The 288358-nt window shown below is 47.5% G+C and overlaps 1 protein-coding gene across 1 annotated transcript; it reads left to right on the top strand.

Annotated features, from left to right (window-relative positions):
* Positions 1 to 86734: 86734 nt before the first annotated feature.
* LOC147731763 (E3 ubiquitin-protein ligase TRIM39-like) lies at positions 86735 to 260415 on the top strand. Its single transcript, XM_086958803.1, has 4 exons — positions 86735 to 86837; positions 163435 to 163457; positions 229650 to 229699; positions 259566 to 260415. Exons 1-4 carry the CDS (start codon positions 86784 to 86786, stop codon positions 260075 to 260077), a joined length of 639 nt encoding a protein of 212 aa, XP_086814929.1. The 5' UTR covers positions 86735 to 86783; the 3' UTR covers positions 260078 to 260415.
* Positions 260416 to 288358: the final 27943 nt, after the last annotated feature.

Here is a 288358-nt window from a genome sequence, read left to right as displayed (position 1 = left end):
TGCATTGTTTATCAATTATAATAGGCGCAGTTAGACTTTCCACATACCTCAGTCATAACAGAATTTGAACCCCCAATCTCCTTACTGACTAGCTAGTGTGACAGAGTCATTGAGCTCCCTTATTCATCGTTGATTGATCCCCAATGATGATTATCCAACCCAGGACATAAGACTACAGAGTCAGAGTCCTGAACTGTCAGAGCCACGGACTCATGCTTGCAAATTGCAAACCCTTTCGCTCACTCACTCATGACTAAAAACCACAGAGTCTATGTAAGTTTTAAAGCTTTATTAAAAGTAAAAACATTTATTTAAATCAAGTTCATCATACAACATAAACGGTGGATTGAAAATGGAAAAGTGCTTAGTGATCTCACACATTAATTGTGGGCGAGCCCTCACCTGGTTGGAACTTCAAATCTTCTTTGTGGTGCTGAATCGTTGCTGACTCCGTCCTACTGATGATGATCTGATGTTGCTCTTGTTCTTAGAAGGGAAGCTTCTGTATGTTATGAGAAAAACGGTGCATGTTAAAAAGCAAGCATTCATCAGTTGTGCCCAAAAGTGTAGCAAGACAACACTCTTCCCTGAAAAAAAGTGCAATTTTTAGTTTTGACTAGACAGTCACAAATTATTACATTTGTTTGCTTAGTTGTAGTGACATTTTTTCATTCCTAGACAAAATACTAGGGAGTGGTGTATGTGGCATCTAAGAATCTGAAATGTATTTTCTAGGCGGAACATCGGCACAACCATCCACCGGTGCCGGGGCCAGCGCGGAGGTGGGCGCTCCTGGGGCGGAGGCGGTGCAACAGCCAGCGGAAGCTGCTGTGGTGGATTCCACGGTAGTGGCGGACAGTGGTAAGCTATTCTATTCCTTACTTATTGAGATAGCAGACTGCAGAGTGTGCTCTCTGCACGGGTGTAGTATATGTTGCACAGTACAAGTATACTATACTGTTAAGAAGACTTACAAATTTAGAACTAAGGGGCATATTATCAAGGGGGTTTATCTCCGCTTTTTTGGCTTTAAAAGCCAAGAAAGCGGAGATAAAATTATCTCCCTATTACCTAGCTGTCGCTAACACCAGTTAGCGACAGCTAGAGGGAGATAGCAAACATCTTGGGCCCTGCTTTGCAAGTCAAAAATATTTATCACTAATGACATGCAAAGTGGGCGTGCCAAGATGTTAGCGACTGAAAACAGTCGCTAACATCGCTATCTCCTATTACCAACTTTTGGAGATATTCGCGCTAAGCGCGAATATCTCCAAAAGCTAACACCTGCCCTGAGCAGTTCTTAGCCATGTTATCCAATGGGAGGTGGATAACATGGCTAAGAGCATTTGCTCAGTAATGCATGAATATCGCTGACTTTTCAGCGATATTCATGCATTTTGGCCGATTTTTATCGCTTAGGAGATAAACCTTGATAATATCAAGGCTCCAAAGCGATAAAAATCGTCGCTACACGGCGATAAAATTATTTCCGCTAAGCCAACCTAGCGATAATTATCGCTAATTGTTGGTAATATGCCCCTAAGTTTTTATTAACCAGGTAGTAGCCTCCTCTAAATTGACTTCAACTCAGCTGTGAACGTTTTTTCGAGAATCCAAGTCAGATCAGAGATGAACTTAATGGATTGGATGAACGAAAAGGGAAAGAAGGGTGTAAGTAAGTGTGGCAGGACGAGCGAGTTAAAAAGTAATGATGACTGGCAAAGAATGATACGTGTTTTTGAATGCTGCCCGAGGTGGCTGGGAATATGATGCATGTCCGGTTGAAGGATGAAGCAAGGATGGGTGGAAGGAGGAAGGAAAGAGGACTGCCTGGGTGGGTGAAACAGAAACTGTATGTGTGCGCAATATATCCTTTGGTTGAAATTCAAAAGCAAGTCAAGCACGGATGCATGGCTTGCGGTTTCCAAAATAAAATGAAAATGTTCTTTTCCTGTGAGAAAAAGTAAGGTTTGTCCACTTGAGACATTAAGATGAATGATTGACATTTACTTTGAATGGATGGATGCCTGGATCATGGTACTATCTGAGTCATAGGTAGCATATGTGTATGTAGAGAGAGTAGACGGTCACTGGATGAATTAAGTGTTACTTTGAAGAGCATGTAACACCGCACCCGCACGTCCCTTCCAGTGTAGGAAAGGCAAGGAAAAGAAGTTGTCATTTTTCCAAATACTACCTGAATAGTAGCAGTACTTTGTATTGCGAGCACAGCATATATCCGGCGATTACGGGGGCCACTCACTACCTCTGTTTATAATTTTAGTACAACTCTGTCATTTATGTGTGGCCTATCAGTGTTCACTCAATAAAAAACAAAGTGCCTAAAGTCATCCCATATGTAATGAAATACATATCCTGTGAAGGGATAGATAATCATATTATTTATCTTCTTCATTTTCCTTTTCTAGTAGTCACTGGCACAGTAGGGTGAAAGTTAAATTAATTAATCAGTAGCCCTTGTAACAGAGTATTCTCAGTGCCACCCGTAATAGAAAAGTAAGAGCTTTACCACCTGCATGTACTGGACTGGTACAGTAACGCAAGCTTGTGTCATCATGGCGTGCAAGTTGACTGCGCTGGCATTATGCCAGCTTCCAGAAGTTTACGTACCAATTTTGCTAAACAAGAGAGAAGAAGAAGAATAAGACTGGTGTACTGTCATAGTCGACTCTAATGTACTGAGTCCATAGTGCTCATAGAATTGATTCCTGAAACTCCCACTAATGTTAGAGCAAGGCTGAAGAAGTGGGAGGTTAGATAGATACAGGCCACAAATGGTATGTACTGTGCTTGCAAGTTTCTAGTTCTACTGTGACACAACTTTCTGCTGAATTATTTTGTGTTAATCTTAAAGAGCATTGGTTACAGACTGTAGTGTAGTTCCTATTTTCCCAATAGGCCCTGCGCATTGGAATAACATAAACAGTAGTATGGACGTAGAAGTACGGATCTTCCAGGTCTCCACTGAATATGCTAAACTTAATTGGGTTTGTTACCAACTAGCTCAGAGGCAGTGCTTAATTTGAGCAGGTGCTTTCAGGTGCTCAGCACCTGCACTTCTTTCACAGGGCCGGGGCTACAATTTCTGAACCTGCAGGTGGTAGTCTCAATATTAATTGTTCAATTCAAAATAAAAAGAACAACATACATTGCATGGTGACTGGCTGGTATATGTTCATAGGCAGGCCGGCATATGCCTGTCCAGGCAGGCATGATTGTGTAACACCACGTTAGTGATGATGTCATCAGGCTGATCACAAATCCAAGAAGTCATCGGCCAACTATGGCTTGCATTCTATTCCCCTAGTCTAGTGCACCCTGCCACTGCCTGAGCCTTAACCTCTCACTGGATAATTGTAGATAGGGGCTCGCTCATGACGGAGTTGAGGCAAGGAAGCTGCAAGAGCGCATTTGGAACTTGGGAATGAGGGCTCTTGAGGAAGAATAAATGAAAGTAAGTGTGGACTTTCCACTTGTTGCGTAGCCAAAGTATCATATCCGGCAGCCCTGCATTGCTGCTATCCTCAATGTGCTCGATGCGGCCCAACACAACTTTTGTGCGCCATGGCGTCACCAGAAGAATCAGTGCGCTGCACCCCAGCATGGTAATTGCTGAGCGTGAGTGAGTCCAGTAGGCACCACAACCATACTTACCGGCATTTGCAGCATTACTGCTCAATCAATCAGAAAAACTTGTAAAGCGCCCTACTCACCAGTTAGGGTCTCAAGGCGCTGGGAGGAGGGGGGCCGCTACTGCTCGAACAGCCAGGTCTTGAGTTGTGTCCTGAAGGAGAGATGGTCCTGGGTCAGCCGTAGGTGGGTGGGGAGGGAGTTCCATGTCTTGGCCGCCAGGTAGGAGAAGGATCTTCCTCCGGCGGTGGCTCTGCGAATTCGCGGGACGGTGGCGAGGGCGAGGTTAGCGGATCGGAGCTGGCGTGTGGGTGTGTAGAATGTGAGACGGCTGTTGAGGTATTTTGGGCCCATGTCGTGGAGAGCCTTGTGTGCGTGGGTGAGGATCCTCTTGCTGACGGGCAGCCATTGCAGGTCTCTCAGATGGGCAGAGATGTGGCTGTGACGTGGGATGTCCAGGATGAGTCGTGCAGAAGCGTTCTGTATGCGCTGGAGTCTTTCCAGGAGTCTGGCTGTGGTTCCAGCGTATAAGGTGTTCCCGTAGCCCAGTCGGCTGGTGACGAGGGCTTCGGTGACCGTCTTCCTGGTTTCGGGGGGATCCACCAGAAGATCTTCCGGAGCATGCGCAGGGTGTTGAAGCAGGATGACGAAATGGCGTTGACTTGCTTGGTCATCGTGAGGGATGAGTCCAGGATGAAACCCAGGTTGCGTGCATGGTCCATGGGCTTTGGGGCGGTGCCCAGTACAGGGGGCCACCAGGAGTCATCCCAGGCAGAAGGGGATGGTCCCAGGATGAGGACTTCTGTCTTGTCTGAGTTCAGTTTCAGACGGCTAAGCTTCATCCATTCTGTGACGTCTTTCATTCCTTCCTGAAGGCTGTCTCTGGCGGTGGCGGGGTCATTTGTGAGGGAGAGGGTCAGCTGGGTGTCGTCAGCGTAGGAGATGATGTTTAGGTTGTGTTGGCGTGTGATGGCTGCGAGGGGGCTCATGTAGACGTTGAAAAGGGTGGGGCTGAGCGAGGATCCTTGAGGAACGCCGCAGATGACTTCGGTGGCCGCGGATCGGAAGGGGGGGAGGCGGACTCTCTGGGTTCTTCCGGCGAAGAACGAGATGATCCACTCCAGGGCATTCCCTTGGATTCCAGTGTTGCTGAGGCGCTGTATCAGTGTGCAGTGGCATACAGTGTCGAAGGCTGCTGAGAGGTCCAGGAGGATGAGGGCAGCCGTTTCCCCGTTGTCGAGCAGGGACCTGATGTCGTCGGTAGCTGCGATGAGGGCGGTCTCGGTGCTGTGGTTTGCTCGGAAACCGGACTGCGAGGGGTCGAGAGAGCCGTTTGTCTCGAGGAAGGCAGAGAGTTGTTTGTTGACGGTCTTCTCGATGACTTTGGCAGGAAAAGGGAGGAGCGAGATGGGGCGGAGGTTCTGAGGTCCATGGGGTCCGCGGTGGGTTTCTTCAGGATGGTGCTGAGCTCGGCATGTTTTCAGCTCTCCGGGAAGGTGGCGGATGCGAAGGAGGTGTTAATGATGTCCCGGAGTTGGGGTGCGATGATGGAGTCGGCTTTGTTAAAGATGTGGTGTGGACATGGGTCGGTTGGGGAGCCGGAGTGGATGGTGTTCATCATGCGGGTGGTGTCTTCGGTGCTGACCGAGGTCCAGTTGCAGAGGGCGGTGGTGGGGGGGCGCTGGTTCGGTGGTTGGGTGCATGGTCTGTGCGCCGAAGCTGTTGTGTATGTCGGTGATCTTGCGGTGGAAGAACGAGGCGAGTGAGTCGCAGAGGTCTTGCGAGGGTGTTATGTCATTGTTGCAGGCACTGGGGTTGGAGAGCTCTTTAACGATGCTGAAGAGTTCCTTGCTGTTGTGGGTGTTGTTGTCTAGTCATTCTCTGAATGTTGTCCTTTTGGTGGTTCGGATCAGCTGGTGGTGTTCGCGGATGGCGTTCTTAAGGGCTGTCATGTTTTCTGTTGACTGGTCGTGGCGCCAGGTTTTCTCGAGGGTGCGGCAGGTTTTCTTGGAGTTTTTGAGGTTGTTGGTGAACCACAAGGCTTTCTTACTGCCGGGTCTGCTGGGAGGATTCTTCAGCGGTGCAAGGTCATTGGCGCAGTTGGTGAGCCACTGTGTGAGGTTGCAGGCTGCTTCGTTGGGGTCCGTCGTGTTGGTGGGAGGGTTATGGCTGAGGCAGGTGGTGAGCTGGTCGGTGGTGATCTTGCTCCAGCTTCTACGGGGGACCTATTGCTGGTGGTGGTGGGTCGTCGTTCTCCTGAAGTTGAAGTGGACGCAGCTGTGATCTGTCCAGTGTAGTCCGGTGGAGTGACTGAAGGAGATGTGCTTGCTGGAGGAGAAGACGGGGTGAAGTGTGTGGCCGGCGTAGTGGGTGGGGGTGTTCACCAGCTGCTTGAGTCCCAGGTTGGCGAGGTTGTCCAGCAGGGTGGTGGTGTTGTTGTCATTGTTGTTCTCCAGGTGGAAGTTGAGGTCCCCAAGGAGGATGTAGTCTGAGGAGGTGATGGCGTGCGGGCTGACGAAGTCTGCGATGGCTTCCCTGAATTGTGTGCGTGGTCCGGGGGGTCTGTAGATGAGAATACCTCTGAGGGTGGTCTTGGGGTCGGTGTGTATCTGGAAGTGGAGGTGCTCGGCGGCGGTGAGGGTGTCTTCAGAGTTGGTCGTGATGCGGATGGTGTTGCTGTGGACGATGGCGATGCCTCCTCTGGTTTGGTTGATGCGGTCCCTCCGGGCGATCTTGTAGCCATCCGGGATGGCTATGGCGATGTCGGGGGCTGAGGAGGCGTTCATCCAGGTTTCTGTGAGGAAGACGACGTCTGGTGATGTTGTGTCGAGGAGGTTCCAGAGTTCGACGGCGTGCCTGTGGACGGAGCGAGTGTTGAGCAGGATGCACTTGAGGTGGTTGTTGCTGGTGTCTGGCCTGGCGGGTGCGTTGCTGGTCCGGAGGCAGGTGAATTTGTAGGCTTGGCAGGTGAAGGGTCCGTGGGTGCGTTTTGGGCTGGCTCGGTGGCAGGTGGGGTTCCGGGCGGCTTTGAGTGCGTGGAGGGTGGCGGTGTCATAGATCAGACGTGTGGGCTGGTGTCGTTGAGGGCCAAGGGTCCTGGCACTGGGCACGGTCCAGGCACGGACTGGCGCAGACCACTGCGCGGCCGCCCAGTGGTCTCCATATAAGGGTAGTAGGGTAGGAGGGGTCAGCTGGGAGGCTGGGGTGAGGCAGCCAATGGGATCTGGGGGGCGGGGCCGCATGAGAGGCAGCGGCTGGGAAAAAAACGAGCCCGAAGACGCTCGCGGCGGAAGGAGCAAAAGTGGATGAAAAAAAGGTAAAACCAGTCAACAATCACACGGGGTACAGAGAAAAATAAGGGGTGAGGGCAGGCACACGGGGGCACAGAAGGCAAGGGGCACAGGCAGTCAAGGGGGCCAGGCGGCGAAAAAGCAGGTGAATCTGCGCTGAACTGAGGAAGGAGGCAACTGCAAGAGCGGACTGGGCAGGCGGAGCTGCAGCAGTGGGGGTGCGACCTACCAGGGGTCAAGGGTCGCTGGGGACAATGCCTGTGCTGTAGCAGGCAGGATCACAGCAAGCTGAGCAGTGGATGCCGATGCCGTCATCATCCCTGGGCCTACTAATTACAGGCAGCACTAGCAGTGACATGACCTACTGTGCTCAAGCAGACGCCTATTCCGCAATAAACCCAGTCATACCACACTGATTAATATATGCAAAATAGCATTTTCATTTGGTGTACATTTTGTTTTTGCACTCGGTGTAGGTAAGAATGTAAAACACGTCATCTTCCGCTTCTTTAGGAATAACAACAAGAAAATGCAGAGTTCAACATAGCAGTGACATGTACAGGCTGACAACAGGGGTCACATGCAGCAGCAGTGTTAGAGATGAGAGTCAGCAAGAGTACAGAGGAGAGAGATACAACTGAGCAAAGTAGAAGACAAGGAGGAGAGCAAATCAGATACAAAGAGAAAGCAGCCATGATGTGAAGAAGAGAGCATTAAGAAGAGAGACGATAGAATGAAAGAATGTGGAGGACAGGACAGAGGAAAACAAGCAGACAGATGATAAAATGGAGACACAGCTAATCACTGCTAGAGAGTGATATTAAAGAGCCAAGATCGAGGGGAGAGAGAGCAGTGCATGGATAAAAGTGAAGAGAAAAAAAGGCAGGGCTAAAATCAATACAGGGCAAATCAGAAATACAGGGTGTGACAAAGGTGATAGAAAACAATTAGAGCTGTGAGAGGATAGACTCTTAGAGCAAAGACTTTGGGGACAGACAACAGATCAAGGCTAGAAGATAGTGACTGAGTCAGTGAGAGTGTTGAAAGTGGGGCTCGCCGGAGGAAGACGTGAGCGGTGGCCTCCTTGGCAAAATTTTCAGCACCTGCACTTCTTATTTTACAAATTAAGCACTGCTCAGAGGTCACTGGAAACTTTCTTGACTGAATAGAAAGTGATCAGCTTCCCTGGTACAGACAGGAAGAGATTCAGTTTTCCAACAACCGCATAAACATGACAACTTTGCTCCTTAGAATAAGAGTCAATCTCTAGAGTCGTGTGAAACAATAGACAGTTATTTTACTCAGTCAGTTTTGCAGATTACTTTCACCAAGATGCAGAGAATAGAGAGACGGCCGCTTTCAATAAAAAGGTATTATTTATTGAACAGTCTATCTTCTCGTGCAAGAGAAATGAATTGCCACAATTGCAAGACTTGTTATTATAAAAAGTGCGTACAGTAAAATGAGGATTGCGAAATAATACTGTAAAAGCATTGATATGGTTTCTTAGCCATACAATGATTAAAATGAATAAAATATATACATTCATATATACATTCAGCTAACGTACTCAACTGGTGCTTCTAACTACGCCTACCCCAGTGTACCTGACCTAAGCCTAATACTTGGGAGGGAGTAAGTAAGTAGCTTTAGTTAAGTTGGTTTTGCCAAGGTTTGCTTCAAGAATTCTCTCTAAGGGTTTAGTCAACACCATACCTCTGGAATAGAATGTTGGAGGTCTTGTATCTCCTTCCAGGACTCGATATCCCAGTTACTCGCAAGAGTAGGCTGGAAACGCCGGAGCTGGATTTTCTCGGCAGGAGAAAAGACAGCGTCTCTCTCAGCGCATCGAGGAGGAGGAGGGGCAGCGTCCGTGGGCAGCTTGCATCTGCTGGGCTCTGTAAGGGACAGCTGTTCTGCTCCTATGTTCACCACACCATCGCTATCATTGATGTCGTTGAGACAGCAGTAGCGGCAGCAGCAGCTTGCTTAAGGCAACGTTGGTAATATTTATACCTGAAGGTGCCTTGTTTGACGTACGTTTTTGGACATAAGACGTCAATAAAGATGTCACTAGGAAGTGATCGTCTCTCAGTGCGCATTAGAGTTCTATTACTAATCAAAACATAGCAAGCGGGGTTTTCCCAGGTTGCTGAGTTTTATCTTGTTGAAGCACTCGGAGTGTAATCTAGGAATCTTAGATAGTGGCTTCTGCTGTGTCATTTTCTAATGAGCTGCAGAAGAAGTGATTCTGAAATGTGGCTCTGATCGTGTTAGGCCAGAGACGAGTTTCTGAAATATTACTCTTGATCGTTTATGCCATTATAGGGGTATAAGTGGATTATAGCCGTATAGGGGCATAAGGTCACAGTATTGATCGGGGTTCTAGATTAGAACGCGACAAGACTATGTTTTTCTTTCTTCATATAGATGCTCCTTCCAAACTGTCAAGGAAGGAGATGGCTAGACGGGCCCGGCAACGGAAACTGGAGGCGACTGTCGCCGAATATCGGCGGCTGGTGGCCCAGGAGGAGGAGGAAACGCAGTCGCAGATCACTGAGAGAGCGCAATTTGAACGAAAAATATATAGTAGCCATATTTAGACTTATATGTTATAAACGTAGGAATGAAATGCATATCGTAATGAAAAGTTGGCAACTGCAGCATAAGGGCCAATGAATGTGATAACCTGTTATAGGAAATGTAAATGTATTCGCATGATGAAATGCATTAAGTTTAGAAACCCCGTATACATGAAGGGCAATTGTATAGAAATGTGTATAAATGCTTATGAAATGTAGAGCGTGCACAGGAGAATTCGTGTACGTGTGTAACTTTAAATGTGTAACTTTACATTGGGAGAAGCGGCGAGAAAAATAATGTGGAAAGACGTAAACGTGGATAAATGTATAAGAGAACTCACATAAAGATGTAACCAAGGAAAATGCATAAGTTAGGTTCTATGTAGTCGTATTCAATATATTTCATATATTTGATGTAGAATGTTTAAGTATAACTAGGGCTTTGCTAAAAATACGAATAGAAATGTATGCCAAAGGTTATGCTGTGTAAAGGTTTTTTGTAGGAATACTGGGAGAGTTTAGGTCATTTGTGTTTCTAACCTGACTGACCAAGAGCTCAAAGGAGCATAGTCACATGAAATGTAATTTAGTGGTCTTGTGAAGGTCGTAAATAGCTTGATGTGGACATGAGAGCCGAGAAGTCTAGCACTTGTTAGATTTAAGGTGACAATGCCGGACGGAGCTTATTGCTCGAACGTGAGGAGAGACACTTTTTAGGTGGACTATGTTTTGTCAAGACCATTCACAGGACCTAGCAGGGTCAAGTTAAGAGATATGGAGTTAAGGCCTTGTCTAAGTTTCTATGTTACATGATCTGAAAGAATCAATAAATGTCGACGATGAAATGATGAAGATGACATCCAAAGGAGAAGGGTCAACTTAACGGACGACGTGAAGAGTGGACCAATGGAAGAAGCAGGAAGTTGACATCATCGGGGGAAGTCCGTGGTGGGCGTCAAGGGGCGTTCCACTCACACGGTGATTGTGTATTTTAGGGACAGCACCCCGGGGAGGAGGTAGCAATTGGCAAGCAGGAGAGGGCAATCAGAGAAGGGCGAATTGCTCAGAGCAAGGGCGAGGGTAGATGCCTTGAGCAGATGCGCTGAGACATCATAGCGCAAGGGAGCAGTAGGCCGAGGACCCTTAGAGAGCAGATGGGTAGGCAGATAGGGTACTGCTTCTGAAACTTAAGATTTCCTTTAGAGGCTAAAGAGAGTTTGACTTCTTAGGGAGACAAACTGCTGACACCTTTTTAGAGAAGAAACTTGCGAAGTAGGATCGTCACATAGCATAGAGTAGGGACAGATTAACTTGATGATTGTTTTTATCTTACTGCAGATGACGCAGAAGAAACCACTTCACACCGAAGCTTAAAGCAATTGAGATTTTAACTGATTTTGTATTTTGTATACTTTGAGATTTATCCTGAGTGGATTGTATCGCATTCAAATTAATCTTTATATAAACTCTTAAAACTTCATCAGTTGTAAGTGGTTCTTCAGAGTGGCGTCAGTTAATTGGGTTTGTCTAACCAATGCGGGGGTGGTCTTTTCCTCAATGACAGATAAAAGCGGTCCAAAACAGACGAATGGGATTCTTTATTAAATTTATCATACTCATAAATTAATATCAAAATCCCGTTCCCCCCAGTTGGTAGCAGAGTTTGATGGTTATCTTCTTGAGGAAGACGACCTAGGCCAGGTTAGTTTACCCCAAGGTCCCTAGTCATCGTCGACCAGAAGAAGAATCGCAGCCGAAGACGGTGCTGACGGTGCGTCGAGAGAAAAGCAGCAGAATCGGTCGAGAGTGAGTATAAGGGTCATGCGTTGTAAGATTGCGGTGTTTTATGTTGTTCCTGTGTTGTAATGTCAAGCGGAGTTGAATGCCTGTAGTGTGATTGAGGGAAGGTTGTGAGCGCGCGCAACTGGATGAAATCTTATGTCCAGAGGACTTAAGTGGTTCGGGTGTATCGAACACCTAGAGTAATTTGTCTACCATTGAAAGGGGGTCATGAGGTACCATTGATTTCCCGACAGACCGATGATAGGGGGAGCGTATGTGTGAGTGAATGAGTAGCGAACGCTGGTCGTACGTCTACTGTGCGTAAGTAACCTATCAGTTGAGGCAAGTGTCCGACCGTAAGAGGAAAGACGCTGTGCCAGTTGAGGTAGCAATTACAGTTAGACTGTGGCCGTACAGTCAGAGAAAAGTGATCGCTTGGACGGAAGTAGTCATTTTTCAATGTATGAATGAAAACGCAGGCGAAATCGTGAGACGAGTTAAGAAACGAGGGAAGCTGCTGAAGAGGATACAAGTGACGTCAGCGTAGAACCGTGCTGGGATAGGCTGATTAGCGAGAGTCGCACAGGGATTGGTGGTTGTTATTAAGGGCAAATAAGTAAGATCAAAATGAAGTGTTTTAAGGGTTTAGGGAAAATCTTTAAAAAGAAAAGGAGAAATTTATATGCCGGAGAAGAAGCTCCACCAGAAGGCACACCAGCATATCATATGGCAGTAAATGTAGGCTTACATTCAATACTGTGGATTTCTGAGTGGCATAGGCTAACAGAAGGGCAAAAAGAGCTGGCGTTTCCAAGATTCGGAACGTTTAAATTAGAAGTGTTGGACCAACTGAAGGCGACGATGCTTTCAATGAGACCTCTACCGAGGCCAACACAATTTGAAGCTCTTGGTGTGTGGTTTAGAACAGCACACGAAAGGGGCGTAAAGAGGCGACAAGAAAGGGTGAGAAGATCGGTAAAGGCAATGCAGGATGCTAAATGGGACGATGAAGCCAAGAAATGGAGGGTGCAAAAGATAGAAGCGGACAAATTGTTCACCATGATAGAGGCTACGGGAGAAAAGAAACCTCTAGAACAGGAGGATGAGGAAAGCGAGACAGAGGAGGAACTGCTAGAGAGGCTATTGACAGACAGACCACCTCCATACAGTGGGGAACTTGCGAGTCCCATATTACCGCAAGTAGACGGAACTAGGTGGGGAGAGTATAAGTCGATCCCGGTATCAGAGTGGGACGCTACTAAGACCGTAGAGATACCCCAAACTAGTCCGGAACAGAGAGTAGTGGGAAGGCTTGTGGTCCAGAACGTGCCAGAGACGCAATGCGCTAGGTCATACCAGATGCCGGACGCTTTACAGGTTCCGGTCACCATAGGTCCTATTGTGTCAATCTATAACCCGGAAGGGGTCCAGCAGGATGAACAGGCACGGTGGGATAATGAAAGAGCAGAAGAGGACAATAGGAATGCCACAATGAATTCCCACAGGCAGATACGAGCACCAATAAGTCGGAGTACCCCATTTGATTCCGCAACGGGTCCCAGAGTAGAACAGCGAGGTCGAAGAGGGTCAATGGATTTGAGGGGTCCTAAACCGAAAACCTATAAGGAACTAAGGGAGTACCTGAGAGAATGGGACGCTGCCGAAGAAGCTCGGAATAAAAGTTTAGAAACAGGATCCGAGTGGAGAGAACAGGATAACAGGATTCTCTCTCATTGTGGAGCTGGCGAAAGCAGCGCCGAGTGGGAGGGAAGAAGCCAAGAGAGCAGAAGAGATACCTATCCTACTGAGAGCAGCAATAGGCAAATGTGCGAAGACAGAAGTGCAGGGTGTGGCGAAGTGCCTCGTGTCACCTTTAGTGAAGGGGAACATAGGACACAGGAGTACCGGAATACCTTCAGGTGCACACACCATGCCCCAGGTGAGAATGCAAGACATTGGAGTCACGGAAATATGGAGAGTCGCGAAGCATCTCGACATACATCCGGAGATAGTGGTCAGAGTCACGAAAACATAGGAAGTCGCGAAACGTCTCGCCATTTTTCCGGTGATCACGAAAGAGATCACGGGAACATGGAGGGCCGTGACGGACCCTATCGTCTATTAAGTGACACCAGACAAAAAACAAGTTATAATGGGTTAGAATCGAACGGTGGATCCTATCTCACATCTGGAGAAACCGAGCTTAGAAATCGGAATGTAGGGTTGGGGGACGGAGCGTTATTCCACCATACCCCACGTGGAGATGGAAAGGCTTGGGATCTCGAAGGGTGGGAACGAAGAGAAGGAAGCAGAGCTCCTCATAACTCACCTGTGCTCAGGCGTAGGGCGCATAGTGGAGGTGAGAGGGATATGAGAGAAGAACATAGAACTGAGATGCTGAAAGCTGAAATAAAAGCGAAACGGCTTGATGTGATGAGTTTGAAGGCAGATCTGGATGAATTGATTGATGGTACAGTGCAACTAGAGAGATTAAACTCATATACACCAGCTGAGATACTGTTTCTATCCAAAGATATTACTCGAAGAGCGAGGTCAGTTCATGAGAACTTATCTAATTTAGCAAACAGGTACATGGTAGACCTGTCACGAACTAAGGCTTTACAGAGTAACCACAGGCTAACTTGCACAGATCAGGATTTGGATGATCGCAGAACGATCGCGCTGAAAGTACACATAAGGGAATTGATCGTAAGTATCAGAATATGGAGAGATCTAGATAGATGGGAGGAAAGATGGTCCAGAAAGGGCTCCGTTAGACGGAGTGTACTTGAGGGTTCCCAGGACACAGATTTGAGGCGAATGGAAGCCTTCCCTTTGCGAGAGGTCGCGAATGGAAGCTACGTCCATGTGTCCTGGACTAGGGGGGATTTGGCGGCATTCACCAATTCCTTCCCAAAGCTTAGAGATAATCCTGTCGAATGGTATAAGCAGGTAGAAAGATTCGTGAAGATCTCAAAGGTACTGTGGGTCGATTTGAACACACTGTTCGACATCGTAGTACCCGGAGACTTATGGACAGCGTGCAAGCTTAGTGTTGATTGGCCCACTTGTGAGCCAACGAGAGAAGCCAGGACGAATGGTCCATCTCATAGAGTCATGGAAAAGTACGAGAGGGTAATAACGTGGCTAAAAGAGAAAGTGCCGGTGCAAGACATAGACTGGGTAAAGATAGATCGGACTACCCAAGAGCCGAAAGAGACAGTGCATGAGTTTTACGAGAGGTTGCTGAAAGCATTCAAGCAATACAGCGGGTTAGATGTGATGGATCCCAAGGACATAGGACAGTTTGTTTCAAAGTTTGTCTTAGGATTAAGACCAGAAATATGCCTAATGATCCAACAGCATCTGATCTGTTGGCAGAACAAACCTTTAGACGAGATTCTGAGGTATGCAAGGTATTGTAGTGACGAGATAGACTCGAAGGCGAAGAAGCTTAAAGAAAAGCTAATGTTAGTGCAAATGCAAGCTGCTGGAAAGGATAAACAGCGACAGCAGGGAACAGGGACGCAGGCAAAGAAACAGAATAATCAGAGCAGAGACGAGGAAGAAAGACCGAGACCGAGAATGGATATCGAGACGCTGAAAAAGAAGACAAGATGCCATCAGTGTAACGAGGTGGGACACTGGCGACGCGAGTGTCCTTACAACGTTGAGACAGGGGAATTAGAGCAGGAGGAGGAAGAGGTTCAGAACAACGTGGTTAAGGGAGCCACAGTCCCGAAGGGCAAGTTTGTCAAAGGGGGGACTCAGACTCCTCGAGCCCCGTTTCCTCAACCACCTCGCATCACGAACGGAGGAAAAACCTACAGACAGATGCCATTGTTTGTAGGGGGAGAGGAATGTTACTACGTTGATCCTCTTACAGGGCAGCGGGCTAGTAGGGACGAAGACTGTACTCTAGGAGCCGCCTTGGAAGTAGATCAGAGAGGACCATACGTAGAGGCTGAAATAGCGGGATGTCCTACAACCTTTTTGGTGGATACAGGGGCCACTCGATCTACGTTGAGATCTGCGGTAGTCCCGGGTCTGCCAATGTCAGGAGAAACGGTACAGGTGGTAGGAGTTGCGAACAAAAGGATGACAAATCCCTTGACCGAACCAGTGTCGGTGAGGATAGGGAATTACAGTGACGAACATCAGTTCGTGATCTGCGATTCTAGTCCCGTGTGCTTATTAGGGAGAGATCTGCTGTGCAAACTGAATTGCACGATACATTGCACACCAGAAGGAGTAGAAGTGCAGACCAATGATGAGGACGCCGATTTTAAAGTCATGAAGTCGCAGGAATGCGTGGAACTTTATCCTACCTTAACAGTGGAGGAGCTCCCACAGGACTTGAGGGAGAAAGTGTCAGCCGAGGTGTGGGATTTTACTGGGGAAGAAATAGGATTGATCAAAGGAGTAGAACCGGTAAAAATCTTGGTAAGACTCAATGCTGAGTATCCAAGAACACCACAATACAAGTTGACACCGGAGACGATCGCAGGAATAAAGCCCGTGATCGAATCCATGATTAAGCAGGGAATACTGAAGGAGATCGTGGGAAGTCCATGTAACTCCCCGATCATGGGTTTGCAGAAACCTAGTGGAAAATACAGAATAGTACAGGATCTTCGAAAGATTAATAACATTGTTGTCTCGTGTTGTCCAGTGGTACCGAATCCATCAGTGATATTGTTTCAGATACCGTTCCAAGCTGAATGGTTCACAGTGATAGATTTGTGTCAGGCTTTCTTTTCGATACCGTTAGACGAAGAGAGCCAGTATCTTTTCGCTTTTAAGCTGGAAGATCGCGTTTTAACATGGTGTCGTATCCCTCAGGGGTATACAGAAAGCCCATCGATTTTTAACCAGCTTTTGAAGAGAAATCTTGAGAGTCTAGTACTGCCCAAGAATTCAGTTCTGGTCCAGTACATAGACGACCTCCTTGTTGCGTCAGAAACTGAGGAAGCTTGCAGAGAAGACACCATCACCTTGTTAAATCACTTGGCTGAGAACGGACACAAGGTGTCTCCAAGTAAGTTGCAATATTGTAAGACTGAGGTGCAATACTTGGGCCACAGGATTGAGAAGGGAAAGCGGAAGGTGTCTCCAGACAGAATTGAGGCGATTATGAAAATGAACGCGCCTACGACACAAAGAGAAGTCAGGATGTTTTTAGGCATGGTTGGTTATTGTCGACAGTGGATAGCAAACTTTTCACTGAAGGCCAAACCTTTATTACGACTGACGCACAAAGGAGTAAGTGATCCGGTACCATGGGACAAAGATTGTTTGATGGCATTTTTGCAGCTGAGGGAGGACTTATGTCGTGCCCCGGCTTTAGGGATGCCAGATTACACTAAACCTTTTTTGCTTTACTGCTGCGAGAGAGAGGGATGCGCTTTAGCGGTATTAGCACAGGTCCATGGAGATGCGCGCAGGCCAGTGGCGTACTTTTCGGCTACATTAGATCCAGTAGCCGCAGCGTTGCCCGGATGTCTGAAATCCGTAGCTGCAACGGGTGTCAGCATTGAACGATCTGAGAGCGTAGTCATGGGTCATCCGTTAGAAGTGTATGTACCACATTCTGTAGAACTGTTAATGACAAGGACGAAGACTCAGCATCTGACGAATAGTAGGCTCACACGCTACGAGCAGGTCATATTGGCTGCCGAGAATGTGACCCTAAAAAGATGCTCTGTCTTGAATCCTGCAACCTTGATGCCACTTCCGAATGAAGTGGAAGATGAAAACTGTACAGAACATGACTGCCTCGATGTGACTGAACTATGTACCAAACCGAGACCTGATATCGTAGATGAGCCATTGACAGACCCAGACGAAATTTTCTTCGTTGATGGTTCATGCGTAAGAAACGATGTCGGTCAGCTGAGAGCAGCTTATGCAGTATGCACGATTACCAGAGTTATAGAAGCCGCTTGCCTGGAAGGAGTACACTCCGCACAGGTAGCTGAAATTGTGGCTTTGACTCGTGCTTGCCTAGCAGGCGACAGACTTCGAGTCACTATATACACCGATAGTCAGTATGGATTTGGCGTAGTTCATGATTACGGGCAGTTGTGGTCTCAAAGAGGTTACATGACCTCCTCGGGTTCTCCGATTAGGAATGGAGAATTCGTGAAACTTTTGTTAGAGGCTTTGCAAAAACCAATGGCCATAGCTGTGGTCAAATGTGTAGCTCATACAAAGAATACGGATTTTGTATCATTAGGAAATAAATATGCCGATGAGGTAGCGCGTTACTGCGCAGAGCAGGGATATTCTCACACTGATGCAAAAGTGGGGGGAATCCAGGAAATGACTGAATTGACCATGTTATTAGATACCGTAGATACATGGGACGAATTGAGAGCAGTACAGGAAAATGCACCAGATGAGGAGAAAAAGGGCTGGGAAACAGCTGGGTGCGAGAAAAGTGAAATGAATTTTTGGGTGTCTGCCGACGGAAGGGCAGTATTACCAAATGAACTCATTAGTCCAATGGCAAGAAAATTGCATGGATCAGCTCACATAGGAAGAGATGCTATGGTGAGAGTATTCAGGCAAACGTGGTTTAACCCTAAATTTAGAGTAGCGGCAGAAGCAGTGTGTCAGCGATGTACGATCTGTCAGCAACTAAATGTGGGTAAGAGAACACCAGTTACCTTGAGTCACATAGGAAGGTCTGGGGGGCCTTTCAATAGGATGCAGATTGACTTCATAGAAATGCCTCCATGCAACAGACTTAGATACGTGCTAGTGATTGTTTGCATATTTTCTAGATGGGTCGAGGCTTACCCTACACGTAGGTGCGATACACTTACAGTAGCAAAATTGTTACTTAGAGAGTTGATACCGAGGTTTGGGGTGCCATCCTCTTTGGAATCGGACAGAGGAACTCATTTCAATAGCGAAGTGGTAAAGATGCTGTGTTCAGCTTTAAACATCGATCAGAAGTTACACTGTAGCTATCGACCAGAAGCTTCAGGGATCGTAGAGCAAATTAACAGCACTATCAAGTCCAGACTGGCTAAAGTTTGTTCATCGACATCCCTGAGTTGGCCAGACGCACTTCCAGTAGTTCTCATGAGCATACGTAGCACACCTGATAGAAGAACAGGCCTCTCTCCACATGAAGTGCTAATGGGGAGAGCTATGAGGTTGCCATCGGTTCCAACTGCAGCGCTAGTGAACATCACAGACGATTTGATTTTGGACTACTGCAAGGGACTATCTGATGCCGTAAATTCTGTGTCCCTCCAGGTCCAGGCTGCAGAGGTTCCGTCAATACAAGATTTGTGCCATGACCTGAGTCCAGGAGACTGGGTCCTGGTGAAGAAACACGTCAGGAAGAACTGCTTAGACGTGCGTTGGCGAGGACCGTTTCAAGTCATACTTGTAACGAATACTGCAGTGAAGTGTGGAGGGCTGCCAAACTGGATACATGCTTCACACACCCGAAGAGTGCAAACACCTCCAGAAGACACAGCTCCTCTCTCGGATGAGAATCCGGCGGGAAGCGGAGAAGCCATAGAGGGGGAAAGCCAAGCTGTGGAGGTGATCGAAGAAGCTGAAACTGTGTTGGAACAGGACGACGAAGGTCAGGACACTAGCGAGACCGAAGCCGTCTCAGGAGAAGACAGTAACTGGGAGACTGAATCGGAAACTGAACAAACTGAGAGTGACCAAGAGACGGGTCCTGGAACAAGGAGCAGAAAGACGGGAAACGACAAAGCCGTTTGGCCGGAAAGAAGAAAAAGGCCAAATTCAGAAGGAAAGCAAGAAAGAACTCTTGTCCCGATCGCTGAAGAGTCGGATCAGGAGGAAGAAACGACAGATTCAGGAACTGAGAGTCCACGAAGATCAAGAAGGGTACGTGTGCCCTGCAGAAGGTACGCCACCCCAGAGTGGACTTATCTAGCAGATGTATTGGGGACAGAAATCTGGGAGAGTGAAGAGTGTGAAGGTAACCACTCTCGATCCAGTCGTGACAGTGGAGATATGGATGTTGGCGCCTGGGCTTGAGACTGAGGGGTTACTGACTTTCACACTTCCCCGACCCCCACGTTTGAGTAAAATCCAAGATTTGGTGTTAAAAAGACTACAATTTCCAACAGTTGGTCAGCAAATGACGGAAGCAGAAGAAAAAGTTATTCGTTTTGAACTATTAATTATTGTTGTGAAAGCTGCAGGTCCGACAATAATTGTTGATGCATAAAAGACTTTTTGTACGTATGTTATAAAGAAGAAGATAACCTAGCGCCGAGTGGAAAGAAGAATAAAATTAGGGATTACATTTAGAGGACGGAGAAGGGCTAGGGTTGTCTGCTGCTAAGAAGAGAAAAGACATTGTGGTGAAAAAGATACTTGTTGATAACAAGCACTTTAAAGACTGTGAACGCAAACAAGTAACCAAAGACTGGAAAGAGAACTTTCGCTGGAGAACGAGGGACGCTGTTTTGATAACATGGAGAACGGCAACCTAAACAGGAAAGCTAGATGTATAGTAGGTACACTTATAGCAATAGTGATATTTCTCATAATCATAGTAGTAACGATATCTTACATGACAGGCCATGAAAATGATAAAAGAATAGCGAATGTAAAAATTGTAACGACTTTGAAACCCACTCTTGTGGGAAAGAAGGAGGAGAGCACTGTTACACGTGAAAAAGCGTTACTTGCAGATGAAGCTCGTAGATTGCACATAGACGAGTCACAGGGAAACTTTAGGTCAAATGCATATGCAAAGTTATTGTATGAATATATCGATGCCATGGAGGCCAAAGATTGCTACGTTTGTATGCAATTGCCGGCTTCTGTAGACGAAGGCATTAGGTATCACCATCTCCCATTGACTTATGGGATCACATGTAGTTTACTGCTTAGTATATTTTATGGTAGAGAAGGATTTGAGTACTACTTTTCGAATTATGATTCGGTACTGCCTGAAGTTCCGAATTATAAGCAAATGAATAAGTGGGACTATTACAAAAAGGAGGATAGACTAGCTAAATTCTTTCTTCCTTGGGATACGCTAGATACATCATATGCACGTAGAAATAATCTGACTTGCAAAGTATCAGAAGTAGAGAAAAGGTTTATAGCACAAGTAGATGATCGATGCAGACGGCAGAAGATTCTAAAAATGTCAGGACAATGGAAAATAGACTGGACGGAAGAAGAGAAGGCACATAAAAAGAAAGGTAGTAATGGTCCAATCGCATTGGATAGGACGCAGAAAGGAAAGTTATGTTTAACTCGAAGCAAAACGTACTATGAGAGTGAATTTGTAGGTGAAGTTAGTTGTGAGCACTCTTTTAGGTTAGAGTACTACACAAAGGATTTTATGAAAGGGATGCAAGCTATTCCGAATGTATATTTTGTATGTGGGAGAAATGCCTACGTAAAACTTCCAGATAATTGGTATGGTTCGTGTTACTTGGCAATTGTCTTCCCCAAAATATATCATGCAAAGGATTTGGCGATAATAGAAGGAAAGGCTTCGAGGAGAACGAAAAGGGAAGTAGGAGATGCAGAAGTAGTAGGAGATGTATTTGGAGCGATGTTTCCATTGTTAGGTTTGATTCTTAACGATGTTAAGATTAGAAGGTTAGCGACTGTCGTGGATAGATTGTCTGCCAGCACTGCAAGATCTTTAATGTTAGTAGAAGGTGAGATGCAGTCGATTAGAGCAATGGTATTACAAAACAGACTTGCTTTAGATGTAATATTAGCAAAGGAAGGCGGAGTCTGTAAGGCTTTGAAAGTTCAGGAATGTTGTACTTATATTCCTGATAATTCAAAACCACTTGAGAAAGTCATACAGAACATTACACAGATTCATCAAGAAATTGAAGATTTATCAAAAATAAATGTTTGGGAAAAAGTAGGAACTGGAGTAGGCAAGGTTGGAAGTTGGTTTGCTAATATAGGCAAAAGTATAGTCTGGTACATTTTAAAGCCTGTATTAATAGTAGTAATTTGTATAATTATATTATTAGGATTAGTAAAATTGTATAAATGGTATAGGTCGAACAAGTTACAAAGATCGATGAGAGACCAAGAAAGGAGACTAGCTGTTTTACAAGATCAACAGTATAAGAGTTTGAGAACACTTGAATCGATAAAAAGAGGAACTGATGTAACTAGTTCAGTATAAACTATGTATTCAAATTGCCTTTAGTGATGACTCCTAAAAGTCATCAAAGGGGGGAACTGAGAGAGCGCAATTTGAACGAAAAATATATAGTAGCCATATTTAGACTTATATGTTATAAACGTAGGAATGAAATGCATATCGTAATGAAAAGTTGGCAACTGCAGCATAAGGGCCAATGAATGTGATAACCTGTTATAGGAAATGTAAATGTATTCGCATGATGAAATGCATTAAGTTTAGAAACCCCGTATACATGAAGGGCAATTGTATAGAAATGTGTATAAATGCTTATGAAATGTAGAGCGTGCACAGGAGAATTCGTGTACGTGTGTAACTTTAAATGTGTAACTTTACATTGGGAGAAGCGGCGAGAAAAATAATGTGGAAAGACGTAAACGTGGATAAATGTATAAGAGAACTCACATAAAGATGTAACCAAGGAAAATGCATAAGTTAGGTTCTATGTAGTCGTATTCAATATATTTCATATATTTGATGTAGAATGTTTAAGTATAACTAGGGCTTTGCTAAAAATACGAATAGAAATGTATGCCAAAGGTTATGCTGTGTAAAGGTTTTTTGTAGGAATACTGGGAGATTTTAGGTCATTTGTGTTTCTAACCTGACTGACCAAGAGCTCAAAGGAGCATAGTCACATGAAATGTAATTTAGTGGTCTTGTGAAGGTCGTAAATAGCTTGATGTGGACATGAGAGCCGAGAAGTCTAGCACTTGTTAGATTTAAGGTGACAATGCCGGACGGAGCTTATTGCTCGAACGTGAGGAGAGACACTTTTTAGGTGGACTATGTTTTGTCAAGACCATTCACAGGACCTAGCAGGGTCAAGTTAAGAGATATGGAGTTAAGGCCTTGTCTAAGTTTCTATGTTACATGATCTGAAAGAATCAATAAATGTCGACGATGAAATGATGAAGATGACATCCAAAGGAGAAGGGTCAACTTAACGGACGACGTGAAGAGTGGACCAATGGAAGAAGCAGGAAGTTGACATCATCGGGGGAAGTCCGTGGTGGGCGTCAAGGGGCGTTCCACTCACACGGTGATTGTGTATTTTAGGGACAGCACCCCGGGGAGGAGGTAGCAATTGGCAAGCAGGAGAGGGCAATCAGAGAAGGGCGAATTGCTCAGAGCAAGGGCGAGGGTAGATGCCTTGAGCAGATGCGCTGAGACATCATAGCGCAAGGGAGCAGTAGGCCGAGGACCCTTAGAGAGCAGATGGGTAGGCAGATAGGGTACTGCTTCTGAAACTTAAGATTTCCTTTAGAGGCTAAAGAGAGTTTGACTTCTTAGGGAGACAAACTGCTGACACCTTTTTAGAGAAGAAACTTGCGAAGTAGGATCGTCACATAGCATAGAGTAGGGACAGATTAACTTGATGATTGTTTTTATCTTACTGCAGATGACGCAGAAGAAACCACTTCACACCGAAGCTTAAAGCAATTGAGATTTTAACTGATTTTGTATTTTGTATACTTTGAGATTTATCCTGAGTGGATTGTATCGCATTCAAATTAATCTTTATATAAACTCTTAAAACTTCATCAGTTGTAAGTGGTTCTTCAGAGTGGCGTCAGTTAATTGGGTTTGTCTAACCAATGCGGGGGTGGTCTTTTCCTCAATGACAGATAAAAGCGGTCCAAAACAGACGAATGGGATTCTTTATTAAATTTATCATACTCATAAATTAATATCAAAATCCCGTTCCCCCCATCACCACAACATCCACCGCACTCCCTGGGTCAGCCAGTCAGCGCAGGCCTCCAGCGGTACGGAGCCGTGGTACGGCAGCCACCCGCCACTGCCAAGCAGCCAGAAAATCAGCTGCCCCCCACAGCAGGTGCAAGGCACGCGTGCACCGCCTAACCCTCAGGGTGTCCTACCTTGAGCAGGAGCAGAAGAAACTGAGAATCCTGCTCAAGAACCTCCGCAAGGAGCATGACCACCTGGCCCAAAAAGTACACCGCCGGCGGCATTAGAGAAGGAGAGACTGTCCCTTGCCACTTTTTTAAAGACTTTTGGGGGGTGGGATCGGGAGTTGGGTTTTTTGGACTTTGGGGACTTTTTTTATTTCATGGACATTCGTTGGGGTTAGGTGGGGGGGTGGGTCGGGTCTTGTGGGATAGTCTATTTTTGTTAGGGATATAAATAATTATTACTTTCAACTTAAACATAGCATACGTGTTTTTACTGCAGTTGAGGCTGGAGGGGGGGGTTAACTGTAAGTTTGTTTGGCTGAAACTTAAGTGGCTTCTTGATTCAAATTGTCTAAGTAATTGCCCAAATGTTTACAAAAGTAAGTGCCTCTCACAGAGTCAGTGAATTCAATTGGACTTTACTAGTACTAACGCCAGTCTCTCGTCTCTCATACTACTCCATTATTCTTCCTCCCCCCAAACGCTTATCGTACCTGTAATTCGTGTTTGAAAATAGGGCTAGGCACAGGGCTGGTTGCATGGCAAATGGCGATTAAGGATGGCAATCCTGGGCGGTTGAAATGGCATCATTGCGGTGGTACTAGTGGTGGTACACAGTGGCAGTTGCAGCATATGAAAACAAAGAAATTGAAACCTTGATTGGCCTGAGAGGAGCATTAGAACGGTAGGATAGATACTATAGCACGTGACAGTACACTAGAACAGTGCCAAAATATAGCCTTACAAATGCTAAAGCATTGAAAGTATAACTACTACTTGCGTGGAATTTGACAACGGCTACTACTACAAGAAATAGTACTGAAGGTGAAGGACACAGCAGCGTAACCATTTGCCACATGTAGGAGGAGGATGTTCTTCATGATCAATCCAGTTGATGGCGCCCATGAAAATCTGCTTTGATTTGCCAATACTCATGGGTCTGTGTCAATCTGAGTAAGAATATATCCTTCGATTCCTTCACCAGCCTTGAAATGTATTTCATTTTCAGTTGCTATGACCTTATCCTCCCCAGCAAGTGTGTGGAATTATTGCTGTCATTTACTCACACATCAATGAAAACCACACAGCCAGGGGGAAGAGGGTTAGGGTTTGGAAATTGGATGGGAATGGGGTTTTTTGGTTTGGGAAAGTTTTGTTGAGAGAGGAAAAAAAAACACAGCATGAGAAACAACAAATGAAGATAAACAAATCTTTGGATACGAAGATATCCATAAATATTTTAAGAGACATAAAGGAAGTGCATGCACTTCTGCAGGCATGAAGTTGATTGCTCAATGGATGGTTAGGTTACTTAAACTAAGTAGTACTTTCTAATGAATGAAAGAATGCAACAGTACAGGCCTGCACTAATTATGCGTTTTTGCCTATCTCAGCACTAAGAGAAACACTTCATTCATTAAATTAGTTTGGAAAATAGCAAAGTAAAACTATACAATGGCTGGAGGGATGAATTTAGAAGCAGAGAGCAAAGAAATGCAGAGTCACACTTATAGAAGTTCACAGCAATAACATTACTTAAAAGATAAGTAGAAATGAATGGATACTGTTACTGTATGTTGTTGTACTTGTCCTGTTGAATTTGGGAAGTTGCATGCATCAAGCCATTCCTCTTATTTGCGGTACTCCTGCATTCCATCTGACGCTCCGTCGATCAATGTTGGTGACCAGAAGACACCCTGTTCACTGCCTGCCTGGCGGATGCTGAATTGCGGGTCGCTAATGTGAAGCCTGACTTCATCCTTTTTTCCATTGCACAGGGTGAAAGCCACCCTGTAAATGTTGATGCAAAACAGGAAGTGATATTAAAAGACCACTGAGAAAAAAATATAAGGTACGTACTCTGTGTAGTGCAAAAAGTCACACTTTCAGTTTCAGAATCGACAGTACAATAGTTTCGAAAGGGCGTACTCTGAGTCTCCTTTTGAAGGATAAATAAGTATGGCCGAATTTTGCGGATCTTTCTCCTCAAGCTAGGTGCAGTGTAAACTACGATTTTAGAACAAAATTAGACCTTCCTAGCTGTGCTCCCAGACCCTTAAACACAGACGCTAAAATGTAGAATACAACCAATCAGACCACAAAAAATGTGCGATACTGCTACCTGTCTGAGGCCTAGTGGAAAATGGTGACAAAACGTACTTTGAAAGTAAAGTAGGCCCAAATCCCCCCTTTCCCACCATGGATTTTCTTCAAACCAATTGCAACCAAATTTAGACATTTCTCAACAAGTGCTCCAAGAGTAGACCTCAGAACTTAGTTGCCAAAATCTCGAACACTCCCAAACACATGCAATACTGCTAACCCTAACGAGCCCTAATTTTAAAATAGTGTTGAATGCTTTCTTCAACTAGGCCCTAACTTCCCTTTGCCACCATGGATTTCCGTGAAACCTCTTGCAATCAAAAGTATCCATACTTAGCGTTGCTTCAAGACCCCAAAACTCACCTGCAAACACCAGTAACCCCCCAAACAGCCCCCCGAAAACGCTAAAGTGAGCGAAATTCCTGAAAATGGAAAAACTTTTTCACCTCAGATTTTCTCCAAACCACTTTTATCCGGTATTAGACCTTCACAGCAATGCCCATAGACCCTTCAACACAGGCGGAAACAAGTTTAACACCCCCAAACAGGCAAAAAGCAGAAATACAAAAACGGGGACTTAGAAATATTTAGCCCTTATTCCTAAATCACTCCGTGCGCGCTCTGCAGCTAGGCCCTAACTCCCCTTTGCCACCATGGATTTCATTGAAACTTCTTGCAATCAAAAGTATCCATACCCGCGTTGCTCCAAGACCCCAAAACCCACCCACAAACACCAGGAACCCCCCAAACAGCCCCCCGAAAACGCTAAAGTGAGCGAAATTCCTGAAAATGAAAAAACTTTTTCACCTCCAATTTTCTCCAAACCACTTTTATCCCGTATTAGACCTTCACAGCAATGCCCCCAGACCCGTCAACCCAGGTGGAAACAAGTTTAACACCCCCAAACAGCCAAAAAGCAAAACCGGAAAAAGTGAGACAGCAAATTTCGGGCCTACCTGGAATTCAGTCCAAATGCGCTGTGCAGCTAGGCCCTAACTCCCCTTTTCCACCATGGATTTCCTGAAAAAATAAATGCAATCAGCATTAGACTGTGCCAGCAGTGCTCCCAGACCCCAAAACCCACCCACAAAAACCTGGAAGCCCCACAAACAGCACCCCAAAGACAGGCAAGTGAGCAAAAACGCAAACATTTTTAACTATGGATTTGGTCCAAAACACTTGATTCCGATATTAGACCTTCCGAGCTATGCCCCAGACCCCTGCAGCCACCCGCAAAAAAAGCAGAACACCCCCAAACAGGCAAAAAGCAAAAATGGGCCTACCTTCAATTCAGTCCAAATACTCTGTGCAGCTAGGCCCTAACTCCCCTTTTCCACCATGGATCCATGGATTTCCTGAAAAACAAATGCAATCAACATTAGACTGTGCAAGCAGTGGTCACAGATCCCAAAACCCACCCACAAAAACCTAGAAGCCCCCCAAACAGCACCCCAAAGACAGGCAAGTGAGCAAAAACGCAAAAACTTATTAACCATGGATTTGGTCCAAAACACTTGATTCCGATATTAGACCTTCCAAGCTATGCCCCCAGACCCCTGCAGCCACCCGCAAAAAAGCAGAACACCCCAAAACAGGCAAAAAGCAAAAATGGGCCTACCTTCAATTCAGTCCAAATACGCTGTGCAGCTAGGCCCTAACTCCCCTTTTCCACCATGGATTTCCTGAAAAACAAATGCAATCAACATTAGACTGTGCCAGCAGTGGTCACAGACCCCAAAACCCACCCACAAAAACCTGGAAGCCCCCCAAACCGCACCCCAAAGACAGGCAAGTGAGCAAAAACGCAAACACTTTTTAACCATGGATTTGGTCCAAAACACTTGATTCCGATATTAGACCTTCCGAGCTATGCCCCCAGACCCCTGCAGCCACCTGCAAAAAAGCAGAACACCCCATAACAGGCAAAAGAAAAAAATGCAATAACTAATACTTAGAACGTTTTCAGCCAACCAGTCCACATCGGTCCAAACGCGCTCTGCGGCTAAGCCCTAACTCCTTTTTCCCACCATGGATTTTCTTCAAATCACTTCCAATAAAAATTATGCTATCCCAGCAGTGCTCCCAGACCCCCACACCCTCCCCCACGAATCTTGAACACCCCCAAACAGCCCCCCAAAAACATGCAATACTGGTAAATTCAAAACATGGCAAATTGCGCTGTTCACAAAACATTGCTGTTTTCAGCACTTCCACTACTTTGATCCTCTTGAAACTCACCTGGACAGTCACTTGTTCCAGCGATTCACAAGAATCTCAGCAAGGCAGAACAAAATCGAACCACTGCGCTCTTTGAAGAAGAAGAAGAAGAAGAAGAAGAAGAAGAAGAAGAAGGTCTACGACTAGTTTTCACTTAGTTTTCACCCAAACACACGCTCCCGCAAAACACACAAAAAGGCCAAAATTCTGCCAATTCTGGACCAAAGAACACCAAACCCCCCTAAAACATTGCCAACATCATTATGAACGAGCCTGCATCGGGCCCAAGCCCTAGAATCAGCGTGAACCATACCAACTTAAACCCAAAAACCCTAGTAAAACGCACTGAACCCTAAACCATAGATATGCTTTGTCTGTCTGTGTCAAAGAGCCTAGGTATGCTACATCAGGAGGATGCTTCACTCAGTGGTGCCTGCCTTGACCGTCTGCAATGGCTCTGCCGCAAGCATGGGCCAAAAATCCGTTCCGCTCAAGAATTTGCGATTTTTCGGTACTTTCGCGAGATTTGCGAAATACCGAAAAACAGCAAATTTTGCAAACATAACAGATGTTTGGCCCAAGCTTGAGGCAGTGCCATGCAGAGGGTCAAGGCAGGCACCACTGAGTGAAGCTACCTGATGTAGCATACCTAGGCTCTTTGTCAGACAGACAAAGCATATCTAATTGTATGCAGCAAGCCACATAGCCCTAATTTTACATGAACTGCTGTCTGGAGTGGACTCTGCCTGGCATAAGAACAACAGTACACTGCCTCGCCCTTGACTAATACATACCACGACTAGACAGACATGTAGTCCTGCTGTAGTAGTTGTTGTAGACTGGTTTACCTGTTTGTCACTCACAAATTGGCCATAGTTGTTCCGTAAATCGACGCTGATGATCCATCCATCCCAGTGAGTGACTGTAAAGAAAAAAGATATATTATTTAATCAATCATCATGGTATATTGGCAAGAGAGTCCGCTCCAAAGACATTTTGCATATTTTGTGAAATGCAATATAGTGGCCCCTGAATGTGAAGTACAATTTTAATTAAACAAGGTAAAAAAAAAGAGTTGTTGACATGAGTTACAATTACTGTGTGAAAGATTAGATAATAACTAAGACAAGAAGGCATATGAATCATCATTTCATGCACAAAAAACAAACAGCAATTGGTTTCATCAGAGCCAGACAGCCATTGCTGTCCAGTGCATGCCATCTTCTCAATTATTCATTACCTGTTCTACTTTTTGTCCGCATCTTCTTCAGAAAGTGAGGGCCCACAGGGCAGCCTCTCCTGTCAATATCAAAAGTAAGTCTGTCAGCAATCAGCAAGCATGTAGTCAGTCAATAATTTCAGTCCCACTTGAGGGGACTCGGCGTAATCCATCCATCTGTCTTGAGGGAAATGGATAGGGGGAGTCTGGAGGAGGAGTATAAAGGGGCATGATTGAGTTGTGAACTTGTGAACCTCAGGAATGCAGACTGCGGGTCCTTCAAATCAATAAGGAATATAAGATGAAGACAGTGCTGCTGATGGACTTGTTGTGATTAGGTGATTAGAGTTTTGTTGTGGTAAAAGTTGCAAAAGAAAGAAAGACACACAGGAATAAAAGCGAATAAGGACGAAAAAAAGGAAGTCATTTTCAGGGCTCGGTGTCAGGTAAGTAGAGCTCGTCCTCCAACTCCATGAATTGAGACGGGAGTAGGTCAGGTAACAGAGAAGAACTTCCGTCACCTAAGTCGGTGACCTCTTCTTCCTGCCTGCATTCACGTACTTTGTAATCTGGTGGTATCAAGTGCTGATTCATCTTGATCCGTGTTAACTTCTCCACATTTTTGGCCTAGAGGCGGGACCTTTTTGAAGTTACAATGGCACCAGCAGCACTGAAAACACGTTCAGAAGACATGCTTGCGAGTGGGCAAGACAAATAATTTAGAGCCAGGTTGGCAATCAGTGGCCATAGAGCCATTTTCCTGTACCAATTCAGCAATGGGTTCGTATGAACAAAGACCTGTGCTGGTTCATCCAGATAGGCCTGCACCATCAACTCAAGGTTCTCCACGGTTGCTCCACTTTGCGTACCATCTGTGGCCTTCTCAGCACTGGAACGAACAAACCCTTGTGAGTTAGCCAATCCGCTTCCGACAATATTATGGCTGGGCCTGGTGCAGGTGAGGATGATGATAGGGTTACTGCTGGTGTCGTTAATGGCTGTGAGGGACTCCCTTTGCCCACAGATTCAGAAGTGGAACTTGACGCTGGATCGCCTGCTGATTCAGTTGGACTTCTGACGGCTCCTTGAATTTTCAGCCAATCTTTTTTGAACCGACTGGCTGACACAGCTATCCAATGTTTGTACTTTGAAACATCTGCCTCATCATAAGGAATGAATACTTTGCTGGCCACTGCCTTTTTGTACTGTGGATCCAGAATAGTGGCACAAATGTAATGTTGTTCTGTATGTATCTTTTGAAGACTTTCATTGGCAGCTAGGCGGCTTAATAAGTTCTCCGCCAACAGATATGCAGCTTGCTTTCCACCATCATCTTTCAACGTTGAAGACACCGCCTTCAGTTGGTGCTCTAGCATGCGCAACAATGGGATAGCTTTGCTCAAAGAACAGTCCACCCTGCTGACTTCACGCGTGAAGACCTCAAAAGGACAAAGCATGTCTGTCAGGCTTTTAACTAGCTGCCATTCCTCCAACTCTAGCCTCATGTCATTAATAGTAGAACCTACTATAAAGATATAGTCATTGATTACCATGCACTGCTCAAACAGACGCTCAAGCATGTAAAAGGTTGAGTTCCAACGTGTTGCCACCTCCTGGATGAGTCCTTTGACTGGCACTTTACGTTCATGTTGAATGCTCCTCAGCTGCTTCCTAGCCTTAAAAGAATGACTGAAATGTGTGCAGATTCTTCCTCAGGTAGACAGTAACTTCTTGACTTGCTGTTCAGTTTTCAAGAAATCTTGAACAACCAGGTTTATACAGTGCGCCAAACACAGCACTCTAAAATATTCACCTTGCTGCATGGCCTTAACTATATTACTGCCATTATCCGTGGAAACATAAGCAACTATGCGATTTCTTGGTTGCAGCCATTCAGAGACCTTACTGTTAAACTCCTCCAACATGTTTTTTGCAGTATGAGTTTTCTCCAAGGCAAACATGGCTAATGTTGCATGTTTCGGAGTAGCTTGAAAAACTGTGTCCAGGTCAACAACTGCACTTGACTTGTCTCTAACCCCTGCAAAAGACCCTGCAAAAGAGACCTAGTGTGCAGTAATGCACATGTAATCAAGGGCTTGGCAACTGGTCCACATGTCTGTTGTCAAGTGGATAGTGTGAACAGCACTCTTCTGCAAAGCTGCCCCAATCACCTCCAGCACATCTTGATGTAGTGCTGGAACCGCAATTCTGGCAAAATAGGACCGGCTAGGAACCTTCCATTTAGGGCAGATTGTTGCCACTAATTCTAGAAACCCCACCCCTTCCACGAAAGAAAAAGGGAGAAGGTCCAGCGCTAGCATTTTAGCCAGCTTTGCATTATACAGATGTACCGTTGGGTGGTTGCGTTCAAATGGTGCCTCCGACCAGAACAAAAACCCGAATGGTGGGCGGGATCATTTTTCGTGATGATGATGATGATGACGTCTTCTAACCAGTTAGGCCCATTGATGTAGGTTTTCGCATTGGTGTCTCTACAACACTCTTACTGTGCCTCATAGATGTTGCAGGGGTAGAGGGCAATACCACTGCAGTGCTGCTGCCAGCAGAACTGGGTGTACCTTCACTTCCCCCCTGCACAATCAGATTCTCGTCATCATCAGATGCAATATCAAGGGATACATTTGGATTTGTTTTTCTTTTGCCTTCCTCAATCTTCCTCATGTGTGCTTCCCACTCGATAGTGTGGTGTTGCTTGAGATGACCTCTCTGGCCTCCGGTACCATAGTTGGTACCATGCTTACCCCGACTAACGCATGCTTTACAAATCGAACAAACGACCATGTTTTCCGCCTTTGTGCTAACAGTAAAGAAGTCCCAAACTGGGGACTGGTGATGTCTGCTGAAGGTGGAGGTGCTACTTTGACTTTCAATGCCAGATGAAGTGGAGGATGGGCGTGGCTGAATTTGTTTCTGTTGTTCACTAACAGCACCACTACTTGAGGTCGAGCTAGATGGAGGTCCTTGCCGGCCCTTCTGACTAAAAAAGATGGGAGCTGTAGGTCGTGTTGGTGTTGTAGTTAACGGTGGTGGTACCAGTGCCACGCCGCCCATATCCCACTCAGCAGCCATTCGGGATAGGGTGTAAATGTCTGTCTGCTGCATGCCTGCTGGGGCTGGAGTGACGACTGTCATGACTGGGTCATCGTCAGACTATTCATCAGCAGCAGAAGACACCACTTCTTGTTCGTCGTCATCAGCCATAAGTCGAAGCTTTGCGGGAACCTTCCTTTTAGGCTTAGCTACCTTTGTCGACTCATCATGGCGTGCCTCACTCTCAGACTGCATTTGTGGGTTCCAATCAGGATCAAGGTCATCAGAAGGAAGGGGGCTTGAAGAAGAACTTGTAGTAGTAGTAGCCCTCCTTGACCTTTTTCTTGCTGGGGATCTGGAAGACAATGAATCATCATCGGGAGGAGTGGCTTCCTCGGGTGATACCTCCTCTTGAATAGCAATTTCCTGATGTGCCCCTACTTCTGGAGGAACAAGCGTTGTAGGCAGTTGTGCCGCTCCATGGACCTCTAGTTGCACCTCTCCATGCACCTGTCCATGCGCCTCTCCTTGCGGCTCTCCTTGCGGCTGAACTTGCGCCTCTACTTGCGGCTCTCCTTGCGGCTGTACTTGTGCCTCTCCTTGCGGCTGTACTTGCGCTTGTACTACTTGCACCTGTGTTTGTGGCTGTGGTTGTTGAACACTCGTCAGCTGAGTTACACCCGGCGTTGATTGGATGGTACTTTCTTGTGATGAGCCAAGATGATGGTCGATGGTGATTCAACAACCAAAGTGGCTGCCGCAGCAGCACTCATGGTGGTCTTGGACCTAACTTGGCGTGGTGGCACTGAGCCCAATGAAGCAGAGGTGCTTCTTCCAGCTTGGTCCCCGGCGGACACCGCTTCTGCTGCAGGCGTAGTTGTTTTTTCCCAAAAAAGGTTTCGGTGGGCACGCCAGTCTCCTTGGTAGGTGGTGCCACTTGCTTCTTCTGCTCCTTCTTACTGGCAGTGGCACTATCAACTTTTTTTGCTGAGGCACTACGGCCAACTTTCTTTGGGGCCATCTTCTTGAGATGTCAGAACAGCAGGCCGCAGTTGCACGAGTTGCAGAGTTGTCTTGTCTGTGGCCACACGTGACGTCACGTGACGTTGTGCTGCACACACCGCTACAGGAATTCTTCCTGGCACTGGTGGTTCTCTTGTGCACCTAAAAGCAATGGAATTATACACCCCAAATAGTCGAAAAACACTCAAAAATCACCACAATCCAATGCCATCCATGCCCTCAATGGTGTTTAAATTCAAGACACCCCACAGAAAGACTTGGTCCATGCACCACTGAGTACCCCTGGGCATAATGGATGAAAGCAAGGCAAATGGGTGCAGGCCTGAGCACACTGCCTACCTTCAAAATGGCCCCTTGACCCCCACCACATGGCCAGGCCCTGCCTGTACCAGCCCTCAAAATGGCCCCCACCCACATGGCCAGGCCCCAACAACACCCCAAAAAATCGAAAAACACATAAAAATCACCACAATCCAATGCCATACATGCCCTCAATGATGTTTACATTCAAGACACCCCACAGAAAGACTTGGTCCATGCACCACTGAGTACCCCTGGGCATAATGGATGAAAGCAAGGCAAAATGGGTGCAGGCCTGAGCTCACTGCCTGCCTTCAAAATGGCCCCTTGACCCCCACCACATGGCCAGGCCCTGCCTGTACCAGCCCTCAAAATGGCCCCCACCCACATGGCCAGGCCCCAACAACACCCCAAAAAATAAAATCGAAAAACACATAAAAATCAACACAATCCAATGCCATCCATGCCCTTAATGATGTTTACATTCAAGACACCCCACAGAAAGACTTGGTCCATGCACCACTGAGTACCCCTGGGCATAATGGATGAAAGCAAGGCAAAATGGGTGCAGGCCTGAGCACACTGCCTGCCTTCAAAATGGCCCCTTGACCCCCACCACATGCCCAAGCAGTGCCTGTACCAGCCCTCAAAATGGCCCCCACCCACATGGCCAGGCCCCAAAACACCCCCCAAAAAATCGAAAAACACATAAAAATCACCACAATCCCATGCCATCCATGCCCTCAATGATGTTTAAATTCAAGATACCCCACAGAAAGACTTGGTCCATGCACCACTCACTACACCTGGGCCTACTGGCTAGTGAGGGTTTACAGGCACCCCAATTTTTTTTTAAAAATCAACATATAACAGTGAGCTAAAATTCCATGACACAAATGAGAATTAAGTTAAAAAACAAATCACAGAAACAGTTGTATCATGCACTTATGACTAACCCTGGGCCTAATGGATACTGTGGCTACCCACCACAATATATATTTTGTTAAAGTTGTGAAAAAGTTTTAGAACTGTAGTTGCCTCAACTGCAATGCCCCAAACAAACAACACCAACTTACTTGTAAAATCTCAAGTCCAAAAGTGATACAAACTCCAAAGTCCAAAAAGTCCCCAAATACAAATCCAGCAGCAGTCACAGAAAGTAATACTTCCAGCTCCACAGCCAAATGAAAAGTGACCAGTACATGCACAAAGCACTGGGGGGAGCCTGCTGTACAGGAACAGGAAGTTGGAGACTCTGGGGACTTCCTTCCTCCCACCCCACCCCCAAAAATGGACTCCTGCACCAAAAAGTGCAGCCAAATGTCAATCTGAGGAGTTATTCTGATCAAAATCATCATTTTCACAAGGTTTATGCTTCCTGGGGTGGATTTCTTGTGCAGAATTGTAATTTTTGCAATTTCTGGAACGCGAGCAAATCGCCCGCAGGAAGTCAGCTGCGCTCCGTCGCGGGCCTTTATGACGTAATCGCGTTGTCAAACTCTCACCGTGCAAGATGGCAAGCCGCGATAACGTAATTGCGTTAGAAAAACTCTTGCTCGATCACGCAGCAAAAATGGTGCAGCACACGCAAAACCAGGGGAAAAACAACTCGGCGGACTCAGAATCACGGTAAGTCAACGCCGCGCGCGCGATATTGTATTTTTCAAGCACGACCAAGCAAAATAATTCGTAGCTTGCGAATTTGCGGATTATTGGGTAAATTCGCGCGATTCACGGATCGCGAAATCGTCAAAAATCCGCAAATTCACCCGCGAAACGGATTTTACGCCCACGCTTAGTTCCTAGCATTTATTGTACAAGCTGATCCCGGAGGGGCACTTTTATGGAGAGTTCAAGATTTGACTTCTCCATTTTAGTTCCTGAAGGGAGCAGCTAGCCTGTTTAGCGAAAAACAAGTGAGCTTTGGCGAACCTAATAGTTTGTTTGAAAATGCTCCTTTAATAAATGTGACATATGTGTGTGTACGTGTTTGTGTGTGTGTGCGTATGTGTTTATGAGAGTGTGTGTGTACATGTGTGTGAATGTGTGCATGTGTGCTTGTGTGTGCATGTGAGCATGTGTGTACATGTGCCTGAGTGTATGCACCTGTGCGTGGGTGTGTCTTTTTGCATGTGTGTGCACATGTGTGAATGTGTGCATGCGTGCCTGTTTGTGCACGTGAGCCCGTGTGTGCATGCGTCTGAGTGTATGCACCTGTGCATGTCTGGTTGCATGTGTGCGTGTGAATGTGTGCATGCATGCCTGTGTGTGCATGTGATTGCATGTGTGCATGCATCTGAGTTTATGCATCAGACAGAATGACAATGGGTGGGAGGGGCTGCGAGGAGGAGTGCGAGGCGCCCCATCAGGGAGTTGAGGCCTCTCGCAGGGAACAGCTCTGCTCCCTGTGGGACCAAGAAATACGGACAAAAGGCGTCCATAAAAGCATGGGCGTACGCAGGGAGCAAGGAGGAGGGAACCAGGGGGGGCAAGCACCCCTCCTAGCCTGCACCCTGCGGACGCCCATGCACCTGCCATTCAAGAGTAGTGAATGTGGTTTGAACACCGGAATGTGCATACTAAAAACAAAATGTACTGTTGTTGCATGTATTTCCTGATTTTGGTGGCATTTTGTCTCTCAATCCAATCGAGAGAAGCACAGCATCCCTGCCTGAAGACAAGAGGTTGATAGTAGTGGCAGGAAGCAAACCTTTTAACAAAGGCAGGATCCTTCCTGAGAGAGTATGTCATGAGCCGCAGAGTGGGGGCTCCCTTGAAGTGTTGGGGCAGGCACCACAAGGCCTGCAAGAGTCTGAGTTACACTCCTGTCCATGCAGCTTCACTGCTTACAGTAATGCTTTGAAAGAGGCTGTGCAGGCAGTGCGCTCCAAGGTGTGAAGGGCCTCTTGGCGATAAGCAGGTTTTGTGCTCCCTTAGCAGACGAGGCGTCTTTCTTACTCCCATGGGAGATGGCTTACTCTGTGGGCTACATTAGCAGCCGACAACAAGCTCCAGGGCCCCCCACTTACTTGGTACGCAGCTGGCTCTGCATACTTCCCTCTCACAAGTCAGAATCAGAGGTTAATAAAATAACGAGTTACACTAACCTCACAGTCTTTTTTCATGAAGATTTTCAGCTTTAGCAACCAGATGCAATGCAGAGACAACCCTATGTGCAGTTAAGATTGAAAACCTTGCTTGTTGCACTGTACAATTTACACACTACAGTAACTATTGAACAATTTTAATTCTAACATATGTAGCAATTTTTTGTGTTCAAATATTTCAAGTCTGCACCTTCACAAGTGCTTTATAAATCTTCTTGTCTTTTCAAATAAGCATTACATTACACCATTTACCCCCTCTTTTAAAAAAAAATTCCTGTGGTGAGAACCCCTTTGAACTCTCCTGATGACGGTCAGGGTCGCTTGCGGCACAATACTTACCTCCAACTTTTACGCCCACAGCTTTCAAAAGTCACCAGCCGCCACTGGTTCTCAGAAGTTGGGGCATAGAGAGAGGGGGCAGGGAAGAACGTGGCTTTTAGAGAAGCGATTATGTTTGACTGGTGTTGTAATGACAGTTTTGAGGTTGTGGTTTTCCGTTTATGCATGGTATGGATGTTTTTTGGGGCCTTTAGGGTGTCAGAGTTGTTGGGGACAAGAAATGGGAGCGGCAGGAGACACGAGGAGATCAGGTTGGATGCAGGTCGCCTGGGGATTTGGTTGGGGCTGTCCAAGACGGATCAGTTGGGGAGGGGGAAATGGGTTTGGTTGTGTGAGAATGACTGAGGGGGTGTGTGTCCGGTGGCTGAATGGCAACATTTTCTATTGATGATAAGGACCACGACTGGGGACAGTTTTTTGTCATGAGTCTGGGGCGAGGGTGACGGCATCACAGTTATTAGCGGTTTTGAGCATGGCCTTGAAGCGGTTGGGTTTGAACCCGGCAAATTTTGGGATGCATTTTTTCTGTATCGGGGCAGTGAACTCGGCAGTGCGCCTGTGATGGTCTTGGGGTAGGATTCGGCACTGGCAGATTGGGAGGTGGAAATCTAGGTGCTATGAGCTCTCTGTACGTAAATAAGTGGTCCTGGACTGGGGATTTGCAGGCGGGGGTGATAGGGGTTGTCTGGATGCGTTAATAATGCCTTTTTCTCATTGTAGGTTGCGTGTTGGCCAGGGGGCCAAGACGGTCACACTGATCGTTGGACACTCGTTTGTGCTTTGGGCTTCCAAGTATGCAGAGCAACAGGTGTACGGCCGTAACCTGGGACTCAAAGGACAACATTGTGAGGTGCATTGGTGGGGAAAAGGGGGGATACGATGGAGGGCACTATTGCCCTGGCTCGCGAAGATGGTCCTGCAGAAAGGATGCCCTGATTTGTTAATACTGCATCTCGGTGAGAATTATATAATTTGGCTGTCGGGTTTGGCACTCTTACAACTGATGCAAAGACACTTGGAGATACTGAAACAAAGATTGGCAGGGACCTGCATTACATGGACAGAATTTGTTCCTAAGAGAGTCTGGAGGGGGGCAATCAAACACGGGGCTGTTGGAAAAGCACGGAGAAAGCTAAACAGAGCGATGACGGTTTTTTGTGGAGAGAAGGACATTAAAGTAATTGCTCATACTGGACTGCGACTGGAGAAACCGCTATTATTCAGGGATGACGGAGTGCATCTTTCAAGGCTGGGCAGCGCATACTACATGATGGAAATGAGAGATGTGGTCAGCAAGTTGTGGAACAAGGCTATTTGGTGTATGATGGACGCTTGAGTAGGTGGGGCGAAAGATGCACGTTTGTACCTGGGGTGGGCAGGTAACCGCCCTAAAGGGGGTTCCCTGGTTGGCGGTACTTGGGAGGGGTGGGGGAGTCACTGGCGGGCGACCCATCCCTCGGGGGGGCGGGGTAAGAGTGATGATGGGGGGCTGGAGGCATGAGTATAATGCCAGGTGATACCGGGGAGGATGTTAGAAGAGAAGTGAAGAAATGGATGAAGAAAGTAACGGGTCATGGAGTGGAGTGAGAGGTGAGTTTGGAGTGGGTGAAGGGAGTGAATGGATGAAGAGTTGATGTGGGGGGTTTGTTATTGGTAAATTGTTGTTATTTGGTTATTGATTATGTTGTGCAGTGTGGTCCTAATAAAGGGCCTTTTACGCTTAAAACATCAGTGCGGACTGTTTATTGCACGATGGTGGGCCCCGGGGGAAGAAGAGTCGCAGACTAGTCTTCCCCCGGTGTCTTTCGCACAGGCGGACCAGGTTGGTGTCAGGGGGTGGGGTGGGTATAAGAATGCAGGGTAAGAAGGTGACTTCCTCTTCCTGCATTCTGGCACCATCGGGAGGGTCAAGTTAGAATAGGGTTTGGGAGTAGGGTTGGCGGAGCGTGCCAGTTTAGGACGGGCTGCAAGGTTGGTGGTACTTGAGAGGGGTGGGGGAGTTACTGGCAGAGGCATCCATCCCTTGGGGGGGAAGAGTGATGATGGGGGAGCTGGAGGTATCAGTGTGATGCCAGGTGATACCAGGGAGGATGCTAGAAGAGAGGTGAAGAAATGGATGAAGAAAGGAACGGGTCATGGAGTGGAACGAGAGGTGAGTTTGGAGTGAGTGAAGGGAGTGAATGAATGAAGAGTTGATGTGGGGGGTTTGTTATTGGTTAATTGTTATTATTTGTTATCGATTATGTTGTGCAGCCTGGTCCTAATAAATGGCCTTTTACGCTTAAAACATCAGCGTGGGCTGTTTTTTGCGCGACAGACGTTTGTGGTTTGTCTGTGGGACATAGGAGCAGAGCAGGTCCAATAGTCTGTGGAGCGGGGTGTGAATTTGGGATGTCGTTGCCGGACCCTTTAGAATCAAGGCATTAGATGTAGATGAGCCTCTAAAAGCTTAAGCTAGATGCCTGGCTACTCTGCTTGAGGTTTTCTTGGACCCTCGAGCCAAAAACAAGCCCAGCTTTGGCCTGCCCCCCACGCTGTGCTCAAAGAAAAAAATAAAAAAAATAACCGTTGATGTAAAGGAGGAGAATGGCACAATGTGAAAACAGAAATCGTGGGAATTCCTAGCTTTTACCGCTTGAGCAAATAGTGCGATCCGAGGAATATATCAGTCAGTTACCCATGTCAATCTGACTGTCTTCCCATGCTGCTTAGATGGCGCACTCGCAGACAGCTTGTAGCGTGCATGTGCATATGTGCATCCGAGGTCCCGCCAGATGGTGGCGCTGTCAATAGATGGCGCGCTCACAGACAGCTTGTAGCATGCATGTGCATATGTGCATCCGAGGGCCCGCCGGATGGTGGCGCTGTCAGTGGAAGGGATCCTTCTGTCAGCCGGTGGCTGATGCCAGCCTTCTCCGGCGTGGCCCTCTGGGACACGCTGACATTGACGACATATTACATGTCCCCTGTGTAGGAAGGTGGATATCTGACTATGGTTACCCCCAAACTTTTTGCCTGGTGTTTAGCTGGTTTTTGACATAGTTGGCCTAGGATCCTGCTATTCAGGGCCCCAGGCTAATTGCTCCTTCTTTAAAATGGACTCCATGTACACTAGGTACATACTCAATTGGAACTGGTTTACCTTATAGGCCCCTGTAACAGTGTACCATAGGTACCCAGGGCTAGGTGTTTCATAGGCCTACCAGGGGCTGCAGCATGTATTGTGCCACCCATGGCCTGGCCTCCATATTTGACACAACTGGCTGATCACTCAGCTGGGGTAAGTTGGTGTAATCACCTCTTACTTAGATATAGTATCCCTATATCTAACCTTAACTGGACACATGTTAACCTATAAGCCACTCCTATGGAAGGCCTCTGCAATCCTGGAGGCAGAGTGCGTGGTTTCATGTGAGACGGTGCTCTAGCATGAGCTGAGCCTGTCTGCAGCTGTCGGGAACAACTCCCTTAGCTGTTCCGGGATATTGCCATACCATATACTCTTAAGTGCATTATAATCCTCGCGATTATATACTAACTTTGGTTTGGCTTTATCAAAACATGTCGAGTAAGGTGTCATACGATTTGGAATACTATCCCCTCGACAGTTCTGTCGACGGGGATAGCATTCCACCCTTCTAGAGGGACACGACATGTACATAACCTGAACCCGGGTTAAAATTAACTAGAGCCTCAGCATCACAAAATGGATGCTGCCACCACAGACACAAGTCTGCCCTCCTGCTGCTGGGAGTCCTTCCAGCGAGGGGAGGCTTGGACAAAGGGTTTCCTGCCTTGGGAGGTGCGAGCACCACCCCAGACAGGATTTTGTGTATTGGGTAGGACAGGGCTGAATAGAATCAGACATGCCCGGGGCACACAAGGTGTCCTCGTGCATAAGCCGGTCCTATCCGGTGCTGGGGCCTTCCAGCCCCAGTCCTGACGTGGAGCTGGACAAAGGAAAGGGGGTGTAACCGCCCCCCTTCCTGGTCCCACCCAGAGGAGGGACCTAGCAGGTGATCCACCCCTCAGATTGGGAATAAGAGGGGAGCAGTGCCATAGCACCTCAGATCATCCTAAATCAACTTGAAACTAAGAAGAAGACTGGACTTCGACATTCTGCTGCACAGAAGACTGAAGAGCATCTCCCTTGTGGCCTAGGAGTGGCCACCCTGTGAACACAGGCACCATCCAGTAACTCGACGTCTGCTTTGCCGTCGCCTCCTGCCGGAGCCCGAGCCCAGAGCCTGACGAGACCCAGACTCCCAGACTTCTCACCCCCCGATCCACAGTCCCTGCAAAGAAGGGACCCGTGGAGGCACCGAGAGACGTGGACCGGACATCTTGAAAGACCCCAGAGAAGCTGACTGCGCAGCACCTGAGGCACCCTCAATGCTGTGCTTTGGGGATTGAGAAGCCCCACAACTGAGCAGCCCTTGCACCGAAGATCAGCCCCCCAGCATCTCCATGATCTGTGTGGGGCCCTTTTGCATCATGCCACTCGACGCACCATCCCAGCCACTTGCCACGTGGTCAGCGGCCATCTTGGCAACGAAACCTACAATTTACACTGCAGGTCTGGTTGCTCCAGACTTGCCCTCACGCCTGTAAAAAGGAGCACCCGCTCTGACCTTGCTGGTCCGAGTGATAAGCTTTTTCCACTTCCTGCGTGGCTTGCATTAGCCAAGGCCTGCTTGCTCCAATCAAGTTGCCGACACCTCCATCAGCTAGAACCTTTGTGGGACAGCTCGTGATTGACTCCTGGACGTCCTCGACCTCTTCGTGTCCACGTGGCTGAGGAGACAAGCTGCACCTCATCGCCTGTTTGCACCCGACATCGCCTGGTTCCATCCTGGTTCCACGGTAGTCACTGGCTAGTGACTTTGAACATTGTCCCCTCTGCTTTCACATCTTCACCACTTCAGATCCACCCTTGGATCCACCGGAACTCTTCTCGTCTCGACGCCTGCAGCATCTTCAGCTCCAAGCACCATCGACCTGCGTGATGAAACCCGATACTACTTTGCACCTGTGCACCCGCTTCCTGTGGGTGAGGTAACTCAGCAACGCCGGTGTTCCTACACTGGTACACACCTCTAGTGCCTAGTTCTAAAGTTTTGTCCTTCTAGGTCAGCCGGAAGGTTCCTTAATAACTAACTTTGTAACTTTTACGCACCATTGACTTTCCATTGGTATATGCGTGCACTTTTCGCACTGCACCCGAGTCCCGCTGGCCTTTCCCGACTTCTTCACTGTTAGTCCCAAACAGCTCCAGCGATTCCCAAGGCCCTAGGCCTACTTCCTTTCAGTTAGGTGGTTCTTATACCACTATGTTAGTATATGGTTTAGGTGGCCCCTAGGGCTCATCCATATTGTGCACCTTTTGTGTATTTAAACTGTGTTTTGTTTTAACACATTTGCTTCTGTGCTCATAAAGAGTATAGGGGATTTTGTAGTAAATAAATATATATATATTTTCAATATATATCTGTGTGGTGTCCTTTCATTTGGTATTCAAGGGGATTGTGTATGGTAAAACAGCTTGCTTCACATGCCTATACAGAGTTTAGCCTAAGACTGCTTTGTCCACGCTACTAGGATAGCTGGTCTATAAGGTTGACTTACAACCAATCATCATAAGAATTGCTTGGCATGGTACAAGGTGATCACTAGAACTAGTGAGCATCATATACCAGGCCAACTTCTCACATTGGTGAGCAGCGGTTGGGATTTGAGCTTGCTGTTGTTTTACCATTACAATCTTTGAGAGTATCATTTGAAAGATCATACAGGTACCTGCTAGGTACATATAAAACAGGACTAGTATACTTAAGTTCTACTGAACTTAGTTGTTGTAGAGGATAGGGAGTAGCACACCCTGACTACAACTACTAGATAGGTTTAGTAGGTAAACACCAGTGTAGGTAGATTGCAACATATCCACCCACACTAGAGCAATGTCTGGAGCAGAGGGTTCCACTGGGAATGTCTCTGTTGAGAGTGACCCTCCAAGGGCACCATCCAAATTTGCTATGCTTAATTTTAAGGAATTGAGGCAGCTTTGTGCCTCAAGAGGTCTCAAGACAGGGTCAACCCCTACTACAGACTACCTTAGAGAGCTTTTAGACCAGTCTGAAGCTCTAAAGACCTCTAAACACAGTCTGGTTTCAGGGCCGGCTTCAGCACTGAAACTGCCCTCATTGAGGTGGCTGAGTCAATCAGGTGGTCGCTGGATTCAGGAGCATCGGCCATGCTGGTGCTCCTGGATCTATCTGCCGCCTTCGATACTGTGGATCACGGTAGATTGCTGCTCAGATTGAAGGATATTGGCTTAGAGGACAAGGCACTGAGCTGGTTGCACTCCTACCTTACGAACCGCTCTCAGAAAGTAGCTCTGGGCGCTTTTTCCTCTGAACCCAAACGGCTGTGGTGTGGTGTCCCGCAAGGGTCCGCCCTCAGCCCGCTACTTTTCAATGTTTATCTGGCCCCACTTTTTACCTTAATCGCCAAATGGGGGGTCAAGGCGATTTCGTATGCGGATGATACGCAACTAGTCTTCCCATACATTGAGGTGTCAGAAGCAGCGTTCAGCAAAATAAAAGGCTGTCTTAGTGACGTAGCCAGATGGATGAACACTAACAAGCTAAAATTGAATGCTAGCAAAACCGAGGTACTATTCTTTGGGAAAAGTACTCCACCCTCCCCTGACCTCTGGTGGCCCACCGAAATGGGTCCTGCTCCCACCCCTGGCACCAAGGCAAAAAATCTGGGTGTATGGTGGGACGAGACGCTTTCCTTCTCCTCTCACATACAACAAGTCACCTCTAGCTGCCACTTTAAACTCCGCAACCTCCGAAAATTTCTCTCTCTTCTACCAACTGACTGTCGTAAATCGGTGGTCCATGCGACAGTCACATCCAGACTGGATTATTCGAACGGCCTCTATCTTGGCCTCCCAAAATATCTGACACAACGCCTGCAGAGCGTGCAGAATGCGGCTGCGAGATTGATAAAACACGTGCCTTTTAAACATCATATCTCTCCGCATCTTCACGAGCTGCACTGGCTTCCAGTGACAAGCAGAGTAAAATTCAAGGCGCTCACCCTAGCTTACAGAGCACAAAAAGGGACTTGTCCCAATTATCTGAAACTCCGACTCCCCCGCTACCATCAAGAGAGACACCTGAGATCAAACTCGCAGACCCTACTGGCTGTACCTCGAGCGAGAAGAGCGAGACTCGGAGGTAGATCTTTCTCAGTAGGCACTGCGAAGCTTTGGAACTCCCTCCCCCCTGCCATCCAATCTGCCCCGTCAGAAGCCATCTTTAGGAAACTCCTAAAGACTTGGCTCTTTGGACAGAAAGCCTAGTACCTCTCCCTGCATCCCTCTCCGCTGCTGCGGTTTCTTTTCAGCGCCGGGACACCTCCTCGCGAGGTAGCTGTTCGCGCTTTACAAGAATCAGTATTATTATTATTAAAGCAGACCCCACAGGGAATGCTGAAGGAGGCTCTCCCACTGAAGATGACAATACTGATACCCCTGTCCCCATAGTCCAGGTAGATAAGGATGACCAAGTCACTGGAGATATTCAGCCTGATGAGTACGAAGAAGAAGAGGAGACAGAATGGGGGAGCAGTGACTCTGATGATGGTAGAAATAGTCAGGTGCCAGCCAGCCGGCTTACCCAGGCTAACTTAAGTGTATTTGGGACTGAAGTAAGGATGACCTTACCCATACACCCAGGTGGACTTAACCAGGAGCATAGGAGGAGGAGGAATCACTCAGGTGAATCCAATACCTCCCAGGCTTCTAGAGGTTCTCATGGTCACTCCAGAAGGGGGATGACTAGCCCTCAGAGAAGGGAACATGAGGCCAAAATGAGAGAGGCTGAGATTAGGATCCAGAAGCAAGAATTAGAAGTTGCCCTGGCCCAAGAGAAACTTGCTAGGGCAAGACAGCCTAGAGAGAGTGGATTGGGATCCACTGGTGGCAGCACTATCCCTAAGGATAAAGACAGGTCTTTTGATACCAGACACCTGAGTGAGATTGTGCCCCCCTACAAAGCTGGGGATGATATCCACAAATGGATGACTGCACTTGGGAGAGCCTGCAGAGTACAGCAGATCCCTCAGGAGCAGTGGGCAGCAATCTTGTGGCTCTCCTTTGAAGGTAGCGGCCGAGGCAGACTCCTCATAGTTAGTGATGGGGATTCTAGAAACTACCTGGTCCTGAAGAGTGCTCGGATTGATGGGTTAGGCTTAACCACTGAACAGTACAGGTTAATGTTCAGAGAGACCCAGAAGACACAGACTCAGGACTGGTCTGAATTTGTTGAATGTGCCACTAAGGCTCTGGAGGGCTGGCTGCTGGTAAGTAAGGTCACAGACTATACAGGATTGTATAATTTAATTATGAGAGAGCAAATCTTAAGTAATTGTCAAAATCAGCTTCTACATCAGCACCTGGTGGACTCTGATCTGACCTCTCCACAAGAATTGGGTAAGAGGGCAGACAAATGGGTCAGAACCAGGATCAGGCCTAAGAACCAGGGTGGTGACCAAACGAAAGAGACTACCAAGCCTCAAGAGAAAGGTGAGGATAAAACCAAAGAGAAGACTTCCCCAGGGCCCCAAAACTCCAATAGAAAGGGTGGGCCCCAGAACACTTCCTCTACAGAGAAAAAGCCTTACTGCCATGCCTGTAAACAGGTTGGACATTGGAAATCAGACAGCTGTTTTCCAAAGAATGGTAATAAGGACAATATACCCCCAGGTAAGGCTCCAACACCTCCTGTCACTGTTAGCAGTGGTCCCCCAGGTGGTGGGAGCACCCCCAAGAATTTGAGTGGGTTTACTTTTGGAACTCAGGTGGATTCTGGCCTAACCAGGTCCCCTACCTCAGATACTCTTGTCTATGAAACTGGCATGGGGTTTGCCAACTTCACTGCTTGCCCAAACACTTTGAGCAAGTACAGACAGGAGCCCCTCATCAATGGCTTGAAAGTTGAGGCCTTTAGAGACACAGGGGCTAGCATCACCATGGTGGCTGAATGCCTAGTCCCCTCAAGGCAACTTTTACCTGATGCCACATATCAGGTGACAAACATTGATGGAATAGAAACCAAACATCCCATGGCAGTAGTCAATCTTAGCTGGGGAGGTGTCACTGGCCCAAAGAGAGTGGCAGTGTCAGCAAACTTACCTGTAGATTACCTACTTGGTAATGATTTGGAAATCTCAGCCTAGGCTGAGGTTGAACAGCAAACCCATTCTAGAATGGTAAATCTCCATGGAAAGGTTAGTGGGGCTGTGATGGCTACAGCCCCAATCCAAGATGTCCTTCCTGAAAAGGTTGGTAGGGCTGAGCAGACCTCAGCCCCATCTTTAGCTAACTTCCCTCCTGAAAAGATTAGCAGGGCTGTGATGGTAACAGCCCATACCCAAACGGAGTCTCCTCCTGAAAAGGTTGGTGGGGCTGTGATGGCCACAGCCCAAACTCAAACTGATTCATGTGTTGTGAAGCCTGAAATGATGGATCACTCCACACAAACAGAGAGCACTGAGGAGGAAGAGAAATCTCCCTCCCACCAGACTTTAGGAAAGGATCAGCCTCCTCAGGGAACTAATCTTACCCCTGATGAAGGAACTGTCCCAGAGGTTGTTAGGCCTAACCTGACAGAGCCCCTAATGGCGGTGGACCCTTCTCAGGTGGGACCCAGTCTGGAGCAGGTAACCTGCCCCTCTCTACCTTGCCTTAATCAGACCAGGGCTGCAGAGGACAAGAAGGACAGTGAGCCCCAAAGGGCCCCCTGTCAAATAAAGCTCCCCCATCAACAGATTAGGGGCACCGAAACTAGTAGCCCTAGTGAGGTGAAAACTTTAGAAACTCCTGAGGGAGCCCCTTTAAAAGTAGTTAGGGACCTCCCACAGATGGATTCTGTTGGGCACAGCCAAACCTGGGACCCCAAGGCCCAAAACCTGACCTGTCCCTCCAGGAAGCCAAACCAAGGGACCCAGCCTCCAGCTTTAGGTAGCCAGAGGTTGACCCTGAGAGCACAGTGCAACTCATTCAAAGAAAGAAAGGCACACATGGTGGAGAGTGATTGGAGGAAGTTGAGTCCTACACTCCAGTACTCACTTCAGTACTCCATCCCAACACCAGCCTTTAACTTTGCAAAGACACACCACAGGTAGAGATTCCCTATGGCGGAGACCCTCAGATACCCTTAGGGTGAGGGATTGCTTAGTGGACCATGACACAGGGGTTACCCAAGCCAGAGCTGGCACTTCCTTATATGGCCACTTAGGCAATATAGGCTTACCTGGTCAAGGATAGCCTTATCTCCTTTCGTTTGGGAGGGGGGGGTCGTTGGGTAGGAAGGTGAATATCTGACTATGGTTACCCCCAAACTTTTTGCCTGGTGTTTAGCTGGTTTTTTACATAGTTGGCCTGGGATCCTGCTATTCAGGGTCCCAGGCTAATTGCTCTCTCCTTAAAATGGACTCCATGTACCCTAGGTACATACACAATTGGAACTGGTTCACCTTATAGGCCCCTGTAACAGTGTACCATAGGTACCCAGGGCATAGGTGTTTCCAAGGCCTACCAGGGGCTGCAGCATGTATTGTGCCACCCCTGGCCTGGCCTCCATATTTGACATAACTGGCTGATCACTCAGCTGGGGTAAGTTGGTGTAATCACCTCTTACTTAGATATAGTATCCCTATATCTAACCTTAACTGGACACATGTTAACCTATAAGCCACTCCTATGGAAGGCCTCTGCAATCCTGGAGGCAGAGTGCGTGGTTTCATGTGAGACGGTGCTCTAGCATGAGCTGAGCCTGTCTGCAGCTGTCGGGAACAACTCCCTTAGCTGTTCCTGGATATTGCCATACCATATACTCTTAAGTGCATTATAATCCTCGCGGTTATATACTAACTTTGGTTTGGCTTTATCAAAACATGTTGAGTAAGGTGTCATACGATTTGGAATACTATCCCCTCGACAGTTCTGTTGACGGGGATAGCATTCCACCCTTCTAGAGGGACACGACATGTACATAACCTGAACCCCGGTTAAAATTAACCAGAGCCTCAGCATCACAAAATGGATGCTGCCACCACAGACACAAGTCTGCCCTCCTGCTGCTGGAAGTCCTTCCAGCGAGGGAAGCTTGGACAAAGGGTTTCCTGCCTTGGGAGGTGCGAGCACCACCCCAGACAGGATTTTGTGTATTGGGTAGGACAGGGCTGAATAGAATCAGACATGCCCGGGGCACACAAGGTGTCCTCGTGCATAAGCCAGTCCAAACCGGTGCTGGGGCCTTCCAGCCCCAGTCCTGACACGGAGCTGGACAAAGGAAAGGGGGTGTAACCGCCCCCCTTCCTGGTCCCACCCAGAGGAGGGACCTAGCAGGTGATCCACCCCTCAGATTGGGAATAAGAGTGGGAGCAGTGCCATAGCACCTCAGATCATCCTGAATCAACTTGAAACTAAGAAGACGACTGGACTTCGACATTCTGCTGCACAGAAGACTGAAGAGCATCTCCCTTGTGGCCTAGGAGTGGCCACCCTGTGAACACAGGCACCATCCAGTAACTCAATGTCTGCTTTGCTGCCGCCTCCTGCCGGAGCCCGAGCCCAAAGCCTGACGAGACCCAGACTCCTAGACTTCTCACCGCCCGATCCACAGTCCCTGCAAAGAAGGGACCCGTGGAGGCACCGAGAGACGTTGGACCGGACATCTCGAAAGACCCCCGAGAAGCTGACTGCGCAGCACCCGAGGCACCCTCGATGCTGTGCTTTGGGGATTGAGAAGCCCTAGAACCGAGCAGCCCTTGCATCGAAGATCAGTCCCAGAGCATCTCCACGATCTGCGTGGGCCCTTTTGCATCGTGCCACTCGACGCGCCATCCCGGCCACGTGGTCCGCGGCCATCTTGGTGACGAAACCTACAATTTACACTGCGGGTCTGGTTGCTCCAGACGTGCCTTCACTCCTGTAAAAAGGAGCATACGCTCTGACCTTGCTGGTCCGAGTGATAAGCTTTTTCCACTTCCTGCGTGGCTTGCATTAGCCAGGGCCTGTTTGCTCCAATCAAGTTGCCGACATCGCCATCAGCTAGAGCCTTTGTAGGACAGCTCGTGATCGACTCCTGGACGTCCTCGACCTCTTCGTGTCCATGTGGCTTAGGAGACAAGCTGCACCTCATCGCCTGTTTGCACCCGAAATCGCCTGGTTCCATCCTGGTTCCACGGTATTCACTGGCTAGTGACTTTGAACATTGTCCCCTCTGCTTTCAGGACTTCACCACTTCATATCCACCCTTGGATCCACCGGAACTCTTCTCGTCTCGACGCCTGCAGCATCTTCAGCTCCAAGCACCATCGACCTGCGTGACGAAAACCAACACTACTTCGCACCCGCTTCCTGTGGGTTAGGTAACTCAGCAACGCCGGTGTTCCTACACTGGTACACACCTCTAGTGCCTAGTTCTAAAGTTTTGTCCTTCTAGGTCAGCCGGAAGGTTCCTTAATAACTAACTTTGTAACTTTTACGCACCATTGACTTTACATTGGTATATGCGTGCACTTTCCACACTGCACCCGAGTCCCGCGGGCCTTTCCCGACTTCTTCACTGTTAGTCCCGAACAGCTCCAGCGATTCCCAAGGCCGTAGGCCTACTTCCTTTCAGCTAGGTGGTTCTTATACCACTATTTTAGTATATGGTTTAGGTGGCCCCTAGGGCTCATCCATATTGTGCAACTTTTGTGTATTTAAACTGTGTTTTGTTTTAACGCATTTGCTTCTGTGCTCATAAAGAGTATAGGGGATTTTGTAGTAAATAAATATATATATATATTTTCAATATATATCTGTGTGGTGTCCTTTCATTTGGTATTCAAGGGGATTGTGTATGGTAAAACAGCTTGCTTCACATGCCTATACAGAGTTTAGCCTAAGACTGCTTTGTCCACGCTACTAGGATAGCTGGTCTATAAGGTTGACTTACAACCAATCATCATAAGGGTTGCTTGGCATGGTACAAGGTGATCACTAGAACTAGTGAGCATCATATACCAGGCCAACTTCTAACACCCTGGACCAAAGCTCCTAGGAGGGGAGGCTGATGGGCTCTGATGAAGTCTGGGCTTGAGGCTCATGTTATTAAAGCTTTAATAATCATTGGGGTGTTTATTTTGAATGGGCGCTATGTAATCACCTGTGTATGACTTAGCAGACGGTGCTCTATCCTTTCCAGTTTCTTCACATCTTCTTCCGTCTACGTCTTTATCAATTATCGGCTGCTGGTACTCTTTCTCGTCTTACCTCTCGCTCCCCTTCACTTTTTCTCTCTCCCAATTCGTTTCTGTCTTTTCATTCTTTTTTCTTTATCTTCTTCTCCCCCTCTCGTTTTATCACAGCCTCTCGCTTGCTCACTACGTCTCTATCTGTTTTCCGTTCTCCTTCTCTCTCGAAGTCTTTTTCTCTCAGCTTTTTTTCTCTCTGTCTCTCTTTATCTCTCTCTGTCTTTCTGTTTGTATTTCCCTCACTATATCTGCCTTTCTCTCTCTGTCTGTCTCTCTTTTCGCTTTCTCTGTCTTTTTCTCTCTCTTCCACACTCTATGTTTTACTGTCTGTTTTTCTCTCTATAACTCTCTCCGTCGCTCTCTTACTTTTCTCTGTCTCTCCCTCTCTGTCACTTGCATCTTCTTTTCAGTACACTAGATGTGTGTGTTTCAGTAGAAGTGCAGATAGTCAAATGCAATATCCTAATTAAACATTAGCATGTTTCTTGCACATCTTATTGAGTGCTTTACTGATGAACATTTACTTTATATTAAATCCTAGATTTTTCATGATATCTGAAATTTTAAATGTTAAGCCTGCAGCTCTCACCTGCATAGCACCATCCCTACTTACGAGATATGGTCAGTAACGGGACACGCGCTATGCAATGCAATAGATGTTGCTTTTGGTATTGTAAATAACAATGGCTTTAAATTTTTTATAAGGCATTGCCGTTTACAATGCCAATAACTCCAAAATTCGCAGTTGAGAGACCTATTGCATTGTAAATGCTTGTTCATGTTGTGGCCCAGTTATTTGTTTATTTAGCAGACGTAGTAAGGGGAACAACGCACATTACAGGAACACATGCAAAGGAAAACATTGCTCCTGTAACGTGTTTGCATGCGTGCAGCAAAGCTGAGCACGCAATGTTGGAGTGAATATTTTTGTGCAGCACGATTGGGTTACTCTATACTGTATTTAGTTGGCACTTTGGGGCTTCTGTGCTGGCATTTCAACTTTTGGAAGCGACAATAAGTTTATTTACTTGCAGTGCCCTAGGGAGTGTTTTTCAATCACATTCTCTTTAATGATAAAAACATTTACCTAAAGCAAAAGAACAGCCATCTTAAATTGTGCCATTTGCACACTTTAAACATACAGGTAAAGTATTTGTTGGATCCGGCCTCGTGGCGTGGTCCCCCTCCTTCCGCATGGCAGGCCCTGGATGATATCGACCCCTGTCCTCCGGCCTGAAGCTACCCCTCTCCAACCTTCACGAGAGCCGCCACTCCTGGCGACCCACGGCTCTCCCCCTCCGGAACACGGCGACCCCTACTCGCCCCACTCTGCTGGTCCGACCCCTATCCCGGGCCACCAGCTCAGGCCCGACTCCATCTTGGACCCTCCACATCCGGCCCTGTGGCCTTGGCCCGACCTCGGCCGCGGCCCCAGCGAAGCCCGGACATCGAGGCACCAAGATCCGACCAGGTGGTAAAACGGCCACTTGACTTCGATGGCCCTCCAGCCGTCCCCGGATGCCTGGTTTCGATCCCCCTCCGGCCTCCCTGGGCGCTGGCTCCACCCCCCTGCGGGGTGTCTGGACACTCTCATCCCGGCCCCTCTGACCCCCAGACACGAGGGTCCGGACATCAAAGGACTCCAGACCTATATCTGGGGCAGCTCTGGACTGGGTGGGCAGTTGTATCCTGGAGTCGAGAGACCCTGAGAAGAACTCGCTACTTTGAACCCTGAAACCATCTTTGGAGCCCTGCTGGCGCTGCCGCGGCCCGACCTCGCTGAAACCATCTTTGGAGCCCTTCTGGCGCTGCCGCGGCCCAACCTCGCTGAAACCATCTTTGAAGCCCTGCTGGCGCTGCCGCGGCCTGACCTCGCTGAAACTATCTTGGGAGCCCTGCTGGCCCTGCCGCGGCCCGACCTCGCTGAACCATCTCGGAGCCCTGCTGACGACGTCGCGGCTCGATCTTGCGGAACCCCCAGCTCGAGGACCGTGAGCTGAGTGTAGGGTATCCCTGTGCCAGGCTGGCACAAAGGCTGTCCCGCTACCCTATTCCCCCAGTTACCGAGACATTAAGGATCCCTTGATCCGATTGTACATATTGCTGAAAGAACCTGCCTTGATTGCTGATAAAGACTCTAAGAATCTATCCTTGTGTGGTGTCCATTTGTAGTGGTGTGATTGCTCGGCTGTACGATTCTAGGAGAGGAACCTCGCCAGGAGGCCTCTCGACGGCGCTCGTCCAACTCCAGAAGGAGAGGTGGGTCTCGGGGTGGTCGGCCAGACAACTTCTGCCTTCCCCTAGGATCGCCTTTCTAACATTGGTGGCAGGCGGTGCGATCCGAGCCGACCCAAATCGTACAGAGAGTGACTCACCCACTACTGACAGAAACACACTACGACCATGACTACCAAGGAAGCCAGACCGACCGCAGAGTTCCAGAAGGAACGGTTGGAAGACTATAACCACAAAGAATTAAAACAATTCTGCAAGGACCTGGGCATTGCTACCACTGGACTAAGCACCAAGGACGATTTCAAGCAGGCCCTGCAAACATGGGTAGAGGCAGGAGCGACGCCACCCTAGAACAAAGATATCACGATCCCAGATAGGCACCCGGAAACCATCACAACCACAGCAGAGGAAAGAAATACCAACGTAAACACGGGCCTCTCCCACGAAGACGCCCGAGAGCGAGAAAAGAGCCGGCTCCACGAATTGGAGCTCGCCCGACTCCGTCTGGACGGAGAACTACAGCTGGCCGAGAAAAAGATAGCCCTTGAGCAACTACGGCTGCAAGGAGACCTGGAGGAAAAACGAAGGCAGAGGGACTTAGAGGAGAAGAAGCTCACGTTCGAGCATGAGCGGGGCTTAAAAGAACTTGAGATCAAGGCCAAAAATGGGGAGGCCAGTGCCTCCGGGAACCGGAGCCCACCTCCTCCTGCAGACATGAAGGTCCACATCCCCAAAGATGTCTTCAAAGAATACTATAAAAACGTAGTCATCCAACAATGGTTTAAGGCCTACGAGGTAGCCATGACCTTGCACCGAGTACCCCAAAAAGACTGGGGTGCCGGCTTGTGGGGGAAGTTCGTCAACGAAGGGAGAGACGCCCTGCTACAGCTCCCAGACGCCGAGATGACCTCTTACGAGCATATGAAAGCCGCCCTCCTTACTCGCTGTGGACTCACCCCCGAGATGTCCCGGCAGCGAATCCGAGACTGTAAGAAAATCCCCGGTACCACATGGGTGGAGTATGGGAACTTCTATAGTAGAGCCCTAAAGGGGTGGATCAAAGGCAGCCAGGTCACCACCTACGAGCAGCTGTTCAACCTCATTGTATGGAAGCACCTCTCCAACAACTGTTTTGTCAAACTCAGGCAGCATCTTCTCGACAGCAAGCTGACCGAGCCACGTAAACCCGCCGTCGAGGCCGATCGATGGGAGAGCACCCGGGTCCCCCGGAACTCGATGGGGGACCACGGCCGAGCTCCCCAGGGGCCCCACCGTCCGCAAGGCCGCGGAGGAGGCCAGAACAGGAACAGAGACTCCCCCGCGGTGCCTCCCCCAACCAACATTTTGCCATCCCTGGCCAGAAGAGGGGCCCCCCCAGCACGACCGGGGCCCCGCTCGAACGTTATCTGCCACAAATGCCAGCGACCCGGTCACTATGCCAATGACCCCAACTGCCCGATGAACTAGCGGACCAGCCCCACTGGTCCGCCGAACCGCCAGATCGCGACCGCCTCCCTGGGAGAGGAAAGGGGCGAAGAAGAGAACTATGACGAAGACCAAACCGAGTGGGAGCCCGCCGCCATGTCCCTGGTATGTCTAGGCGAAAGAGACATGGTCCCCCGGGCCCCGGTTCCGGGCAACACTCAGAAGTACCGCCAGTGGTTCACCATTAATGGGCACCGGGCCGAAGCCCTCCGCGACACCGGAGCCAGCGTGACGGCCGTCTGTTGCCACTTGGTGACCCCTGACCAGATCCTGCCCAATGTCCTGTGCCCAGTACGGTCGGCGGACAATTCAGAGAGCATGTGCCAGATGGCCCGCATCCCCTTCGAGTGGGGGGGAGTGTCAGGCATGCTGAAAGTGACCGTCCGGGACGATGCCCCCGTGGACTGCCTCCTCGGGAACGACCTGGAAAGTTCCCCCTGGGCCGACCTCGAGCGAAGAGAGCATCTGGGGATGCTAGGCCTGCCCGAGTGGGTCTGTGCGACCACCCGATCCATGACCTCCCGGGCCACCGCCCCGACTGAATCCACCCCAACCGAAGAACAGGAGGGGCCTGCACCTCCGCCGCCCTCCGTCCCCGAAGACGCCGACCCAGAGCCCGGTCCACTGAGGCCCGACCGTGAAGAAATTGCCACGCTCGGCGACCTCCCGGAACTGGCCCAATGGCGCCAAGAAGGTGGCCCCACACGGTAACAGTTCCGTCAAGAACAGAAAGCGTGTCCCTCCCTCGAGGGGATCCGACAGCAAGCCGCCGCTCAAGCCGCCGGAGACCCATCGGGGTCCCACTCGGTCTATTGGGACAACGATCTCCTCTACAGCGAACAAAAGGTTGCCGAACTGGGGGCCAGCCGGGTGCTGGTGGTCCCCCTCCGGTTCCGAGATTTCCTCCTGAACCTGGCACACGATGTGCCACTCGCCGGGCATCTGGGGCAGGACAAAACATACAGCCGCCTGGTGACCCATTTCTACTGGCCAAAAATGAGGAATGATTTGAACAATCACTGCCGGACGTGCCCAACTTGCCAAGCCAGTGGGAAGAGCGGCGGGAAGCACAAGGCCGCCCTTCAACCCTTCCCAGTCGTCAACACCCTATTCGAGCGGGTGGGGATCGACATTGTGGGGCCCCTGGAGCCCCGAACCTCGCAGGGTCACCGTTTTATTCTCGTCCTGGTGGACCATGCCACTCGCTATCCCGAAGCCATCCCTCTCCGGACCGTGACGGGCCCCATGGTGGGCCGGGCGCTGATGGGGATCTTCTCCCGGGTGGGCTTCCCCCGAGAGGTCGTCAGTGACCGGGGTACGAACTTCATTTCCCGATACATGAAGTCCCTGTGGCAACAATGCGGGGTCACGTACAAGTTCACGACCCCCCTACCACCCCAAAGGGAACGGACTGGTGGAACGTTTCAACCGCACCCTCAAGGGGATGATCATGGGCCTGGAAGAGCCCTTGCGGCGCCAATGGGACGTGTTGCTGCCCTGCCTCCTCTTCGCCTATCGGGAGGTCCCTCAGAAGTCCCTGGGGTTCAGCCCCTTCGAACTATTGTATGGGCACCCCGTCCGGGGTCCCCTCAGCCTGGTCAAAGAAGGCTGGGAGGTTGCAGCCCAGGATGCTCCCCCCGACGTATACAGGTACCTCCTAACCCTCCGAAACCAGACTCGGCGATTCCGGGAACTTGCCAAGGACAACATCGAGGCCAGCCAAGAAGAGATGAAACACTGGTATGATCAAAACGCCTCTTCCATTGAGTTCGAGCCGGGCCAACAGGTCTGGGTCATGTCCCCGGTCGAACCATGCGCCCTCCAGGACAAGTGGACTGGGCCCTTCAAGGTGGTGGAGCGCAAGAGCCCTGTCACCTACCTGGTGGACATGGAATCCCCCAGAAACCCCCTCCGGGTCCTCCACGCCAACAGGCTCAAACCTCACTTTGTCCGCACGGAACTTAGCCTCCTGATGGCTACTGATGACGGGGCTGAAGACGATTCCGAGCCCCTACCAGGCCTCCTGAGCACCTCCGAGAAAGGCGGCTCCGTGGAGGGAGTCCCCTTCTCCTCCGTCCTGACCACAGAACAACGCCAAGACTGCCAAAAACTGTTGAGACAATTTGTAGACTTGTTTTCTCTCACCCAGTGGTGCGTCCACGATGTCGACACCGGGGACAGCCCGCCTGTGCGACACCGGGCCTACCGAGTTCCCGACCTAGTTCGGACCTGCATTCAATCGGAAGTCTCCAAGATGCTGGTCCTGGGGGTAGTCGAACCCTCTGACAGTCCGTGGGCCAGTCCCGTCGTCCTGGTCCCTAAAGCCGCCGCCCCGGGCGCCTCTCCCGAACTAAGATTTTGTGTAGACTACTGGGGATTGAACGCCGTCACTCGGACCGATGCCCACCCCATTCCCCGGGCCGATGAACTGATCGACCGCCTAGGGGTGGCGCGCTACCTGAGCACATTCGAATTAACCTCCGGCTCCTGGCAGATCGGACTCACACCGGGCGCCCAGGAGCACTCCGCTTTCTCAACCCCGATGGCCACTACCACTTCAGGGTGATGCCCTTCGGGATGAAGAACGCCCCCGCAACGTTCCAGAGACTGGTGAATAAAGTGCTGGCGGGACTAGAAGAGTTCAGCGCCGCATATCTGGATGATATTGCGGTGTACAGCCTCCACTGGGCCGAACACTTCCAGCACCTCCGGGAGGTCCTTGCGGCCCTCCGCCGGGCCGGACTGACCATAAAAGCCAGCAAATGCCAGATTGGCCAAAGTTCCGTGACCTATCTGGGACACCAAGTAGGGAGCGGCCAGGTGGCTCCCCTCCAACTCAAGATCGACGCCATCTTGGCCTGGGAGCCCCCGGTCACCCAGACAGCAGTCAGAGCCTTCCTGGGGCTCACTGGGTATTACCGGCGCTTTGTGAAGAATTATGGGAGCATTGTGGGCCCCCTCACCGAACTCACTTCCAAGAAGCAGCCACAGAAGGTGCACTGGACACCCGAGTGTCAGGCCGCCTTTGAGACCCTAAAGACAGCGATGTGTACCGCCCCCGTGCTCCAAGCCCCCGACTACAGCCGGGAATTCGTAGTCCAAACAGATGCCTCCGAGCACGGTGTTGGTGCGGTCCTTTCCCAAATCAACGCCGAAGGAGTTGATCAACCGGTAGCCTTCATCAGCCGACGTCTGCTGGCCCGAGAACAACGCTGGAGCAGAACGAGAGGCCTTCGCCGTGGTGTGGGCCCTCAAGAAACTCCGACCCTATCTCTTCGGCACCCACTTCCGGGTGCAAACTGACCACCGACCTCTGAGGTGGTTGATGCAGATGCGAGGGGAGAACCCAAAGTTGCTGTGCTGGTCCATCTCCCTACAGGGGATGGACTTCACTGTGGAATATCGCCCCGGCAGCGACCACGCCAACGCCGACGGCCTGTCCCTCTTCTTCCGCCTCGGCGAGGAGAACCCCCAAGAAGATGGGTGACTCTCCCTGCCTTCAGCTGGGGGGGACGTGTGTTGGACCCGGCCTCGTGGCGTGTTCCCCCTCCTTCCACATGGCAGACCCTGGACGACATCGACCCCTGTCCTCCGGCCTGAAGCTACCCCTCTCCAACCTTCACAAGAGCCGCCACTCCTGGCGACCCCCGGCTCTCCCCCTCCGGAACACGGCGACCCCTACTCGCCCCACTCTGCTGGTCCGACCCCTATCCCGGGCCACCAGCTCAGGCCCCGACTCCATCTTGGACCCTCCACATCCAGCCCTGTGGCCTCAACCCGACCTCGGCCGCGACCCCAGCGAAGCCCCGACATCGAGGCACCAAGATCCGACCAGGTGGTAAAACGGCCACTTGACTTCGATGGCCCTCCAGCCGTCCCCGGACGCCTGGTTTCGATCGCCCTCCGGCCTCCCTGGGCGCTGGCTCCACCCCCCTGCGGGGTGTCTGGACACTCTCATCCCGGCCCCTCTGACCCCCAGGCACGAGGGTCCGGACATCAAAGGACTCCAGACCTATATCTGGGGCAGCTCTGGACTGGGTGGGCAGTTGTATCCTGGAGTCGAGAGACCCTGAGAAGAACTCGCTACTTTGAACCCTGAAACCATCGTTGGAGCCCTGCTGGCACTGCCGCGGCCCGACCTCGCTGAAACCATCTTTGGAGCCCTGCTGGCGCTGCTGCGGCCCGACCTCGCTGAAACTATCTTGGGAGCCCTGCTGGCCCTGCCGCAGCCCGACCTCGCTGAACCATCTTCGGAGCCCTGCTGGCGCTGCCGCGGCCCAACCCCGCTGAACCATCTCGGAGCCCTGCTGACGACGTCGCGGCTCGATCTTGCGGAACCCCCAGCTCGAGGACCGCGAGCTGAGTGTAGGGTATCCCTGTGCCAGGCTGGTACAAAGACTGTCCTGCTACCCTATTCCCCCAGTTACCGAGACATTAAGGATCCCTCGATCCGATTGTACATATTGCTGAAAGAACCTGCCTTGATTGCTGATAAAGACTCTAAGAATCTATCCTTGTGTGGTGTCCATTTGTAGTGGTGTGATTGCTCGGCTGTACGATTCTAGGAGAGGAACCTCACCAGGAGGCCTCTCGACGGCGCTCGTCCAACTCCAGAAGTAGAGGTGGGTCTCGGGGTGGTCGGCCAGACAACTTCTGCCTCCCCCTAGGATCGCCTTTCTAACAGTATTCATTTGCATTGTGTACTTTGGATTTAGCTTTGACTTTCGTGCTTCAGTGGAACAATCCTCAGTGTTTTTGCCTAACACACTAATTTAATCGGTGGTGCTCCCTCAAGAAGCTGGATGGGCAGCATCAGACAGATGCTAACATTACTTGTGAAAAAACCCGCCTTCACTCAAAGCATGTGGCAGGGGCGACCTTCGGCATGTGCAAGCTGTGCACCTGCACAGGGCCACCAAACCCCAGGGGTCACCACACCAATATATATCCTTAATATAATAATCCTCTGAGGATGGATACATATTTGTGTGGCGGCCCCTGGCAGGGACTTGGCGGCCTCCGGCTTTGTTCCACTTCCAAACACCCTGACCTCCCCCCTTCACTGGCCTCTTCACTGGCCTCTGTGCTCCACCCCGCCCGGACCCCTCTTCTGGGGCCCCCTACCTACACTCCCTGCCCAGGGCCACCATCAGCCTAGAGTCGCCCCTGCATGTGGCTGTCTTGTCAGAAGCTCTTGCTCATTATCTACGCTCCCACCTTCTGATGCTGGGGAGTCAACACCCACACACAAAAGTATTTTTAACCACATGCTGTTACAGTTACACTTATTTGCAAAAGGCCATTGGGGGCCATTCGTTATCAGCTTCTTTAAAATCATTGTTACAAATGCGTAGTTTTTTTATCTAAACAATACAAAAACAAATATGTTTACTTGGTAAATGTTTTATGTTGGAAACTATTGTTTCTATGACGAAATAGTTTTATTGTTAGAACAACAATTTTCTACAAAACAGTTAAAAAAAAGCTAAATCAGACCGTATTTCAAGCACTTTGGTTTTCGTTCAGATGGGTTAATTCATGTGGCCTTTCCCTAATGTGGTGTCTACAGTTTTGCAAAACTCATGGCATCTATACTTTCAATTACTTTCATGGGTCTGGTTTCAGTGGTATTTGCAAAGTATCAACATACTACATACCACATGCCACAAGTTCAACAGCATGCTACATAGTTAAACCTCACAACATAAATACCACACCACCACACAAAATGCCATTCCACATAATTACACTAATAATAATAATAATAAAGGAATCTTGTCGTGCGCAAACTTAGCCCAATGGGCGTCAAGGACCCTAATTCAGGAACCAGCTCATAACAAAAACCCTGCAGTTCAACCTATGTAGGCTCTTGAAAAGCACCACGTTTTTAAGGCCTTTTTGAACATTACAGGCGCCGAGCAGCCATCCACCATGTGCCGCAACAACCGGAGTAAAATAGCCTGCTAGCTCTTGAGTGTCTCAATTTGTGACAGTTTGTAAATGGATCACATTATGATCCATGATCCTGGCAACTACATTTAAGATTCGGCGCCTGCCTTGGTACATAACCTGCATAGCCAAGGAAGGCCCTGCTGTGCACTCGCACAGTCTCACCTCATTATACAAGGGGACACTGATAGCCATGAAGACAGAAGTGCAAAGAAGGATGGGAGGGTGATCCTTCCGTGGATGCCATCCTTCAGCTTTAGTTGATTTTAATATTAACATAAAGGAGGAAAAAAATGACAACGTTCCTCGTGCACATTGGCGCCAAGTGCTCATTTAAAGCGGTCAGCCACAGAGGCACCGATCATCCATCTTCTGCTAGTGGAGCAATTGTCTTTTTCATTTAAAAACAATCCATTCCTTTCCTTAGTGACGCCTTTGCATGTCTGCAGAACGAAGAACCCCTCCACTAGCATCAACAACAGTCTACATTTTGTTGCCAATTGAACGTGTTATGGAAGCTTTGGCAAGGAGCGCAAATGAGTCTTTGTTCCCAGGGGAGCTCAGTCAGTGAGATTTGGGAGGTTGGAATGTGGGAGGGGCAAAGGTAGAAAGCTTGTGTTATGTCTTCGATAAGGAAGCCAAGTATTATATGTATAAAAAAAATGCTACAACAGATAGACAAAGAAAGAAACGCCAAGTAACTGTATGACTTTTTAATCGTCCAGTTATAAGAAATACTGCAGACTAAGACCATGTTTATTCGCGGACCGCGGTATGTACTAGCGGGCCTTGTATAAAAAAAACATGCATAATGCTTCGATAAAATAATATAGGGTCCTATAATGCATATGTAAACACTTATAAGATCCCAAAGGCGAGACCGATTGCATTGCAAATGCTTGTTTGTTCTATGTATTTTTGTTCAAGGGAATAACTGTTTTTCGTTTCTGATTTAATATAAATGGCATAACGTTTAGAGATAATTCCTTTTAAATGCAGCCGGTTGCACAATATCATGTAGCATACTAAAGGGTGCCTGCAGGTTTCCTCTGGACTTACATCAGGCAGCCTTCCTTCCAGGGTTATTGGACTCCATATAAACTATATAAGCTTCCAGGCAGGCCAGGCTCTGGATGGAAGAATTGTAACTGAAGCTTAGGTTCTGTTTGGAACTATTCGCCAAACATGTGATCTGTAGAAAATGGAATGATCCATTGCCCCAGACCATAGACAATGGATAGCTCTGGTAAAGGACACCTGTATAAGTGACTCGAAATATCATAGTCTCGACAAGAAAGAAAACAAGTGGCTACCAACGATCAAATTGTTTTGTTCCCGGTCCATCAACGCATAAGCAGTGTAAGCTTCCCTCTCACAGAACAGGAACATCAGGGCACTAGCAGTGCAGGCTTCCCACACATGCCGAACAGGTACATCAGGGTATCAGCGGTTCAAGCTTCCTCACATGCAGAACAGTATCAGCACATGCAAAAGCTGTTCAAGCTTCCCTCACTCACATAACAGGTACATCATGGCATCAGCAGTGCAAGCTTCCCTCACATGCACAACAGTATCATCACATCCAACAGCTGTGCAAACTTCCCTTTCACAGAGAAGGTATATCATGGCATCAGCAATGCAAGCTTACCTCACAAAATAGGTACATCAGGGCATCAGCGGTTCAAGCTCCCTCACATGCCAAACAGTATCATCACATTCAACAGCTGTGCATGCTTCCCTTTCACAGAGACGGTACATCAGGGCATCCACAGTGCAAGTTTCCCTCACTCACAGAACAGGTACATCAGCACTTCCAGCTTCCCTTTCACAGAACAAGGACATCGGGTCATAAATAAAAATGTAAATGTAGTTCTTATATAGCGCACAAATCGTCCCCGAAGGGGTCTCAAGGTGCTGTACACATACCGCTGTGGAACCCTTCCTGGCCTTTCCCTGTGAAGTGCCCACTCCTGGGCACCCCCAAGGTTAAGTCAGGCATCCTAGCGCTATTGGGGCCGTTGTGGAGATTAAGCAAGCTATTGCCCAGAGTTGCAGAGTGGGACCCATGATTAGAATAGGCACAGAGGCAAGAATTATCAGGTCTGGGGAAATTGAGCTCAAGACCCGCCGAGGCGGTAATTGAACCCTGGTCCGGACCAGGCCTCTGCATCAGGGTCTGCAGCTCTAATCATTGAGCCACACTTCTCCATTTCCTTATTCACAGAATAGGTACATCAGTGCATCCGCAGCGCAAGCTTATCTCTCACAGAACAGGGAAAACAGGGCATCAGAAGGACAAGATGGCCTCTCACAGAACAAGTACATCAGGGCACCAGCATTGCAACCTTCCCTCACACATAGAGGAGGTATATCAGGGCATCAGCAGTGCAAGCTTCCCTCACTCGTAGAACAGTTACCTCAGGGCCTCACAAGTAAGGTTACCTCACTCTCAGAATAGGTACATCAGCACTTCCAGCTTTCCTCACACAGAACAAGGACATTGAGGCATCAGCGATGCAAGTTTCCCTTAATCACAGAATAGGTACATCAGGGCATTAACATTGCAGGCTTCCCTCAATCACAGATAGGTACATCAGGATTTCAGCAGTGCAAGATTCGCTAATGCGCAGAACAGGTACATCGGGGTATCAACAGTGCAAGCTTTCCTCGCACACAGAACAGGTACATAAGGACATCACCAGTCTAAGCTTACCACTTACAGCGCAGGTACATCAGGACATAAGCAGTGCAGGCTGCCCCTACTCACAGAAAAGGTATATCAGGGGATCAGAGTCTAACCATGTCTCTCACAGGACAGGTAAATCAGGGCATCAGGAGAAAGGGAGTTGGGAGCACACTGCCTCACAGTCCCAGCACAGTTCGCCCCTTTGCATCCTGGTAAATGCAGTACACAGTTCAAACTTACTTCAAAATTAGCCTGAGTGTTTCACCAAAGTTGGTGCAGACATTGCTGTATATCTCTAGCCACGTGTTTCTGGGTTGAGCCCATCTTCAGTAGAGAGCAGCAGTATTAGAGAGCAAAAAAAAACTGTGCAAGCTTCCCTCACTCACAGATCAAGAACTTCAGAACATCAGCAGTGCACGCTTACCTCACAGGACAGCTTCATCAGGGCATCCACAGTGCAAGTTTCCCTCACTCACAGAACAGGTACATCAGCACTTCCAGCTTCCATCACACAGAACAAGGACATGGGGTCATAAATAGAAATGTAAATGTAGTGCTTATATAGCACACGAATCACCCCCAAAGGGGTCTCAAGGCGCTGTTCACATACCGCTGTGGAACCCTTCCTGGCCTTTCCCTGTGAAGTGCCCACTCCTGGGCACCCCCAAGGTGAAGTCAGGCATCCTAGAGCTGTTGGGGCCATTGTGGAGATTAAGCAAGCTATTGCCCAGAGTTGCAGAGTGGGACCCATGATTAGAATAGGCACCGAGGCGAGCATTATCAGGTCCGGGGAAATTGAGCTCAAGACCCGCCGAGGCGGGAATTGAACCCTGGTCCCAGGCCAGACTTCTGCATCAGGGTCTGCAGCTCTAATCATTGAGCCACACTTCTCCATTTCCTTATTCACAGAATAGGTACATCAGTGCATCAGCAGTGCAAGCTTCTCTCTCACAGAACAGGGAAAACAGGGCATCAGAAGGCCAAGATGGCCTCTCACAGAACAAGTACATCAGGGCACCAGCATTGCAACCTTCCCTCACACATAGAGGAGGTATATCAGGGCATCAGCAGTGCAAGCTTCCCGCACTCGTAGAACAGTTACCTCAGGGCCTCACAAGTAAGGTTACCTCACTCTCAGAATAGGTACATCAGCACTTCCAGCTTTCCTCACACAGAACAAGGACATTGAGGCATCAGCGATGCAAGTTTCCCTTAATCACAGAATAGGTACATCAGGGCATCAACATTGCAGGCTTCCCTCAATCACAGATAGGTACATCAGGATTTCAGCAGTGCAATATTCGCTAATACGCAGAACAGGTACATTGGGGTATCAACAGTGCAAGCTTTCCTCACTCACAGAACAGGTACATAAGGACATCACCAGTCTAAGCTTACCACTTACAGCGCAGGTACATCAGGGCATAAGCAGTGCAGGCTGCCCTTACTGAAAGAAAAGGTACATCAGGGGATCAGAGTATAACCATGTCTCTCACAGAACAGGTAAATCAGGGCATCAGCAGAAAGGGGGTTGGGAGCACACTGCCTCACAGTCCCAGCACAGATCGCCCCTTTGCATCCTGGTAAATGCAGTACACAGTTCAAACTTTCTTCACAATTAGCCTGAGTGTTTCACCAAAGTTGGTGCAGACATTGCTGTATATCTCTAGACACGTGTTTCTGGGTTGAGCCCGTCTTCAGTAGAGAGCAGCAGTATTAGAGAGCAACAAAAAAAAACAGTGCAAGCTTCCCTAGCTCACAGATCAAGAACTTCAGAACATCAGCAGTGCACGCTTACCTCACAGGACAGGTTTATCAGGGCATCCACAGTGCAAGTTTCCCTCACTCACAGATCAAGAACTTCGGAACATCAGCAGTGCACGCTTACCTCACAGGACAGGTTCATCAGGGCATCCACAGTGCAAGCTTCCTGCATTCCCAGAACAGGTACATCGGGCCATCAGCAGTGCAAGCTTCCTTTGCACACAGAACAGGTACATCAACAGTGCAAGGTTCCCCCACTCAAGGAACAGGTACACCAGGCCATCAGCAGAGCAAGCTTCCTTCACTCACAGTATAGATATATCAGGAAATCCGCAGTATACGCTTGCCCCTTATGGAACAGGTCATCATGGCATCAACAGAGCAAGCTTTCATGACTCACAGAGGAGGTACATTAGGGCATCAGCAGTGCAGGCTTCCTTCACTTACAGAATTGGTACATCAGGGGATCAGTGTCTAAGTCTGCCCGTCAAAGAGCAGGTAATTCGGGGCATCAGCAGTAAAGGCTTCCCTGAGTCATAGAATAGGTAAATGCAGTCATCAGCAGTGCAAGCTTCCCTCACTCACAGAACAGGTACATCACAGCATCATCAGTACAAGCTTCCCTCACTTAAGGATCATGCACATCAGGGCGCCAGCAGAGAATGCTTCCCTCTCACAGAACAGGTACATCATGGTACCAGCAGTAAATGCTTCTCTCTTTCAGAACAGGTACAGCAGTGCATCAGCAGTGCATCAGCAGTGCAAGATTACCTTACTCACAAAATAGGTACATCAGGTCATCAGCAGTTTAAGCTTGCCTCTCATGGAACATGTACATGAGGGCATGAACAGTGCAAGCTTCCCTTTTTAGTAGAATAGGTACCTCAGGGCATCAGCACTGCAAGCTTTCCTCACTCACAGAACAGGTACATCAGCTCATCAGCAGTATAAGCCTGACCCTCTCAGAGCAGGCATATTAGGCATCAGCAGTGATGGCTTCCCTCACTCACAGAGTAGGTACATCTGGTGATCAGCGTCTAAACTTGTCTCTCACAGAAGAGATAAATCATGTCATCATCAGTGCAAGCTTCCCTCACTTAAAGAACAGTTACAGAGAGACATCAGCAGTGCAAGCGTCCCCCTCACAAAACGTTGCAACATGGTAGCAGCAGTACAAGTTTTCCTATCTCAAAACAGTTACAGCAGGTCATCAGCAGTGCAGTCTTCCCTCACTTACAAAATATGTATATTAGGGCATCAGCAGTGCAAGCTTCAATCACTCACAGAACAGGTACATCAGGGCATCAAGAATGCAAGTTTTCCTCACTCACACAGCAGGTACATCGGGGCATCAGCAGTGCAAGCTTGCCTCGCACACAGAACAGGTACATCATTGCATCAGCAGAGTAAGCTTCCCTCTCTCAGAACAGGTACATCAGGGCATCTGTAGTGTAGTGTCGTTTGCCTGATCCTGTCTGCATACAGGGCAGGATAGGGAGCGACTGGGGAACAGGAGGTAGTTGGGATCGGGGAACGAAGAATAAAGAGGCAGTTACACCCAGCTCCGGGTCCGCGCCTAATTGGGGGGCCAAATATCTAACACTGGCGACGAGGGAGGGATGCCCTGACCCACCACTCGCCCCCCTCACGGTGATTACAGCGTGTGCCTGCCCATGCCAGGAACTGGCCCGAAAGCGCAAAAGGCACGAAAATAGACGCAATAGTGCTACAACGGCCAGCCACAGCAGGTCCAGCAGCCACTAGCAGCAGCGCGCACAAGAGTGAGTCGAAGAAATGACTACCTTGGCTAAAAATGATTGTAAGAAGTGAAAGCAGCCTGTGAGCAGAAGGAGACCTGTGTCTCTACCGGTGGCCATTTCGAAGTCAGGTGCTGGCCATAGGATTGCATTGGCCCCTGCTGCGGCGGCCATCTTGAGGTCAGGCGAATACAGAAAACCTCATAAGAAACCCTGAAATTTACAGAAATAAGGCGATACGAAGCCAAGTGAACCTGAATAGGCACTCGAGATGCCTGGTGAACCAGATACTTCGCGCCCAGAAGCTACAGGGTCCACCCAGCAAGTCCCGCAACCGCATCTGATGATGATGGGAGTGTCATACCTACGCCCGCCGGAGCCCCTAGAACTAACGTCTGGAAACAGCATGGGGCCGAAGTGGAAGAGCTGGGCAGAGGACTTCGAGGACTTTATGACAGGGTCCCAGGTGCAAGACTCCAAGCAGAAGCTCATAGCGTTGTGAAACCTGATAGGAAAGGACGTTGCGCAAATTATCAAAGAATAACCCGCCGCCACGAACATGTCATATGAGGAGGTGAAAGGAGCTCAAGATCGGAAGTTCCTACACAAACGAAACCTGGACTACGAACAGTACACATTCAACCTTGTCTCCCAAGAAAAAGACGAACAAATGTGCGACTTCATTGTTTGCATTCGGCGCCTAGCACGGTATTGCGAGTTCGACGCATTCAACACAGAAGACGCTCTACGACTGCGTATCATTGAGGGATGCTATTCGGAATCACTGGGTCGCAGACTACTGAAGAAACACTACACATTGGAAGAGATTGAAGAACTCACGCGCATCAATGATCAGGCCGAAGACCACGCTAAGAGAATGGAAGCCAGCAAGTCAGAGAAAAAGGAGCAAGCCTTTCGGATGCAGTCGCACGTAGACTCGAAACGCTACTCAGACCGCTGCAAGTCGGACAGACCGACACAGAAGACCCGAGCAACCCCATCTCGCCAAGGAGCCCGAAGTCATCATACGAGGAGGCCCGCCTCAAAATGTTACAGATGCGGTCAAGACTACCCGCACTCGGGACATTGTCCTGCTATAGGACAATGATGCCATTGTTGTGGGAGAGAAAATTACTTCGAAGCAACCTGTCAAACACGTCAATCAGAAACAAGGTCAGCCAAGTCGAACTCAGAAACCCGACACAACGCCAGAGCGGTAAAGGGGAGGGAAAGTCGCTCTTCCATCTCGTCGAGGTCGAGCGCTCACTCGATTGTATCACGAAAATCTCGGAGGTCAACGTCTCGAGAATCGTCCTCTCCCACGCCTGTGTCACAAGATAGTGCTGAGTATGTCCTTGTGGTGTCAGACCCTGACAGACTAAAGAAATATCCAAGGCTGAACATTCATATAGGAAGCCATCCGGCAAAATTTGTCCTGGACTCAGGAGCATCTCTAAATTACATCTGCGCCATGGAATATAACAGCATGAAGCCTCAGCCAAAACTGGAACCACCCGATGTTCGAGTATACACGTGGATGTCCAGGAAACCCCTGCCCTGCCTAGGACAATTCCGCACGACTCTAACTTACAAAAACCGACAGATCCAAGCCCACATCCAATTAATTGATGGTCCCGATGCAGCAGATTGCCTCCTCAGTTTGCCGACGGCGGAATGCCTCAAACTTGTCGAACTATTATACACTGTGGATGATTCCCCGGACATTGTCAAAAAATTCCCCAACTTATTCAAGGGTCTTGGGAAACTCAACCAAGTTAAAGTCAAACTGCACATTAATGAGCGGGTGCCCCCAGTAGCACAACACCATTGGAAGGTACCATTTCATCTACAACAGGCAGTAGACGAGGAAATCCAAAACTTACTATGGACGGACATCATTGAAAGATCTACAAGGTCCACCCCATGGGTGTCTCCAGTGGTAGTCGTACCTAAGAAAGGTCAAAATAACAAAGTGCGCCTCTGTGTGTACATGCGCGCACCGAACACCGCCATCGAGAGGGAGAGACATCCTGGACCTCATATCAGTGATATGATTGCCCGCCTTAATGGAGCCACCGTGTTCTTAAAGCTGGACCTCAATAAGGGATACCACCAATTGGAACTCCAACAACAATCCCAGTATATCCCCACCTTCACCACACATCAAGGCCTGTTCCGATATAAACGCCTCAACTTCGGAATCTCCTCCGCAGCAGAGATCTTTCAAGAGGCCATTTGGAGAGTCATCCAGGGTATCCCAAATGCTTTTAACTACAGCAACGATATCCTAGTCTTTGGAGAGAACGGGTGGAACACGACAAGGCCCTAGACCACGTGTGCCATGCCCTACTTAATGCCATCCTCACACTCAATCCGGACAAGTGTGAATTCCATAAGTCCACGGTCAAATTCTACGGGCACATTTTCTCCAAAGATGGCATGAAGCCAGATCCCGAAAAAGTGTCTGCCCTTGCAGACACCCCACAACTACAAGACGTCAGTGACCTCCGCTCCTTTCTGGGAATGGCAAGTTACTGTGCCTGCTACATTAAAGACTATGCTACCATCAGCTATCCACTCTGGGACCTCACTCGTCAAGGTCAACAATTTCTGTAGTCATCCGCATGCGAACATGCTTTCAACACAATCAAGGACGCTGTGAGCACCGCCATCAACCTTGCTTATTTTGACATCAAACGGAAAACCGAGATCACAGAGGACGCCAGCCCCGTGGGGCTAGGCGCCATCCTGGCTCAGTATGACAGCGATTCAGATCAACGTCACGTGGTCGCCTACGCCAGCCGTAGTCTTACGGACTCAGAGAAGGCGTACTCTCAGCCAGAGAAAGAAAATCTTGCGGTTGTCTGGGCTTGTGAACATTTCCACCTGTTCGTATACGGCAAGCACTTCACGCTCATCACGGACCACCAAGCGCTCATCAACATTTTTGGCAACCCGCGAGCAAAGATGCCTCCACGGATAGAGAGATGGGGTCTCCGACTACAAGACTACACCTACACTATCATCCCTAAGCCTGGGAAGGCCAAAAACCCAGCAGACTACATGTCAAGGCATCCGCAGTCTCACTCGCGTGAACGAGGCTCGGTGGCGGAGGAGTACATTCATTTCATCATCAACAGTGTACGCCCTCCAGCTGTGCCCCTAGAAGCCATTCGAACAGCCTCAGCCGAAGATCCTACCATCCAGGCCATCATGGGTCAAATACGTGCTAACTTCTGGAGACACCTTGACACCAGCCGCCATGATGCGCCCGCAGATGCCTAGGAACTGGTGGCATTCAAGCATGTTCATTTTATATAAACAAGGGAACCCAAAAATTGGCTGAGGACAACGGGTATCAATTATATTTCAAAAAGACAAAGGTCCTTAGTAGACATTTAGGAATGTATTAAGAATAAGATATAGACCGTATTAGGTTACTATATGCTTCCAATGTCCAGCCGGACATGGATTTTTATTTTTATGATATTCTAGAGATAAAGTAAAGGGTACAAGAACAACAACATATCAAGTAGGGCACAGTCCTGTACCGTACATTGAGGGGAAGGTGTGCAGAAGCGGAAGGACAAGTCAAACAATTTAGGACAAACAATAATTGAAGAAATACAGGCAAAGAATGAGCAAATTGGCCACTTGCATTTCAGTATACACAAGGGTTTCAACAAGTATAGCCAAAATAGTAATCACAAGGGTTAGGCACAATGGTCAAATGTGACACTATTATAGAAAGTCGACGTTTCGATCCCTTGCTCAGAAATTTACGGGATCATCATCAGGACTAGAACATAACTTTTGTCTGGTATGTACAGTTAAGGCCTGTTAAGGGAAAAACAGGGAGACAAAATAAAGGAGACGGAAGTGACCAATAGGAACACTTATACCATTTTAGAAATGTAAAAGGGGTCAACGCGTGTATATTGCCGGCACACATTATTCACATTCAGACAATCAATTGAATAGAATTAACATCTGTGGCGGAAAGGTAATGGCAGTGGGAAGTTGTGACAAGGTATAACAATGCTTATTGTGAAAGGGTGTCATAAAAACATTTTGAATAACAGTTTATCTGGGCAAGTGCCCGAGAGCGGTCTAACCATGTAATATGCAAAATATCCGCGAGCGGTATAAACGGGGCGTACTCTGGTGTCCTTAATTCGCAATAGAAAACATTTCTAATAGTAGACATAGGTCAAATTAGACATACTGAAGGAACGGCGCAGTGTTTGTGCATATCCGGTGGAGAGTTGGCCGTGGCTAGACTAAACCAATTGTGACATGGTGTCATAAACAATTGGAATAACGGTATATCAAGCAAGATGTATAACAGTATGACATGTTAAGAAGCGGTATAATCGGGATTCAATGAAAAACATTTGTTTATGAACATTCTAAACAAGTTTAAACCGTGTTTGTGCTCTTCCGTGGGAAAGTCGGCAGTTCATCCTCTGTCTTGGGGTGGGCCTTCCTAGTATCTTCATTTTATTTTTTTGTCTCTTCTTTACTAAACTCTTCTCCTCACCTTATAATGTCAGCGTATGCACCCTCTATTCAGACGACTATATTAAACAAATCTGTTCAGGCCCCTCTCTCCTTTCAGACACTCCAGATGCACCAACCCTCGCTAATTCCTCACTTCCCGAGCAACTTGAGAAACTCCGTAAAAAGCAAGTTTGCTTACAGTTAATGGTGTTAATGTTGACGGACTACTTGAAAGCTGAAGTGATACCCGTTGGCTTTCAAGTAAGAAACGTCCCAGGTATTTTTACAGACAATCCCAAATATATTTCCAACTTTAGTTACATTGGCACCACCTGCTCCCGACACTGGCTAGTGTTGGGCATAGATATTGCCTCTGAAACCTTAAAATCACTGGAGATAGAGATCCTAGACATCGAAAAACAACTGCAGGAGTCCAGTACCACTACAGATAGCAAAAAACTATTAGAACAGGTGGAAAAAACGGTAGCCGATTTCCATAGAATAGAGCAGAACAAGAAAGAAAATAAAATTAAAAAGGACACTAGACTCTATAACGTGGAAAACACTTACCCATATTTACAGAAAGATTTCTACACTAACAGAGCCTACTCAAATCCTCAGAACAGTAAACCTTTGGGACGTTTTAATCGGCTCCAAAACTTTAGGGGTTTCTCTGACACGTCTGCTGACTCTTCAGATAAGTCAGATTCAGGTGAAGGAGCCAGTACAGCGAGACAAGGTGCAGGTCACTCCACTAATTTTTTAGGCAGGGGCCAACCCAACACCCCTCAACGGGGACGAGTAAAGAAAACACAACGGTGGTTCAACCCACCAGGGGAACGCAGAACATGCAACAACTTCTACCAGTGGTAGCTACTCATACTGACACCATGACACTGACAGATGTTATCCCCATTTTTAACTTATCTAATCATACTCTGCTTGATCATGAATTATCTTTGCTCAAAAAAGGGCTCTCCTTTGTCCCCACCATTCGTCCTAATTTTATGGAGCTACAAACGGAACTCCTCAGATTCTTTAGGCGCATTCGCCTAAAGGCCTTTTTTCAACTGCATCCATCCCCTGTCAATACCTCAAACACCCCATTCATTCCTCCCTCTACATTCTCACCCTCTGCAGGTATGTTACCGGCTGAAATTCTGACATTTGAGAAGCTGGGTCTCAAAGACCTGTCCAACCTGGAGAGTAAGAGAAGATATATCCCTTACAACATCTCTCTCCAAGAAAAAGAAGCCATTAACACTCTCAAAACCAATGTCTTCCTTGGGATAAAAAGTGCCGACAAGGGAGGCGGAATCGTGCTCCAGGAAGCAGATTCATATAAAGCTGAAATCTTACGTCAACTTGGTAATACTGAGCATTATCAAAGATTACCTGGCAACCCCACAAAAGAAATTCAGGAGATCATTTTTAAATTGACTTCTCAAGCGTGTACAGACGTATTTCTCAGTAAAAAGGAATTACATTTCGTTAATGTAAAGTCACCCCATATACCAGTCATTTACACTCTGCCCAAAGTTCACAAGAACTCCACTAATCCCCCGGGCGGCCTATTGTCTCTGCCTGTGGCTCATTTCTGGAACCACTTGGCTCCTGTGTGGACTTTTTCATTAAATGTTTTGTACCGGAAACAGCCTGCTATGTGAGAGATAGTATGGCTATGATAAACCTCATTGAGCATCACCCCTTCAACCCAGCAACTGACACACTCTGCACCATGGACGTAGAGTCCTTGTATACAAATATTCCACGGACAGCTGCTCTTCTAGTGATACAGAAAACCCTTGACTCTCGCCCACGTCCACATACAGTCCCTACTCTTTTCATTCTCCAACTCCTTGAACTATGCATGACTAGGAATTTCTTCATCTTTGAAAACACGTCTTACCAGCAAATTAAGGGGACCTCCATGGGTGCTATTTTTGCTCCCAACCTAGCTATTCTGTTTATGGATCAATTAGAAACTGTTTCCATTCTCACGCCCACTAACCCATTTTTCACAGGCATTTGTCTATGGCGAAGATATAGTGACAACATTTTTATAATTTGGAATCAGGATACCAACACACTATATCAATTTCTTCACTGGTTAAACAATAATTGTTCCGGTTTATCTTTCACCATCACTCTTGACAAATCAGCCATCGCCTTTCTTGACTTAACAATTTTTCCCTCAGAGGGTGAGTTACTTACACGTCTCTACAGGAAGCCTACAGAGCGTAACACGCTCCTGAGCTACGCAAGCCACCACCCATGAGCATTAAGGGACTCACTTCCCTATTCCCAATTCCTCAGGATCAGACGAAATTGCTCCTCCAAAGAGGACTATTTCAGAGAAGCAGTAAATCTCTCCTGTAATCTAAAAGATTGTGGCTATCCAAAAAGAATAGTGAGGAATGCCTCAAAACGAGCAAGGTATTGCCCATGTGATATTCTTCTGACCTTGAAAACGAAAAATGAACTTGAAAGAATAGCCTGTGTAACCACTTTTCCCCCTGTATCAAACAAAATAAGGAAATCCATTATACAGCACTGGCCAACCATCAATGCTGGGAACCTCAATATCGAGAGACCGTTGTTTGCTTTTCGCAAAAGCAGGAACCTGAAAGACCACGTTGTTAGAGCAGCTCTCCCCGCACCAGTCCCACACACTACAATTGACACTGTCTGGGGACTAACCCCCATCTTAGGTCATGCTAAGTGTGGTGGATGGAATGTATGCAAGTTCACGATTGAGGGTAAGAACTTCGCGTTTAATGCCATCACAGTGGCTCAACGAGGTTTTTCAAATTGTAACACCAGTAATGTGATCTACTTAATACATTGTCCCTGCATGAAATTGTATGTAGGCCAAATGACTCAGAAAGCCAAAACCAGAATTTGCCAACACAGGAGCCGCATCAGATGAAAAACACCGAATGCACTGTTGGTGGACCATTTTTCTGCTGCGAATCACAACGAAGATGATATTCGCTGGACAATTCTGAAAGCTCTCAAGTTGCCGCAAAGAGGAGGCAACATGTCTCAACTACTTAACCGTGAGGAACTAAAAACTATAATCTTGTTCGATACAATTCGTAATGGCCTTAACAGAAGCGAGGACTGGACCATTCTCCTTTGATTGGTCAAACTGACACTCTGTCCTCAATAATGCCCTGGGTAACCTCCCGCTGGTTCCTTTTCTGGAGGTTTCACGTTTTCGCCCTTGTACTCGACTCTAAGTCTTAATATAATAATTGCTGAAATCTTGATTGTTTTATTTTTATTTTGCTTTAATCTCATTTTCTCTCCTTATTGTAAATATGTAACATACATAATGACCATGACACTTTTTACTTGCTAGTCACGCCGTCCGTAAAAGCCTATTCCAATCACTCTGCACCGACATTCTATTCACTCATCCAAGATGGTGGCTCACTCTGAATTCACCCAGTGAGTCCCTTCTTCATTTCCCTAACCGGTGACTCACTCATAATGGCGGCCGCACCACTCCTTATAAGCACGGCTTTCGCTTTATATACCCAGTGCCTGCCATCACGCCGCATTGATCCAGCACACTGCTGCAAATCCTCCCGTTAGCCCATCATGGCTAACCACCACTTATTTTAGGTAGGATTGCCATGTCAGTCCATGTTACCGAACCCAGTCGCTAACGCCCTTGTCTGTTCCCATCTGAACAACGCTTTAACCCGACTCTCTCTCCCCAGCGGAACCACTATTGGCACTCGGCCACCAGACATGGTAACTCCCAGGAGTACCTCCAAGGTACCTCACAAACTTGGCCGCTACAAGCAAGGGGCCACATGCCCCCGTCGGAGCAATCACTCCTTCTGCTACAGGTAGGCGTGACTGCCCCCTCTCCTTGCCTTTATCACGCCCCAATTCCTTACTAGCATTGACCCACACCTCTTTGCTCCCCAGCGGTTTCCCACCTTACAACTCAAGGCTTAACCAGGCTGGCCCTTCTTCCGACGAGCCGCCCCGTTCCCGCACCGCGGTAAGCTTTCACCACCTCACCGACAGTCACTTACACATATTCGCTGTGCACTAGACCCAGCAAGTCGAACCCACCCCGGGTTCAGTTCAGTCCATGCCGACTATCCCACGGAAGAGCACAAACACTGCGCCGTTTTTTTTTCATCATGGTTTAAACTTGTTTTAGTGTTTAGTATGTTCATAAACAAATGTTTTTCATTGAATCCCTATTATACCGCTTCTTAACATGTCACACTGTTATACGTTTTTCGGGTGACTTGCTTGATATACCGTTATTCCAATTGTTTATGACACCATGTCACAATTGGGTTAGTCTAGCCACGGCCAATTCTCCCCCGGATAGGCACAAACACTGCGCCGTTCCTTCAGTATGTCTAATTTGACCTATGTCTATTATTAGAAATGTTTCCTATTTTGAATTAAGATACCAGAGTACGCCCTGTTTATACCGCTTGCGGATATTTTGCATACTACATGGTTAGACCGCTCTCGGGCACTTGCCCAGATAAACTGTTATTCAAAATGTTTTTATGACACCCTTTCACAATAAGCATTGTTATACATTGTCACAACTTTCCACTGCCATTACCTTCCCGCCTCAAATGTTAATTTTATTCAATTGATCGTCTGAATGTGAATAATATGTGCCGGCAATATACACGCGTTGACCCCTTTTACATTTTGGAAATGGTGTAAGTGTTCCTATTGGTCACTTCCGTCTCCCTTTTTTTGTCTTCCTGTTTTTCCCTTAACAGGCCTTAACTGTACATACCAGGCAAAAGTTATGTTCTAGTCCTGATGATGATCCCATAAAATTCTGAGCAAGGGATCGAAACTTCGACTTTCTTTAATTGTGTCACATTTGACCATTGTGCCTAACCCTTGTGATTACTATTTTGGATATACTTGTTGAAACCCTTGTGTATATTGAAATGCAAGTGGCCAATTTGCTCATTCTTTGCCTGTATTTCTCAATTATTGTTTGTCCGCAACTGTTTGACTTGTCCTTCCACTTCTGCACACCTTCCCCTCAATGTACGGTACAGGACTGTGCGCTACTTGATATGTTGTTGTTCTTGTACCCTTTACTTTATCTCTAGAATATCATAAAAATAAAAATCCATGTGCGGCTGGACATTGGAACCATATACTAACCTAATACGGTCTATATCTTATTCTTTATACATTCCTAAATGTCTACTAAGGACCTTTGTCTTTTTGAAATATTCAAGCATGTTCAGGCAGAACTCTCTGTCAGCACGGATGGTCTACTGTTAAGAGGAGGGAGGATAGTCATTCCCAACGGCTTCGTCAAGAGATTATCAATCTCGCTCACGAAGGGCACCGAGGAGTCGTGGCCACCAAGAAAGCACTTCGAGAACGTGTATGGTTCCCGTCCCTCAACCACATGGTGGAAGCCACACTCAAAGACTGTCAGCTCGTTAGTCGGGAGGAACCACCGGCTCCTTTGCAGATGTCTGAACTACCCGACGGGGTGTGGCAGCAGGTAGCTATTGACTTCTTCGGGCCACTGAAATTAGGCAAATACATCCTTGTCATCATGGACGAATACTCCTGCTTCCATATAGCGCAGCAAGTGTCCTCCACGAAAGCATCAGCTGTTATTCCCGTCATTGATAATGCGTTCCCAGTCTGGGGAATACCTGTAGGAGTAAAGACAGACAACGAACCACCATTCAACAGTCACGAGTTCGCTGAATTTGCAAAGCACCTCAATTTCAACCATCGGAAAATCACTCCCCTATGGCCCCAAGCCAACGGCATGGTTGAGCGATTTATGGGAACCCTTAAAAAGACAGTTCAGCAAGCGGAACTTGCTCACTGTGACATTCCGCAGGCACTAAACGAAGTGCTGCGAGTGTACAGGACCATGCCATACAGCACCACAAATCAAAGCCCCGCCACCCTGATGCTAGGGCGAATTCCCAGCACGAGATTGCCGACATCAAACACCGTCATGCAACCCCGACTCGTGACCACCGATCATGACACCCTGGTAAAACTAGACCGTGCAAAGAAAGCCAAAATGAAAGATTACGCTGATCGGTGCCAGCACATGCGACAGAGAGGCATTCATGTAGGAGACTAGGTGCTGGTAAGACAAGATTGCAAGACCAAAGCAGACAGCCGATACCTCGCCCACCCGATGCGAATGTCTAGCCAAAAGGGGACTATGATCACCGCCGAATCAGAAGGAAAAAGGATAACCCGGAACATCTCTCATTTCAAGAGATACCACTCGTCGGCCCACGTTTGTTCTCAAGGCAGCGGGTCCAGCAGGGATTCGTTGAACCATCGAGAAGGCAGCAATGGAGCACGTCCCATGCCAGTGAGGCTAGAGGACGCATGAGACAGGCCTACTCCAGATCAAACACGAAGCTGTCGCCCAAAGAGAGTAGTCAAGCTACCCACTCGACTCATTGAAGAACTCTAAGAGACAGTAAGCATTATTGTATAAAGGGGGGAGGTGTAGTGTAGTTTGCCTGACCCTGTCTGCATACAGGGCAGGCAGAACAGGATAGGGAGGGACCGGGGAAACAGGAGGTAGTTGGGATCGGGAAACAAAGAATAAAGAGGCAGTCACACCCAGCTCTGGGTCCGCGTCTAATTGGGGAGCCAAATATCTAACATGTAGTACAAGCTTTCCTCTCACAGAACATTTGCATCATGATAGCAGTAGTACAAGCTTTCCGCTCTCAATGCAGGTACATCAGAGCATCAGCAGTGCAAGCTTACCTTACTCATGGAATAGGTACATCAGGGTAACAACACTGCAAACTTTCCTCGTAAGCAGAACAGGTACATCAGGGCATAAAGAGTGCAAGCCTCTTCCACACACAGAACAGGTACATCAGAGCAACAGAATTGCAAGCTTTCCTCACTCAGAGAACAGGTACATCAGGGCATCAGCAGTGCAAACTTCCCTCACTCACTGAACAGGTACATCAGGCCATCAGCAGTGCAAGCTTGGCTCACTCACTGAACAGGTACATCGGGGCATCAGCAGTGCAAGCTTCCCTCACTCACAGAACAGGTAAATGGGGGCATCAGCAGTGGAAGCTTCCCTCACTCACTGAACAGGTACATCAGGCCATCAGCAGTGCAAGCTTCCCTCACTCACTGAACAGGTACATCAGGCCATCAGCAGTGCAAGCTTCCCTCTCTCACTGAACAGGTACATCAGGCCATCAGCAGTGCAAGCTTCCCTCACTCACTGAAACAGGTAAATCAGGCGTCAGCAGTGCAAGCTTCCCTCACTCACAGAACAGGTACATCGGGCCATCAGCAGTGCAAGCTTCCCTCACTCACTAAACAGGCACATCAGGCCATCAGCAGTGCAAGCTTCCCTCACCAACTGAACAGGTACATCAGGGCATCAGCAGTGCAAGCTTCCCTCACTCACTGAACAGGTACATCAGGCCATCAGCAGTGCAAGCTTCCCTCACCCACTGAACAGGTACATCAGGGCATCAGCAGTGCAAGCTTCCCTCACTCACTGAACAGGTACATCAGGCCATCAGCAGTGCAAGCTTCCCTCACTCACTGGACAGGTACATCGGGGCATCAGCAGTGCAAGCTTCCCTCGCTCATTGAACAGGTACATCAGGGCATCAGCAGTGCAAGCTTGACTCACTCACCGAACAGGTACATCGGGCCATCAGCAGTGCACGCTTCCCTCACTCACTGAACAGGTACATCAGGCCATCAGCAGTTCAAGCTTCCCTCACTCACTGAACAGGTACATCAGGGGATCAGTAGTGCAAGCTTTCCTCACTCACTGAACAGGTACATCAGGCCATCAGCAGGGCAAGCTTCCCTCACTCACTGAAACAGGTACATCAGGGCATCAGCAGTGCAAGCTTCCCTCACTCACAGAACAGGTACATCGGGCCATCAGCAGTGCAAGCTTCCCTCACTCACTGAACAGGTACATCAGGCCATCAGCAGTGCAAGCTTCCCTCACTCACTGAACAGGTACATCAGGGCATCAGCAGTGCAAGCTTGCCTCACTCACTGAACAGGTACATCAGGCCATCAGCAGTGCAAGCTTCCCTCACTCACTGAACAGGTACATCAGGGCATCAGCAGTGCAAGCTTCCCTCACTCATTGAACAGGTACATCAGGGCATCAGTAGTGCAAGCTTGACTCACTCACCGAACAGGTACATCGGGGCATCAGCAGTGCAACCTTCCCTCACTCACCGAACAGGTAGATCGGGGCATCAGCAGTGCAAGCATCACTCACTCACTGAACAGGTACATCAGGCCATCAGCAGTGCCACCTTCCCTGGCTATCAGAACAGATACAGCGCAGGCAATAGTATTGTAAGCGTCCTTTTCATACAGATCAGACACTGACATATATTCTTCAGTTACACACAAAACTACTAGTTTACTGGCCTGACCAGCAATGTTATGATAAGGCCAATAAAAACATTGAGAAACGTTCAAAAGTTTTTAGTTTTCAGCCTTTGAAACAAACATTAAAATACAAATACAGGGGGGGCGTGGCTAGCAGCCGTTCATGGCGGCAGCTTAACAGAGAGGCTCCAGGAGCGAGGCGACATCCCCCGGCAATCCGGCACGTAAATCCGTAGAAAAAAACACTCCGAAGGGGCAAACCGGGTCGAGGACCGAGCGATGCCCAGCAGGGGAAGTATAAACGCTGGTGGACACCGGGAACCTCAGCAACAGTATCCTACGCGGCGGGGCCTGAAAGCGGCTGCGAGCAGCGGACTGTCCCTCAGCAGCCGTCTGGGCGGAAGTGGAGGTGCGGCGGGACCCTGGCGCCGGACGCTAGCGCTGAAAGAGAAACCACGAGAGGATCTGGAGACGGAGGGGGCCAAGCAACATCGGCCGCCGACCAAAAGACCAGCGGAGGGAGAGGACTTAAACGGAGACCGGTCGGGCGGCAGGAAAGCGGCGCGACTGCTCGGAAGCCCCAGGAAAGTGGTGAGAAAGCAGCGCGACCCGCACTGACAGCCAGAGGGCAACCTGCGGGAGGCCAATAATCGGCAGGAGAATGCGGCAGCGCTGTACCCCCCCCCCACACAAGGCAACTTGGAGAAGGCATCGGGGTGGAGGGGAGTGGCGCAAACTGAGGCACCTTAACAGGAAGGACGGTGAGGGACTGCTACAGAACTAGGCCCAGTAGATAAGGTGCGAGACGCCTAAATACCGTCTAGCCAGCAATTGAGTCCATTCTCCCACTCGACCCCAGGTACAAAGACATTGGGCAGGAACGTGCTGGGGACGGGGTGCAGGGGTCACGCTGACGTACTCGGACAGTGGCCTGCAGAGCAGGAGGGAGGCAGCGGAACCTGCTGTGAATAAAACCTGTGAGGGGGCCGGGGACTCCTAGCCGTATGCTCCGCCTGAAAGACGGTGAATTACCGCGCTGCGGTGGGGTATGGAAGAGAAGCAGAGGCGGCCATAGTGGATGGAGTTGTGGGCAGGTAGAAGCACACTAGTGCCAGGGCGTTGCTAGTGGCCCCACTTCACAAGGACGCAGTAATACTGGGGACCTTCCCCCCCCCCCACATGAGACCGTGGAAGAAACGTTGGTGAAAGTGTTGCTACCACATCCACGCAACACAAGAGGAGGAGCACTCCCTGAGAACCCGGCACATGTCCCATAGTGCCAATTCGTCACACCTCTAGCACTGGCAAGCAAAGGCCTTCGAGCGACCCGGAGGCTGCGGTCGGAGAAGGGGGAAAGTGGATCGCAGGAGGATCCTCGAGACACGGCAAACACACAGCGAAGGGGCGAGGCAGACCCAAGAAAGGACATGACGGGCAGGGGCTCTAAACATAACTCAACGCAGGTCAAATTAGACAAGTTCGCTTACGACAGGAACAACTCCCCCCCAGGCGGAACCTTTAATTCCACGGAGAAGGCACAAGAAGGAGAAGGGGCGAAAAAGGCAACGCTAGAAGATGTGATGCGTGCCCTGACACAGGTACAAACCACGGTGGGATCCACGGCCACAGAGGTCACCCTGATTAGAGCAGACCTCCAAAAAATGAATGAGAGAGTGAAACAAGTGGAGGTGGTGACGAAATCCCTGGTGGAGGACGTGTCGGAGCTGCAAGTGGCAATGGAGAAGATGGTGGCTGAAAACAAATCCCTCAGAGACAAGATGGATGACCAGGAAGGGCGCTCGAGGAGGAACAACGTCCGAATACTGGGGGTTCCAGGATCAGAAGGTAAAGGCGCAATGGATCTCTTCGTGGAAGAACTGATTAAGACACACTTAAACCCCAAGGGCCTCTCGCACTTCTTCTCGGTGGAAAGGGCCGATAGAGTACCCGGTGGAAAACCGAAACCGGGGGCTCCCCCAAGACCAATCCTGGCGAGACTCTATAATTTTTGCGACCGGGATACAATTCTACAGGCAGCGAGGGTGTCTCCAGCCATTCAACTCCAAAATTCTACTGTTGCCTTTTTCCCGGATTATACTGCGGAAGTGGCGCGTCGGAGAAGAACTTTCCTGGATGTCAAGAGGGCGCTGCGAGCGAAGGAGTTGCCCTACTCCATGGTGTTCCCGTCACGTCTAAGAGTGGTAGCAAAGGATAAAGTCTGGTTCTTTGATACGCCGGAGATGGCTCAGGACTGGTTGGAGGGCTGGAGGTCCGCAGGGCAACCCCACCGCTCAAAAAAAAATACCCGAAACCACCGAGACAACAGCCAAGCGGATTCACAGTTGTCAGGAAGAGGTGGTGTGGACAGGTCACCAACGCTTGAATCCCAGGGAGCGGAAGGAGGAGTAGAATCCTGACTTCTTGCTGTTAGTCACAGTGCTGTAAACTGAAGAACTCTGCAGAACGGACACGCTTGAACACTGGCCTGGGGAGCTCGGAGGAGGGCAGGGATGTCGCCTGCTCTGGAGGACACTCCACCCCAGCGTGCAAGTAAACTGTTAAAGGGATGGGTTAAGCACTCTTCTATGTTGGGGAGGCGGGCGGTTGAAAGCCCGTTAAGCAGGGAGGCAGGGAGGGGGAGGAAGGGAGGGTTTGTTTAGAAGTTATTGAAGTTCCACGAGTAAGGTCAAATATCGTAAAAGAATACATGTACTGTTTAGGCTATGCAAACGGCGGGTGCACCCCGGGAGTGAGATCCGAATTCCACTATCTTAGGCATAGGACCGACCATGCACGACTCTCAAATACAGGCAACTGAGGAGGGGTTGCCGAGATCACGAGTGGTGCCTCTCCGACTCATGTCATGGAATGTAAGAGGGCTGGGAGATAAGATAAAGAGGGGGCTGGTGATAAACGCGGTGAAAAGGCAGGGACCGGCTTTGGTACTCCTCCAGGAGACACACCTCACCGGGGGGACGACCAAGGCTCTCGATAGGAAAGGCTATAAAATGGCGGTACATTCGGAGTTTACCATGGGTTCAAGGGGCACAGGAATATTAGTTAAGAAATCTGCACAATTCATCGCATTGAGCACTAAGATAGACTCACAGGGTTGCTTCGCAGCGCTCCAGGGGCAGTGGGAGGGGAGGCTCCTGAATGTGGTTTCTGTATACGTCCCCCCAGCACTACACTCGGTCACGCTACCAGCGCTAGGTGAATTTTTATTAGACCTACCCGAGGGGGACATAATAATCGGAGGGGACTTCAATGCAACAGTGGATTCCCAAGTGGATAGGTTCCCGGCGGTGCCTCAGACTGGAGGCCCCTCCCGTATTCAGAGATTCTTGACCGCAATGGGACTAGTCGACATATGGCGCCACACACACCCTGCCGCGAGGCAGTACACATACCACTCCACAGTCCACAATAGCCTGTCACGGATCGACTATTTCTTAGCGCTTGATGGTGGGGTGCAACACGTAGATAAAATTGACATACACCCTAGGGGGATATCAGATCACTCCCCGGTCACGCTCACACTGTCCACGCAAGATAAATCACGTAGAAGAATTTACCCGATACACGCCTCGTACCTTAAGGTTCCCAAGGTGCGAAAGGCACTCAAAACGACGACATCACACTATTTTGCGGAAAACACGGAGTCAGTACAGTCATCAGCTATCCTGTGGGAGGCGTACAAGGCGGTGCTAAGAGGACAGGCTATAACGTCCATAACGGGACATAAAAGAGAGCGACAGCTTGAATTGTCTGAGCTGGAGCTGGCCCTACGTGACGCAACTGTGGCGCATGAGGCGAGCCCTACACCGGATACGTCCCACGCCATGCTCTTAAAGCAACAGCAATTTAGGAAACACGTGAAGCAGCAGTCAGTGACCCAGATAGCAGAGACGACCCACAGAATCTACGACATAGGGGATAAGGCAGGGAAAATGTTGGCCTGGCTACATAAGAAGGGAGGTAGTGCCAGAGGTATACAGCGCATTTATGACAAGCAGGGGATGGTGCACACAAGCCCCGAAGAGATAGTGGAGACCCTAGCTGATTATTTTGAGGGAGTGTACACACCGGACACTGAAGTGTCAACGGAGATGGCCCGCGCAGCGCTAGGACACATCCCTACTCTGACGCTGGAAGCAATAGCGGACTTGGAGGCAGACATCACAGAGGAGGAAATACAAAGGGCTATTCATGCTATCAAGACGGGTAAGGCATCGGGACCAAATGGTATCCCGATAGAATGGTATCAGGCCGCGTCGGAGGGACTCAGTGGGCCCTTGTTGGCTATGTACGCAGACAGTCTGGAAAGGGCCGAACTTCCGTTAGATCAACGGACGGCGACCATAGTCGCAATCCCCAAGCCTGGAAAACCGCCGGAAGAGTGTACAACATATCGCCCTATCTCCCTTCTCAATGCTGAGGTTAAAATCTTGGCTAAGCTCCTTGCCACCCGGCTGATGGCACACCTCCCGCAACTCATACACCCCGACCAGTCAGGTTTTATGCCACATAGGAACACCGCCCTCAACTTCCGCAGGGTACATAGTGTGCTTGCCAGAGCGGACACATTATCAGAGAAAGCAGTCATAATGGCGCTTGACGCAAAGATGGCATTCGACATGGTAGAATGGCAGTATTTATTCGAAGTCCTGGTACATATGGGAATTGGCCCTAAATTCGTGGCCTGGGTCCGGTTATTATACACTAAACCTGTAGCACAGGTGGTGGTGAATGGCCATATTTCTCGAACATTCTGGCTGGAGCGGGGAACCCGTCAGGGTTGTCCCCAGTCGCCATTGCTCTTTGCGATCGCACTGGAACCATTGGTGATTCAGATACGCTCAACCTCATTGCTGAAAGGGATCACCTGGTCAGAGGGGTGGAAAGACCGCCTAGCTCTATACGCAGATGATATGCTGGTGTACCTGACAGAGCCGGAACGCAGTATACCGGCGTTGCTGGCGCTGTGCGACGAACAGGGGAGAATATCGGGATACACTCTGAACTGGAATAAGTCGGAAATATATGTCCTACAAGGCCCGACCCCTGCACTGCGCGAAGATTGCCCCCTAAAAGTGGCAGGGTCCTCCTTTCGATATCTAGGTGTCCATATTACGAAAAATCCAACTGAGTTCTTTCAGAAGAACCTAACACCGCCGTTGGATCGACTGAAACAAGACGTTAAATTCTGGGCGGCGCTGCCACTGACATTGTTGGGTAGAGCGGCACTATACAAGATGATGTCATTGCCCCGGTTTTTGTATATCCTAGAAAACACACTGTACCCGATAGACACGGGCTACTTTGGGCGGGTGTCCGCGTTGATGGCCGGCCTCATGAGGAACAATCGCCCGGCACGAATAGCACAGGCAAAATTGCACAGGGGATGGTACGATGTCGGGATTGCGTTGCCGAACCTGCAACTCTACTACTGGGCCGCCCAACTAAAACCCATTAACCAGTGGCTGCATGCACCTCAGGAAGACCCGGCATACAAGGCGGACAGGGAGCAATTGGATACCAACAACATATTGGTACCTCTTTATGACCAGAGAAGAGTGCGCTCACTCACGGGACTCACAAAGCTTACTGCATCACTGTGGCACACAGCACAGGCAAAACTGGGGTGGAAGGGGAAACTCACAAAACTCACCCCATTGTGGGACATGCGGGCCCTGAGTAACCTGAGACGCAATAAGGGTTTCACGCTGTGGGACAACATTGGTCTGTGCACAGTGGGAGATCTGTGGGAAAAAGACACGGTGACCCCCTTTGACCAGCTGCGGCAGCGGTATGAGCTGGGGCACACGGAATGTTTCGATACATACAGGTGCAACACGCTCTTCTGACAGCCATTCCATGTGGCAAAAAAGTCCCAGAGGCATCTCCCCTCGAGGATCGCCTCCTCACAGAATATATGCAGGAGCGGGCACGTCACTCACGTATCGTAAACTGATAAATAACCTAGCGGATCCAATGATAAAACTGAGAGACAAATGGGTGGAGGACATAGGGGAAATGGACGAGTCCGAATGGAACGAAGCGCTAGCGTCGCCTAAGGAGGTGGGCATATCGGCAAAATTTTGACTTATACAGCTTAAAATCCTGCATAGGGTGCATTATACGGGGAAGATGCTTCACACAATACAGAGGGCGCAACATCCATATTGTCTTCGCGGTTGTGGAGAGGAGGGGACACTGTTTCACACTATCTGGGAATGCCCACGCATTCAGGAGTTCTAGAGACAAACCATGCATACAATATCACAAACACTGGAGGTATCCCTGGTTCCTGAACCACGAAAATGCTTATTAAACATATGGGAGCCCAACGACCTTTCCAGACACGGCCAACAGTGGGCCATGATAGGTATGATAATAGCAAAACGCGACATAGCACAAAAATGGGTAGCGGTAGATACCCCAACACAAACACAATGGTGCTCAAATATGGATAGGGCCATGATAATAGAGAGGACAGTATATACCAATAGAGCATGCCCACGCAAATGGAATAAGATATGGACTCCATGGAACGTCTTCAGAGTGGAAATATGTGAACCTCTGGAGGAAGAAGACACATTGACATCACATGAGGAGGGTGAGGATGACTAGGGGGAGAGATAGTGGGGGAGAGGGTAGGGACCCAAGGACATAACCAGATACATGAGTGGGAAGAGGAGGGGAGGGTGGGTGGATTAATTTGTAACAATTGATCGCCATATAGAATCACCCTACCGTGAGGGGAAACGGTAACAGCAAACTAAGTGGTCGTAGATCTGCTCACACAAAATAGTCGCTTGGCAAATACAAGCCGGATTAGGGGTTGTACACCCGTTACTTGTAGAATTAATGACCGAATGTGGTAACTTCATGTTAATATTGTTTAATGTTATAAAATAAAAATTAGACCTACAACAATCCGCATTCTGAACGCGAACCAACTACACACATAAATGTATAACGCCGCCTCACCTCCGGGATGGCGGCACATGGGCTGTGTAATCCAGAAAATACTACGTACATGAGAAAATGTGGCGGCCAGTCCCAGAGGTTGTAGGCCAGAAGCTGTGTACTTTTTGCAAATGGTAAATAAAGGTCTTTTAAAAAAAAAAAAATATATATATATATATATATATATATATATATATATATATATATATATATATGCAAATACAGGAAGAAAGCACTTTAGAAAGTATTTTAGAAACGTTTATGAGATTCCTGAAAGATTTTAAAAAGCGAACTTGCGGAATTGGCAAAAATAACAGAGGATTTTACAGAAACCCATTTACACGCTTCAGTTTCTGCACCTACAGATTCTGGAAATATAACCGCATGACGCTAAATGGTGTCAACCCCAGAGGTAAATCACAAGCAGCAGAAGAGCCAGTTCTCTGCTCTGTGCCTGTAACATGAACCCGGAAGTCCAGCGCAGCCAGAGAGGGACAGACGCACAGACACGCCCACTGCACACAGAGAGGGACAGAAGCACAGACACACCCACTGCACACAGGGAGGGACAGACGCACAGACACACTCACTGCACACAGGGAGGGACAGACGCACAGACACACCCACTGCACACAGAGAGGGGCAGACGCACAGACACGCCCACTGCACACAGGGAGGGACAGACGCACAGACACACTCACTGCACACAGGGAGGGACAGACGCACAGACACACCCACTGCACACAGAGAGGGGCAGACGCACAGACACGCCCACTGCACACAGGGAGGGACAGACGCACAGACACACTCACTGCACACAGGGAGGGACAGACGCACAGACACACCCACTGCACACAGCAGACACGCCCAGTGCACACAGGGAGGGACAGACGCACAGACACACCCACTCCATAAAGAGAGAAGCGAAACTTACCTGCACTTCCTGCGTTTTTGAATCATGGCGGCGGCAGCTCAACTCGGGAACCTCCAGGAAGAGGCAGAAGAGCACAAGGTGTGTGTGTGTGTGTGTGTGTGTGGGTGTTCAGGATTCACAAGTGAATACACTACTGGAGGCTCATAGAAGATGCAGTGTGTCTGGGTATTCAGGGTTCAAAGGCACTCTGCGGGTCCCACATAAATTGTATTGTATTGAATTGCAATTGCATTTGTATAGCGCTTATTACCTTTGACGAGGCGTCAAAGCGCTTTTTTTAGTGGTAGCACGCTACTCCGGATCCCATAAAGCAGTGATTCCCAAACTGTGCGCCTTAATGAGGTGCAAGAGTGCCGCGCGCACGCTGTGGGAAATTGCTACTAACGGCCCTCAGCCGTCCGTCATTCGGCGGGCATGGCTTGGACACAGTTTAATGCTGTGTAACTTGTAGTTGGAGGCAAGGGCGCAAATAAAGCCAAATGTCGGTGGTGGTGGTGGTGGGCTGAGCTTTAAACAAAATGGAGAGTGGAGCTGCAGGGCCTCTTGGGGTGAAACATCAAAGCCTCATTAACATGCACCAGGTCTTTTAAAGACCTGTGAAGTGCTTGGGTGCGGCTGTGTGTGTGCCCGGGAGCCGTCTGAGGCCGGGCTGCCACACAGGACACGGAGGGGGGAGGGGGCTGGGCTGCTTTCACTGGAGGTGAGCTGGGGCTGGGGAGCCAACTTGATTATTGCCACGGCCTGCGGTGCTCAGGCCTGAGCCCGTCTAAAGCCCCATGCCAAGGTGTACTGCAGGCCTTCATGTTACACCACGGTCCACTCATGGTGGAGGGGCGGCCGAGGGGATGCCAGAAGTTGGTTTTCTAGAGGACGTTCCGGCCAGGCAGCTTTGTTCCCTGGACTGCAAGAAGGATGGTTTTCAAGACGCGCCCCGCCGGTGCAGCCATACATCTCGGTACTGGTGAGGGGCGGTATGCTTCCTGTGCTCAAGGGCAATAAAGGGGCTGGAGGCTATCAGCACTTTTTGGGATTCTTTCACTTTCAGAGCTGCTTCCCGCAGCTCGTCTCCCCCTCTAGTGCTCGTTTCCCCTCGTGTGTGAACTCTGCTCAGACCAGCGCTGCAGATAATAAATAAAATAAAGCCAACCTGCTCATTACTGATATCAAATTCGCTAGGCACATTATCTTCATAAATCAGTTCAGAAATGCGCCTATGTGCTTGAGGCCATAACAATTATACGAAAGTGAGCAGAAGGAGAAAGTGCCAGAAAGAAAATGACTGTGCTTACACGGGGCTCGCATTTCTATAAATACCAGGACAGCTGTGGAAAAATTGCGCCACATTCAATCTGCACTTAGCTTCAGTCTTGTTGTGCTCTTAACTGCAAATTAATACTTCATACATCATCTTTAAATACTTTGAAAATGGCTGCACGTGAGGATGTACGTGTCTACAATTTCAGAAGGTCCCAGAAAGCAATCCAGGAATTAAATACAACGGAACAGAGCGAATTACTGCTCAAGTTAAACACGTTATATTTATAATTAGTACAAATGTGCATCTGGTAAAGGACAACAAAACCCTTTATTATAACCCACTACTCAAGCATAGACCAACAGAGACCTCGTCCCACGTACCTTTATTTACACACTGCAGCTGTGTGTACACAAAGCTAGCTGGCGAAGCGCTCAGCTTTGAGACACGCTCCCAAGCGCTAGAATGGCAGCAGTCGGTAACTTTACTTGTTTCAAGTCTGCAAATGCTTAAATGTGATACCAAATAGAACTAAAAACAAAATCGGATTTATTCATTTGTAACATGCCATTTCTGTACTTGTTTACTTTTAAGTATTAGCCATGGATCAGCGCTAGAACACATTTAAAAGTGCTTTTTTGTTTATATTTGTTCTTCGAAGTATGTACAGATAAAACAAATATTTACCAGCTTTAGGGGATTTTTTTTTTCTACCCGCGGGAAGAACAACATATCTACCCTCTGTTCTTTTCATACCTGTAGCAAATGCTTACTTGCTAGGGTGCAATAAAGTGCAATGGCAGGGGGATGTGAGACGTTTTATGGGGATTGATTTACTTTTATAATTTCTGGCTAGATAATAGGTTTATATCAGTATCTTATCCTTCCATTTCAAGGGCTTTGAAGCAGTATCAAGATATTTTGGGGCTTCCTTTTGCTCAAATGGGTTTAATTGCTAATATTTATGTTTACCTCGTCTTCATTGCTTGACTTTGCTCGTGAGAAAGTGTCACTCATAGACGTTAAATGTCACTCTTAATTACACAGAAGTTATGAAAATGTCACACTTAAGCAATCTGAAACCATGGCAGCTATGGCCCTGAAGCCCTTTCAGTCCAATGGGTGTTGCGCGGGCGATCATGAGTGAGTACATGGAGGGAGCGCCTGTTGGAGGTATGGCTGGAAGGCTCAGGAAGGAGGGGTCGGGAGGTAGGAGGGGTCTGCCACTGCTTGGGAGAAACTTCCAAAACTTTACATTTTCAGATAAAAGTAATGAAAAGTTAGGAGCCAGGAAGGGGCAGAAAGAGGAGGGGGCACAGGAGGGAGAGAGAAGACTAAAATAGAAGAGAGGCAGAGAGGAATCCATAACACTTGAAACACTTTGGCGATCCGTGTGATAATAGGAAATGCCAACAGAGCGCGCACCAGCCTCAGACTGAATGGAACCCAGTCGAGAAGAGGGAGGGAAGAGAAAAGACAACAAAAAAAAGGACGTGTGTGGGAGTGAGACACATACATAAGGTGAGATTGTGAGAGAGAGAGAGCGAATAAGGGGAGAGATAGAAAATAGAAAGAAAAAGGCACCAAGAGATAGGTAAGAGTGATGGAGAGAGACAACGACACAGAAAAACGGAGAGATCAGGACAAAAACAGGAAGTGTGAGAGAGAAAGTCTTCGAAGAGAATATAGAGCACTAAAGACCAACACGGACACCCAGGCGCTGTGGAGGACATGAGCCTGTTTGTTAGAAGAGCGCCGCATTTAGCTCCCTCCTGAAAGGGGGACGCTGATTGGGGGGGGGTTGTAAATCTGTAGGAAGGGAGGTCCATCGTGCGGGTAATGTCTGGGGGTGGGGGAGGGGCTGGCTCTCCCTGACGTCTTTCCTTCTGCTCTGAAGTGGGATCAGACCAGTGTTCGAAGTGGGGAAAAAAAAGTAGGGGAACTGGGCGGAGAATCAGAGGGCGGGAATAACCTAAGGATTGGATCAGTGGGCTGAGTAGGAGGTGTGGCCAGGATGCGCAAAACATCCCCATCTTTAGTATTTGTGTGGCATTTCACTGACCAGTTACAGCTTATTATGGTATGTAATTTAACCAATGGATACACATGATTATTTAACGATTAATATGAGCTATTGACATTAGAAACATATTCCACATTGTGAATATATTTTAATCACAAAATGTCCCAAAAATGCTTAAAAGTGGAAGCACAAGCCATTTGTTTCCAAGCCATGGAGTTTCTGTTGTCAGCAATATACAGAGATTATCAATTTTACGTGTGTAAATGACTGTATAGGAAATTTTACATAAGACAAAGGACTACAAGGTGTAGGAGTCACATGATAACCATACTAGTAGACAGTATAGTTTAATAGTGATTGGCTTGGACAAACACAAACTCAGAATTTAAAACTTACTACCATGATTGGGGGTTCTTTTTAAAAATCATTATTGATTTGTATCAAAAATAACACTTTTTTCAACATTAGGATAAGCAAAGGCTTAGGGAAAAAACCATAACGCTCTAGTTCATAACCTTGCAGTTTGCATGCAGCTCTTAGATGAAAGTTAGTAGCTCATTGTTCTTTGTTAGGATTTTAACTTATAAACTGCAAGTAGCACAAGCATTTACAATGCAACGGTCTCGCCTTTGCAAAAGTTAGAGCTATTGGCATTGTAATTGACAATTTTTATTTGTGTTGATTTTGAACATAGATAAATAAATGACATTGTCATTTACAATGCTGTAGGAAGGGGGAGGCTCTAGTTGGCGCAGTGTAGCACTAGCGACAAGCAGGGACTCTCTTCCTCGTCAGGGCTGAGGGTTACCTTCCAGACAACCTCTGCTTACCCTCTAGGTAGTGTGGCTTAAGCAGTCTTAGGCTAATCTTTGGGGCACATAGGGTTAAACATTTGCAATATCACACCATCACAGCCAACCCACCACACAATGACACCAAACTGTATTTGTAAAAATATATATCTTTATATAGATTTCAAGCAGGCTTGTAAATACAGTTGTCAAACTTTCAATAGCGGTTCCAGTTTACTTGGTTTCAAGTTGCCACAGTTCTTTCTAGCAATCAAGCAATCTTTTGGGCCTTCTGCCCAAGTTCGGTAAGGTTCAGTGTCTTGTAGCGCCTCAATGCGCTCTCCACGTGGGCCCCGGGGGCCGGGCGCCGTGCGAGCCTCGGTTTCAGGGTAGGCTCGTGTTGGGAGTGGATGGCGCGGTGCGAGCTCGGATTGCAGGGCGCTCGCACCGTGAGGATTCAACACAGTACCTTTCGATTCTTTTGGAGCGGTCGGCTTCCAGGGGAGCTGTCCCAGGTCGCGTTGCTTTTCCGGGGTCGCGGTTCGCTGCGGCTCTCAGCCGGGCAGGTCACGGGTCATCCGGGGCGGCGGTGTTCTGTGGCGGCAGGGTCCTTCCTTCGACGTTCGCTCCGACCTTGGAGTCGGCGGCTGTGCGGTGACGGCAAGTGGCAGTACGGTCCCCAAGTGCAGGACGTACCCAGCCAAGTGCCGGTGTGCAGCTGTGCGCTCACAGCTGAGCTGTCGGGCAGGATACCGACCAGAGGGGGGTTATCATAGGCACCTGTCCGTCTTTGCAGGTGGCTTGACGCAGTCAATCCGGGAGCTCGGACCGGACGGGTCCTCCTCCACTTTGCTCTCGGGCTCCCAGTGCAGGTGCAGTCACGGTGTTCGGGCCAGCGGCGGCTGGACCTCACGTTGCTCTCGCTGTTGCTTTGGGCCCCGGTCACGGTGCTTGGGGGGATGTTGATGCCTTGGATACGGGGAGCGTGGCAGGCTTGCCCATCGCTCCCAGACCCTTCTGTCAATACTGCAGCGATAAGCAGCACACACAGTCGCTTTCTTCAGGGAGTAGGGCCCACTGGTCCTGGGGCGCTGGTCAGGGGGCAAGTTCAGCAGCAAGCCCTTGGAGATCGTTCAGCAGAGTTTGGCACAAAGTTTCACAAAGCAAAAGTCCTCTTGTAGTCTTTTCTTTTTCCTCTCCTTCTGCAGCAAGGCACCAGACATAGGCAAGAGTCAGTACTCCTCCTTGTCCTTCCAGGTCCTTCTCGTCGGGCAGAGTTCCTTCTGTAGCACAAACAGGATCTAATTCACAAGGAGCAGGGCTCCTTCTTTTATACTGCATTTCTTTTGTTCTCGCAGGCCAGGGGGGCCTTTGCATAGCCACTTTCAGTCCTTGAGTACTCTGGTGGGTGTACTCCGGCTTCTGCTTTCAGTGTGAGGGGCAGGCGCATCAGACGCCCCACAGGAGGTGGAGCCACCATTGTGTGGACAGGGGCAGCCAGAAGTACCTTGTTGATGGGGCTTCGCCCGTCCTGGGCCAGGTGTCGGCTGAGTCATCAGTCGCTCCCCAGGAGGGTGGAGCCAGCATTGTGGTGGCAGAGCACAGCAAGATTCGGAGTCAAGAGCCACTCCTACCTCCCACTAAGGTGCAATCTACGCATTCACCACCTGTCATCCCCCAGCCCTGTCACTCACACATCCCAGACAGTCAGATACACATACCAGCAGAGGCGGGCTGAAATGGTTAAGCAAGCAAAGGCTAACTTTCTAAAAGTAGCATTTGCAAACACAGGATATTAAAATAACCTTTACTAAAAGAAATATTTTATTATTCTGAGTTCAGGCATACTAAACACGACTCTCTACCGTGCTCCCCGAGCCGGTTGGGATTATAGGGTGTAATAATTCCAGCCGCTCGTTCTGGCCTAAAGGAAGCAGGTAGCCTTACAATAGTGAAATACGAATTTAGTTGTAATTCACTACTAGGACATGCCACGCACATCAGGGCTTGTCCTACCTTACACTTACAATGCACCCTGCCCTCGGGCCTACCATAGGGGTGACTAACATGAAGTTAAGGGAAGGTTTGGCGGCTGGCGAGTGGGTGCACTTGCCCAGCCAGCGTGACAGTACGCGACTGCACGCGGGGTCTGCAATGGCAGACCCCAGACACATCTTACGGCTGCTTCGGTGGGTGGCACAACCAGCGCTGCAGGCCCACCAGCAGTATTGGCATCTACAAGCCCTGGCACTCCGGGTGCACTTTACTAGGGACTAACAGTAAATCCAATGAGCCAATCATGGACATCAATCACATGTACAATTTATAGTAGGGAGCACTTGCACTGCAGCACGGGTCAGCCGTGGCGCAGTGCCCTGAGTATCGGAAAACCAGCAAAACATCGGAGGCACATCAGCAAAAAGTGGAAGGGAGACTCACGCCAAGGTGCCAGGTCTAACAAATGCCAATAGCTTAATCGCTCGCAAATGCAAGACCTATTGCATATACACACACACAGGCACATGCACCCACACTGAGCCCCACACCCACACCCACACACACACACAGCCCCCCACACACACACACAGCCCCCCACACACACCCACACACAACCACACACACAACCACACACACAGAGCCCCACACACACACCCCCCCCCACACACACAACTCTCTCCGCACAAATATGCATATATAAATGTGTATATGTAATGTACATATATAGAGAGAGTTTAAGCGTGATACATTTCAGTGAAAATACTGAATACATTCCATTTGCATGAAATCCTTTTTGACAAGGAGCTCTCACTCTTGCTCTAGTCTGGAAAGTAAAACTTCCCTCCTTCCGATTACTCTTAATTCCGAAAGGTGAGCTTTGCATGTGGAAGCCATTGGCTCCATATCTCACGCCTATGGGTGCCCATATTTTATTAAGTCAGTTAAGAGTTGTTTTGTGCACGAACCCCACCCACCCAGGTTGAAGAGCGATGCGCAGGGCATCTTAAGGCTGAATTTGAGTAAATGTGGGCTTAAGCAATTTGCCTACTCGATATTATCCAAAGAGAGTTTACAGTTGCAAGGCCCACATACTTGTGCACACTAATAATACGCTTTATAACCCATAAATCATGTTTCCAAGCATAATTAATAACTAGGAAGGGTAATATGGTGAATATATGCAGAGAAAAGAAAAGCCGTCCAACGGTAGATTTGCCCGTTTCTCTTTGCTCTCAGTTTCACTTAGGAATTCGTTTCGACACAAATAAAACTGCGATAAACGAATTTGCCCGGGATCACACATTTTGATATAGGCCTAGTCGGGATTACATCCTATTTTCACAGACACTTTATCATGAGCCCATAGTCTCTTGCCCCAGAGCTGCTGAAAGTTGCCATCCACTCACCTTCTCGACAACCTGCCCCTGCTGCACCTTGGCGCTTCCCAGCGAAAGGCCAGCAAGTGTTAATGATACAACTCTGTTGCCCTCCTCGTTCAGATGTGTTGAAGAGGGGGGTGCTGCGTGTCTTTTTATCCAAGCTTCCCTTGGCTCAGAAATCTCTCCTGCCTGCGCCCCCATTTCCAGCAGCCAATCAGAAGCCCTCAATATCACCCCTTCTCACTCACCCACCCCGTACCCTCTGTACTGCACCTGCTGTTGGAAAGGCCACTTTGCTGTTGTTTACGGTGCACACTAACTGCTGTCCTCTGGGGCATGCACAACTGCCATGACCACAACAAGCTGCTGCCTGCAACAGCGACTCCAACACAACAAGTTATCATAGGGTAACCACAGGGCTCCCCGCTCTCGCCCCTCTCGCGCTCCCCAATTCCTCACTTGTCGCAAACCTGCGGCGTGTTTACTCCTAACCATATGACGAAGAATGTATTTCTGAACCTGCTCCTTCACGTCCTGCAGCTTAGCAGCTAATACGCACGTGGCATGGTACTCATCTTATCGGCTTTGCACGGATGAAAGTTGGAGCTGAACTCCCTGGTACTCAAGCCGGTGAACAGCGTACTGAAACAGAATTCTGCATTAGGTGCCTTTGAGCGACGGTCTGTGTTATGCCACACATGGCTGTCTGGTTGGATGTTAAAACGTGATTGAGGTAGAGAGAATGGAGGTTGAAATGAGGAGCCAATCATGTCAGTCGGAGATGTAGCAGGAGATGTAGTGTTTGAATGAATTTCTTAAGATAGACCAATATCTCTGCGGGTATAGGCACGGGGAAATCTGAACGTACCGTGGTAGATTTCCAAATAGATTGGCGTATCCGAAAATTCAGTGGGGCTGGGACGGGGAATGTTAGTCGGTGCCTGTTAGACTTGGCTGTCTCTAGTTGGCAGAGGTATACACTTCTGACAAATAGGGACTCACCTCCTCTAGTCGGGGCAAGGGGATCACATACTTGGATAACCCCTGCTCACCCCCTTGGTAGCTTGGCAAAGCAGACAGGCTTATCTCAGAGGCAGTGCATTAAGTATTTATGACCATATACAGTAATAAAGTGAATACACTACAAATGGACACAACACAGTAGTATTATAAAAAATAAGGATGTTTATATAAGGCTTAGCACAAGACCAAATAACAACAAAAATATACCACAATCTTAATAAATACTCTTGGAAGGAAAAAATAATAGTTCAAGTGTAGTTTCTTCTTAGCACAAAGTCTTTAGTAATAAAAGCAATTCTTCTTCTTTAAATCACAGCTCTTGGCAACAATGTAACCCCCACAGGAGTCACATGACGTCGAGGCAAAGTTAATCCAAAGGTTCGGCGTCGACCGTGATGAGCGCTACGTCGAGCCCGGAGTCGAAACAGACCCCCACAACACAGTACCTTGGAAAACGAAGGAAAGATGATCTACGGCGTCGAGGTGTCCTGGCGTCGAGTCTTCGGCATCGATCGGGCCTCGGAGTCGGGGCTATCTGCAGCAGCGTCGACAGATGTCAGGCAGGAGCAGCGCTCACGAGGCGAAGCAGGATACGGCGTCGTCGATGTTGCAAGAGTGAGCAGCGCTCATGGCGTCGAGAGGGCTCGGGGTCGAGGCGTCTGTAGCGGCTTCGCTACTAGCATCGATCGGGCCCAGCGGCCGGCGGCGAAGATGCGGGACACGGGAGCTGCACTCATGATGTCGAGCTGGATTCGGAGGCTTCCGTCGGCTTCGGGATTGCTGGATTTCTTCAGAGGTGTTGGACTTTTAGGTTCCAGAAACGAGCACTTTCAGCAAATGGTGAAGTCCTTTAGCCCTGTGACTTTAACAGGAGGCTGGCACTCTTCCAGCCTTTGAAGATTTCCTTGGCAAAGTTTGAGACTACACACTCAGTTCCTCTCTCCTGGGTCCTTGGCAAAAATAAAGAAGTGACTGCAGGATTCCCCCCAGCAAACAGCACTCTGGCAGAAGGGGTAGGCAAGTCCTTGGATCAGCAGGCTTCTTGTCCTTGGTTCAGGGTTCCTTGTCAGAATTGATCTAAGTTCTTTGGTTCAGGGGTCCTTCTCTTATACCCCTTTTCTGCTTTGATCTTTGTCCATGCAGGGGAATTCCCCTCATCCTGGGTTTGTTGTGGGTGTAGCCAGGCCGAGGCACCTGGCCTATTCACTGTGCAGGGCAGGGTTCTCAGCCGCCCAGCAGGAGGTGGAGCCAGTATTGTCGCTGGCAGGAGCAGAGCCATCAGTCGCCCGGCAGGAGGTGGAGCAGCATTGTGTCAGGCACTGCAGGCTATCAGGAGCTACTCTTCCCCTACTCTCAATGCAAATGCCTCAATCACCCCACACTGACTCATTCAGACCTCTGGAGCCACCCAGCTCCTGTCACACACACACCAAACCTGCAGAGACCGGTAATAGTTATACAAGAAAATAGCCACTTTCTAAAAGTGCTATTTTCAAACCCAGAGTCCAAACACCATCCACCCAAACGGATGTGTTATTAAACCCTGAGTTCAGGGATACCAAACTCGACATTGTACCATGCTCCCCAAGCCAGCTAGGATTATTGCTCTTAATAACCCTGGTGGTACAAAAGGGGGTGGTGATGGACGGAGCATCTGAATCAATGAAACACTCACACCCAGTCAAAAGATCTGGGTTTAATCCATCACTGTTCTTTAGCCCACTCTGCCACCCCAGTTCAGACATGGCTATATGCAAATCAGTCTGAGCCTGTCCCTCATGGGAATAGTCCAGCCCGAACTGCCAAGCCATGTCTTCTCTGGACCGGAAACAAGCTTCCGAGGACCGGTTTCTGGCATTCCAGCCGTCTTCAGCCCGGCTTGCTTGAATCCAGTGGCAAAGTGAGCAAGGGACTCACGTCTGAGCAAACCCTGCCACACTTATGGCGGCCAAAAGAGGTACAAAAGGGGGTGGTGATGGACGGAGCATTTGAATCAATCAAACACACACAGTCAAAAGATCTGGGTTTAATCCATCACCGTTCTTTAGCCCACTCTGCCACCCCAGTTCAGACATGGCTATATGCAAATCAGTCTGACCCTGTGCCTCATGGGAACAGTCCAGCCCGAACTGCCAAGCCATGTCTTCTCTGGACCGGAAACAAGCTTCCGAGGACCGGTTTCTGGCATTCCAGCCGTCTTCAGCCCGGCTTGCTTGAATTCAGCACATTTATGGCGGCCAAAAGCGGTACAAAAGGGGGTGGTGATGAACGGAGCATCTGAATCAATCAAACACTCACACCCAGTCCGTCCATCACCACCCCCTTTTGAACCGCTTTCTTTGCCATAAGTTGGCAGGGTATGCTCAGACGTGAGTCCCTTGCTCACTTTGCCACTGGATTCAAGCAAGCCGGGCTGAAGACGGCTGGAATGCCAGAAACCGGTCCTCGGGAGCTTGTTTCCGGTCCAGGGAAGACATGGCTTGGCAGTTCGGGCTGTACTCTTCCCATGAGGCACAGGGTCAGACTGATTTGCATATAGCCATGTCTGAACTGGGGTGGCAGAGTGGGCTAAAGAATGGTGATGCATAAAACCCAGATCTTTTGCCTGGGTGTGAGTGTTTGATTGATTCAGACGCTCCGTCCATCACCACCCCCTTTTGTACCGCTTAATAACCCTGGCAGCCCATTCTAACTTATGGAGAGCAGGTAAACTTACAATAGTGAAAAATGAATATTGCTGTAATTTACTATTAGGACATGCCACACACATCAGGGCGTGCCCTACCTTATGCTTACAATGCACCCTGCCCTTGGGCCTACCATAGGGGTGACTAACATGAAGTTAAGGGAAGGTTTGGGAACTGGCAAGTAGGTGTACTTGCGCAGTCCGCGTGACAGTACCACACTGCACGTAGGTCTAGCAATGGCAGACCTTTAGACACATTTTACCAGGCTGCTTCTGTGGGTGGCACAATACGTGCTGCAAGCCCACTAGCAGCATTTGTATTTACAAGCCCTGGCACTCCTGGTGCACTATACTAGGGACTGACAGTAAACCAAATAAGCCAAACATGGAATCCAATCAATATTAATTTAACATAGGGAGCACTTGCACTGTGGCACTGATCAGCAGTGGCACAGTGCCCAAAGCAATATACCAGCAAAAACATTGTAATCAGAGGTGGCAAACAGAAAAATGGTTGAGAGACTCAGGCCAATGATGTCGGGTCTAACAGTGCCTCTGGAAAGCTTTTCTAACGGGGGCTGAGTCAGTCACTTACCTGGCCTGTGCCTATCAGAAAGGGTGTTGAAGCTGCGTCCAAGTCACTCACGGAAAGAGCCCGGCGCGTGTCAGGACGGTGCTTCTGAAACACCAGTGGGGCCAGAGACTACACCAGCAACCCGGCCCCTTCCTGCTAGAAGGGAAACCCGACACCACTGTCACCGCACAATAGGGTGTGCCCAGCGCGGCGCCTCATTTGTCTGGAATTTGATCCCCGTCTGAGTACACAGCAGGCAGCATATGGGCTTTGCAGAGAAGCTGTGTCCAGGAGGATTGCAGACAAATGTGAAGGTGGCGGAGCCGAGAAGTCCCGAGCCTCGCTCTGGGCAAATGCGCAGGCCCGGCTCTTGTTCCTTGGTGCTGGCGGTGAACACGAGACCACCTAGGAACCCAGCCCCTGCCCCTTTGCCAAATGTGAGACAAAAACAGAATAGTACGCTGCCTAGTTAAATAAAACGAGGAGCCGAGCCCGGATCAAACTAGGCAGAGCTCGGATCTGGGGGCGGCAGAGTTCGGGTGGGACAGCACCCCTCTGGGTGAGCAGGGCTCGCTCGGGGCGGTCACTGACAGCAGAGCTCCAATCGGGGGCTAGAAAGAGGAGACGGCAACATAAATAGCGCAGCCCACTCCTGCAAAAGGGACAACGGTACACGGAGACGACAGTAGACAAAAGAAGCCACGAACAAAGCTACACGGAGACGACAGGAGACAGCAACAAAAATAGCGCAGCCCACTCCTGCAAAAGACACAATGAAAATAACAAAAACATCTGTGGAAAAAAAAAGTAAATGCCCACCGCCGAATTGTGTTTTAAAACGGGTGGAGAGGGAAAAAATGTACGGAACGCCCACGAATCGCCTCGGACAATGACGGACACCTCTCTCTTCCAATGGCTAGCCTCCATTTATGGAGCTAGCCAATGGAAGAGAGAGGCGAGACAAAGCCACATACTGTTCTCAAAAGATTTTGCCTGCGCGAACGCTCCTGCGCAGCGGACGCCAGGCGAAACCTAAAAAGGATCTCACTGACAAAAGCAGTAACCCACTGACCTATTTACAATATGTGCACTTTGTGATGGGCCTGGTACATTTTCTTTGCAGCAGGCACATTAATCCTCTGCGCTATCTTTCCAGGAGTCAAAACTTCCACTAGACAAATCTCCGATCTCGCTCTAGGAAGAAGTTTATTCATCAGAGTTATCATGACATTTTTATTATTGCCGAAAATAGCTGGCGGCCAGGAAGGAGGCAGCAAGTGCTTTTAAAACCATAATTTACTCCGCCCCCACTGAAAGTCAGCGCCTGTTGCGGTCACACCAGTCGTACCGCCCTAGAGCCAGCTCTTCTCAGGGGTCCTGTGACCTCAGGGACAGAGTCACTGTTGCTCTAGTGTCTGCTACTTTGTAGACCTGCCCGCAAGACTGGAGGTGAACTTCAGTATGGATTGTGGTGGGCAAGCCTTCAAGGTGAACCCACACTTGCCACTTTTAGGGTCCACCTGATGGTGCTAACACACCAGGGCTTTTCTGGTGCCTTCTAGGGTCTGGCATGGGAATGTACTCCCTCAGGAGATTGGTCTGGGGGACTGTTCAAGAATGCTGAACCTGATTCCCAAGTTCTAAATTTAGCAGCTCTGCCCCCACTGCTACATCTGCTCCCTCACTGAACACCAAACTGCACCACTTAGAGAAACTCATACTGCCTTTAGCTACAATCAATTTGACCTGCTATAAATAACTGGATGCGACTCAATTCAAATTACACTCTAGGCAAGAGCAATATGCTGCCTGAAAGAAAAAGTAACAACATCCTGGAAAAAGCAAACACTCATAAGGAATGAAAGATTTAATAAAGCATGTAAAATGTAAGCAGGAACATGGTGAACTTAACGCTTTTACAGTCATTATTCAGAAATCAACAAGTATTTTTGCCTGAAAAGTTAAGGACATAACTACAGGGCCCAGAAAGGACCCATTTCAATGTCCACTGCTTATATGCTTACAAAACGTAAGCAGTATGGTTTCAAAAGAAAATATTTGTGAACACAAAGCCGCCGTACACATTTCGTTTTCCAATCCACCCATCTACCAGGTATTGCAGTACCTCCAGGCAGGGCCAGTACTAGGATTTTCAGGGCCCTGGGCAGAAGGAAATGTGGGAGGCCCCTGAAATCTACATAAGTGACACCTTCTGATCTCGGGGAAGCAGCTTTATGCAGACTCCACTTGGGCTGTGTTGGACTTGGCCCTTCTGGCTGGTCCACCCCTGAAGTTTTTGCTTGTTATATGTAACCTGGGGATGGTGATTCCCACTCTGAGTGCGTGTGGTGAGAGAGAGACCTGCCCTCCCATAGGAATGCATGGGGAATGGATGCGTCCCTGGTAGTTCCTGATGCGTGGGGTATGCAGAGTCGAGTTTGGTATGTGCAAATTCGTGAGATTGAATGCTGCGCAATGGTATAAGCGGCATGAGTGTGTCTAGTGTAGAAGTCCCACTTTTAGAAGTTGGCATATTTGTGTAATTCGTGTCTGGCGTGTGATTGGCTGAGGCTGGCTGGTGAGCCTGGCTCCAAGAGTCTGGGAGGGTCTGCCCCAGTGGTGAATGGAGTGTTTAGCATGCTGATGGGAGGGGAGGAGTGAGCCCGGGCCTGCTTATGGATTGACTGTCTGGTTGGGGGGGTCCTGAATGAGGCTGGGTTGCCCCCCCACAATGCTGGCTCCACCCCCTGGGGTGCGTCTGCTGTCCCTAGCCTGGCCAGTAAAAGGAATTCCTTATAACAAGTTCTAGCTGGTTCTCAACCTGCCTGCCCCTTTAGACAAAAGAATCTCCTGTATAAAAGGAGGCTGTGACCTCTTCTCTCTTCTTGTTCCCACCTGGAATCGACCAGGGGCGTGCTGCTGCTTGGGCTCAGGGGAAGGCTTGCCTCCCTGAGCCCTGCCCAGCCCCTGGACTGCTAAGAGGATGGACTGCTGAAGGACTCTTGCGCTGGCGGTTGTGCTAAGAGCTGGGAGCGCTTTATCCTGCATGGAGCGCTGGGCACGCTCTATTTTCCCTGTCCTAAGCGCTGGGAGCGCTTTGTCTGTCCTAAGCACTGGGAGCACTGTTTACTCAAGCCGGTGCCTACCCGGCATTTGCCCTGTCCCACGGAGGTTCCTGAGCCCCAGCGACCATTTGAATCTGAAAGATCGCATTATATGTATCATTGGACATTCCTACGAACCCTATCATGTTTTTGTCCCATAGATCCCAAAACCTTGTTTTGTTGCTGTTCCATCTTTGTTTATCCAAAAGCCTGACTTTCCTTACTGACCCAATCCACTCTATTGCCCTGGGAGGGGTAGTAAGAATCCAATTCACACATATATCCCGCCTAGCTAATATTATTAGGGTAAACAATAAGCACTTTTGACTTTTACTTAATCCAGTAGTAGAATGATTACTATTGAAGATATCAAATATAACAATTAGTGGGCTTACCTCAATATTTGTTTCTAGAACATTATCAATGACCTTACCCACTTCTTCCCAAAAGATTCCCAGGTGTGGACACTCAGATGAGTTCTCCTAAGTGGCGCAGAGACTATAGTTTGCCATAAAAAAGTGCAGGATACTTGCCAAAGATGATGCAAGTCTTGAGTAGGGAAGGTCTTTCTCCATACTTCATCCCGGACAGTGATTTCATGGTCAGGGGACTGTATCAAGTGCCAATACCATTTCGATATTTATTTTTTCCGTACGTCGCTTAATAGTTCGTATTCCAGATTCGCTGTGATTTTTAAACTTATTTTCAGATTTTTCGACCAATTCTGTAGTTGATCGTATTTAAACCTGGAGATCTTGCCCTGTGTTACTTCCAATAAGGAGTCCCAACTTAATAATGATCCAGAATCAATCTAATGTCCCCATCCTGTTATTCCTGCTTCCCTAAGTGGGGTTGCTAATGTATCTTTTAGGCACTCTGGGGTTCCTGGAGACCTCCAAATGGTTGCTAGCTGGCTATAGTACGGAATCTTCCAAATTCTTCTAATATCGTACCATAACTTATATGCAGTGTTAAGAACCTTTTGTTTGATCTTTTTAAAGTATTTGAATTTGAATTTTTTAGGAATTTATAGAGCGCACGTACACTATGCAGTTTCTTGGCGCTGGGGTTTTTTTCTGGGCAGAGAGGACACAGCGGGCTAAGGGCTAAAAGGCTTGCTGAAACAGAAAAGTTTTAAGGGCCTTACGAAACTCCATATAGGAGGAGGAAAGTCTAACAGGGGGCGGGAGTGAATTCCAAAAGGTGGGAGCAAGGACCGAGAATTTCTGGCCTCCCGATCTTTGTTTCTTAAAACTGGGAATGCCTAAAAGAGATTTGGTGGATGAGCGCAGATCTCTAGGAGGGCAATAGTTGGTGATGGCAGAGTTGATAAAGGCAGGGGCCGTACCCGGCCGGGCCTGAAAGGTAAGGCATCCAAGTTTAAAAAGGGCCCATTGTTTGATAGGGAGCCAATGTAGAGCAATAAGCAGGGGAGTGGAGTGGTGGGATTTGGATAGGCCATATACCAGGCGAGCTGCCTGGTTCTGCACCAGTTGAAGGCGTTGAAGTGCATAAGAGGGGACACCATTGTAAATAATATTTCCATAATCCATCTTAGATAGGACCATGGCCATTAAGATAAGTTTAAGTGCGGGGGGAGAAAAAAAACGGGATATTTTCCTGATGATACGCAGGGTAAAAAAACAGGAGGAAACGACAGAACTAATATTGGAGTGAAGTGTCAGATGATGATTGAGTGTGTGCCAAGGGTCTTAACTGAATGTGAAGGAATGGGGGGTAAACCTAGAGAAGGGGGGCAAAACGAGGGGGACCAAGGGTTACCACTGCCACCAGTCAGGACCAGCTCTGTTTTATCCGGGTTGAGTTTAAGGTGGTTCGCATTCATCCAATCCCGGATAAACAGCATGACTGACTGGAAGCTAGTGATACCTGATGTGGAGGAGGAGAAATTAAAAATGAGTTGGAGGTCATCAGCGTAATTGTACACTGTGACCTCCATTTGTTGTAGTGCAAAAATGAGAGGGAAAGTGTAAAGGTTAAACAAAAGAGGGGAAAGAGAGGAACCCTGAGGGACACCGCATTGCACCCGGCGGGGCAGAGAATTCGGCCAGGTGGACTGCTTGCGTGCGGTCAGACAGGAAGGAGCCGAGCCAGGACAATATCTGTGCCCCTAAACACACCGCCTTGACATGTGACAGAAAAATAGAATGGTCCACCGTGTCAAAAGCGGCGGACTAATCCAGGAGGACGAGGGCCTGGGGAGTGTTGGTATCGAGCCCCTCCCTGAGTTGGTCCATGACCGAGATAACCACCTTCTCGGTGGAATGGTGAGGACGAAAGGCCGCCTGGCAGGGTGCAAGGTAGTTACTATCCTCTATAAAAGAGCTAAGCACCTGGGTGACATGGGACTCAGCAACCTTTCCCAAATACGGGAGAAGTGATATAGGGCGATAGTTTGCCGGGGAGGCAGGTTCCGCCCGGGCTTTTTTAGTATAGGGATAATTATGGCGGTCTTGAAGGGGGCAGGGACGCTGTCATGCATAAGGGAATCGTTCAGAAGGGTGAGGGCAGGAGATGGGCAATTAAAGAAAATCTGACGGAGAATACGGGCCGGGCAAATGTCAGCTGGAGAGCCTGACTTGACACACCTAAGTAGGGGTGGCAGGGATTCTCTGGTCAGTGAAGGAATGTGAGTGAGAGACAGATTATTGCCAGGTGGTTGGGGGTCAGTGAAGGTAGGCGAAGGGGGAGGAATATTGGCTTTAATGCAAACTATTTTCTCAATAAAAAACTTGTTAAGCGAGTCGCATAGGGCCTGAGAAGGGGGGATCTTAGACTGAGTTCTATCCGATGATGCCAGCTCGTGGACGGTGGTGAAAATCTCACGTGGCTGGCTTTCCGCAGCTAGGATACGCCCCGAGAAGTATTATGTCTTGGCTGCCAAGATGTCTTTTTTATATTCACTAAGGATGGTAATATAGTGTTGTCTGCGGGTCGGGCAGTATGCTAACCTCCAAGCTCTTTCAGCCTGTCGTAACTCCAGTTTCTTGGCTTTAAGGCCAGGGCTGAACCACTTGTTGGCATTTTGGGTGCGGTTGATGGTAATCCGCTTCAGAGGGGCCACTAGGTCGCAGGCTTTGGTAAGCCAGCGATCTAGGGTGGTAGCCTGGGAGTGTAGGGCCAAACCCGATAGATCAGGGCAGGTGGTAGTTAGCGAGTTGCACAAAGAGGGAATGTCAACTCGATTCCAATTCCTTGCCCCGGTGTTTTTGGGGAAGGGAGGTGTTTTTACTTTACATTTTGGATGTCCAAACTTGTAGAAACAATGGTCGTCCTGTGTTACGGCTTTCCAGTAAGAATCATAGTCGGCATGAGGTCTAAGAAAATTTCTTATGTTTAAAATGAAAGGCTCTGTAGTAAGAAAGCAGGGCAGGGCTAGCAATGCCCCCTCGATATTTCCTCTGACACAGTTTTCTCCATGATATCCTCACCCCCTTTGAGGCACAAATAAAGCTATTAATTTCACTATCTTTTTTGGCCAAGGGATCTTAAATTCTAACAGTATAGCGTTAAATAAGAAAGTAAACTTTGGCAAAATAGGCATTTTTATTACATTTGAACGCCCCAAAAAGGACAGGGATAGACAACTCAACGTTTTTAATAATTTCCTCATTTGCTTAATCTTTGAGTTTAGGTTAACCTGAGCAATTTCTTCAATGTTTTTCGTAACCTCTATTCCCAGAGACTTGATGCTATTTTCTGATTCAACTAATGGTGTTACTACATGCATTATTTCCGTTTTCTGAATATTCCCTTGGTAGCCTGAAATTTGGCCAAAGTCAACAAGCAGCTTCGAAATGAAGGAGAGAGTTTTATTAAGATCGTTCTTATAAACAATTGAATCATTGGCATACATTGCCATTTGATTTACCCAGCCGTTGAATTGGAATGGGATAATTTTCTCGACTCTCCTTATCATATTGGCCAGTGGTTCTATATACAAATTACAAAGATGAGGAGACAAGGGGCAACCTTGTCTCGTCCCCCTTCCAATCTGAATCTGTTGAGACAAGCTACCATTTATGAGCACTTTTGCAACTGGTATAGTATATATATTTCTTATTACTCTTAAAAAATGTGTTCCCAAACCAAAGTGTTTTATAGCTTCATGCAAGTATATCCAATTTACACGATCAAATGTTTTAGCAGCATCAAAGTTTAAGACTGCTAATGGTAACTTTGCTTTGGAAGCGTTGTCAATGGACCAGATTAGTTGAAGAGTAAGATCATGTAGTTGTCTCCCTCTTATAAACCCTTTTTGTTCAGTATGTATGATTTTACCGGTGATATTCCCTATCCGTACTTCTAATATTTGGGTAAAAATGTTATAATCGCAATTTAAAAGTGAAATGGGTCTGTATGACTCACATCTGATTGGATCTTTCTTGATTTTAACATTAAGCTGATGGTGGCATCATTCCATGATTTAGGGAGCTCAAGACCTTTCAAGTAAATGTTATTGAAGAGGGCCGTCCATCTTGGAATTAGTATTTCCCTGAAGTCTACATATAATTCCACTGGGATAGCATCTGGGCCTGCAGCTTTCCCGTTTTTAGATTTTTGTACAACCTCTAAAACTTTTTTGCAGGTAATTACTGCATTTAACACTTCGCTACGCCCTTCTCCCAGAATTGGTAACTTTGATTCCCTCCGGTACAAATCTACCACATTGACTGAGGGGGTCTGATCCTCCTTATATAATGTCTGAAAAAAAATCTTCGAATGCCTCTTCTGTTTCTGTCCTGAACTCTCTACCTTTGCATCTACCAAGTAGCTATGTAGTGCATTTATTATGTTCCTGCTGTTGTCAATTTTGGTTGTCCATGCTATGAGTTTCCGACTATTCTCTCCGTATTCATAATTTGACAATCAACTAGCCACCCATCTTTTCATTATCCTTCCTTCCAAATAGACAGACAATTCAATTTAATTTTCTTTTTAAGAATTTCCTCTTTTACTTTTTCTTGTTCTGTTGCAGAGGTTGATGCTTCATAATTCCTGTGTTGGTCTAGAATATCTGATTCTAATTGAATTATAATGTCTAGATTCCTTATTTCTTTCTGCGGCTAGTCCAATGAGAGCTCCTCTGACTACAGCTGTGTATGCATCCCACACACCTAGCAATGAAACTTCACAGTGAGCCTTAATTTGAAAGCCTTCCTCTGTTATAAGTTTTAACTTTTCTATAATTTCCTCATGTAATAAGCATGTGCGATCTAAGCTCCACCTAACCTCACCATGTGTATAGCTTTGGATGAATTCGATTTGGACTAGGGAGTGATCGGATAGATGGGCTGGTACATGATTTACTTTGATAACATGTTTGCTTAATGATAGATCTATCAAGAAATAATTCTTGATGAATGCCCATACTTATGGTTTACATATGTAAATCTGCTATTCTGATCCCCTTTACTCTTCCATATATCACTAGTCCCAAGTCTTCTTTAAACCTATTAATCCATTCCCTCATTTTGGGGAGATTTAAGGCTCTCCCTGGCGGGTGTCTGTCTTTCCTTGGGACTAATAACAGATTAAAGTCTCCCCCTATGATTATTGGGACCGATATATTACTTAGCTGAGCATACAGGGATTGCAGAGGGGCTGGGTCATCTGAATTTGGGCCCTTGTATCCAACTACAAAAAAAGGTTTGCCCTCTATGTTGATCTTAGCTGCAGCCCATCTGCCATTTGAATCAGCAAGCTCTTCTACAATGTTTATCTTTGAGGGTTTTAACAATTATTGCTACACCTATAATACAGCAGGACTGATTAGTACAGATTGAGTTTTCCACACATTTTTCATGTTTTATAATTTCAAGCCACTTCGATTTAACAAGTGGGTGTCCTGTAAAATTATAAGGTCACATGTATAGAGCTTCAAGTATTCAAAGATTTTTTGTCGCCTTCTCCACACTTTCAGGCCATTTACGTTCCATGTTATAATTTTAATTTTACCATCTAATGCTACTATCTATATTTTCTGCTCACTTCCTTTGTCGCTCTCTCCCCAGGCTCTGATTGTTTTAGGTAAAAGGTTCCGTTTTCAGGACCTTGTATTCCCTGTCTCTTGCATATCGGACAATTTTTGTTTTGTTTTTCCCTAATGCTCCCCACTCGATAAACCAAAAATAAAATAACCTAAACTAACTCCGGTCACCCTCTCCTGGAGAACCCTCCCTTCTGTCTTTGGGCAAATAATACAGCCCTATTTATGTTCCGACTTCATGAGACTTCCATTTGACATAACTGGCCCTTATTTTTTTACTTTAATTTGCTCAAGTAATGTCTAAACTTCTTTTGGTTCTTTAATAATGTAAGTTGTGTTATCCCACATAATTCTCAGTAATGCTGGGAATTTCATCTGAACAGTAGCACCTGTATTTTCTGAGGATTTTTCCTTTGTGCACTTCGTCTAAAAGGATCTCTGTGTGCTCTTTGGATATCTTCATCCAGTGCTTTGCTTTCGTCTCTAGTTCCGGAAAACAATCATTCAACAAGGATACCAAGAAACTTTAAATATTCTATCCCTCTGAGCCCTCCGGGATATTTAAAAATTCGTAAAATGATCCTTCAAGAGATCAATTCAATTCAAAGAAATGTATTCGGTTATTATACAGATAAAAATAACCATAAAAGTACAATTAATAGATCACAATCCTATTCCATATTTAAAAATGTCAAAAAATGCATGTAATCAAGAACTTATGTTAAAATTCATATTACATTTGATTTCTGAAATTTAAAAATGTTCTTTAAAAATGCAACAACGGAAGCATAAATAACAATATTATCCAATTTCTGAATTGCCAGGAATGCTGGGCGGCATTGTCTTAGTTCCATTCTCTTTAACACTGGAACAATCCATCTTTTCTGGGTATCATATAAAATGTGCAAAAGAACAAAACATGTATAGACAGCTGAGCTGACCTATCGTCACATGGGCATTTACAAAGTGATGTTGACCAATTGTTCACCTCAGGAAAACTTAAAGATCTATGCAGGATATTAAGTCTGAGGCGAGTTAACAAAACCTGTCAAAATCCTAAATAGGTAACAAAATATAAGGCTGAATATTCACTCAAATGATTTTTAAGAACCTTTCTAGGAACTTGACACATTAACAAAGGATCACTAAAATATTCCTTGTGGCCTATTTGGGATAAAAACATCTTAACATAATGTAGCCATCTTATCTTATTAGCCCCGTCAATACTCATTATGTCCTTTAAAATACAGCAAATAAATGTATGTATGTATGTATTGGCATTTATATAGCGCACTACTTACCCGTAGGGTCCCAAGGCGCTTCGACCGCTGCGAAACCCTTCCTGGCTTCCCTGAGAGATGGTCCCTTAATGGGTATCTCCAGGGTGAGACCAGGCATCCCCGGCGGTCTGGTGGGGCCGTTAGTGAAGATGAGGCAAGCTAATGCCCAGAGTTGCCGAGTGTGATCGCTGATCAGAGTGGGCACCGAGGCGAGAGAATTATCGAGTCCGCTGACCCTGGTCCAGAAACCTGCCGCGCCGGGAATCGAACCCTGGTCCCGGGCCGTCCTCTGCTCTCGGGTCTGCCGCCTCTAACCAGTGAGCCACACTACTTCACTAAATGCAGTCTCTTTGGTGGTCCAAACCCTGTGCCACAGAAGAACAGGTTGAACTTTAATCACATATTCAAGGTACGGCAGACCCAGTTCAGTGTGACAGATTGGCGTGGAAGTGCTGTCCGGGACTGCTAAAAGGTACCTAAGAAAAGTGTTTTCTGCCACCTGTAGTGTGGTAAGGTTAGCATACCCCCAAATGCCTGCACCATAAGTAGCAATCGCAACACATGTCGCCTTATAAATGCACAACATTTCCCCTGGTGACCGCCTACCCATTTTCCTGCTAAAATTTGTCAGTGCCATCAGTGACCTACAGAATAGGAGCCTTCTAGCTTTAATTGCATTGCACCAGGAGCCAGTCTGATCAAAGAGGATCCCCAAATAGGGGAATGTTGGCGTATTATCGAATGCCTTTGAATTAATATAAATTGATATTTTCTTTTTATTAGTCCCAAGCCCACAATTCATGGAGAAGGTTTTGGAACAAATAATTGTGAGGCCCAGATTAGTCATAACTTTCGAAAAGGATGTTACAGCCCTTTGCAGGGCAATGGGCGTTTGGGCAATCAAAACTGCATCATCTGCGTAAAGGAGTGCAGGAGTGGGTTGCGTCGCCCCATAGAGCAGAATGCTTTAAAGAGTTGCGTGAGCAGGGGTCCCCGTAGTTCCACAATATTTTTTTTTATTAAACAGTTCTTTATTGAATTTTTTACAGTTCTATCCCACCCACCCCGCCCAAAAATAAAATACTTCCCCCCCCCCCCCCATACAGGCAACATTAGATACTCAGCGCGTATATCCTCTTGATATTTCCTTAATCAAAAATATTTTAGATAAGGCGATACATAAACAATAAGAATCAATAAGCAAGAAATGGGAAGGAAGAGCACAAATGAATAAAAGAAAAACATTTCTGATATAGTAGTTAATCAGCATTACACATCCGTTCTCCCTATCCACTGTATGATAGGGTACCATATTTCTAATCCTTTTCTTTTCCTCTTTAAGCCCTTATGGTTATATATGGATATTTCCAGGCTAAGAGTCGTACCCGCCATTGCTTGGAATGTAGGTGGATACGGGTCCAACCATGCAGTTGTCAAGCAAATTCTAAGTACTGCCATTGAGATAAACAGCAATCCCTGCATGTTAGCGGGTCTAGCATTCCTATCTGCCCCTAGTGTTATTTCAGCTGTAGTGATCTCGATATTGCTCTCAAAGATACCAGATAAAAACGTAGAAATTTCTTGTCTGATAGTACTTAGGGTTTGACTTGTGGCCAGCATATGTATCAGATCTGCTTCAAGCATCGCACATCGAGGACATAATGTGCCTTTGCCGGTGCTCCATTTAGATATCCTATCTGGGGTATATTATAATTGGAAGAACGTCTTATAAAATTGGGCTTGTAGTTTGGTTGACATTAATGAGGAATATTAAATTTCAAGTGCTTTTTGCGTTAGTCTCTGTTATGTCGAATTTGTTTTGCCAGGTAAGAATACGTTTATCTAAGTCATCTGGAAGACTTACAACTAGATCTTTATAAATTTCACCAAGTTTAACCCTGTCCGTGCGCACCACTGTTTCAATTGCTGGAATTTTCTTCATGGCCACACTGCCGCCCCCCTTTTATAAAATAAAGTCCCTAACTTGTAGATATTTATAAAAATCACGCGATTCTAACCCAAATTTAGTTTTTAAGGAATCGAAAGAGCAGAAGCCCGTACAGTCATACAGCGAGCCGAATTGTGAGATTCCCGATCTGACCCATCGCTTCATATAGTGATCAGTAAAAATCACCGGGAGATTAGTATTTCTATCTAGAGTAGTATAATAGGAAAACCTACCAAGCCCCAAGAGTTTTTGCACGTGGTTTCAGACAATATAAATACCTTTAAGTGTTTTAAAGCGCACTTTTTTTAAATGAGTCGTATGTTAGCCTCCACAAATGATCACTTGTCTTGTTGCCTAGAATGAGTTCCTGTGGGGTTGGGACAGACCAACCTGGATTATACTCTTGCCTGGGGGTTAAAAGCGCTCTTTTCTACTTAAGAATAGTAGCCCACCAATATTTTTTAAAGTTGGGCTACGCCAGACCACCTCTTTCCCTTGGTAGGGTAATGAATCTTTGAGCTCGACACATTCTTCCATATCCCCAGATGAAGTGAGTAAAAATATTATCTATAGCTTTAAATATTGATGGGTCGAAATTTAAACAGATGGTGCAAAAAAAGTACAGGAATTTAGGAAAGAATAACATTTTAATAAGGTTACATCTTCCTATAATCATTAGATGTAAGTTATGCAGGCTGATTAAACTTTTTCTGTCTTTTTTTAAAAGTGGATTCAAGTTAAGGCTTACTAAATTTATTTAAATTTGAGGTAATATTGACGCCGAGATATAATGCATTATCTACGACCCTATCGTCCGAGTAATTGATTTGACTATTAATTATAATCTGGGTTTTGGGTTGGTTCAATTTATACCCTGATATCGCACCAAACTTTTTCGCTTCCTCTTCCATTTCTTTAACTGCCTCCTTTGGATCGGCTGTAACTATTGCAATATCGTCGGCAAAAGCCAAGGTCTTCTTTTCACCATTGTTGGTCTTCCTGGGTTGTATAAATTGGTTTGTTTCTAGCCTCGAAATAAATGGATCAATAAAAATGGCAAACAGTAGAGGGGAACAAGGCCAGCCCTGCCTTGTACCTCTAGTCACTTTGATGGTATCTGATATGTCCCCATTAACCATGACCACTGCTTCAGGAGTGGCGTACATCGCCCGAACAGCTTTAATAAAATGGTCCCCAATCCCACTTTTTGACATGGCTGTCCATAGATACTGCCAGGAGAACCTATTGAATGCTTTTTCTGCATCTAGCAGTATCAGGACCATAGGGTCTCCTGCTACTTCTGCCATGTCAAAAAGCCTGATCACCCTCTGAATATGGTATGTGGTTGATCTCCCTGGGACAAATCAGTGTTGCCTAACAGATATAATTTTATGGATTAATGGTGAGTCTACTGGCTAATAATTTAGAATGTATTTTTGAATCGTTGTTTATTAATGTAATTGGTCGATATGCCCCAAGTTCTGTAGGGACTTTATTTTTTTAGGGAATACTATAATTTTTGCCCGGGCCCAAGATGCCGGAGGGCGTCCACCTTGAAAAATATGAATCATTAGATTAGTTAGAATATCTTTCAGTGTGCTGCTAAATCTGGTGTAAAATTCTACTGGGATTCCATCTAGGCCTGTTGCTTTGCCCGAAGGAAGGCTATTTATCGAGAGTAGAATTTCTATCCAATCCGGAGTATCCAAGAGAATATCTTGATCCGATTGAGATAAGCGGGCCATGAAACTGGATCTAGATATTCATCAATATTAACCTGCCTATTACCTATCTCAGTATAAAGATCCGAATAATACTGCTTAAAAGCTTCCCTGATTTCTTTGGGGTCATGAGTTAATCCAAGAATTGGGTCTCTAATTGCTTTAATCGTATTTTCTGAGTTCTGTTGTCTTGTGCCGACAGCTAATTGATGACCCACCCGCTCACTCAAATCGTAAGTTTTTTCCGTGTTCACTGTAGCCTTACCGATTGCTTTGGTGGTAAATATTTCAGATATTAGATTCCTTCCGATAGCTACCTCTCTTACCGCCCTTTCTACGTTGTTTCCACCTTGCACCGCTCTAACTAGGTCTTCTTCTAGCTAGGTTTTCCTGTAAATTTGTTAGCGTTTGTTTTTCCTCTTTATTATTGTTTATGGAAAATCTAAGAGTTTCACCCCTTATACCTGCTTTCAGTGCGTCCCAGACCACCTCCAAAGGGGCACTACCCATATTAAATTTTAAAAATTCTGGAATCCAATTCTCCATGTGTGTGCGGTATTTTTCGTTAAGCAATAATGTTCTTTCGAAGGTCCACATACTACGATCAGATTGTATCGTCCCCATATTCATGCAGCTAGAGACAATGGTCTGCGATACAAAAATATAATCCAGTCTGGCTAGTTTTTGATGGGGATGGGAAAAAAAGTATAGCCAGGGTTGTATGGGTGTATAGCAAAGCGCTTCCAGGGCTTTAAAGGTTTTACGTTTCCTACCTTGATAGTTGAAGTTATGACCAGAAGACCAGTTTGGTGGAAGGTTAAGGTAAATATCGCCGCAGACAATCATGGGTACTGGCCAATGTGCGAGTTCATTAGATAAAAACAGTAATAATTCTGGATCGTCAATAACCCAGCCATATACTGAGCAAATCGTCAACTTTTTCCCCATAGCACATTGGCCCTGGTGATTGCCCATCTTCCACATGAGTCTGAAGCAGTTCTTGTGAAATGGACTACACCACCCCGTGCCAAAATAGCCACCCTCCGTGTTTTGTTTGCCTGTGTTGTAGCAACAACTAATCTATATCCCCGATTTTTTAATAAGTGTCTTTGGGACCCCTCACCATGGGTCTCCTGAAGACAAACAATATCTGCCCCAATTGACTGAAGACCGATTGCTATTTTTTGTCTTTTTTTAAGATCATTAAGCCCACATATGTTGATAGTCAAGATTTCTAGTTTAGCCATTTATAGGAGTTAAAAAAGAAAATAATGCGAAGTGCCTGTTATTCTTTCTTGCTAATACGCCAAGTCATAGATTCTGACCTTTTTTTTACCTGTTTGGTTGCCCCTTCCCCTAAACCCCCTCTACTACACTCTAGTGAGGCTACCTGGTTCCCTGGGAACCAGGTTGTGGGCATCATGTGATATGTTGGCAGCTGGCGTCTCCGCATCCTAACCCCTGTTGCTATTGGGAGTGAAGGAATGGTTATTATTTAGGCAATACATTTTCTTATATTCGTTACGCACAAACATAACATCTGCCTATGCTACCTATGTTACCCCCTCCCCCCCCCCCCCTCTCTTTCTCAAAACGTCCATCGCCTCATGCCGCGGGTGCCCTATTAATTAACATATAGTTACAAACTATTTGTTATGTTTTTTCCCTTTTTTAAGTTTATCTTTGCCATCGCTGTTCTCTGTAATCTCCTCTAGATAAGATTGCGCCTGAATTTCACTGATAAAACTTCTGGTTACTCCGTTAAAGATGATCTTCAGTCTGGCAGGATTCTGTAAAAATACAGTGGCTCCCAGTTGTTCAAAAGGGGCAAAGAGTTACCGCATTCGCCATCTTCTTTCCACCGTCGGGTGGGCAAAGTCTGGTCTACTAAAAAATGTGTTCTCTTTTGTGTGTTGGACGTGCCAGGTCAAATATTGCTTCACATAGGAGAAAGTTGCCAAAATAGACGAAAATTGCTCTTGGGTATTTCTCTGTTGAGTGAGACAGTTTGTTGGTAAGAGGAAAGCGATGAGCCCGCTGAACCTCTTTATCCCAATCCCAAGTGGTTAGTTCCGGGAAATAATCTTTAAAAAGGGATATCATATAGCCCCTAGAGTCGTTCCCCCTCAACCCCCTCCGGGATTCCCAAGAGGCGTAAATTATTTTCAGGGCCCTGTTTTCCTGGTCCTCCACTTTCATCATCAGGTCTCGCACAATTCCTTTGTGTTCTTTTCCTTGTTTCTGGAGTACTGCTGCCTATAGCCCGAAAAACTGAAAAACAGCGCGAAACTGCAGGTTGGATCTACAATAACGGCCGAGGCCCCCAGGGCCCGTCAATATGCTGCGACTGTGAGGGGGGGTTAAGGACATAATCTGCCTAGGCTCCGTGGTGAAGCTTCACTGCGGGAGCCGACACAAGCCCCTCTCTAACCCCTGAGGCTGCATAGAAGACGCTTCTACATCTGCATAAAAGAAACTGGAAGACCCAGGAGTAACTGGTCCCCGAAAACATCGGAAAGCCGAGATGATATGCAGCGCATGCACGTAGTAATGGGGACAAGCCTAGCTCAAAGTGGAAGGGGCGCCTGACTTGCAGTCACACACGTGGACCCCAGACACGTCCTTCACCCTCGGGGTCAAAACGGCGGCGGCAAGAACCACCAGGGCATCAGTCCACACGGCGAAGACGATTACCCCACGGGCAGTGACGATGGGGAAACCGGATAAACAACAGCAGAAAATAGCCTTTGAAAATAAAAAAGCACCCAAACCCTTGGAGAACATGGAAGACAGCGATGGATCAGCGGATCCGGCACCAGGCAGCAACATGGAAAAATATTCTTGGCTATCCAGGCGAATTTACAAGACATCAACGGTAAGCTGGATAACTTAACATGCAGGGTGGATGGCATGGCAGCAAAACAAGAAAAACACGGTGAACGGCTGGACGTGGCCGAAACACGCATCTCAGCTGTAGAAGATGAATCGCGTACAACGACCACCAAATGTGCTGGCATGGAACGCATCCTAGATGTGATTAAAGCGAAGGAAGAGGAGTTGGAAGCGTGCTCAAGGCGCAATAACGTGCGCATCACAGGCCGCCAGAGACGACAAACATCGGGCGTATGGAATTATACGTTGAGAAACTATGCAAGGACCTCTGCGGAGAAGAAGCGATGTTGCCAATCTTCATTGTGGAAAGCGCACACAGGTCCCTTGCGCCTCGTCCACCACCTGGAGCAACACCGAGGCCAATAGTAGCGAGGATATTAAATTATCGCGACCGGGACACCATTTTGCGCTGTGCATGTGAGAAAGGTACAATTACCCACCAGGGTAATTCATTAAAATTCTACCTGGACCACACCGTCGCAATGCAGCAAGCTAGGAAGGAATTTACATCCGTTTAGGCCAAACTCAGGGACCTTAACATCAGTTATTCCATGGTGTATCCGGCCAGGTTACGCGTGACATGGGACGGCAAGGCGGTGCTGTTGTCCTCACCTAAAGCGACGCAGGAATTCATTAAAAAAGTGATGCAAGCACATAGGACTAAAGCTCGTGAGGAACAGCGTCAGGACTCAGAATAACTGTACTGGTAAGAACCACAAGAGAATTGCGGTAAGACACTTCATGCTTGTAGCAGGGCAGGGCGGGATCCTTGTGACTACCATTGGCAAGAGGAAATGGGTTGCTGCGTAAATAAGTGTGAAAGGCTAAATGCTGCAACAAACATTATATGGCCCATGCAGCTACTTGCAAGGCCTCCTGTGACTGTGACTGGGTAAAACTGGAGCAGCTTTGTGTATCTGATCGGGAGGCCAAGTCACACCATAACTGTAAACCTAAACTGCACTTGACAGACACGAACATTGAGACTCTAACGCACTGATCTCGGACCTATCGAAAAAACTTCTGTTGGGATGTGAGGTACTGTAGGAATGGATCAGCATACATTGCCCTTCCTTGTCACATGCACACATTGGTCGATCCTTGTCTGAGCTGTTGGTGACGCAGTAATACAATTGAGTTGGGCTCCCGAAATATGCTGAACACCCATACGATTAAACCACTGCACGTGTGTATGTTTAACATACATATCTGACAAATAACTGGTTGCAAGATCAGCTCACGAGACACGGTGTGTTGGCTATAACTGTTGTTGGGGGGACGTACCCGTCTTGCTCAAAATGCTAATATGTGAACGTCATATATTGTATGGGTGCTGTTGTCACTGATCACAGTTCGCGTTACAGCTAATGTTGGCGGGGTGGGTGGTGCGGGCAAACAGACATACCACACATGCATGAATAATCTGATAAGTGTGTCGTCCACACCCTATACGTTGGGTGTCGAGTTGTGCCCCAAGCGGACCTCCACAAGGGTATCCCCCAAAATAAGTTCTATTGTGAGGGTAAATGTATTGAATTGTTCTAGTTTGAAGGGAAGGTATCAAAAGGGAATATGGCTTCGGCAGGTTTGGGTTGCTGGAGTGGGTGGGGGGGGAGGGGGCAAGGGTTCTGTTCGTTTTGAGAGACCAAGAAAGTTGAGAAATGTCGAAATGCTGTGTCTTCTGGGGCATGGGACTGTTAGATCAGATGTATGCACTTGCATTGCAATGGGTTCTGATTTCGATCCTGGTTATTGCTTGATCCTCGCTGGCCCGTCATGGCCTATCAATGACTCTGGAAACTAGACATACAGGTAGTACACACCTAAACTTCCTCATGTGGAATATAAGAGGCTTCACACAACCAAAGAAAATAAGGAAGGTGTTTGCCTATCTAAACAGATGGGAAATAGATGTGGCTATATTGCAGGAGACTCGCATTGCACCGAACACACACCCATATAGGTAAACGATGGGCGGAGTCGTCTTACACTGCTTCATATTCCTCCTATTCGAGGGGAGTGATCACACTGATCCATAAGGGTGTGAACTTCAAGTCACATCGAGTGGTACAGGACCCCAATGGTAGATATGTGTTGCCCGCGTAATGTGCCGGAGACTATCACATAACACTCCTTAACGTATATGGTCCAAATATAGATGCGCCTGAGTTTTTCCAAGAGGTGTGGGGACACTTACAGGCATTCACGAACACGCATATCATATGTGGGGGAGACTGGAACGTGACTATGGTGGATGGGCTGGATCGGTCCCCTAACTCCTCAGAACAGCACAAACAAGCAAGGACGAAATTAGGACACATGCTGACGGATCTGTCATTAACTGATATATGGAGACAGCGACCTATTGACACACCGGGAGCAACCCACATCTCAGCGATCCACAGTAGTTGGTCACGACTGGACTACTGGCTAGGCACAGATAGCATTGCCTTATGGACACAAGTACAAGTCCTACCGAGAACACTGTCCGATCACAACCCTGTCTTATTGAAACTCATGATACTGGATTACGCACCACCCCCGTTTCAATGGAGGTTCAATTCCCGTGCCCTCACTGATGATGTTTACGCAGACACCATCAAAAAACCGAATAAGGAATATTTTCAGATAAAAGCACCAGTGGTCGAGGATTCAAGCCTACTATGGGAAGCCTTCAAGGCCACGATAAGGGGCGTCTGCATAGGCACCACAATAGGCATATTAAAAGACCTTAGACGGCAGATTAAGCGCTGCGAAACACGCATGAAGGAGAAAGGAGATGGAACTAGCCTTTGAAGCCACACAGGATATCGCACTATTAGAAGAACTACGTCAATTGCACACAGAACATCAAACATTTGTAGACGATGAAATAAAATACCTAGATCGGAAACACACAGCTAGATCCTTTGATGAAGGGGGCAGACCAGGAGGCATGCTGGCGAGGAAAATATGCGAAGGGAAGGGACACTCGGCCATACTGCGCGTTAAGTCAAGGGATGGGACACCGCAGACACAAGCCGCAGGCATTCTGAATAGCTTTGTTGACACATATGGTACACTTTACAAATCACAACCAATAGCGTCGAAAGAGGAGATTCTTAGATATCTGGAAGATGTGGCGATAGGCTGGTTATCAGAAGGCCAGAGAATATCTGGCGATGCCTATCACGGTAGAGGAGGTAACTGAAGTGATTAAATCACTCCCAAACGGGAAAGCGCCTGGCCCCGACGGATACACAAATGAATTTTATAAACATTACTCTGATCTTCTTGCGCCTTACATGGTAGAAATGTTCGGTGCATCTTTTGAACAGGCCATACTACCACCCACACTCCGCGAGGCAGTGATCGCCCTTTTAAAACCCTCCAAAGACCCGGAAGAGTGTGACTCCTACAGACCACTATCGCTCATCAATGTGGATTCAAAAATACTAGCGAAATTGTTGGCTGTTCGACTGTCTCCATTGATGACGAAATTGGTTCTTCCAGATCAGGCAGGGTTTATCCCCACAAGGTCGACATCCCACAATACCAGGTCATTGTTTGCCCTGTCCCACTATCTTCAACCATCCGTGAAAGCCGTAGCGGTCATGCTCATTGCCGCAAAGGCCTTTGACTCAATTGAGTGGAGTTATATGATTACCATTTTGAACAGAATGGGTTTCCCCAAACGTTTTGTTCAATGGGTTTCATTGATATACACCAAACCATGTGCTCGGGTCCGTATAAATGGCTACCTGTCTGAGGTCTTTAACGTGGAACGCGGTACTAGGCATGGTTGCCCTCTATCGCCATTACTTTTCGCACTGGCACTCGAACCTTTGGCCTGTTTAGTACGACAAAACTACAAACCATCAGCCCTGAGGTTCAAATTGAGACCACTGCATATATCCCTGTACACGGACGATATGTTGCTGTACGTTCGCGATCCTAACACACATCTCAATAGGCTGCTAAGAGAATACATCAGATTTGGGCGTCATTCGGGACTGGTAATTAACTGATCCAAATCTTATATCATCCCTCTAACAGATACAACCACTCCCTTTGACACTGAATTTCCACTGGAATGGCAGCGAGATCCCATACGATACCTAGGTGTAATGTACCATAGAGACCCAGAGGAATTTATGAGATCTAACTATGGGTCAGCGATATCCAAATTGGAAGACTAGTTACAGCGCTGGATACAACTACCACTGTCTTTGGCGGATCGTATAGCGATTGTAAAAATGAATATCTTGCCTAAAATGTTGTACCTTTTTAACAACATTCCCATCACACCCCCTGGGGAGGTTTTTCGCCGCATAAAATCGCTCGTACTGAAGCTCATATGGGCAGGCAAACAGGCCCGTATAGATCTTCAAACCCTAACTCTTCCATATATTCGTGGTGGATTCGGGGTGCCAGATTTTCTCTTATAATATTTATGTGCCCAGGCGCAATATGCGATTTATTGGTACCATGAGATACCATACCTCACTCACACAGCCATTGAAGAGGGAGACGCAGATCCAATTCCTTTAACAGCGATCATATCTCATGTCAGACAGCCCCTACATGCTCAAGACATCAACACCATAGACACCACAGTGAAAGCCTGGCGGAAACTAGGACAATTGGCGCACAAGCTCCCGTTGTACGCGCCTGCAATGCCATTACATCACCACCAGGCGTTGTCAGTAACAGGCGAAAAAATGGGTATGTCACTATTACAGAGAGCAGGCATAGACAGAATGGGGGATTTGTTTTGAGAGGGCACGTTTCTGGACATTGAGAACCTAACTTATATCCAAAATAAATCGCCTATGTTCCACTTCACGTACTATAGATTGACACGCACGTTGAAAGAACTTACCCTACATTCCCCAAGGAACCAGGCCGTTTAACCACACTACAGCTGATTATCACAACCCAGGACCTATCGCACTTAGTATCGAGGCTATACTCCGTAGCACAGGCTGAAATAGAACATACCACCGACAAGGCTAAAGCACGATTGAACATGTCACTAGAAGATCCTTTAACTGATGAGTGGCAACAAACGTGCGCACTAACACAAATACTCACCTCTAATGGTAACTTAAGAATTATACACTATAAATGTATTCATCAGGCGTACTACACACCTGCACGTATGCTTAAGTTCGGGTTACAAGACGATGATAGGTGTAAAAGATGTGGTAGAGAAGGCGCAGACTTTGCACACTTAGCCTGGTTCTGCTCAAAGGCCCACATGCATCATTGTGTCATTTTGCATTTCTTAATTTGCGAAAAATAAGGAATCGCAAATTAAGAAGTGCAAAATGCTATGCATCATTTTTTTCGGTATTTCTTTGTGATTCGGTAAAAATCACAATTTTTACCGAATCCCAAAGAAATACCGAATTCTTAAGTTAATTTTCGCAATTCCCATTGATTCCTATGGGCCAAAAGGCCCATAGGAGTCAATGCAAAATGCGAGTGGCACTTAGAAAATTTCATGGGTGCAGGGGGAGGTCCAAAGGACCCCCCATGCACCCCTGAAATGTATTTTTCGCATCATGTTTCACACACACATGTCCTAAGGACATGTGTGTGTGAAACATGAATGTTGAAAAAAAACCATTCAAAGCATTTTAAACACTTTTTCCAAATTTACCGAGTGGTTCAACCACTCGGTAAATTTGGAACCCTAATTGCGAATTTCCACTTGTCAAAGTAATGATGCATTGCTTTTAAGAAGTCGCACATCTGCGACTTCTTAAAAGCACCCGCAATTTTAGAACTCGCAACAATGTTGCGAATTCTAAAATTGCTTCATGCATCCCAAAAGCACTTTTGCATTCGCAAACGGCCGATTTTAAGGAATCTCACCGTTTGCGAATGAAAAAGTGCTTGATGCATGTGGGCCTAAGATACAAGAATACTGGGTGGAAATCACAAACACGCTTACTATTATGTTAGAGGTGGAATGTACAATACGAACATGTCTGCTGGGAATTGTACCACAACTCAAAGCCACCAAACGCAAATTTTGTGTGATATCTTTGCTACTGGCCAAACAGATTGCACAATGTTGGCACAGTAGGAAAGTACCTAAGAAATCTACATGGTTGCATGACATGTCCAGTTGTCGAGACAAGTTATTAACATATGAGGAAGACCTCCCTGCAAGATCTAGGCCCAAGGACATTTGGGGTTACTTAACAGATTATGTGAACACACTGGATACGGACACAGATGTATGAACTATCCATACTTATGGTAGTGTAAAGGGTGATACTATGAAGAGGTTGTGTCTTCCTGCTCGATTAGACATACAGGGGGGGGAATCGAACAGATTGCAGTGTTACAATGTCCTTATTATGATGGTCTCTATTTCAGGTCTCTAAGTTGAGTGATCTGTCTACTGTTGGACATCTACAAAATTACAAAAATGTAAGACTCAAGGTAATGCATTGCACCGCCAGACCTAACTAGGTCGCATGAAGGGCTGTGTACATCCGTGTGATAATAATGTTGCCTTCTTGTTGCTTATAGTTCATCGTTACTACCTCGCAGCCGGCCCCAGGGTTGTAGGCTCCTGGCCGTGTATGATTAACTAAGAATAATAAAGGTCTTACCAAAAAAAAAACCAATCGCTCTGCCTCAAGGCTTTGCGTGAGCGAAGTCAGGGCGAACACTGCGGCCACCGGACTGCTTCAGAGCATCATTCAGCGGTGTTTCAAGTAGGGCACCCGGACCCGATGGCAGCGAAAATGATGACCCAAGGGCTGCGACCCAGGAGCTGCGCGGCCATACACAGTGAGTTGAAGCTGCAGAGCCGCAGCCCCGTAGAGCTGTTAAACCGTACAGCCTCAGAGCCCGTTTAATTTGGGAAATGTTTCAAGGAGATGCCCAGAACCCTTTCTGACGGCGCCTGGGCTGCCACGCTAGTAAGTCTGTTAGTTTGTAAGTCTGCTGGCCCGGCCCGGTAATTTTGTTGAAGCTTAACTATTGAAGCCGTCCTTCTCCATCAGGGCCCCATCAGAGGTACATCCAGCTCAGCTTGCAGCTCTGATCTCACCGACGCTATTTTTTTTTTTTTTTTTTTTTTTAAATATATTTTTATTGCAGGAATTAGTAAATCGTTACAATATCGACCAGCATTGTATCATAAGCGGTATCAACAGAATAAGACCCTCTGTCCCCCCCTCGTAAGTTCCGTACACAGCCATCCGGCCCACAACCCTGGGGTCGGGCGGCGAAATGCAATGGGGGATCAGCAGGCTGCTTGAGCTGGTCCGGATGATTCACTGTCCGTCATCTGCTTTTCTAAACAAGCCTATAAACCCAAAGGAAAACCCCCACCCGCAAAGGACTACTAACTAAAAGAAACCCACCCAACCCCACCACCAGCGCTAGGGAGCTACCGACACAGGATCTGCCATGGGACCCACGGGGAAAGCAATAGGACCATCAGTACAAACGTTTACCGGGACTCGGGGTGAGTCGCTTCTTCAGAGTCGCTGGGGGCACAATAATCCCTGAGGGCCTGTACTAACATTTCCCACTCCAACGCTGCCTCCTGCGCCTTCTCATTACGCTGCCTCCAAGCTAGTTGATATCGCAGCGCACTCTCCCCCGCCGCCCACTTCAAAAGCTCACTGCGCCATCTGCTGCCTGTCGGACCAACTCGTGCCTTCCAGTTCCTGGTCACCTCTCGTTTAGCAAGGAGGAGCCCTAGGTCGACAAATTTACTAGAAATTTTATTCCTGGGGGTGTGGGGGAACCAGTGCCAGAGCCCCACCGCCGCATCAAATGATAAAGATCTCCCCGTCACCTCCTCCAGGGTCGTTTCTACTTCCTGCCAGTAAGATGACAGACCTGGACAGGCCCATAACATATGTAGGAGGTCCGCTTCCTGAGCTGGGCACCTAGGGCATGCCGCCGAGTTCGTGGCAAAATATCGCCTGATTTTCACCGGGGTCAGGTACGCTCTATGGAGAACGTAATAGTGGACCAACTGAAAACGGGCGTTGCGTGTGCCCTTCCAGGCTCGTCTCACCAACTGGGACCAAGTCGTCTCCGGGATCTCCCTACCAATGTCCTCCTCCCAGCGGTTTCTTAGAGTGGTGAGAGGAGCCAACCCTTCGTTAATCAACCTGCCGTAGAGGCAAGTGACCGCCTTCACCGTGCCCGCCGACATCATCACGTACTGGCACACCTGAGATAAGGGGGGTTCCTCCTGCCCGTTCTTCCAATGTGCCTGGATCGCTCGCACAATGGCCGAGTGTAGCAGAAAGTCACCACGGGGGATCTCGAAGCGGTCAATAAGATCCTGGAAGGGCAAGAGCGCTCCGTCCTCGTACAGATCCCCAACCAGCTGTAAGCCGGCATCCTCCCAGGCCGCTAGGCGTGACCAATCCCCTCCATGTGGGAGGGCCGTCAGCATCCCCAACGGTATTTCAGGCGCGTATGGTATCCTCAGTTGGCCTCGGGCGTGGGCCCGATTCCAACACAGGCGGACAGTCTGCTCCTCCATCGACAAGTCCCGCAGGGCCAAACGTTGTCGCAGTGCTATAAAGGAGAGAACATGCCTGGCCATGCCCGTCCCCCTCCCGTCTTCCGGGCCCCGGAATTCCCTGGCGATCTCCTGGGTGAAGGTCTGGAGCTGCGCCGCCAGATAATACTTTTCAAAGTCCGGCACCGCGAGCCCCCCCTCGTCTTTCGGCCTCATCAGGGTTTTGAGGGCCACCCGCCGGCGGCCCGTCCCCCAGAGGAATCCGACCACCATGGAGCGTAACAGTCGAAACGTGGCCGGTGGGATCCAGATTGGTAGAGTCCGGAAGTAATATAATAGCCGGGGAAGCGCCACCATTTTAAGCAGGGCGATCCGTCCCGCCACCGAAAGCGGCAGCGTAGCCCTAAAGGCCATGCAGCCTCGGAGTGCTCGAATGCCACGGGCAATGTTCCCATCTAGGAGGTCGGGTTGGTCGTGGTAAACAAACACCCCAAGGTACTTAAAGCAGTCGGGTTCCCACCTAATCTCCCCACTGAGTGCAGGGGCGGGAGTACCCCTGCGCACCGGAAAAAGACAGGTCTTGGACCAATTCACTCGGAGGCCCGAGACCTCCCCGAACTCTGTGAGCGCCACCGCCGCCCCACGTAAAGCGTCAAGCGGGTCCTCCAGGAAGAGCAACAGGTCGTCCGCATACAGCGACACATAATGCGGGCCCGCAGGCGTCCACAAGCCCGTGTAGTGGGCTCCTGACCGAAGGTGCAGCGCGAGTGGTTCCACCGCCAGCGCAAAGAGAAGTGGGGACAATGAACACCCTTGCCGCGTGCCTCGTTCTACCGGATATCGCGAGGAAATCAGTGGCCCCGCCCGGACCCTGGCCGAAGCAGAGGCATATAGAACCGCGGTCCACCTGACAAAGCCCTCCCCAAGGCCGAATCTCCGCAGCACCGTGCAGAGGTAGTCCCACTCCAGGCTATCAAAAGCCTTCTCTAGGTCCACCGACAGGACGACCGGGGACGGGGCATCCACGAATGGTTCCCCTAACAAACGGAACAACCTGCGAATATTCATAGTCGTGTTCCGCCGTGGGATGAAACCAGCTTGGTCTTCATGCACCAGGGAACTCATGTGTCCCAACAGCCTCGAGGCCAAGATGCTGCTCAGTATTTTATAGTCCACCGTCCACATCGATAGGGGACGGTAAGACCCCGGGTCGGACGAGTCTCGGCCCGGCTTGAGGAGAGGAACCACCAACGCCTCACACATCGAGCTTGGGAGTCGCCCCAGCCTCTTCGCCTCCCTGTAGACCACCAATAATCGAGGGGCTAGGAGGTCAGCGTAAGCTGCATAAAACTCCACAGGCAGGCCATCCAGGCCCGGGGTCTTGTTTCTCGCCATCCGTTTAATGGCCCCGCGGATCTCCCCCAATTCAATGTCAGATCCCAGGGCTTTCGCCACTTCCTGCTCTACTGTGTGGAGCTCCAGCGGACGTAGATAATCATCAAGTCGGTCAGGGTCTCGTGCGGAGCGACTACGGTACAAACATTCGTAATAATGCCGGAAGCAGCTAAGAATCTCCGGTTGGGTGTGTACCTCGGTTCCGTCTGCCTTACGCATACCTGTCGTCAATTGGGACCGGCGCGTAGGGTCGGCCAACCACGCCAATAATGCGCTCGATCTGTCACCCTCTGCGATGGATCGGACCGTATAGGCCTTAGTCAAAACAGCGGAGCCGTTCGACCTCTGCCGCCACCTTCTCCCTCGCCTCCGCCGTTCGTAATTGCAATTCCGGGTGTCCCGGGCGGCGAAGTTCAAGCTCGCGGAGTCTCCGATCCGCTGCATCTAAATCAGCTAAGATAACGCGCCTTATGCCCACCTTCTTAGAAATACAGTAACCCCTCACCACTACCTTAAAAGCATCCCATTCCAACGCTCTAGTACTCGCGGTGCCGCCGTTGGATGCAAAATATTCCAATATCCTGTCCCCCAGGTCAGCCCTGAAGACACTGTCCTCAAGGATCTCGGGTTGCAGCTTCCAGGTGGGCACCGCCGGCGTCCCGGGGAACCAACGGAGGTCCAGCAGGAGGGGGTTATGGTCCGAAATGGTCCTGGACAAGTACTCAGACCGGACCGCTGCCGAAACCAGTTCGGGCGACCCAAGAAAGCCATCTAGTCTGACATGCAACTCATGAAGGCTCGAGAAATATGAATAATCCCTAGATGCGGGGTGATGCGCCCTCCAGATGTCCGTCAAACCCCAGCGGGTCTGCCAATCCTGACGACCCTTAGCCGTGCGACGAACCGGAGAATCTGGAAGCGGTGGATGCGAGCGGTCAATGTCCACATCCACTACAGAATTGAAGTCTCCTCCAAGCAGAAGGGGCCCGGAGAAAAAGTGGGCCAACGAGCCCGATAGCCTGGAAAGGAAGGCAGTCTGGTCCATATTAGGAGCATACACACAACAAACGTTCAAGTCCCTCCCTCCTAGAGTGCCCGAGATGGCCACATAACGCCCCTCCGGATCTATCACTGTTCTCGTGACTTGAAAGGGGACCCCTGCCCTGATCCATATTAGCGCCCCTCTGGCATAAGCGGAGTACGACGTGGAAAAGACCTGCCCCCGCCATCTACGCTGTAGCGCCGCCCCTTCCGCCTTGTTCAAATGAGTTTCCTGCAGCAGCGCCATTTGCACTCCCCTACGCACCAAATAAGCGTGGACCTTGTGGCGCCTGGACATAGTATGAAGCCCCCGTACGTTCCAAGTGACACATTTCAAGTTAGCGACATCAGCCATTGTCCCATATTGTTCTTGCACAGTCTCCCCATCCGGGTCCCAACAAAGAAAGGACAACCTTCCTCCCAGCACTGATGGCGGCCATTTTCCCCAACCAAAACCAAACAACCCAAGAACGAACCAAACCCTCACCCACCCACCCCAGAACAGGACCCAAACTGCACCATCTAGATCCCATCCAAACTTCGCCTTCCATCCACCCAGTAACCCCTACTAATCCCACGGTCGCCACCGTAGGAAGGCCTTAAGGGCCAGGTGCGGGCTGGGCGGAGGCAGTGGGCCCTCGACGCCCAGGCCACCAGGACTATAACCAGCCCTAAACAGTGCCAAAACCTCTCGGGGCAGAAACAGGGGCACCCCACCCCTCCCTCCCTGTCTATCAGCAGCAATGGACGGCAACCGCCTCCCCCCTGCCGGGCCCCCTCCCAAAATAAGGCAGCACACCCCGTTACCCTTGTCCATCCAAAAGGTCCTCCACCGATTTCGGTGTGATCACCGGTGTGTGGCCACTATCAATCACTGAGTCCCCCGAGTCCGATGGTGCCTCCTCTTCACCCAGGTTTCCTTCCTCCTCAACGGCTTCGTCCCGTGCACCCGACAACTCCGACAGTACTTCCAACACTCCCCTCCGTTCCGACGACGTCTCTGCAGTTGAGGGCCCACCCGTGCGGCCGCGGCGATTCCTGATCCTCCTGGATCGCCGTCTCTGTTCCGGCTCATCTGCCTGTTGGGACGAGGAGCCGAAGCCATCTTTCCCTGACCTGTAAAGTTCAAGCCAGGCACAGACATCCTCCGGGGTGTCGAAGAACTGAGTTTTGTCATCGACTATGATGCGGAGCCTTGCAGGGTAGAGGAGTGAGTACTGGATGCCCTCGCTCCTGAGCTCGCGCTTGACCGCCAGGAAGGAGAAACGCTTGCGTTGAGTCTCGTAGGTGTAGTCCGGAAAGATGTTCACCTGACTGTTCGCTACTTTGAATGGACCATTATGTCTGGCGGCATTGAGGATCAAGTCCCTGTCCCGGAAGTGCAATAAGCGCGCCACCACCGGCCTCGGGATGCGTCCCTGTTGCGGTGGACTCTGTGGGCCCGCTCCAGAGTGTAGAAGGAGGATAGCCCCTCCGGGGCCACCGTGTCACGGAGCCAGGTCTCTAAGTACGCCACCATGTCGCCATCTCGATCTTTTCCGGGAGGCCCACTACACGAATGTTGTTTCTCCTGTTGCGGCCTTCCGCATCCTCCGCCCTTTGCTCCAGGGCCGCAATTGGGGATAGGGCATCCTTCATCGTCGCAGCCAAGGTTCGCTGCGCCGGCTCTAAGGTTTTCACCGAGCTCTCCACTTCCTTGACCCGGTCCGAAAGTTTGCCGTGGTCCGCTCTGAGGAGGCCCAGGCTCGTCGCCACCTGGGCAATGTCCTGTTGGAGGGCCGATCTCGTGGTCGTTATCGCCTCCAGGACGCGGTCGAACTGTAGTTGCATCGACGCGCCACCAGAACTCCACCAGAACTCTTTGGGTCCCCATGCTCCTCTTTGTCCTGGGCTTCCGAGTCCGAGGCGGTCGGGGTAGTCCCCTTGGCTCCCCTGGGTTTCCCCATGTCGCCGGGGGCACTCCGTGAAGGTCCCGGAGTAGGTGTCTCCGGGTGCAGATGTCGATCGCGACCCTCCCGGTTACTGGTCCTCAAATCGAGTGTGGGAGACCTTCTTCTCCAGGGCCCGTGGAGACTTCTCCGCTTCGGCTCACGCCACCGCCACGGCGTCCGAGGGCACCGATGAGGGGGCGGAGACAACCGTCGCCGAGTCGGGCAGGCCCGCTCACCCGCTAGAGACCCGGGGTGAGGGTCACCAACTCCACCGGACGATTTGTGGCGCCGAAGTGTCGCGCCTCCCATGGAAGTGGACTGGCCGGGAAGACGTAGCTAGGTGCGGAGTCGTGAGTCGGGCCACCGCCTGGATCACAGAGCGTCCGCTCCCGGGGTCCCCTATAATGTGGGCATCCGCCCGGTCACCCAACCGAGTGCAAACTCGTTGTAAAAAGTCCGATCCAGTAGACAGCCAGTGCACAGAGCAGCCGGGGATGGCAAAGTTGGGAGCAAGTCGCTGCTCGCGACGCTCCTCCAAGTCAGTGGGTCCGACCAGGGGGACAAAGAAGTCCGGGCGCCATGTTGGGTCGCACTCCGCAAACTTCGGTTTAACTCCGGAGCAATTCTCGTCCGAACCCCTTCAGGGGCCCCGGCAGGTCTTCGTCGGTCCGCTCAGCAGAATGCGGGGTCTGGGGTGCCCCGCAGCCTCCGAATTACAGGATAATACCGGGCTCAGTCCCGGAGCCGAGCTCTCAGGCGACCATCGCCATCGGCGCCCAAGCCACGCCCCCCTCACCGACGCTATCTTGCCACAATATTTTTAAACAAGTCAACTGGGACACCATCCGGGCCCGGTGCCTTGCCGCCCAAACTGGCTTTAATTAATAGCCAAATTTACCTCTTTCAAAGTAAAGTCCATATCCAGTGTCTGAAAAGTGGGTATGGGCTCCAAGTCAGGTTCTAGTCCTTCCGGTACCTGATCAGTTGAAGGTTGATCACTATAGAGTTTAGCATAGTGTGATACCCACTCATCTTCCGAAATAGCAATCTCTATGGTTGCTTTGGAGTTGTCATTAAAAAATGGGGCATTAACCGCCTTCCAGAAAGCGGCAGTATCATGATTCATAGAAGCCTCGTACAAAGCATTCCATGCTTCCTTTTTTAATTTGTGTTTCCTATTTGCAAGGGCCTTCTTATAGCTCCTTCTGGCTTCCCTTATCAGGTCCTGATCCTTGACTCTGGCTTTTATGGTTTAACTCTTTTTATTGAAAAAGTGCAGCACAGATATTCAATCGACAATACAAAATTATGCGTAGCAATAAATGTCCAACTCAATCAGTCAAACCTGTGGAGTCCGTGGTGGCCTACCACCCCTGGGCGTTGGGGCTGACTTTATTTGAGAGTTCCTCGAGAGCCCACCCCCCTCAACTTTATCAACCATGAAAAAAGCCCCAACTCCCTCCACCCCCCCCCTCCCATCCAATACTCACGCCCACCCACCACCCTCTAGGTCTCAGATTGCCATCCACGGTACCCCGGCAGCTTCAGTTGTCGGCCTCTTTGGCTTCCTCTTTGGCTTCCATAAGCCAATGTGTCAAGATATTCTGCAGGGCCGAGCCCACCGCAATCGCTATTTGACGGCCCCTGCGAGATCGTAAGGGGTATGTGAGGGCGTTGGGAAGGCCCAAGACAATGTACGCTAGGAATCTAGGAAGTTCCGTCTGGAAATGCTTGTCCACCTCATCTAGGACCAAGGCCCAGTAAGGCCTAAGGAGGTCACAGCCCCACAATAGGTGCAACACCCCCGCCAGCACAGCTTCTCCTTATTTCTGTCCATTTCATGAAGTCGTTCTGGGGTGTAGTACCAGTATGTGGTTATCTTGGTAAGTGTCTCTGTAAGGCCAGTGTGGTATGCAGAGTGCCGGGCCCTGAACGAGAGAATCCCATTCTTTATGACTTAGTGCTCTACCCAGTTCCCTCTCCCACCGCTCCCTGCCTGGATTATAAATGTGTCTGCGGTGGCTGCAACATCTTGTAGAGGTCCGATATGAGTTTAGCATCTGAGGTACGTGTGAGGAGCCAACGTTCGTATGGTGTGAAGCGCCTGTCTGCTTCTGGCCGTACCTGAGGCTGGAGCACCCAGTGCCTTGCCTGGAGGTATCTCGGCCTCTCCGTTTCTGGAAAGTTGTATTCCTGTCTGAACTGATGGAAAGGCAAGATTCCCTCTGGGCCATATAGGGGATACAGAAAGCGACAGCCGGCCGATCTCCAATGTGAGAAGACACCCCTCTCTGTCCCCGGCGCAAAGTCAGGGTTGTCCACGAGCGGTGTAAGTGGAGATGGAAAAGATGTATACTCCTGGGATATGCACGTGGAGTCCCAAACCTCCAATGGAATTCTAGTGACATAGGAAGCATACAGGTTTTCCGGACTGTGGGCCTTCCGGAGAAAGCTGATTTCCTGTAACGGACGGCTGGCCACCGCCTGGTCTTGGAAGAGCCAGTGCTTCTCCCACTCCCATTTACTCCATTCGACTAGGTATCGTAATTGGGCCGCCTGGTAGTATTTCTGCAAGTCGGGCACCCCTAGGCCTCCGGATTCCGGGGCGAGCATAGTCAGGGCACGTCGCATTCTGGCCTCTTGCCTTGCAATATAAAGTGGGCGATGTCGGCCTGCATCTGCTGGATCCAGCCGTTGGGAGGATGCAGCGGTAAGGCCCGGAAGAGGTATAAGATCTGGGGCAGGATGGTCATTTTCACCGCTGCAATCCTACCGAGCAATGAGAGTGGTAGAGGTCTCCACCTTCGCAGTTCTTCTCGTACTTTCTCGTGTAATGTCTTGTAGTTAACAGTCACCATGGCGGGGAGCGTGGACGCCAATTGTATCCCCAAGTAGGGTACCGTATCAGTAGCCCATTGTATAGGGAGGAGATTTTGCAGATAAGTCCTAGCGGCGGGCGAAAGGGAAGAGTCAAGCGCGACAGATTTGTTGGTGTTTATTTTAAAGCCAGCCACATTCGTGAAGTCTTCTAATTCTGTTAAGCAGGCCGGTAGCGCAGTGCAGGGCTTACCCAGGGAGATCAACACGTCAACTCTAGATACGGCCAGTGGACCCTGTTGAATGCCTTTTCAGCGTCAATGGCCAGTAGCATGCTCTCGCCGGGTATGCGCGAGGCCTTTTCAATCAGATGAATTACACGTTTGGTGTTATCCACGTCTGCCGTTCGGATATTAAACCCGCCTGGTACGGGTCTATGAGCCCTGGTAAGTGGGGAGCGAGACGGGCCGCCAATATCCCAGTATATAACTTGATGTCAACGTTTAGAAGGGAAATCGGACGGTATGCCCCGCACTTGGTCTTATCCTTTCCCGGTTTGGGGATAACGGTGATGGAGGCACGAAGCAAGTCGGGCGGTATCGCCCCGGGTTCGCCAAAGGTGTTCAAGAGCTTAGTAACAATCAGGGCCAGTGTGACGCAAAATGTCTTATAAAAAAGTGCTGTGAAGCCATCCGGCCCCGGAGCCTTGCCCAACTAAAGTCGGGCAATGGCACTGATTACCTCCTCGATGCGAATCTCCCTCTCGAGAAATGCCGCCTGGGCTGGAGCGAGGGACGGAAGAGGGACTGAGTCTAGATATGCTGAGGCCTCCTCGTCGCTCAGGGAACTATCCGCGTAGAGTGAGGCATAAAAGGAGCGGAAGGCTTCTGCGATCTCCGCGTCCTCGGAGACGGTCACCCCATCTGGTCTCACAATCTCACTGACTTTCTGCTGTTGGCGCACCACTCATATGCGGTGCGCCAGGAGGCGTCCGCACCTGTCTTCTACGGTGTAGTATGCATGCCTCTGACTCTGGCTTTTAAAGCGTTTTTGAGCCTAGAATAGGCATTTGTACAGGCAGAGTCAAACCACCACCCTGTTTTAGCACCACGCCTTTTGGCGTCTTGAGGTTCCGTGACGGTTCCGTGACGACTTGAACCCGTGTTTTCAAGTTTGTCGGAAATACATAAAATTAGTATCAGCGAACCGCAAATGATCCATTTAGTATATCCTAGTGTTTTCGCTACGCTACGAGCAAGAGCACTCCTTCCACTGACACATTTCTGATATACACACGGCATCCATCTTAAAGATCATGGCCGCCATTTTGTGGTTCCTTGCCCTCACATATGCAATAGCCTCTGATCATTTCATTCACTTCACTTTGATTAAGGACACGTAGCCTTAGCCGGAGATTCACCTCTTACATGACACGTGCACCTTAAACCAGATCACGCTGTAACTGCATGACTCGACAAAGGCTGCCTCCTCTGCCCGAGGCCAGTCCTGCCAAACTGGTCTTCGTGTCCATTGTACCTGATCATGATTAGGCGGCCGAAGCCGGTAGCCTTGCCCATTTACAACCCACAAACATCTCTTATCCCGCTTTTCTATCTCCTGCACCTGGCTCTACTCTTTTCCTTCTGGGCCTTTATTAGGGGGAGGTAACGAACTTTACGATGAGGCGGTCCGGGTCTTGAATGCAATATTGACAAGGGATTGTGATGGACTGGTGGGAACCCCTCTTCGTGATGTTTGGTATCAGATATTATCGACAGTTCCTGTGTAACGCCAAATATTTATTGTTTAGAGACACAAAGGTTTGGGAATGTACCGACATGTGAAATATTTGCCTAGAGCACAATTTTTAGTATATAAGGAGCAACCCACTTTGTACAAATCGAACAGTCTCCTAGATTCTGCCCGTGTGTAGATTCTGTGACTTCTGTGTCCCTGCAGTAATAAACCTTTGGTCTTTGACGCCACCATCGAGAAGCCCGTGTTTCTGTTCATTTGTGCACCAAGGCAGGTGGAACTCCGGGGTCTTCGGGTGTTGTACCCTGACACCTCTGGACGGAACCAAAAAGTCCAGAACTCCAATTGGCGCCCAACGTGGGGCGACGTCATTCGGTACCGGTCCAAAAGCCTGAAGAGTTCGAGAAGCTTCGTGTGAAGATTCCTGAGGGAGGCGCCCCACTTCATCGATCCCGGCATATCGCAAAAGTGGCCCTGAAGTTCTCTTCCACGAGGGTTCCCGTTCAGGACGGCTGCAGTGGGCCGTTGCCTTGACCGTCGCCCTGTCTTGGACCCGAAGTGGTGCAGTCCTTAGTACGGCGAAACGTGACGGGTTTCTCCTTGGTGACGTCTTCAGTGCCTCAGTTAAGTATTTAGTGATAGCTAGCTGGTTACTTTTGTGAGGATTGTTAAAGATCCTTGATCGGTTCTTGGTTTGGTTTGGTTTTGTAAGATTATCACTAGTTGTTCTGGTTACGATAATCTATTTGGTTCAGTTTTGGGTATCGATACATCAGTTCGTTTTGGTAGGCCTAAGTTCTTGGTTCAAGTGCACAATTTGTTTCGTGTTTTGTTTGTTTTGTGTTCCGGACTGAAAATGGTAAGTCGGAAAATGTTGTCTTGTTTTAGTTGCAACAGTGACTCACAATTAGAGGATTCCTGTCTGGTTCCTCCGATTGGGACTCCCCTATATGACCTATATTGTAAGTATGGTGTGGGTCCTATAACTTATAATGAGATATGGGTCCGCTATTGTAAGAAGGATGGTGTCCTTAGTTGGCCACTGCATGGTAGTTTTGAACAAGAGATTCTCGACAATTTAGAAGCGAAATTGTTTAGGAAGAAAGCCCGGCCGGCAATGTTTGACTCTTTTCGTTATTGGCGGAAAGAATCCAAACAGAGAGAAATGAAAAGGTTGAAAAAAGAGCAAAAAGAACTAGAAGAGTTAACTCTAGAGCAAGCGACTAAGCAGTTGCAGGCTAACGAGTGTGAGAAAGCCATAGATGTAGCCATTAGAGAGCGTAACTTAGCGATTGACAAGTGCTATCCTGCCTTGCCATCGAAAATGGCTAAGATACTGGAGGATTCCGAAAACGATCCTCTGCTATCTTATCTGTTACGGTCGCCTCCACCGTATGCACAAGGTGCTGCGGCTCCACTAATCCCGAATGTTCAATTGCCGGTTGCTGGACAACCTGGTGTTCTTGTTCCTCAGAATCAAGTTCCTATACCTCCTGTGGTGAATGTAAATGTTCCTACAGCTCCTCTTCTTCCTGCACTGCCCGCTCCTATACCTACCACTGTACCTATTGGTCCTCAAACTATTTTCCTCGATACTCCTACTGTTTCGTCATCTATTCCTACCTCTACTGCGTTCTCTATGTCTGCGAGTGTACTAACTCCACTTTCTGTTCGTCGAAGAATTACTGATTCTGTTACTAATATGCTGTCTCCTATATATAAAACCTTGATTAAGACTCCTACTCCTGACTCTGTTCAGAGACGGAGTCAGCTTCCAAGTACTGAGGAACGGGGAGTTTTAGACTCCACAGCTCTCAGATGGATTACAAAAGTTAGAAGATATAGTACGAAAGATGTGTTAGAGACATTTATGCAATGGGGAGAGCCAACACAGCGATACGTCTTTGACGAGATGTGCTCGTTGTTGCGTGAGGAAATAGAAGAAGACGATGTCGAATCAGATTTGGAAGATTTAATTAAGATTCAAAAAGAGTTTGCTGCTGGAATGATAGTGGGCGATAATATAAAGGAAGCGATGGAACTCATTTTGAGTTTTAGGAATGATCCATCTCTTCGTTCGCCGAGAGATTTAGAGAAAGGTAGAATGAAGCTAAGTCGCCAATATCCTATGAGGGAAGTTCCTCCAATTTGGCGCGAAGCAGTACAACGTGATGATAATGCGGGTATTGCAGCTGCTCCAGCACAGTTCCAAAGAGTATGGATACATATTCCGTGGAAGCGAGCAGAAGTGTTAGCAGTGAAACAGGCCTTGCCAGATCCACGTAAGAATCCAGCCGGATATTACAAGGAATTGACACAGACAGTTGAGGCTTGTATAATGAACTTAGCCGACATTGATATGTTGTTTGGTAATGTAGTTCCACAACCAGTGTGGGCTAAAATTCGTAGAGAGGATCATCAGGCTGCTTTAGGTGGTGATTGGGCAGCTATCACTGCAGCAGATGCTCAACAAATAGGTGGTGCGAAACCCGAACCCTTAATTGCTAATCTTCCTGGCAGAATAATAGATTTAATGAAGACTCTGATGCCAGCATTGCGTGTCAATTGGGATAAATTATCCGCATGCAAGCAGAAGAAAGACGAAAGTGTCTCCGACTTCTTCACGAGGTTCGAAGAGACTTTTGTAGACCATAGTGGTCAGGACATGAGCACTGAAGGAGGACAGAGATTGTTTGTCGATAAATTTGTGCATAATTTGCTACCCGAATTATGCAATAAATTGAAAGACTCAGAAAGTGCGTGGGCTGTATCTACGACAGCGCAAATACTTGCGACTGCACAGTACTATGAAAATAGGGATAAAGAGGAAAAGGAGAAATCAGAGAAGAAAACGAAAGATTTAAAGACTAAAGTTCTTTTACAGCAGGCGTATCCGCCTCGCACGAATCAGACTAATATGCAACAGAATTCGTATCAAAAGACAGATTATAATTCGACCAGGCCTCAATACCAGTGGAATCAGTGTGCGTACTGTAAGAAAGAGGGTCACTATAAAAATGATTGTCAGATTTTAGCGCAAAATAATGCGGCAGCAGCTCAGAGAGGTCGTGGTGGTTTTGCACAGAATTCTAGAGGTCGGGGACGAGGTGCTATGCCTCCACAAACTAATGATCGTCCTTCTAATCACTTTGATCAGCGAAATGTACAGTCAGCTCAACAGAATAGATCTCAGCAATATCTTGTTGAGGATTATTGTGAAGTTGAAGAGGGATTTCAACAAAATGGGTACTAGGACAGCCATGGACAGAGAGAGGGAGTAGTATCAGTTCCAGTGGATCAGAGTGGGCCTTATGTCGCAGTAGCAACATCAGGTGTAGTCGAACCGTTTCTGTTGGATACTGGTGCCGCAAAAAGTTCTATCATGCATGCGAAACTCCCTGGCGCACCTTTGTCTGGCTCAACAAATGTTTCCGTAGGTTTTTCAGGCGCCCCTGTGTACAACCCGATATCTGGTCCTTTGTCTATTTCTGTTGGACCGTGTCAATTGAAAGCACCCTTAATTTTGACGACAGGTTGTAATGAAAATCTGCTTGGTTTAGATTTGTTAAAACGACTATATGCGACATTGTACTGTTCTCCGGAAGGAGTACAGCTTACTTTGGGTAAAAGACTCACCTCTCCGATGTACTTGTCAATGGACAAACTCCCGCCGGAGCTACGTTCACTCCCTGATTCTCTTTGGGCGACTGGTCCCAATGATGTAGGTCTACTAGAGATTCCACCGTATGTAGTAACTTTGAAAGCGAATGTGAAATTTCCAAGAATTCCTCAATATAAAATATCGAATGAAGGTGAGCGTGCACTCTTATTGATTGTGCAAGATTTGATTAAAAAAGGTGTGGTTGAAGAAACGCGAGGAAATGTCTGTAACAGTCCTGTCTTACCGATTTTGAAACGAACAGATCCTACAAAGCCTCCAGTCTATAGGTTTGTCATAGACCTTAGAGAAGTTAATAAGATTGTAATTCCGCAGTTTCCTGTAGTGCCAGACATTACTGCTTTGTTAACATTGATTCCTGCTACAGCTACATGGTTCTCAGTCATCGACTTGAAGAATGCCTTTTTCAGCATTCCGATAGCCGAGGAAAGTAGGGATATTTTCGGCTTCTGTTTAGGAGGTCGCAGTTTCAGATTTAAACGCGCTCCACAAGGCTACTGTGAAAGTCCATCTATTTACAGTCAAGCTTTAAAAAGCCAGTTAGATTCTTTTGTCCTTCCTCCAGGTTCTGCCCTAGTACAATACGTAGATGATCTTTTGGTGGCTGCCGATGACAAGGAAACTTGCAAAGCAGCTACAATTTCACTATTGCATCATTTGTCTAATTTGAATCATAAGGTGTCACCTTCCAAAATGCAATATTGCTGCCAAGAAGTAACCTACTTAGGTCATCTCTTGTCAAAGGAGGGAAGGAAGTTGACCCCAGAAAGAATAAAAGCAATTATGCAAATGAGTGTTCCACGCACACAGAGGGAAGTACGTGCCTTTCTAGGTATTACCTCTTACTGTAGGCAATGGATCCCAAATTTTTCACTTTTAGCAAAACCGTTGGTAGCTTTGACTGGGAAAAATGTTCCGAGTCCGGTGCCATGGTCTGATGAATGTCAAGAGAGTTTTGCTGAATTACGAAAAGCTTTGTGTTCAGCTCCTGTATTGGGCACACCTGATTACAGTAAGCCATTCACGCTCTACGTTCACGAAAGAGAAGGTTGCGCGTCGAGTGTCTTGACACAGAAGTTTGGTGATAAACAACGCCCTTGTGCGTATTTCTCATCAACATTAGATCCGGTAGCTAGAGCATTGCCTAGTTGTTTGAGGGCTACAGCGGCAGCTGCAGCTTCCATTCGACAATCTGCTGGTTTGGTGATGAACAATATGCTAGTGGTCATGGTTCCTCATGCAGTGGACACACTCATGAACCGAACGAAGACACAACACCTTACTAGTGCGAGATTATCTGGTTACGAGCTGACGTTATTAGCGAGTCATATTCAGATCAAAAGATGCAATGTATTGAATCCAGCAACATTGTTGCCGACTGATCAAGAGTCGAGTGATTCTGAGCCACATGACTGTTATTTCAAAACGGAAGAAGAGACAAAAGGTCGTATCGACTTGAGAGATACTCCTCTATCCGACCCAGATGGTACGCTGTATGTGGACGGGTCATGTTTTAAATTGGAGAATTGTGATGTGACTGCTGCCTACGCGGTAACGACTTTGAAGACGATTGTGGAGACTGCAAGAGTGAGTCAGAATTCTGCCCAAGCTGCAGAGTTAATAGCTCTTACGAGAGCGTGTGTTTTAGCTGAGGGAAAGAGAGTGAATGTGTTTACAGATAGTCAGTACGCATTTGGCGTGGCCCATAGTTTTGGCCGGTTGTGGAGAGAAAGGGGTTTCATTACGTCCCATGGGACTAAGATTCAACATGGTCAGCTAGTTAACGACTTGTTAGAATCTCTAACCTTACCGACTGAAGTTGCGATTGTGAAGTGCAGTGCTCATAAAGCAATCACGGATGATGTTGGTCGGGGAAATGCCTTTGCTGATGAAACCGCTAAACAGACAGCTAGAGACATGATGAGTAGAATGTATGTTGCTACGTCTGCAAGATGGATTGCTGAGTCTGGAATGTGTGAGGACACAATGGAAAGTGTGAAAGAGATTCAGAAAGAAGCGACTGAGGAAGAGAAACGCGTATGGAGAGAAAGTACGGGCAAATTGGACTCGAATGGATGTTGGATCGATTTGACAGAACAGCAGCGTTGGATGTTGCCTGATGCGTATGTGCTTGCAGTAGTGACGATGGCGCATGGAGTGGCGCACATAAGTTCTAAAGGGATATGTAAGATGTTAGCTCCGGTTTGGAAGAATGAGGGAATCAGTAAGTGTGCAGAGAGAGTGGTGAAAAATTGTATGGTGTGCTTGATGCATAATCCTGGCAAGGGAACTCCAACTCCAGCTGGTCATTTTGCTCCTCCTTCCTGTCCCTTTGAAGTAATACAGTTAGACTTCATTCACATGGAACGCTGCAACAATTTAAAATACGTCCTGGTGGTGGTTTGTGCTTTTTCCAGGTGGATAGAAGCATACCCACTAAAGGACAACACTGCTTTATCAACTGCCAAAATTCTTCTCAAAGAATTTTTCCCTAGGTTTGGAATGCCACGGATTGTATGGTCAGATAACGGAAGTGAGTTTATAGGGAAAGTTATGCAGAGTGTGTGTGCTGGTCTAGGATTGAAACAAAAATTTCATAGTGCGAACCATCCCCAGTCTGCTGGTTTAGTTGAGGGTTACAATGGCACCCTCAAGCTTAAAATAGCCAAAATTCAAGCATCCACAGGTTTGGCTTGGCCAGACGCACTTCCTTTGGCCTTGTTATCAACGAGAGCAACAGTGCATTCTAGAATAGGGCTTTCTCCATATGAGATTGTATTTGGCCGCCCGGCAAATGTCTGGGGTGTGCCAAGGCCTAAACAATTCTGCTCCATTGAATATCCTATGTTGATAGACTATCTTTACGACTTGACTGCTAAATTAAGTCTTATTCATCAACAGGTCTTTGATGCTTTGCCAAAACTTCCGGAGAGTCCAGGGCATCAGCTGAAACCCGGCGACCACGTGGTGGTCAGAAATTTTGCGAGGACAAAGAATCTTCAGCCTCGCTACATCGGCCCCTTCCAAATCCTGCTGGCGACGAGGACAGCTGTACGTGTTGCTGGTCGCAAGCACTGGATCCACGCTTCTCACGTAAAGCGTGTTCCACTGCCGCTGCCCTACGACGACTGGGTGAAGAAGGGAATTGGTGCCTCCGAAGCTGAAACAACTCCGAAATTTGTCCCTTTCAGCGATGCCGATTTGATTTCTGACACTTTGAAACGTGACTCTCCTCTTGAAAAGACTGCTTTGAACATTGAAAATTTGTCTCCAGCATCAGAAGAAACTTTGCCATCTGCGAACATAAACTCTGCAACAGCTGCTAGTGATACACTATTTTCCGATCAAACAGTACCAGCGAAGCAGAAATACAACCTTAGAAGCCATAAAAAGGACTAATAAAGCAGGCAACTGCATACTGTGATTTTGATATATATATATATTTTTTGAACTTTTGCCTTCAGCCAGGAAGTTTGTTATTGTTTATTGTTTTTAAAATTGCCTTGCCGTCTGGGTAGCCGTAGGGTCGTGGCTGTGTGCCTAGTTTGAATTTGCAGGGGTCTGACACAAGGTCGATCTTTCTGTTGGTTCTGGGAACTCCCAGGGCTGACAGAGGCATTTTCATCTACGTACACATCATCAGTGGTCGCGAGCGGATTGTAGAAGATGGAACTTCCTGCGCTGCAACGAGAAAATGTGATTTACGTTCGCAGAAACAGACTAAATAGAATTCTTCATAGCAAATGTTTCTTGATGCAATGTGCCATTACATTTTTGATTGTTTTAGCAACACTGGTGGGTGGAATTGTCTTTAGCATAAATTTCATTTTTGTGCCAGTATCTACAGTACCTCCCCTTGATCCTGCTATTTCTACTGTTTCTTCTATACACTCTTTTCATTCGTTTCCGGAACATGAGCAAGCTCGACGCTCAGAATTCATTAATAATACTTTTGTACAGCTCTTGCACCAACACCAACTGGTAGTTAACACGACAGACTGTTGGGTGTGTGGCTTGATACCCCACACTATGGATAAAGGTATTCCCTATCTGGTTTTGCCTTTCAGCTACAATGGATCATTTCAGGCCCTTCAAACCATCTTTGCTTATGCTCTTGAGACCTATCCTCCACGTCCACCACGTTCCACTAAATATAACTCTGCCAACAAAGCTTTAGTCCAGGGAATTATTGACATGGTCAAAGACGTCAATAATACTCCATCATACCCTAGAGACGAATTGCGAGTATATTTAAGTTGGAATACTTCAGAGTATCGCCTTAGTTTAGGAGAAAGCAAGCGTGAAAGCTCAACTCCAATCTGGGTCGTACCTCACCGAGGTCAGGTCTGTTTGCAAGGTAATGGGAGAAATCCGAGAGCTCAGCTAGGGAGGAGTGAGTGCGTAGAGACTTATGTGTTTCCGGCTAACTCTTCCCCTGCCTTTCTTACTGCTAGGGGTACCTATTTCATTTGTCGAGACAGAGCTTATACATGGTTGCCTGCCGACTTCTCAGGATCATGTTATATTGCTCGATTATTGCCTCCGACATACACTGCTTCACCTGATTACCACAGAACAAGAGTAGCGAGAGGTGTCTTCAGCAAGGAAGATACAGCTGGTCAGGAAGCTGGAGACTTCTTCAAAGGCTTCCTTCCGTTCTGGGGGCCTATGGCCAATAGTAGAAACATACGTCAGCTAACACGGGTAGTTGAATCTACTATTACCGAAACTGCTGGTGCCCTTAGCAATCTGACAGCTGAGCTTCAGGCGGATAGGCTCATGACATTGCAGAACCGTATGGTTCTAGATGTTATACTTGCAGATCGAGGTGGGGTATGCAGAATGATCCAATCGAGCTGCTGTGTCTTTATTCCTAATAATGCTCCAACAGTTTACGAGGCGATCTCTAAGTTGCACAAGATTTCGGACTCCATACATGTAGATGAGGGAAACTGGTCCTTTATGGAGTGGGTTTGGACTCTGATCTCAGCGTGGGGATGGAAGGTTCTAATGGTCATTGGTGTCATCTTGATATTACTATTCTCATGTTGTCTGATTATCCAGTGTGGTCCTGCTCTGTGTAGTCTTTGTGCTACAACCTGTTTTAGGAAACCACCTGCATTTGGAGAAAAGACACGAGAAAGGATGATGATACAACAACATGTCACTGACCTGATGAGTATAGAACTAGATTCTGACATAGACTGAGTAATTGCCTATGTAAGGGCAAAAGGAGGGTCTGAGGTTCCGTGACGGTTCCGTGACGACTTGAACCCGTGTTTTCAAGTTTGTCGGAAATACATAAAATTAGTATCAGCGAACCGCAAATGATCCATTTAGTATATCCTAGTGTTTTCGCTACGCTACGAGCAAGAGCACTCCTTCCACTGACACATTTCTGATATACACACGGCATCCATCTTAAAGATCATGGCCGCCATTTTGTGGTTCCTTGCCCTCACATATGCAATAGCCTCTGATCATTTCATTCACTTCACTTTGATTAAGGACACGTAGCCTTAGCCGGAGATTCACCTCTTACATGACACGTGCACCTTAAACCAGATCACGCTGTAACTGCATGACTCGACAAAGGCTGCCTCCTCTGCCCGAGGCCAGTCCTGCCAAACTGGTCTTCGTGTCCATTGTACCTGATCATGATTAGGCGGCCGAAGCCGGTAGCCTTGCCCATTTACAACCCACAAACATCTCTTATCCCGCTTTTCTATCTCCTGCACCTGGCTCTACTCTTTTCCTTCTGGGCCTTTATTAGGGGGAGGTAACGAACTTTACGATGAGGCGGTCCGGGTCTTGAATGCAATATTGACAAGGGATTGTGATGGACTGGTGGGAACCCCTCTTCGTGATGTTTGGTATCAGATATTATCGACAGTTCCTGTGTAACGCCAAATATTTATTGTTTAGAGACACAAAGGTTTGGGAATGTACCGACATGTGAAATATTTGCCTAGAGCACAATTTTTAGTATATAAGGAGCAACCCACTTTGTACAAATCGAACAGTCTCCTAGATTCTGCCCGTGTGTAGATTCTGTGACTTCTGTGTCCCTGCAGTAATAAACCTTTGGTCTTTGACGCCACCATCGAGAAGCCCGTGTTTCTGTTCATTTGTGCACCAAGGCAGGTGGAACTCCGGGGTCTTCGGGTGTTGTACCCTGACACCTCTGGACGGAACCAAAAAGTCCAGAACTCCAGTCTACCCAAATAATTTTTTTAATTTGGGCTGAAATGACTTTGAAGTTCTCTATAATTAGAGTCAGCAGAATTTTCACCCAAACAGGCATGAAAACTAGCATTACACTTTGTCAATAGATTAAAAAGAAAGTCCTCAGGAATTACTTTCGTCCACTTCAAGGAATATCCATTTTGTCGGCTCAAAGCAATATTAATTAAGAGCTGCCTAGAAATATTTATCCTATTGGGCTCTTGATTAAGTACCAAGATATCCACACAACGAGAAGTGATCGCTTAAAGCGATGTCATCTGTACTAAAATTCCTAACATATGCAGAGTGTCTACAGGATATCAGAATATAATCGATAGTTGAAAAAGCAACTCTACCGTTAAAAATGGACTGAAAGGAACCTCCGGATGACAGACTATTGGCGAACCCCATATTGCAAGAAAACATGTCATTCAGGAGATCCCCATACATTGTATGTGAAAAGTGGGGAAGACTAGTGTCTTTACCAAGTGTAATCCCACACATCCCCCTTTCCCCCTTGTGGCATAAAAAGTAGTTAAAATCCCCTCCCCAGACCACAAAGACATCTTTAGAAATCTGGCCAAGTAGATTTTTTACATTTCTGCATAGGCTTCCCAGCATTTCCTCCACCAGCTCGGAGGGGGCATTATTATAAATATTCACAATGATCACGCATAGTGCCTTGTCCACATGTATCCTAACAATGTGATAATAGCTGTTGGTATTGACCATCTCTACTTTCCCAGTTTTTAAATAATTGGAAATATAGGTGCATAGCCCACCTTTTGCTCTACCATACATTGAGCTAATGGATGCAGTATGAAATGTTTTAAAACCACACAGGTGAATAGGGTCTTCGGCCCAAGTTTCTTGTAAACCTAGTATATCGAATTTCTTTACATAATGCACCCACACTTTATTGGTCACTTCAGTTTTTAATTCCGCCACATTCCAAAACATAATCTGGCTTTTAGTGTCCTTAGCGATACTGTCTGCACTACCACTATGGCCCATACGGTTAGTGGGAATAATTTTGTCATAAGTGCAATTGTGCACGTAATCATCCTGCTTCACTACACAGATGGCGGCCATGTTGGTTGATTTCTCTTGTATGGGATGTACTATACTGATACTGTTTAGACTGTCTGTTAATTCACCCATCTGCCGTGTATCAACAAGTGGGTTAATAATGGCAGCATCAGAGGGATTCCTCGATCTCAGTCAGTCCACTTCTTCCAACCCATTCAGTCAAAACGATAATGGGTGGAAATGTTAAACTGGTTTCTATGGGACTGCATTCAATCTGGCCAATTTAACCTTGTGGGATTCCAACTTGGAGGCTGATAAAAATATCCCAGGGGAACAGCATTAATCTGTGTGTTACCTGTGAAATCATTCCCAATTCTATTTAGAATCAGTTTCACAAGGTTTGGTGTTTTGAATGTTTGTCAATACAACACAGTCCCCTGCAAGATTTTGTTTTCCTCTTCTGAACCAACTCACCCTATTTACCATCTTGCATTCGTCAAACAATTTGCCAGTTAGTCCTGTTCTACAACCCAACCATTGTAGGGGCTTATTCGTTAGGTTCACCCATGTTTCATCCCCTGCATTGGTCAGTGCAGGAACATTAACTAAAACCACTACATACAGTGTTTGCTGCTGGAGGTAGATCTAAGCGCATAACATAATGTGTCCCGGGTGCACAGTACTAAGACTTTCTAACGAGGAAGGTTGTGGCTGTCTTTACCAGAGCTTGGTGGGCCTGTGAATTGGTGGCTAGCGTGTTTTGCGCTGCTCGAGGTGGTACTGCTAAGGGAGCTTATCCGTAATGACCTGTGGCACTGTTTGAAGTGCCACCTACATCTGGATTTAACGATTCCGTACATTTACCGATTTCGGTATTTTACAAAATCGGTAAATTTACCGAATCAGTAAATATACTGATTCTGTAAATATAAGGCCACCTGCATGTCTAATCCCAAATACCGGTTGGTGACGGCCGAAATCGGCCGTTATCGACCGGTATTTGGCGACCTACATCTGGCCTTTGGATATCAATGCCTCAATTGCACCAATTCTAGTTGTGAGGCTTCCAGGGCTGTCTCTTATCAGACTGTCTAGGGCCTTCAGTTTTGCTTTAAGTTTTTCTACTTCAGTCTGCGTTCGCATATTTAAGCAAATGAATGCTTTTTCCCAGTTTTTAGATTTATTTACTGGTGCAGACTTAATTCTTTTTTGGGCCCTTTTACGGATTTTAGGGGATGGCCTCTCCGCTACAATGGAATCTATTACTTCTCCCCCCGTGGGACTTGGGTCAATGCTACAACAGTTACTCTGGTTCCTAGCACGCTTGTTTGGTGGCTGGAGCAGTGCATAGACTTCCTGCTCACTTTCAGAGATATGGTCAGAGATGTTTACCACACAGCCATTTGTGCCATTTTTACCTCTCTGATCTCCAACTATCTCAGATCCAACTTTCAATAAAGTGCTCTCATCTCCTCCAGGCTTTAAGGCCTCTTCAACTATGTTGATCTGCCTTTCTATGGCACCAACCGTGCCAGTAAGATAGTTTAGAAAAGACTGGCGAGGATGTTCTTCTACGTTAACTAGCTTTTTCTTCAGGGCAGACATTGTTTTTCGCTTCCCCATATTTAAGTAAATAATACACAAAATATAAAACACAAAATGAACAGCAGCCCAGATAAAAACAATTCACCCATAGGTGTGTCGATTTGTACTGACTCTCCTGATCAAAAAAATATCAGAAGGACAGGAGTCCAATGTCCAAATGTCCAAAGTCCTATTAAGGTATGCCCTGAAACTATGGTAGGCCTCTCATTAAAAGTAGGTGCACCTTTTGGCAATTAAAAATAATTCAAAGTCAGAATCACAGTACCTTTATAACAGGAAGTTCAGGTCCATGGCCCAGCCCGGCATCTGTCGGTCACTGATGGGCACAGACGGGCCCACCCTTGACCCGAGCTTCGCCCGGGCACGGCCCAGGCACGCCTGCGCGCGCTACGCTCTGCGGGAGCCCTGGCCCCCTTATGAGCATCTGCAAAAAATGGGAGACCTCCTCAATTGGAGATACTTTAAGACTAGGGAGAAGAGGGGAAAGAGGCACACACAGCTAAATATCCTCCCTCATAGTCTATCCATGCTTTACATCAAGACATGGTTCTTCTCAATTAGTGATCTACATACACTCACAACAGTGACTTTAGGCAGAAAGATTTTCCATTGTCTTTATTATTTTGCATAACTTCATCATTTCATTTCTTTCTTTTTTATTCTTTTATATATATTCTTTTTTTATTTCAAAATCAAGAATTCTTTTTAACAAATGCAAAAAGTGAGTACAATCATTATAATTAATATTATTTAAACTAATCTGTACAAAAACAAAACGTCCCTGGACTGTATTCAAATCAATACACACGTCATACCCATTCATACACATACACACACTCGCATACACTTTGCATCTGTACATGGTAGATGTTTACAGATGACCAGCAGAACCTTTGTTCAACACAGATGTAAACATTTGGAGCACAAGGCTCAACAAAGCGTTGACTTGCATTTCGGTGGTGTAAAGGGAATTAGACCAAGTTCATCAGGACCTTGTCAGATATCAACATACAATATACAGCTCCCAGGGGACCTAAAATGCACATAAGAAAACAAGAATAAAACACTGTTGTGGATACTAATCTCAAAAAATAAATTTTCAATAAATTATTTGGCCATTTATGAGCACATAGTAAGACCGAAGGTCAAGGGATATTCTTACAACAATGCAGCTATACAAAAGGAACAATTTTATGCTCCAACCATACACATCATCTCACCCTCCCTTAGTGTAAAGAGTTTTGACGTGATGAAATGCCAGAAAGCCAACCACCAATCCAAAAGTACACCTTCACCATCACCATTTGTTAAAAACATGCTTGAAGAGACGGGAAACAAAGGAAGAATTTTGAGAGTTAATCAAAATAAGTCCTGGCATAAGTGAGTACTATATACAACCCTGTCCGTGTCAGTTTTCACGTGTTTACTTACAAAGACTCGTGGGAACTATTATTCCTGAAGTCTGATCATTTATTGAATTATTCTTTAAGCTCTGCAAGAACCGTTTCTATATTAAAAATAAACAGTAGTATCTATCATTAGAAAGGGGTCTCTCGTTGTCAAAAAAATATAATCTCTCTCCCCCAAAAATGTCTTACCAAGGTCAATTTCTAATGGCCAAAACCTAGATTATCCTGGTTAATTCCATTGTCCCATTCCCACAGCAAGGACCAAACCTGGCCTGGGAGAAGAAAAAGCAGAATATGAACACACAACATCCCCAAATGAGCATCTCCTGGTGCTCACCAATGTGAGGTGCAGTGTAACTGCAGCGTGGGATGCTGGGGGATGTAGTCCCCTGATTGTGAGAGGGCAATGGCGGCACTCGGGCGGTGCGGTGGCCCCTTCTGTGTCCCAGGCAGGTTCTACGGCGATTCAAGGCAAGTGCTGCCAGGTACTGGCAAGAAAAATACGGGCTCCCTTCAAGAGTTATTCTCTAAGGTTTCAACCTTGTACCCAAGTTCTTTCTCACTGGTTCTCAGTTTGTTGATATCAGCCTGGCATCTTTTTACTTCTTCCTTTGTTCTGTCCACAACTGTCTCCATATCGGCAACCCTATCAAACAGAGCATTATCATTGGACTCCAAAGCTTCACAAGACGCTTGTGTTTTTTTCTTGGTTTCTTTCCGACTTAGCAAAGCCCAGTTTAATTTCTTTCAGCAGCAAGGAAGCTGTCAGACTGCCTATCTCCCCCTGTGAGAGTGATTCCGAATCTCCATCTTGATAATTTGAAGCCATGTCGTGTATTGAGTTTTTATCTGTCTGCGGGCCATCACCTACCTCACCTACATCTACCAAACAGTCCTCTTCCGCCCCCTTTGTCATCAATATTTGAAAGCGGTTTGGGGACTCTGCTATTCCAATTTTTGAAGGAGATTTTGTTTCTTGCATCTTATAGATAGCAACGATTGATTTCCCTTCGCTTAATGAGGTCCCCTCCTTCGCCTGTTTGTCTTGCACTTCAAAGAAGGTACGGAGGGATGGCGTTATATTTGGATTAGCTCCCTTCTTGAAATGTTCACTTTTGGCCGCCTTAATAGCTCCGGTAGGTACCACCCTCTTTGTTTTGTGAGCTTTTTAGGTCCCGCCTGAGCCAGTACATGCGCCGCATAGCGAGACATTTAGTAAGTGGATTTTGAAAGTGCTACCACAGGCTTTTGCTGGCCTCAAGCTTGCAGTTACACGCGTGTGTACGCGGGCAGCCGCCATCTCTTTCCTCTGTCACGGGTCATTAAGTGCATCGCGATCGTGATCACTTTCACTTTCGCTGCCATGCAGCCGCGTCACTCACGGCTGTGCGGCTAATGCTTGTTTACCATGGCGCCTGCTTGACTCACAACCATGCACATACCCGGCGCCGCGCTTTGTGTCCGCATGCCTGTTTCACTCGCAGTCACGCATATACCGGGTGCTGTGCTTTTTCTCAGCAATGCGATGCTTGCTCATCTCTATTTTTTTAATAATGCTCAAATTTAAATCTGCGCAGCGCCCATTTTACAGGTATCTCGTTTATCATAGCGTGTGCTTGGCTCTCAGCCACGCACATATCCAGTGCCACGCTTTGTGTCAGCATGCCTGTTTTACTCGCAGTCACGCATATACCGGGTGCTGTGCTTTTCTCAGCATTGCGATGCTTGCTCATCTCCATTTTTTAATAATGCTCGAATATAAATCTGCGCTGCGCCCATTTTACAGGTACCGTGCTTTAATTTTATTTGCAGCGCTTCAAAGCTGCATCTGCTCGCCCTCCAGCCAGCAAAAACAGGCTGCCTACTTGACACTCCAAAAGCCTCGTCTAGATCACCTGTACAGCAGCAGGTGCTTAGCTGCTGAGCCGGGCTCTGACCTGCACGCCTTGCCTCCTCCCCTGCAGCATCTTATCAGCAACCCACAACACCAGAACAAGTTGTCGGTGGCAGGAACTCTGGAATCCATACTGTAAGTGTTAGATTGACCCCATGCTGTTGGTTTCTTTTTTTATTTCATTTTTTTATTAGCATTCGCTGAAGGATTATTTTAGTCTGCAGCTCAGGCTGTAGTGCCATATCCTCTGCCACTGCACTGTTTTTTTTTTTTTAAAGGTATAGGCTTCATGTGTTAGGAGCAAGGGATGGCACACAAAACCATTACCTTTTTTCAAGCTAAACAGGAGCGTATTTTGTTTACTTTTTTATTTATTCAGCACCTAGGGTAGTTTTGACGCAAACTGGTGAGAACTAGAAGGAGCCGGCTGAGAGGTTCTCAGAGTACAGGACGAACAGGAAGCATCTTTATGACCACAAAACACACCGGCCCCTGCATTTCTCTGCACGCAAAGTTGTCCATGACAGTGAGGCACAGAGCGAAGGCCTTCAGTGCAGTTTCAAGCCTGGGCTAGTCTGAGTCATAAATCCATTGATGTGTCAGTCACTTCTTTTGTAAACAAGCATTGGCATTGCCAATAGGTCTCGCTTTTGGGACCTTATAAGTATTTAGTTATGCAGCACAAAATCCTTGGTGCAACAACATCCACTGTTGCATGGCTAAACACTTATAAGGTACAAGGTTTAGCCATTTATTTTTTGACATTTGTAGAGCGCAGCAAATACCTGTAGGCGTCTCGGCGCTAAAAAGTCATCTGTCTCCTATGTGTAGTCACCGCCTCACTGATTAAAGAGCCATGTCTTTAAGAGTTTTCGGAATTGGTGGAGTGACGGGCTCGTCCTGATGTACTGAGGAAGGGTATTCCAGAGTTTAGGTGAGGCCACTGAAAAGCGGCAGTCACCCCAGGACACTGTTTTTGTTCGAGGAATTACTAATTGGTGTAGGGTGGAAGAGCGAAACTGTCTGCAGGGTATGTAGGGTGTTAATTGGTTTTTAAGAGCATACGGTCCTTGGTTAAGTGTTTTGTAAACTATACACAAGGACTTGAACTTTATTCTATTGTGGATCGATAGCCAATGGTACTGCCTGATCGTATCTGAAATGGGACTGAACTTGGCAATTCCTGAAATCAGCCGTGCCGCCGCGTTCTGAATGGACTGTAACTTTTGTGTAACCCTGGCCTGGGCATTAAGAAATAGCCCGTTACAATAGTCTAATGATGACCAGACTAATGCACTGACCAGTGTTTTAATTGCTGCCTCAGGTAGAAAGGGGCGAATCTTCCTGATCATTTTCAGTTTATAATGGGCGGTGGTGGCAACTTTGTTTGCATGGTCCAGAAAGGTGAGCCCATCATCGAAGATGACTCCCAGATTCCTGACTTTAGCTGTAGGAATGGGGGGTGAGCCAAAAGCTGCTGGCCACCAGCATGATGACCATGCTGGGAAGAGAGGTCCAAAGATGACTACCTCAGTTTTTTCTGAGTTAAGCTTAAGGCAATTTGTGGTCATCCACTCTCCTATTTCCAGTAGTCCGTCTTTGAAGTTTTGTGCCACTTGTCCTCCGTCACCCTTGATGGCCAGGACCAGCTGTGTTTCGTCTGCGTAAGACGTTAGGCTCATCCCATATGCCCTGATGACATAGGCAAGGTCCGACACATATATGTTGAATAGTGTCGGACTAAGGGATGAGCCTTGGGGGACCCCGCATGGAAGCGAGAGTTGCGCAGACTGGAAAGGTCCAAGGGTGACTGCTTGAGATCTCTCTGCTAGAAAGGAGGCAAGCAGGTCTCTGGCATGATGGCGGATGCCCAACTTTCCGACACGGTCGACCAAGATGTTATGGTCGACTGGGTCGAAGGCTGCAGATCCAATAGTACTAGAATAGCGGTACCTCCTTGGTCCCGGATGGATCTGACATCGTCAGCTGCCTTGATAAGGGCAGTCTCGTACCCGTGGTACCTCCGAAAGCCGAATTGGGAGTCATCGAGCAGTCGGTGTCGTTCTAAAAAGTCAGATAGTTGGGAATTCATAGCCTTTTCGACCACTTTGGCTAAGAATGGGAGGCTGGCAATAGGCCTGTAATTTTTAAGTTCGTTTTTATCTAAGCAGGGTTTTTTTAGTAAAGGTTTCAATAAGGTGTTTTTTAGAGATTTCGGGTAACTAGCTGAAGACAAGATGGTGTTACAAACTTGTGTCAGCACAGGTATGATGGACTCCATTACTGGTAGTAAAACTGATAGAGGACAAGGGTCCAGGGCGGAACCACTTTTAATAGAGGAAACAATAGTCCTTATGTGCTCATCTGTGAGTGGCATGAAGCTTGAAAAATCATTGGCCGAATGTGCACAAGGGCGATCCCTATTGGTGGTCGCGGGTTTAGAGGCGAAGGCCTGATAAATTTCGTCCACCTTGGTGAAGAAAAAGTCTGCCAGAGCGTCACAAAGAGCTTGAGATGGGGAGGGGGTGAGGTCAGGAACATTGCCGGCCAATGTTTTCGTAACTTCAAACAGTTGCTTACTAGAGTTTTTAGCTTGATCAATTTTATTTGTGTAGAATTGCTTTTTTGATCATGGATTTATAAAGGGCCAGTGAGTCTTTATAGACTTTCTTACTGTCCATGTCGTAGGTTAATCTCCAACGCCTTTCCAGATCCATGCAACAGCTGATGTTGTTGCACCAAGGTTATTGTACTGCAAAACTAAATACTTATAAGGTCCCAAAAGCGAGACCTATTGGCTATGCCAATGCTTGTTGTTTTCTGTTAGTGAGTTTCATTTTATTAAACTCCGGGGAGTTTTCAAGCCCCTCTTAAAGTACAGTATGACCTTAACTTTCAGGGGGCGACGCGGGTAATCTGGTGTTGCGTAAGGGATAGCTCATATTTTGAGTACAATTTTTTTTGTATGATTTTTTGTATCCACATTTATAGCCTCTTTGATATTTGTGGGGTTCTCTAAACCCTCTTTCAATTCGGCCTCTGATGCTGAAATCTGCGCTTTAGCTTGAGCTTGTATTTGGGCTTGGGCTTGTAATATTGTGTTGTCTGGGGGGGGTTCTCCTGAGACGAATTAATGATCAAATTCTCCGAGGTCACCCCTCCTGGTCTTATAGTCAGATTCATGCAAGCGCACACACTGTACCTGCAGCTTTTCCTCTGTTCACACCCCTCCTTGCAGTTTAAACAGTCCTTTAAGCCATCTTCTTTGAGATCAGCTCCCACTCTGAGAAGGGAGCAGCTGTTGGGTGGCCCTCTAAAATCCGTCCTAATCAAGACTTTACTGCGTGCTAACAAGCAGAGCACAGCCTCCATCCAAACACCTCCAATCCTTCTATTCCTGTCCCAACACTCTCCCACCGTGAGCTCCTTGGCGACTACGCACCACATATTGCACCGGGCCCCGCCTCCAGCTCGGAGTCTGACACCGTTTTTCCCACCGCGACAGAGTTGGAGTCTTCCCTCACGCCGAGCCTCGTCTTTCGTTCAAACTGGGTAGGAATTTTAAACTGTGTTTTAACTTTTACTGCTGCTGCTAATATATAGTCCGCACTCCCGCATTACCGAGTTTACTGATTTTACCGTTTTTTGAGTCTTCAGGGCGACTACTCCTGCGTTGCACACCTCATTCTGACGGAGCTCCCGACCGAGCTGCTTAGCCGGCCGCCATGTTCTCCTGACTCCTCACTGAGCTTATATGAGCAACCCTGGATTATATTACAGAGTGTGCAAAATGAATCTCTGCAAATTGCTGGCTGGCAGCATTAGAAATCTAATTTTCTTGGCACCTTAAACGGCAACCAAATTCCTCTCAAATTTGGCTTAGGGTGGAGTTATAGGTGTAAACGTCCTTATTGTGCTCATATGCTGTAGCTTTAACAGTGATGTTTTGAACAAATTGGTTGATTAGTTTACTGCTAAGAAGCTTCATGTGAAGTAGCTCCATGTAGAGGGCACTAGGTGAGGGTGACAGAAAACATCCAGGACATCCTCCGAGGACGACAGAGCATGCCTCCGAAGGAGACAGGGAGCATCCCTCAGAGGAAGACAGAGAGCATCCCTCCAAGGGCAACAGAGATAATCCCTAAGAGGATGACAGAAAGCATCCCTCCAAGGGTGACGGAGAATCCCTATGACAGTGACAGAGTATCCCTCGGAGGATGACCGAGAACGTCCCTCTGAGGGTGACAGAGCATCCCTCCAAGGGCAACAGAGCACCCTACGAGGGTGACAGAAAGCATCCCTCCAAGGGTGACCGAGGGTATCCCTCTGGGGTGACAGAGCATCCCTCCCAGGGGAACAGCAAGAATCACTCGGAGGGTGACAGGGAGCATCCCTCTGAAGGTGACAGGGAGCATCCCTCTGAAGGTGACGGGGAGCATCCCTCTGAAGGTGACAGGGAGCATCCCTCTGAAGGTGACAGGGAGCATCCCTCTGAAGGTGACAGGGAGCATCCCTCTGAAGGTGACAGGGAGCATCCCTCTGAAGGTGACAGGGAGCATCCCTCTGAAGGTGACAGGGAGCATCCCTCTGAAGGTGAAAGAGAGCATCCCTCCTAGGGTGGCAGAGCATCCCTCCTAGGGTGGCAGAGCATCCCTCCTAGGGTGGCAGAGCATCCCTCCTAGGGTGGCAGAAGGCATCCCTTTTAGGGTGACAGAGCATTCCTCTGAGGGCAACAGAAGAATCCCTCGGAGGGTGACGGGGAGCATCCTTCAGAGGGTGACGGGGAGCATCCTTCAGAGGGTGACGGGGAGCATCCTTCAGAGGGTGACGGGGAGCATCCTTCAGAGGGTGACGGGGAGCATCCTTCAGAGGGTGACGGGGAGCATCCTTCAGAGGGTGACGGGGAGCATCCTTCAGAGGGTGACGGGGAGCATCCTTCAGAGGGTGACGGGGAGCATCCTTCAGAGGGTGACGGGGAGCATCCTTCAGAGGGTGACGGGGAGCATCCTTCAGAGGGTGACGGGGAGCATCCTTCAGAGAGTGACGGGGAGCATCCTTCAGAGAGTGACGGGGAGCATCCTTCAGAGAGTGACACAGACCTCCAAGGTTGACAGAGAATCCCTCGGAGGATGACGGAGAACATTCCTCTGAGAGTGACAGAGAGCATCCCTCCGATGTGGAACAGAGAGAATTCCTCTGAAAGTGACAAAGAGCATCCCTCCCAGGGTGACCGAGAGCGTCCCTCCGAGGGTGGCAGAGAGCATCACTCCGAGGGTGACAAATAGCATTCCTCCGAGGTTGGCAGAGAGCATCCCTCTCAGTGGTACAGGGAGCATCCCTCTCAGTGGTACAGGGAGCATCCCTCTCAGTGGTACAGGGAGCATCCCTCTCAGTGGTACAGGGAGCATCCCTCAGAGGGTTCCAGGGAGCATCCCTCAGAGGGTTCCAGGGAGCATCCCTCAGAGGGTTCCAGGGAGCATCCCTCAGAGGGTTCCAGGGAGCATCCCTCAGAGGGTTCCAGGGAGCATCCCTCAGAGGGTTCCAGGGAGCATCCCTCAGAGGGTTCCAGGGAGCATCCCTCCGAGGGTTCCAGGGAGCATCCCTCCGAGGGTTCCAGGGAGCATCCCTCCGAGGGTTCCAGGGAGCATCCCTCCGAGGGTTCCAGGGAGCATCCCTCCGAGGGTTCCAGGGAGCATCCCTCCGAGGGTTCCAGGGAGCATCCCTCCGAGTGTGACAGAGCATTCCTCTGTTGGCAACAGAGAGAATCCCTCGGAGGGTGACAGAGAGCTTCCCTCGCAGGGGAACAGCAAGAATCTCTCCGAGGGCGACAGAGAGCATCCCTCCGAGGGCAACAGAGAGCATCCCTCCGAGGGCAACAGAGAGCATCCCTCCGAGGGCAACAGAGAGCATCCCTCCGAGGGCGACAGAGAGCATCCCTCCGAGGGCGACAGAGAGCATCCCTCCGAGGGCGACAGAGAGCATCCCTCCGAGGGCGACAGAGAGCATCCCTCCGAGGGCGACAGAGAGCATATCCCTCCGAGGGCGACAGAGAGCATATCCCTCCGAGGGCGACAGAGCATATCCCTCCGAGGGCGACAGAGAGCATCCCTCCGAGGGCGACAGAGAGCATCCCTCCGAGGGTGACAGAGAGCATCCCTCCCTGGTTCCACAGTCTGTCTGGAACAGTGTAAGTTGAAGTAGTTTATAATGACCATGACCTGTCAATGTTGGTACAAATATGTAATTTATCAGTCAATCTAAACACATGCTTGAATGCCATTTCTGCTTCTAAGAAAATGATAGATGGTAAACATATGTTTCCCGGGTGACGAATATGGGAATCAAGCCCACCATCACCAATGTAGATAAGGTTTGGCCCATAGTTTTGTGTCAGTGTTGAGAAATGAAATGGCACCCGTAAGACCCACAGTCCAAGGGAGGCTCATCCTTCTCACAAGAGAGGACCACTCTTGCCTCCTGCTGGAATGATGGACCCGACCAGTTGAAATGAACTTGCAACTCAGTTTGGGATGCTCTCCCATGACCTTGTGGATTACCCTCTTGTAATTACAGGAAGATGACTCCTGACATGTTTATGAACCTCTTGTATCTGCCGTGGACGATGGCCCATGGCCTGTTGATGAACCTCAAAGGGTCCTATGCGTTTGGTTTATCTGACAATAGTGGTCCTCTGCCTGCACCACCCACTAAGGCAGTCACTCTACTGGCTTATAATTTCAACTAGCAGCCCGTCCCGACGTTGTCCGGGCTCCCCTAGTGCGATACCCATTCCAGAAAATCATGTCCCATTGGAGCCCCGGGTAGTCATTGACAACCTCAAGGGGGTCAAAGGATTCCGCTATTTTGGCCGTAGAAGCTTGCCCAGCAAGGACCATCTCCAGTAACTCCCTGACTTCGACTGTAGAAATTAAAGATCAATCAAAGCCCCAAAACCAGTCACAGAAAAAGGGGCAAAAGGGAGGCCAAAGCATAAGACTAATAGCAATAATTCTCAACAGCCTGTAGACCAAGGAGACATATGCAATTTAGAGTCCATTATACGGGACATGCTGGAGAACTTTTTCAACATGGCTGGAGCAGGTTCTGACGACCATAGCCAAAGACATTATAGGCACGCTGAACATTTGTGTTGCAAATCTTGTCAAGAAATGTGAGAAAATAAATGTGGCTATAAATGGGCAGGTCTGTCCTTTAACCTCTGAACACCCCAAGGGATTTTCCCAATGTACATCTAAGACTAACTCGGGGAATACTGGGATACAAGCACCAAGGAAAGGGGCGCCAGGTCCTCTGGTAATAGATAACACCCACCCCTGTACAAGCAAGACGGAGGGGCTCAAAGCTTCAGCCTCAGGGAGGCAGGGATACAGTCCTGTGAGCCCAGAAAGATGGATGAGCAAAGTAGGGTAATTGAACTAAGGAGACAGGAGGTGCATGCTGAACACCAACTCAAGAGCCTAATAGCTAATCAGCCACGCATTAATCTCCCCAAGGCAGCAGGCCATTTTGTGGTGATATTGGTGGGTATCCCTCCCTTGTCAGAGGGTGTCAGTGAGACTACAGATAGCTTACTCATGAATACAAAAAGATGGTGTGATCAAAACTGCACAGGAGGCTCAAATATCCTCTAATATCATAATGGCGAGGAGAGTGGGGTGGCTGGGGAATACAAGAAAAGCAATCAAAGGAGATTGCGTGGTAGTTAACTTTAACAACTCGAGCCTCCCGCAACGGTTGCTGTGGGACGCCTCTGAAATGAAGATTGAGGAGGGGATTATTAGGGCAGTCCCATTGGGTTATTTTTACCCTCCTATGGATAGGGGTAGGGTTCCACATATGACAGATCAAGGGTGCCGGGACAGGCTGAAGCCATTAACTGCCCGTCTCCCCAATAATGTGGGTATGGAATGGCGTTCTGCTGTAAATAGCAGGAGGCACGCAAATCATCCTGAAACATGGTCCCCCCTGGTGACTAGGAGAACCGATCCTATAGTTTTATCAAACAGGTTCTCACCTCTGTCTCAGAGTAATGAGATTGATCGACTAAGCCCAACCCCTGAAATGCCCTGTCCCCAGACGGTAGTAAGTGATCGCAATGGTGTAGAGACAAACAAATTTAGTTTAATGACATGGAATATTGCTGGACTACGGTCTAAAAAGGACGACAGAAACTGGTTGAAATCCATAGTCTCTTCTGAGATTGTTGCATTTCAAGAGACATGGGATATGAAAGGTGATTTCTGGGTAGACCGCTTTAAGACCTTCTCACAGCCAGCCCGGCCATTAATAGCAGGGAGAGCAAAGGGGGGGCGTATGCTTCTAGTCTGTTAGACTGAAGGGTACAGTAAAAATCTTGGATTTTTCCTCCCCAAATATACTTGTAGTGGAATTTACTTATTCGAGTAAATAATAATAATATTAAAATCAAGTTTGTAAAGCGCCTGGTTACACTAGAAACAGTGTGTCCCCGCGCTGTGTTGACTAGAGGGTCAGGCACAAGCTCAAACAGTTCTGGTAGCACCAAGAGTCACGGAGATCTCCCGCCTATATCAGTAAAAGATGCGTTTTTAGTTTCAGCCTGAATCTCAACTCCGACGGTTCCATCCGGAGTTCTAATGGAAGCGCATTCCAGTGCTTACTGGCCAGGTACCTGAAAAAGCGGCCACCCATCCTAGCTCGATTGGATACGAGGCACCTGGAAAAACATACTTCCCATGGATCGTAGTTGTCGGTTGGGCCGGTACAGGGTTAGTAAGCTTTGCAGATAGGCCGGACCCTTCCTCTGTGCGATACGGTGGGCTAAACACAGTGTCTTGAACTTAATGCGCTCACGGACCGGAAGCCAGTGTAGTTTAGCCAGCGCGCGGCTACCTGAAGACTTTCCAGAGAGATTCAATACCAGCCTAGCCGCCGCATTCTGAACACATTGCAGTCGGTGAATTCCTTTTTGGCTTAGGCCCACATACAATGCGTTGCCGTAGTCAAGATGAGGCATGACTAGTGTGAATCAGAATTTTCCTACTGGTTGCGGGCAGTAGATCCAGAGTTTTTAGTAGTAAGGATGTGGAGCTAGCCATAAATGAAAGGACTAGTAACAAGGCTCCTGGCCCCGACGGCGTTCCTGCCGACTTATACAAAAGTAACCCTAAAGTGTGGGCGAACATTTTAGCAAATGTTTTTAATGCAACTGCTAAAGTAGGATTCCCTGAGACTTGGGCCCAATCTATCCTCATCCCAGTATTTAAAAAGGGGCAAAGAGGGGACCCACGCTGTTATAGGCCCCTTTCATTGATTGATTCATCGGTTAAAATAATGGGTAAAGTCATCTTGAATAAATTAACAGCATGGGCCTCTGACAATAAAATCTTGACGGAGTGCCAGTATGGGTTTAGAGCGGGAAGAAGCACAGAGGATCAGTGTTTAAACCTATATTTGCTGACCCAAAAATATACTAAAGCTTCAAAGGGGTCAATCTACCTAGGGTTCATGGACCTCTCCACAGCTTTTGATCTAGTGAATAGATAAAAGCTGTGGACGTTGTTACTGGAGCTGGGCTTTGACCCTAGTTTGGTTTATTATATGGCAGACCTACATAGGGACCTAAAGGCGAGTGTGAGTATGTCCCAGGAGGGAGCTTGTTCACGATTTTTTAAATCGGGTAGATGGGGTCAGGCAAGGTTGTATTCTGGCCCCTCTCCTATTCACCCTATATGTTAATGCTCTAGATAAGCATCTGGTTACAGCCACACTCGACGTTCCGTGTATAGGAGACAGTTCGATCCCAGTTCTCCTATACGCGGATGATGCGGTGTTGATAGCTCGTACACCGCTTGGCCTACAAAGGCTGCTGAATGCATTCGGGATATTCATGGATTCCCTGGACTTGGTGGTAAATAGTGCCATATCGCATACCATGGCCATGGGGATAGGCAAGAATAAGTTAAGGACTTTTTACTGTAAGGAGGTAGAAGTTAAAAGGGTGAAGGCCTTTACCTATCTGGGAGTCTTGTTCGACGAACGATGCTCCTGGACCCCCAGCTCTTGGTAAAAAAACATTAACTAGAGCAACCTCTGCAGTCCAAAGCTTCGCGCAAAGACTAGGGGGTAGGCCCTGTGAAGCGGTACTCTCAATTTATAAGGCAAAATGCCTGGCAGCAGCATTGTATGGATCGGTTATATGGGGCTACAAACAGGCAGAAGAACTTCAAAAGGTAGAAAACAAATTCTCCTGCTCCCTGTTAGCAATCCCACAATCTTCGCCCACCTTCGCCACACACCAGGAATTAGGAATGAGATTTGTGGCAGACTATATCAATTTGGCCCCCTTTATTTGCTGGTTGAAAGTCTGGCTTAATCTGGACTTATTCTTAAACCAGCAGATATTAAAAGACTGCCTTAGGCTGGACAAAGGAAAAGAAATACAGTGGCTATTTTATGTGAAAAATGAGCTGAAGAAACTTGGGCGACCTGAGCTATTTGAAAACCCGGATACCATTGTAAAGGGTGATATTGCATGGGTTAAGAAAAACCTTCGGGCTCGAAAAGCTATGGAAAGGGAGGAGATTGAGCTAAAAAAGCCTCACGTGAGGGCCTACCTTTTGTTAGTAACGACCCCAATGATTGAGCCTTACTTGCAGTTGGTCACAAGGCCTTTCCACTGCGTATTGTTGACAAAATTCCGCTTCAATCTAATACTTTTTGTTCTGGGTATGTATGATGGGTGGAGTAGGCCTGCTGATACAGCCCTTTGTAAATGTGATGATAGCTCTATTCAGGACACAATGCATTTTACCCTCTTCTGTGGTTATTATTAGGATATTAGGTTAACATTTTTATTACCACTGTTAAAGGGAACAGATATTGTCCAGGCTAGGCCTGCTCTGCTTTACTTACAACTTCTGGAATCTCCCTGGACAATTTTCAATATCGCAAGTTACTTTGTTGCTGCTGTGCGTATTAAGAACCAAAGATGTGTAAATAGTGCTGTTCCCTTGACCAGTTGAGCACCTTATTACCCCTTTCTTTTTTAGACAGGGTCACATGAGTCCCGACATACAAGTGTTAAAATTTTATGGATTGAAACGTATGATTACTCCTTTCCCTTTTTATCATGGCTGAGATTTTTAAGCAGTACATTTTTAACTGTATCAATTGAATATTATGAATTGTGTGTTTTTATATGTACCTTTTATGATTTTAATTAATCAAATAAAGTGGTTTTGACTTGACTTGACTTATTATTATTATTACCCTGAGCCGGGGGCATTGCACCTGTGGCGTCAAGTGTTGCTCATGCAGCTTTGGAGTGACGTATTATTAATATTACCATGGGTCGGGGCATTGCAACTACAGCTGTCATGTATTACTCATGCAGCCTCTGAGAGACATATTATTAATATCATTACCATGGGCAGTGGGCATGGCACCTATGGTCGTCATGTATTACTCATGAAGCTTTGGAGAGACGTATTAGTAATATTATTACCATGGGTCGCGGGCATTGCAACTACGGCCGTCGTGTATTACTCATACAGCTTTGGAAGGATGTATTATTAATATTATTACTATTGCACGTGTTACCATCATTCAGAGGCATTTCAAATGCTGGAAATCGTGCATGGGACAACGACTCCTGTAATCTTGTCTGACGTGGTCACTATTGCAACACAAATGATAGCAGCTCTGGTGCTTTTCTTTGATCATAAGTGGTTCTTATTGCAGAAAAAGTTGGAGACCCCAGCAGTAGGCAATACACAGATGTGGGAGCAGTACCCTCAAAGACGATAGAATTTTAGGCACAAACCGGAGCCAGGAACCTATTTTACATTTCTCATTATTTTATTACAATTTATAATGCTTCCAGTGAGGGTGTTTAGGAGTCATAAACATGCACCACCCGCTTCCCCAGCAGTCGGCCTGCACTGCCAAAAGAATCAGTATTTAGGTGGCCTTTCCTGAGAACAGTTTAATTTGTCTTTTAGTTTTACTGAGCGCAAACTGAACCCGAAGGTAACAGAGCGCTTTACATGAGCACTGGTTACGTTACAGACAAGCACATTCATTTTGTTAGGCATGGAGAGATGAACACATTTGGCCAGAATCACAGGATGTTGAGCATCTCTGCCGAGACTCAAACCCGGTTCCCCAGCTACGAGGTTGATCGTTCTAGCCGTTAGGCCACAGCCGGTCCCCTAATTATATCACACACCGGAATTGTGAAGCTGCCACTATTGTTTAAGATGTGGAAGCTGGAGCTGGTTCCAAGGTTGTGCAAGTGCCATCTAATATAAGAGCTATTAGCTAACGGGTGCTGCTTTTGGTTATTCATTTTGGATAGCACCCAGAAGGTCAAGCTGCAGGGTGCTGAAGAGGAACCCCCCCCCCCATCATGTCACTTGACTCTGAAGAGAATGGCATACTACACTGACGGAAACTCACCAGCACAAACATGCACACGAGGGCTCTTAAATGATGAAGTCTACATTTTACTAATCAGAAAATGTATATTTTTGTGCCTCACTCATGTGGCTTCCACTTGTGATTTTATTTTTCGCTCCTCTTTTGTTTATCTTTCTACACCCTTTAATTTCGTGGCCCGATTTCATGATTATTTTACCATATCTTAACATTTTCTCAAGTATCTCTGATGTTTGTTTACCAGGTTAATTTTCTGTCTTGTAAAACATCTTAAGGAAACATTAATCCTGCAAAATAGTTTATTGCCATAACCGATACTTACTCGCAGCGCTTCTCACCCCAGTCTTTGCTACTCCCTGGACTGGGCATGATGAGGTGGCAGAAACAGTAGAGCGACTGAAGGGAAGGCAGCAAGGGATAGAAAATGACCCATCAGTGCATGGCTTCATTATAAAGCCATGCTGTGATTGGCCATGTTCTTCTGTAAAGCAGAACCTGCTGCCTCCAAGACTAGGCCTACTCTTCACCTTTCGAGCCAATCCAGAAGCTGCTTCACAGCATAAGAGCAGCGTCGGGATTTGCTGGAGCAGGCAAAGTCAGCTCTCCTTAGGAGACTGGGGAGGCTGCAGATGGGATCCCAAGCTCACTAACGGTGTGCAGGTAGAAGAGGCCTTATGTGCACATGTCTGGTTGGTCATTGGAAGACACCCATTCACCCTGACATGCGCACTTACACGTCTTTAGACCCAGACACTCTTCCAGTGCTGTTCATAGTGTTGCCCCACCCCCGCCCACTCATAAATTGAATGTCTGCTGCTTGCAATGTGCAGCCAGCCCACAGCTGTAATATAAGCATGGCCGCCGGTAATATAAACTTTCTAATTGCATCTTTGGGTCCAGGGGGGCAACACCCCCATAGAGAAACTGCAGAGGGTGGATTTAAATCTAGTACATCAGGGCTAGAATTTTGTGATTGTTGCCCCTGTATGTCATGGTTTTCCTCCCATATGCCAAGAAGCATCTCCAACGTGCTAGTGCCAGTATTTTGCCACAGTTACCCCCACACCAAAAATTACCTCAAGTGTTACAGTAGCAGTTGTTTTCACAGGTGCCTGTCCATGCCAACAATTGCCTCCAGTGTGCCAGTAGCAGTGGTTTTCACAAGTGCCTGTCCATGCCAACAATTGCCTCCAGTATTCCAGCAGTAGACGTTTTCTATGAGTCCCTTCAGTATGTTAGGGCCAATGGCAGACTAGCGAGCATTACATCATCACTCACATTTACTCAACCACACTCATTCATTCTCACTCAGTCTACCTCACTCTCACTCATTCTTACTGTCACCATCATACTTACTCATACTCTCTTGCTCTAACTCTGTCATTCTCACACTCTATCACTCATTCTCACTCCTTCATTCACACTGACTCTAGGTCTTACTCACTCATACTTTATCACTCGTGCACTCACTCCTATTGTCACTCATTCTGACTCACTCATGCTTACTGCCACTCATTCTCACTCATTCTCACTCACTCCTTTTTAGTGGCTCTCACACTACCTGTCACTCACTTTTACTTACACACACTCATACTTACCAACAGACTCACAAACACACAACCACCCTCTGATCCCCAAGCACGTACCCTACATACATTTAAAAGCATTTTTTTATTTAAGACATCTGCCACAGAAGTTGTCATTCTAGATCCTTGTGCCCCATTTTGTATTGCACTAACAGTTAATAATAATCTATTATTCACTATTAGTTTAATATAAAACTGGCTGAAAACAAAGGTGGAGCACGGCTCTCATAAGGGCGAGCTTCCTCTGTGTACTTGGTACTCATTTTGCTACCTCTGAAGCCAGAGGTCGCACAAGCAGTGTCAGGGGTCACAAGGGGCAAGCCTGGAGTCACAGCTGTGACTCCTGGCAATCCCTAAATGATGCCCATGCATGTGACCCTGTTGAGAACATCATACAATGTGCCAAGTGACCTCATTCGGAATATCAGAATGTGCTGTGTTTTGTGACTCCATTCAGAATGACACTGTGCTCTGTCATTACCATTCCGAGTATCAGTTTCTGTTATATCCTGTGATCTCATTCAGAATATCACATTTTGTGCTTAGTCATGTGATACCCGAGAATGTGCTATGTCATGTGACCCCAGTCACTGTTTTTTAACCATAGCTAGTTAAGTGTTTCACTCCTAAAAATACTGCCATAACTTTGACATCTCCTGTGGAAACTGATTTCACTGTGTTTGTTTCTCTGTTTTGCAGGATGCCGGAAGCACCCTAAGCAGGTAAGACTGATTTATTATTCTCCTGTCAGTGTGTAAGGAGCAGGTCTCAATGCTGCTGTGTGTAAATTCCACTCTGAGCTCACACAAAGTGTTAGGAAACTTTCAGATCCTCATAAATTCACTTTAAATTCTCAAAAAAAATCTTAAGTCCTCATAAACCTCCCCTGCAACATCAGGAAACTCTCTTAAATTTTCTTAAGTCCCTGCAAGTTTTCAGCAAACTCTTTTGAGTCTTGAAATAATTGCCACAGAAATGAGCTTCTGACCTCATAAAACATATTTGTATCTTTAAAGCTTAGTTGAAGTAGTACAAAAAGTACCCTGAAGATACAGAAAAAGCAAGCCCATTCTGGAAAAGGCCCCCAGATTTTGCTCCATTTTAAGTTGGGCAAAAACTAAGTCATAATGTCCTAACTATACACACAAACATGGTGGCTATGCTCACAACAATTGCAGATCCAATTTTCAGCACTATTGTTAGGGATGTTAGGACATACACATATAACTTCATGTGGGGTAGAGGTGCTACCATGGTACTACAGACACCCTGCCACCTAGCCGTGGCAAGGTGTCTGTAGTACCATGGTAGCACCTCTACCATGGTACACCTGGTTAGGACAATGTCCTTGGCAAAAAATATACAAAATAATAAGTACTAGAGAACACAGAGAAATTGCATTTAATAAAGAAGTTAGTCCTAATATGAAGTCCATCAAATTTTTTTTCTTTTTTGTGAAGTTATTTTATTCCATTTGTAGTTTTCACAATGTTCGGTTTATATATAAGCAGGAATGGCCAATATCTGGTCTATATGAGCAAAAGCAGCTGACACGTTTCGTCCATTGGGCTTTGTCAAGGCTGCAGAAATACAAAATACAAACATTGGAATGGAACATCCTCTCTCATGAAATCTTTTACGTAAAATTCTTACGAGTCAAGCTCATATAGCGGTGAAGAGGCGTTGAAAAAATAGTGACATGAAATGAAATATGCTGGTCACACTGCACTAAGGATATTGTGTAAAAATGCATGATAGCGTCTGCTCATCCAAAGCCATAAAAAGTGGTACCCAGGATAGGTGATGTTGACCGAAAAATGAGAACACAAGGAAGGGGGCCATAGAGAATGCCTGTATATATTATAATACAAGCGAAAAACTCTATTTTGCATGAATTGTGCTTTCTTAGATACGAAGAAATGTGTATTTAGTGTTCCATTTTGCATGCAAGGATAGAATAAACATTAGTAGTGAGATTTAATAAAAATATAGAATACCTGAGCGCCCTGTAGTAAGGACAATGTCCAAAAGTAGTCCGAGAGATACAGGGAAGATCTTATCAGAATCTATTTAAAATGTTTATACAATTGTGTGTATATGCGACCATCCTGAGGAATATAGTAGTGTGTGGAAAAGTAAACATTAGTTCACCACAAGGAGAGCGAAGTCTCCTCAGATGTAGAAAGGGAATTGCAAAGAACAACATATAAAAGTAGACCAGTTCAGAATGGAAACTGGTCACCCAGGGTAAACAAGGGAAGTGATTCCATGTGTAGTGTAATGCAATGAAAAGGTGATTGGTCAGTATAATACCAAAAGAGGCCATCTAGGGAAATCTACCAAACCCACACATTTCTGAAACCTAGAGACCCGGGAGAGTCCAGGGAGGTATGGCTTGCCTGGATCTCCCAACGTTTCCCTAGCCAGAATACCCTGCAATCTTCAAGTGTTGCTGAAAAAAAGCAAATTTTTCTCGAATTTCTGTGTGAGAAGTTGTAGGATCACCGGACTGACACAAATTTCCTAACACTCAGCGCTCCTTCAGGTCTCCCGATAAAAATGATACCTCATGTGGGTGGGTCAAGAACCCACGACAGGCAAGGGACCAAAAAATATTGTGGAGACTTCAAAGTTACCCATCATAAAACGACCTGGTTTTTCAGGGAGGGTGCATCTGGGTTTTTGCCACCGGGCTCACGGCCATCAAGGGGAACCTACCAAACCCACACATTTTTTAAAACTAGAAATCCTTGGCAATTCCAGTGAGATATGGCTTGCGTGGATTCCTCAACGTTTTCTTACCCAGAATCCCCTACAAACTTCAAATTAAACAAAAAAATTCACTTTCTCTATAATTTTTTGCATGGGATCATGAACGTTCTCTCCAGAAAAAAATGATACCTCACTTATGTGGGTGGGCCAAAGGCCTGTGACTAGGAAGAGCTAAAAACATAGGACTTAAAGGAGTAGCACCACCAATTTTAAGCGCTACATTAAAAACACAAATATGTTTTTTGCTGATTCTGCATTAGAGAGCCACACAAGTGAAGTATCATTTTACTCGGAGACCAAGGGTGGTAGGCCATTTGTGCCGGCACAGTAATCCACACAAATGTGTGGAAAAAGTTATTTTTATAGCTAAATATGATGTTATCTAGGGCATTCTGGGTAAGAAAACGCTGGGGGATCCATGCAAGCCATACCTCACTGGACTCCCCAGGGTGTCTAGTTTTGAAAAATGTGTGGGTTTGGTAGGTTTTCCTAAACCGTCGCGAGCCTTGTGGACAAAAACCAGGTGACCCCCACTGCAACACCAGGTGGTTTTATGATAGGTCATATTGAAGTCTCCACAGTATGATTTGGGCTATTTCCTGTTGCAGCCACTATGCCTACCCACACAAGTGAGGTACTATTTTTATCAGGAGACCTGGGGGAAGGCTAGGTGGTAGGAAATTTGTGTCAGGCTGGTGATCCCACAACATTCCCACAGAGAAATTAAGTAAAATGTGAGTTTCTATAGCTATATTTGTGATTTGCAGGGGATTCGGGCTAGGGAATTCCCTAGCCCGATCCATACAAGCCATACCCCCTGGACTCCCCAGGGCTTCTACTTTTCAGAAATGTGTGGGTTTGGCAGGCTTCCCTAGATGGCCTCTGAGTCCGGGGCCAAAAACACAAGTGCCCTCCCTTTGCAAAACCAGGTATTTTTGTGATAGGTGATTTTGATGTCTCCACAATATGTTTTGGGCCCTTGCCTGTCCCGGGTACTTGACTCACCCACACGAGTGAGGTATAATTTTTATCAGACTTTGGGGAATGTGGGGTGGGTGGAATTTTGTGGATCCACACAGATTCCAGAACTTTCCATCACAGAAGTTTGAGAAAAATGTGTGTTTTTTTACAAAGTTTGAGGTTTGCAAGGAATTCTGGGTAAGAGAACCTAGTAAAAGCCACACAAGTCACCCCATCCTGGATTCCCCTGGGTGTCTAGTTTTAAACAATAGATAGGTTTGCTAGGTTTCCCTAGGTACCGGCAGAGCTAGGGTTACAAATCTGCAACTAGGCACTTCAAGGGTCAGTTTTCACTGTAAAAATATGTTGTGTTCACATTGCATTTCGGCACGTTTCCTGTCACTGGCACTGGGCCTACCCACACAAGTGAGGTGCCGTTTTTACCGGGAGACTTCGAAAAACATAGAATAGTAGAAGTGTTTTTGCCAATTGACTTCCTATGGATTTATCCCTTCCAAATGTAGGACAGTGTGTAAAGTATAATTTTCAAAAAAGTCCTCTAATTCAGATGCTGGTATGGATTGGTGTCACTACAATGCATGCTTTTACATCGGTTTTTACCACGCAGTCCATTACAACGCATAATGCTTTTAGGCGCTGGATAGTGAATTATTTAATTTACTATTCCAACTCCAGTCCCCGTGGATAGCAGGGAAGGTGTTGGATAGTAAATTAAATATATTCCCTATCCTAGAGTGCCCCCCAGCGCAATGCGTTGTAATGGTATGCGTTGTAATGGTTGCGATGTAATGGTAGTGCGTTGCAAAAAATGCGTTGTAAGTGATGTTCCCCGCTGGTATAGGTACCCACACATATGGAGTTGTGCACATAACCACTGCTTCTAAACTCCATGTGTTGTTCCCATTTCGGAAACACATCCTTTTCCTCAATACCTATTTTTCATTCTTTATATTTTACCAAGTGGTTTGCTGTATACCTGGAACACAATAAAAAACCATAGCAAGGCGCAGCTCATTATTGGCTCTGGGCACATCGGATTCTTGGTGAACCTACAAGTCCTATATATCTCCACAACCAGAAGGGAGGGTCCTGTGGATGTAACAGTATATTGCTTTAAAAAATCGGTCATACTTAAAAGAAGTTACAGGTGACAACGTTGGCACAAATGGCTAAATTTTCAACTCAGTTTCTATAAGAAAACCTTGAAGATTCTACACAAATGATCCCTTACTGAACTATGAGTTCTGTCTACTTTAAAAAAATGTATAGCTTTTCAGGATCCGTTATTGCTTTCATACCCATTTTTACCATTAACTGGAAAGAGGTTGAATGCACAAAAAATAGAAAAAATAGGCTTTGTCCCAGTAAAATGATAAAACTTTGTAAATAAATGTGGTTTTCTGACAAACGTCGGTCAGTCCCTGAAAGATGGGAAGATGGTGATATCAGTACTACAAACCATTTGCTGATACCATTTGCAGGGCATCAGCTGACCACCCCTTGTGATGAAGGCAAGCAGGTCCAGTCCTTTTTTCAGACAGCAATGCAGTCCTTCTAGCAGCAGGGCGGTCCTTATGAATCTTCCAAACTAATAGGAGTGTTCTGATGGTATGCTTTGAAGGTCCCAGTTTCATACTAGTGTCAGCTTTGTGTGGGGAAATTCCCCAACGAACCCTAAAGCTAGTTCTGGTTGGTTCTTCCCCATCCCCTGGTCGTGTCTCAGAACTGTCCAAGGTGACAAAGGCAAGGCCAGCCTAATGTTAGGTTCCCTTGTGTGTGCTGCAAGCCGAGTCTTTAGAAGTGTACTTAAGGTAGGGTTCAGCTTTTCCCCAACCATTCTATCAGGAAGGTCCTTTTCCCCTCACATGCTTTGCTCAGTGTCTGGAAGGAATACACAACCCACAAAACGTGAGACAATCACAGTCATGTAAATGAGGACACTGGCATACAGGCACAAGTGATTTGAGCAGAAAAATGCCAACTTTCTATAAAGTGCAAAAATAACTTTCTAAAAGTGGCGTTTTCAAAATTGTAATTTTCAATTAAAATGTATTTGAGTGTAAACATATTTCCTTATCTGTCCCCAAACTGAAGTTCTCACTTAAGTTTAATAAGGTAACTCAGAGTAAGCCTATGGGAAAGATAGGCCTACGCAGTGTAAAATGAGATTTTCACTGCTAGAATATGTACAACAGAAACACATGTCCTACGTTTTCAATACAATGCACCCTGTCCTTGTAAGCATTAACAAGCATTTGCAATGCAATAGGTCTGGAAATTTGCAAGAGTTAAAGCTATTTGCGGTGTAAATGAGAATATCAAGTGTTTAGCAATGCAGTATATTATCCTGGGTGCTGTGCCGCCAGGGACTAAATAATTATACAATTACTAAACACTGGGTCCTGCAGTCTGATTCAGGAATGTGTGCCCTCGGAATCATTCATGGATGCATCCCAAGGCCTGAGGACCTGTGATGTCTAACTGAAATGTGATTCCTATGGCTGCTTCCCCGGCTGCAGAGGCTATAAAACAATAAAATATGCATTTGCCTTTACCTATCCTGTCTGGCAAACGCCATCAAAGGAGGCCATCTTCTGATTTCTGGTAGCTGTAAAAACCTGTCTCTGTATCTTTTCGAAGAATAAACAAAACTAGTGGCCCACAAGGCGCGTAATACAGGGTTTTATCTCTGTCAGGTTATATTTATTTGAAAAGTTTTATAATGTGAGAATATGACCCAAACGGTAAAGTGCGCTGTACAAAGTGGCGTAAGTATGAGTACAACAACAAAATGGATCAGAAGAGATAACTTAATCAAAAGGTCAAGAGGGGAAAACACAAGGTCAAAGGGGGGCATGGGGAGTCAGCTAGATTAGTGGGACCAGAATGGTTTCAGCAGAGAAGAAACATAAAACCGATTGAAACAGCACGTTAAAAGAGTATCCAGACCGGAGAAAGAAGTAGATTGAGATAATATCCATGTTAATACTGTTGGAGGTCATTCAGGAGTAGCCCTTTGACATGTTTTTTTAAAGAGGCAGTAGATGAGTTGGTTCTGATCGCTGGGGGAAGAGTGTTACATACTCTTAGAGCAAGACCAGAGAAAGCACAATTGTAAGTTCTTTTCTTAATGAATTTGGGAGGATTTAATAATAGAGCTTCTGAAGTTTCATCTCGAGCCAGATATCTCATGTTTTTTGCGAGGTAAAAGGTGTGTTGTGATGAATAGATTTTTGCATCAGGCAAGCTATCTTGAGCCTGATCCTTGTAGGAGAGTAGGGTCTGCTATCCTATGGTCACCCCACATTTTTGCTTTTTGCTTCACTGGTTTATGATGTAGGAGAGTGGGGTCTGCAATCCGATGGTCACCCCCGATTTTTGCTTTTTGCTTTTTGCTTTTTGCTTCACTGGTTTACGACTTTCCCTGGCTGTGGGCCTGCTAATCAGACCCACAGCCTAGCTGTTCTCTCTCTAAATTGACACACATGTACCTTAGGTGCATTTACCAATTGGTACTGGGCCACCTTATCAGTCCCTGTACAGCATACCTTAGGTATCCAGGGCATAGGTGTACCCAGGGCCTACTAGGGGCTGCAGCATGTATTATGCCACCCCTGGCTGGCCATCTAAATCTGACACAACTGGCTGCACGACAGCTGGGGCGAGGTGGTGTAATCACCCTTTGCTTTAGATATAGTATCCCTATATCTAATCCTAAAATGGACACATGTATTCCTATCAGTCACTCCTATGGCAGGCCTTAACAATCCTGAAGGCAGAGTGCTTGGAATTATGTGGGATGGTGCTCTGGCATGAGCCGAGCCCGTTTGCAGCTTGCGGAACCAAGTCCTAATAGCTGTTCCATGATAACGCGTACCATATACTCTTAAGTGCATTATAATCCTCGCAGTTATTTGCTATCTTTGGTATCGCTTTATCAAAACATGTCGAGTAAGGTGTCATACGAATTGGAATACTAACCCCTCGCCAATTCTGGTGACGGGGTTGACTGTGACCGTCCTGATAGCCTCAGAAGCGGTCGCTCCCCACGCAACTGCCAACACTGCACTGGTATCGTAGAGCTGTAGCATGGCCAGATTACCTCAGTCCTGCTTGCCTTTAATTGATTGCAGCGTAGCGATTTAATTATTAACGTGCATTTGTGCCTGCCTGCTGCTCTGTTTAGTAACTTTGTTCGTAGCGCTATATTTAAATTGCGCAATTCCATTGCATCAAGACTGTATTTTGGTTGACTGTCTGCCTCAAGCTGCTGAATTGCCTTTGTGCATAGCGCGTACAATAGATTGTATTTCGTTTTGTGCATTGCATTTATTTTTGAGTGTTAAAACCTTACCCAGTTTCCATTTTGGCCTGCAGCCATCTTGCTGTTGTTGTTTTCCCTCCCTGCCCGGACCTCCACCCCGCTACCGCCTTCCCAGGTGCTCCTCCCTCGCCCGTCCCCCCTCCACCATCCATTTATGACAGATGCTTTTGCGCGCAGCGTTCACGCGCAGCGGTCGTGCCCCATGCGCGCCAAAGGTGCGCCAAAGGTAAGCCCGTCTACGCCCATCCGCGCCTGGACCGCGCCCAGCGCCAGACCCCCTGCCCCCCGCAAAGCGCACTCCTCCAGCAGAACATATGACGCCGCCAGCCTCCTTGCCCTTAACCCCAGACGTACACTTCCATGCTGCGTAGCTGGCCCAGGACTCACCCATGGACCCTTCGCCTGCCACTCCTGCAAATTTACCAGCATCAAGACCCACTAACCCCAAACACAGCTCCGACTCAAACCACCTGAAGTGCATCCTGCTGAACACCCGCTCGATCCACAGGCACGCCACCGAACTCTGGGATCTACTCGACACTACATCACCGGACGTCGCCTTCCTAACTGAAACATGGATGAACGCATCATCAACACCCGACATCGCCATAGCCATCCCGGACAACTACAAAATTATCCGAAAAGACCGCACCGACCAAACAGGAGGAGGCATCGCCATTGTCCATAAGAACACCATCTAAATCACGACCAGCTCCATCGATAACCTCACAACCGCCAAACACCTTCACTTCCAGGTCCACACCGACCCCAGAACCACACTCAGAGGCACCCTCATCTACAGGCCTCCAGGAACCCGTACACAATTCAGCGAAGACATCACCGACTTCATCAGTCCACATGCCCTCGCATTCGTGAACTACATTCTATTAGGAGACCTCAACTTCCACCTGGACAAGAAAAACGACAGCAACACCACCACCCTTCTGGACAACCTGGCCAATTTCAGACTCAAACAACTTGTTGACACCCCCACCCATGTAGCCGGACCTACGCTCGACCCAATCTTCACCTCCAGCAAACACATCTCCTTCGATCACACCACAGCCCTCCACTGGACGGACCACAGATGTGTTCACTTCAGCTACAAAACCACCTCGACCCACAACCCCCCCACAACCTATCCCCCGAAGAAAATGGAACAAAATCACCACCGACCAACTCCTCACTTTGCTCAACCAAAACCCACCCTCTCATCGGATCCCAAACCAAGCTGCCATCAAATTCAAACAATGGATCACTCACAGCGCTGACGAATTAGCACCCTTGAAAAACCAACACACCAAACAAGACAACAAAAAGGCCCCCTGGTTCAACGACTATCTTAAGAAATCCAAAAAGTTATGCCGCACTCTCGAGAAAACATGGAGAACAAACCCAACCACCGACAACATGTCCACCTTCAAGGCAGCCACCCGTAAACACCACCAGCTGATCCGAGCCACCAAGAAATCAGCACTCAAAAATCGACTCGACAACAATGCTCATAACAGCAAGGAACTATTCAACAGTCAAAGATTTCTCCAACCCCACCGCTGCCTCAAACGACATCCCTCCCAAAACCTCTGCAATGCGCTATCCTCCTTCTACAACAAAATTGCCGACATACATAACCGCTTCGAAAACAATTCCAACAAACATTCCTCTCCACCCCCCTCCGAACCTAAACCGCCCTCTAACAACCTCAGCGCATGGAACACAATCACCACTGAAGACACCATCCGCCTCATGAATTCCATCTACTAGGGCTCGCCAACGGACCCATGTCCCCACCACATCTTCAACAAAGCAGTCTCCATCATCGCTCCACATCTCCCTGATGTCATCAATTGTTCCTTCATCTCTGCTACATTCCCTGAAAGCTGGAAACATGCCGAAGTCAGTGCCCTCCTGAAGAAACCCACAGCAGACCCCTCCGAACTTAAAAACTACCGCCCCATATCCCTCCTCCCATTCCCGGCCAAAGTTATTGAGAAAGCAGTCAATAGCCAACTCGCCGCCTTCCTCGAATCCAACAACTCCCTCGATCCCTCACAGTCCGGCTTTCGAGCCAAACACAGCACTGAAACCGCCCTCATCGCAGCAACAGACGACATCTGGACTCTATTGGACAACAGAGAAACAGTGGCACTCATCCTACTCGACCTCTCCACCGCATTCAACACTGTTTGTCACAGCACCCTCATACAACGCCTCAGCAACGTCGGCATAAAAGGAAAAGCCTTGGACTGGATCATCTCCTTCCTAGCCAAAAGAACTCAGAGTCCGACTTCCCCCCTTCAAATCAGAAGCCACCGAAGTCATCTGCGGTGTACCACAAGGATACTCACTCAGTCCCACCCTCTTCAACGTATACATGAGCCCACTCGCCTCCATCGCACGTCAACACAACCTAAACATCATCTCGTACGCTGACGACACCCAACTGATCCTTTCTCTCACCAAAGACCCCAAAACCGCCAAAACCAATCTTCACGAAGGCATTAAAGAAGTAGCCGTATGGATGAAAGACAGCCTCCTTAAACTTAACTCAGACAAAACTGAAGTGCTCATCCTAGGATCATCCCCCTCTGCCTGGGACGACTCATGGTGGCCTTCGGATCTGGGGCAAGCACCCATACCCACGGACCATGCACGTAACCTTGGCTTTATCCTAGACTCTTCACTCTCGATGACCAATCAAGTCAACGCCGTCTCGTCCTCCTGCTTCAACGTACTTCGTATGCTCAAAAAAATCCTCCGCTGGATCCCCGCCGAGACAAGAAAGACTGTCACCCATGCACTGGTTACGAGTCGGCTAGACTACGGAAACACCCTCTACGCCGGAATCACAGCCAAATTTCAGAAAAAACTTCAACGCATCCAAAACGCATCAGCAAGACTCATTTTAGACATGCCTCGCCAAGATCACATCACCGGCCACCTGAAAGATCTCCACTGGCTTCCCGTCAACAAGAGAATAACGTTCCGTCTTCTCACCCACGCACGCAAGGCCCTCTACAAACTAGGACCCGAATGCCTCAACACTCGACTATCCTTCTACACACCCACCCGCCAACTACGATCATCCAATCAAGCTCTCGCCGCAATTCCGCGCATCCACAGATCCACCATGGGAGGAAGATCCTTCTCCTACTTAGCGGCCAAAACCTGGAATTCTCTCCCCACTTACCTCCGACTTACACAGAACCACCTCTCCTTCAGAAAGCAACTAAAAACCTGGCTATTCAATAAGTAATGCACCCACTCTCCCTCAAGCGCCTTGAGACCCTCTGGGTGAGTAGTGCGCTATACAAATTCCTGAACTTGAACTTGAACCCCGGTAAAAGTAAAATCGAGATTAGCATCACAAAATGGATGCTGCCACCAGACACAAGTCTGACCTCCTGCTGCTGGGAGTCCTTCCAGTGAGGAGAGCTTGGACAAAGGGTTTCCTGTCGGGGGCGGTGCTAGCACCATCCCAGACAGGGTTTTGTGTATCCCAGGTAGGCAGGGCTGAGAGGAAGGTGACTGCAAGTGGCACCCTGGTGCTCACTGTGCATATGCCAGCTCAAGCCAGTTCCAGGGGCACACCAGCCCCTGAGCTGGGGGAAGTACGGACAAGGGAGAGGGGTGTAACCACCCCCCTCCTGGTCCCACCCATGGGCAGGACCTAGTCGCGTGCCAGCCCCTTTTCTTAGAATAAAGGTAGGAGCGGGCCCCCTCCCCTGTTAGATAATTCTGAATCTTGAACTACTTTCCACGAAAGGAACTACTGACAATTTCTGAAGACTCTCCCTTGTGGCTAAGGAGTAGCCACCCTGCACCCGCCGGCACCACCTAAGCATCGCGGTTTGCCGCACGTCCATCCTCCAGATCAAGACTGACCAGCTCGACGAGACCTGGATTCCCTGGCATCTCTGACCTCTACCTGCATCATCAGCCCAGCTGATATTCGTGGGTGTGACGAGACCTGAGGGACCGGCCATATTCAAAACCAGCATGACTCTTAACCAGCACGACCGCCAAGGGATCCTAGAGTGTGTGCACTGGGGGTTGAGAAGCCTCAACCCTGAGCAGCTCCAGCACCGAAGTCTAGCCCCCCAGCATCCACAAGATCTGCGTGGGACCCTTCTGCTCTTTGCTGCTCACCACGTTGTCCGGTCACTTGCCTGTTGGCTAGTGGCCCTCCTGACGACGTACCACAACAATTTCATTGCTGGTCTGGTTGCTCCAGACTGGCCCTTGCTCCCTTCCAATAGAGGAGCACCCCGGACCCTCCTGGTCCACTCCAGACGCCATCTTGACTCTACCGCGTGGGCTTGCCTGTGCCAAGGCTTGTTACTCCAATCCGGGTTCCAGCATCGCCAACAGCAGAGACCATCTTGGGACAGCTCGCACCTCCAGCCTGGTCGCCGACAACGCCTCCTGGCCCGTGTGACTGCAGAGTCCAGCGTCGCCCACTCACCTGATCGAGGTGACTTCATCCGGTGCCATCCTGGTGCCCACACAATCACTGGCTAGTGATTAAGAACTGAGTCCCCTCTGCTTTCAGGTAGTCTCCATCACCGATCCAGGCTTGGATCACACCGAACTTCTTCACTGGTCGCCTGCCAGCAACTTCTTTTTTCAGGCTCCATAGACTACAACGAGGATTCCCGACGTCTTTTGAACCCTATGCAGCCGCAGCCCCTGGGCTAGGTAACCCGAGCATTTCGGTGCTCCAACACAGGTTCACTATCCAAGTGTCCAGATCCTTTTTTGTTTTAAGTCTATCTAGTCGGATTCGTCCGAAAACAGTAACTTTAGAAATACTAGCCTCCATAGACTTTGTCCTGCATCCCGTGTGAGAGTGCACACTCTGCACCCGATCTCCCTAGGCCTCCTGCTCCTAACCTTGGGGTTCAGTAGGGTAGTCCTAGCGATCCTGAAGCCTCTGGATCTTGTTACTTAACTGCTAGTATTTCGCATTCCACTTTTTGTGTATATGGTTTTTCGTGCCCCTCGGGCATTTGTGTAAATTGTGCAACTTGAAGTATTATCTTAAGAGTTTTGTATTGTGCTTAGCTCCCTGACTCATAAAGAGTTCAGGGTAGACTTGTTATAAATAAATATACTTTATTTTTCATAACTTGTGTGGTGTCCTTTCGCTTGGTGTTCAAGGGGTATATGTGATGGTAAAACAGCTGGCTTAACACGCCCTCTAGAGTTTAGCCTAAAGACTGCTTTTGTCCACGCTACTAGGATAGCTGGTCTATAAGGTTGACTTACAACCAATCGTCAATAAGGGTCGTTCGGTATGATACACAGTGATCACTAGAATAGTGAGCACTATATATCAGGCCAACTTCTCACATATGACTTAATGTGGCTGTGGGCCTGCTAATCAGACCCACAGCCTGCTGTTCTCTCTAAATTACTGTCAATGCACTCTAGGTGCATTACGAATTGGAACTGGTTCACCTTATTGGCCCCTGTAACAGTGTACCCTAGGTACCCAGGGCATAGGTGTTTCCAAGGCCTACCAGGGGCTGCAGCATGTATTGTGCCACCCCAGGTCTGGCCTCAATATTTGACACAACTGGCTGATCACTCAGCTGGGGTAAGTTGGTGTAATCACCTCTTGCTTAGATATAGTATCCCTATATCTCACCTTAACTGGACACATGTTAACCTATAAGCCATTCCTATGGAAGGCCCCTGCAATCCTGGGGGCAGAGTGCGTGGTTACATGTGATATGGTGCTCTAGCATGAGCTGAGCCTGTCTGCAGGTGTCGGGAACAACTCCCTTAGCTGTTCCAGGATATTGCCATACCATATACTCCTAAGTGCATTATAATCCTCGCGGTTATAGGCTAACTTTGGTTTGGCTTTATCAAAACATGTTGAGTAAGGTGTCATACGATTTGGAATACTATCCCCTCGACAGTTCTGTCGACGGGGATAGCATTCCACCCTTCTAGAGGGACACGACATGTACATAGCCTTAACCCTGGTTAAAGTTAACCAGAGCCTCAGCATCACAAAATGGATGCTACCACCACAGACACAAGTCTGACCTCCTGCTGCTGGGAGTCCTTCCAGCGAGGGAGGCTTGGACAAAGGGTTTCCTGCCTTGGGAGGTGCGAGCACCACCCCAGAAAGGATTTTGTGTATTGGGTAGGACAGGGCTGAATAGAATCAGACCTGCCCGGGGCACACAAGGTGTCCTCGTGCATAAGCCAGTCCAAACCGGGGCTGGGGCTTTCCAGCCCCAGTCCTGGTGCGGAGCTGGACAAAGGAAAGGGGGTGTAACCGCCCCCCTTCCTGGTCCCACCCAGAGGAGGGACCTAGCAGGTGATCCACCCCTCAGATTGGGAATAAGAGTGGGAGCAGTGCCATAGCACCTCAGATCATCCTGAATCAACTTGAAACTAAGAAGACGACTGGACTTCGACTTTCTGCTGCACAGAAGACTGAAGAGCATCTCCCATGTGGCCACCCTGTGAACACAGGCACCATCCAGCAACTCGACGTCTGCTTTGCCGCCGCCGCCTCCCGCCGGAGCCCGAGCCCAGAGCCTGACAAGACCCAGACTCCTCACAGCCCGATCCACTGTCCCTGCAAAGAAGGGACCCGTGGAGGCACCGAGAGACGTGGGACCGGACCTCTTGGAAGACCCCCGAGACGCTGACTGCGCAGCACCCGAGGCATCCTCGACGCTGTGCTTTGGGGTTTGAGAAGCCCCACAACCGAGCAGCCCTTGCACCGAAAATCAGCCCCTCAGCATCTCCACGATCTACGTGGGGCCCTTTTGCATCGTGCCACTCGACGCGCCATCCCGGCCACTTGCCACGTGGTCAGCGGCCATCTTGGCAACGAAACCTACAATCTATACTGCGGGTCTGGTTGCTCCAGACTTGCCCTCGCTCCTGTAAAAGGAAGCACCCGCTCTGACCTTGCTGGCCCGAGTAATAAGCCTTTTTCGATTCCTGCATGGCTTGCATTAGCCAAGGCCTGTTTGCTCCAATCAAGTTGCCAACAGCAAGAAGCCTGCGTGGGACAGCTCGTGATCGACTCCTGGACGTCCTCGACCTCTTCGTGTCCACGTGGCTGCAGAGAGAAGCTACACCTCATCACCTGTTTGCACCCGACATCGCCTGGTTCCACGGTAGTCACTGGCTAGTGACTTTGAACATTGTCCCCTCTGCTTTCAGGTCTCCACCACTTCAGATCCACCCTTGGATCCACCGGAACTCTTCACATCGAGCCGCCTGCAGCATCTTCAGCTCCAAGCACCATCGACCTGCGTGACGAAACCCGACACTACTTCGCACCTGTGCACCCGCTTCCTGTGGGTGAGGTAACTCATCAACGCCGATGTTCCCACACTGGTACACACCTCTAGTGCCTGGGTCTTAAGTTTCACTCCTCTAGGTCACTCGGAAGGTTCCTAAATAACTAACTTTGTAACTTTTACGCACTATAGACAATGCATTGGTGAGTGCGTGCACTTTAAACACTGCACCAGAGTCCCGCGGGCCTTTCCCGACTTAGTCACTGCTAGTCCCGATCATCTCGAGCGATTCCCAAGGCCCTAGGCCTACTTCCTTTTCTATTGGTATCTCTTATACCACTTTCTTAATATATGGTTTAGGTGGCCCCTAGGGCTCATCCATATTGTGCAACTTTTGTGTATTTGAAACTGTTTTGTTTTAACGCTTGTGCTTCTGTGCTCATAAAGAGTATAGGGGATATTTGTAGTTAATAAATATATATTGAAAATATATATATATATACTGTGTGGTGTCCTTTCATTTGGTATTCAAGGGGGGTTGTATATGGTAAAACGGCTTGCTTCACATGCCTTTCAGAGTTTAGCCTAAGACTGCTTTGTCCACGCTACCACTAGGATAGCTGGTCTATAAGGTTGTCTTACAACCAATCATCATAAGGGTTGCTTGGCATGGTACAAGGTGATCACTAGAACTAGTGAGCATCATATACCAGGCCAACTTCTCACAATCCTCGCTTCAATGGTCAGCCAGTTTAGTTGAATTAGGTCTGGAGTAATGTGGTCAAGTTTTCTAGAGCCGTGATGAGTCTGGCCGAAGTGTTCATTGTGGCTCTAAGTGGAGTTTTAGGTAGCCCAGCAAGGTCACCAAACCATATTCCAAGTGTGAGATAACTAGGGATTGTACAGCTGGCTGGATGAAAGAAAGGCTTGATTTTCCTAAGGCTGTTGAGCTGAAGATTGGCTCCCCTAAAAGTAGCCCTGATGTGATTTAGCATTTTTAGGTATTTGTCCAAGGCTATACCTAAAGATTTAGCGGAGTCAACAACATGGGGTGTGCAGTTAAGAGTAGAAAGTTGTTTTAGCCAGTCATGGGTAGGTGCAGAGTGGTTTTTGGGGAGCAATCAGAATGAATTCTGTTTTGAGAGTCTTTAACAATAGATGGTTGAGTTAACCATTGTTGAGTTTTTAGGAGTGCGTCATTTAGAGGTTTTTTTGTCATCTAGAGAGGCGATCTTCAAATATAGTTCAGTGTCATCCGCATACATATGGTACTGGATGTTAGACCATTTCAAAATATCGGAGAGAGGTTCCTTAAAAAGGTTCAAAAGAGTGGGCGAAAGTGTGGAGCCTTAAGGTACTCCATTGGTGACCAGGGTATTGGTTGCAAGGGATTTGTTAACTTTGATTCTTTAGGTGCGGTTCTCTACGAAAGAGGCAAAGCAGTTTAACATTGGCCCGAAAATCCCATCCTATATTGAAGAAGAGCAATTAGGTTTTCATGTTTAATAGTGTCAAATGCGGAGGACAGGTCAAGAATTATCAGAAGATAAGGGACTTTTTGATCAAGAGATCTCAAGGTGTCATCAACAATGTGAGTTGGTGCTGTTTCAGTACTGTGCCCTGCTCTGAAACCCAAGTGGTAGAGGTCAAACAATTGAAATTTCTCAATATGGTTGCAGAGCTGTGTGTGGACGCATTTCCCAAGCAGTTTAGCTAGTCGTGATACTGATGATCGTACAGAAGTAGTTGGGATCAGCTAAGTCGGTATTGGGCTTCTTAGGGATGGGAGTGGCTTGACCCGACTTGAGGCAATCTGGAATCCTCCTATGTAAGAGGGATTCTTGGATGATCCGGGACCACAGTGGGAAGATGGCTGAATTGAGATCTTTAAAAAACTTGGCTGGTAGTGGATGGCTGAAGGGATTAGAAGGTGTTAAGGACCCCATAGATTGGAGCAGCTCCGTGTCATCTGGAATATGAAAAGTGTTCCAAGATGCGTTGTTTTTGGGAGCGCAAATTATGTGGAAGGAAGGTGCGCTCACTGCAGGGGGTTCCGTAGGTTCCTCTAATGATGTGAAGGAGTTCACAGGGAGCAAATGTGGAGTGGTAGGTGCCAGCTCAAGTTCAATTTTCCTTGTCTTTTCAGTAAGTATGCTGAAAAGTCCTTTCCATTAGGAAAGGAGATAACATGTGTCGAGCTATGGTCGGTAGAGTGGTTAGCTTGCTGTTTGATGATTTCGAAGAGTTTCTTGGGTCTGTTTTTAGCGCTGTGAAGCTGAGCCCTGAAGTGATCGGTTTTAGCATTGCGAATGTTTGTTGTATGCGCTTCTCATCTTCCTTAACTGATTGAGGCTGGAAGTGGAGAGAGAGTTTCTCCAAAGTCTCTCTGAAAGCCTACGTTTGCAACGTTCATCATTTATGGAGCTATTGAACCCGGGTTTGGATTGTTTGATCGGAAACCTTTTGAGTTGCTTAGGCGCAATAGAGTCAAAAATACTAGTTATATGGTTAATGTGGTGATCAGTTAGGTCGTCCAAATTTGTCATGTTAGGGGGTGGCTTAAGACTATTCTTGCTGATGGATGTTAGTTCACTAATGTTGATGGGTTACGAGAGAGTTGTTTGATTTTACGTGGTTGGCCTAGTCTGCGCATGACCTTTTTCCAGGATGCAGAAAGATATTTGGTGGTGATCCAACCAGTCACAGGGTAAAATGTCCTCAAGTTGAATGATGTTGTCTTTAGCTATGATAAGGTTGATATGATGAGGTAGAAATTAAGGGCCAAATTCACAAAGGTAAACTGAGATGAAAGTTTAACTTTACACATTTTAATATTTACAAAGGGCATTTACGAGAAGAAAAATTAGACTTTTGTTTCAGTTAAACTTAAGTTTTGGTCTGAAGTTTAACTGAGACCTAAACTGAGAAAAAAGTCTAACTTTACTACTCGTAAATGCCCTTTGTGAATTACGAAAGTTGTAAATTTAGATCTTTGTCTCAGTTTACCTTTGTGAATCGGGCCCAAAGTGTCCAGCAAATCCAAATACATGTAAAAGTCAATGCTGATGTTTGAGTCCACTCTAATTAAAAAAGGTTCTAGATCAGTAATTTAGACACCATGAAGGTTTATTAAAATATTAAAGTGCAATACAGAAGGTAAAACAATAGATAATTTCAATTGCATAATAGTCATTAGGAAAAAACAGCATGAACAAAAAAAAAACTGGTTTAAGTCCAGAATATGCAGCAAATCAATAGAGTATCAGACAACATCCCTAGCGGCTCGGGAAAGAGTCTAAAATATCTCTCTGGAACACCTGTTAACATGCATCCTTTTGTAACAAAATTAACCATAACAGCAACTTAAATCGCGCAGTTAGCATAGGGTGTGCCAATGTACTGCATGTTGTCCAATCAGAATACAAATGTAATACGTCATTCAATGCCACCATCCTAGCACTATCTCTCTAAGACGACAATAATTAGCTCTCCTTGACCTGAAGTCATCGGACGTTTTAGCACAAATCTGGTCACATAAACAATATCCACCTTAGAAATGGATAGGACTACAGCGAGTGAGCAGGAAGAGGCAGTGAAAAGCAACAATTCAAATAAAATGCAGCGTATCCACACAAAGCATCAGGGTACATTTTGCTTTGAGCGGTGTCACTGAGAAATCAAAACATGGCTCTTTCCTAATTCAAGATGAAGTCGGAGCCTAATTGAGGCCTAATTCGCATATGTCAAGGAAACAAAGTTCTGTTCTTCACTGCATTGTCATTTCAAATTAATAACGCTCATTTTACAAAAAACATTATTTAAACTGAAAATAACACCAACAGGGTAATACATCTGCCAAGTGACACCAACAATTTTAAGTATAAACAAGCTACCTAAAGTGTGTCCTATCATGTTTCTCACATAACCTTTACACATGAGCATGCAGACCAGCAGTGTCAGATTTGCTGTGAGTATACCTGGAGTCAGTACTGATAGAGCACGCAGGTCACCCGACTAACTTTGTTACCGGATAATGCACACTTGGGCCCATAAAAACAATATTTTCATTTACACTTTAATCAGGTAACCTACACACTATTATCAGTAATTCAGTTCAGTTCTGTTTGTTACCATGTGCCTGACTTACCAATCCTTGAAACAGGTACCTATGATCACTATCGATCAGGGAGCTAGCTGTGGGAGTAAGTAGCCAACACAAAATACCATGTATCATTTGAAATAACGGTTTGTACTCTTTATAATGACCACAGACGCAAGAAGTTTTAAACACATTATCTAATCATCTTCAGTATCATATGCCATGATCCACAAATTTACACAGATCAAACTGTCTATAACTAGAATTAGAAATATCGTATAGCTATGAATGAGAGTAAGAATCATTTAGAAATCTGAAATAACGGGAAGGGAAAAAATAAGGAACATGCTATTTTAGCTTAACAGAATCTCACAACTTCACTAAAAGGCGGGTAAAGAAAGGGAACATACTAATCAAAGTAGACTTTCGAAATTCACTAACGGTTCAAAGGAAATGAAACTTGGACAACTTGATTTGTTCAGATGTACTTATCATCTATAGGGAGGGTAAGAATGGAACAAACTATATGCAAAGAACAATTTAGCATTTACTAAAGGTAGGTAGAAAAGTGGAACATGCTAATAGACTATAATGCATAAGGATCTCAAAATTAGGGTAAGTAAGGGGAAAAAGGACGTATGCAATTATGCATTATTCAAAACGATAGGAAGGAGATTTGGAAAGACAATCACCCACATGGATTTTATATTTACCTAGGACAGATTGAAGACTAACCCTGGCCACGGGTCAGTTGGAAAGGCGGGAAAGGACCCTCAAGGACTTAGGTTGCCAGTAGGCGAGCAGGTACAGCTCATGGACAGTCAGGACAGGATAACCCCAGGATTTTGATCAGGACCGGGTTCATCAAAGGGTACGACCAACACCTGCAGCTTCGGTTGCAACGCCTGCGCTACTCCCTCTCTGCAAGGAATCTGCCAATAACCCCGATTGGGTTCTCGAATCTCCCAGCAAAGTGCTTTGCCTACACTTAAGGTTTCCCAAACCCCGACTCAGTCTGTAGAAATTACGGACAGAGTGCTCCGCAGGTCTCTGTATCAATCACCTATAGAGTTTGTTGGGTCAGTGACAGGTCAGCTATTCGGACAAGTCGGACAACTTCTCTAGCTAAACCTAGGCTAGTTATACTGTTTTTCGGGTCAGTGTATCACCCACCAATGTTGCAAGTGAAAGGTTCCCTAAATTCTGATTGGTCAAAGGAGGAGGTGAAGTCATCACATCACCTAAAATTTAGACTTTCTCAGACTTAATATTCATTTTTCGTATCCACCCCTTAATTTCTAGCTTCCCATGACATACGAATTATAGTGAACAATAAAGTATACATAAGTTAATACATTTGTATCAAAATTAGGTACAAGTCAGCTTCGTCTTGCTGGGTAACAGGTCGATTCCCAGGAGCATCTTGGCTTTGGCTGCCAGCTGGCTGGGTTCCATTGCGGCAAGGTTCATTTCCCCCATCACGTGACTGGCACCATATGAGCTTCAAATATGGAGTAGTAAGCGTCTCCCAGGCCCAAAGAATAGGATACAGTAAAAGTAAGCGAAAACAATTTAGAAACACAGAATAAAAGATTACACTGTATACCATGAAATGGCTATACTACACCCCTTACTTCATTATAACTATAGCATTAGGAGTTAAGCAGGATAGACAGCTTTGCTAAAGCGGCAATGCAAGCACAGAGCATGTGAGAAAACAAAGCGGCCATTGTCAGCTGTATTGTGCATGAGCAACAAATTCCCACCAGAACTGCGAGTGCGTCACATCACATGGGTATGACCGACGCATATGCAGACTAAATTCCCGCGTAGCAGCGGCCATTTTCAAGGCAAGCGTATTATTGTTTAATGAACACATAGGCCAGCATCACTGGGACACCCTGTGTAGTGTAAAATGTGCAATATTAGTAACACAAACAGGTTGAATTAGTCTATTAACGTTATTTGAGGTTCTTGATACGAGCAAGTCGCTTAACGTGCGATTACTTGCTCCATCAATACCCTCTTTGATGATATTTACTATCATCACTATTAATGGAACCAGATGCCAACTTTTCAAATTTTTCCCAGTTCAATTTCTTCAAACATTCGATTCATCTTTTCTTTTGTTTCTTTTTCAGGGTGAGAATTTTTCACCCTTTTATAAATCTGATTATTCAATTCCTCTAATTCTAACTCATCCACATTCCTCTTCACTCCACTCTTGTTCACAGTGTACTTTTTCTGATGTTTGCGACATTTGCAACAAATGAATATGATAAACCCTGCTATACTTATCCCCATGATTGGCATCAGTATTTTGCTCAAAAGACTTTTCCCTAAGTTAGAAAACCAATGACTTACAGAGGAGAGACCATCAGTTAGTTTCTTCCAGGCACTATCAACCTCCAGTGGTTTGAGCTCCTTCTCCAAATTTGTAATGTTCCTCACATACTTTTTGATTTCCTCACTTTTGTCCGGTATGTAAGTGCAACAATGTTGCGCGTTCAACATTCTACAGACTCCGCCCTCTTTTGCTAATAAGGTGTCAAGAGCAAGCCTCTTTTGTAAAACCATAGATCTGATCGCAACCATTTCGGTATTGACCATCAGGAAACCTCCAGCAGTGTCAGTAGATAACCAATCCACTACTGTTGACAATTTGCAAATTCTGTGTGTATTCAAAGTCACTCCCACTGCAGGTATTAATGCACTAAAAATATCTCCCACTATTTCTCCGGCACTTTCTCTTTTTGTGCGTGCTAATTTATTAGTCTTTTCAGTGCTTCCAGTGCTTTTCCCCACATGGTATATCTTTGGGAAGACAATACCAAAGCAACAGCTTCCGTACCAATGGTCTGGCAATTTGAAATAAGTCTTTTTTGTACATATAAAATAAATTCCGGGAAACACTGGCTCTGACCCATCTTTGAATCCCCAACCCCCAATTACCTTGTAATTATGTTCGCATTTACTAGAACCAATGAATGTTATTCTAGTAACTAGTCTTTTCTCTGTGAAGACAAAGTTTCCCTTTCTTTTCGAAATCCAGTACCAAGGCAGCATTGGCTCCACCATTTGAGGTGCTCCCTATACTTTCTGCCCATTTAGGAACTTTCTGAGTTTTGTCTTTGGCTTTCTTTTGGAAACTTTCTCTTCTCTACCATATCCAGAAATTCTTTCTGCTTTTCATGTAAAGAACAAGTAAAGTTATTTTTATGTGCGTCATCTATGTTAATTTTACCTACAGTTAGAAAATAAATCACTCATCTATTTAGCTACATCTCTTGTTGTATGTACAGGGTTCAGGTATCTTCAAACAGGAATTTCAGGAAATATCACGTCAAGGTTTGAGTAGTAATATTGTAAAGGTCCTCTTCTGTAAAATAAGCTAGTTAGTATACTACAGGAAATTCCATAGGTTAAGGGCAAGTGGTGGTAAGTCACACCTTCAGCTACTGAAGTGGGTAACTTCATGCAGACATAACAGTCGTCTATTTCCATCGTCTCTACATAATGTACTAATAGGTTTGCGAAAACATTTAAATGAGTTTTGTTCCTGATTTTGTTGAAGTGTAATCCTTCCTCATCTGGTGCTTCTAAATCTAGTTTGGTTTGTTTCAGGCTAAGTGGTCTGTCTAGTACATCTATACTTTGTGGTGTACTTCTAGTGTGTGATTCCACAGTGTCATCTGGTAGGTTATTATTTGGGAACAGACTTGGGTTTTTATTCATCATAGAAGGAATAGTTATAGTCAGTCCTATCCATAGTATCAGAACTAGTGCTACACTACATAAACATACTTGGCAGCATGTTTTACAACAATTACGTCTAGGCCTCCCATTCACATTTGAATCAGACATTTTGGCTCAAAAGATGTTTTTCAACCCATCTTTGTAACTTTGTACAGGTTGCTTACACAGGTCAACTTCAGGTTGGTTCTTCTTCGGTAGTCTGGTCAGCAATCAATTCTTCATCACTTTCGTCACTTATATCAAGGTTTTCAAATTCCTCCAACACCAGATAAGTCAATTCAGGATTCTGATATTTATTGTTCAGTCTCTTTATTCGGGCACTTCTTCTCTTAGGCTTTGCTCCAGACTGCTCAGCTTCACTGGAGTCTTGTTTCCTTTGCTCAAGCTTCTCTTCTACAGTCTTTAGTCTTACTCTCAGTCTTTTGATGAACCTTGGTTCTCTATTCTTCTTCTTGAATCTTTTAACTGGCACTGTTATTTGACTTTCTTCTAATGCTCTTTTGTTTTCATTCAGTTGTGGCACATCTACTTCAACGTCTTCTTCTTACCTTTCTGTCTGACTAGTCCCAGGTCTTATTTCGTTTTCTTCTGCCTGGTTACTAAACTGACCTGCTTCAGGTAAATGCTGAATTTGACTTTTGCTTGTTTCAACTTCTGTTTCCTGAACGCATTCGTCTAGTTCTATCCGATCCTGTTCAAGCACTTCGAACTTTTGATCCTCTTCCGCTTCAACTTCCGCCCTATTTTGTATCTGTCCCTTTTCAATCTCAGGAGTTCTTGGAGGTGTGTGGATGACCTGTTCTGTCCCTATCTGACCTTCTTCCTCATGTGCTTTGAAATGGATTTCGATCTGATTATCTCCTTCTATTCCTGTCTCATCCTCACTATCCCACTCTCTATCTAAGTAGGTTTGTCTTCGGGTTCTTATTGGATCGAGTGTCAGGTCAATTACTGGGACCCAATCATCTTGATTGGTGCCTGGATTGTTCGTCATCAGCTACTTCAGGACCAACTTCTGGAGACCCCCTCAGCTGCACAACCTTCAGCCTCAGTTTCTTCGTCTTCTGTCACCTTTTTTGTATGGCTGGCAGGGATCCACCGTGGTGCACTTGCACACTTAACCGCTGTTGTGGTAACAAGAATCACTTGTCTTGGTTTTCCCCACTTCGGTGCAAGGCAACTCTTCCGAGCGTGTTTCCTAATCACAACCCAATCACCAGGGTTCAAATCATGGGCTGGAGTTGCTGGCCTGGCGACGGCGTCTTCCCCAATCTGGTTAGAGATAGAACGCACTTGGTCACCCAGTTGCTTGCAATACTCTAGCACCAAATCATCAGAAATGTTTATCAGTTTGTGTCCTGGTACCCATGCTTGTCGCATTACTCTTTCCATCAGGATCTCGTGGGGGCTCAGGCCTGTCTTCCAATCTGGAATACTTCTGAGTCCCATCAAGACAAGGGGCAATGCGTCTATCCAATTCATTCCAGTAGATTCACACATCTTTCCCAATCTTGATTTGATAGTGCCATTCAGTTGTTCTACCACTCCAGAAGCCTCTGAGCGATATGCACAGTGCCGTTTTTGTGTAATTTTGAATGCTTCACAGATTTGGCCTATTATTTCATTCTGAAAATGCCCACCTCTGTCTGATTCAATTGTGACTGGAAATCTGTACCTAGGTATTAGTTCCCTCAGTAACAATTTGGCTACAGTAATGCTATCATTTTTCTTTGCTGGATAAGCTTCTACCCATTTTGAAAACAGGCAAACAATGACAAGGACGTACTTCATTCCTTTACAAGGGGGTAACTGTATAAAGTCAATTTGTAATCTTATAAAAGGACCTTCTGCTTTTCCAATTGTACCTGGTAAAACTACTGTTCTCTTTCCAGGATTGTATTGTTGACAGGTCAAGCACCTCTGGCAGAGTGCCTCTGCAATGTTTCTGAATTTCGAATTGAACCATGTTTGTCTGAAGACACGGATCATTGCATCCCTTCCTACATGTGTATCTCCATGTATTAGTCTGGCCATAGGAGCAAGCAGGCTGTCGGGCAAAACGGGCATACCCTCACTGTAAACAATGACACCATCCTAATTCCTTCTCTGCTACCCAAATTTTCTCCATCTTCTTTTCCTTTTGCCCTGCTGCATCCTGCAAGTCTTTCAGTTCTTCCCACGTTTGTACATCTTCAAACACCATAAGTTGGCAGCTGTTTCGCCCCCCCAATTTAATATTGACCGACATTTTATATTTTGCACAATGTTGGGCCAGTTGATCAGCATATCGATTACCTGCTGTCACATTGTCATTGCCAGATTTGTGAGCAGCACACTTGACCACTGCCAATTCTTTTGGTAACTGGATTGCTTCCAGTAGCTCCTGTACAACTTTTCCATTTCTGATAGGAGTACCTGAAGAAGTCAGGAACTCCTCTTTGCCGCCACAATTGGCCGAAGTCATGCACAACCCCATAACCATACTGGCTATCCGTGTATATGGTTATTCTCTTATTTTTCCCATTTTTACAGGCTCTTGCCAATGCAACCAATTCGGCTACTTGTGCAGACTTGACTCCAAACAAATAGGATGCTTCTACTGCACGTTCTAATGTGCACACTGCGTATGCAGCACTTAGACCTCCATCCTCATGTCGTAGACACGAGCCATCTACAAACAGTTCGTAATCTTCAACAGGCAGGGGCATTTCCTTGATATCTGGGCATGGTTTTGTACTGAACTCGGTCAGGTCAATGCAATCATGCTCGACCTCTCCCTTTACTTCTGCAATGAGTTAATTTGGTAATAGGGTAGCTGGATTCAATATGTTACATCGAGTAATGGTTACATTTGCTGCACCCACCAGAATTCTCTCATACCTAGTCAGCCGACTAGGTGTGAGATACTGAGTTTTAGTTCTGGTCAGTAAGATTACAACTGCATGTGGAACATACACAGTTACAGGATGTCCCATGATGATGGACTCACTCTGTTCAAGACTCATGCAAGTTGCAGCTACTGCTTTCAGACATCCAGGTAATCCAGCAGCCACTGGATCCAAAGTAGCAGAAAAATATGCCACTGGACGTCTAGTCAAACCATGCACTTGGGTTAGGACTGACAGTGCGCAATGTCTTGTGTGTCACAAAACAGTGCAAACTCTTTTGAGTAATCAGGCATTACTAATGCGGGAGCTGTACACAGACATTCTCGTAACTTTGTAAAAGCTGACATGCTTTCTTCATCCCACTCCACTGGGTCTTTTGCTCCTTTCTTTGTCCTTTTTTAATAATGGTTTTGCTAGAACTGCAAATCCCACAATCCACTGTCTACAGTATCCAACAACTCCAAGGAACATTCTGATCTCTTTCCGAGTACTGGGTAGATGCATGTTTCGAATTATCCTAATTCTTTCTGTGGTTACTTTCCTGATACCTTCCTCTATCTGGTGCCCCAGATATTTCACTGAGTAGGTACAGAACTGTAGTTTGTCTGGTGATAATGTATGCCCTCCTTCACCTAAATGGTTCAGTAAGGCAATGGTGTCAACAACAGTCTTTCCGACTTTTAGACGCCCCAAGAGGTCGTCTATGTATTGCACCAGGACTGATTCTCCAGGTAAGACCAAAGATTCAAGGCACTTTTTCAAAATCTGAAAGAAAATCGAAGGACTCTCTGTGTACCCCTGAGGGACACGATTCCAGACGTAGACATGACTGTCGAATTCAAATGAGAAAAGAAATTTGCTGTCTGGATGCAATGGGATTGAAAAGAAAGCGTGACATAGGTTAATAACGGTAAACCATTCAGCATTCCATGGAATTTGGTACAAAATTACTGCAGGATTTTGAACAATAGGACAGCAAGGAACAACAATTTTATTTACCTTGCCCAGGTCCTGCACTACCCTGTATTTTCCACTAGGTTTCTTGATTCCAATTATGGGTGAATTACAAGGACTGCTCATCACTTCTTGTATGATGTTTGCTTCTAACAATCTCTTTATTTCAATGGCAACCCCTGCTTTTACTTCTGCACTCATCTTATACTGTTTAGTGTTTGGGTAAACTGCATCTTCTTTTATGGTTATTTTAATTGGGTCAACATTTGCCATTAATCCTACATCTTTTCCAGTAAAATCCCATACCTCTGGTTTCACTGTCTGTTTAAGTCTTGTATTGTCAGTCTTTTAATTTCTGAGTCGGGCCTTATTAACATTAATTTGTAAATTCCATATAATCTGGGGTCTGAATCTCAACACCCTTTGGGGTGCAAAAGATGGTGCAATTCATTTTGCACAGCAAGTCTCGTCCTAGTAAGTTCACAGGACTTGAATCACAGACAACAAATCTATGCATTTCTTTAAAATTCCCTATTGTAATCTCCATGGGCTCGGTAACTGGGGTACTAATTAATTGATTAGAAACACCCACTACTTGGATTGCTTCTCCCGAGAGGGGTAGGTTTGGAACATCTGCTGTTCTTACAGTAGAACGTGTAGCACCAGTGTCCAACAGAAAGGTGACGTCATTTCCTTCAACCTTTCCTTCAATGTATGGCCCTGACTGGTCTACCGGCAAGGAGGCGCCAAGCACGCACTCCTCGTCCCCCCCCCCCCCCCCACCCTCAGGCACCGTCAGTAAGGTTCATCACAGAGGAATGTATCATTCAACAGAAATTGCGAAGTTGCTGCATTTCTATCCTCCCTTCCTTCCCAAACCTCTGCTTCCTTACCCTGTTGTGCTTTGCTCCTATAGTTTGGCCTAGATGCACGAGGCAACTGTTGCTGTTTTACCTGTTGCTGTGTCTTTCGTGGTCCCTCATTCTGCACCTGCGGATTTAAATAATTAATGTGGACATTATCATTCTGCACAGCCTTACACTCGTCCCTCCAGTGCCCTATCTTTCCGCACCCAGGGGAACTTTTTTTGAGCCTCTTCTCGGCTCATTTTTACCCGGGGCTTTCCTCCACCCCCAGGGCCTTGATTCTGGGTATTATTCATTTTACTTTTCTGTTCTTGGCGCTCTGCTAATTTTACTTGTGCCCACAACTTTTTCTTTTAATTCTTTTTGTTTATTTTCCAGCTCATCTTCACAATACTTGGCGTACTTCAGGACCTCATCAATAGGTTTAGCTTGCCAGCAGATTTTGTCTTTGATCCACTGAGAAATCTCAGGTCTCAACCCTAACACAAATCGATAAATGAAGTGGGTCATGTCCTTCATTTCAATGTTATCTAGTCCACTGTATGTTTTGAGCACCTGTAGCAGTCGCTCATAGTACGAATGTACGGTTTCATCACCATTTTGGGTAGTTCTATCTATGCGGGTCCAATCAGTTTCTTTAGCAGGCACCTTTCCTTTCAAGTACAGTATTACCTGATTGTATTTCTTCATTACTTCTCACGAAGGAGCTCCTGTCTTTGGGTCTCTGGCATACTCTTCACTTGGCCAATCAACAGCAATTATACATTCTGTCCATAAATCTACGAGAACTACAATGTCAAAGAACCCATCTAGATCTTTCAGGAGACATTTTTGAACCTTAATAAATCTCTCAACCTGTCTGTACCATTCTACAGGTTTTTCTCGTAATTTTGGGAAATCATTTGTAAATGACACAATATCCTGTCGGGACCATGGCACATCTACATATCCTCCACCTGGCACTTCTCGCATAGGATACATAGTTTCTGCCTTGTCCGCTTCTTTTAGGACATATTCAGAAGTCACCTGTCTGGATCTACTGTCCTCCTTTTTCTTTGCCCACCTCGCTTTCCATTTCTCTAGGTCTCCCCATTTCTGTAATAGATTCAATAATTCTCTTATCTGAACCTTTTTTCCTGACATATTCATGTTTTCTAAGTCTTTGTCAGAAAATTCTGCTCTGTAGGGCTTTTGCAACACTTTAGATCTGCTGATGTCTATTCCCATGTTAGCTGCTGTGTCCATTAGTTTCTCATGGAACACTCTGGTGTTTCTGGTTATACTTTTGCAAATGAACAGTAATTCTTCCTCACTAACGGTGTTCAACCCGTATAGTCCCACATTCCCAGCCATCAGTTCTTCCAATTCTATTCTTAATTTGTAAATATCTAATGGTTTTGGCTGAGGATTTATTTTCTCTAATTCTCGGGTCCATAGATTTATTTCTTCCGGAGTCACTACTGTAGCACTTCTAGTACCTGAAGCTGACTCTATCTGGACTTCTCTTGCACCAATCTGAGTGTTCTTTCTCTGGGAACTGCCTTCTGGTTCCCTTATGGGCAAATCCATCAGGGACATTACAGACTCGCACTCACTTGCCTGGTCATCAACTATTAAAGGCTCTTTTCTTGGCTGCACCCACAGCTGGGGTAATAACTGTAGTCTTTGGGCTAGCCTGTTTATCCCCATATAGAGGAACAACTGGACCAATAGTTACTGGAATTGTCAGAGCTTCAGGACTTGAATTTAACTGGGATATTTTCTGAATGAGTTCATTTCTCTGTTTAATTAGAGCTTCTCTCTCTCGGTCCTGTAAAACCATTTCTATGGAGGTTTCATGTATTAATTGTGGAATTAAAGGAGCGTAAAGATTTGGTGCAGTCGGAATTGTCCTACTTGGTCCCTCACCACAGGATGGTCTGTAACATGGAACAGTCGGATCAGACCTGCTCGAACCCTCATTAACGCTAGGCCTATAACCTGGACCTGTCGGATCTGATGCACTTGCCCTTCTATCACTGGGAGGTCTAAAGAAGGGATTTTCCGCACTCAGGGACCTAGACTCCTCATCAAATGGTGGTGGATTTTTCATTAATAAATCCTCTAGGTGCTCATCTTGAGAATCACCTGCAGTCATTAAGTGTCTGGTTTTCTCTGTCCTTTTTTTTCTCCTACGGGTTCGTCTACAGTACCTACTGGGAACAGTCCTTCTATCATCATGTTCTGTCTCCACTGCTTCATTTTTTTCTCTTTCACTTCTCCCTGCATTTTCGGATACCATTTGCTTATTCCCTTGTCCATTCTAGGTCTATCTCTCTCAAAGGCCTCAATCTCCCATTCTTCTAAAGCCTCATATTGCGTCAGTTTTGGTCTGGGATGTAAATCATTCATTCGGGTCCTCAAATTAAACAAAATTCTACCATTAAAGGTACCGTCTAAAGGAAATGCTAAAACTCCGTCATCTTTGGTAGATTCCACCCAATTTTCCAACCATACACAGGTATGATACCCTTTGTCAAATAACATGAATGATGCAGGAGTATTAGGGGGTGGAATGAATATACCTTCTCTAGTTTTGATGGGTTTATCCTTCTTGAAGTAATTTTTAACTTTGTCTACGAGAGTCATTTTCCTCTTGATTCCGTACATATTTTAAGGTCTGCCTTTTAACATCTGTTCCTTACCAAAACCTAAGTATTTCGGATCAGGCAAAAATTCTGGATACCACATATACTTTGTAAAACCTAGTTCGTGCATGAATTACGTACTTCTGTTTACTAATTTTCTTCCAATGCTAGCGCTTCTTGTAGATTTCAACAACCAATCAACACTGTGATTGCAAATAATTTCGACCAATGGGTGCGCGGCCTTTTCGTGAGACGCGTTCTCACACTCCTGCGCTCACCCCTCCTTTACAATACCAGCTCGGTTACACACCCTCTGTTTCGACCAATACCAGCGCGGCACAGAGTGACGTCAGCGCAGCTCCACGACTGACTCCCTCCTTCACAAGGTAACAAACTTGATTTCTTAAAGTGCAAGTGCTCTATTTAATTTACAAAGTATAACATTCGCCACTGTACTAGAGTGTCTAGAAAGGAAAGATTTGTTTTACTGCAAGTAAACTTCTCCTGTCTACTTGTTATATACTGCGGATAGATTCCTTCTGCCTACCCTTCACACAAGCATTAGAGAACCTGCTACTTCTATGACTCATCCACTCTTTTCGGGCTATATACTAAGTCTAAAGTTTCACTAGTGAACTCCTTTGCTATCACTCAAGCTCCGTCGAACCTACTACTCCTTTTTATGTGACCCTTACTAGGTTATATCACAACTGAAGTTTCATTAGCGAACTCGTTGCTATCATTTATTCAACTATTCATACAGAAAACCCTAATTAGTACTTCCAGTTATGCCTAACTATACACTAATTTTCCTCGAGCCACTGACCTCAGCACGAGGGGGATTCTACTCGACACCCGCTATTCTGCCTCCGGAGATTCCAGACAAACATATAACGATCACTAACGAGTTTGTTAATACATATAACAATATAGCTGCATTTCATCAAAACATTTCAAAAACACATTTCAAAAACACATTTCAAAGCAATTTTACTTTCGATCGATACCATTAGCAGCAATAAAATTGTAGCAGCAATTTTATGTTACACAGTTTATCAATAAGTAACCTATCTTAACTAGTCCCTAAACCATTTCCTCTGCTACCAGAAAATTACTGATAGAGCGCGCCGGTCACCCGACTAACTTTGTTACCAGATAATGCACACTTGGGCCCATAAAAACTATATTTTCATTTACTCTTTAATCAGGTAACCTACACACTATTATCAGTAGTTCAGTTCTGTTTGTTACCATGTACCTGACTTACCAATCCTTGAAACCGGTACCTATGATCACTATGGATCAGGGAGCGGGCTGTGGGAGTAAGTAGACAACACAAAATACCATGTATCATTTGAAATAACGGTTTGTACTCTTTATAATGACCACAGACGCAAGAAGTTTTAAACACCTTTATCTAATCATTTTCAGTATCATATGCCATGAGCCACAAATTTACACCGATCAAACTGTCTATAACTAGAATTAGAAATATTGTATAGCTATGAATGAGAGTAAGAATCATTTAGAAATCGGAAATAACGGGAAGGGAAAAAATAAGGAACACGCTATTTTAGCTTAACAGAATTTCACAACTTCACTAAAAGGCGGGTAAAGAAAGGGAACATACTAATCAAAGTAGACTTTCGAAATTCACTAACGGTTCAAAGGAAATGAAACTTAGACAACTTGATTTGTTCAGATGTACTTATCTATAGGGAGGGTAAGAATGGAACAAACTATATATGCAAAGAACAATTTAGCATTTACTAAAGGTAGGTAGAAAAGTGGAACATGCTAATAGACTATAATGCATAAGGATCTCAAAATTAGGGTAAGTAAGGGGAAAAAGGACGTATGCAATTATGCTTTATTCAAGACTATAGGAAGGAGATTTGGAAAGACAAACACCCACATGGATTTTATATTTACCTAGGACAGATTGAAGACTAACCCTGGCCACGGGTCAGTTGGAAAGGCGGGAAAGGACCCTCAAGGACTTAGGTTGCCAGTAGACGAGCAGGTACAGCTCATGGACAGTCAGGACAGGATAACCCCAGGATTTGGATCAGGACCGGGTTCATCATAGTGTACGACCAACACCTGCAGCTTCGGTTGCAACGCCTGCGCTACTCCCTTTCTGCAAGGAATCTGCCAATTACCCCGATTGGGTTCTCGAATCTCCCAGCAAAGTGCTTCGCCAGCACTTAAGGTTCACAAACCCCGACTGAGTCTGTGGAAATTACGGACAGAGTGCTCCGCAGCTCTCTGTATCAATCACCAATAGAGTTCGTTGGGTCAGTTACAGGTCAGCTATTCGGACAAGTCGGACAACTTCTCTAGCTAAACCTAGGCTAGTTATACTGTTTTTGGGTCAGTGTATCACCCACCAATGTTGCAAGTGAAAGGTTCCCTTAATTCTGATTGGTCAAAGGAGGAGGTTAAGTCATCACATCACCTAAAATTTAGACTTTCTCAGGCTCAATATTCATTTTTCGTATCCACCCCTTAATTTCTAGCTTCCCATGACATACGAATTATAGTGAACAATAGAGTATACATAAGTTAATACATTTGTATCAAAATTAGGTACAAGTCAGCTTCGTCTTGCTGGGTAACAGGTCGATTCCCAGGAGCATCTTAGCTTTGGCTGCCAGCTAGCTGGGTTCCATTGCGGCAAGGTTCATTTCCCCCATCACGTGACTGGCACCATATGAGCTTCAAATATGGAGTAGTAAGCGTCTCCCAGTCCCAAAGAATATGATACATGAAAAGTAAACGAAAACAATTTAGAAACACAGAATAAAAGATTACACTGTATACCATGAAATGGCTATACTACACCCCTTACTTCATTAGAACTATAGCATTAGGAGTTAAGCAGGATAGACAGCTTTGCGAAAGCGGCAATGCAAGCACGGAGCATGTGAGATAACAAAGCGGCCATTGTCAGCTGTATTGCGCATGAGCAACAAACTCCCACCAGAACTGCGAGTGCGTCACATCACATGGGTATGACCGAGTCGACGCATGCGCAGACTAAATTCCCGCGTAGCAGCGGCCATTTTAGAGGCAAGCGTAATATTGTTTAATAAACACATAGGCAAGCGTCACTGGGACACCCCGTGTAGTGTAAAATGTGCAATATTAGTAACACAAACGGGTTGAATAAGTCTAACGTTATTTGAGTTTCTTGATACGAGCAAGTCGCTTAGCGTGCGAATACTTGCTCCATCAGTACCACACCCAACTCTGCCTACAAAAGGCATAGAAACCATAATACTCCTCTCCAAACCATAATATGGCTCCTTCTGTAATCCATACGGAGAGTAACAAGGGCCACACTAATTGCGATAACATGTCAATCTAGAAGACTTCTATATTGCCTTTCTCTTCCTGCTTAAATTCTAAGCGCCTCATTTATGAGGTGTTGCCGTAGAGAGCGGAGCAGGCCTTCCTGCTGCGCTTTTCTACAGCAAAGGAAAAGGACCGCTATAAGATACGGAGCATTCCTGTCCTTTTCCACTGCGCCTGCGCACAATGGGCTGCAGTGCGCCAACGCAGGCACCTTTGCACAATGGTGTAAGGGTGCCTGCTTTGCAGGTATGATTTTTATGTACTGGAAGGGAAACCTTTGTGTACAAAAATAATCACATGAGGCTTTTCCTAGCAAGGGGAAATAAAGATATTTCTTCCCATTGCGCCTCCCCTAGGGAGGCACAAGCTTTTGGCACTGCCTCAGATTTACGATTTCTCGTAAATCTGGGGCAGTGTCAAAAGGCCATGGATGTGGCTGGGAACGCCCCCAGCAGCACCCATTGCACGCCCATTTAACGCAAAACACTGCGTTAAAGGGACGGCTATTTATCAGGCAGCATTAAGCCAGAAAAAGTGTCTTAGTGCTGCCTGATAAATATCACGCAGACCTTTGCGCCACGGAACGTCACAAAAAGTGACTTCCAGAAGCGCAAGGAGTCTCATAAATGAGGCCCCAAATGTCTTCAAAACAAGCATACCTCACCCAGTTATGATTTTGATCACACAGCACTTTGCATTCGTCCACTTTTTATTTATTTTTTCCTGTAATGTTTAAGCAGTAAGTTTAGGTATGTACTGTGGTATAAAGTCACCATATAATATTCAATGCGCAACATAAGGTGTATCACTCAAACCAGGCTACTACTTAGCTGTCACTATACAACGTGTTTTTGTAGATTTTTAAATACTTCAATACCATACACATATTCTTTCTACCTGCTCTCATCATAAATTTACAGGTTCTCAGATCACAATTGTGAAAACTAATTAAAAGTGATCATTTATTTGTTTTGTGGATATTTACAGTGGTGAAGCAAAGGTGCTTTTGGTCTTAATGCAAGCAATCAAATTTGCAGCCCTTTCCCCCGGCTTTTAGTAAAAAAATATATAACGCCACTAATATCGAAGCAGGGGGCTCCTTATGCCCCTGGGCTTGGTGCCACTGCCCGTGCTGGACCTTCTTCAGCTCCGCCCCTGGTTATATTCATATCTCTTCGGTATGTTAATGCACTGCGTGCAGTTTACTTGCAGAATGAATCTGATACATTCTTGCATCGTTATGTATGTTTCTTACAGCAGCGGTAGGATGGCTTTCTACTGTAACAATGGTCTTGTTCCTTAAACATTATTTTACAGAGAATTTACCAGAACGGTTACTTTAGGAAAGAGGGCAAGAGTGGCAGACTTTGAAGCTGTGGAACCTGGATTGAGTCTGGCTTGAGGCTCAAACATCCTGTGATTCTGGGCAACTCACTTAATATTCCCGTGCCTGAAAAAAATAAAATAAAATGAATGTGTCCCTCTTTAATGCAACTGGTGCTCATGTAAAGTTCACTGAAACCTTCTGGTTGAGTTTCGCTACATAAAACTGCCCAAAACATAAACAGCACAGCACTGAAGCATTGTTTGTTTGTGGGCTGGGTGAGTCATTTCCACATTAACCTCTCACAGTCTACAGCCAATCACTGAAGCGAGAAAAGTAGAATTTAGTTAATAGGAGTGCTTTCACGTCTACCTCAAAGTACAATACAGCCAAACCGCCTGCACATCAATGAACCATTTCTGAGCACAATCTCTGGATGCAGGTGGCTCCTACGAGGCTGCAGATCTTGTACCATGACGGGAGGGGTCAGGGTAAGGACGGGAGCACCAGGCACAAGGAGGAGCGGGAGGGGCTGCAATGCCTCATGCCTTCTTACAAACAAGACTTCAACAAACACAATTCCTCTTCAAAAGGAAGTCCTAACCAAACTATTATCTTACCAAAAAAGCCCAACTGACCGTGGACATCAAAAAGTTCAAAAAGGCCATAAAAATACAAACACCGGAGCTGGAGGCACAGCACGGGAGGCAGCACTAACACAACTGTGGCATTAAAAGAAGGTGGAAGGGAATCTGTATTTAAATGTAAGCAGCTATGCCGCCAAAGCTGAACACAGGCAAACAGTAGCAGAGTAGGAAACCAAGAAAACAATAGTTCACCAAAAGAACAGATAAAGAACCATAGCAGAATTAGACAGTACTTCGTCCCTGCTCCGTGGGAGGAACAAAAGGGAAAAGTGGGGACAAAGAGGCAGGGCTGACCATTAGCAAGCAAGTACTTTTAAAGGACACTAAAACAAACACAGTGGGATGGCTTTAAGGCCACAAGAGAAGTATACTAAAGTATACAAGAGGTCGTACACTTAAATTCAACATAAAAAGGAAGGTTTAGGCCTCGTGCAAGGTTTTTTTCCAGGTCGAAATGTCAGTTTGCCAACTGTGGCATTAAGTGAAGATGGAAAGAAGGAATGCTATATTTATATGTAAGCAGCTATAGCACCAATGTTAAACACAGGCAAACAGTAACCAAGTAGGAACCCCCCCCCCCCCCCCCCCCCCCAAAAATATTTCCACCTAAGAACGGATAAAGTACCATAGAGGAATGAGGCAGTACTTAGTCCCAGCTCCGTGAGAGGAATGGAAGAGAAAAAGAGGGACCGAGATGCAGGGATGATCACTATCAAGCAAGGAATTTTAATGGACATTGAAACCAACAAATCAAAAGCACAGGGATGGCTTTGAGCCTTCAAGCGAAGAATACAAAAGTATACAAGAAGTTGTACGCTTAAGCTCGATTTTAAAAGCAAAGGTTTAGGCCTGGTGAAGGGTTAAGTTTTCCAGGTCGAAATGTCAGTTTCAAACACAGTGGCAGGCCTGAGACATGTTTAAATGGTAAATTAAATGGACCAATCAGGTTTAAACCAATGTTACCATGTTTTTGAGGGACAATCAGTGGGAGCTGGGGGTCTCTGATTGCAGAATCCATGCAGATAAAAGTTCAATGAATTACATCCTGTTTCTTACCTATTAAAGTTAATCCGATGGATGCATTTTAGGTGTAGCATAACCCTGGAATTGAATAAATAGTTTTAGATGGAATTCCTGGTGCGCGTGGGGATTAAAGTGCACAGTGGTGGGTCTTATTTAACACCTCTCATTCTACAAAACTGCACACTCAAAGAAGAATTCCAGACAGTAATTTTATCTATCATTGTTTAGAAAATGTGTTTTTAAATTTTTTTTTATGGCAACATAGGTCATATACAATGCTGACAAAACAGGAATTTGACACATAGGAGCAGGAATCCTTCGAGGGGTTAGAGTGTCACATCAGTCCCTGCCCAGAGAGAAAAAAGAGAGGTATAAACAATACAACTTCAGCGTCATCATGTGCCCTCGTCGGGTACGGGTAACATTACATTAATACTAATAATAATAGCCATTGCAGAAGGTGGGGAGAGAACTGGAGACAAAGGTGCAATCACGGAAAGGAGGAGGAGAATCACACCAAACCATTCAAATGTAAAACATATAGTCTTTGCAGAGGTCGCTGCTCCTTGGCTAAGGACTTACCGCACCCCTCTCCTGGTCCCTCCAATCATGTACAATCGCTGGGCGAGGGTGTGTTGATGGCCTCCGTGAACTGTTCAAGGGCGATTGGACAGCAATCAGTATGGGCAGGCCGGTTGATCCCCTCTCCGACTACATGTTCTTGGAGTAACTCTCCTTTCAATGTCATGATTGTACAGTTTTGTAACCATCTTGCCCCGGATCTCAAGGTCCCGTTCTGAGTTATTGTCTGTGCGGACTCTCTAAAGTCTGCCCTCCTGAGCCACTGAGCACGCCAGGAGATCAGATACCCATTTAGTCCATGTTCAGGGGTGTCTGACTCGCCCAGTGTATTGCTATACACCTATGGACTTGTACAAACCCCAACTGGAAAAATTTGTGCTGCATTTTTTCCCCCTTTTTGTGGAGTGGCAACAACGGGCCCGATACACAGAACTAACTAAAGAGAAAATCCTAAACTTACTACTTTTGGTATTCACAGAAGGCATTTAGTAGTAGTAAGTTAGGATTTTGTCTTAAGTCTGTCTTAAGTCTGTCTTAAGTCTGTCTTAAGTCTGTCTTAAGTCTGTCTTAACTCTAAATCCTAACTTTACTACTACTAAATGCCTTCTGTGAATACCAAAAGTAGAATTTTTAGGATTTTGTCTTAAGTTAGTTCTGTGAAATAGCCCCAACACCAGTAAACCATGACGGATCATTAGGTATGCATTCACAAGCATTATTCTGCAGACATCACACAGCACCGCGTCCCAGTAGGGGTGGAACAATGGACATTTCCAAGTAACATAACTGAAATCAGCCGGAATTACAGCACCTTCTGGTCTCTCTGGGTAGAACCTGTGTAGGCACTGTGGTGTCAGGCTAGCTTGATATATGTAATAGAATTGTGTCAATTTAACCAGGCCTTACTCGTCACCTCCCGTACTTATGCCAGGGTCTTCTTCCTTTCGGTGTTGTTAGAAATGGGATTTCTGGTTGTCTAGGGCAAGCGCCTAAGCGAGGCAGAAACCACCCTTCTAGTCAGGGCAGAGGAGTTACACATCAAAGAAAACTCCTCCTCACCTCCTTAGTAGCTTGGCACGAGCAGTCTGAGGCAATTTGTAAAGCATTTGCGCAACACACACACAGCAGCGACACACTAGGCACACCACAAAAGAAACTCCACGCAAGGTTATATGAAAAATAGCCTTTGTATTACTCATAAAACACATGTGAATATAATCACATATATACACTGTGCCACCTGGAACTTGGTATGACTTTACAGGGATTATATACACTACAGGTCCAATCGGGCCACTGTCATAACATCATAATTCAGTCAGCGAAGGCAACCAGTAACTACTGTTAAGGGCGCACTTAGCACCAAGCATGAGGCATGAAAAGTATGTTTATATTTATGTTTAAGGATTTCTAGAGCGCATGGCTGCCCGTGAGCGTCCCAGCGCTGATGAAGAGAACAGGCATGGACACATGGGGAGAATTAGGGAACAGCCCGGTTTTTAGGAGTTTACGGATGGAGGCTAGATTGGGTTGAGCACGAATTTCCAAAGGGAGTAAATTCCACAGTTTGGAAGCATTATAGGAAAAAAGGCGGCCTCCAGCTCGAGCTCTCTTAACCCTAAGTGTCAGGGCCAGGTGGAGGTTCATAGACCGAAGGGTTCTATTTGTTGTGTAAGGAGCAATAAGATCTTTGAGAATGGATGGGGCCTTGCCATGTAGGATTTTGTAAGGTTATACAAAGGGCCTTGAAATATACTCTCTCTTGTATTGGCAGCCAGTGAAGTGCTGTAAGGGCCGGTTTGGCCGAACAACGGTTGTTGGTGCCTGTGAGGATCCGGGCCGCAGTGTTTTGCACAACCTGCAATTTAGCTGTCACTTTCTTTGGTACCCCAAGGTAAAGGGCATTTCCATAGTCCAATCTGGACAATATCAATCCCTGAACCAGGAGTTTCCTGGACTGAAAGGGGAGCAGGGGTAGGATTTTACGGGCAGTACGAAGGAGACCATAGCAGGCTCCGATTGTTTTCCTTGATTGAGTACTAAGTGTAAGATCTTGATCCAGCCAGATCCCAAGGCTTTTGATGTCAGATTTTGGGATGGGAGAAGTACCCATGCATGGGGGCCACAGGGTCTCTGGACAATAATGGGACTGCTTGCCCATGAACAAGAACTCTGTTTTGTCGCTATTCGATTTTAGCTGTGACTTGTCCATCCAGCTAGTTATATCCCTAAGTCGGTAGCAGTGTTGTTCTTTTGGTTAAGGGATACGACGAGCTGAGTGTCATCAGCATAGGTCAATAGTTTAATTCCATGGGAAGCGACAATTTTTTCCAGGGGAGACATGTATACGTTGAAGAGCTTAGTGCTCAACGAAGAGCCCTGCGGAACTCCGTATGTATGACTAAAAACGGGGTGCCCACAGAAAGCACTCAACCACTCATGATTAACTCAGGTAGGGAGGCGTTCATTACAACATACCCATCACATAAAGTCTTTGGGGCATATTACCAAGGGGCCGCAATGAAACTATCCCCACTTTAGTGTCTGTTTTCAGCCAAAGAGTGGCGATAATTTTATCGCAATATTAGCAAGGACACGCTAGCGTGTGTTTCCGTGATTTGACACCCGCTTTGCATCGCATCGTTAATGAGATGCAAAGTAAGCGTGCCTCAATAGGCTGCAGGGGGAAATATCGCGAAGGCAGCTTTACGATATTTACAACAATGCCCCGGCCTGTGTAGCGATAAACCTAATCGCACTAACCGGGCATTGACGCTGGATTTTAATGTCTGCTAAAATCCAGTGTTAGGCATACTTTGCATGGGAGGTGGAATGTGGGGTTACGACCACAGGGTCGTATCAGCAAGGTAATTGCTGTTTTTCCAGCGATGTTGGGAGATATCCGTGCTATCGCTGGAATTTTCATTGCCAATGCGCTAAGCGTTGTAAATACAGCGCTAGCTTGGCGATGAATTCCAGCAATAGAGAAACTCGCTCCAGGGGCGGTCAGCGAAAATTATCGCTGCTGCTTGTTAATATGCCCCTTTGTTGTTCCCCCTGTCACAGGGCTCTGTGCGCAGTACAGACCAGTTCCGGGGGTACGTACATACAAAACATTTCTTTTGTTATTATAGGCCCTAGCCCCAGACACACCACGGTGGGCAGAGCCAGCATCGTGGAAGGCAGGCACAGTCCTATTCATATCCATGTGTTACTCCTCCCACTACTCCAAATCCACTACACAGGCCAGGTCGCTCCCCCACCGCGTCAGCATCCTCCTTGCTGCATCTGTTGATTCCTGCCTTTTCCCGCCGTTCTTGCGCTTTCCCGCCGCTGCCTCCCCGGTGGCTTCGCCCCCCGTGCCTGATTCGCTACCTGCTCCCCCTCCCAGCTGCTCCTCCCTCCCTCGCCCCCTTCTTAATGGAGTCCGCTGCGCGGCCGCGCAGCTGGCGCGCCAACGGCCCCCCTAAGGCAAGCCCGTCTGCGCCCGTCCGTGCCTGGACCGCTCCCAGCACCAGAACCCCTGGACCCCGCGCTCGCCACAACGCCAGACTCCGAAACTACGCAGACTCCCTCCACGCACTCAACGCCGGCCGACACAACACCTGCTTCCAGGCCGCCCCGAAGTGGACCCACGGACCCTTCTCTTGCCGCACCTTCACCTGCAACAGACCCACCAAACCTCCTAGAACTAGACCCAACCACCTCCGCTGCATTCTGCTCAGCACCCGCTCTGCACGCAAACACGCCATCAAGCTCTGGGACCTGCTCGACAACTTCGCCCGAGACGTGGCCTTCCTCACCGAGACCTGGTGGAGCGACTCCTAGGCGCCCGACATCAACATAGCCATCCCGGACGGCTCCAAGATCACCCGCAGGGACCGCGCCAATGGAGTAGGAGGAGGAATAGCCATGGTCTACAAGTCCACCCTCAAGGTCAACACCCATGCAGATGACACCTTCAACACCGCCGAACACCTGCACTTCCGGATCCACACCGACCCCAACACCACCCTCAGCAGAGGAACACTCGTCTACAGACCCCTCGGACCCTGGGCTCAGTTCAGCGACTCCATCGCCGATCTCGCCCTCACCCACGCACTCGCCTCCACAGACTACATCCTCCTAGGGGACCTGAATGTCCACCTCGAACAACGACGCCAACTCCACCACCCTGATCGAAAACCTCGCCAACCTCGGCCTCAGACAACTCGTCACCGCACCCACCCACACCGCAGGCAACACGCTGGACACCGTCTTCTCCTCAAGCATCCACGTCTCCTTCGACCACACCTCCGAACCCCACTGGACCGACCTCCGCTGCATCCACTTCACCTTCAAAAAACCAACCACGCACCATCGCACCCAACTGCTGCCGCGCCGCTGCTGGAACAAAGTCACCGAAGACCAGCTGGCCACCACCCTCGCCCAGAACCCACCCATAGACCTCACCTGCCCTGACGCCACAGCCCACAACATCAGACAGTGGATCGACGACTGCGCCAACACCCTCGCCCCACTCAAGAGACCATCCAACCGCCACGCCAGCAGGAGAGCCACCTGGTTCACCGACAAGCTCCTGACCTACAAACGCACCTGCCGTAAGCTGAAGAAAAAATGGCTCCACAAACGAAAGCCAGAAAACCACGCAGCCCACAAGGACACCACCCGCAGACATCACGACCTCATCAGACTAGCCAAGAGATCCTCCTTCAAAGACCGCCTGGATAACCACGCACTCGATAGCAAAGAGCTCTTCTGCATCGTGAAAAAACTCTCCAATCCCGACGCCAATGACATCCTGCCCTCACAAGAACTGTGCGACTCACTGGCCATCTTCTTCCACCACAAGATCGCCGACTTCCACGACAGCTTCAACTCCACGACCGCACCAATGATCCACGACTACACCACCCCCACGATCACCAACAGCGCCAACCACCTGACCTCCTGGACAAACACCAACGACGACAAGACACGCAAGATCATGAACTCCATCCACTCAGGATCTCCGTCAGACCCATGCCCACACCACGTATTCAACAAAGCAGACGCGGCCATCGCACCCCAACTACGGAAGGTCATCAACATCTCATTCGAAAAAGCAACATTCCTGGAAAGCTGGAAGCACGCCGAAATCAACGCCATCCTCAAAAAGCCCAAGGCGGACTCCAAGGACCTCAAGAACTTCCGACCCATCTCCCTGCTCCCATTCCCGGCAAAGGTCATCAAGAAAATCGTCAACATTCAACTGACACGCCAACTCGAAGACAACCTCCTGGACCTGACCCAATCCGGATTCAAACAAAACCACAGCACCGAGACAGCCCTCATCGCCGCCACAGACGACATCAGATGCCAACTGGACAACGACGAAACATCAGCCCTCATCCTCCTGGACCTGTCAGCCGCATTCAAAATGGTCTGCCACCGCACCCTAAACACACGCCTTCAAGAAGCCGGAATCCAAGAGAAGGACCTTGACTGGACCACGTCCTTCCTCTCCGGCAGAACCCAGAGCGTGCGCCTCCCACCTTTCTGGTCAGAAGCCACCGGCATCATCTGCGGCATCCCCCAGGGCTCATCCCTCAGCCCGACACTGTTCAACATCTACATAGCCCCCCTAGCTCAAGTGGCCCGCCACCACAACCTCAATATCTACTCCTACGCCTACGACACCAGCTCATCCTCTCCCTCACCAAGGACCCCCACACCACCAAAACAAACATTCACGAGGGCATAAAGGCCATCGCCGACTGGATGAGGAGCAGCCGTCTGAAACTGAACTCAGACAAGACTGAGGTCCTCTTCCTCGGACCCACCCCCCTCAGCCTGGGACAACTCCTGGTGGCTGACCGCTCTAAGGACACCACCGACACCAACCGACCATGCACGCAACCTAGGATTCATCCTCTACTCCTCCCTCTCCATGTCCAAGCAAGTCAACGCAGTTTCCTCCTCCTGCTACAACACCCTACGCTTGCTCCGCCGGATCTACAAATGGATCCCGAGCGAAACAAGGAGAACTGTGACACAGGCCCTCGTCGGCGGCAGACTGGACTACAGCAATGCACTCTACGCAGAAATCCCAGCCAAACATCAATGGTGGCTACAACTCATCCAAAACGCCTCCGCCTGACTGATCGTCAACGCCCCCCGCCGCAGCCACATCACCCCCCTCCTGAGAGACCTGCACTGGCTCCCCATCGACAAGAGGATTACCTTCAAGCTCCTCACCAACGCACACAAAGCACTCCACAACGCCAGACCAGCCTACCTGACAGCATACTCAGCTTCTACACCCCCACACGCCAGCTCCGCTCTGCCAGACTCGCCCTTGCAGATGTCCCCCCGCATCCAACGTAAGACCACCGGCGGCAGATCCTTCTCTTACCTCGCGGCCAACACCTGGAACACCCTCCCAACCCACCTACGTCAGACCCAAGACCTACTCGCCTTCAGAAGACTCCTCAAGACCTGGCTCTTCAAGCAGTAGTGGCACCCCCCTCCCCTCAGCGCCTTGAGACCCTCACAGGTATGTAGCGCGCTTTACAAGTGCCCTGATTATTTGATTGATTGATTGGCAGCCACAATACATTGCAATGACAGAGACCCGAGACAGGTTTGAAAGGCTACTTTGGTGGGTGGCGCAATCCACGCTGCAAGCCCACCAGTAGCATTTAATTTATGGGCCCGGGTATATGAGATACCACTTAACAAGGGACTGATAGTCAAAGTAAATACGCCAAACATGTGTAGACCAATCTTACCAAGTTTACCATAGAGCGCACATGCACTTTAGCACTGAACAGCAGTGATAAAGTGCCCAGAGTCACCTTTACCATGTCAGAAAAAATACCAGGAGGAAGGCAAAAAGTTCTGGGATGACCTACAAAAAGGGGCAAGTCTAACAGGTGTCCATGGGTTAGGATTCTAACTCTTCGTCGGAGGTGGCGTGCTTAAGATCTATCTTCCTGGGAATGACCTCCAAATGTCTTGGGTCGTGTACAAGATCCTGGGGTATTGTAAAAAACTGTCCCTCTCCTGTCCCAAAAACTGTCCCTCTCCTATCCCAAAAACTGTCCCTCTCCTATCCATTTCCTCCTGCAACATGAAGATTCCGTTTAGGAAGAGGTCTCCCGCCCTCCGGCAGCCCCCAGTCAGCCAATCCGAGACATCAATGGAGTCTCGTATATGCACAAAGGGGCGCAACCCCTTCGAATCCACACCACATGCGATTGCCCAGGGAGTTCCACAGGGATCGGCTTTAAGCCCCACCTTATTTAATCTTTATGTCCAGCCGCTAGCTGATGTCGCCATGCGTAGGAACCTTTCCATCGTGTCCAACGCAGATGACACTCAGCTGGCGGTTGCACTTAGTGGGGCTTCCGATCTCGAAGCAGCCAAGTTCCGCGAGGGACTTATATCCGTGGCCCAGTGGATGAATGACAATTTCCTGCAATTGAACGCTAAGAAAACCGAGGTGTTCATTGTGGGAAAACAAATTCATCTGTGGGGCGATAGCTGGTGGCCTCAAGAGCTCGGCTCCACTCCTACCCCCGTTACTGAAGTAAAAAACCTCGGGGTGTGGTTTGACTCCCAGTTGAGTTTTTCCACCCACACAAAAAAGACTGCTGCATCTTGTTTTGGGATTCTGCGTCAGCTTCGGTCCACTTTTAAATTTTTTGACGCTCCCACCCGCCAACTTATCGTGCAAGCCATGATCTTCTCCAAATTGGACTACGCCAACTCCCTTTTTCTTGGAGTCAACCAGGCTGAGCTCTCCCGCCTCCAACGTCTTCAGAACGCTGCCGCCAGGGCTCTGGTTGGCTTGCCCAAATTCTGCTCAGCTAGGAGAACTATCTATAACCTCCATTGGCTTCCAGTGGCACAGAGAATTAAATTTAAAACTTTGATTTTGACTTTTAAAATCCTTAAATTCTCTTCCCCTCCCATTCTCCAGCAACTCATCTCTCCCTATGTGCCTACTCGCACTCTGAGGTCCTCTGCTTTACATCTTGCCACAATTCCCCGCTTTAAGAGATCCAGGGCTGGCGGACGTTCCTTTCAAGTCCTTGCTGCTAAGCTATGGAATTCATTGCCTGTCCACATCCGGGCCATCGAGGGGCTCCTCGCTTTCAGGAAGGCGGTAAAAACCTTCCTTTTCCCCTTGGCATCCTAGTTCTGTTGTTGTTGTGTTTTCTTAGTTTCGGTCCCCTGGCTTTTGTCCTCGCGCCAGGACGCCCCTTTGCTGGGGCAGCTGCGCGCGTAATAAATCCAGTTAACATAACATAACATAACATAACATTGGAAGGAGATTGGCATTTGGTGCCCGAATGATCACCTCTCCCATGCTGACGTAATCTGCATGACTAAAAACGGGGTGTCCACCGAAAGCACTCGACCACTCATGAGTAACTCAGGGAGGGATGCGTCCATTACAATGTAGGCATCACATCGTAATGCCTTTACAATGCAACTTTTACAACGCAGGTGCCTTTACAACGCATGCCATTACAACACATGCCATAACAACGCATTGTAAGGTTAGTTAGGGAGAATTTTAGGGCGGGAATGGGTTCTGGGGTAGCAAGGGTAATATGTTTTAGGGTGGGCATGGGTTTTGGTGTGTCAGGATTATTTTTAGAGTTCAGGGTGTATTTGTTTTTTTGCTGTGCAAAGGTTATTTTGCGGGATCAGGGTGTGTTTGAGTTTTGGGGTGCAAGGGTTAGTTTAAGCCTTCAGTGTGTGTTTGGGTTTTAGGGTTGCACTCACTGGAGTGGGAATTGTAATTTTCAACCCTCCGCTATCCCAAACATTCCCCTACTGTTGCACTCACTGGAGTGGGAACAGTAATTTTTACTCCAATATCCAGCACTTTCCAAACTGTTGTAATAAACAATATTATGCAATGTAATAGTATGCATAGCATTGTAGTGGAATGCGTTGTAGTGGTAGTTTTAAGGTATTTCTATGAACATGCAACATAATGGTACGCGTTGTAAAATCATGTAGTGTAATGGTAGTTGTGTTGTAAAAACTATGATGTACAAGTATGCATTGTAATGGTATGCCTTGTAACGTCATATATTCCTCCGAGAGGTCAGCTACTTCAACGGAGCCTGATAGGAGTATCTTTTCCCAGTTGGGGCTTCTTCGCACCACATTGTGATGGGCCGGCCAGATGGTATTAAATAAGGTCCAGAAGGCCAAGGCCTCCCTGGCTGGGGTTCAATTTAGGGATTTCAATCAAACTCTACTTCTTTTACTTGCCTATTCAACGGTCACCAATAGGCTATTGATACACTGAAACAGCGAGGGTGGTAATTCCCAGAATAAATTCTTCAGGGTACATAGGCAGCGTAGCAGTTATACTATATTACTCAACGCCACCCTGCCCGTAACTGGCAGTGGGAGAGTAGTCCAAAATTGTACTGAGGCAGTGAGTCCGGTCCTTATTCTACCAATATACAAATCGTATTGCTGTTCTTGTTCTGGAGTCACTTGCATTCCCACATAATGAAAGCTCATTGTCTCCCACTTCAGTCCCACTTGCTGGAGTTTGTCAGCTAACACCGCCAAGGAGAATAACACTGTCTTTTGTTTATTGACACAGATCACTGAAACGTCTTCAATCTGCGTCAGCAGCCGAAGGAGGCAAGGCACCATTTACTCCGGGTTCATCGCATAGATCAACGTGCTGTCTGCGAATAGGGACACAATATGTACCGTATCCACAACACGCAGGCCCCTTTCACACATTTTAGCCCTTAAGTAGATTGTGAGTGGCTCCGCAGCAAGTGCTAATAGGAGAGGGGATAGCTGGCATCCGTCAGGTACCCCTCTTAATGCAGAACGACTCGGAGACTACATTACTCATACTCACCCTTGCAGTTGGATTAACATATAAGTCTCACCCAGGTCAGAAACCCCCCGCTTAGGCCCATACGACGAAGCACCTCCCACAAATCTGCCCAGGATAAGGTGTCAAAGGCTTTTTCAAAGTCTTGTGCACCATTGCTGTAGACCTGTGAGTAACTCCTTGTTAGACGGGAAACCTGAGGGTTGGCCGAGCAAGGGGGAGAGGCCTCCTGGCGAGGGCCCTCTCCTCTGATCGTACGGACGAGCAACCACCCCCCTACAGATAGACGCCGCACAAGGATAGGTTCTTAACACTTTTATCGGTATTCTTAGGCAGGTTATTGCAGCAATACAGAAGGACGGGATACTGGAATCCCTCTTAGGCTTAGTCTCTGTGATAAGGGGGTAGCGGGACAGTCTTAGTATCGGTCTGGTACCGGGATGCCTGACGCACAGCTCTCAATCCTCGAGCTGGAGGGTTTTCTGGTATGGGCCGCGGCAGCGCCAGCAGGGCTCCAAGGATGGTTCACGAAGATGAGCCGCGGCAGCGCCAGCAGGACTCAAAGGATGGTTCGCGAAGATGAGCCGCGGCAGCAGGACTCAAAGGATGGTTCACGAAGATGAGCCGCGGCAGCGCCTGCAGGCCTTCAAGGATGGTTCACGAAGATGAGCCGCGGCAGCGCCAGCAGGCCCTCAAGGATGGTTCACGAAGAGGAGCCGCGGCAGCGCCAGCAGGCCTCCAAGGATGAGTTTGTCTCGGTGTCTCTCGACTCCAGGATACAACTGCCTTCCTGGTCTGGAGCTGCCCCAGTTATAGGGCTGGTGCCCTTTGATGTCCGGACCCTCACACTTGGAGGTCGGAGGGTCCGGGATGTGCGAGTCCAGACACCCAGCAGGGGGGGTGGAGCCAGAGCCCAGGGAGGCTGGGGGCGATCGAAACCAGGCTGATGGGGGTCCATCGAAACTTCTCCCCCCACGGACTCGTCAAGTGGTCTCTTTACCCCCTGGTTGGCTTGTGGTGCCTCGATGTCGGGGCTTTGCTGGGCCTGAGGCTGGGGTCGGGCCGAGGCCTGGTCGTGGAGGGTCCAAGATGGCGGCTGGGCCGGAGACGAGGATCCGGGAAAGGGTCCAGACCAGCCGAGAGGGTTGAGGCGATGAGGTAGAGTTCCGTCGGGGGATAGCTGGGGGTGGCCCGGAGGGGCGGCACTCGTGGAAGAGGGAAGGTGCCTCTCTTGGCCGGGGAACAGGGGTCGAGGTAGTCCGGGACCCGCCATGCGGGAGGAGTGGGACCACGCCACGAGGCCAGGTCCAACACTCGTCCCCCCCAGCTGAAGGCAGGGAGAGTCACCTATCTTCTTGGGTATTCTCCTCGCCGAGGCGGAAGAAGCGGGACAGGCCGTCTGCGTTGGCGTGGTCGTTGCCGGGGCGATGCTCCACAGTGAAGTCCATCCCTTGCAGGGAGATGGACCAACGCAACAGCTTCGGATTCTCTCCTCGCATCTGCATCAGCCATTGCAGAGGTCGGTGGTCAGTTTGTACCCGGAAGTGGGTGCCGAAGAGGTAGGGTCGGAGCTTCTTGAGGGCCCACACCACGGCTAAGGCCTCCCGCTCAATGGTGCTCCAGCGTTGTTCTCGGGCCAGCAGACGTCCGCTAATGAAGGCCACTGGCTGGTCAACTCCCTCTGCATTGATTTGGGAGAGGACTGCTCCGACGCCGTGATCGGAGGCATCAGTCTGTACTATGAATTCCCGGCTGTAGTCGGGGGCTTGGAGCACGGGTGCGGTGCACATTGCTGTCTTGAGGGTCTCAAAGGCAGCCTGACAGTCCGGTGTCTAGTGTACCTTCGCGGGGTGTTTCTTCGACGTGAGTTCTGTGAGGGGGTCCACAATGCTGCCGTAGTCTTTCACGACGCGCCGGTAATATCCGGTGAGCCCCAGGAAGGCTCGCACCTCTGTTTGGGTGACCGGGGGTTCCCAGGCCCGGATGGCGGCGATCTTGGGTTGGAGGGGGCCCACCTGGCCACTGCCCACCTGGTGCCCCAGGTAGGTCACGGACCCTTGGCCTATGTGGCACTTGCTGGCTTTTGTTAGCCCCGCCCGTCGGAGGGCGGCCAGGACCTCATGGAGGTGTTGGAGGTGTTCGGCCCAGTGACTGTACACCGCAATATCGTCTAGGTAGGCCGCGCTGAATTCCTCGAGCCCCGCCAGCACCTTATTCACTAGTCTCTGGAACGTGGCGGGGGCGATTTTCATCCCGAAGGGCATCACCTTGAAGTGGTAGTGGCCATCCGGGGTGGAGAAGGCGGATCGTTCCTGGGCGCCCGGGGTGAGGCCGATCTGCCAGTAGCCCGCAGTTAGGTCGTAGGTGCTCAGGTAGCGGGTGGCCCCCAGGCGGTCAATCAGCTCATCAGCCCGAGGGATGGGGTGAGCGTCTGTTCGGGTGACTGCGTTCAAGCCCCGGTAGTCCACACAAAATCTGAGTTCGGGGGCTACGCCAGGGGCAGCGGCCTTGGGGACCAGCACGACCGGACTGGCCCAGGGGCTGTCGGAGGGCTCGATTACTCCCAGAGCCAGCATCTTGGATACTTCCGACTGGATGCAGGCGCGCACCCGATCGGGAACTCGGTAGGCCCGGTGCCGGATAGGGGGGCTATCCCCGGTGTTGACATCGTGGAGGCACCATGGGATGACCCCGGGGTGAGAGAATAGATGGGCAAATTGCTGTAATAAGTCTTGGCAGCCTTGGCGTTGTGCTGGGGTCAGGGTGGAAGAGAGGTTGACTCCTTCCACGGAGCCGTCTTTTTCGAGGGTCTTCAGGAGGTCGGGGAGGGGCTCGGAGTCCTCTTCAGCCCCACTGTCGGTAGCCATCAGGAGACTAAGTTCTGAGCGAACAAAGTGGGGCTTAAGTCGGTTGGCATGGAGGACCCGGAGGGGGTTCCTGGGGGACTCCATGTCCACCAGGTAGGTGACAGGGCCCTTCCGTTCCACCACTTTAAAGGGCCCCGTCCATTTGTCTTGGAGGGCGCAAGGTTCGACCGGGGACATGACCCAGACCTGTTGTCCCGGCTCGAACTCGATGGACGAGGCGTTTTGATCATACCACCGTTTCATGTCTTCTTGGCTGGCTTCGAGGTTGGCTTTGGCAAGTTCCCTGAACCGCCGAGTCTGGTTCCGGAGGGTCAGGAGGGACCGGTACATATCAGGAGGAGCATTCTGGGGGGGGGTCACCTCCCATCCTTCTTTGACCAGACTTGGGGGACCCCGGACGGGGTGCCCATACAATAGTTCGAAGGGGCTGAATCCCAGGGACTTCTGTGGGACTTCCCGGTAGGCAAATAGGAGGCAGGGTAGCAATACGTCCCATTGGCGTCGTAAGGGTTCTTCCAGACCCATAATCATCCCCTTGAGGGTTCGATTGAAGCGTTCTACCAGTCCGTTCCCTTGCGGGTGGTAGGGGGTCGTGAACTTGTATGTGACCCCGCACTGTTGCCAGAGGGACTTCATGTATCGGGAGATGAAGTTCGTGCCCCGATCACTGACGACTTCTCGGGGGAAGACCACCCGCGAGAAGATCCCCATCAGGGCTCGGCCCACCACGGGCGCTGTCACGGTCCGGAGAGGGATGGCTTCGGGATAGCGGGTGGCATGGTCCACCAGGACGAGTATGAACCGGTGACCTTGTGATGTCCGGGGCTCCAGGGGCCCCACAATGTCAATCCCTACCCGCTCAAAGGGAGTGTTGACGACCGGGGAGGGTTGCAGGGGGACTTTCAGTTTTCTGCCGCTCTTCCCGCTGGCCTGGCAGGTGGGACAGGCTCTGCAGTGCTTGATTACATCGTTCCTCATCTTGGGCCAGTAGAAGTGGGTCACCAGGCGGCTGTAAGTTTTGTCCTGCCCCAGTTGCCCGGCGAGAGGCACATCATGAGCCAGGTTCAGGAGGAAGTCTCTGAATCGGAGGGGGACTACCAGCACCCGGCTGGCCCCTAGCTCGGTAATCTTTTGCTCGCTGTAGAGGAGCTCATTGTCCCAATAGATCCAGTGAGCCCCCGAGGCATCCCATGCGCTCTGGGCTGCTGCTTGCTGTCGGATCCCCTCGAGGGAGGGACACGTTTTTTGCTCTTTATTATTTATTATTATTATTATTATTAAAGAGTTTTATATCGCGCCTGGTTACCCTTGGGCATCCCCGCGCTCATCCAGAGAGAGACGCCATGACACGAGACACCGGAATTAGGCAGGGAACAGATGAGTTTTTAAAAGTTTGCGGAAGCGTAAGAAGCTAGTTTCCGCGCGCAGGTACAGGGGAAGGGAGTTCCACAGGGTGGCCACGTTAATGGAGAATCTTCTGCCACCAGTTCTTGCCTTCCTTACCCTCGTAACCTGCAGCAGATGTTGATGGTCGGAGCGGAGGGAGCGGGAGGCCTTATAGGGTCAAACCATATCCCGTAGGATAGGAGGGCCTTTCCCCTGCAAGATTTTGTGGGCCATACAGAGTGCCTTGAATCTCACCCTCTCTCTGACAGGGAGCCAGTGGAGTGCCTTCAGCGCAGGGCGAGCTGACTGACGCCTGGGGAGGTCCATCAGAAGCCTCGCGGCCGCATTCTGCACTTGCTGCAGCTTATTTAGGGTGGACTCTGGGGCCCCCAGAAACAACGCGTTACTGAAGTCCAGCTGAGAGATGATGAGCCCCTGAATGAGTAGCCTCCTGGAGGACTCTGGGAGGGGAGGTAAGATCTTCCGGGCTGACCGGAGCAGGCCGAAACACACGCCTGCGGTCTTTTTAGCGTGTGTCTTGAAGGAGAGGTCCTGCTCCAACCACACCCCCAAGCTCTTGATCTCCTGTTTCGGGGTGGGCGCCGCTCCCAGACAGCTAGGCCAACTGCTCGGTGATAAGGAGGGAGGGGAGTTCCCCAACATCATCAGTTCCGTTTTGGAGCCGTTCAGCTTGAGTGCTGAGCTGCACATCCACGTGAAGATCTTATCCAAACCTGTGTGCAGCCGGTCGGGATGGTGAGCCGACTGGGGAAGCCCTACCACCAGCTGAGTATCATCGGCATAGCTGATAATCTTGATACCCAGGGGCTGTATCACACTCTCCAGGGGGGCCATGTAAATGTTAAATAAAGTAGGGCTCAACGATGAGCCCTGTGGCACACCACACTGGAGAGGGACCGATGATGATTTCTCGTGGCCTTCCCACACCTCAAACGTCCGGCCTTCCAAAAAGGACGCAAACCACTTCAGGGCCATCCCAGAGACCCCCACCCCTGACAGCCGTTGGAGAAGCACCTGATGGTCTACGGTGTCGAATGCCGCACTGAGGTCCAGGAGGATCACTGCCACCGATCCCCCCCCTGAATCCAAAATGCTCCTGGCATTCTCCACGACTGCCAGCAGGGCAGTATCAGTCCCCTGACCGGGGCGAAAGCCCGTTTGGGATTCACCCAGAAGTGAGTTGGACTCCAGGAGGCCCGATAGGCGGCTATTCACCAGCTTCTCCGCCACCTTGCTGAGGCCGGGGAGCAGGGAAATGGGCCTAAAGTTGGCAAGGTCGACGGGGTCAAGGTTAGGCTTCTTCAAGAGGGCCTTGACAACCGCTCCCTTCCAACTAGGGGGCACCACTCCTTGGGCGAGGGATAGGTTTATAACGTCAGTCACTGGGCCGCCGATGGTGGGGGCTACCTGCTTAAGATATTTCATTGGAGCAGGGTCTTTCGGGGAACCACTTTTCATGGACGTCAAGACTGTGAGGACTTCTTCCACAGTGACGGGCCGAAGGAAACCAACTCCGCTGTCCACACCCTGTGCTGAGACTCTGGGTTACCACCAGAGGGAGTCTCCTCGTCAAGCCGGGGGAGAGATGCCAAGATGTTGTCTATTTTGGTTTTAAAGAAGGAGGCAAGTTCTGAACATTTCTCACGAGGGTCGTCGTGAATGACCTGAGGTTCGGGACTTTTAGGAGTTCTTTAATGACCCTAAACAATTCTTTTGAGGAGTTGGCCGCAGAGCCTATTCTCTCCTCAAAGAGCACAGATTTGGCTACCCGAATAGCAGATTTGTAGGTACTAAGAGCCGCCCGATATTCTCTCCTGCTCGTTTCGCTCCAATCTTTCCTCCAGGTCCGTTCCAGCCTCTTGCAGCCCTTCCTCAATATTCTCAGCTCAGATGTATACCAGGGCGCAGAACCCACTCTCTTACCCCTGGTGAGTTGTTTCTTCTTGGGGAGGAGATCATCAAGCGAGTTGGTGAGCCAGATGTTTAAATTCTCATCGGCAACTAACGGATTGGACCCAGGGGGAGGTCGAGACGCCTCCAGATGTACCGCCCAGGAGTCCACTGGGAGCCTGGACCAGGCTCTTTCCACGGTGTATACCCTGGGGGCCGATGCGACTGGGACATCAAACTGCCACTGGGCAGGCACCATAAAATGGTCTGTCCAAGGCAGAGCCAGCGCTGGTAGTACTTTAAGGCAATCCGAGTTTGAAAATATTGGGTCCAACAAGTGGCCCTTCCCATGTGTAGCAACCGAATTAGCCAAGTTGATCCCAAAAGCTTTGAGATCGCCTTGCAAATCTGCTCCCAGGGGATTGGAAGGGTCGTCGAAGTGGATGTTAAGATCACCTAAGTCTACAAAGTTACCAGTGGAGGAAGCAAGGAGGGCAGCTGATTCTAGGAAGGAGTTAAGTCAATTTCCCAAGGTCCCAGGTGGGCGATAGATCAAAAGACCCGTCATGGACGCAGTGGGTGACAAGCGAAGGGAGAACTGACAGCTCTCACAATCGCTTATTCCTCAGTCCTGGGTCTTACAGACTAGTGAGTCCCTATAAAGGATGGCAATTCCTCCTCCCCGCCCCACAGGCCTATCCAGATGTGAAATAAGAAAACCAGGAGGAAGAGCTCTAACCATGTCGGGGCCCGAGCTGGAGGAAATCCAGGTCTCTGTTAAAAATAACACATCCAACCTGTGGTCCAGAATAAGGGAGTTAATTTCGGTGGCGTGACTGGGTAAAGACCGACAATTCCACGACGCAATGGAGAGTACCGATTTATCAAGGGCCGAATCCTGACCCACAGTACATGTCCCGCAAGGCAGGAACGGTAGTCCTCCTTCGTGGGAGAATCTACAAGTGGAAAATTTCAGGGACTGCCAGGCCATGAGTTCCTCCCTCCTATAAACAATACTCGAGTGCGGTAGTTCCAGTGAGTCGGGCCTAAGGTCTAGCCCTGAGCCCGTCTGGGCCCGGACGGGCACAGATGGGCTGAACTCTGGCGTAACTCCGGCGTCCCCGCTGCGCGTGCCCGCTGCACGTCAGCATGGCTATCGAAGTACTCTCAGAGCAAGCTAGAGAGAGGACTTGCTCACGCACCCAACCCACTCACCTAAGATGGCTGCCACGAGACAGGGGCGAGGGACCTGCAAGACGCAGTGAGTTAGCCAAATTAGAGTGCAAGTGTGATGGCAGAGGTGGGGGTATGAGAGGCCAGGCTGATAAAAGCAAGGATTAAATGCCAAAACAAAATTAACGAAAATGCAAAAAACGGGAACTTTAAAAAACAGGAGCTGCCACAAACAAGCGCTACCAGAATAGCGCTCACGCTCTTGCTCTTCGCGAAACTGTTCTTGAGTGGGGCCACCTTCTTGGCGCCACTGGGCCAGCTCCGGGAGGTCGCGGAGTGGGTCAGGTTCTTCGTCGTTGGGCCCCGGTGGACTGGGTTTGGGAGTGGTGTCTTCAGTGGCTACGGGCGCTGGAGGTTCGGGCCACTCGGGTTCTTCAGTGGAGGGGATGGCACGGGCGGCCATGGATCGGGTCGTCGCACAGACCCATTCAGGGAGGCCAAGCATTCCCAGGTGCTCCCTCCGCTCAACGGCAGCCCGGGGGGAGCTCTCGAGGTCATTCCCGAGGAGGCAGTCTACCGGGGCATCGTCTCGGACGGTCACTTTCAGCATGCCCGACACTCCCCCCTCCATTCAAAGGGGATGCGGGCCATCTGGCACAGGCTTTTGGATTTATCCGCAGACCGTACTGGGCATAGCACATTGGGCAGGATTTGATCCGGGGTCACCAGAAGGCAACGGACGGCCGTTACGCTGGCTCCCGTATCGCGGAGGGCTTCGGCCCGGTGTCCATTAATGGTGACCCACTGGCTGTACTTCTGCTTATTGGCCTGGATGGGGGCCCGTGGGATCATGTCTCTTTCGCCCAGACATACCAGGGACATGGCTGCGGGTTCCCACTTGGGCTGGTACTGTTCACAGTCTTCGACTTCTTCTTCGCCTTGTTCCTCCCCTAGGGAGACGGCGTTTATCTGGCGGTTTTGCGGACCCGGGGAGTTGGATGGCTGGTTTCTCGGACAGTTGGGGTCATTGGCGTAATGACCGGGCCGCTGGCATTTGTGGCAGGTAACGTTGGAGCGCAATCCTGGCCGTGCTGGGGGGCTTCCTCTCCCGGCCAGGGACGGGGGAGTGCTGGTGAGAGGCACCGTGGTGGTGTCCCGACCCCTGCCCTGCCCTGGCCTCCTCCTCCTCCTCCTCGACGGTGGGACCCCTGGGAGCCTCGGCCTTGATCTCCCGCCCAGTTCCGGGGAATCCGGGTGCTCTCCCATCGATCTGCTTCAATGGCGAGTTTCCAGGGCTCGGTCAGCTTACTGTCGAGGAGATGCTGCCTTAGTTCGATGAAAGTTATTGGAGAGGTGTTCCCATACGATGAGATCGAACAATTGTTCGTAGGTGGTGACCTGGCTGCCCTTGATCCATCCTTCTAGGGCTCTGCTAAAAAAGTTCACGTACTCTACCCAGGTGGTACCAGGGATCCTTTTACAGTCTCTGAATCGCTGCCGGTACATCTCGGGGGAGAGCCCATAGCGAGTGAGGGGGGCGGCTTTCATATGCTCGTATGAGGTCATCTCAGCATCGGGGGAGCTGTAGCAGGGCATCTCTCCCTTCGTTGACGAATCTCCCCTATAACCCGGCCCCCCAGTCTTATCGCGGAACACGGTGGGAGATCATAGCTACTTCGTAGGCCTTAAACCATTGCTGGATGTTGTCGTTCTTGTAGTACTCTCGGACGACATCTTTGGGGATGTGGACCTTGGTGTCCGCAGAGGGAGTGGAGCTTGGGTTCTCAGACGCCGAGGTCCCTGTTTTGTTACCTAATTTCTAGTTCCTTCAAACCGCGCTCGTGTTCGTACGCGAGTTTCTTCTCCTCCAGCTCCCTCTGGCTTTTTTTCTCTTCCCGTTCTCCCTGTAATCGTAGGTGTTCTTTTTTTCTGCTAGTTTTAGTTCCCCATCTAAGCGGAGTCTAGCCAGTTCCAACTCGTGGAGCCGGCTCCTCTCTCGTTCTCGGGCCTCCTCGTGAGAGAGGCCCGGGTTCCTCTCTTCCTCGAGGGTTGCAAGGTTCTCGGTGATTGCAATGTTTTCGTTTTCTGGAGGCGATGCTCCCGTCTCCACCCAAGTCTGTAGGGCCTGTTTGAGGTCGTCTTTGGTACTTAGTCCTGTGCTAGCGATACCCAAGTCTATGCAGAATTGCTTTAATTCCTTGTGGCTGTAATCTTCCAACGAGTCCATCTGGAATTTCGCGGTTGTTCCGGTTTCTTTCGTCGTCATGGTCGCTGTGTGTTTTTCGTTTGTAGTGGGGTGAGCTACTCTCCGTACGATTTGCGTCGGCTCGAATCGCGCCGCTGGCCACCAATGTTAGACGGGAAACCTGAGGGTTGGCCGAGCAAGGGGGAGAGGCCTCCTGGCGAGGGCCCTCTCCTCTGATCGTACGGACGAGCAACCACCCCCCTACAGATAGACGCCACACAAGGATAGGTTCTTAACACTTTTATTGGTATTCTTAGGCAGGTTATTGCAGCAATACAGAAGGATGGGATACTGGAATCCCTCTTAGGCTTAGTCTCTGTGGGAAGGGGGTAGCGGGACAGTCTTAGTATCGGTCTGGCACCGGGATGCCTGACGCACAGCTCTCAATCCTCGAGCTGGAGGGTTCTCTGGTATGGGCCGCGGCAGCCCCAGCAGGGCTCCAAGGATGGTTCACGAAGATGAGCCGCGGCAGCGCCAGCAGGGCTCCAAGGATGGTTCATGAAGATGAGCCGCGGCAGCAGGCCTTCAAGGATGGTTCACGAAGATGAGCCGCGGCAGCGCCAGCAGGACTCCAAGGATGGTTTCACGAAGATGAGCCACGGCAGCGCCAGCAGGCCTTCAAGGATGAGTTTGTCTGTGTCTCTCGACTCCAGGATACAACTGCCTTCCTGGTCTGGAGCTGCCCCAGTTATAGGGCTGGTGCCCTTTGATGTCCGGACCCTCGCACTTGGAGGTCGGAGGGTCCGGGATGTGCGAGTCCATACACCCAGCAAGGGTGTGGAGCCAGCGCCCAGGGAGGCTGGGGGCGATCGAAACCAGGCTGATGGGGGTCCATCGAAACTTCTCCCCCCACGGACTCGTCAAGTGGTCTCTTTAACCCCTGGTTGGCTTGTGGTGCCTCGATGTCGGGGCTTTGCTGGGCCTGAGGCTGGGGTCGGGCCGAGGCCTGGTCGTGGAGGGTCCAAGATGGCAGCTGGGCCGGAGACGAGGATCCGGGAAAGGGTCCGACCAGCCGAGAGGGTTGAGGCGATGAGGTAGAGTTCCGTCGGGGGATAGCTGGGGGCGGCCCGGACGGGCGGCACTCGTGGAAGGGGGAAGGTGCCTCTCTTGGCCGGGGAACAGGGGTCGAGGTAGTCCGGGACCCGCCATGCGGGAGGAGTGGGACCACGCCACGAGGCCAGGTCCAACACTCCTCCACCTGAGGTTCCCTTTCGAATTTCCTTCTTCTACCATATACTTAGCAGAGGCACTCGCCACGGACTACCACCTTAACCGGTCCCCAGTCCGTACCTCGTGTGTGAGAAGAGTTCCCTTCCATGCCTGCTTGCTTCCAGCTTGCCCGCAGCACCCCTACCTGCCCCCTGTGAACAGCCTACATAAGAACAAACTCCTCCTTGCTTGCCTGCTTCCAGCTACCCCGCATGACCCCTGCCTGCTCTCTGAACAGCCAGCACCAGAAAAGTCCCCTCCATACCTGCCTGCGTCCAGCCTCCCCTCACTGTCTGTGCCTGCTCCCTGTGAACACCATGTACTCAGGGTCACTTCCTTCCAGACCTGCCTGTTTCTAGCATCCTTGCCTGCTCCCTGTGAACACCCTGCACTCAGGATCACTCTCCTTCAGACTCGCCTGTTCCCAGCATCTCCGCAGCACACCTACCTGCTTCCTGTGGACACCCTGCCCTCTGGATCACTCCCATCTAGTACATACATGCCTGGTTCAAGCATGCCCGCAGCACCCCTGCCTGCTCCCTTTGAAAATCCTATTTTCAGGGCATGGGCATAGGAGACACTAAATTTCTGGGGGGGACAGGGACAACCTTGTGGACTTTCCAGTGACCCTATACAAATCGCCCATTGTGTGAGACCGTACGCGCGTTAAATGTATACAATCGCATAGTTATGAAGAGAAATATTAAGAAAGGCAGGCAAGTAGTGGACTTGGAAGATGTACTGGCTACTCGCATGCGGTACTAAGATGATTCTTGCTCAGTTGTTAAATGGTGACAAGTACAAAGAAATGAAACGGAGGGACTTGAGACAAAAATCTTCACTAGCAGTATCCTGAGCCCAGATACCATCAAGTGTAAAACTCCACATAGTTTTAAGAGCAATAGAGAATTGTGAAACACAGAACTAGGAGAGTGTTTGTGTGAGATGCACGAAGGCTTAAACAGGGTGCAGGTAACCTCTAGCCTACAGTCCACCGGTACTCTGCCATAGCCTGCCCTTGCACCCAAAATATGTAAGGGAGCGAGTACCAATTTGCCAATTCCCAGACTTAAAAATCAAATAAAAAATAGTGCAAATACTATGTTCATTGTTTGTATGATAGGTGTGACCCTTGCAGGTGGAAATTTTACACATTGAAGAAACACCGCTTTAAAGAATACTACTTCACAAAGCATTAAGAGCCAAGAAACCAGCTAACTCTAACACCACTGGCTGACTTTCAGCTGCACTATGTAAGGCTAGGTTTCAAAGTCCATGCCTATAGTAGAAAACATAAAACTACAAGTACCAGAATGCAAAGGGCTGCTGGCTAAAGAGCCACAATTGGCTGATGACCTCATCTATAATTCTTGTCCACTTGGAGCTTTAAAATTGAAAGTCACTCAGCTGAAAATCTAATTTGTACAGTCTTCAAAAGCATAATTTTTCCTGAAATCCCAGTTGAGTGTCCCTAATTCAAGATGACCCACAGCTGTCACAAACAAAGCTCAGAGGGCATGTGGCACTTGGCACACGTTTTATCAAGAAGATGCCCTAGCAGGCCTGACTCTTCTAAAGGTGGACAGGCGCCGACTGGTGCAGTAAGGTCATAAGGGCTACTCACATTTCAAATGCTGGTTCAAGACTGTGAGTAAATCTCTTGCACTTTTTGTGAATCACAAACACAAGCACAAGAGGCTTAAGTGGGAAAATCAATTTTTAATTTGGGAACACTGTCAGGCCATTAATGGTAAAAGACTTGATAATGGGGCAACTCAGTTTACACTTGCCACGCCTGCAAAAAGGGTCCTCATATTTCTCTCCGGGGTCTGAGTGGTTCTGCCTGAATACATGTAGCTTTCCATTAATGTTATCAGCTTACTCTATAATATCATTAGATACACAGTGGTCAAGCCATGGTTCTTCCCTTTTCCTGAAATTGCTCTCGAGTATATTAGTCCACTTGGTTAAGCTGATGTAATGCAAGACTACACATCCCAAGATGCATTAGTGTGCTTAAGGAAAGTCAGGGACTACAAAATAGCGTTTTCTTGAGTGTCATCTGGTACCTTTATTGGGCTTCATTAGTAAAATGGCAAGGCACAGGGAAAGTGCCCTTGCCCCTATGCAGCCCGTGATTCCTAATTTCAAACCCCAGTTCCCACCTGAGCCAACTGTGATCAGCGACTGTCGCGCTTAACCCCTACTCTGATAATACTCCAGTTTCTGGGGGTTTGACATTGAAAACATAATAAGCTGAAAGCAGTGGTCTGAGTGGGGGAAAAAAGTAGGAGAACTGTGGGCAGAGAATCGGAGGCCCAGAATAACCCGATGATTAGATTTATGGGTGGAGTCAGAGGTGTGGCCAGAAAGAGCAAATCTTCCCTATATTTATTATTTGTTTAGCATTTCACTGACCAGTTACAAACTACTACGCTATTTAATACAACCAATAGCCACACATGCTTATTTAAGGTTTAATATGAGTTATTGACATTGGAAACATCCCACTTTGTGAATGTATTTTAATCACAAAATGTCCTAAATACGCTTAAAAGTGAAATCACAGGCCATTTGTCTCTGAGCCAAGCAGTTTGTCATCCGTACTTTTCTCTTTTCTGCAGTTCAAATATGAATAGCAAAATATCCTAGTTTGCTAATGTTTTGATAATAATTGTAGTTGTACCATATTTGCCACATAATTCATCATCTGCTGAATAATCTGACAATTTTAACTAAAAAGTGGTTTGTAGCTCACAGGGATCAAAAATTACTGTATAAATGTGACTTATGTTGCTGCAAAGTGGAGGGCCCTTTGCAAAGGTTGACTGGTCACCTTTCTCATTGCTGCATTTGTATGTTATACTGGTACTAACGAGGCAAAATCTTTGCAGACTGTAGGTATGTGTAAAAATGTCAAAATTCACTTTAAGTAACTTATTCCTTAAATGAAGAATTGTCTCCCTAAATTAAGAATTTTAACCAAAACTAAAGTCATGTGTTTTTCTCATGTGTTTAAAAAAACTTGTAATGTGTGGCACAGAACATATCCAATCACAACATCTTCTTGGTTTTCTGGATCATTCTATTTTTTCATGTCGGCTGATTTTATTGCTGTTTCACTAGTAGTAATTCATCCCCCCCTTCCCGGACGATTTCACTGTCATGTCATACATGTGAACTAAGTCCCATTAAGTGTGGAATGGCTAGTTTCACTGTTGCCTAAGCTGCATGCCAATGCATTTAGTTTTCAGCAGCACCAACGCACATGGCTGGGCTTCACCTTTACCCATAGCTTAATGAACCAGGGCTCTCTTTGTGGAAAGTAAACAACACTTTAACATGCTGGGTGGAATCGGGGCCCTTTGTTAGCTACACCTAGAGGCAGATTCAAGGACATAGTACTCACACTGTTAGATTGTGCTCAGCAAAGGAGAACACCCCCACCAAAAGCTCACCTCTTCAAGGGGAGAATTACACATGTCATTTTAAACCACCAAACTGCGCGTCTTTTCAAATTCTGCAAACGTCTTGAACATTAAATAGCAAGCCCGGATTTCAAGCCACAGACAATCTAATTGTAATGTTACCCTCTGTAAATAAATATTGGATTAAAATATTAGGGCAAGAAGAGTGCAAAGGTTTGAATGACCGAAATATTTTCTGACCTAGCTAATGTTTTAATGGCAGTCCAGGGTGGTCTGAGAGCACTGAATCCCTCTTTCAGAAACAGGCGTTGCAAATGAAGCCAGGCTAGCAGCAGGCCCTGCTTAGCTCTGCATTGATGTGTTGTGGCAGTGCATGTCTGAGAGATGGAGATCAAATTATCACCGGCCCCATTCCTAATCATGTTAATATGCACTTCATAAACTAGTTGGACACAAGCTGAGAACATGGCGGCCCTAAAGGTTAAGTACACATGCAGACCTCCGCAGATCTTAAATACGTTGTGCTCTTGTGAGGCAGCCCACTGTGCTGAAAAGTATCCTGGGAGTGTCTTTAAATGCTTAGACGCTCTTCTTATATTTAACAAATTGTTTTAAAAAACTGCTTTCCTACTGGGGAAACATTTTTTGAGTGCAGCTTGCTCCAAAAAATAGAAAGTCGCCTATTGGATATCTTGTGTTATTCTCCAATGATGCAGCCTTGGGGTTCAAGTAATATTTACACCCCCCTACCTGGCCCTCGTGCAACTGTAAATCTTGTAACTTGTGGGATTGGAGGGAGGGGTTACGCGAGTGCGTGTCCATGTGTGGGTACAATGCCACTGAGAGTCTATTCATATCTTAAATCAATAGACCAAATCATATGTAAATGGCACCAGAACCTATAAATCGCATTTTATTGTACAACATCCAGCGCCTGGTATTCAGTATAGCGACCTCCGAAGCATGAAAGGCTGAGTCCGCAGTGATATGTACATCAGCACATGTATAACTTAAATGGCAGCAGTAAGTCTTTTGTCGTTTATTTTAAGCCCATAAAACATGAGTGCGCACCCAGTTAAACGGCACTCAGATTGTGACCTGATGAGAACATCTGAGCCGACACGGCTCCTCCTTTCAGCAGCGCACTGGTTGCATCTCATCATTTTGTTATGTTGTGGAATGTCTTTGCTGGCCAGCGCACTGGAGCGGAGGCTGTGTTACACAAGAGGAGGGTATGGGTTTTAGGCAGAGCCACTGGAATTCTAAAACTGGGGAGCACAACATTTTCACGGTCATGTCACACCTGGCTGATCACATGTCAATGTCGGGTAAAATCAAAGTTCAGCAAATAGCTAACTAAAAGTGGAGTCACAGAAGAGAGGGAGAGGCGCAACGAGAAAGCAGGAATGAGGGAGGGGGAAAAACGAGTACAACAGACCGACAGATGAATGCAGTGTAACAGCCCTTGGCTTTACTTACAAGTTAACCGAACCAAAAGTCAGTCACTTCAATGGGATAGGTACTCACGCAGGAGGGACCTCAGACTTTGGGAGCGTGCTGCTGCAGCCCTTCCGTCTTCAAGGCGGCAACAGACACGGGGCGAGGAGTCCGAGGTCAGCAAATCAATAGGTGCACTGGCTACAGGCAGCTGAGGTGAGAAATAAATAATTCCCGGAGCCTCAGGGTGCTGCGCCACACAGAGTTGAAAAGGGCAGAGGCAGGAGGGCGAGTGGCCCCTGACGTCACCTTATGCTGTGACTATTGGATCATTGGCGGCTCACAGACAGGTAACTGGAGAGGCGCCAGGTCAAGTGCAGGGCCATTAGGTCACGCAGCTCCGCTTGCACTTTTTTTTTTTGCGCGCTAAAGGCCTGCTAATTTCCCTCTCGGGAGGGAGAAGGGAAATGTGTTTGTCCCCTCGTCCTCCTACACTCATCCCCTGCGTCCCCCCCACTCCAAAATCTGGGGGGGGAATATGTCCCCCGCGTCCCCCACAGTTCCTACGCCCATGTTTCAGGGTTACTTCATGCTGCTCTGCCTGCTGCCTGCACCCCTCACCTGTACCTGATCCCAGGCAGCCCCTACCCATGAGCCTGCTCTCTGTGCAGCGTGAAGCCCTCATTCCCCACAGCTACTCCCACAGCTACTCCCACCCGCTGTGCCTGCTCCGCACCTCCTCCAACCACCTCCCGCTCTGCGTGTGCCTCCCTCCCTGCACCCTCCACAGGGGCCGGAAACCCTGCCTGTACCGCCAGCCTTTCTCCCTGCGCCCTCCACAGGGGCCGGAAACCCTGCCTGTACCGCCAGCCTTCCTCCCTGCGCCCTCCACAGGGGCCGGAAACCCTGCCTGTGCCGCCAGCCAGCCTCCCTCCCTGCGCCCTCCACAGGGGCCGGAAACCCTGCCTGTGCCACCAGCCTCCCTCCCTGGGCCCTCCACAGGGGCCGGATACCCTGCCGGTGCCGCCAGCCTCCCTCCCTGCACCCTCCACAGGGGCCTGAAACCCCGCCTGTGCCGCCAGCCTCCTCGGAGCCAGGCCTGGGTGGGACTGGACCGGAGGACCGAGGCCTGAACCCCGCCTGGGAGAGGCAGGGAGAGGCAGGCAGAGCGGGGAAGCAATGCTTGATGGACGCCCTCAAGGAGCGGAACGCCCCCAAGGCTCACCCAGCACAGACCTGCTCTTCGCCCTGCTGGCCCAAAGCGAAGCCCAGCGGAAAGGTACCAGAAACATACCGTCAGTGAAAGGTGTCTGGGGTGTTAGGGGCTGCGGTGCGCGGGAGCGGGGTGTATGTCAACATATAGCCAAGGTGCGTGTTTCATCTGATTCTACAATATGTGCCAATATTTTTACCTTTACGGCACCCACACATTTATAGGAATAATCATTTTGGATTGGAAAAAAACAGAGCATTTTTAATGCAGATTCATGTATCGCCTTTGTATCTGGTGAGCACCGAAACTAGAATTATCTGGCAAATGTGTACTGTGTGTTTTATAAAACTTTTCGTTTCACATCTGTTACACATGCCTGTAACACCATGGCCTTTTTTCAATTTTTATTTTTTTATATTGTTGCTGAATCTATAATGTTCTTAATAAAATTATCCGAAATATCAACATGTAATAAACAAATAAGTTAAGTCTAGGTAACACAATTACTAAATTCATGTACAAATAGAGGCACATTTATACATTAATTGCAAATAACTGAGCAGGGAATATGTTTAAGGGAACAAAGTGAAGTGGTCTGGAAATGTGTAGTGCTTTTTAAAACATCTAAAAAAAATATGTCCACAATATGTGTAACAAAATTATTAACCTCGCACATAAATCCAGACAGGCCCCCACTTTGGCTCGGTATTTTATAGTATTTGTTGTAGGATTCAGGTACACTAAACTCAGGCATGTTATAGTTAGTTCAAAAACCTTCGAAATTCACTGAAAAAACCATAGGTTTCAGGCACGTTATAGTTAGAAATTAGCATTTAAAAAACCTTTGAAATTCACTGAAAAAAACATAGGTTTCAAGGCACGTTCTAGTTAGAAGGACATTTCATTTGTACAAAACCATATAAATCCCGTCATTATAGTTAGTTCAGCTAACTAAAACTCGCACCCCCACAATGCACTGCTGAGGACATCACATATTACATCATTCATGACATCACTGATGACATCATCCCGTGACTGTCTGCTTCTGTAAAGTTTAAATATGCTTTATATAAATACCGTCATTATAGTTAGTTCAGCTAACTATAACTCGCACCCCCACAATGCACTGCTGATGACATCACATATTACATCATTCATGACATCACTGATGACATCATCCAGTGAAAAAGTGCTTCTGTAAAGTTTAAATATGCTTTATATAAATACATTCCAAGGTGTATTGAGAAATTAATGGGTGTATGAGTGTCTGTATGGATGATTTTGTGGGTGTGCGAGTGACTGTATGAGTGAGTGATTAAACATGTGTTACTGAATGCATGGGTTAGTGACTAAACTGTGTGAATCTTTGTATCAGTGTGTATCTTGGTGTGTAAGTGTGTGCATACGTTGATGAGTAGCTACATGAATGTTTATATCAGTTATTGTTTGGTTACCTGAGTATTTGTATGGGTGCTTCAGTGTATTTATGGGTGGGTAGTGTGTGACTCTGCAGAGATGTGAGAGTGGTTAATACACTGGTTGTATGGGTTCAAGACTGTACAAGGAAACAGCTATATGGGTGGATGAGTGAGTGTATGGGTGTGTTGTGAGAGAATGGATGTCTTAGTGGTAAATGTGCGAGTAACTACATAGGTAAAAGACAGTATATTTCAGTAATGGTGTATTTAAATAAGTATATGTGAGAGTAAGTGATTGTGACAGTGGGTTTATGGATGAATGTGTACTTGTATGAGTGATTGTAGAAGAGAGTACGTATGGATTAGTTTCTGTAGGAATAAGTGAGTTGGTGTGTATTTAATTTAAGGTGAGTAAATGGGAGTGTGATTGATTCTTTGCATGACTGACTAGATGTGTGAGTAACTCTGGATGAGTGGTAGTGTGTGAGCGTCTGTGTAGCTGTATGAGTGCGTATCAGTGTTGTATTGAGTGACTGCATGCATGAGTGACTGTATGGGTGAATGACTGGATGTGTGTGTAGACCTGTAAATCAGTCAGTGTGCATGTAGTAACTGGTTTTGGTGTGTGTAGGGTTTCGAAAATGGTAGTGTATATTTTAGAGTGGGTGTATGAAAGGTTCCAATAGGGTGTGAGGAGATGTATCGGATTTTCACGTGGATGATGTAATCCGTGATATCATTTGATATGTCATCAGTGATGTCATCAGTGATGTCACTGACCATGTTATGAATGATGTAATATGTGATGTCGTCAGAAGTGCATTGCGGGGGTGCGAGGTATAGTTAACTGAACTAACTATAACACCGGAATTTCCAACTAACTATAACGTGCGTGAAACCTATGGTTTTTCTGTGAATTTTTAAGTATATACACGAGACTCCACCAGGAGCAGATGCAACCTGTTAGTCAGCCCCCCTTTCACTGATCCAACGGACGCTCCTAGAACACCCACGCTGAAGCACTCCGTGGCCTCACAAGAAGCGCACTGGTCTCACTGAGCTATTTGGCTTAGAGCACCCACTTCCTTTCAGAAGATATTGAAGGTACTTTTGGGTATCGTTAGAGCTTTGACAGTAGCGTATGAACAGTAACTCACACTGAGCTCTGGTCCGCAGGTGCTGCTCTTATGACTGAATCTTATTTCAAATACAGGTCTTATGTGATGTTCATCCTTTGTTCCTGTAGCTGTCAATGCTCTTTAATACAAAGATCATGTATGTGTTATTACAGGTGTAATAATGTGAAGATTCAGAACCCAGAGGCGGTGAAGATTTATAAAGGTAAATATTATTGCGATGATTAGCTCTGAATATTACTGTTCATGAAAATGATATGGTATGTTGTGGTGTGGTATGGTATTGTATCGTGTGATATGGTATAGGATGGTGGGCTATGGTATGGTTTGGTGTGGTATGGCATGGGATGGTGTGGTATGGTATGGTGTGGCATACTATGGTATGGTGTGGTATGGTGAGGTGGGCAATGGTATGATGTGGTGTGCTTTGGTATGGTGTGGTGTGCTGTGGTGTGGTATAGTGTTGTGTGCTATGGTATGGTATGGTGTGGGGTGGTATGGTATATTGTGGTGTGCTACGAAATGGTGTGGTGTGCTATGGGATGGTGTGATGGGCTATTGTAAAGTGCGGTATAGTGTGTGTAATGGTATGGTGTGGAGTGGTATGGTATGGTGTGGTGTGCTACGAAATGGTATGTTATGGTGGGATGGGATCAGATGGATAGTGTGGACTGGTTTGGTATGGTATGGAATGTTATGATGGATGGTATGATGGGTGTACTATAGGGTGAGATCATGGTATAATATGGTATAGTGGTATGGGATGGTTTGGTATGGTGGTAATGCATGGCATGGGATGGCATTATGTTCTGGTGTGGTGTGCTACGGAATGGTATGGTATGTATGGTATGTTATGGTTATGGTGGGATGGGGTTGGATGGGATGGGATGGTGTGGACTGGTATGGCATGCATGGTGTGTTGTACTATGGTATGCTGTGGTCTGGTGGCTATGGTATGGGGTGGTGTGGTATGGTATACCCTGGTATGGTGTGATGGGCTTTGGTATGGTGTGGTATGCTATGGTATGGTGTGGTGTGCTACAGAATGGTATGGTATGTATGGTATGTTATGGGATGTTATGGTGGGATGGGGTGGGATGGGATGGGATGGGATGGTGTGGACTGGAATGGCATGCATGGTGTGGTGTACTATGGTATGCTGTGGGCTGGTGGCTATGGTATGGGGTGGTGTGGTATGGTATACCCTGGTATGGTGTGGTATGCTATGGTATGGTGTGGTGTGCTATGGTATGGTGTGGTGTGCTATGGTATGGTGTGGTGTGCTACAGAATGGTATGGTATGTATGGTATGTTATGGGATGTTATGGTGGGATGGGATGGGATGGGATTGGATGCGATGGTGTGGAATGGAATGGAATGGAATGGAATGTTATGATGGTATGGTGGGTGTACTATAGGGTGAGATCATTGTATAATATGGTATAGTGGTATGGGATGGTTTAGTATGGTGGTAATGGATAGAATGGGATGGCGATATGGTGTGGTATGGTAGGGTATTGTATGGTATTTAGTGGTAACGTGCACTCACGCCAGGGTACAGTTACTTGATTTGTCCCTAAACTTTGTATTTTCAAGATATTTCTAGATTTCTACAAATCTCCATTCTGTATACGTGCTGCCGCATTTTTCTTTGTTTAAATCAATCTTCCCCTTGGACATTCATGCTAAGTTTATTGGAAATTCAGATGCAGTAATTTCACACCTCACATTAATTAGTTTATTTATTTATGGGTTGTATATAGTGCCTAAATCACCCCCAAAGGGGTATCTCTGCGCTTTGAACCGTGCTGCTGGACAGGCTGACTAGCATTATCAGAACAGAGCAGTCTTAAGAAGCTTTCTAAATCGGAGATAGTCAGGACTTTGTCTCAGGTAAATGGGGAGTTGATTCCAATAAAGGGAGCGAGGTAGCAAAAGGTTTTCCCACCTAACCTTGATTTGCTGATCCGTGGGACCAAGGGAAGCGATTTGGTTCTTGACCGGAGGGTTCTAGAAGGGACATAATGATTACGTTTCTTGGCGATGTAAAGGGGGCCATTGTTATACAAGGCCTTGTGGATAGTGCAGCAGATTTAGAAGTTAACCCGCATGCGCACTGGAAGCCAATGAAACTGTTGATAGAGAGGAAGGGAGGCAGTTTTCTGGGGGGCATTCGAGACAAGGCGCGCTACGGTGTTCTGAACCACCTGCAATCTGCTAAGCGAGGAGTCATTGGCTGAGACCAGGCAAGCGTTGAAATAGTCTAAGCGGCTTACTACCATTGTCTGAATGAGGGTTTTACGAGTAGAATCTGGGAGGAAAGGAAAAACTCACCATAAGAAACCCAGCATGTAGAAGCAGGAGCCAGCAGTATAAGCGGAATGCTCCTTCATGGTCAAGGCCCGGTCTAGGCAAATAATCAGGTTTTTAACAAGGACATAAGGGCCAGGGGGGTGTCGAGGGCTACCGGCCACCAGTCTGGTGTCCACAGCATAGATGTCTCTCTGCAAAGCATAATCTCCATCTTCCCTGAACAAAGGGGGTGAATTTATAAAATAAGAAGAGAAGCTGAGTGTTGTCAACAATGCAGATGAAATAGGCTTAAAGCCACAGGCCCGGAGAGGTTGGCCAAGGGAGCAACATAGATGTTGAATAAGGTGGGGCTTAAACATGAGCCCTGGGGAACTCCCTTGGTCAGTTCCATTGTCTTTGACCGAAAAGGGCCTGAATTGATGGTCTGAGAACGGGAGGACAGGAAGCTCGTCCTCCACTGAAGAGCAGGTCCTCTGAGTCCAATCTCCTCCAATCTCCTGAGCAGGATCTGGTGGGAGACCGTGTCGAACAATGATACTGATATGATACTGTAGGCTTGAGAACTGCGAGCAACTCAGTTACTGCAGTATTCTGGGACAATCGAATGGAAAATGACCTCCGAATTTTGTATTTACCACACAACACATTTTATTTTCCAGAGTTTTAGCACCAACAGGGACATAGCACATGCATCTACACGGACCCAACGCATGCATCTACAGTGAGCTAGGGCATGCACCTGCACTTACTTAATGCATGCACTCACACTAACCTAGCACATGCATCTACTCTGGCCTAGTGCATAAACCTACACTGACCTATTGCATACATCTACACTAACCTAGTACATGCGCCTGCACTGACCTAGCGCATGCATCTACACTGACCTAGCGCATGCATCTACACTGACCTAGCGCATGCATCTACACTGACCTAGCGCATGCATCTACACTGACCTAGCGCATGCATCTACACTGACCTAGCGCATGCATCTACACTAACCTAGCACATGCACCTACACTGACCTAGTTCATTAACCTACTCTGACCTCGCTTGTGACCCTACACTGACCTAGCACAACACCTACACTGTCCTGGCGCATGCATCTACACTGACCTAGTGCATGCACCTACACTGTCCTGGCGCATGCATCTACACTGACCTAGTGCATGCACCTACACAGACATAGCACATGCATCTACAGTGGTCTAGCACATGCATCTGCACTGACCTAGCGCATGCGTCTACACTGACCTATTGCACACACACACAGTTTATAAGATTTTCCCTCAGTCTACACTCACACGATGCACTCAGTTAGGCCTGTCGCATCAGGTACATATGCATATATTTCGGTTCAGACTTCTTTTGCCAAGCGTTTATACTAATGAGATATGCTGGCCTGTTTCTCGCGCTGAGCTTCTGTTTTAATTACAGGTTGCCCTGCGCCCAGTGCGCAGACTCGGTCGAGCAGTGACTTCGGCCTTGCGCATGCGCAGTCGCGCTCGCCAAGTAGGGTAGTGGTTTCCCACTCGGCCAAGAGGCGCTCTCCTTACAACTCCGCGAACTACTAAATTTGGCCATCACGAGCTTGCCGTTGTGAGCGCGCAATTAGTCCCCGTGTGACTAATCAACAAATACTCAGTTCCCCTATAAAAAGAAGGCGGGCGGTAGGAGACACACCTCCACTTCCGCTCGTTTAATATCAGGGGTACCGACGGACAGGTAAGAAGTAGGTCGCTGTACTGAGAGAGCTCATGCTTGATAGTTAATATTCTTCCCAGTAATAGATGTCTTCATACTCCAATGTGAGTCACCTGGGATATATTACAATAGCTTGGTAATTTTAACCAGTTGAGTTCCACAGCACTTACCCATTGTATTAATGGCATGGAGTATAGAATGATGGTCTAAACCTATTGTGCACATCTATACCGTATATCTGGGGTTATTTATTAATGCCTCTTTTGTGATTGACAATGTGATTACCCAGAGTTGTTTAGCAGTGCCTATAGGCGTATTCTGAAGCTAACCCTTTGGTGTCTGTGGTCCCTTGTGATCTCATGACTTAACTCAGAGCAAGCAACTCAGTAGGCTGATATTTGGGTTTTTGTCGCACTTTTGTTGGGTTGTTGTGTAGCGCTATTTGGCTGGACACAGGAGATGTTGTTCACTTACTGTGTCCTTTGTCTACACTATAGAGCGGGGCCTCATTCTCCCGAGCGGTTGCCGGGTGAGGTGGGGTCGTCACCCACACAAAGCTGGGTGAGTATCACTAGGGGAAATGCCTCTGAGTGATGTAGCTACTATGCTTATTTATCTTAGTAAAGCGGGATATAATTTGTTCTAGTTAATCGGAATGTAATTTGTCCATGCTTGTGTGTTAATCTGAGCGGTGTATTTGTAATCATGCGGGTGCACGGGGATGACCTTATCCTGTTTGATTGTGTGAACTTTTGTCTCACGATAGGAAGAAGTCCTGTCTCATCTTCCAGTGAACGTTGGAATGTAAAGTTCCTGGTAGCTATGTGACTTTTTATAAGCACTACTTTTCACTATTCCTCACAATTACATATTAATGTTTGTTGCAGTAGCAAGTTTACATGAAAAGGTCCTGAAGAAAGCCGGGGTAGTTCCCCAGTAGGCAGAAACATGTTGACCACCTTGCTTAGCGCCACAGAGTAGTATCCATCTTCAACTACAGGGCGTGTTTTTAAGTTTTGACACTCTGACCTTCACTTTGAAATTTTCTTAAGGCTCAGTAGTCATTTTTACTCACCATTATTATTTGAGCACTGCACTTTACCAACATCATTATAGTGAGGAACATTGTACACAGAGGTTCTATGCTACCCTGGCACTAAACTGGCCAGGTAGAGGTTTGAATATGTACCAAGCCCTAAATGATGAATTTCCGCCAAACGGGCGGTCTGATGGGTTTTATTCGAAACCTCGGGTAGTCAACAGTATTCGGCACCACCTGCATGCATTTTCGTTGGTTGCATGTTCACTTGCTCAGACATACACACCACCTTCAAGACTTGGTCTACTCTTTGGTTGTTATACATATGCACTCATGCCATGCACACACACAACACAAGACAACAATAGAGTACTGCTGCACTCATTTCTGCAGATAATTCCTGAACACTATTTGTCATTTTCCTACTACAATTTCTGCCAAAGTGGAATGTGTCCCATGTAATATCTGGTTGAGTGGAACTGCATGTGGCAATAGTGCATGTGGCAATAGTGCATGTGACAATAGTGCATGTGGCAATAGTGCATGTGGTTATGCTTCATGTGGTAATACTGTGTCACTTTGAATACCAGTTGGGAAGAAACTTCAATTTTTTTTTCAAATTATTCTTGACACAAAACTGGAAATAGAAATCTTTGGACTGTGGCTTCTGACAGGGCAGTAGAGTTCAGTGAGTTATTCCGGCTCAGCCCCTCTAGTGTTTCTACAGCGCGGTGAAGTTAAGTGAGATATTCTGGCTCAGCCGCTGTAGTGTTTCTACAGGGCGGTGAAATTAAGTGAGATATTCTGGCTCAGCCCCTGTAGTGTTTCTACAGGACGGTGGAGTCCAGTGAGATATTCTGGCTCAGACCCTGTAGTGTTTCTACAGGGTGGTGGAATTCAGTGAGATATTCTGGATCATCCCCTGTAGTGATCCTACAGGGTGGTGGAATTCAGTGAGATATTCTGGATCAGACCCTCTAGTGTTTCTACATGGTGGTGGAATTCAGTGAGATATTCTGAGTCAGCCCCTGTAGTGTTTCTGGCAGGGCGGTGGAGTTCAGTGAGATATTCTGGCTCAGCCCCTGTAGTTTTTCTGGCAGAGCGGTGGAGTTCAGCGAGATATTCTGGCTCCGCCCCTGTAGCGTTCCTACAGGGCAGTGGAGTTCAGTGAGATATTCTGGGTCTGTCCCTATAGTGTTTCTACAGTGCAGTGGAGTTCTGTGACATAATATGGCTCAGGCCCTGTAGTGGTTCTACAGGACGGTGGAGTTCAATGAGATATTCTGGATCAGCCCCTGTAGGGTTTCTGACAGGGCGGTGGAGTTCAGGGTGATATTCTGGCTTAGGCCCTGTAGTGTTTCTACAGGGCGGGTTGGTTTTAGTGAGATTTTCTGGCTCAGCCCCTGTAGGGTTTCTACAGGGCGGTGGTGATATGTGAGATATTCTGGCTCAGCCCCTGTAGTGTTTCTACAGGACGGTGGAGTTCAGTGAGATATTTTGGCTCAGCCCCTATAGTGTTTCTACAGGGCGGTGGGGTTCAGTGAGATATTCTGGCTCAGCCGCAGTAGGGTTTCTGAGAGGGCGGCGGAGCTCAGTGATATATTTTGGCTCCACCCCTGTAGTGTTTCTACAGCGCGGTGAAGTTAAGTGAGATGTTCTGGCTCAGCCCCTGTAGTGTTTCTACAGGGCAGTGGAATTCAGTGACATAATATGGCTCAGGCCCTGTAGTGTTTCTACAGGGCAGTGTAGTTCAGTGAGATATTCTGGCTTAGCCCCTGTAGTGTTTCGAACAGTGTGGTTGAGTTCAATGAGATATTCTGGCTCAGCAACTGTAGTGTTTCTACAGGGCGGTGGAGTTCAGTGAGATATTATGGCTCTGCCCCTGTAGCGTTCCTACAGGGCAGTGGAGTTCAGTGAGATAATCTGGCTCAGCCCCTGTAGTGTTTCTACAGGGTGGTGGAATTCAGTGAGATATTCTGGATCATCCCCTATAGTGTTCCTACAGGGTGGTGGAATTCAGTGAGATATTCTGGATCAGACCCTCTAGTGTTTCTACAGGGTGGTGGAATTCAGTGAGATATTCTGGATCCGCCCCTGTAGTGTTTCTGACAGGGCGGTGGAGTTCAGTGAGATATTCTGGCTCTGCCCCTGTAGCGTTCCTACAGGGCAGTGGAGTTCAGTGAGATAATCTGGCTCAGCCCCTGTAGTGTTTCTACAGGGTGGTGGAATTCAGTGAGATATTCTGGATCATCCCCTATAGTGTTCCTACAGGGTGGTGGAATTCAGTGAGATATTCTGGATCAGACCCTCTAGTGTTTCTACAGGGTGGTGGAATTCAGTGAGATATTCTGGATCCGCCCCTGTAGTGTTCCTACAGGGTGGTGGAATTCAGTGAGATATTCTGGATCATCCCCTATAGTGTTCCTACAGGGTGGTGGAATTCAGTGAGCTATTCAGGCTCAGCCCCTGTAGTATTTCTACAGGCCGGTGGAGTTCAGTGAGATATTCTGGCTGAGCCCCTGTAGTGTTTCTAATGGGCGGTGGAGTTCAGTGAGATATTTTGGGTCAGCCCCTGTAGTGTTTCTTCAAGTTCAAGTTTAGGAATTTGTATAGCGCACTACTCACCCAGAGGGTCTCAAGGCGCTTGAGGGAGGGTGGGTGTATTACTTATCGAAAAGCCAGGTTTTTAGCTGCTTTCTGAAGGAGAGGTGGTTCTGTGTAAGGCGGAGATGAGTGGGGAGAGAATTCCAGGTTTTGGCCGCTAAGTAGGAGAAGGATCTTCCTCCCATGGTGGATCTATGGATGGGCGGAATTGCGGCAAGGGCTTGATTGAATGATCGTAGTTGGCGGGTGGGTGTGTAGAAGGACAGTCGTGTGTTGAGGCATTCGGGTCCTAGGTCGTAGAGGGCCTTGTGTGCGTAGGTGAGGAGACAGAACGCTACTCTCTTGTTGACGGGGAGCCAGTGGAGGTCTTTCAGGTGACCGGAAATGTGAGCTTGACGGGGGATGTCCAGTATGAGTCTGGCTGATGCGTTTTGGATGCGTTGGAGTTTGTTCTGTAGTTTGGCTGTGGTTCCGGCGTAAAGGGTATTTCCATAATCCAGTCGGCTAGTGACCAGTGCGTGGGTGACTGTCTTTCATGTTTCGGTGGGGATCCAACGGAAATTTTTTTTGAGCATGCGAAGGATGTTGAACCATGAAGATGAGACGGCATTGACTTGTCTGGTCATAGAGAGGGAGGAGTCAAGGATGAAGCCCAGGTTACGTGCGTGATCTGTAGGTATGGGTGCTGTACCCAGGGCCGGTGGCCACCATGAGTCGTCCCAGGCAGAGGGGGATGATCCTAAGATGAGGACTTCTGTTTTGTCTGAGTTTAGTTTTAAACGGCTGTTCTTCATCCATTCGGCTACTTCTTTCATTCCTTCGTGTAGATTGGTTTTGGCGGTGTTTGGGTCTTTGGTGAGGGAGAGGATCAGCTGGGTGTCGTCTGCGTAGGAGATGATGTTGATGTTGAGGTTGTGTTGTCGCGCTATAGATGCGAGGGGACTCATGTAAACGTTGAAGAGGGTGGGACTGAGTGATGATCCTTGTGGTACGCCGCAGATGACTTCAGTGGCCTCTGATTTGAATGGGGGGAGGCGGACTCTCTGGGTTCTTCCGGCGACGAACGAGATGATCCAGTCCAACGCTTTTCTTTGTATTCCGACGTTGCTGAGGCGTTGTATGAGGGTGCTATGACAGACTGTGTCGAAGGTGGCGGAGAGGTCAAGTAGGACGAGGGCAACTGTTTCTCCGTTGTCCAGTAGCGTTCGGATGTCATCTGTAGCAGCAATGAGGGCGGTTTCGGTGCTGTTTGGCTCGGAAGCCGGACTGTGAGGGGTCGAGGGAGTTGTTGGATTCAAGGAAGGCGGCGAACTGACTATTGATGGCTTTCTCAATGACTTTGGCAGGGAATGGGAGGAGTGAGATGGGGCGGTAGTTCATAAGTTCAGAGGGGTCTGCTGTAGGTTTCTTCAGGAGGGCGCTGAGTTCGGCATGTTTCCAGCTTTCCGGGAAGGTAGCGGAGTTGAAGGAACAGTTGATGACATCGCGGAGATGGGGTGCGATGATGGAGTTTGCTTTGTTAAAGATGTGGTGGGAACATGGGTCGGTTGGTGAACCTGAGTGGATGGAGTTCATCAGGCGGATGGTGTCTTCAGTAGTGATTGGGTTCCAGGCGCAAAGGTTGTGAGAGTGCTGTTCTGGTTCGGAGGTGGGTGGAGTGGTCTGTTCTTCGGACTGGTTTTCAAAGCTGTTATGTATGTCGGCGATTTTGTTGTGGAAGAATGAGGCTAGGGAGTCGCAGAGGTCTTGGGAGGTAGTGATGTCGTTGGTGCCGGGGGTGGGGTTGGTAAATTCTTTGACTATGTTGAATAGTTCCTTGCTGTTGTGGGCGTTGTTGTCGAGTCGATCCTTGAATGCTGATTTCTTGGTGGATCGGATCAATTGGTGGTGTTTGCGGGTGGCGTCCTTAAAGGTGGTCAGGTTGTCAGTGGTTGGGTTTTTTCTCCAGGTTTTCTCGAGGGTGCGACATAACTTCTTGGATTTCTTAAGGTCATAGTTGAACCAGGGGGCCTTTTTGCTGCCTTGTTCTGGTGGTTTTTCAAGGGTGCTAATTCGTCAGCGCTGTGGGTGATCCATTGTGTGAGTTTGGTGGCAGCTTGGTTAGGGTCCGATGGTATGGCAGGAGGGTTTTGGTTAAGGGCTGTGAAGAGTTGGTCGGTGGTGATTTTGTTCCAGTTTCTTTGGGGAATAGGTTGTGCGGGGTTGTGGATCGTGGTCTTTTTGTAGTTGAAGTGAACGCAGCTGTGGTCCGTCCAATGGAGAGCTGTGGTGTGATCGAAGGAGATGTGTTTGCTGGAGGTGAAGATAGGGTCGAGCGTGTGTCCGGCTAAGTGGGTGGGGGTGTCAACAAGTTGTTTGAGTCCGAGATTGGCCAGATTGGCCAGAAGGGTGGTGGTGTTGCTGTCCTTTTTCTTTTCCAGGTGGAAGTTGAGGTCTCCCAGTAGAATGTAGTTCTCGGATGTGAGGGCATGTGGGCTGATGAAGTCAGTGATGTCTTCGTTGAATTGTGTGCGTGTTCCTGGTGGTCTGTAGATGAGGGTGCCTCTAAGTGGGGTCCTGGGGTCGGTGTGGATTTGGAAGTGAAGGTGTTCGGCGGTCGCGAGGTTATCGTCGGAGCTGGTCGTTATTCGGATGGTGTTCTTATGGACGATGGCGATGCCTCCTCCTGTTTGGTTGGTGCGGTCTTTTCGGATGATCTTGTAAGCGTCCGGGATGGCTATGGCAATGTCGGGCGCTGATGAGGCGTTCATCCAGGTTTCTGTAAGGAAGGCGACGTCCGGCGATGTAGTGTCGAGTAAGTCCCAGAGTTCAGTGGCGTGTCTGTGGACCGAGCGGGTGTTCAGCAGGATGCACTTCAGGTGGTTAGAGTTGGAGCTGTGTTTGGAGGAAGTGGATTTGGTGTGGTTCCTGATGCAGGTGAACTTGCAGAAGTGGCAGGCGAATGGTCCATGGGTGTGTCCTGGGGCAGCTTCGCAGCATTGTGTTGTGCGTCCGGGGTTAAGGGCAAAGAGGGTAGCGGCGTCATGCGTTATGCGGGTGGAGTGGGTTTTGCGAGGACCAGGGGGTCTGGCGCTGGGCGCGGTCCAGGGGCGGACGGGCGTAGACGGGCTTACCTTTGGCGCACCTTCGGCGCGCATGGGGCGTGTCCGCTGCGCGTGTCCGCTGCGCGTGAACGCTGCGCGCAAAAGCAACTGTCATATGTGGATAGTGGAAGGGGAGGGGCGAGGGAGGGTCAGCTGGGAGGCGAGAACAGGGTGGAGATCAGGGCAGGGAGGCACAAACAACAACGAAAGGCTGAAGATACAGGGCGCTGATGTTCAGTGAGATATTTTTGCTCAGGTCCTGTAGTGTTTCCACAGGGCGGTGAAGTTCATTGAAATATTGTGGCTCAGCCCCTGTAGTGTTCCTGACAGCGCAGTGAAGTTAAGTAAGATATTCTGGTGAGGCCCTGTAGTGTTTCTACAGGGCGCTGGTGTTCAGTGAGATACTATGGCTCACCCCTGAAGTGTTTCTACAGTGTGGTGGAGCTCAGTGGGATATTCTGGATCAGCCCCTGTAGTGTTTCTGATAGGACGGTGGACTTCAGTGAGATATTCTGGCTCAGCCCCTGTAGTGTTTCTACAGGGCAGTGGAGTTCAGTGAGCTATCCTGGCTCAGCCCCTGTAGTGTTTCAACAGGTCGGTGAAGTTCAGTGAGAAATTCTGGCTCAGCCCCTGTAGTGCTTCTGACAAAATGGTAGAGTTCAGTGAGATATTCTCGTCAGGCCCTGTAGTGTTCCTGACAGCGCAGTGAGGTTAAGTGAGATATGCTTGCTCAGCCCCTGTAGTGTTTCTACAGGCTGGTGGAATTCAGTGAGATACTTTGGATCAGCCCCTGTAGTGTTTCTACAGGGCAGTGGAATTCAGTGAGATATTCTGGATCAGCCCCTGTAGTGTTTCTGACAGGACGGTGGAGTTCAGTGAGATATTCTGGCTCAGCCCATGTAGTGTTTCTGACAGGGTGGTGGAGTTCAGTGAGATATTCTGGCTCAGCCCCTGTAGTGTTTCTACAGGGCAGTGGAATTCAGCGAGATATCCTGGCTCAGCCCCTGTAGTGTTTCTACAGGCCGGTGAAGTTCAGTGACATATTCTGGCTCAGCCCCTGTAGTGTTTCTAAAGGGCGGTGGAGTTCAGTGAGATATTCTGGTTCAGCCCCTGTAGTGTTTCTACAGGGCAGTGGAGTTCAGTGAGATATTCTGGCTCAGCCCCTGTAGTGTTTCTAAAAATGTGTGGTGGAGTTAAGTAAGATATTCTGGCTCAGTCATTATAGTATTTCTAGAGGGCGGTGGAGGTCAGTGACATATTCTGGCCCAGCCCCTGTAGTGTTTCTCACAGGGCGGTGGAGTTTAGTGAGATATTCTGGCTCAGCCCCAGTAGTATTTCTACAGGGCGGTGGAGTTTAGTGAGATATTCCGGCTCAGCCCCTGTAGTGTTTCTACAGGGCGGTGTAGTTCAGTGAGATATTCTGGATCAGACCCTGTAGTGTTGCTACAGGGTGGTGGAATTCAGTGAGATATTCTGGCTCAGCCCCTGTAGTGTTTCTACAAGGCGGTGGAGTTCAGGGAGATATTCTGGCTCTGCCCCTATAGTGTTTCTACAGTGCAGTGGAGTTCAGTGACATAATATGGCTCAGGCCCTGTAGTGTTTCTATAGGACGGTGGGCTTTAGTGAGATATTCTGGCTCAGCCCCTGTAGTGTTCCCACAGGGTGGTGGAATTACGTGAGATATTCTGGATCAGACCCTGTAGTGTTTCTACAGGGTGGTGGAATTCCGTGAGATATTCAGGCCCAGCCCCTGTAGTGTTTCTGACAGGATGGTGGAGTTCAGTGAGATATTCTGGCTAAGGCCCTGTAGTGTTTCTATAGGGTGGTGGAGTTCAGTGAGATTTTCTGGCTCTGCCCCTGTAGTGTTTCTATAGGGCGGTGGGGTTTAGTGAGATATTCTGGCTCAGCCCCTGTAGTGTTTCTACAAGGCGGTGGAGTTCAGTGAGATATTCTGGCTCTGCCCCTATAGTGTTTCTACAGTGCAGTGGAGTTCAGTGACATAATATGGCTCAGGCCCTGTAGTGTTTCTACAGGACGGTAGGCTTTAGTGAGATATTCTGGCTCAGCCCCTTTAGTGTTTCTAACAGTTTGGTTGAGTTCAATGAGATATTCTGGCTCAGCGACTGTATTGCTTCTACAGGGCGGTGGAGTTCAATGATTTATTCTGGATCAGCCCCTGTAGGGTTTCTGACAGGGCGGTGGAGTGCAGGGTGATATTCTGTCTTAGGCCCTGTAGTGTTTCTACAGGGTGGGTTGGTTTTAGTGAGATTTTCTGGCTCAGCCCCTGTAGAGTTTCCACAGGGCGGTTGTGATATGTGAGATATTCTGGCTCAGCCCCTGTAGTGTTTCTACAGGGCGGTGGCGATATGTGAGATATTCTGGATCAGCCCCTGTAGTGTTCCTATAGGGTGGTGGAATTCAGTGAGATATTCTGGTCAGCCCCTGTAGTGTTTCTACAGGACGGTGGGCGTTAGTTAGATATTCTGGATCAGCCCCTGTAGTGTTTCTTCAGGGCAGTGGAGTTCAGTGAGATTTCCTGGCTCAGCCCCTGTAGTGTTTCTACAGGGCGGTGGAGTTCAGTGAGACATTCTGGCTCAGCCCCTGTAGTGTTTCTAACAGTGTGGTGGAGTTCAATGAGATATTCTGGCTCAGCCCCTGTAGTATTTCTACAGGGTAGTGGGGTTTAGTGAGCTATTCTGGCTCAGTCCCTGTAGTGTTTCTACAGGGCGGTGGAGTTCAATGAGACATTCTGGCTCGGGCCCTGTAGTGTTTCTACAGGGTGGTGGAGTTCAGTGAGATATTCTGGCTTTGCCCCTATAGTGTTTCTACACAGCATTTGATTTCATTCACATAATATGGCTCAGGCCCTGTAGAGTTTCTACAGGACGGTGGAGTTCAATGAGATATTCAGGCTCAGCCCCTGTAGTGTTTCTACAGGGCGGGTTGGTTTTAGTCAGATATTCTGGCTCGGCCCTCGTAGTGTTTCTATAGGGCGGTGGGGTTTTGTGAGATATTCTGGTCAGCCCCTGTAGTGTTTCTACAGGACGGTGGAGTTCAGTGAGATTTTATGGCTCAGCCCCTGTAGTGTTTCTACAGGGCGGTGGAGTTTAGTGAGATATTCTGGTCAGCCCCTGTAGTGTTTCTACAGGTCAGTGGAGTTAAGTGACATAATATGGCTCAGGCCCTGTAGTGCTTCTACAGGACGGTGGAGTTCAATGAGATATTCTGGATCAGCCCCTGTAGGGTTTCTGACAGGGCGGTGGAGTTCGGGGTGATATTCTGGCTTAGGCCCTGTAGTGTTTCTAAAGGGCGGGTTGGTTTTAGTGAGATATTCTGGATCAGGCCCTGTAGTGTTTCTATAGGGTGGTGGAATTACGTGAGATATTCTGGATCAGACCCTGTAGTGTTTCTACAGGGTGGTGGAATTCAGTGAGATATTCTGGATCAGCCCCCGTAGTGTTTCTGACAGGATGGTGGAGTTCAGTGAGTTATTCTGGCTCAGGCCTGGTAGTGTTTCTACAGGGTGGTGGAGTTCAGTGAGATATTCTGGCCCAGCCCCTGTAGTGTTTCTACAGGGCGGTGAAGTTCAGTGACATAATATGGCTCAGGCCCTGTAATGTTTCTATAGGGTGGTGGAATTAAGTGAAATATTCTGGATCAGCAACTCTAGTGTTCCTACAGGGTGGTGGAGTTCAGTGAGATATTCTGGCTAAGGCCCTGTAGTGTTTCTATAGGGTGGTCGAGTTCAATAAGATATTCTGGCCCAGCGATTGTAGTGTTTCTACAGGGTGGTGTGGTTTAGTGAGATATTCTGGCTCAGCCCCTGTAGTGTTTCTACAGGTCAGTGGAGTTCAATGAAATATTCTGGCTTAGCCCCTGTAGTGTATCTGACAGGGTGGTGAAGTTCAGTGAGATATTCTGGATCATCCCCTGTAGTGTTTCTACAGGGTGGTGGAATTCAGTGAGATATTCTGGATCAGCCCCTGTAGTGTTTCTAAAGGGCGGTGGAGTTCAGTGAGCTATTTTAGGTCAGCCCCTGTTGTGCTTCTACAGGGCGCTGATGTTCAGTGAGATATTTTAGCTCAGGCCCTGTAGTGTTTCTAAAGGACGGAGTTCAGTGAGATATTCTGCCTCATCCGCTGTAGTGTGTCCACAAAGTGGTGGAATTCAGTGACATATTATGGCTCAGGCCCTGTAGTGTTTCTACAGGACGGAGTTCAGAGAGATACTCTGTCTCAGCCCCTGTAGTGTTTCTACAGGGCGTTGGAGTTCAGTGAGATATTCTGGGTCAGCCCCTGTAGTGTTTCTGACAGGACGGTGGAGTTCAGTGAGATATTCTAGTTCTGTCCCTGTAGTGTTTTTACAGGACGGAGGAGTTCAGTGAGATATTCTGGCTCAGCCCCTGTAGTGTTTCTGACAGGACGGTGGAGTTCAGTGAGATATTCTAGTTCAGCCCCTGTAGTGTTTCTACAGGACGGTGGAGTTCAGTGAGATATTCTGGCTCAGCCCCTTTAGTGTTTCTAAAGGACGGAGTTCAGTGAGATATTCTGCCTCATCCGCTGTAGTGTGTCCACAGAGTGGTGGAATTCAGTGACATATTATGGCTCAGGCCCTGTAGTGTTTCTACAGGACGGTGGAGTTCAGATATACTCTCTCAGTCCCTGTAGTGTTTCTACAGGACGGTGGAGTTCAGTGAGATATTGTGGCTCTGCCCCTGTAGTGTTTCTATAGGGCGGTGGGGTTTAGTGAGATATTCTGGCTCAGCCCCTGTAGTGTTTCTACAAGGCGGTGGAGTTCAGTGAGATATTCTGGCTCTGCCCCTATAGTGTTTCTACAGTGCAGTGGAGTTCAGTGACATAATATGGCTCAGGCCCTGTAGTGTTTCTACAGGACGGTAGGCTTTAGTGAGATATTCTGGCTCAGCCCCTTTAGTGTTTCTAACAGTTTGGTTGAGTTCAATGAGATATTCTGGCTCAGCCCCTGTAGGGTTTCTGACAGGGCGGTGGGGTGCAGGGTGATATTCTGTCTTAGGCCCTGTAGTGTTTTTACAGGGTGGGTTGGTTTTAGTGAGATTTTCTGGCTCAGCCCCTGTAGAGTTTCCACAGGGCGGTTGTGATATGTGAGATATTCTGGCTCAGCCCCTGTAGTGTTTCTAACAGTTTGGTTGAGTTCAATGAGATATTCTGGCTCAGCGACTGTATTGCTTCTACAGGACGGTGGAGTTCAATGATTTATTCTGGATCAGCCCCTGTAGGGTTTCTGACAGGGCGGTGGGGTGCAGGGTGATATTCTGTCTTAGGCCCTGTAGTGTTTCTACAGGGTGGGTTGGTTTTAGTGAGATTTTCTGGCTCAGCCCCTGTAGAGTTTCCACAGGGCGGTTGTGATATGTGAGATATTCTGGCTCAGCCCCTGTAGTGTTTCTACAGGGCGGTGGCGATATGTGAGATATTCTGGATCAGCCCCTGTAGTGTTCCTATAGGGTGGTGGAATTCAGTGAGATATTCTGGTCAGCCCCTGTAGTGTTTCTACAGGACGGTGGGCGTTAGTTAGATATTCTGGATCAGCCCCTGTAGTGTTCCCGACAAGGCGGTGGAGTTCAGGGAGATATTCTGGCCCAGCCCCTGTAGTGTTTCTACAGGGCAGTGGAGTTCAGTGAGATTTCCTGGCTCAGCCCCTGTAGTGTTTCTACAGGGCGGTGGAGTTCAGTGAGATATTCTGGCTCAGCCCCTGTAGTGTTTCTAACAGTGTGGTGGAGTTCAATGAGATATTCTGGCTCAGCCCCTGTAGTGTTTCTACAGGGCGGTGGAGTTCAGTGAGATATTCTGGCTCAGCCCCTGGAGTGTTTCTACAGGGTGGTCGAGTTCAGTGACATAATATGGCTCAGGCCCTGTAGTGTTTCTACAGGGCGGTGGTGATATGTGAGATATTCTGGCTCAGCCCCAGTAGGGTTTCTGAGAGGGCGGCGGAGTTCAGTGAGATATCCTGGCTCAGACCCTGTAGTGTTTCTACAGGGTGGTGGAATTCAGTGAGATATTCTGGATCAGACCCTGTAGTGTTTCTACAGGGTGGTGGAATTCAGTGAGATATTCTGGATCAGCACCTGTAGTGTTTCTGACAGGGCGGTGGAGTTCAATGAGATATTCTGGCTCAGCCCCTGTAGTGTTTTTACAAGGTGGTGGGGTTTAGTGAGATATTCTTGCTCAGCCCCAGTAGGGTTTCTGAGAGGGCGGCGGAGTTCAGTGAGATATTCTTGCTCTACCCCTGTAGTGTTTCTAACAGTGTGGTGGAATTCAATTAGATATTTTGGCTCAGCCCCTGTAGTGTTTCTACAGGGCGGTGGAGTTCAGTGAGATATTCTGGCTCAGCCCCTGTAGTGTTTCTACTGGGTGGTGGTCGATTTCAGTGACATAATATGGCTCAGGCCCTGTAGTGTTTCTACAGGGCGGTGGTGATATGTGAGATATTCTGGCTCAGCCCCAGCAGGGTTTCTGAGAGGGCGGCGGAGTTCAGTGAGATATCCTGGCTCAGCCCCTGTAGTGTTTCTACAGGGTGGTGGAATTCAGTGTGATATTCTGGATCAGACCCTGTAGTGTTTCTACAGGGTGGTGGAATTCAGTGAGATATTCTGGCTCAGCCCCTGTAGTGTTTTTACAAGGTGGTGGGGTTCAGTGAGATATCCTGGCTCAGCCCCTGTAGTGTTTCTACAGGGTGGTGGAATTCAGTGTGATATTCTGGATCAGACCCTGTAGTGTTTCTACAGGGTGGTGGAATTCAGTGAGATATTCTGGCCCAGCCCCTGTAGTGTTTCTACGGGGTGGTGGAGTTCAGTGAGATATCCTAGCTCAGCCCCTGTAGTGTTTCTAGTGTTTCCACAGGGTGGTGGAGTTAAGTAAGATATTCTGGCTCAGCCCCTGTAGTGTTTGACAGGGCAGTCGAGTTCAGTGAGATATTCCGACTCAGCCCCTGTAGTGTTTCTACAGGGCGGTGGGGTTTAGTGAGATTTTCTGGCTCAGCCCCTGTAGTGTTTCTACAGGGCTGTGGAGTTCAGTGAGATATCCTGGCTCAGACCCTGTAGTGTTTCTACAGGGTGGTGGAATTCAGTGAGATATTCTGGATCAGACCCTGTAGTGTTTCTACAGGGTGGTGGAATTCAGTGAGATATTCTGGATCAGCACCTGTAGTGTTTCTGACAGGGCGGTGGAGTTCAATGAGATATTCTGGCTCAGCCCCTGTAGTGTTTTTACAAGGTGGTGGGGTTTAGTGAGATATTCTTGCTCAGCCCCAGTAGGGTTTCTGAGAGGGCGGCGGAGTTCAGTGAGATATTCTTGCTCTACCCCTGTAGTGTTTCTAACAGTGTGGTGGAATTCAATTAGATATTCTGGCTCAGCCCCTGTAGTGTTTCTACAGGGCGGCGGAGTTCAGTGAGATATTCTGTCTCAGCCCCTGTAGTTTTTCTACAGGCCGGTGGAGTTCAGTGAGATATTCTGGCTCAGCCCCTGTAGTGCTTCTAACAGTGTGGTGGCGTTCAATTTGATATTCTGGCTCCGCCCCTGAAGTGTTTCCACAGGGCGGTGGTGTTTAGTGAGATATTCTGGCTCAGCCCCAGTAGGGTTTCTGAGAGGGCGGCGGAGTTCAGTGAGATATTCTGGCTCAGCCCCTGTAGTGTTTCTGAGAGGGCGGTGGAGTTCAGTGAGATATTCTGGATCAACCCCTGTAGTGTTTCTGACAGGACGGTGGGGTTCAGTGAGATATTCTGGCTCAGCCCCTGTAGTGTTTCTACAGGGCGGTGGAGTTCAGTGAAATATTCTGGCTCAGCCCCTGTAGTGTTCCTACAGGGTGGTGGAATTCAGTGAGATATTCTGGATCAGCCCCTGTAGTGTTTCTACAGGGTGGTGGAATTCAGTGAGATATTCTGGCTCAGCTCTGTAGTGTTTCTGTGCGCTTTAGTGTAGTGACCAATCTAGTGCTGCACGCTTTAGTGTTTTGAGCAGTCTAGTGCTGCCTGCTTTAGTGCAGTGAGCAGTCTACTGCTGCATGCTTTATTGTAGTGAGCAGTCTAGTGCTGCGCTTTTTAGTGTAGTGAGCAGTTTAGTGCTGTGCGCTTTAGTGTTGTGAGCAGTCTAGTGCTGCGCTCATTAGTGTAGTGAGCAGTTTGGTGCTGTGCGCTTTAGTGTAGTGAGCAGTCTAGTGCTGTGCGCTTTAGTGTCGTGAGCAGTCTAGTGCTGAGAGCTTCAGTGTGGTGAGCAGTCTAGTGCTGCATGCTGTAGTGTAGTGAGCAGTCTGATGCTGCGCTTTTCAGTGTAGTGAGCAGTTTAGTGCTGTGCGCTTTAGTGTAGTGAGCAATGTTAAATGCCCCCGGGTTGCCACATACTGGGACAGGATATTTGACTTTGTTAACAAAGCCCTGCACGTTTCTCTCCCGAGAGAATTTGCTACTCTAGTTATGGGTTCTTCCAAAGCTGTCACTTTAAATGAAAATGACAAAGCCCTACTTGATCTTTTACTGACGGCGGCGGTTAAAGTCATAACGTCCAACTGGAAAAATACAGCCAAAGCCTCCTTCCCCCATTGGCTCAACTGGGTTTCTAACCTCAGGGGTGCCGATACCATTGCACTTGCCTCTCACCCCTGGCGCCCACAACACAGGAAAATATGGGTCTCACTTGACGCTCACTTTGATCTCTTCAAACCTCCGTGAGGCACCTAAAACATTGTTGTGGCAAGCAATTTCTCAATATGTCATTTGATGGTTGTGATTCACCCTGCTGTGCTATATGACCGATCTGCCCGCTGACATATGCCTTCGTGTTGTACGGACTTGATGCTTGATTGTCATTTTCTTTATTTACCTGGTTTATTTTTCCCCCCGCATGTTATGTTTAGTCCATATTATGTTACTTCACCGCCTCTCGGTTTATTATGTACTTGTACCATGGACTTTATCTGCTATTATTTGTTCTGCTCATATCAATACCAAACTCTCTCAATAAAAATTCTGTGAAATAAAAAAAAAAAAAAAAAAAAAAAAATCTGAAAAAATGGTGCATTTCCACACATACAGTGCCACGTTAAACTATACTATGTTGTGTGGTTAGGTTTGCCGTAATTTTTAGAGAAAATACAAGTCAAAGTAATTAAAAAGTATTTTATAGTTGTGTAAACTAATTTCATCGATGATACTCATAGTACGGCCTGGGGGCCGCCAGCGGCCCGGCAGGCCTTCATTGGCGGTGCATGGACCTTGCCTTGTTGTTTCTATTCAAAGTGGAGTTGCATGTGCTGTAAGAAGGAGTGAAAAAAAACAACAAAGCCTCATTACCAAGTAAATGGAAGACCTGTGAAGTACTCCGGTGCAGCTGTGTGCGCGCCCGGGAAGCTGTCTCAGCCCGGGCTTCCACAAACGAATGGGTAAGTGGCGGGGGGACAGAGACAGAGGGGGGGGACAGAGACAGAGGGGGGGGACAGAGACAGAGGGGGGGGACAGAGACAGAGGGGGGGGGACAGAGACAGAGGGGGGGGGACAGAGACAGAGGGGGGGACAGACAGAGGGGGGGACGGAGAGGTGTAGAGGGAGGGACGGGTGTGTAGAGGGAGGGACGGGTGTGTAGAGGGAGGGACGGGTGTGTAGAGGGAGGGACGGGTGTGTAGAGGGAGGGACGGGTGTGTAGAGGGAGGGACGGGTGTGTAGAGGGAGGGACGGGTGTGTAGAGGGAGGGACGGGTGTGTAGAGGGAGGGACGGGTGTGTAGAGGGAGGGACGGGTGTGTAGAGGGAGGGACGGGGGTGTAGAGGGAGGGACGGGGGTGTAGAGGGAGGGACGGGGGTGTAGAGGGAGGGACGGGGGTGTAGAGGGAGGGACAGGGGTGTAGAGGGAGGGACAGGGGTGTAGAGGGAGGGACAGGGGTGTAGAGGGAGGGACAGGGGTGTAGAGGGAGGGACAGGGGTGTAGAGGGAGGGACAGGGGTGTAGAGGGAGGGACAGGGGTGTAGAGGGAGGGACAGGGGTGTAGAGGAAGGGACAGGGGTGTAGCGGGAGGGACAGGGGTGTAGAGGGAGGGACAGGGGTGTAGATGGAGGGACAGGGGTAAAGGTAAAGGTAAAGGTAGAGGGAGAGGTAGGTAGGTGAAGGGAGAGAGCGGTAGAGGGAGATGGTGGGACAGAGTGAGAGGGACAGAGGTGGAGGGAGAGACAGAGAGGTAGAGACAGAGAAGGAGGTACAGGGAGTGGGAGTGGGAGAGGGAGGGACAGAGCGGGAGAGGTAGGTAGGGACAGAGAGAGGTACAGGGAGAGGGAGGGAAGGACAGAGGGGGAGGGGTAGGTAGAGACCAAGAGGGAGGGAATGTGAGAGGGAGCTAGAGGGAGAGGGTGGGACAGAGGTAGAGGTAGAGGGAGGTAGGAGGGACAGAGAGGTAGAGGGAGGGACAGAGAGGTAGAGGGAGGGACAGAGAGGTAGAGGGAGGGACAGAGAGGTAGAGGGAGGGACAGAGAGGTAGAGGGAGGGACAGAGAGGTAGAGGTAGAGGGAGAGGGAGGGAGGGACCGAGAGTTAGAGGGAGGGACAGAGCGGGAGAGGTAGGTAGAGACAGAGAGAGGGAGGTAGAGGGAGGGAAAGGAAGACGGAGGGACAGAGTGGGAGAGGTAGGTAGAGACAGAGAGAGGGAGGGAAAGGAAGACGGAGGGACAGAGTGGGAGAGGTAGGTAGAGACAGAGGGCGTTAGAGGGAAGGAAAGGGGGAGGGAAAGAGAGAGAGGGAGAGGGAAGGACAGTGCAGGAGAGATCGGTAGACAGACAGGGAGGGAGAGGGGATGGGAAAGGGAGAGGGAGCTATAGGAAGAGGGAGGGACAGAGAGGTAGAGGGAGTGAAAGGTAGAGGGAGGGACAGAGCGGGAGAGGGAGAGGGAGGGACAGAGGGAGAGGGAGGGACAGAGGTAGAGGGAGGGACAGGGAGGGACAGAGTGGGAGAGGTAGGTAGAGACAGAGCGGAAGGGAGAGGGAGCTAGAGGGAGCTAGAGGGAGAGGGAGCTAGAGGGAGCTAGAGGGAGAGGGAGCTAGAGGGAGAGGGAGCTAGAGGGAGAGGGAGCTAGAGGGAGAGGGAGGGACAGAGGTAGAGGGAGGGACAGAGGTAGAGGGAGGGACTGAGGTAGAGGGAGGGACAGAGAGGTAGAAGGAGAGGGAGGTAGAGGAGGGAAAGGGAGAGGGAAGTAAAGGGAAGGAGGGAGGTAAAGGTAGAGGGGGTAGAGGGAGGTAGAGGGAGAGGTAGGTAGGCGAAGGGAGAGAGCGGTAGAGGAAGGGAGAGGGAGGTAGAGGGAGGGACAGAGCAGGAAAGGGAGGGCGAGGGAGGGAGATAGGGGGAGGGAGAAGGAGATAGAGGGAGGGAGAGAGAGGTAGAGTATTTGCTACTTCTGTGGACAATGTGGAGCCTTTAATTTTAAACTTTTGTGTGTTCTAGGAGCAAAGTTGAATGTTTTCAGATATGTTTTTGTCCTACCCTAACAAGGGTGTAAATGTTGATTTAGGTGTTTCACTGGTAGTAAGGACAAAATGTCCGGTCTTAATTTCAGAGGTCGGTTGTGGGGTAGAACATTCGCGTCAAACAGCCCGGGCATTGTTCATAATAAAATCAGTGTTGAGGCGATGCTATCGTTTTTAAGAGAACAATGAGACTTTGTTTTTATTAACCCTATTTTGCTTAGTAGTATAGAGTATAGCCCTCATATGCTAGAGTCTGCATCAGGGCCATCGGATACTTTTTAGGACGACACTATACTTCCTAAATTACATTCCACATCACTATATACCACTTCATAACACACCATACCACTCAACTCAGCGCCACTCCATAACAATACACTCTGCTCCACGTTAGAAGGCTTCACTCCACGCCACTTTGTACCAGTAATTTTTAGCCATACTGAATAGCAGCCACACTGCTGTACAACATGGCTAAGACAAATTGGTAAAGCTGTTGGTGAGATCTATTGGCTATGCCAGTGCTTGTTGTTCATACTTAAGCATACATTATAGGATCTCCTTCATATTGATGTCAATACCAGCTGGGTAACAGGAGTTTTAAATGCATCACTGCACGAATGGACCATCTTAATCTCCTTGCCAAATCCGTCTTGTTTATTGCTTTCTATCAAGGGGTAGACCTATATTAGAAGCAGAGTTGACCGATCTTTTTCCGCACAGTAACTACAAGTTAAAGGCATTCAATGCTCTATTATTTCAATCTCCATTCGGATACTGCTGATTTTGTTTGTGTTGTCTGGTACATCGTTTTCGGATTCCTGGGTATGTTGTGGTAAATATATCATTTCTGAATGGCCTTGAAGACGATGTGGTTCATTAAAAAAAATTGTCAATTCAATGCCAATAGGATCTCGTTTTTTCCCATTTAACATTTAATCAAAAGGTTTTGCTTTCAGTTTAAGATCTAAAGAAATCTGGCTTTGGTTTAAGTTTCATCTGCTTCCCAAGTCGAATTGAAAAGTGTCTCATCACTTCATCTTTGCAGTGTGTTATTGTCATCTTGTGTCAACAAAAGCAGTATTGGTCCAGACGATTTTGACTCTCACGTTTTTTCTGTTTTTGACATTGCCAGTTTATAGTTTTTTTGAGAAAGTCAGAAATGTTTTTTGAGCAGATACTAACCTATGGCTCCTCTTCCTAATTCTCATCAGAATGGGAAATTTGTTCCATTGCATTCCTTTGCTACAATTGATGTGTAAACCTTTCTTGTCACTACCAAAAACCAATATCTTTGGACTGTAGTCTTCATATTTTGTGCTACTATGAACTATCTGCACTACAGTTTGGTTTAAAAAGAGGGCTGTTGTAACAAATAATATTGTCATGATCATGAGGGAGGCACTGATTGCTGACATCATTCAAACCTAACTTTGGTAACATCATTTACACAGTAGGCAGACAGAAAATGAAACATCCTGGAAAGACAGACACTAAACATAACCCTGTTTTCTCGCAGCACGTTGGAAAAAACTGTCTTCATGTCAGTTTTCAGTGTTTTTTAGATCCTCTGCACTTTTTTGCCCATGTTCTGTTTTCTTCTTTTAAGGTTCGCTATAAACTCTTTCTGGGACTGATAGTGGACAATTATTTCTGTTCGTGATTTGGATAGTGCTTCTGAATAGTATGGTGGGAAATATAAACTGAAGCTAATAGGCACTCAGTAGGGAACCCTGGCCTTATGGGAAACCTTTTTATTAAATATACAGACTGCACCTATGGCCAATGCAAAATGATACTTTTCATGCAAGCTTTTTCCTCACCCACCCACCAGCTGATGGAACGATGCATTGCATGTGAATCCTGAGTAGAATCACACTGTAAAATATTCACAGCCTCAGCCACCAAGCACTCTTTTTGTTAGTCCAAGAATCTTTCCATCAACAGCATAAAGTTAATGTCTAGCAATTTTGTTTTCCATGTCATGCTTCATCTCATCTTCATCACTCAATGTGCCTACAGTCCTGCTCTTCCCACCGACTAACCAGGCCCCCAAAATCCGTTTTGTTCAACTTTTTTATTTCCCTTTTCATCGAATGACTCCAGCTTCTTACACCATGTACTCGTTAATCATACCTTTTTTTGTTACAGGCTTAAATTTTACTTCACTCCCTAGTCTGACAGTTACTCTAAGCTTACCCGGATTCAGATTTTATCATTTTTTGACTTAAAGCCAATTGCCGTTGACTGACAGTTGCCCTTAAACTGAACAGGAACAGGGTTACGATTAAAATATTAGTGCAGAAATATCTACTGGGGGGAGGGGGCATACTCAAACTGCTACTTCTGTGGACATTGTGGACAGTGTCTAAGTTATTGCTGCGTGCTTGATAGACTGTCTGTCCAATATCTCCAATATCTTGCCACTTTCTTTTTTACATAAATGCCCTGCAGCATTTTAAATAAACGTTCTTCCAAAGCTATTGCAGCGTTTTTAAAGAACGTTGCTTGCACTCGCCTCTCCCCTTCTTTCTTTCCTCTATCTTCCTCACTCCTTTCTCCTTTCATTCTACTTGTTCACCCATCACCGACCTCACCTCCCTCCTCTCAATCTTAATCTTTGTCACCTATTCCTGAATGAAGAGGCTCAGAGGTCCGAGCATTGCAGAGGCCCGGCCGGGGCCGCTCGTGCACACTGAGCTATTTAAATATAATGAGCGAGAGGCTCGGGTGAGCCTCTCTCCTGACTCTCGGTGCCCAGGTGTGCATGTGCAATGCACCACTTAATTTATTAAGAGCCTTAATTTTCTTTGATGAAGTGAGGGGGGCCCTGGAGCATGCCCCCCCCCCCCCCCCAACAGGCGGCTGCCGGGGTTGTGTTACGTCCCTTGTCCTCTGTCTGTTTCGAGAGCAGGGAATCTGTATTTGTCAGGAATAGGCAGGCTGAATGTGATTGGTTCCGGATTTCGACTATGCAGATTTTTAAAGCAGTGAGTATAACCCAGGATTTTCTCAGAATGCTTTATTGTGACGGATGCGTCTGCCTGTGCATCTTTAGATTGTTATTTTATGGTGTTATACAGCCATATGTTTTTGTAAGAGTTGGTGATGCTGAACGTATTCTTACTGTATGTAAGAATGGTTTTTACTTTTTCTGTCCGTGTGAGCAGCAATCATATTTTTTTAAGACCATATCAGAAATCGTTTCCGTAGTTAACTGAGGAAATGAGTTTCTAAAGTGTGTGGTCTATGCAAACCGGGAGGAAGAGTATAAAGAAGGATCGATCCAAAATAGTATTTCCAAGTATATTTATTGGAATACAAACCGGTACACCTTATCCTGTCCAGCTGTACTCAAGAACTGACTACAGTCCCCCCATTCTAGAGTCTAGCTGCAGTGCATCTTCCATCACCATGGTACCAGGAGAATGCACTACACCCAAGACACCACATCTTCTCTCTTTACTTTAATAACAAAATTAAAGCAATACACTCTACATAAGTTAACAATTCAAAACAATTCATTAACAATTTAAAACAATTCAGTTAATGAACTACACAATGGTAAACCCACATCTTTCCCCTCATATCAACAAAATTATTAGCAAAACAGCAAAAATAATTTTTTTGAATACATACGCAATTTTGCATTACACAACTCCTGAGACGAGCAGGAATTTTCATCTGTTAACAAGTGCATGTGGTGTTTAGATTAAGACTAGAGCTACAGTTGAGGTATGAACATCACTGTGTTAAAATACATTTAAATGAATGAATTTCATCCCCAACCGTGTTAAACTATTTAAAATATGATAACTTCTAGTTTTAAGGTGTACACATCACTGTGTTAAAGTGCGTCAAAATGGATAAATGTTATCCAGCTACCTTGTTAAACTGTAAAATATAGTAACAATCAGCAATTTTTAAAGTAAGCACATCACGGTGTTAAAATGCATTGAAATGAATGAATTTTATCCGCATCACAGTGTTAAACAATTTTTAAAGTATGCATATCACTGTTGTCAACAGTTCAATAGTTGTCAAAATAACAAACTAAAACAAAAGAAATAGACATCGTTGAGTCGACATGAAAGATTAATACGATTTTAACTAATGACTAAAGTCCGAAGAACAATCCGGTCATATTTCTACTCTGTATTCTACAATGTTACTAATCTTTCACACTTCCACTAAGAACCACATCATGTAGAATAAGTAATTTTGAATAAGTTAATTTCCACTTCAATTAACTTACAAATTTATACCAGACAATATGCAATTATCTAAAGTGTGCACGTCACTGCAGGTGTATAATGTACCCACATTTATAACAGATAGAAATCTTATCGGACATATTTTTATAGGATACAACAACAACAAAAAATTTTGATAAATATCACAGCATTACTCTCATAACACCTACTCCCAGTAAAAATATGCAATTTTTAAGGTTTGCCCACCACTGTGTCAGGATGTACTAACCTGAAACCGCACACAATGTCAAACTTATATAAAATAAGAACGACCTTTAATTTTAAAAATGTGCACCTCGCCGTGCCAAATGCATTAAAATGGAGAAAATTTCATCCACACCACCATGTTAACTATTCAAACTATAACATTCTCAAATGACTACACAAAAATGTGCACGTCACCATGTTAAATGTATAAAATGGAAGAATTTTATCCACACTATGTGCTAAACTATTTAAAATATATCAATGACCTCTAATTTTAAAGTGTGCACCTCACTGTGCTAAATGCATTAAAATGGAGACATTTCATCCACACCACCGTGTTAACTATTCAAACTATAATATTCTCAAATGAACTACTCGAAAATGTGCACATCACCGTGTTAAAACGTATGAAAAGGATTAATTATCCATACCATCCTGTTAAACTATTTAAAATGTAACAACGACCTATAATTTTAAAGTGTGCACCTCATCGTGTTAAATCCATTAAATGTACAAAATGGAGAGATTTCATCCAAACCACCATGTTAACTATTTGAAATATAATAATCTTAACAAACTACTCAAAGAATAAGCACAGTACCATACGATTCCTAGATGTAACACTCTTCTATAAATAGTGTGTTTACAGAAAAGTTCACAGTGGCAAAACGAACCACACTAGAAACTTAACTCTTAATAGGTGCATCAAATAAACGTTGTACAAATCACCAAGTAAAGATGACCAAATGTGCTAAATTTATGATGCACCATTCCAAAGAACCACCATGAGTACAACACAACATAAACAAGAATTGATATGCAAATCAGTTACAGAGTGCACATCACCTTGATAATTCTAATGTTGAACAGAACAAGGTAAAGAATGAGGCTATATTGCATACTTACATTGTGAACTCAATACATTGTCAAAATTAACTCTATTCGTGATGCCCTAATTAATACTTATTCAAGAATGTACTCCTATTGTGTGGTATACTTACACAGTCAGGACAATAAAATTATGCTTTTAAATAATGTATTACACTTAGATATAAACATCAATAAAGTAGTCTAACGTCACCGTGGATCAACATTATCACAATTGACGTTTCCAAACAAATGTCAGAAATGTATAGAATTATGGTGTGCACATCACCGATGATCGTTTGTTAAGTAAATGTCACAATGTGCTACATATGGTGTGCACCACCGAGGAACTTGTGATAACAAATGTCAAGATGTGCAAAATATGGTGTGCACATCACCAACAACCTGTGATAAAGCGATCTCTTTAAACAAGTGAGAAAAAGAAACGCTGCTCCACGATGTTTTTTTTTTAACTTCAAGTACCCTAAAGGTGATCGGCAATGCTCTCCGTAGCTGCAAGTCTTCCTCAATCAAAACAAAATGGAGGCACGTTGCGTGACGACGTTCAAATAATTTTACGCTTGACGTCACTTCCGCAGAGAAGTTCGTAGATCCACAGACTCAGTTCTATAAAACGTCTTCCTCTTGAATGATGCCACAACCAAAGAAACCCAAGTCATGTGATCCTTGATGTGCTCTTGATCTTTGATGTGCTCTTTGATAGATAATACCACACCAGATTAAATCACACCTCCATATTTTTCTTACTAAGTTTTGCACATCACGCAAAGGAGGAGTGTCGTATTATATAAATGACCTGAAATTACTATTTAACATTAAGCTGAACTGACCACAACATGCTGTTACACCAGGTGTGCACGTCACCGAGGTTACACAAGAAGGTTAATGCAAGGTGTAATTACCCCTAGGTGTGCACATCGCCGCAGATGCACAAAGGAATACGTTTTTATTCCATCCTTCTTCTCTATTTAAATATTATAGTACAGTACCTTGAAATCGTTAAAAACAGGAATACTGGAAGGTGCGCAATGAAATTGGTGAATGTCAAGCAGCCGGTGTGATGAACTGGATGACCTAGTCCAAAACTAAAATGGAGGCACGTTGCGTGACCCGCGCCAAGTGATGACGTTGAACGCTGCGTGATGTGAGCTTCACTCCTTCGTCTCTCAACAATCTGAGAAAGACGTCATGGTTGGAGATCGAAGCGTTCTCAGCGCGATCATGGATCCTGGAGAAAGAACACTCAACCCCACTTGAAGAATGCTCGGAGAAACTGATGTTGTTCAGGTATCGTTATTGAACTCAGACGGTAGAAGTAAAAAGGGACCACTTAATCCTTATACTGATTGCAAAGTTAACAATGCGGCAAAATCCAACTCTTTTTACAATCCAGGCTTCATTCACAAGTGTCCAAACTGCTTATTGCTTGATTATCCAACTATCACAGGAACTTCCATTTTAAAAATCAAGAACCACACGAGGTTCATTGCATAAATGTCGGATATGTTCATTAAAAATCAGACGCATTCCTGAAACCATGCACTTCTTAAATATAAACGTTTCCCTACCATCAAGTAAATGAAAAGGATACAGAGTAATATTGTAAAGTCCAGAAAGGTTCTGCCTTCGTTATTTATCATGAGAAGTTTTTCTCAATTCTTTACTCACGGAGTATTGTAAAGTCCAGAGTGTACTTCCTCCGTTTATTTTTAATACGAAGCTTCTTCTCAAAAGAATGTTAAACACCAGGAAAGGAGTTCACTATAAAAAAAAAACTTTGCATAGGTTCTTCAATCTTCCTGCTTGCCGCTGTTCAATCCCGACCTCAGTCGCCAAAATGTAAAGAAGGATCGATCCAAAATAGTATTTCCAAGTATATTTATTGGAAGACAAGCATGTACACCTTATCCTGTCCAGCTGTACTCAATGACTGACTACAGTCCCCCCATTCTAGATTCTAGCTTCTGTGCATCTTCCATCACCATGGTACCAGGAGAATGCACTACACCCAAGACACCACAAAGAGCTGTAACTTTTCCTTCCGAGCGCAATGCGACTACTTGCGGCGTGTTTGACACTATGCATTTTTTTTCTTTCAGTGCACAGCTGCTGGTGTGCCTTGCAATTAGCACGAATCCCGCATCTGTGCTATCCAAGAATCCTCGCATTTTGAAAGTGGCGATGTCGCGGTAGTGCGGGCTGAATACAGCGCACTGCGCGTTTAGGGTGACAGCTGTGCGCGCGCGCTCACCCGCGCAGCTTATTGGGAACAGTGGTAGTGAGCAGTCTACTGCTGCGCTCTTTAGTGTAGTGAGCAGTTTGGTGCTGTGCGCTTTAGTGTAGTGAGCAGTCTAGTGCTGTGCGCTTTAGTGTAGTGAGCAGTCTAGTGCTGCGCTCTCTAGTGCCTCGTGCTCCTTCTGATGTGGTGTAAATCAATCATATGTAAAACAGAAGCAGTAATTACAGCTTTTCTTTGTGTCATTAAATCTCTAATTGTGAATCTCTTCTCTGCAGTGATGGTGACTCTGGATCCTGACACGGCTCATCCTCTGCTTCTCCTGTCTGAGGGGGGGAGACGAGTGAGATGGACGGAGACATTTCAGAACACGCTGGACACCCCCAAGAGATTCTTCTACATCGACTCTGTGCTGGGGAGCGAGGGGTTCACCTCTGGCAGACATTACTGGGAGGTGCAGCTGCTGCAGGCGAGGGTGCAGTGGTGTGTGGGGGTCGCAGCAGAGTCTGTGAGCAGGAAGGAAGAATTCACATGGTCACCTGAGGGGGGAGTCTGGGCTGTGGGGTCGTGGGGGGGTCAGTACTGGGGTCTCACCTCCCCTGAGACCCCTCTGTCCCCTCGTGAGGAGCCCCTGAAGCTGGGGGTGTATCTGGACTACGAGGGGGGGCGGGTGTCCCTGTACAATGCTAACTCCATGGAGCTGCTCTTCTCCTACCCGCAGGCCCCCTTCACACAGAGGCTCTTCCCGTACTTCCAGCTCTGGCCAGGAGCGGAGATGAGGCTGGTGTGAGAGCTGCAGGGAACTTCAGACCCTCATCCTTCCCTCCCAACCCCCTACAGGGGAGGAGCGGAGTGGAGGCTGGAGTGAGCCCCCACCCCCCTCCGCTGCCACCCACGGGTTAAACTCTAACATTCCATGGAATCTTCAAACACCAACATTCCAAGAACCTTCTTCACAATGACCATCACCTGTTTCCATGACAACCAGAACATCACCTGAAACTGTGTATCTCTTTTCCTTGTAAATTTTAAAAACAAGGGCAGACCATGTTTTCGTGTGAATCATGCACCAATAACGCATGTAACATGATAAAGTCTCAGAAGAATTAAACAAGCACTGGCATATTCAATAGGTCTCGCCTTTGGGTCCTTATAAGTCTTTAGCCAGAGCAATGTTTCTAAGGTATGTTGTAGAGCAGTGGGTCTGCTGTGCTCCGTACTGCAAACCTGGTGTCTAGTGCTGTGACGTGGGACAGTGGCATGGTATGGTGTGTTGTTATAAGGTATGTGTTGGTGGGATGCAGGTGGGTGGCATATGCATCTTTACAACAAAAATCGCTAAAGTTACCTTTACATTTTTATTCTCGCCTGAAAACCTCTGAACACACAAGGACATGTTCTTTGCAACAGACGTACATCTTAATCCTCTGCACTACTAATTTAGAATGAGTGGAAACAGCCACTAGAACACACTCTGATCTCTCTCCCACAGAGACATTATTTGCCAAGGTTAACTTTACATCTTTATTGTTGCCTGAAAACCTCTGAACACACAAGGAAATGTTCTTTGCAGCAGGCACCTTAATCCTCTGCGCTACTTCAGCTTGAGTGAAAACAGCCACTAGATAAAACTTCCAATCTCTCTACCACAGAAACATTAATTTCACAGATTACCGTTACATTTTTATTGTCGCCTGAAAACCTCTTGATACACAAGGACATGTTCTTTGCAGCAGGTATCTTAATTCTCTTTGGTACTTTAGCATCAGTGGAAACAGCCACTAGATAAAGCTTCCATTTCCGTCCCGCAGGAACCTTAATCTCCAAAGTACCTTTACATTTTTATTGGTGCCTGCAAACTTCCGAGCACACAAGAGCATGTTCTTTGCAGCATGGATCTTAATCCTCTGTGCCACTTTAGCATCACTCTAAACAACCACTAAATTAAACATCCATCTCTCTCCAGCAGTTACATTAATCGCCAAAGTTCCCTTAACATTTTTATTGTCGCCTGAAAATGTATGAACACTCAAGGACATGTTCCATGCAGCAGGCATCTTAATCCTCTGCACTACTTTAGCATAAGTGGAAACAGCCACTAGAAAAAACTCCTATGTCTCTCCCGCAGACACATTATTTGCCAAGGTTAACTTAACATTTTTATTGTCACCTGAAAACCGCTGAACATACAAGGACATATTCTTTGCAGCAGCATGAGTGGAAACAGCCACTGGATAAAACTTCCTTCTCTTTTCTGCCATAACATAAATCGCCAAAGTAAGCTTTACATTTTTATTGTTGCTTAAAAACTTAGACACACAAGGACATGTTCTTTGAAGCAGGCACCTTAATCCTCTACGCTACTTCAGCATGAGTGAAAACAGCCACTAGATAAAACTTCCCATCTCTCTCTCGCCGAAACAATAACTGCCAAGGTTACCTTTACATTTTTATTGTGGTCTGAAAACCTCTGGACACATAGGGACATGTTCTCTGCATGCGTCACTTTAACATGAGTTGGTACACCCACTAGATACAACCCTAATGTCTCTCCAGCAGGAACTTTTTTCCCCAAAGTTACCTTTACATTTTTATTGTTGCCAGAAAACGTATGAACACACAATAACATGTTCTTTGCAGCAGGCATCTTAATCCTCTGTGCTACTTTACCATCAATGGAAGCAGCCACTAAATTAAACTCCCATCTCTCTCCAGCAGTTGCATTAATCGCCAAGGTTCCCTTTACATTTTTATTGTCGCCTGAAAACTTATGAACACACAATGACATGTACTTTGCAGCAGGCATCTTAATCCTCTGCACTACTTTAGCATGAATGGAAACAGCCACTAGCAAAAAACTGATTTCTCTCCCGCAGGCACATTATTTGCAAAGGTTAACTTTACATTTTTGTTGTTGCCTGAAAACCTCTGAACACACAAGGACATGTTCTTTGCAGCAGGCACCTTAATCTTCTGTGCTACTTTAAAATGAGTGGAAACAGCCACTAGATAAAACTCCCATCGCTTTTCAGCAGAAACATTAATCACTAAAGTTACCTTTACATTTTTATTGTCGCCAGAAAACGTCTAAACAAACAAGGAGATGTTCTTTGCAGCAGGCATCTTAATCCTCTGCGCTACTTTAGCATGAATGGTAGCAGCCACTAGATAAAACTTGGATCTCTATTCAGCAGGAACATTAATCGCCATATTTACCTTCACATTTTTATTGTTGCCTAAAAACCTACAGACACACTGACATGTTCTTTGCCACAGGCATCTTCATCTTTTGCGCTACTTTAGCATGAGTGGAAACAGCCACTAGATAAAAAATTACATCTCTCTCTAGCAGGAACTTTAATCGGCAGTTACATTTATATTTTTATTATTGCCTGGAAACCTCCTGAAAACACAATTACACACAGAATTTCAGCGTTTGTTTTCGGATTTTTCAAAGTGGCATTTTGCACACACACATGGCCTTAGGGCATGTATGTTCGCCATATGTGCACCCATGCTTATATCAGGGTACAGCGCGGTGTCCTTTTGACACCCTGGCACACTTGAAATAGCATTCTCAATTTGCGATTCTATAATTGGGAATCGCAAATTGAGAATGTCTTCCCATTCATTCCTATGGGCCTCTAGGCCCATAGGAATGAATGGAGAGGTATTCTTTAATTGCAAATCGCAATTGGCAATTCAGGAATATGTAGGATTCGCAAAATGTATTGCAAATCCTACATACATAGCGTTTTGCGATTCTCAAATATTCTCTATTTGAAAATTGCAAAACCTAACATTGATACATATGGCCCTTAATCCTCTAGATAAAACTCTGACCTTCTCCCTCAGGAACATCATTTGCCAAAGTTACCTTTACAGTTTTTATTATTGCATAAAACTTCCATCTCTCTCCAGCATAGACATTAATCTCTAAAATTACCTTGTCTCTAAAACTGCCTTCACAAGACATGTTCTTTGCAGCAGGAGTATTAATCACCAAAGTTACCTTCACGTTTTGATTGTCGCCAGAAAACCTCTGAACACACAATAGCATGTTCTTTGCAGCAGGCATCTTAATCCTCTGCTCTACTTTAACGTGAGTGGAAACAGTCACTAGATAAAACTTCCTTCTCTTTCCCGTAGCCATATTAATTGCCAAAGTTAGCTTTACATTTTTATTGTTGCCTAAAAACCTATAGATACACAGGACATATTCTTTGCAGCAGGCATCTTAATCATCTGTGCTACGGTAATATGAGTTGAAACAGCCACTAGATAAACTCTAATCCCTCTCTCCAGCAGGAGTATTAATCACCAAAGTTACCTTTACATTTTAATTGTTGCCTGTAAACCTATGAACACACAAGGACATGTTCTTTGCAGCAGGCATCTTAGTCCTCTGCGCTACTTCAACATGAGTGGAAACAGCCACTAGAGAACACTCTGATCTCTCTCTATCAAGAACTCTCTTCAAGCTCCTTTAAAACCTACATAGGATCTGCGTGTTTAGACAACATACACTGTATATGCCTTGTGTCCAGACTGATTCCAGACACCCCCACTGCGGATGTTAGCCTGTGTACCAACTGGCTCACAGTGCCACAAGAAACTCTTTTTACCAAGGAAAGAATAGTTTTTGGCAACTATTGAACATGACAACCCTGATCCCTCAGGACCGTGGAAACAGTGTACTAATTTTCACTCAGTCACTCTTGCTCGCTTTGTCTGAGAGGTACACAGAATAAACGGTAGGGACGTTTTCAATAAGCATTTATTGAACAGTCGTTATTCTAGTGTAAGATAAGTGTGCTGAAACAATCATTAGACAGTAACATATATAAATTACTAGAAGCACTAGAATGGTAAAAGGAATGTAGATTTCTACCATTTTGCCAAAACCATGAACCATGTACTGGTGTGATGCAACCCTAACTAGATGTACCTAAGTGTACCTAGCATGTCAGTAGGTGTAAAGCCAAGAATACTTCAAGGATAAAGTTCACCCCATTACCTGAAGTCTGAGACTGTGGGTCCTCGTCTTGGTCTCGAGCTGGACACCCCGCAAGGGATGTTCAGACCACTGCGAGCTGGAGTGTCTGCATGCAGGAACCTCAGCGTCTCGCGTCAGTGTGTCGGCAGGGAAGTCCTGATCTCCTCTCTCGATTTCAGCAAGATGCAATGTATTTATACCCAGAGGTCTCCCCAGGGGTTCTATCTTGCTGTGCCATTCTCGGACTTGGGATGACATCGGGGATGAACCTTGTACATAGTTATTATGCAGTATATGTAGGTCCAGCTGAGTTTCTAAGAATCCTCATGAATCCTCATGCATAATGTATGAGGCTATTGTTCAGGGAAAACTCCAGGTACTGTGAGCAGTACTGTAACTAGGTAAAGGGTCAATCCGAAAGCCCGTTTTGTATGTAGTGAAAGGTAGGGAAAAATATAGGTGAAGGGTTATGATGTTACCCGGGCCTATATTAGGGTACCTATACAGAATATAACACCCACTCCTCATCCGACTGAATAACATTATTAAATTCTAACATACTACTAGGTTGCCTAGACAGTGGTATGCAAAACAACTAGTTTTAAAATATAGTTGTTGGACTTGGCCCTTTTTGCAGGGTCATCCATGAGCTTGAACTCTGACTTGTTTTAGTTGCTTTTATGACTCTGGGCACTTTACTGGTACTGATCAGTGATAAAGTGCATATGCTCTTTATGTTAAATTGATGTTTTGATTAGTGACTCCATGACTGACTTTTTTGACTTACTGTCAGACCTTCGTATTGTGCAACGGGTGTGCCCTGTGCTTGTAAATCAAATGCTGCTGGTGAGCTTGCAGCAACCAACGCAGCCCGGAAAGTCTAACTCAGGCCTGCGACTGCAGAGCCCGTACGCAGTCTGGGACTGTCGTGTCGACTAGGCGAGTGCATCCACCCACCAGTCCTTAAACCTTCCCTTCTCTGCATAGCAGTCACCCCTACGGTAGGCCTACGGGCAGGGTACATTGTATGTAAAAGGTAGGACATGCCCTGATGTTCGTGGCATGACCTGATAGTGAATTACGCGAGACAGCAAGGACCCCCCGATACAGTTCAACTTCCTGGGTCAGGGCAAATAGCATGTGTGAGTAAAATACCCAGGCAAATTTTTGAAACCAACTAGCACATAAAGAGTGGCTTAGGCCACATAAAGAAATGATATTCCACTACGGTTTGTACACATGAGAATACAAATGTAATACTTATTACAATAACATGATATTTGATAAAATTCATACATAATTATACACAAAAGATAAAAAAGTTTTTTGTAGCATTATAGCATATGCATAACTTCAATCATTCAAATAGTTCATAAATATAAAAACTGTTGGATGGTTTCCTGTCTCCTGTCTACGCGTTTCGACACTTTTACGTGCCTTCCTCAGGACTGTACCATCGTGCTGTAAAAGATATTTATAAAAAATATATTTTTACAATATTATATTTCTGTGTACAAAATAGCTAGTGTTCTGGCTTTTATAACTTGTGCTAGATACTGGTTATTAACAACATTTGATAATACCGCTTCTAAACATATTAGTGTCTATCTTATACATAGTTGCCATGGACTACACAAATTACAGCATGTAACCATATCTTTCATTTACACATAGATAACAGTTCTTCAATTGCGACTTATTTCATTTGGATAATGGCATACTGTTCATCTCATTTAATGGTTATAATATATATATAGATAACCTAACTTTGACAGAATAAGAAAGGGATAAAGGAAAGAACAGAATTACATAACCGAGGTAAACAGCCAGGTTAATAAGAAAGACAACAGAAAAGATGTAAATGTAGTAAGGTTGGGTGTTTGGCTCACAAAAGGCTGTTCACTGAAAAACCATTGGCTATTCTTGCTTTCTTTGGTTACTATGTTAAGATATTATCCTAATATCAGTTACGTTATATGAAATATGAATTTCTATGTAGTGTAATAATGGACCTTGTTGTATCTAGGTTTATTTTTAGCATACTGTCAGGGTGTAAGGAATCTCTTTTACATTTATTAAGGTTCTAGTATGGACCTTTTATACTAATCATTCATGTCTAAAGGCATCAGATGAACTTACCTATTTTAAGGACAGAACAGGATAGATATCAAGGGTCAAAACAGAATCAATGCCAAGATGTCGTGGAGATTATTAGGCTAAAATATTTAGATCACTGTAAGTAAATAAGGTGAACCTAATTATTAAACAAGCAGTATTGTTATAAGTTTATTTTATTAGAGCAGGTGTTCCTTATTTTTAGTTTCTAAACTTTGACTTACTGCAATTGATTACCCTATTCGTATTTGCCCAATCCTATTGGTTGGTTTTACATTTCCTTTCATTACTAGAGGTACAGAAGCGAATACCTGCTACTTCAAAATTAACTAATCATCTAACAACTCTATTGAATACAGCATGTGTTCTATAAGAATACCACTATTTTAGCTTTTATATTTCAGTTTTTGTATATAGAACCGCTGGTAATATTGTAGTAGGTAGAGTTTGGTTTTATACTGCGTTTTATTTTGTATTATCTAAAGCATAGGTTGCAATAAAACACATTGATTACCTGTTTATTATTTGTATATATATGTCCTTAAGTAAACCACACCATTTCCTTACCGCGTTTAAAAGAGTATCCTTAGTTTTCACTGTTTTTAGGTGCCATATTCGATATATATCCAATACGAATTAACGATACATGTGGTCATACATCTATAAAGAAAAAAATTTGTTCACCGGTCATATTAAATATTCAAGGTATATTACGGTCCTACTATTTAAAAGTGACTATTGTTTACCTAATACGTCTCTCAGGGTGACCGACCTGCTGCGATAAATGCCAATGGTCATTCCCAGTGTTTATACGGCGTATGTGGTCTGAAACGGCAAAGCGAATACAGCTGACGTTCTATCATAGCTAGCATATTTTAAACTAAGGATGGCTTTACACGTTTGGTTCAAGGCTGCAGCGGTTTTACCTGTGTTCGTATTATCTGAAACGGACCGGCTGAGGCGGCGTCCCGGTGGTATCTGATATTCGAGCAAAGGGTTTGTTTGGCGCTTTCTTATTGGTCTATATCAAGGCAGCTGAAACGACAAAACGAACGCAGCTGACGTTATATCGTGGCCAGCATATTTAAACTAAGGAAAGCTTTACGCGTTTGGTGCAAAGCTGCACAAGTATTACCTGTGTTCCTGTTATATGAAACGGACCGGCTAAGGCGGCTTCCCGGCGGTTCCGATATTAGGGCAAAGGGTTTGTTTAGTGCTTTCTTATTGGTATATATATCAAGGCAGCTAATTGGTTCACCTGGTTTTGTCTTGCATCTTAAAGTGACATGAACCCATATCGCTAAATGCCCGGTTTTGAGCAGTCATAAGTATTTAGTTTTTCTAAATTATTTTTGAAATGCTTATTTTAGGGTTATTTTAGAATTGTTTACTGTTTATTTATCAATGGAAAGATAGAAGATAAATAAGTGAATACAGTAAATAAATTGGGCATACCTACTACTAGTGTCATATATGGAGGGGTCTTATTACCCGAGGGACTATATATTATCTGACTGATCCCATCATTTTCCCAAATTCCAGAGATATAAAGACAGAGGCATCTATCGTTCTTGTTATAATATAGCATTTATCCACGGTAGATCATTATTTAAACCATGGGTAAATGTATTAAGAGTAAAGATCCAATAAACCTCTCTTTTTTTTCCTAATTTTATCTCCACCGTTGTTGTTACCTATATGAATCTTTTCTAGGATGCGCCAACGGATCTGGGACGGAGAATGATGGAACTCAGAAAAATGGGATGCCAGTGGTGCTGTCAGTTTTTTTCTTTTAATCGCAGATCTATGCTCCGTTAGGCGGAGTTTCATGCAGCCATATTCATCAACCTGAACTGCGCTCGCAAATGGCCAGATTCTGTGAATCTGGCCATTTGCGAGTGCGATTTTTGCATTTGGGATTCATCATCCCAAATTCAAATATCGCTGTTTGCGAAATCGCATATTTGCGAGGAATTGGATTTAAGGAATCTCTAATAGAGATTCCTTAAGTGCAATTCATCACCCTATTTGAAATTGCGAATTCGCAATATTTGGTCGCAATTTACCACGAAATCTGACTTTTTGGTAAATTGCGAAAAAGAGTAAAAAGCACTTTAGTGCATTTTTTTCTTTTGCATGTTACACACACACATGTCCTTTGGACTTGTGTGTGCGCAACACCTGTTCAAATGTGCATTTGAGGGGTGCTACAGGGTGTCCTTTGGACACCCCTGGCACCCTTCAAATCGCAATCTTATTTGCGATTAGCAAATTGCTAATCGCAAATAAGGAATACTCCCCATTCATTCCTATGGGCCTTTTGGCCCATAGGAATGAATGGGGAGTTTTTCCTTATTTGCGATTAGCAATTTGCTAATCGCAAATAAGGAATCAGTAGGAATCGCAATAATTTATGCTAATCCTACATGAATCCGGTTTTGCGAGTCCTTAATAGCGAATCGCTATAATTCGCTATTGGGGCCTCGCAAAACGGGAGATTGATGAATATGGCTGATAGTTCTTGCGGTTTCTCCAACATAACCTAAGTTACATGGACACAGTATCAAATAAACAATATTGGTTGTATTGCATGTCCATAGTTCCTTGGCCTGTATTTGTACTTTGTTAAATGTGAATGTCTCACCTGATATTATGCCATCGCAAGATTGGCATGTGCCACATCTGGAGGTGCCCTTAATGGCATTTTCTCCATTTAGTGATTTCTGTACAAAAGGGACAGTATTGGTAATTCCACTGAACCGTGATCTAACTACTAGATCTTTAAGATTTTTGTTGCGTTGATGCGCAAACATGGGTTTTGGTAGTTTTGGTTGTGTCGGTGCTATATTTAATAAGTGCCAATTTGAGTTGATGATCTGTCTGACTGTGGCATTTAGAGGGGAATGCTTTGTTATGCAGACCAGCTTCTGTTCTTTCTGTTTATTTGAATTCAGAAGAGCATCGCGATCAAAGTATCGAGCTCGCTTATATGCCTCGCGTATTAACCGATTTGGATATCCGTGAGCGAGGAATTTCTCTTTCATTTTTACAGCCTGAATATCATAGTCTTTAATGTTTGTGCAGTTTCGCCACACTCTCAAAAACTGCGAAAATAGTATCCCATCCTTCTGATTTCTCGGATGGTAGCTACTAAAATGGAGTAGCGTGTTCCTTGCTGGTGACTTAGTATGTAAGTCAACCGTCAGATTCTTGGATTCATTTTTGATATATATGTCAAGGAATTCCACTTTTGTAGCATCAACATGTGCAGTGAAACGGAGATTGCTATCTGCTAAATTAATCCATTCTAGAAATTCTTGTAGAGTCTGTTCCCCATTGGTCCATATAAAAAATATATCGTCAATAAACCGGTACCAATGGGAAACAGACTCATAGAATGGTGCCATCTCGTTGTGTATGTGATGAAATTCAAACCTAGCCATATAAATATTGGCTATCGATGGGGCCATTGCTGCCCCCCATGCTTACGCCTTTCGTTTGCTGGTACATATGTTCTCCAAATTGGAACACATTTTCTTCAAGTACCACTGATAAACATTGTAGGATAAAAGGTTTATTGCATGGGATCTTGTGCAAGTCAATAAACCAACTCGTGGCCTCTATGGCTCCTTTCTGGGGAATGTTGCTATAGAGGTATTCAACATCCAACGTGACTAGCAGATCTTTATTTTTATCAAATGGTAGATGTTCAACCTTTGAGATGATTGCCCCGGTATCTTTTATATAGGAAGGGGTAAACTGAATATATGGTCTTAGGATGTTATCCAGATATTTTGATAATGCTTCAGTGGGAGTTCCAATAGTTGAAACAATCGGACGGTAGGACGGATTTTCTTCATTTTTATGCATTTTAGGAGTACCATAAATGCAGGCTACCTTTCTTTGTGATTTATTAAGAAATTCATGTTCTTTTTTGGTGATGTTGTTATTTAAGGCTTGTGTAGTTATTTTTTGAATGAATTTAATTACTTTCTCTGTAGGATTTTTTGTGACTTTTTTATAGAAGATCGGATCATTCAGCATAGCGAGCATGTTCGCTTCAAAATTGATGGAGTCAATTAGAACAATCCCACCTCCCTTGTCACTGCTTTTGATTGTAATTGATTTGTTATTCTTCAGATTAAGGAGAGCTGTAGGGAAGTTCATCTGATGCCTTTAGACATGAATGATTAGTATAAAAGGTCCATACTAGAACCTTAATAAATGTAAAAGAGACTCCTTACACCCTTACAGTATGCTAAAAATAAACCTAGATACAACAAGGTCCATTATTACACTACATAGAAATTCATATTTCATATAACGTAACTGATATTAGGATAATATCTTAACATAGTAATCAAAGAAAGCAAGAATAGCCAATGGTTTTTCAGTGAACAGCCTTTTGTGAGCCAAACACCCAACCTTACTACATTTACATCTTTTCTGTTGTCTTTCTTATTAACCTGGCTGTTTACCCTGGTTATGTAATTCTTTTCTCTCCTTTATCCCTTTTTTATTCTGTCAAAGTTAGGTTATCTATATATATATCATAACCATTAAATGAGATGAACAGTATGCCATTATCCAAATGAAATAAATCGCAATTGAAGAACTGTTATCTATGTGTAAATGAAAGATATGGTTACATGCTGTAATTTGTGTAGTCCATGGCAACTATGTATAAGACACTAATATGTTTAGAAGCGGTATTATCAAATGTTGTTAATAACCAGTATCTAGCACAAGTTATAAAAGCCAGAACACTAGCTGTTTTGTACAAAGAAATATAATATTGTAAAAATATATTTTTTTATAAATATCTTTTACAGCACGATGGTACAGTCCTGAGGAAGGCACGTAAAAGTGTCGAAACGCGTAGACAGGAGACAGGAACCAACAGTTTTTATATTTATGAACTATTTGAATGATTGAAGTTATGCATATGCTATAATGCTACAAAAAACTTTTTTATCTTTTGTGTATAATTATGTATGAATTTTATCAAATATCATGGTATTGTAATAAGTATTAAATTTGTATTCTCATGTGTACAAACAGTAGTGGAATATCATTTCTTTATGTCGCCTAAGCCACTCTTTATGTGCTAGTTGGATTCAAAAATTTGCCTGGGTATTTTACTGATAGTGAATTACAACCTATTTTGTTTTTCAATATTGCAAGGCTACCTGTTCCTATAGGCCAGAACTGGCGGTTTTAATTATAACATCTTATAATTCTAACTGACCCGGGGACCAGGTAGAGATTCGAGTTTAGTATGCCTGACTAAGAATGATAAAATGCATCTTTTAGTGAAGTTGGTTTTAACATTCTAGACCCTCTGCCTTCAGAGGATAAAGTATTTGAGTATAAATATGGGGACCCAGACCCCAAGAAGTTAGATCACTTCTGGGAACACAAGACTAACCTTTGCCGAGGAGAAGAACCAAAGGAAGGTGCAGGAGTTTGGACTACCCCTCTGCCCACCTGCTGTTGTTCGGTTGGCCTGCAGCGATGTCTTCATTGCCGAGGAAAGGAGAAGAAACTTTTACAGAACTTTCATCATCTTGTAGAATATTTCTCCAAGGGCTTGAACTGAGCTTGCCTCCAGTCTGAAGTCTCAGGGATACAAAAGTCTTTACCCCTTCTGTTTGCTTGCTTCTGGAACTTCCTGTTTCAGTTGCTACAGAAGGAGTCTGCAACACGAACGCCAGCGAACGTCTCTACAATCTGCATCGAAGTCATGAGGGCTGCTCCGACTTGTATCCGTAGACCGACGCCTGCTGGTGTTCTGTATCGACCCCAGAGCCGACATCATTGCGGAGCCGAACCTCTGCGAAGGTGGCCAAGAACTCATCAACACTGTGACCTCGTAACGTCACCTCTCTGGTCGGGAACTGATGCCTCCCCTGCCTGTGCAAGCATCCAGGACACCGACTCATCATCTCCCCCGAAGCAAGGAACCGACGCTGCAAACCGCAAACGACACCGCATCTCCCAGACACCGTGAGCTCTCTTTGTTTTATTTTCCAAGGTACTGTTCTGTGGGGTCTGTTTTGATCTTGGGCCCAACGCTGCGCACCTCGTGGTCGGCGCCGTACTTTGGAAAGTCTTTGACCTAGACGTCGTGATAACTCCTGTTGGGGTTATCTAATGCTAAAGACCGATTAAGTGAATGACCTATTTTTGAATTACTTCTACTATCTGGAAGTATTACTTGTGATTACAGTATTGTGGAATTTTGTTGTTTGTAGTCTTGTGATAAGTCTATATACAGAATACTTATTTTTAATAACTCAGTGTGGTGTCCATCTGTTGTGTTTTCCCTGTATTACTGTATGTGTTCACAAATTCTTCACACTGCCTCTTGGATAAGCCTGCCTGCTCGTGCCAAGCTACCAAGGGGTTGAGCGGGGGTTATTAAGGAGTGTAATCTCCTTTCCCTGACTTAGATGCAAGGGTCCCTATTTTGTCAAAGGTGTATACCATTGCCAACTAGAGACCCCCATCTCTAACATTGGTGTTCAGCGGTGAGAATTCGGACTTACATTTGTGACTCCTATACAGTGATTGGTGTACACTACTAGTGAGTGCAGACCAAATGCAACCACATACTGTTTTTCTGTTTTCTGATGTCCTCCTGGAAGTATTTTTGATACTAGGAATCTGGTTAGTTGTTGCAAAATGGAACTCGACTTCTGACACATGTTTGTCTACACAATGAAGGAGCTACGTGTGTTTTGCCAGGAAAGAGGGATGCCTGTGAAGAGAAGGTCCATGGAGGATCTAGAGGCATCCCTATTTCAGTATGAGTTACCCCGCTGGAAGGCAACACTACCAGTTTAGTCTAAGGAGTTCTCTAAACGTGAGGAGGAAACCGAAAAAGATGCCTGGTTTCTGGCTTGTGACCAGAGGCTGAGAGAGATTGATGAGGTGCTGAGAAAGCTTGATCAGGGCAGAAGATCCTTAGCCCACGAAGCAGAAATTTGTAAAGCTCAGGAAATGAGCTCTGAGTTGGAGGTGGAATCCAGCTCAGATGGTGGCAGCAAAATAGAATTTTCTAGTGCTGAGGGAATCGTACATACACCCAGAGATTTGGCACCTAATTTGAAGGAGGGGTTAACATACACCAGGGGGTTCAAGGACATGAGGTAGCTCCAGTGGTGCACAGTGTCCCTGAGTAAAATGGGGAAACTGACGCATGGGTTCATGGTCCTAGTGGTGGGAGGGACACTCGGCTGATGCTAGATGAGAGGTGCAGGAAGAGGAGTTCTCCCTGGGTTAAAGTCCTGGTATGTGAGTGTGAAGACTGCCCACTAAAGTGTGGGTTGAGTGATAGAGACAGTCATATACTGTCTTGCCAATCTCAAGAGAGTGGTGTGGAGTACGTGTGCGAGGCACTGGATGTGGCGGTGAAGCATAGTTTGGTTAACCCTTGTAGGGGGTTGTGTGATCCAATTGTGGGAGAGCATATTGTAAGTCCCTATTTCCAGAGCTATGTCAACACCTGTTGGAGTGGGAGTTCTCTGATCATAGGAAGCTTGCATGGGAGACAGACCTTGTGGTGCATGCAAGAGGGTCTGGAGAGGCATGGGGGAGTGACCCTATGAGGAATGGTGCAGGTGTCTTCCAACCGAGAGTGGTGGAAGTGGTTCAGAGTAGCCTAGTTAGGTCCCCTTATAGGGAGGAGGTTATAGGGCCTCACATCCTGTCTCGGCTGTATTCCAAGCCCCAACCTCAGTCTCCAGTACTGGATGGTTTCTTAAGGGAACACCAGGTAGGGAGCCTAATCTGTCCTGATGGACCGTCTGTTGAGGGGGATCTCCCAGTGTTAGGTGAGCTGGGAGTGTCTGTAAGCAGCCCTCCATTAGTTCTGGCATCTGGCAGTGCTACTTCTAAGTAGAGGGAGCAAGAGTCCAGATTGAGGGGCGAGAGGGGGAAAGAGCCCCCAGTGGAAGAACCAGTGGGTCAGGGGCCAGCCAGAAGTGCTGAGTCACCAAAGAGTGACCATGGTGACCCCACTTCTGTCCTGGGGATCTTCGTGTAATGCCAGATGGACGGGAGTCGGAAGATTATGCCAGGCAGACTGTCACATGACACATGAGTTATGTGTCACCCTGGGAAGGGTCTATGTACTTCCCAGGAAGTCCTGGTTCACCAGGCATTTGCTCAGCCTCAGGGTTCCGTCCCTAGGTTGGGAAGCCAGGTTCAGGTGTTGTCTGACCTGGAGGGAAGGACAACTGTAATCGGTGTCCATACTGGTTTGTCTTCTAGGAGCACCGCTCCTGGTGGGAAGGTGCAGGGCCCCAGGAAGGGGGGCAGGGAGAGGGCTGCCTCACCCCTGACCTCTGTCCAGTCTAAGGGTACAGACCCTAGGCTGGGATCCCATTTGCAGGATGAAACCCCTGAACTGGTGGATGAATTGTGCAGGACACCTACCACAGGTGCCCTGACAATTCTGGAAGGGGGTACTGCTCCAGGTGGGAGGATACAGAGCCCCGAGGAGGAGGAGCGGGTGTTGGAAAGCCCACCACAGTCTCCGGTCCAGTCGCCAGGTACAGGCCTGGGACTGGTGGGTAAGTGTCAGGATCTCACACCTGACCTGACAGGAGGGAGAGTGGACAAAGGGTGCCAAGCACCTGGGGCTACTGCCCCCCGCTCTCTGACACCACTGAGGTTTGAGAGACCTGAGAGACATATGGTCTGGGTTTCATCTCTGACCACTGTCAGTGGCCACTGTGGCTTGCTGTCTGTTGGTTGGGACACACCTGTGAGCAAGCTAAGGTTAGGTGCTGCACCAATGGTGTCCACAATTAGGAGAAGGGTTCCCCATGGGTTAGTTGGTGGGCCCTGAGAGTATGGACAGAGGTATCCAAATGAGTTCAGATTGGCGTAGAACTGGAATATGCCCCTGCTGTTTCAGGCATGGGTCCATGTTCTATCGCCCAAAGCAGGGAAGCCCATCAAGGTAGTGATTGGTCTACCCTGCGTTTTGGCTTGAAGGGGGTTGGACTTGCCCCTCTTTGCATTGTCATCCCTGAACTTTTTACCTTCCTCCTGTATTTCATCTGACCTGTTGTTGGCTGTTTTATGACTCTGGGCACTTTACCACTGCTGATCAGTGCTAAAGTGCATATGCTCTCTGTTAAATTGATGTTATGCATTAGTGACTTCACGATTGGCTTATTTGATTTACTTGTCAGACCCTAGTACAGTGCACCACGTGTGCCCAGGGCTTGTAAATCAAATGCTGCTGGTGGGCTTGCAGCACTGGTTGTGCCACCCACAGAAGCAGCTTGTAAAGTGTGTCTCAGACCTGCCATTGCAGAGCATGTGTGCAGTCTAGCGCTTCCATGTTGACTTGGTAAGTGCACCCACTTGCCAGTCCCTAAACCGTCCCTTTTTTTAAATGTTAGTCACCCCTAAGGTAGGCTGAAGGAACCCCAGGGGCAGGTGCATTGTATGTAAAAGGTAGGACATGCCCTGATGTTTGTGGCATGTCCTGATAGTGAATTACAGACAATTTCGTTTTTCACTATTACAAGGATACCTGTTCCCATAGGAAAGAATGGGCAGTTTGATTATAACATCTTATAATCCTAACTGACTCGGGGAACTAGGTAGAAATCGAGTTTAGTGTGCCTGAACTCAGAATGATAAAATATATCTTTTAGTGAAGTTGGTTTTAATATTCTTTGAAAATACCACTGTTTGAAATAGGTATTTTCTTGCCTAACCATCCAGCCTGCCTCTGCTAGGGTTATGATTTGCATGTCTGGTTTGTGAGTGATGGGGGCTGGGGGGCTCCAGGATACAGGGTGAGTCAGCACTAGGCTGAATAGGGCGATCTACCTAAGGAGTGGTGAAAGGAGTAGCACCTGGGCCTGAATATGGCTGGGCCTGTCTTCCACAATGCTTGCTTCACTTCCTGTGGTGCATCTGATGACCCTGGCCCACACTGACAAAGGAAGAAGTTGTGCACTGGCAGAGTCACCCAGAACTGGTTTTGGCTGGACACAGGCATCCTCTGCCTTCAGAAGACAAAGGATTTTGCAGTTTAAATATTGGGGCCCAGAACCCAGGACTTTAGATCACTTCCAGGAACACAAGACGAACCTTTGCCGAGGAGAAGAACCGAAGGAGGCTGCAGGAGTTTGAACTTCCCCTCTGCCAGCGTGCTGTGGTGGGTTGGCCTGCAGTGGTTTCTTCATTGCCAAGGAAAGGAGAAGGAACTTTTTTTTTTCCCCAAGACCTTTATTACACAATCATGAATTGACACAGCATAGAGCCTACAACCCCGAGGGCCGGCTGCGGTATGTACAGTTACCAAGCAACAATTCCAGAGTAAACACAGCCATTCAGCCGACACCCCGGAGGTCCGGTGGCGTGGTAGCAAGGTATGCATAGAGTAGCCAAAGTCTTATTCCGAATAATCCATAGGTCTATGGACTTTTCTATTTTAAACAAAACGTAGTTATTCGAAGCAGAGGAAACATTAATCTGGACAATGGCAGACAGCCTTCTCGGCATAGAGCGTGCGCAGTTCAGAAGCAAGCACAATCACACTTACTGAGGGATGATACGCCTGGTCATAGCCATATCTGCCGTTGGGGAAGTACATAAGTCTCCCCTATAGGCATTCCATCGACCCCATTTCTTATCCCAGACTCCGAGACATCCCCTGGTTTTGTAAACCGATTTTTCGGACAGCATGCACACATCCATTGCGGCCACCCCCCTAATCCATTACATGGCTATTTCACGCTTCAATAGGAGGAAGCTTAGGTCCGCCCAGCGCTGCTCTATTTTAATTAAGTCTGTAGGATCCCATATATTGAGGAGCGCACATTTGGGAGTCAGAGGGACCGGCTTCCCCAGGGTGTCAGTCATTTTCAGGACGGCCCGGTTCCAAATGTCTTGGACCACTGGGCATTCCCACAGGATATGATAGAAAGTACCTATTAAGCCACAGTGACGGAGGCAAAGGTCAGAGGGGCGTCGGCCTATCTTGGCTGAAAGGGGGCCTGACATATACGTCCTATGCAGTATTTTCAGCTGTATTAACCGGAACCTGTGATTAATGGCTGATTCGCGCGGGGACATCAGTGCTGACTGGCATTATACATCATCCAGAGTGCCATTGTCAGTTTGCCATTTATCCCGCAGGAGATGAAAAGTGTTCGGCATATTGTTGCACAATTTGCGGTATGTGTAAGATATCGCCTTGGCTTGAAGGGGTTCAGATAAGCGTCTGTCCTCGAGGGGCGAGGATTGTGGAAGGGAGGCGAGATCTGGGACATTGGTGAGTATGGCATGTTTAATTTGGAGGTATCGGAAGGTCTCAGATTGAGCCAAATTGTACGTGTCTTGCAGTTCTGTGAATGTCAGTAGTTTGCCCTTGTGGAGCAAGTCGCCAATAGTGGAGATGCCCAATGTGTCCCATTTATCAAAGCCTCTGTAGTGGCATAGGGTGCCCAGCTTGTATGAGGTCCAGAGTTGGGTGGAGAGTGTGAGGGTGTCTGCCCATCCAAGTCGTTTGTTCGCGCGGTGCCATATTGAGAGTGTGTGAGACATTGGGCCTATATATCGAGCTCTGGAGTGTTTGCCGTAAAGAGCTTCGAGATAGCCGCCACAGCTCGTCTGGTATTTCTCCAAGTGGAAGGCAGGGTTTGTGGGTGTGCCATAGATCCATGAGTTGGTGGCGACCAATTGGGTTGCCCAATAATAGAGGCGGATGTTGGGGAGGGCGATACGTCCGTCGTACCACCCTTGCGTGAGAGAGAGGAGAGCAATGCGCGGAGAGCCGCCATCCCATAGGAGGAGGCGGAGGTCTCCCTCGATTAAATTGAAGTAGGAGTCAGGTACGGGGAATGGGCAGTTCTGAAGGGCATATAGGAACTGAGGGAGCGCAAGCATTTTAAACAGGGCAGCTCTACCAGGGAGAGAGAGGGGGAGCGTTCTCCAGTGTGAGACGTCGGCATGGAGTCTCTGGAGTGGGCCTTGAAGGTTGCGGTCATGGAACAGTTGGGGGTCAGGAGTGACAAAGATTCCCAAATATTTAAAACCGCCTTGGGCAATTTCAACTCTCGGGAGAGGTGGGGGTGGACCACGGAGAACATACAGCACCGATTTGGACCAATTGATGGTGAAGCCAGAGTATTTACCAAAATTGGTGATCACGTGCAGCAAACTGTTAAGGGAGGATCTAGGGGAGGAGAGATATACTAGGATGTCATCCGCATACAGTGAAATCTTGTCGACCGTGTCCGCGTTCCATCGGAGGCCTCGGATGGAGTTGTCGGTTCGTATCCAGTGGGCTAGCAGTTCGAGAGTGAGGGTGAATAACAGGGGGGACAGCGGGCAGCCCTGTCGTGTGCCCCTATGTAGGGGAAAGCACCTGGACGTATGCCCGTTGACACAAACCTGTCCCCAAAGGTCAGTGTAGAGTAAGCGAACCCATTGTATAAATCTGGGGCCAAAGCCAAAGCGGAGGAGCACCTCGAAGAGGTAAGACCATTCGATAGTCGAAGGCGAGTGTTGCATCGAGGGACAGGATGGCCGCGTCCTCTCGGAGGTGCGGTATCCTACTCATGACATTATGGACACGGCGGAGATTGAGCGCAGTGTTGCGGCCCGGTAGGAAGCTCGATCGATCTTAGTGTATCAGGGCTGGGAGAGCTGTCATGAGTCTGGTGGCTAGGAGCTTGGCAAGGACTTTTACTTCAGTGTTAATGAGAGAAATAGGTCGGTAGGAGCCGCAGTCAGCAGTTGGCTTATTGGGTTTACGGAGAACCACGATCGAAGCCAGTCGCTGGTCCGGTGGCAAGCAGCCGACTTCGCAGGTTTCCTCGAACATCGCCTTGAGATGTGGGAGGATCTCACCCACCATGCCCTTCAAGAACTCAATAGGGACGCCATTAGGGCCCATTGCCTTGCCAGATTGAATGGCGAATAAGGCGTTTCTCACTTCCTCCGTTGTGAGGTCCGCCTCCAGCTCCTGTCTCTCGGTCTCTGAGAGAGAAGGGAGCCTCATTTCGGCTAAGACCAGTTTGGATTCTTCCGCGTTGTAGTGGGCTCTGGCGGTATAGACCCCTCCAGGTGGGTGGCGAAGGCCTCCGCTATATCGCCCGGATCTGTGACAGTAGATTGATCTGGAAGGGTTAATTCCGCAATCCAGCTCGAATGCTGCTCCCGCTTTTCGAGCCACACGAGCATCTTCCCTGCCACCAAACTCGTAGACAGTGGCGGGTTTTCAAGAGCTTGGCTTGCGCCTTTTCCAACGCCAGTGCCCTATATTCTATTTGTTTCGCTTGAAGGCGGGTCGTTGTCTCATCCGTGGGGTTCGTGTTGTGGAGGGATTCCAGGTTAAGTAGATCTGTTTCCACTTGTGACAAGAGTTCACTCTGTTTGTGGATGTAACCTGTTTTGAGAGCTAGCGCCTTACCCTTGATTACGGCTTTGTATGCCTCCCATATTGTTATGGCTGAAGTCACGGACCCCACATTTTCGGCAAAGTAATGTTCGGTGTGTTCAAGCAAGCTATCCTGTATGTCCGATTTTTAGGAGCCAGGGCGCAATTATTATGGGGCCGCGTGTCTGTTGGTGGTGATGTGTGAATTGCACCGTAAGGGGGGAGTGGTCGGAGATCCCTCTAGGGAGCCCCTCTGGACGGCGAAAGAATTGTAAATCAGTGATGGATGAGAAGAACTGCTATTGTGAGCCTTGGAGTATTGCGTATAGTATAGCGTATGGGGGTGGGATAGGCGCCATAGGTCTGCGAGCCCCATTATTTGTGTAAAGTGGGAGAGGTCCGAGCTTGACTTGTGTGAGGGACGGTGGGGGTGTCTATCAATGGCATCACTCATTGTCATATTGAAATTGCCCCCAATAAGTAGGGGTCCCTGCGGAAGATCGAGCATTAGGCGTTGTAAGGTCTGGAGTGCGGCTGTGCCTATGGCTGGGGGGGATGTAGACTGAAATGACATTCAGTGGCTTGCCTTCCCAGGTGGCCTCCAATATGCATACCGACCAAGAGGATCAGCCCATGTTTTCGTGCATGTCAGGGCCACATTTTTACGCACCAGAATACCGGTGCCCCTAGATCCAGAGGTGAAACCGGCGTGCACTAGCAATTTAGCAATCCGCCCCGGTTTAGTGCCTGGCATGTATTACCCATGAGGTGCATCTCCTGGAGGAGAACCAGGTCTGGGGAATGGCGTTTGAGATACTGCATCACCACCCCTCTTTTTATCTTCTTGCCAAGACCATTAACGTTCCATGTCATAATGGTTAGGGACGTTGTCGAGGGGGGCGTCATGGCAGCCTAAATGAGTGAGATTGTACACGGATCAGTGACTTGCGGTGCATAGAGTGCTGTCTATGATAAAGGGCTCTAAGGGAGAGGGTTACCGTGGAGCCTGTTCGGGGCCAAGAATGGCCGAAGTCTGAGCTATAGGTATAGCGTGATGGCGCATGACAACGCACAGGTGGGCTCAACGGCGACAGTTCGCTAGAGGTAATGCGTGAGGTAGCGGCGTGCTGCATGTCGCGCTCTACTATCAAGAATCCGCTGCAATGAGTAAGTAAGAACAAGAACAGAGACCATAGAAGTCTCATCATCAACTTCTCAACATTTCCCGTCCCTCCCAAACCCACCCCCATACTGTTCCCCTCCCAAAAACCCCCTCCCTGCGTTCCTGCCCGCGGACTTAGAACTATCCACTCCCCAACTAGGCAGAGTGCCTATCGCCCCCCGAACATTAAAGAGGAGTGTGGAGAGCCAAGGGTGCCCTCATCAGCCAATACTCGTATGATGTCATCCAGTGCAAAGAATACAACCAAGATCATCAATAGCATTCACATAGTAGGAGTCAGTGATAATACGTAAACGGAAGCTTGTCCTGCGCCCGGGTCATAAGGAGACCATTATGAGCGAAGGGGCAACTTCAAAGAGCGCTGCCGAGTCTATCATTGTAACATTCGACAACCCACCTGAGAAGGAGAAGCAGGAGCTATAACCAGTTCCAGTGACCACAGGCTCCTAGCCTATCACCCCACATTGTCCAAGAAGCGTCATCAGGGGTTGAGCTGCCTCCCCCTATTATGGGCATTGAGAGGGTGATGCCCCTCTCGAGAGTGGCGAATTCAACAGCGACATGAGTAGTTCAATCAACGACATCGGGTATAGTGACCCACCCCGGAGCGAAGACAACAAAGGATACATAAGAGTCCAAGCATGAGTGAAGTAGGAGGTGGGCTGTGCTTCAAACAAGTGAGTCTTCGAGGAAGAGAGTCCGATATGTACCAACCATCAGATAGCAGAGTCGGACGGTCATAGCGGAGAGCATATCAGCTTGTAACGGAGCGACTGAACTGTTCAATCTTACCTAGAATGTTCGGCGTTACTATTCCTGCACGTTGTCCGTGAATAGGTCTTGACTTTCCGGCGGCATGCCCTCGTCAGGGTGATCTGCGGATTTCTTGCGCCGGTTGTGGGTGGAAGTCAACTGTCGCCACCCCTCGAGCCAGTCCCAAACATCAGCAGGAGATTAAAAAAAACAGGTCTTACCCTCCGCTTCAATGCGGAGCTTCGCCGGTAATAACAGAGTATTTGACAGACTGCGCACGAAGCGCCTTCTTCACCTCTAGGAGGCTACGTCGGCGGGCCTGTACTTTCATGGTGAAGTCCGGAAAGATTGTGATTTGCGTATTGTCTATTCGCAAGGGTGGTCCTGCTCGCGCCGTTTGAATGATGACATCACGGTCACGGAAGTTGAACACACGGGCCACGATGGGGCGGGGGGGGAAGCGCCCGGCTTTGGTTGGCCCCCAGGAACTCTCTGGGCCCGTTCTATGGAAAAATAATTGGAGAGGTTCTTTGGCTGAAGGTGTTGCAGGACCAATTTCGCCACAAAAAGGTCGGCGGCCGGTTCTTCAAGGCTTTCGGGAACACCCAGGATGCGGAGGTAATTGCGTTGGGCGCGTCCTTCGTAGTCATCCAGGAGCACCTCCATCTGGTGTTGCTGTTTCTGTAGCTGAGTCACCTGTTGCTGCAGCGTGGAGGTGTCATCGACGAGCGCCAGGGTTTTAATTTCAATGTCCTTCACTCTGGAGTCCATCTTCCGGAGGTCGGCACGCAGCAGGGTCATCTCCACTCTCACTGAGTCAATGCGGGTTTCGAGTGAAGAGCGGACCCCCGCAATTGCCTCCATGACGTCGTCCAGCGTGGGAGAAGGCTTCCCCTGTGGAGGGGGGGTTGTCGCTTTAAGGGTGGCGTCTGGAGCCGCATCTTTGGGGTCTCCTCTAGTGCCCCACGATAGTTTATTTGCCTTTGGGTGGGGGGCCGATATCCTTTATTGGAGGCCATTGCCAGTCCGGTCTCCGCCAGGGGCCGTGGTGATGGAAGACCAAGAGGCAAACTTGCTGGAGAAGGATAGGAGGGGGGGGAGAAGCTGCCCCTCGCCGGTAATCCTGGGGGAGGTGGGGGAACGTGCAGCAAACTCTCAGTCACAGTTCGAGGGGGGGGGGGGGGGGGCGCTACTTCTAAGGCCCGAGCAGCGGTGGCCCCGCTGAGCATGTCGTTGGCAAGGAGTAGGGGGCCAGAAGGACTCACTCGCTGTGGAGTCGGCAGGCTGGATGTGGGTCAGCAGCAGACGCTTGGCGGGCGATTCAGAGGGTCTCCGAGGGGGGACCTGGTGCCTCACAGCCTGTTCCCAGTCCCCGCTGGTCTTCCCCTGGTAGAGCGCTCAAGCCCCGATGTGGAGAAGTGGGGGGGGTGGGAGCAGCGTCCGCTTCAGTGAGTCCTGGTAGGCCCCGGGAGGTCAGGGTGTGATGTCTCAATCGGCTCCCCCGATGTATCCACCTGCCCCCGTATTGGTCCGCAAGATCTGGTCCAGAGGCAGGCTGGCAGGTGCAGGGGCAGGCCAGTCTTCACGGCGTAGGGCAAGAAAAGAGGGCCGGAGCCGGCAGACAGCGTTGGTCCCCGGTGCCAGGCCCAAGCCGGGGACTCGCCTGGATGTTGACGCCGGGCGGTTGGGGGGGGGCCTGCATAGGTCGTCCCGCTCCTCACCCGTAGGAGCTACTGGCATGAAGGCAGGCTGTGGCGATAGGGAATCGCCTCCCCCACACTCGATCAGCCGGGGTGCAGGTGCTGGAGGTCTGGTGCGGTCTGTGGCAGCCCCGGAGTTTCACCCGGATGCGTCCCGAGTGACGACCGCCATCTTAGGCCGACGTGCTCCGGCCGCCAGGATTCAGTCGCGGCGATTCTGGCTGGGCCAGCAGGCGTTGGAGGAAAGCCGGGGGCCTCAGGAGGGTTACAGATGGGCGTCCAGTCGACCCCGGGCCAGGCAGCAGCACTGGCGGAGGTATGAAGGCCGGTTGGCTGTGTGGGCAGAGGAGCCGCCTCAAAGTGCGACCATTCTCCTCGGCACCTAGCCACGCCCCTCGAGAAGGAACTTTTAATGAACTTTCATCCTCCTGCAGAATATTTCTCCAAGGGCTTGAATTTGAGCTTGCCTCCTGCCTGTAGTCTCAGGGATACAAGACTTCATCCCTTCTGCTTGCCTGCATCTGGAACTTGCTGTTCTAGTTGCTACAGAAGGAAATTGCAACATCGACGCCAGCGAGTGACATCGTAACCGGCCATAAGCCGTGAGTGCTGCTCTGACTTGTGACGCAGGCCCAATGCCTGCTGCTGTGCCGTATTGACTCTGAAACTGACATCATCGTAGAGCCGATCCTCGACAAAGGTGGTCAAGAACTCATTAACACTGACATCATAAGGGACCGTGGTTTCTGTGCCAACGTAATGTCACCTCCTCTCTGGTTAGGAACTGTTAGACCTGGCATCATTGGCGTGGGTCTCCCTTCCCCTCTACTCTTCCTATCTTTTCTGTTGGCTGGGTTTAGATGCTCTGGGCGCCGTACCCCTGCTAATCAGTGCCACTGCGCGAATGCTCCCTGTATATAAATTACTGTATGAATTAGGACAACCATAATGCCTACATCTGTGTAGCCTGTTCCAATAGTGAGTTACCCTCAATTTCATTATCGCTACTATGAAACGATCCGTTCTCATAGGCCAGGATGGACCAATGCAGGATTACTTCTATCATCATATCAGCACTAGGAACCTGATAGGAACTTCGAGTTTGATATGTTTATGCTCAGGACAGTGATGGACATCTTTTAGTATGGACCATTTATATATCACATGTTGTGAAATTCCTCTTCAGGAAATGAGGTCGTTTCTTGCCTAAAATGTACTGTAGGCTATTGCAAGTATTTGTATTGGCCATCTGGTTTTGAGGCAGCAGTGCCAGCTGGGTCAGACCTGGCTGGAGAGAGAGAGATTGGTATTAAGAGCATGGGGAGGGGCGACTCTTTGATCCAAGCAGGATCGTGCTTGTCAAGGTGAAAGATGGCTCCACCTCCCACTGGGTGTCTGATAGCAGACTCCCTCATTCTGATTTCTGAAAGGGCAGGATGCCGCTTTTTAAACCAAGTGCTCTCCGACCCAACCAAACTGGTTCTGACTGGAGACAGTGATTTGCTACCTTAGAGAACAAAGTATTTTTAGGTATAAAATGCTGAGCTGGAACTTTGCCCAGGTGTGTTCCTTCAGGTTGTCAAGACGAAACTCTGTCCGAGTGGACAGAGGAAAGGACTTTAGAACTTTCACAAAACTTGCCGAAGAAACTACCAGAGGGCCTTAATCGAGAGCGCCGCCTACAGAAGTTTCAATGACATTAGACTTCATCCCGCCATCCGTCGGAATTCCTGTGCGAGGAATTCTACTTCCAGGTGAGACCTCTATCGAGTAATTTGGAGCCTCTAGTTCTACTGTGAGGACCGCGGACTGGGCATCATTGAAACTTTTGCTAACCCTGTGTGGGCTGCTGCAGCTAAGAGAGCTGCCACCGCTGAGAACCTGCCTAAATCGGCCCCTTCAAATCTTTTGCAGGATCCGTGTGGGCCGCTGCAGCTGAGAGAGAGCTGCCGCCGCTGAGAGCCTGCTGGAATCTGCACCTTTGAGCCTTTCGCTGAACCTGGGTGGACCCACTAAAAGCGTGCCTGTCGCCCCGGAACTGCCCCACAGAAGGGAAAATATAAGAAGTGGAGGAGGAGAAAATCAAACCAGCCCCCGGACACCTGATACCCCCCGCCGGCGGTGACCCCCCATAGCACAATCATCATCAATAAAGCAAAAACAGTCAGCAGTATCACGGGGAGGACAGTCACCAGAACCCCCCCCCCCCCCCCTACCCCCGGCCCGGTAAGGTATTCGGTGCAGTCCCAGCAAAAATAAACGGAGCAACCCCAGGGAAATAGAAGTCAACCCTGCAAGCCTCACAAGGAGTTCTATCGCCAAAGTCATAACAGTTGCAAACCAAGTGAGCGTCTCAGATGGTCCAAAGCAGTGGCGGGGAGCAAGAAAACCTCAAAGTCAAAGTCAGCCCTGACCAGTGCGAATCCGTTCCGGAGCACATCCCGACCAAGCCACATCCGACCAGAGGCAGTCAAAGCGTCCATGGCGGACCAAGGCAGTGAAGGTGGAGCAAAGTCCGGTCTCAAAATGGCGGCATCCGTTATGCAGACTGGCCGGAACAAAGGAAAGTGGCGATCCCCTTCGATGGGACCCTGAGACTCGGCAATGAAGAACAGGACATCCAGCGACAACACACCATCGGAGAGGAGACGTAGAGGGAAGACCATGTACTGTAGCAAATGAAGGAAAAGTGAGGCCGACTCTCGAAGGAGCAAAGTCGGGCTGCCGCTAGGGCCCCTGCAGATGGAGGGTCAAATCGCTCATCTGGATTGCAGATTTCTGTACAGGCGCTGCAGCACCCATGGCCGGTCGCGAGCAGACATCATCCAGTTTCGCCACCAGGGAGACACATGCGCCGGTGAATTGCGAGCGGAGCGCCCCAATCGCCGCCATTACGGATCTCAATGAATGTGCGCCATCCATCCCCTCCATCCCGGGGTCCAGAGGACGGAGGGGGACACAATCTCCAGCCCACATCACCGGGCTCCGGGCACACATTTGGCGATCGCAACAACAAGGGCGCCCCGAACTGGCACACTCAGGACAGACACCGGCCGTGGGTGCAGCCCGTCAGCCCCCGGACCGGGAAACGAGGGTCAGGCACACAACCCACAGCCGCGGTGCAGGAGGATCGCTGCACGCCACAGTGTCTCCTCTCCGGCACCATCCACCAACGAGGACAAGAGTCAAGAGCGGAGAGAATTATTCAGACCTGGAAGACCGGCCACAATCGCGGTCCCACAGCCGATGTTGATCAGGTCCCTCTCGGGTGTTTCAAAAATCGAGGTCCCGGCGGCAGCCTGGGAGTAGGCCAGAAATGGGACACGACATAACTTCGTCGCTGAATAAGGTAGAAAGTCCGGGACAGCACCGTTGGCATCAGGCAACCTTCATACATCCAGGCACAGGGCGTGGATAGAGGATAAACGACAGGATAGACGGGTTGCCGGCGGAGGTCGGCAGAGCCGGGAGCTTATGCGGCCATCTTGGTTCGCGCCGTAGCTCCTCCCCGAATTGATCGCTTTTAACCGGTGCACAAAAAAGAAAAACTGCGAATGGTACCTTGGCAACAATATTATAAATGAGACATTTGCCTATGTATATACAGGGATAAAAATAGATGCAAGAGGAACATTTGTACCCCAAAGAAAGACAATTAAGGGGAAAGCCCAAACAAATAATTCTGCCTTTTCAGCACGGGCAAGATCCATCCAAGGCCACTATTTGAAACCTTTGGGAGCAGTACTTGAGGCTAAACTTGACCCTTCCATTGCATATGGATCTGAGATAATGCTAGGCAATGAGACTACCCTTCTTGACAAATTAGTGATAAGATTGTACAAACACACCTTTCGGCTTCCCAGATCTGCTTTGTCGACCAGGGGCGTTACACTGGCCCCCACAGCCCCAGCGATGCAAGGGGGGGGCCTGTGCTCCAGGCGCCCCTCTGCAGCCATCAGCCAGCAAACCCTTTGCACTCCACACAACTGATCCATCTCGGATGCTGGGAGTTACGTAACTTACGTTACGCTCGGTGGCTGCCTCATAAATTAAATGTTGTGCAGCTGGTCATTTTCATGCGCATGCCACTTTGCGCAATTAAAAGTGCGCATGTGAAGCCGCAGGCCATCGAGCATTATAGAACTGTAGCACTGGCTCATTTCAACTTAAACAATTGGCATAACGCGCCTGAAAAGGAAAGTCCGGAATTGAATATGCTGCCCTGCAGACGTGAAGTCACGTACTCCAGCTTCTCCGCAAGAGGAACCCTGCTTCACAATTGTAAGTAAACTTATGCAATTATCGGGTGATGCATGGACTGGGCCCTGGGGCCATATTGATGATTGCGCTGGTAGCGTAGATGAAGGATCCCGTGTTTCTTGCACTTCCATTCAGTGGTAGAAGTGGGCAGGATCGGCAACTCACTGCGTGCCTCTACTTCTCTAATTTCATAGTCTGTTCCCCCTACTTTATTATTTGAAACATGCCTCCAGAAGGCAGAAATCGCCAAGGCCAATAGTTAAGCCTTGGCTTTTGGGGACAGGCAGAATGGGCAGAGAAGGAAAAGGACTCTCTCTTTTCCTTCATGCCCTGAGAAGACGAGAACAGTGTCCAATTCTCCTGCTGCTGGCAGCTGCCCACCACTCTTTGTTCTCCATCTACCCTCTCTTTCTCCTCGCTCCTCCTTGTTGGACTTGGCCCTTTTTGCAAAGCATCCCTGAACTTTTTGCCTTCCTCCTATATTATTTCTGTCCTGTTGTTGGCTGTTTCTGACTCTGGGCACTTTACCACTGCTGATCAGTGTTAAAGTGCATATGCTCTCCAGGTTAAATTGATGTGTGAATTAGTGATTTCATGATTGGCTGATTTGGTTTACTTGTCAGACCCTAGTACCGTGCACTAGGAGAGCCCAG

The sequence above is a fragment of the Lissotriton vulgaris genome, chromosome 2_1, assembly GCF_964263255.1.
Source record: "Lissotriton vulgaris chromosome 2_1, aLisVul1.2, whole genome shotgun sequence".
Taxonomy (NCBI): Eukaryota; Metazoa; Chordata; class Amphibia; order Caudata; family Salamandridae; genus Lissotriton; species Lissotriton vulgaris.
This window is presented reverse-complemented; position numbering and strand designations above follow the sequence as displayed.

What these genes read in the sequence shown, in the direction of transcription:
- LOC147731763 (XM_086958803.1), top strand. Translation starts at nt 86,784, where the DNA reads ATGGCGGCGGCAGCTCAACTCGGGAACCTCCAGGAAGAGGCAGAAGAG. An exon ending in AAGAGGCAGAAGAGCACAAG is followed by an intron (nt 86,838 to 163,434) that starts GTGTGTGTGTGT and finishes TCTGTTTTGCAG; the next exon opens with GATGCCGGAAGCACCCTAAG. An exon ending in GCCGGAAGCACCCTAAGCAG is followed by an intron (nt 163,458 to 229,649) that starts GTAAGACTGATT and finishes GTGTTATTACAG; the next exon opens with GTGTAATAATGTGAAGATTC.